This window comes from Lepus europaeus, chromosome 13, assembly GCF_033115175.1.
Source record: "Lepus europaeus isolate LE1 chromosome 13, mLepTim1.pri, whole genome shotgun sequence".
Classification (NCBI taxonomy): Eukaryota; Metazoa; Chordata; class Mammalia; order Lagomorpha; family Leporidae; genus Lepus; species Lepus europaeus.
This window is the reverse complement of record NC_084839.1, coordinates 86,843,256-87,087,048: the sequence shown is the minus strand read 5'-3', so window position 1 is coordinate 87,087,048 and position 243,793 is coordinate 86,843,256. Positions and strand designations below refer to the sequence as shown.

At 45.9% G+C, this 243,793-nt stretch overlaps 3 protein-coding genes across 4 annotated transcripts; 1 reads left to right on the top strand and 2 right to left on the bottom strand.

Moving 5' to 3' along the window:
* The first annotated feature begins 470 nt into the window (after positions 1 to 470).
* Positions 471 to 173,398, top strand: TMEM131 (transmembrane protein 131). 2 transcript variants are annotated; one of them, XM_062209925.1, is made up of 41 exons: positions 471 to 669; positions 60,417 to 60,478; positions 68,359 to 68,399; positions 80,084 to 80,152; positions 93,727 to 93,850; positions 100,910 to 101,026; positions 102,236 to 102,358; positions 106,939 to 107,019; positions 110,225 to 110,375; positions 110,474 to 110,530; positions 111,411 to 111,472; positions 118,431 to 118,539; positions 122,116 to 122,224; positions 123,328 to 123,481; positions 123,573 to 123,743; positions 125,555 to 125,665; positions 125,760 to 125,894; positions 127,072 to 127,176; positions 129,188 to 129,274; positions 133,239 to 133,391; positions 133,492 to 133,567; positions 133,744 to 133,861; positions 135,778 to 135,916; positions 136,015 to 136,124; positions 136,566 to 136,632; positions 141,553 to 141,704; positions 141,911 to 142,053; positions 143,013 to 143,199; positions 144,201 to 144,386; positions 145,442 to 145,600; positions 145,968 to 146,560; positions 158,909 to 159,084; positions 161,228 to 161,355; positions 165,841 to 165,965; positions 166,154 to 166,303; positions 169,454 to 169,619; positions 170,308 to 170,429; positions 170,509 to 170,605; positions 170,973 to 171,070; positions 171,699 to 171,859; positions 172,404 to 173,398. In XM_062209925.1, exons 1-41 carry the CDS (start codon positions 486 to 488, stop codon positions 172,674 to 172,676), a joined length of 5,631 nt encoding a protein of 1,876 aa, XP_062065909.1. In that variant the 5' UTR covers positions 471 to 485; the 3' UTR covers positions 172,677 to 173,398. The 2 variants fall into 2 exon arrangements, with proteins under 2 accessions (XP_062065909.1, XP_062065910.1); XM_062209926.1 differs by lacking the exon at positions 471 to 669 and adding an exon at positions 13,707 to 13,771.
* LOC133772250 (large ribosomal subunit protein eL37-like) lies at positions 35,184 to 35,543 on the bottom strand. The gene has a single exon (XM_062208765.1). The coding sequence runs from the start codon at positions 35,522 to 35,524 to the stop codon at positions 35,231 to 35,233; it is 294 nt and encodes a 97-aa protein (XP_062064749.1). The 5' UTR covers positions 35,525 to 35,543; the 3' UTR covers positions 35,184 to 35,230.
* Positions 173,399 to 214,446: 41,048 nt separating the features above from the next.
* Positions 214,447 to 229,416, bottom strand: LOC133772249 (tyrosine-protein kinase ZAP-70). The gene is made up of 12 exons (XM_062208764.1): positions 229,015 to 229,416; positions 228,421 to 228,581; positions 220,264 to 220,402; positions 220,075 to 220,162; positions 219,950 to 219,994; positions 219,712 to 219,783; positions 218,745 to 218,937; positions 218,096 to 218,302; positions 216,135 to 216,327; positions 215,903 to 216,043; positions 215,704 to 215,816; positions 214,447 to 214,570 (listed from the first exon to the last, which is right to left on the bottom strand). Exons 1-12 carry the CDS (start codon positions 229,414 to 229,416, stop codon positions 214,447 to 214,449), a joined length of 1,878 nt encoding a protein of 625 aa, XP_062064748.1.
* Positions 229,417 to 243,793: the final 14,377 nt, after the last annotated feature.

Here is a 243,793-nt window from a genome sequence, read left to right as displayed (position 1 = left end):
CATCGGGGCAGCGGTGGCGCGCTGGGGTTTGCTGCAGCGGGCCCGGCTGGTCAGTGAAGCCGCGGGCCTCCGCGAGCACGGCGAGGAGCCGAGGCCTGCGAACGCCGGGGCGGGCAGACTGACCGGCGGGCCGCCCAGGTGTCGGCACGGCGGGGGCGGTGCCCCGCCGCGTCCCCGCCCCTCGCAGGCCAGCGCCCGAGGCTCCGCGGCCCGTGCCCGTTTCCAGTATGGCCGCCCGCCGTGCTTGACCCGCGGCCTCTCTGCTCCGGCTTCTCGTAGGCGATGCTGAGGCCGCGGCCGTGACTGACACTCTCGCTCACACGCACGCACGGACCTGGTCCCACGCTAGGAGCCCGCGCCCTGGGCCCCGGCACAGCTCTCGCCTCCGGCACCGCAGCTAGAACCCGGACCACGGCTCCCGCGCCGCAGCCTCGCCGAGAAGGGCCGCGCCGGACGTCGAGCGCGGCGGCCCCCGGCCGGCAGGGATGGGGAAGCGGGCGGGAGGAGGAGCAGCAGGAGCCGCCGCCGCCGCCTCCACGTCCGCCGGGGCCGGGCTGGAGCCCGCGGCCGGCCGCAGCGGGAGCGCTCGGAGCGCGGCCGCCGGCTTCTTGGGAGCGCTGCACCTGGTGATGAGCCTGGTCGTGGCGGCGGCGCGGGCCGAGAAGGAAGGTGGGTGTCGGGCGGCCGGGCTGTCACCGCGCCGCGGCGGAGGCCGCCCGCGTCGCGGGGCCGCGGCGGGAGGTTGCTGGGTCGAGCCCGGCGCGGAGCCGAGAGCTCGCGCGTGGGGTGCCGGCTGGCGGGCTCGGCCGCGCGGGCGCCCCGGGGTGCCCGCCGTGCCCTGTCAGTGCCGTTTCAAAACTTGCCGAGTCGGCTCGCTCTGCCGGAGGGGCACGTTTGGTGCGGATAGGTCGATCTGGGGACCCTTCTCTTTTGTTAGGGGCCGCTTTCATAACGGCGTGCAGCAGCTAGCTCTCCCTTTAAAATGTCGTGGTAAGAATCGCCGAGACCCGTGGGAAGGCTCCAGACACAGCTTTGGGAATTTGACTTTGAATTTGCTCCAGCGTTTCTTGGAGGGGAGTTCTGTTTCCTTGGCTTCCTCCTGGTCGCTTTGTAGTATTGATGATTGTTTAGGTGAGGATTCGTTAGCTCCCACTACAGTCCCATTCAACTTTCTCGTACACTGTGAAAACGTCTTTCCGTTTCTTATTTATGTTAAGGTCTGTAGTTCAGCGCCTTTAACTTTGATGTGAAAGATTTTGAGGACAGATATCAAGTTGCTAGCTTGCAAAGCTTTGTATGTTACTTAAACTTCAGAGCTGGCAGTGTTTTTAAAACGGTAGTATCTAAAACCCGGTACTCTTGACAGGGTCAGAAATTATTTAGTAATATTGAAGACCAAATCTGTGTAATTTCGTGGGGGAGAAATGTGAGTGGTCTGAGAGCCTTCCCGAAGAATTCACTAAAAGTGAAGAGTCTTTTTAAAAAAAAGCAGAACTTGTTGGTAAATTACCTCTACAATAATTTCCTGCCAAGTTAAGAGTTGATGCTTGACTTCATAGGGAAAGTCACTTTTTATTGTTACTAAATGCAAACCAGGTTCGTGTTAAAATGTAAACGTGCTTCAGTTTCTTTCCTTTTTTTTGTTTTTGTTCAAAGCATTGCAGTGTCTTTTTAAGGCGAACTCGCCTGAGTCTGGGTTACCGCAGGTGGAAATTATTCACAGAGTTGCCATTGCTATAGATACTGATAGAAAGTCATTTTCAGAATAAAACCTTGCCACTTTTCTGGGCATGTGTGGTTCATAGTTGGCCGTGGATCTGCAGCTGGTTGAGTGTTCTATGTGTGGCCGTGGCTAGTGGTGGGTGTCCAATAAGTCCCAAATAATGCAGAGAATTTAATGGGCTTGTTTCTTTGAGCTTCAGGTAGGCCTCGGCAGGTATTGTGTCCTTGCTGTTCTGTTCCTTTGCTTGCCTCGCACTGTGCCAGACACACAGTAGGCACTTAACCATTGTCTGAGTGAATGACTTCATGGGCCATTAGCACAGGGAAACGATAATGATTGAGTCTAGTAAAATATTCAGTTTGTGCTATCTTACTGCTGCTTATTTTTCCAAAAGCCATTTTATATGCTAATTCTCTGGGTACAGTTAAGTAAACAGACCTCATGTTTAAGAACTGTCAGCCTAGAAGGTATTTACTAATTTCCCGTTTGCTTGGTTTATAAGTTTTAGTGCTCTCATGCCCATGAATGTGGAAGGGCTTGGCGAGAAGAGCTGCCAGGGTGTTCAGTTTGAAAAGAAGTGGTTGAATCAGCCAGTGGTCCCAGCCGAATCGCAGAACCGTTGTGGCCCGTGCTGTATCTGCATGAACGTTGTGTGTGCACGAAGTCAGGATTCAAGATATAGATGGTGATGACACCAGTATAGAACCCAGGCCTCTGCCCGGCAGAGACAGATCTGGTTCCAATCAGAACTCCTGAAGGAATCTCCAGGAGTGGCTGTGCCTTCAGCTTGCATGCTGATCAAATTGAAGTGTGGTTTTTATTTTGAGTAAGTAGGGGAAATGCAGCTGATTTTCTTACATGATAGTGGTGTGTAATGGCATACAATACATCATTTGCCCCTCAAGAGTGCTGGTGTGTGTTTTTAGCAGGTCTGGACAGATTTCTGAAGATCTGCCCAGTTCAGTTTGAGTTTGTTCACTTACACCCTGAGGGTTTTTTTTTTTTTTTTGGGGGGGGGGGGGAGAAGGTTTCTGTTTAGATGGTGTAGACTAGTTGAAATTTTCAAAGATTTACCTGCAGTTTTAATGATGGTTCTGTGAGTGTTTTGTGTGTTCGTATATTTTTCCTGCGTTGCCCTAGAGTTTCACCAGAAAATCTTCAAAACAATATCGAACTCGTTGTTCCCTAAAGAAAAAGCCGTATTACCGAATGCAGTTTTTCCACGTTTGGGCTAGGTGTGAACTTTGTTGAGTCAGACATGAGCCATTCCTTGACTTAAAGAAAGGTTAAGCCATATAGGATGTTATCTTAACTTCTGTCTTAACTGATCTCTGTGGGTGTGTTATCTATCACTAGGCCAGAGGAAAGAGACCTTTGAGACTGTTTTGGCTAGGCCTTGAAGTTTGTAAGGACTTTGAAAGAGTTGCCAGCAGTAGCTATAATTACTACAGATAAATAACTTATTCTGGAGTAGTGTCAGGATTTTTCTTGAGGCTAAGATATTGAGTGGTGGAATAGTGTGTATATAGTGAAAATATATTAAACATGTAATGAAAATACATATGCATATATATAAAATTTTTATAGTCAAATTATTAAAAAGGTATCATATAATATAGTTTCAATGTGAAATGTGCTTTTGGAAGCTGTGGTACCTTTTAAATTTATTATCATGGAGAAGCTACAGTTTATATATCTAGTGAATCTAAACTTGGACAAATTTTCGGGAATCTGATTCCATGACAATTTAAGGTTCAGTTGGTGATTAATGACAGGATTAAATTTGTCTTTAGGAGGTCTCTAGGAGGACTTTCCTTTTTTTTTTTTTTTTTTCGGCCAGTATATTATAGTTTCATGCACAAATTTTTGTCTAAGCCATATTTGTGATTTATGTGCAGGATGGTGCAAAAGTATTTTCTCTACAAAGTGTATGTTCAAAGTGCTTAATACCAAAGGCGGGAAGAGAAGATGTAAAAACCTATTAATGATTTGTCCGAGGGTGGTGGGGTTGATCAGGAGTGGTGTTTATTTCTTCTTAAATTGTTAATTTAAAAATGTAAAAATGATTTTTAAAGTAATTTTCTTAAGAATGAGTTTTTTTTTTTTTTTTAAGATTTATTTATTTGAAAGAGTTACAGGGAGAGAGAGAGGGGGAGAGAGAGAGAGATCTTATATTCACTGATTCACTCTCTAAATAGCCACAACTGCTGGGGCAAGGCCAGGAACCGGGAACCTCTTCTGTAACTCCCATGTGGGTGCAGGGAACCAAACACTTGGGCCATCTTCCACTGCTTTCTCAGGCTGTTAGCAGGGAGCTGGATTGGAAGTGGAGTAGCCGGGACTCGAACCTGTGCCCATGTGGGATGCTGATATTGGTGTGCAGGCAGGCACTGGCAGATGGCTTAACCTGCCACAATGCCCGCCTCAGAGTGAGATGTTTTAGCCCTTTGAATGGTGGTGGAGCAGCTACCTTTTAATTTAGGGCCTAATAAATAGAATATTCCTTCCTAAGTGCTTGAGTAATGAACTTTGGTTGCTTACTTTTTGCCACAAGCTGTTTGCTGTTTTGGAATGCTGTAGTTGGAAAATGTGTGTCCTCTCTTCTTGCTAGAAACTATTTTCCTTTATAACACTTAGGAAGGATCCTCATAGGCACCTAGGGGTAGATGTAAAATTATCTGGTTTTGTTTTGTGTTGTTTTATAAACCAGTGTAGTGATAAGCCAGACTGCTTTTGGGAAAACATCTTTGCTGGGTGCTTGATATTGTAGATATTCTCTGTGTTCCTTGGTTGTCTTTGTGCCCTGGCTGTCAGTTACTACTCTCCACTTGCCCATTGGATGTCTTCCTTCATCCATGTGTCTTGCCACTGGCACACTGCACATTTCCAGGGCAGAATTGCCTTGTGCCATCTCTGGTTTTCCAGTGTTTTATTATTGTCATGATTGCTCTCCTTGTCACATTGGACCATCAAAAAATTTTTTTAAAATTTATTTGAGAGAGGCAGACACAGAGAAGTATATTAGTTCCTATATACGGATTCACTCCTCCCAAGTTTGCCACAGCCAAGGCTGAACCAAGCCAAAGCCAGAGCTGAGAACTCAGTTCAATCTCCCACATTGGGTGGCAGAGACCCAACTGCTTGAGCATCACTTGCTACATCCTGGGGTGGACATGATAAGGGAGCTGGGATTGAGAGGGGACATGGGACACAAACCCAGACACCCCGAGATACGGGTGTTTCGAGTGGTATCTTTTTTTTTTTTTTTTCCTGAAACAGAGTTAGGTAGAGACACAGAGAGAGGTCTTCCATCTGCTGGTTCACTCCCCAGATGGCCACAACGGCCGGAACTGCGCTGATCCGAAGCCAGGAGCTTCTTCCAGGTCTCCCACATGGGTGCAGGGGCCCAAGGACTTGAGCCATCCTCCACTGTTTTCCCAGGCCATAGCAGAGAGCTGGATTGGAAGAAGAGCAGCCGGGACTAGAACTGGCACCCATATGGGATGCTGGCGCTTCAGGCCAGGGCATTAACCCACTGCGCCACAGCACCGGCCCCTCAAGTGGTATCTATACTAACCACTTTGCGGAATGCCTGCCCCCTTCCCCCCCACCTCATTTTTGACCTTAACTAAGTGGTGTCAGATCCTGTTACACCTCTTCTTGGTCAGCTCGTGTATAGTCCTCACGTTCCAGCCTGCAGCCTAAGGTACTGCAGTAGGCTGTCCCTGTGCACCCCTCTGGATTTGCAGTGTCTTTGGTACTCATCACCATTCATTTTGAGGCTTGCGTACTGCCGTGTTCAGTTAGATTTCCTGAGTGTCATCCTCACTTAGACTGCTGCAGTTACTTGGGCGCAGGACTGTCTCCATCCGCCATGTTTCATAGCAGGCATTCCGTTTTGAATGAAAGTTTGCTTAAAGTGATCTCATCCTCCCATTTTTGTACCTGAGATGTGGGTTGAGATTCAGGAGTACAGCGAGAACTCGCAGGTGCAGGGTCATTAGGAATTGTACTGTAAAAGGACATTGGCTGACACCACTTTTTTCTTCCCCACATGTTGCTTTCCCTTGTAAATTAAATGAATTCTGTTTACTTAGCTAAACATCACCGTGTGACTTTTTGGTTTTTGTGTAGATTTATTATTTGAAAGGCAGAAGTAAAGAGAAGGGGAGAGAGAGAGAGAGAACATCCATCCGCTGGGTCACTCTCCAAATGGCGTGATTGCCAGAGTTGGGCCAAGCCAAATCCAGGAGCCAGGGGCTTCCTCCAGGTCTCTCACGTGGGTGCAGGGCCCCAGGCACTTAGGCCGTCCTCTCTGCTTTCCCCTGCACGTTAGCAGAGAGCTGGACTGGAAGTGGAACTGGCGCCCATGTGGGATGCTGGCACTGCAGGCAGAGATTTCACCTTCTGCACCTCAGCACTGGTCCCGCTCTGTGACTTTGGAATTTTAAGATTTTCGGCTCCTTCTAAACCCCAGTTTACAGATCATGAAACTGAAACATTGATAGGTTACATAATAACAACCGCGGTAGCAGAGTTGTTAGGTGGTTGAACTGTGAACCCATCCCAAGCTCTCTGTTCCTAGAGCCAAACTATAGTCCTGAATGAGTACTTACGGAAGTAGGTTTTGTTATGCTGTGTACCAGCTGGGGAAGAAAGAGATAAGCCAGTTTGTGGAAAACCAGTGTATTAAGTGTTTAAGTGAAATGTGCTCTTTTGTTTTCAATTCTTTTTATTTCATTTATTTATTTTTTATTTTTGACAGGCAGAGTGGACAGTGAGAGAGAGAGAAAGGTCTTCCTTTGCTGTTGGTTCACCCTCCAATGGCCGCCGCTGCGGGCACACCGCGCTGATCCGAAGGCAGGATCCAGGTGCTTCTCCTGGTCTCCAATGTGGGTGCAGGGCCCAAGCACTTGGGCCATCCTCCACTGCACTCCCCGGCCATAGCAGAGAGCTGGCCTGGAAGAGGGGCAACCGGGATAGAATCCGGCGTCCCGACCAGGACTATAACCTGGTATGCTGGCGCCGCTAGGCGGAGGATTAGCCTGTTGAGCCACGGTGCCGGCCACTTTTTTGATTTTAAACAATCAAACTTTCATATCACTTTCTGTTGACTTGTTAGCTATTGAAAAGACCACAGGCCATTCCGGATCATGCAAATTCTTTTTTTTTTTTTTTAAAGATTATTTTAAAAATTTACGTGAAAGGCAGAGAGAGACAGAGATCTTCCATGTTCTAGTATACTTCCCAAACGCTTCCAACAGCAAGGACTGGGCCAGGCCAAAGCCAGGAGCCCAGAACTCAGTCTGGGTCTGCCAGGTGGGAGGCAGGGACCCAGGTACTTGAGCCATCACTTTTTATATGTGCACTAGCAGGAGACTGGGATGGAGACGGAGCCAGGACCTGAACTCGGACACTGTGATATGGGATGGGGATCCCAACCACTGCTGTCACTACATACATGCCCATCCCAATGAACGTTCTTAAAAGGAAATCAAGGAAATTAATGAGTGAGTAATTAGGGAATGGATCTTTGGTGTTGGAAGCTACTGACTCTTTGTTCTTGGTGATTTAGCTATCTGCTTATATTGTTCAAGCTAAGGTTATGCAATATTGCACTATGTGAATACTCCTTACCCGTAGATGGGTGTGACCAGCCAGCTCAGACACGTGGAAGGTTGTCAGAAGCTGGCCCTGGACTAAAAGGCGCTGGGGATAATCAGGGGTTAGTAGTTAGTAGTCGTTTTTAACAGGGCAGGAGTCTTTCAGCTTCCCTCCCTTAGAGGCCCAGGAGCTCCGGAGGAAAACTCATTTCTGGGGCTGTGTTCTTTCCTGTGAGGGCATTTTAGAATTAGGTGTCGATTAGTTTCATCTGCAGTACTGAATCGGTTTTTCTTTCATTCCCGTGTGATTACTTTAAGATTCTAGATGGAAGGTTTCTAGAAAGCCTTACTGCGTGCTTGATTCACTTCATTTCATTCAACACCTTGGCCAGAGACTAAAATCTGTCAAATATCCAAGAGGATCCTTGACATGATCTGTTGTGTGACATGTGCTTTATGTATTATTTAAAAATATTTAGGGGCTGGTGTTGTGGTGTAACGGGTTGAACCACTGCCTGTGATGCTGGAATCCCAAATGAGCACTGCTTCACTTCTGATCCAGCTCCCCGCTAATGCACCTGGAAAGCAGTGGAAAATGGCTCAAGTATTTGGGCCCCTGCACTCACATGGGAGACTCAGAAGAAGTTTCTGGCTTTGTCTTGGCCCAGCACTGGCCCTTGTAGTCATGGGGAGTGAACGAATGAATACATATTTAAAAAAATTTAATTGTGGTAAAAACAAAATTTACCATCTTACCATTTTAATTGTACAGTTCAGTGGTTTTAGGTGTATTCATGTAATTGTGCAATAGATGTAATGTTAAAAGTTTTTCCTCTTGGAGCTGGCTTGTGGTATAGAAGGCTAAATGCCTGCAGTGCTACCATCCCACATTGGTGCTGGTGTGAGACTTGGCTATTCCACTTCCAATCCAGCTCCCTGCTAATGCGCCTGGGAAAGTAATGAAAGATGGCCCAAGTGTCTGGACCCCTGTACCCACACTGGAGACCAGGAAGAAGCTCCTGGCTCCTGACTTCAGATCAACCCAGCTCTTACAGTTGAGGTCATTTGGGGAGTGAACCAGCAGATGGAAGATATATTCTCCCCCTCCCCCTCTCCCTCTCCCCCTCTCCCCCTCCCCCTCCCCCTCTCCCTCTCCCCCTCTCCCCACCTCCTCCTTCCTCCCCCCTCCCTGTCCTTCTCCCCCCTTATTTCTATTTTGCCTTTCAAGTAAATAAACATTTTTTTTTTCCTTAAAGTTTTTCCTCTTGGTAAACTAGAGCTTCTCTACAGATTAAACAGCTCCTCATATCTCCCCTCCCCCCACAGCTCTGATAACTATCTTTCTGTTTTCTGTGTATTTGACTACTTTAGATACCTCATATAACAAGGAGCATGTGGGATTTGTCTTTTTTATCAGCTTTCTACATCGTGCAATGCCTTCAAGGTTCATCCATATTGTAGCCTGTGACAAGATTTCCTTCCTTTTTCAAGGCTGAATAATATTCCACAGTATGGGTGCACCACGTTTTGTTTGTCCATCTTTCCTTGGATGTTTGGACTGCTTTCACCTCTTAGTTGTTATAAACAATGTTGTCAAGATGGGCTGTGAATATCTCTTCAGGACCCTGCTTTGGAGTTATTTGGGTATATGCCCAGAAGTGGGATTTGTGGTTTGGATGGTCGTTCTATTAACTTCTTTAGCAACTGTTTTCCATAGTGGATATACCAGTTTACAGTCCTACCATTGGTGTACAAGTTCAATTCCCCCACACCTCACTAACATTTGTTATTTTCTGTGGTTTATTTTTGATAGTGGCCATCTTGTGAGAAGTGATATGTCCTTGTGGTTTTGATTTGCATTTCTCTAATGATTAGTGATGCTGAACATCTTTTCATATGTACGTTAGCCATTTGTTTGTTCTCTTTGAATACATGTGTATTCATTTGTCCGGATTTTAACAGTTAATTTTTTATTTAAATTTTGTTTGAGAAGAAGAGAGAGAAGTTTCTTTCCACCAATTCACTCCCTAAATGCCCACAATGGTTAGGGATGAGCCTGGGTTGAAGCCAGGAGCCGGACATCAGTCTGGAACTCCCGTGTGGGTAGTAGGAACCCAACTTCTTGAGCCACTGTCACTGCCTCAAGGGTTCATACTACCAGGAAGCTGGAAATCAGAGCTAAGAACTGAACCCAAGCACACCATTGTGGGACATGGGCATCCTCACCAGTGCCCACTTCTGGGTTGTTTTTGGTTGTTCTGAAGTTATAGGAGTTAATATATTCTGGATATTAACCTATTATCAGAGAAATGATTTGCAAATATTTTCTCATTCTACAGATTGCATTTTTGTTAATTGTGTTTTTTGATGAACAGGCTTTTTTGGATATGGTTCCATTTATCTATTTTTGCTTTTATTGCTTTTGTTGTTGTTATATCGAGATATTGTAAAATCTGATGTCATGAAGCCTTCCTAATTTTTCTTTGGTGATTTTCATGGTGTTAGGTCTTCTATTTGGGTATTTAGACTGTTTTGAGTTAATCTTATTTATGAGGAAGGTAAAAGGGTCCAGTTTGATTCTGTTGCATGTGGCTGTCCAGTTTTCCCAGCACCACTTATTGGAGAGACTGCTGTTTTCTCCTTGAGCAATCTTGCATCTTTGTTTGAAGATGATTTGGGCATATATGTGAGTGTTTCTGCGCTCTTTATTTAATTGTTCTATGTATTTGTATGCCAGTGCCATACTGTTTTGCTCAGTGATTTTATGGTATGTGTTCAAATCAGGAAACATGAAATCCTTGATTCTTCATTTTCAAGAACTTTTGGGTATTTAAAGTCCATAAAATTATATATGAATTTAAGGATGAGTTTTTCTGTGTCTGCAAAAAAAAGCCATTGGGATTTTGATGGGGGTTCTGTTGAAATTGAAGATCACTTTGAGTACTATGACACTTTTTTTTTTTTTGAAGATTTATTTATTTTGAAAGAGTTCTGGGGTAGGGGGAGAGAGGAGGGAGATCTATGTTTCATCTGCTGGTTCACTCCCTAGGTGGTCGCAATGACCAGGGCTGGCCAGGCTGAAGCCAGTAGCTTCACCAGAGTCTTCCACTTGGCTTGCAGGGGCACCAACACCAGAGCTGTCTTCCGCTTCTTATCCCAGGCTGTTAGGGAGCTGAATCAGAAGTGGAGGAGCCAGGACTCAAACCGGTGCCCATATGGGATGACAGCATTGCAGGCAGTAGCTTAACCTACTGTGCCACAACACAGGATCCTTACTGTTTTCTTTTTAAATATTTATTTTTTATTTATTTGAAAGGCAGAGTTATAGAGAGATGTAGAGATACAGAGAGAGGTCTTCTATCCACTGGTTCACTCCCCAGATGGCCACAACGGCTGGAACTGCACAGATCCAAAGCCAGGAGCTTCTTGGTCTCCCACATGGGTGCAGGGGCCCAAGGACTTGGGCCATCTTCTACTGCTTTCCCAGGCCATAGCAGAGAGCTGGATCAGAAGTGGAGCAGGCGGAACTAGAACTAGGCGCCCATATGGGATGCCAGTACTTCAGGCCAAGACTTTTTTTTTTTTTTTTTGACAGGCAGAGTGGACAGTGAGAGAGGAGAGAGAAAGAGACATAGAGAAAGGTCTTCCTTATGCCATTGGTTCACCCTCCAATGGCCGCCACGGCCAGCGCCCTGCGGCTGGCGTACCGCGCTGATCCAATGGCAGGAGCCAGGTGCTTCTCCTGGTCTCCCATGGGGTGCAAGGCCCAGGGACTTGGGCCAACCTCCACTGCCCTCCCTGGCCACAGCAGAGAGCTGGCCTGGAAGAGGAGCAACCGGGACAGAATCCGGCCAGGCCAAGACTTTAACCCACTGTGCCACAGCACTGGCCCCAGGTCTTTAACAGTTATTATATATAGCCTTGCTATCCATGAACATGGGAATGTCCTTTCATTTATTTTTATGATTCTTTTTTTCAGTAGTAGTTTTGTAATTTTACAGTCTCTCTTCTCTACTTCCTTGATTGGTTTATCCCTAAATGTTATTGTTTTTTCATACTATTGTAAATCAAATTACATTTTTGAACTGATGATTTGGTTGATGTAATGACCCAGTACCCGTACTCATAGTTACAAATTTTTTTTTCTACTTTTGTTAAAGAAACATACTCTCCTTGAAACAAACAAACAAAAAATGCTATATGCTTAAAGTAGTTCCTTAGGTTTCTTGTTTGCAAAACGAAATGTCTTTTTTTTTTTTTTTTTTAATTTGACATGCAGAGTTACAGACAGTGAGAGAGACAGAAAGGTCTTCCTTCCGTTGGTTCACCCCCCAAACAGCTGCCACAGCCGGTGCGTTGCACCCATCCGAAGCCAGGAGCCAGGTGCTTCCTCCTGGTCTCCCATGCGGGTACAGGACCCAAGCACTTAGACCATCCTCAACTGCCCTCCTGGGCCACAGCAGAGAGCTGGACTGGAAGAGGAGCAACCAGGACTAGAACCACGGCGCCCCATATGGGATGTTGGCACCGCAGGTGAAGGATTAACCAAGTGAGCCACATCGCTGGCCCCAATGAAATATCTTTTAAGCTCTCTTTAGTTCTACCAGTTTATGACTATGTTTTAAATAAGTTTTAGTGCTTTCAATTTTTTTTTTTTTTTTTTTTTTTTGACAGGCAGAGTGGACAGTGAGAGAGAGAGAGAGAGACAGAGAGAAAGGTCTTCCTTTGCCGTTGGTTCACCCTCCAATGGCTGCTGCGGCTGGCGCACTGCGCTGATCCAAAGGCAGGAGCCAGGTGCTTATTCTGGTCTCCCATGGGGTGCAGGGCCCAAGCACTTGGGCCATCCTCCACTGCCCTCCCTGGCCACAGCAGAGAGCTGGCCTGGAAGAGGGCAACCGGGACTAGAACCCGGTGTGCCGGCGCCGCAAGGCAGAGGATTAGCCTAGTGAGCTGCAGTGCTGGCCAGTGCTTTCAAATTGATACAGCAGTTTGGTTCTTTAAAGGTTTTTTGTTTTTTTTTTTTTTGTATATAGTTACTACATTTGGTCAAAGAATGTACTAGTTCAAACTGTTTCAGGAATAAAGTTAGAGAAGCAGTATAAGCCAGCCTAACTGATAGGCCCTAATTAGTTTGTATTAATGGTATGGCAAAGGCTCCTGTACTTGGACTTTCTTTTTGGGGAATGATTAAATTAGAGGCAGGAGATTTTCTGGGAGTTAAGTTCAGAAAATACCTCTGTACCATAACTGTATTGTAAAGAGCTTGGAGGTACAGCTTATCATTCCCAAAGTAATTTGATAGAGCAGTATACTTACAAACAAGTCTGGTGAAATTGGACTGCTCTAAACATTCTTGGGGTGGGCATTTGGCCTAGTGATCATGGCTCCTTTTGTCCCAAATCAGATGCCAGGGTTTGATTCCCAGCTCCCGATTCCAGCCTCCTGTTAATGCAGACCCTGGGAAGGCAGCAGGTGGCAGCTCAATAGTTGGGTCCCTGCCATTTGTTTGGGAGCCTGGATTGAGTTCCTTGGTTCCTGGCTTTGCTCCAGCCATCGTGGGCGTTGTTTCTGTCTCTGAAATTTAAAAAGTGCTGCAGAGGTTGGTGAAAGAGCTCATCTGATTATTGCTTCTTGATTAGCAAATGCGGAGTGAAGTGGTAATCTGCACTGCCACGACCTGATAGCTGTTTTGGGACTACTGGGGCAGTGGTTACGTTTCACATGTAGGGAAGCTACTACATGTGTAGGGACTCGCTTCTCGTGGATTATAGCTGGACACGGGAATAGGGTACTGAGAATTACGGAAGATGGAAGAAGGAGGAAGCAGGTTGGGAATTAGATTCAGTTTTAATTTGATTCAGATTTATAGTTTTATTGGCTTCCTAGAGTTGTTTTTTTTTTTTTTAAGATTTATTTATTTATTTGAAAGTCAGAGTTACACACAGAGAGAAGGAGAGGTAAAGAGAGAGGTCTTTTATCTGCTGTCTTACTCGGAGCTGCAGCGATCAGAAGCCAGGGGCTTCGTCTGGGTCTCCCACGCGGGTGCAGGGGCCCAAGGACTTGGGCCATCCTCCACTGCCTTCCCAGGCCACAGCAGAGTAAATGGAAAATTATTTCTGAATATTGTCAGCCCTTCCTGACTGGGTTTATTTATACTTGTGTAGTACTATGAGCTTCGGGAGGTTAGGGGCTAGGTCATAGCATCCCCAGATACAGCATTTAGAAGGGGTTCAACCTGCTGAGTTTTATATTGGCAGACGTGGCAAAACCATTACTATTAAAGATGAACTAGAATGAAGTAAAACATATTTCTGAAATAATAAGAAATACATTCTGAAATAATAGATTTATACAAGTCTGATTTCCCATCATTTAGGGAATACATTATACCGGCAATGCTGGCCCGAATGGGTGATGCCTGTGACACTGCATGATGATGATGATGGCAAGTATTGCGGGTATTTTCATTGTGTCAGGCTCCATCGGAAGTTACTTTGCATGCCTTGTCTCATTTAATCTTTATATCAGCTCTGGGTGAGTGACAGACCTCCTTCCACCCCCAAAATTTGTTTGTCCCTGGCTCGTTTCCCTGTTTCTGTCAGTATTGCTGGAGGTGCTTGTTTGTGCCAGTGTGATACATGCTTTTAACTTAGTTACAATGAAAGAGCATTATATGTGATAGCTGATCTTTAGAGATTGGTTTTAAGAATTAACTGATTTCTCTCTGTCTCTCTGTCGAATAAATAAAAAAAGGATTAACTCATGTTGATTGTCAGAATAAAACAAATTATAAAATACAGATTACCAAATGATAAAACATTGTTCAAGAACCAGTGGCAGTACATGTTTTGGTCTGTTCCATCTCTGTTCCCGCTCCTCCCTCTTCCTCCTCATTCCCCATTTTAAAAATAGATATTGCCAAGTTGCCTTTGAATATAATAGTATCAGTTCCTGTTTCAACAGTGTTGTATGAGGGTGGCCACTTCCCCACACTGGCTTTTACCATTCTTTAAGTTCTCACCAATCTGCTAATAAAGTTGTCCTGTTGTTTTAATTGATTTTTAAATAATTACTAAGAACAGACACTTTTATGCATTTGCTAGCTATTTGCATTTCTTTTGTGTTTGGTCATGTCTTTTACCAATTTCCCCATTGCTTTGAAGTTTTCTATTTGATTTAAGAAAGCTCTTAATTAAAGATTTAATATTTTTCAAAGTTTCTATTTGTATTTGAATGTTTTTTTTTTCTGTTACTGATTTCATCACCCAAAGCAGTTACTCTTTTTTTTTGGTTTCTGCCTTTGTTGTCATGGCTTTTAAAGCCATGTGCATAAACATTATATATTCACCAATATTTTGTCTCCATGCTTCTATTTTTAAATATAAGTCTCATAATTCCTCAGTCTGTTTATGTCATGTAGGGAATCTGTTTGTTCTCAACTGTTAGTAGCTTTAATGGCATCTTTTAAATTATATCCAATACTTTCTTTTTATACAAATTCTGTTGTCTACTTGGATCTCTTTCTTTCTTTCTTTCTTTCTTTTTTTTTTTTTTTTAAGATTTGTTTTATGTGTTTGAAAGAGTTACAGAGAGAGAGGTCTTCGGTCCTTTGGTGCACTCCCCAGTAGCCGCAACGGCCAGAGTTGAGCCCATCTGAAGCCAGAAGCCAGGGAACTTCTTTGGGGTCTCCCATGTGGATGCAGGGGCCCAAAGACTTGGGCCATCCTCCATTGCTTTCCCAGGCACATTAGCAGGGAGCTGGATTGGAAGTGGAGCAGCTGGGTCTGAAACTAGCACCCAAATGGGATGTCGGCACTGCACCACAGTGCTGGCCACTGGATCTGTTTTTTGATTTTTTTGTTTTTCCCCTCACCTATGTATTTGTATATTTCTGTTCAAAATCTGTTTTAACTAATGCAGTATACTTATATATTTTATTAGCTAGCTTGGCAGGTCTTCCTCCTCCCCCCAAACTCATTCTTATAAAGCATTTTCTTATCTTGTTTTTATTCTTTATAAACCATAAAATCATTTTGTGCATAAAATTTTAAATTCTTGTTTGCTTTTTGATTACAGTTGCATGAAATTGCTCAGTAAATTTGGAACTTGCTGACATCTATCCAGGATCCGAAATGGGTGCCGATTCAAGTCCTGGCTGCTCCACTTCTGATCCAGCTCCCTGCTAATGGGCCTTTGATGGCTCAAGTGCTTGGGTCCCTGCACCCACTTGGGAGACCCAGAAGAAATTCCTGGCTCCTGCCTTCAGACTAGCCCAGCCAATGGCCATGTGGGGAGTGTACCAGCAGATGGAAGATTTTTCTCTCTCCCTCCCTCCCTCCCTTTCTAACTCTGCCTTTCAAATAAATAAACAGATCTTTTAAAAAATGCTTTTTTTAAAAAAAATTTATTTATTTGAAGGGCAGACTGACAGGAAGAGAGAGAAAGATCCTCCATCCTCTGGTTTACTCCCCAGATGACTGCAACAGCTGGGGCTTACGCAGGCTGCAGCTAGGAGCCTGGATACCATCTGGGTCTCCCATGTAGATGACAGGGGCTCAAGCACTTGGGTTATCACCCACTGCCTTCCCAGGTACATTAGCAGAGAGCTGGATTGGAAGTAGAGCAGCCAGGACTTGAACCGCTGCTCCAATATGGATGTCAGCATCACAGGCAGTGCCACAGTGCTGGCCTGAAATTACCTTTTTATAGGTCCAAAGTGACTGAGTAATATCTTGATTATTTTGTCTGTCACTCACAGGTATTTGTGTGTGCTACTGCGTTGGCCAGTGCTATAGGACCATAGCGAAGGGGAATGGTGACAGAGCAGGTGCCCTTGTCTTTTCCCATTGTAAAGGGGGAAGCCTTAAGAGCATCACTGCAGGATGATGGTGTCGTTGAGGTTAGATGTTCTTCATAATAGTTAGGAAATTCCCTGTGCTTTTCAGAGTTTGGTTTTAGACTTGTTAGATAAATGTTATATCTTATCCAATGAAGTTCTCTTAGGTTGGTTGTTTTTTCTTTTTTCCTTTTGGTACATTAATCTGTTGATTTTGGCTGTTTGGGTTTAGTTCTCAGTTGAGCTCTCCTTGAATTAACTCATCTATGCCTGCAGGACTTGGGCTACTTGCCAGCCTCCACTGTCACACAGCTTCTGCCTGTTTGTCCCCTGAATTCATGGGTATGTGTGTGTGTGTTTTTTTTTAAGATTTTATTTTTGTACTAAAACTTTTATTTTAAATATTTATTTATTTATTTGAAAGGCAGAGTTGCAGAGAGGCAGAGAGAGAGAGAGAGAGAGAGAGAGAGAGAGAGGTCTTCTATCCATTGGTTCACTCCCCAGATGGTGTGCTGATCTGAAGCCAGGAGCTTCTTCCGGGTCTCCCATGTGGGTACAGGGGTCCAAGGACTTGTGCCATCCTCTACTGCTTTCCTAGGCCTTAGCAGAGAGCTAGATTGGAAGTGGAGCAGCTGGGACTCAAACCCACTCTCATATGGGATGCCGGCACTGCAGGCGGTGGCTTTACCCGCTTGGCTTTATCTGTTATACCACAGCGCCAGCCCCACTAAAACTCTTTTAAAAGCTTTTTGAAACATTTCAGACATTGCAAAAAGCTATCAATAATAACAACAACAAAACAGTTTGAGTAAACTTAAACATGCAAAATCTGAGGAAAACTTTGAAGCATTCTTGGAGTAGAGAAGTTGATTTGAGTGGTACAAGACTCTGTTGTGCTTGGACAGGATAACTCCATGTCATAAAGCTGTCAGTTCTCCCGAGGTGTGCTTGGTAGCTTTTAAAATACCAACAGAACTTTTATGGAGCTAGAAAACTTGATGTTAAAATTGATATGGAAAAATAAAAATGTAGGAATGCTGGGAAAATGCTGAGAAAGAAAAGTTATGACAGGCTACTGGCACATGCAGTTATTAAAACGTGCTCTTAAGCTATTATAAAATTGGATTAAGTAAGATACCAGTCTATAAATAGATTAGTGGCATAGAATAGAAGTTCCATCAGTAGTCCTAACACATAAACCACTATGTGGTTTATGCTAAAAACCTTCCTCATGGGAGTCTGGAATTTTGGTGTGTGCTATGCAGAGGATGACCATCCCCAAATAAAAACTTTGGACACCATTTTAGTTTCCTATGGTGGCTGCAGCAAGTTACCACACAGTTAGTGGTTTAAAACAACACAAATTTGGGGGTTGGCATTGTGGCACAGTGGGTAAAGTTGCTGCCAGAGACACTGGCATCCCATATGGGCTCCGGTTTGAGTCCCAGCTTCGGATCCAGCTCCCTGCTAATGGTCTGGGAAAAGCAGCAGCAGATGGCCCAGGTGCTTGGGCCTCTGCACCCATGTGGGAGATCTGGATTGAATTTCTGGCTTGTGGTTCTGCCAGGGCTGGTGCGGCCATTTGGGACTGTGAACCAGCGGTTGAAAAGATCTCTGTCTCTCCCTCTCTCTTGAACTCTGATTTTCAAATAAATAAATGAGTCATTAAAAAAATAATGAACACAAATTTGTTCATTCACATCATGGAGGGCAGAAGTGTAGAATCAAGGTGTTGACAGGGCTGTGCTCCTTCTCCAGGTGTCAAGAATCCGTTTTTTCCTTGAGTTTTCTGCGTCTGGAGGCTTTCTGCGTTCCTTGGCTGCGGCACTTCCTCGCTTCAGCCCGTCCTCACGCTACCCTCTGCTCCTCCATGTGGGATCATATTTGACCTGTTTGGATAACCCTCTATCCCCAAAGCCTTAGTGCAATCACATGTACGGAATGCATTTTATCAAGTAAGGCAATATTCATATTCAGTTTCCTGAAATTAGGATGTGGACATCTTAGGGAGACATTAATGAGCCTGCTGTAGACATTGAGTTTCTACCGTGTCTTCTTGTTAGATATGACACCCAAAACACAAATAACAACAAAATAGATAGATTAGACATTGTCGGAATCACATTTTGTGCTGTAAAGAACACTATAAGCACAAACACAGTCCACAGAGGAAGAAATTTTTATAAATTGTGTGTGAAGGAGCTGGCACTGTGGCATAGCGGGTAGAGCTGACGCCTGCAGTGCCGACATCCCATAGGGGCGCCGGTTCAAGTCCCAGCTGCTCTACTTCCAATCCAGCTCTCCGCTGTGGCCTGGGAATGCAGTGGAGGATGGCCCAAGTCCTTGAACCCCTGCACCTGCATGGGAGACCTGGAAGAAGCTCCTGGCTTTGGATCGGCCAGCTCTGGCCGTTATGGCCATTGGGGAGTGAACCAGCGGATGGAGGGCCTGTCTATCTGTCTGTCTCTCTCTGCCTCTCCTTCTCTCTGTAACTCTGACTTCAAATAAATAAATAAATCTTTTTTAAAAAGATAATATGTGTAGAATATATGAAGAACTCTTTAGTAACTAACTTAGCCAACCCAATTTAAAGGGATATACAGACATTTCTTCAAAGAAAATAGGCAGTGAGTATATGCAGAGATGTTCAACATCCCAGAAACAGAAATGAAAACCAGAATGACTATAGTTCACAGTTGCTAGTATGGCTGTAATAAAAAAGAGAATAACATGTGTTGACAAGGATGTGAGACTTTGGGATAGCATATTTGCTATTAGGAGTATAAATGGCGCAACTGCTTTGAAAAGCAGTCTGTTAGTTCCTCAAAATGCTAAACATGCCTTGTTCCTAGGTATATACCCAAAAGAAATGAAAACATAAAAGCTTGTACTAGAATGTTCTTAGCAACATATTCATAATAGCCAAAAAGTGGAATAACTAAAATGTTTCTTGACTGATGAATGGATAAATAAAATTAAATATTATTTAGCCATAAAAAATAATGAACTACCGATGCATGCTGCAACATAAATTGGTCTTGAAGTCATTGTAAGTGAACAAAGACGTTCACAAAAGACCATGGACTCCTGAGAATACAGAAAACATTTATGTGAAATGTTCAGAACCGACAAGTCTGTGCAGACAAAACTAGATGAGTGACTGCACAGGGCTGTAGGTGGGAGGGATGGCGAGTGACTAATGTGCACAACTTTTTGGGTGATGAAAGTGATCCGGATGCGGCAATGGCTTGCACAACTCTGAATATACTAGAAACTGTGTCCTTTAATTGGACAAAGTGTATGGTATGTGAATTATGTCTCAATAAAGTTATTAAATAAGTTTTATTTAAAAATAGATAGGTTTTTTTCTCCTTAGAAGAAAAACATAAATGAAATACCATTTTTCAACTTTGTGAATGGCAAAAGTTGAAAAAACTTGCTAACACTTTTGGTGAAGCTGTGGAAAAGTACATATTCTCACACCTTGCTGGTGACATTATGTAAAAAGCACAGCCTTAACAGAAAGAAAGTTGACACAGTATCTAACAGTACTATATATACAGTACTATATAACGTGTTTACAACTTTGCCTAGCAATCCCATTTTTAGGAATTGACCCTGAAGACACACTTCTAACAGTGGAAATACATATACACAAGGTTATTCATAGCATGATTATCTGTAAATGAAAAATACTGGAAGCTGCCTAAATATGCCTAAATAAATTATGCTCCATCCACGTAGTAGATTATTACTTTGTGCCTGTTTAAAAAAAAAAAAAAAATGAGGAACTCTGGAATCTACTGTTTAGTGATCCTGAGTACCTTGGCTAGTGTGTGTGTGTGTGTGTGTGTGTACTATGCTACCCTAACAAAACTGTGTGTGTGTGTGTATACTATGCTACTGTAACAATTTTTTTTTTTTTTTTTGAGTGCAGAGAAGGAGAACAAAGCTGAGGGTTTACGTAAATGCCCATTAATAGCCCCAGACCAGCCCAGGGGCTGAAGTTGAGAGTTAGGATCTGATCCCAGGTTCCCTACATAGGTGGCAGGAACCCAGTCACCAGAGCCATCACTGTTGCTTCCTGGGATCTGCATTAGCAGGAAGCCGGAGTCAGGAGCCAGAACCAGGTATTGAATCCAGGTACTCTAGTATGGGACCAGGTGTCTTAACTGCTAGGCTGAACACCTTCCCCTCCTGCAAAGCTTTTTTTTTTTCTTGGACAGGCAGAGTGGACAGTGAGAGAGAGAGAGAGAGAGAGAGAGAGAGAGAGAGAGAAAGGTCTTCCTTTACTGTTGGTTCACCCTCCAATGGCTGCCGCGGCCGGCGCACCACGCTGATCTGAAGGCAGGAGCCAGGTACTTCTCCTGGGCCATAGCAGAGAGCTGGACTGGAAGAGGAGCAACCAAGGACAGAATCCGGCACCCCGACCGGGACTAGAACCCCGTGTGCCGGCGCCACAGGTGGAGGATTAGCCTAATGAGCCCCGGCACCAGCCTGTAAAGCTTTTAAAACATGGTTTCGTCCCCTCTAGGCATTAGTATGCAGTCATTCACCATATGAGATTTGGATCACATTTGCATTGATGGTCCTTGTGATTATAATGGAGTGCAAAATTCCTGTGAGATATTATAGCTGGTATAAAGTCTTAGATCAAGTAGTGCTCAAGAATTTGTGGTGGTGCTGTATAAACAAACTTATAGAGCTAGTTGAATAAAACTACAGTACACATAGTGCAACGTACTTGGTAATAAGTGACTGTTACTGGTTTATGTATTTACTAAAAAAAATTATCTGAGAGGCAGGTAGACAGGGAGAGCTCTAATCTGCAAATTCGCTTCCCAAATGCCTGCAATTGCTGGGGCTGGGCCAGGCCAGAGCTAGGAACCAGGGACTCAACCTAGGTCCCCCAAGTAGGTGACAGGGATACAGCAATTTGAGCCATCACCTGTTGCTTCCAGGACCTGTATTAGCAGGAGGCTGCAATCAAGAGCCAGAGCCCTGCTAACAGATTTTTTTGTTTGGGTTTGTAATTCTGTGAAAGACATGCATATGTTTGTGTAACCACTAATAGTCACTGTACAGAATAGTTCCATTTTCCCCTAAACTCCTTCATGTTATTCCCCATTTAGCCACTCCCTTTGTCTGAAGTTCTATTTACTTGAAAAGTAGACAGAGATCTTCCATCCATTGATTCATTCCCCAAATATCCACAAACAACAGCACTGGGCCAGGCCAAAGCCAGGAGCCTGGAACTCAGTCTGGGTCTCCCACATGGTTGGCCAGGACCCAAGGATTTGAGCCATTACCTGCTACCTCTTAGGGTGCACACAGAGCTGGGACTTAAACCCAGGCACTCAATTATGAGATACTGTCATCCCAGGTGGCGGCTTGACTGCTGGACCTGACACCTGCTCCCTGCTTGTCCACTTGTAACCTTTGGCAACCACTGAACGTTTAAGAACATCATTTAAATTAAATCACACAGTGTATGTAATTTTGAGATTATATGATTTTGAGGCTGGTTTCTTTTATGCAGTGCCTTTGAGATTCATCCAGTTTGGTTTATATGAATAGTTTCCAGTGTTTTATTACATTGTATGAATATACCATGAGTTATTTATCTGTTCATCTGTTGTTGAAAATTCCAGTTGTTTCCAGGTTTTGGCTATTACAAATAAAGATTCTGTGAAGATTTATATATGAGTCTTTGTATGCATTCATATTTTATTTTTATTAGGTAGATACTTAGTGCTATATCATATGGTATTTGTGTGTTTAATGTAAGAAGCTGCTAATCTATTTTCAAAGTGGTTGTTCCATTTTATATTCCTGCCAGCCCAGAATTAGTTTCAGTTCTTCTGTATCCTTGTCAGCACTTAGTATGATCAGTCTTTTTAATTGTCATTATGTTAATGGTGATGTGGTAGTATGTCATTGTAATTTTAATTTGTATCTCCCAAGTGAATAATGATGTTGGGCATCTTTTCATGTGCTTATTTGCCATCTAAACACCTTTGGGCAGAAATGTCTCTTCAGATCTTTTACCCATATTTATGTTGAGTTATTTGTTTTCTTGTTTTTGAGGTCTGAGCGTTCTTTCTGTATTCTGAATACAAGTCTTCTGGAGGTATACATTTGCAAAGATGCCCTCCAAGGCTATGGCTTGTCATCTTGTTCTACCAAGTATCTTTGGAAGAACAGGCATTTTTAATTAATAATTAAGAACTTTATCAATTTGTTCTTTTATAGGTCATGTTTTTGGTATTGTGTCTAAGAAATCTTTTCCTAACTCAAGATTGCAAAGATTTTCTCCTTTGTTTTCTTCTGAAAGTTTTGCAGTTGTAGGTCTTCCCTTAGACATGATTCGTTTTGGGGGCCGGTGTGGTGGCCTGCAGCATCCCACATGGGCACCAGTTCAAGCCTGGATGATTCATTTCCAGTCCAACTCCCTGCTAATGCGCTTGGGAAAGCAGCAGGGGATGGCCCAGGTGCATGGGCCCCTGCACGCACAGGGGAGACCAGGAAGAAGCTCCTGGCTTTGGCCTGGCTTAGGTCTGGCTGTTGTGGCCAGTTGAGGAGTGAACCAGCAGATGGAAGATTTTCTGTCCACCCCTGCCTTTCTTTAACTCTGCCTTATAAATAGATAAATAAATAAATAAATAAATAAAGAGTTATACAGAGGCAGAGTTATACAGAGAGAGGAAAGGCAGAGAGGTCTTCCATCCGAAGATTCACTCCCCAGGTGGCTGCAATGGCTGGTGCTGCGCTGATCAGGAGCCAGGAACCTCCTCCAGCTCTCCCACGTGCATGCAAGGGCCCAAGGACTTGGGCCATCCTCTGCTGCTTTCCCAGGCCATAGCAGAGAGCTGGGTCAGAAGTGGAGCAGCTGGGACTCAAACCGGTGCCCATGTGGGATGCCGGCACTGCAGGTGGCAGCTTTACCCACTACGCCACAGCACCAGCCCCCAATAAATCTATTTATAAAATGATTCATTTTGGGCATTTTGTTTATTTTTGCATCTGAATATCCAGTTATTCCAGTGCCTTTTCTTGTAAAGACTGCCCTTTTTCCTTTGTGTTATCTTTGCACTTGTTGAAAATTAGTTACCTTTACATGTGTGGATTTATTTCTGATGTCTCTCCTCTTTTGTCTCATTAATCTATTTGTCTGTCTTTATACCTAGTACCACATTGTCCTGAGTACTGTGGCTTTGTAATAATTACTAAAACACAGCGTGTTAGTCCTGCAACTTAGTTCTTTTTCAGAGTTATTTAGCCCATTCCATGTCCTTCACATATTATTAGGTTAAATTTATCAGTTTCTGTGCGGAACTTATTCAGGTATTGATTGGGATTGCGTAGATCCTATTGGGAAAGAGTTGATATCTTAACAATATTTATTCCTGTTGTGTTTGAGCAGAGGTATTTTCTCCATTTACTTAGGTCTTTAAGTGCTGTTAGCAATAATTTGTGGTTTTCATTGTAAATTTTTTATTTTTTTTATTTTTAAGAATTTGAAAGGCAGAGCAATAGAAAGGGAGAGACAGAGAAAGAGAAATCTTCCATCTGCTGGTTCACACCCCAGATGGCCTGGGGCCAGCAGACAAAAGCCAGGAGCCTGGAACTCCATCCAGGTCTCCCGTGTGGGTGGCAGGGACCAAAGCACTTGTGCCATCTTTCGGTGCCTTCCTAGGCCCCAGTAGCAGGGAGCCAGAAGTGGAGTAGCCGTGACTCAAGCTAGCACTCCATTATGTGGGATGCCGATGCTGGTGTTGCAAGAAGCTATGGTTTAACCTACTGAGTCATAATGCCGGCCCCCTGTGAAAGTTTTTGTGTATTAGATTTATCTGTATTTCATAACTGTGTTTTTGATACTATTCTAAATTATTTTATTAAATCTCTATTTCTGGTTGTTGCTGGTTTATAGAAATATATTGTTTGTATGTTGATTTTTTTTTTATTCTGTAAAATCTTGCTAAATGGACTTATTAGTTCTAATAGCTTTTCTGTAAATTCCATTGGTTTTTCTATGATAATGTCTGCAGATGGAGATACAATACTTCCCTTTTCTGTTCTGAATCCTCTTTATTTTTCTTGCCTGATTGCGCTACCTAGAACTTCCAGTACAGTGTTGAATAGAATTAGTAAGAGTGGATGTTCTCAACTCCCTGCTAATACTCCTGGGAAACCAGCAGAAGATGGCCCATGTCCTTGAGCCCCTGAATCCACATGGGAGACCCCAGATGAAACTCCTGGTTTGCTCCCCAAATGCCCACACCAGCCAGGGCCAGATCAGGCCAAAACCAGGAGCCAGGAACACCATCTGGGTCTCTGACATATGTGGCAGGACCCAAGTACTTGGGTATCATCTGCTGTCTTCCCAGGTACATTAGCAGAAATTTGGGTTGGAAGCATGGAGTAGTGGGGACATGAACTGCCACTTGAATGGGGGATGCAGTGTCCTAAGTGGTAGCTTAACCTGTTATGCCACAACGTCCTCCCCATTCTCTTTTCTTCTTGATAGGTCTTGCTAGAGGTTTATCAGTTTTCATAATCTTATTTTTAAAAAGCAGCTTTTGGCTTTAGTTTTATTGCATGTATGTATCTTTTTTCTATTTCATTGATTTTACGTGAATTTTTATTTCTTTTGCTTATTTGTAGGTAATTTGCTCTTTTTTTTTTTATTTCTTAAGGTAGAAACTGAACTTTGGTTTAAGCAGTTTCGATATTTGCCAAGGGTCTTCTTGAGTTTTTGAGTTTATAGTTTTCATCACATTTGGGACATTTTTGCTTATTATTAAAAAAAAATTTTTTATCCTCTTCCTCTCGACCTAATTTTGGAGACTCCAATTATCCCTACATTAGGAAGCTTGAAGATGATCTTACAACTCACTGTACTGTTTAATTTTGGGGATTTTGTGTATGTGTGTTCCATTTTTGGATAGGTTCTTCTGTACCTTCAAGTCTCTTAATTGTTTCTTTTGCAATATCTAGTCTACCATTAATCCCATCCAGTATTTTTTCATCTCTCACATTGTAGTCTTCTTCTATAGAGGTATATCTTCTTTCTTTGTTTCTTGTTTCTCTACTTTTTGGACATATGGAACACATTACCTGCCTTACCGTCTTGTCTGCCAGCCAACATCTGTGCCAGTTCTAGGCTGATTTCAGTGATTAAGTTCTTTTCATGTTTTCTCCCTGCTTTGCTTGATGGGTTATATCTGATTATACGCTAGATGTTGCAAGTTTTACCTTGTTGAGTGCTGATGTTTTGTATTCCTATGAATATTTTTGAGCCTTGTCCTAAGTTTCTTGGAAAACTGTCTGGGGTTTTGCTTTTAAGATGTGTTACGTGGGTTTGGAGCAGTGCTCAGTTCTGGCCTAACTTTCCCACAGCTGAGGGAAGGCCCGCCTGAGTACTCTGCTCAGTATCCATGAGTAATGGATCTTTCCAGTTTGATTGATGGGAACAGAGACTGTTCTTAGCCTGTGTGAATGTCAGTTTCCTGTTTCCTCAGCCTTTTGGCTGATTCCGTCCCTCGGCCGGGTGGTTACTCCCACACGCACAGATCAGTATTTCGCTGAGTACTCTGTGGGGACCTCTGCAATTCTGTAAGTTCTCTGTGCAGCTCCCCCTGCTTTAGTTTTCCCCTGGTATTTTTGTCCTAAAAGTGCTCAACTTTGCCTCATCACCCTCCAAAGTCCACTGGACTCAGCCGCTTTCTCTTCCCTGAGCTGTAGCCTGGAATCACTCTGGGGGCAGTAAGCTGGGTTAGTCATAGGACTCAACTTATTTGTTTCTAGTTTCTCGGAATTGTTGTCCTTTGTTGGCTGAAAACTCTGATTTAATGTATTTTGCCTGAACTTGGGTTATTTCCAAGTGATAGGATACGTTGGTTGCTGGTAATCCATCGTGTCCAGAAGGAGATGAGACGTTTACATCAGTTAATATTCTCTAGAATAACCAGCACTGTTATTGTCAGGTGTTATTCCTGAGCCTCTTGGTGTAAAAGTCTTGGTGAGTAATGGGAGAATGGTGTGTTAGTTTCCTTTTGCTGCTGCTGCTGCTGCCACAGTTAACCATAGAGCACTTTAGTGACTGAAAACAGCAGTCTCATGGCTCAGGAGATCAGAAGTGGAACTTGTCTCACTGGGCTAAAATCATGATGCTGGTAGAGCTGTGTTCATTTCTGGAGTGTGTAGGGGAGGAGTTGTTGCTTGACTTTTCCAGCCTCTAGAGTCTGCCCCCATTCCTTGGTGTGTGGTCCCTTCCTCCGTTTTCAAAGCCAGCATTGTCAGCTTAAGTCCTCTCATGCTGCCATTTCTCTGTCCTTTTTCTACCTCTTCCTCTGCTGAAAGGACATTAGGCCTACCCAGATAATCCAGAATAATTTCTCTTAATTTCAATTTCTACCTTAATTCCCTTTTGCCACCTGACACATTCACAGGAGCCTGAGGTTAGGATGTAGGCACCTTGGAGAGGGCTGGTGAACATTATTTGAAGAATTCAACATCATTGTTCTCTGCCTCTGACATTTTTCTTTGTTTTTATGATGAAGAAGAATGGTTTATGTAGGATTTTCTCTTTAATCTACACACATTAAAATGTGTTGTTAGAAACCATGAGACTGCAAGCCTACACTTTCCTAATGTATTAATATGTATAGCTTGGCTTGTCTCCCATACATTTCATTTTGAGGTAGTTTATTTTAATTTCAGATGAGAATCAGAAATTATTTTTTAAGGATTACCTCACAGAATTTTGATTTGAAGATTTCTCAGCCGGTTGCATTTGGCAAACTTACAGACACTTAAAACTTGTGAAGTTGATTGATTGCCACATATATACTCTTAGGCAAGAACAACTACCTTATGTTTCCGTTTTTTTTTTTCCTTTTAAAATCATATAATGGTATCTTTTCCCTCCTCTCTCCACTTATCACAGCTAACCTGTTATGCTCTTTGTCACTGTTTATCACACGGAACAGCTGGTCACTCCTTGTGTGCTCTTTTCCTATCAGGCCTTTAGCAGTGTCATCCTCCACATGTCAGCGCTGTCAGTGCCCTCTGACAAATGTCACAGTTGTGGGCCCAGGGTTTTCTCTGACCTTTACCCAGGATCATTTGTGGAGGGTTATGTGTACTTTATGTTGACAGAATAATTTACGCACAGCAGCTCTGAGCAATTAGGTAATCATTCTTGCTTCCATACCTATCTTGGTGTTGTTTTGACTCTTCTTCATACGTTTAAATAATTATTGATGGGATTCCAGTATAGTTGTTAATTTAAGCCAGAAGTCAGTGTGCAAGCTGAATAAGAATTTTAATCATTCTTTGTACTGTCACTCTGCAATTAGCTACTTTAAAAGCAAACCAGGCTTTTATTTGTCCCCAGACTGTTGAGTGTCAGTGGACCAGTAGGGCCAGTTTCAGAGCCCACAGTCAAGCCAGAAGGTGTTTTTGACACCTTCTGCTGCTGCTTTTTTTTATTTTTTTTTTTTGCTTTGCTGCTACTGGCACTCCCCTAGGTGAAAATGAGTTAGATATGCCCTGCGTGGCAAACCATCAGATGTTGGCCACATCACTCAGCACTTTGTCCTTGCTGCAGGAATTAGGCCCAGGTTGTCACCCTCTTTTTGGCCGCAGTCCTATGGCCTGGAACCCAGTTGGCTGAGCACCTGTTCTTCCAACTGGCTGATTACTGCCGGGGGCCAGAGCCTGGTGAACAGATAAGGTCAAGGCTTTGCAGATGAGTGACTTTTCTTCATATATTTATCATTTACTAACTGTGTCTTTGGGGCACATTATTTGATTGTTGACTTTCCTCAGCTATACAGTGGGAGTACATGAGCTTAATAGAGCTCTTAGGCACTCCGCATAAGTATTCAAATGTTAGTTTTCTGATGTGTTTACAGAGGATGCCCTGCCTTTTAAAAAGGCATTTCCTGGCCAGCGCTGCAGCTCACTAGGCTAATCCTCCGCCTTGCGGCGCCGGCACACCAGGTTCTAGTCCCGGTCAGGGCGCCGGATTCTGTCCTGGTTGCCCGTCTTCCAGGCCAGCTCTCTGCTGTGGCCAGGGAGTGCAGTGGAGGATGGCCCAAGTGCTTGGGCCCTGCACCCCATGGGAGACCAGGAGGAAGCACCTGGCTCCTGCCATCGGATCAGCGTGGTGCGCCGGCCGCAGCGCGCCAACCGCGGCGGCCATTGGAGGGTGAACCAACAGCAAAGGAAGACCTTTGTCTCTGTCTCTCTCTCTCACTGTCCACTCTGCCTGTCAAAAAAAAAAAAAAAAAAGGCATTTCCTTTGGCCTATGTCTCTGTTTACATTCTCCCCTCCTTCCACCCCGTGAGAGAAACTGTGCATGGAGTTTTGGCTCTTGGATCAGCGCTCAGCACTCTCATGCTTTCTACTGAGCAGTTGCTTGTGAGTGAGTAAGGGGAGCATAAGAACGTATCCCAAGGAGGTGGCCATTTCTTTAAGCTGTTGTGTTTTATTTTCATAATGTATGCAAATTTTCTATCCTTTTCCAATGTATGTCTGTGCTGGTTCCAATAGAAACGCTTCCTGAAGTGGCTACCCCTGGAACGTGAGCTTCATGCTGTGTACTTAAAGCTTCCAGTAGCACATTCCTGGAAGCATTTCCATACTGGCCACCGTGGCACTTACAGTAATTCTCCGTCAGCAAGGACAATATATGGAATGCAGCCAGGATCTGGATTCACAGAGGTAGTCTGACCTGACTCCTGCACAGGTTGTTGTGAAAGGCACTGAGTAAAAATCAAAGAAGTAAACAGTCTCGCGTCATTTATGTTAGCACCAAGTAATGCAGTGTTGTATGAAAGACTGCTTTGGAAGTGAGAGCATGTGGTGGATGCCAGCTACCATGGCAGAATGTGTTTGGCTTTCAAATTCATGGTTTTGTTATTACAGATTCTTACAGCATCAGCTTGTTTTATTTGAACAAGCTGTATACAGTGATGCATGGAATAACCTTCACCAGCTGGATGTATAGATAGATGTCTTTCTGACTCACTGCAGTGTGAGTGTTATAAGACCTGGGAAGAGGATCCGGGGCTGTGGTGCAGTGGGTTAAAGACCTGGCCTGAAGCGCCAGCATCCCATATGGGCACCAGTTCAAGTCCCGGCTACTCCTCTTCTGATCCAGCTCTCTGCTCTGGCCTGAGATAGCAGTAGAAGATAGCCCAGGTCCTTGGGCCCCTGTACCCGTGTGGGAGACCTGGAAGAAGCTCCTAGCTCCTGGCTTCGGATTGGCGCAGCTCTGGCCATTGCGGCCATCTGGGGAGTGAACCAGTGGATGGAAGACCTCTTTCTCTCTCTTTACCCCTCTCTATAACTCCTGTCTTTCAAATAAAAAAAAAAAAAAAAAAAAAAGACCTGGGAAAAGACATTCAGACACATTCAAAAATATCAGAGAAGGCCTGAAACTCATCAGTTAAGAAATGAAAAGGAATTTTTTTTTTTTTAAAGATTTACTTATTTATTTGAAAGAGAGAGAGAGAGAGGTCTTCTATCCTCTGGTTCACTCCCCAAGTGGCTACAGTGGCCAGGCCTGAGCCAGGCTGAGCCAGTAGCTTCATCCACATGTCCCACATGGGTAGCCAGAGACCAAGCACTTGGGACATCTTTTCTTCTGCTTTTCCCAGGTGCATTAGCAGGGAGCTGAATCGGAAACAGAGCACCTGGGGCTCAAATCTGTTTCCATATGGGATGTTAGTATTGCAGGCAGCAGCTTTACCTGCTATGCCACAATGCCAGCCCTGGGAAATTTCTTTATAATTTCATTTATTTGAGAGGGAGAAAGAACTCCATTTGCTGGTTCACTCCCCAAATACTGGCAAAAGCTGGGTCTGAGCCAGCCTGAAGCCTGAAGCCAGGAGCCCAGTCCGAGTCTCCCATGTAGTTGATGAACCATCATCGGCTGCCATTAGCAGGATGCTGGAGAAGGGAGTTGATGTCAGGATTTGAACCCATATACTCCATTATGGGACATGGGTTTCTCAACTGCCAGGTCAGATGCCTGCTCTGGGAAGTAATTCTGAAAATGTAAGATAGGTGTTTGGGCATCTGTAGAAAGAGTGAGAGGAGGAAAAAGAGGTAACAGACTAAGCAGAGGGAAGTCTGCAGAAAGAGGTGGTGAGGCAGAAGGGCCAACACGGGGAGCTTGGCCATGAGCCTGGAAAGAACTGATGATAAAGCAACAGTTATCTACCTAAATACACATACCACACCACCCCCATGTTTAGGAGGCTGGCTTTAAGATACTCACTGTACACAAGGTGGCTTTTCCTTTATACAGTTGAAGCTTAAAAAAAAAAAAAAAGACTTAATCATGCCCAATATCATAATGCATCAACAAACTGCTTGTGAATGAATTTTTCAGCTAATTAACATAAATGTCATAACCTTCTTATTCTGATGGGAAGAGTGAGCCTTAGAAAACTGAAGTGCAAGTTGGGGAAGAGGTATAATCCCTTGATAATGGAATAGTGGCCAGGCAGCTTGCTGTGGTCGGGTCTTGTCCTCGTCACCTGAAGATAGCTGGGAGGTGTTGAGAGCCATCCGGGTCCTGTGTAGGCTTCCCTGTGTGCACGTGCCTATGCTGCGTGGCACACTTTCTGAAGATTGATGTTTTTATCTGAACATCTCCTCTCTGAGGGTGCAACTCATCCTTGGAGGCCTCACTGCGGGGAGAGAGGCGTGCTGTCTGTTATCTGCGTTGTGCGTGGTACACAGCAAGTGCTCAGTAAATCTTGACTCAGTTGAAGGTGAATTACACAGTGACCGGCTGGCTGGTTTGACCATTCCTTTGTTTACCTCAGAAGGTCATGTTGATATCTTGAAAGGTTAATACTTAAACAGTAAAATGCTACATTGTTTCTTTGTAAAACATGGCCCTTGTGAGCCCTTACCTTATAGTCACACCTAAGTTTTTAAAATTTTGTTTTTACTCATTTGAGAGGCAGAGAAAGAGAAAGAGATCTTCTAGCTGTTGGCTCACTCCCCAAATGCCTACACTAGCTGAGACCTGGCCAGGCTGAAGTCAGGAACCTAAAACTCACTCTGGGTCTCCCATGTGAGTGGCAGGGATCCAAGTACTTAAGCCATCAGCTGCTGCCTCCCAGGTCCCCCCAGCAAGAAGCTAGAATTGGGAGCGAAACAGGTACTGGAACGCAGGTACTCTGACAAGGGATGCAGCCGTCCCAAGAGGAACCTATGCCACAGTTCTTGTCAGGTCACTAGATTAGTCTGAACACTGGCAAATTAATTTATTTGTATTCGGTGGGTGCTAGGCTGGGCCCCGTAAAAGTTGTCAGTATAGGCCGGCGCCATGGCTCTCTAGGCTAATCCTCTGCCTGCGGCACCGGCACTCCAGGTTCTAGTACCAGTTGGGGCACCGGTTCTGTCCCGGTTGCTCCTCTTCCAGTCCAGCTCTCTGCTGTGGCCCGGGAAGGCAGTGGAGGATGGCCCAAGTGCTTGGGCCCTGCACTCGCATGGGAGACCAGGAGGAAGCACCTGGCTCCTGGCTTCAGATTGGCCCAGCCCACCAGCTGTAGCAGCCATTTCAGGGGTGAACCAATGGAAGGAAGACCTTTCTCTCTCTCTCTCTCTCTCTCTCTCTGCCTATCCAAAAAAAAAAAAAAAAGTTGTCTGTATAGTGAGGTGAAGAGTGTTGCATGTGTCCACTGGAGTCAGAAGGGTTGTCAGGCTAGACAGGGTGCTGGGGGGTAGAACTGTCGGACCGACTGGACCAGGGCACTGACTGCACCTCGTCTCAGCTTCAAAGCCTGAGCCAAATACATGCGGTGTGGTTCAGTTTATTTGCGTCTTTTCAGAACTGTTTATTCCTTATAAGCAAACTTTTACTCTGAGTAAAGCTCTTGGGATCCACAAGGAATCACACATTTGAACTCACCTTGCTTTGAATAAGTAACCCATTTTAGGGTCTTAGGCAGTAAGAAGCTTTTGTTATGATATATTTGTATCTAAGGGAGTTTTGTTTTTCTCTTTTCTCTCTTCAACTTGAGGGGAAAAAAAACCCTCCCTAAACCACCACCACCACCTAAAAAGTGGTGTAAGACATTCTAACAGGATCTTCACATGGTGGGGGTAGGGGGTGGGGAGGAGCCAGCACAGTATGATAAAAGAAGAGCTTTGAGGATCTGGTACTGGCTAGTTCTGTTGTGCTGAATGGCAATAAAAGTGTGTTATGGAGTGTTGAGGAGGTTAAAGTGTTTCACTATGCTTAATCTGTCTTCCTTCACCTTCTCTCCTGCCTTATCAACCCTCTTGAAAAATTTCCCCATTGCAAGGTTCAGATTGATGATAGTTTCTCATTGGAAGTAGTTTGCTGATTACTTGTTAACATTCCATATTTCCATAATGATCTTTATGCTTTTATTTTTGATTCTTGTCTCCTTTCTGCCAGTTGGTCTGTACCTAGGGAATTTAAATAAATGGAACCCTCTCAAGCATTCCATTTGGTGGTCCTGTATGAATAAATTTACACATTGTGTTGTTTTATGTTATGCTTCCTGTTCTGTATCAGCGTGTGTCTTTCAGGCAGCCAGTGTTTTTCGAACATACTGTTAGGCTCTGGGAATATGTTTATGAGTAAGATGTAGTCGTTAGTTTCCAAGAATTTCTTGTTAGAGAGACTGGTATAGACAAATAATTATAGTGTAAGTTAGATACTTTACAAGGTGTGTTTGTGTCATAGGAGGGAGTTAGGTTGACTGTATCACAAACTTATGTATTGATCAATTTATATAATGGAGAAAATGACAGTGTGGGTAATAGGTCTGGATTTGTGTAGCTCAGTTTTGCATTGAGTCAACACACTGATGCATGAGTTCCATCTCATTTACCACCCTTGTCACCCATTTAAGAATTGTGTCTTTTTTGTTTCAAGTTTTGGGCAAGTGTGTCTGAATTCAGACCTATGAACACTGGAGGGAAAACTTTGGTTAGAGCAGGCACATGTCTTCCTTGTAAAATGGTCAATCATCACATCTCAGGTTAGAAGCCTGCCTGTCTGTCTCAGTGTAGAGAGACTAAACATTGAACTGACTCGGGATTTGGGCTTGACTGTGACTTTGAGCAAAGATCAACTTCTTGATCTGTGTTAATGGGAGTGGTTAGGAATACCTGCCTCCTGGGGCTGGTGAGAGTGCTGAATGAGATCATCCTGAGGACTTGGGGAATGGTGAGTGCTAGATGAGTGCTAGATGAGTGCTAACTCGTGGGGTTGCATATTCATATCATGTTTCATTCTTGTGTAATACCAGGTGAGCCAGATTGCAGGTATTTTCAGCAGGACCAGACCAGGTCCTTGGTCTGAAGGTATTCCATGTATTCAGCTCAGCAAACATTGAGGGCCAGTGTGTCAGACACCGGGTTGGTCACTGAAGCAGAGATGAAGTGATTCCTGTCCTCAATTTTATTTGTACGATTCTCTCTGGTTTCCCAAAGTACTTTTTTTTTTTTTTAAAGATTTATTTATTTGAAAGGCAGAGTTACAAAGAGGCAGAGTGAGTGAGAAAGGTCTTTGATCTGCTGGTTCCTTCTCCAAATGGCTGCAATGGCTGGAGTTGAGCTGATCAGAAGCCAGGATACAGGAGCTTCTTCCCGGTCTCCCATGTGAGTGCAGGGGCCCAAGGACTGGGGCCATCTTCTACTGCTTTCCTAGGCCATAGCAGAGAGCTGGATCGGAAGTTGAGCAGCTGGAACTTGAACCAGCGCTCATAGGAGATGCTGGCACTGCGGGCGGTGACTTTACCCCCTATGCCACAGTGCCGGACCCCCAAAGTACTTTTAAGATCACGACATTCGGGCCAGCGCCGTGGCTCACTAGGCTAATCCTCCGCCTTGCGGCGCCGGCACACCGGGTTCTAGTCCCGGTCGGGGCGCCGGATTCTGTCCCGGTTGCCCCTCTTCCAGGCCAGCTCTCTGCTATGGCCCGGGAAGGCAGTGGAGGATGGCCCAAGTGCTTGGGTCCTGCACCCCATGGGAGACCAGGATAAGCCCCTGGCTCCTGCCGTCGAATCAGCACACTGCGCTGGCCGCAGCGCGCCAACCGCGGCGGCCATTGGAGGGTGAACCAACGGCAAAAGGAAGACCTTTCTCTCTGTCTCTCTCTCACTGTCCACTCTGCCTGTCAAAAAAAGAAAAAAAGAAAAAAACAAAACGAAAAAAAGATCACGACATTCAAAGAGTTAGATTTGAAAAGTGGGAGAAATTTTTGCAACTACAAAAAAATTCTTTCTGGCTTGTGCTGTGGCATAGCGGATAAAACTACTGCATACAATGCTGGCATCCCATATCAGTGCCAGTTCAAGTCTTTGCTGATCCACTTCTGATCCAGGTCTCTGCTATGGCCTGGGAAAGCAGAGGAAGATGGCCCAAGTCTTTGGGCCCGTGCACCCACGTGGGAGACTGAGAAGTTGTTCCTGGCTTTAGATGGGCCTGGCTTCAGCTGTTGCAGCTATTTGGGGAGTGAACCAGTGATGGATGAAAGACTTTCTCTCTCTTTGCCTCTGCCTCTCTGTAACTCTACCTTTCAAATAAATAAATAAATCTTAAAAAAAAAAAAAATGCTGGTCTCATGGAGTTACTTCTAATGAGAATGGACTGATACAGAGCCAGTTTAGTGTATGGCTTCTATCAGCTCTAATAATCGTAACGTATTAGTTATGACAGAACGTTTTATGACAAAGACAAATAGAAACCTGTGACAAGTTAGTGATTACAAAGAAATTCAATTTGCTATTTTCACATTTAAAGTTTTTCTTTAATTTTCCTTATGAAGTTAGTGGTGGCTGCTGTATCCAGATACTCAATACAATAATGCCTGTTTTTTTTTCTAATTAATTAATTTTTTAATGCTTGTTCTTACAGGAAACATATACGTGTTTTGTGGAGGAGGTCACTGGGCTTTAAAGACCAAAAGTTGGTGTTTTCTAAAACTTGATTATAGTAGTTAATTTTTTTTAATTTTTTTTATTTTGTAACCAGAGTATTTATTGCTTGACTAATTGTTGAAATTCTCAAGATGAACTGGATGCTGCAACGGCTGCCCTCTTGGGTTTAGGTGTTGTTCCTTCATGGAATCCATGCCTGAATCTGCGGTATACAATTTTTAGGTGCCTCATCCGACCAGTCCCAGTGGTATTTTGTCTTTTAGCCTTGGCACTCCAGTTATACTTTCTCTTGCGCTTGGCAGGGTAGCCGCATTTGCCACACGTCGACTTCTGAAGGTGGTAGGCCTTAGAGCCACAGCGGCGGCACAGCGTGTGCGTCTTGTTGCAACGCTTTCCAAACGATGACGTCCCCTTCGTCATCTCGCTTCTGCAGCCGAGACCAAAAAGCAGTAGTTAATTTTAATCAGTAATTTTACCACAGGTTAAACATCCCTAATCCAAAAATCTAATTGTCACAATTCTACAAAATCTGAAACTTTTTGAACACTACTGTGATAGCACAAGTGGAAAATTCCACACCTGACTTCGTGTGATAGTCAAAATGCATGTGCTCTAAAAATAATCTATAAAATTACCTTCAAGCTATGTATATAAGGTGAAACACAAATAAATTTCATGTTTAACCCTGGGTCTCATCCCCAGATATATCATAATACATATGCAATTACTCTAAAACACCCCCAAAAATCTGAAGTTGAAACACTTCTGGTCCCAAGTATTTCACCTAAGGGATACTCAACCTAAATTTGGTAGTTAGATCACTGTCTTCCCTCACATGGTTTGCTGTGATTAAATAAGAATAGTTGGGACTGGCGCTGTGGTATAGCAGGTAAAACCGCCGCCTGCAGCGCCGGCTTCCCATGTGGGCACAGGATCGAGTCCCGGCTGCTCCACTTCTGACCCAGCTCTCTGCTGTGGCCTGGGAAAGCAGTAGATGATGGCCTTCTGTACCCCTGGAAGAAGCTCCTGGCTCCTGGCTTTGGATCAGCCCAGCTCCAGTCATTGCAGCCATTTGGCAAGTGAACCAGTGGATAGAAGGCTCCTCTCTCTCTTTCTGCCTCTGCTTCTGCCTCTATGTAACTCTCTGCCTTTCAAACAAATAAATAAAACTTAAAAAATTAGTGTGTGCAGGTTGCCTAGCACAGTTCTCAGTATGTAAAAGCCATTCAGTGGATCCTGTCACACATTTTACTCCGTATATTTTTATTCTGTTGTGTTTTCTGTCTGAAGGTGTGGTTTAAGGAAAAATAATCTGATTGCAGTGGCGTTAACTTAGTGGAGAACATGTATCTCAAATATGCATTTAATAAGCTTGACGTGTTAAAAATCCTTTCTTGCATTTTTGTTTTCCTCACATTTACCTATTTTAAGGAAACTGTGGAAAAAACTGACTTCTGTTCTAACTATATTCTGTATTCCCCTGTGGTTTGCCTTAGGACTAAATTTACTCCAAAGGGGTACGGTGTGACACGCATACCAATTTCAGCAATAGGAAATGACTTGAGCAAAATTGTAAGGAAGTAGAGGTCAGAGATCAGCCTTGACAAATCCAGTATAGAAGTAAAACACCGTAGCAATTCTCCTAATTTCCTGAACTTAATAGCAGCATTTGGGAACTTCTGGGTGATGGACAGAGGTGCTCTCCTGAGTGAGAAAGAGACCTGTGGCCCCAGCTGTGTATGGTAATGGGTGTGTAGGGATTGCTACCATCAACTGGTAGGATATTCCCTCATGTTTAAATTAGCTTTGCTGAGATGTCTTGCACACAATAAAATTCACCAGTTTTAATTATACATTTGATTTAGCTTCACAGACATACAGCTGTGAAAACATTACCCTTAGAATAGTACAGTATTACTTCTAAAATGTCACTTGTGCCTCTTGGCTACCCATGCCTTCCCTGCATCACCTATTCCCGGGCTACTACTGATTTGCTTTTCATTACTGTAGTTGCTGCCTTTTCTAGAATCAATAACTGTCTTGTCTTCTCTACTATTTGAGACGTGGAGAAAAAGAGAGCACATTCTCATCCACTGGTTTACTCCCCAAATATGTCCAGTGACCAAGAGGGGGTCACGCTAAAGCTGGGATCTGGGAACTCAGTCCAGGTCTCTCTCAGAGGTAGCAGGAATCCAAATACTTGAGCCGTCGCTGCTGCCTCCACAGGTCTACATTAGCAGAAAGCCAGAATCAGGAGCCAGAGCCAGAGATTAAACCTGTGCATACTGATATGGAGCACATGTCCTACCTAAACTGCAGCTTCTAGACCAAATGCCTGCCCTTTCAATTTCAAATAAATGAAGTCATACTGTATGCAGTATTGTGTTGGACTTGTTTCCCTTTGCATAATACTTTTGACATTAATTCATGTTGCATGTTAGTTTGTATTGTTTCCTCATTTTTTTCTACGTAGTGATCCAGTATATAATTTGTTTATTCACTTGGTGGTGAATTTTTGGTTATTTTGAGTTTGGGACTATTATAATTTAAGATTTTATGAATATTTAAGTAAAAACTATTTTTTGTGAACAAATATTTTCATTTCTTGTAAGTAAATACCCAGGAGTAGATTGATGGTTTGTATGGTAAGATTACGTTTAATTAGAAAAAATTGAAAAGCTGGGGCCAGGCCAGCGCCGTGGCTCACTTGGTTAATCCTCCGCCTGCGCAGCCAGCATCTCATATGGACGCCGGGTTTTAGTCCCGGTTGCTCCTCTTCCAGTCCAGCTCTCTGCTGTGGCCCGGGAGGGCAGTGGAGGATGACCCAAGTGCTTGGGCGCCTGCACCCGCATGGGAGACCAGGAGGAAGCACCTGGCTCCTGGCTTCGGATCGGCGCAGTGCACCAGCCGTGGCGGCCATTTCAGGGGTGAACCAACGGAAGGAAGACCTTTCTCTCTCACTGTCTAACTCTGCCTGTCAAATAAAAAAAAAAGCTGTCACCAGAGTATGATATTCCTGTTGCTTTTATAGTACTGCTTTGCCTACACTTGATGTCATTTTAGCTGGATGTGTAGTATATTTCATCATGGTTTTAATTTGCATTTGTAATTTGCTAATGATATTGGACATCTTTTCATGTATTTATTGCATATGTATATATAACTTTTTGTTTCTAGCCAACTATTTTACACAATTTTTATTGTGTTTATCTTACTAACTTTTGAGAATTTTTATATATTGGATATGTATCTTTTTAATTGTGTATATTGCTAATATTTTTCCCCAGTGTATGGTGTTCCTTTTTATTTTTTATACAATTTTTTGAGACTAAATTTTTTTAAAGATTTATTTTATTTATTTGAAAGAATTACAGAGAGAGGTAGAGCCAAAGAAAAAGAGAGCAAGATCTTCCATTGTGTTGGTTCACTCCCTAAATGACCGCAACAGCCAGAGCTGAGCTGGTCCAAAGCCAGGAACCAGGAGCTAAGAGCTCCTCTGGGTCTCCCAGGTGGGTGCAGGGGCCCAAGTAATTGGGCCATCTTCTACTGCTTTCCCAGGCCATAGCAGAGATCTGGATCAGAAGAGGAGCAGCCAGTACCTGATCCGGCACCCATTTGGGATGCTGGCTCTGCAGGCTGGGTCTTTAACCCTCTGTGCCACAGCAATGGCCCCAAGACTAAATTTTTAAAACATTAATGAAGCCCAGTTTTTAAACTTTTTCATTAATCGTTACGTGCTTTTTTAATCCCAGAAAGATTTACTCTTGTGTGTTTCTCTAGGCTGCTATAGTTTCAGAAGTTGTATTGAAGCTAAAGCTTATTCTGAGCTAATTTTGGGGAATGGTAGGAGGTAGAAGTCAATATTCAATATTTGCATATGGATATTCAGCTGTTCCAGAACAATTTTGTAAAAAGATTTCCCTTGTCGAATTGCTTTGGCACCTTTATTTGAAAAATCAGCTAACTAACCATATATGTTCAAGTCTGTTTTTCCTCAAGTCTCAATTCTGTTCCGTTGATTATATATCTTTTTGTGAGTACCATCCTGTCTTGATAACTGCAGCTTTTTAGTCTTCAAAGGAGGCACAGTGTAAGATCTTCAGCTTTAAAAAAAAAAAAAAATCACTTTGGCTGTCTTGGTTATGTCAGAAGTGGAGCATCTGGGACTCAAACCTTGTGCCCTATAGGATGCCGGCACTGTAGGCGGCGGCTTTACCCACTACACTGCAGTGCTGGCCCCTGGCTTTGTATTCTATTGCTTCTATTTATGTTATTTATGTACTGACTCTCATAGCACCTTTTTTTTTTTTTTTTTGATAGATTCATTAGGATTTTTGTTTCTTTTAAGATTTATTATTTATTTATTTGAAAGGCAGAGTTAGAATGAGAGAGAGAGATCTTCTGTTCGCTTGTTCATTCCCCAGATGGCTGCAGTGGTCTGAGCTGGGCCAGGCTGAAGCCAGGAGCTTCCTCCAGGTCTAACACATAGCACTTGGACCATCTCCTACTGCTCTCTCAGGCGCATTAGCAGAGAGCTCGATCGGAAGTAGAGCTGCCAGGACTTGAACTGGTACCTATATGGGATACAAGCATTGCAGGTGGCAGCTTAACTCACTGTGCCATAGAGCGGTCCTTCATTAGGATTTTCTATACACATTATTATCTCTATGAATAAAGACATTTTTGTAGCTTCCTTTGCAGTCTGTATGCCTTTTCTTGTATCGCTTCAGTTCAATGGATAGGACTTCCAGAACAATGTTGAAAGAAAGTGGCAAGAATGGACACCCTTGCCTGGTTCTCTGTTTCAGGGGGAACCATTTAGTGTTTCATTAAGTATGATGTTATTTGTAGGGATTTATTTATTTATTTATTTATTTATTTGAAAGGCAGAGTGACAAAGAAGGAGAGGCAGAGAGACAGAGAAATCTTCCATCTGCTGGTTCACTCCTCAAATGATCGTAACAGCCAGAGCTGGGCCAGGCCAAACCTGAGAGCCAAGGGCTTTATCCAGGTCTCTCATATGGGTGCAGGGGCCCAAGTGCTTGGGCCATCTTCCACTGCTTTTCTAGGTGAGCTGGATTGAAAGTGGAATAGCTGGGACTTGACCCAGTGCCCATATGGGATACTGGCGCTGCAGGTTGCAGCTTTACATGCTATGCCACAGCACCCAGTTGTAGGTTTTCCTGTAGATGCTTGTAATCAGGCTACAGAAATTCTTTGTTTTCTTAGCTCACAGATAGCTCTTACCATGAATTAATTTAATCAGATACTTTCCCCATATATTTAGATGATTATAATAGTTCATTGTTTTTGTATAGTTTTATAAGTATAAATACATTAATTTTGAATTTTTAATGTTAAATGAAACTTGCATTTGTGGTATTAGCTCTGTTTGGTCATTATTTTATTCCCTTATATATTTCTGGTGTTAATTTGTTAAAACACAGTTAATTATTTTTGGATCTGTTAGTGAGGGAATATTGGTTTTAGTTTTTATGAAATATTTGTGTCTGCTTTTGATGTCAGGATAAATGCTGGTTTTAAAAATGATTCAGAAAGTATTTTCTCTGGGATGCTAAATTATTTGTATAAGAGTTAGTTTTATTTCTTTTATGCTATTTCATTCATAATTGTTAATAAAACTTCACCATTGAAACCAGGCGTGGACAACCTTGTTTAATGCCAAAGGCCATTTGGGTGATTATAACATCATTCCCAGGCCATACAACATTATCAAGTTAAAAGTTAGCCTGCTGTAGATTTTTGAATTTCATGATCCCCTGCTGATGCCTTGGCAGGGCCACATCATATGGTTGAACAGGCCTCTTATAGCCTCAGGGCCAGATGTTCTCCACCCCTGAATTTTAAACCACGTGGAGTTTAGACCAGAAAAGTACAAGATGATCCTGGAATTCTTTTTTATTTTTATTTTTTGTCCTTTTTATTTGAAAGGCAGAGTTAGAGACGAAGATACAGAGATCTTTACTCTTCTGGTTCACTCCCTAAGTGGCTGCAATTCCGGAGCTGGGCTGGTCCAAAGCCATGAGCCAGAAACTTCTTCCAGGTCTCCCACATGCTTTCCCAGGTGCAGGGAGCACTTCCATTAGCAGGTAGCTGGATCGAAAGTGGGGCAGCCAGGATATTGACTGGGATACTGACACTGCAGGTGGTGGCGTAACCCGCTTTGCCACACCACTGACCCTGATCCTGGAACATTCTACTGTGTAAGAAAGCAAAGAGGGGCCAGCGCCGTGGTGCAATAGGTTAATCTGCCTGCGCAACTGCAGGCATCCCATATGGACGCCGGTTCGAGTCCCTGCTGCTCCAAGTCCTTGGGCCCTTACACCCACGTGGGAGACCTGGAAGAAGCTTCTGACTCCTGGCTTTGGATCGGCCCAGCTCCCCTGTTGGCTGCCATTTGAGGAGTGAACCGGCAAATGGAAGGCCTCTCTTTCTCCCTGCCTCTGCCTCTGCCTCACTTTAACTCTGCCTTTCAAATAAATAAAGATCTTAAAAAAGAGAGCCAGGCTTTAAAAATGGTTAAGATAGTAAAATTTATGTATTTAAAGAAAAAGAGCAGAAGGAAATAAAAATGATATTGCCATTTAAATAATGCCATCTAGTAAAGGTACAAGGATTCATTGGGTTAGAAAATCACCATTTTGCAACCACTGCTGAAATCATTGATTCAGGCTGGAATCACCAATGGATGCTAAAACCATTGATGAAAGTTTGTTAGATACATGCACACTATCTTAAAGTTCTACTTATGCCTTACTTATTTTTAAAATTAATTATTTGAGAAACACGTTAGCCACCAGGCCAAGCACCTGCCCCTGTAGATTACTTACATAATTACAAAGGGGATAAGACATCTTTTTCAGTTCCAGTGTAATATTTGAGAGTTAGGGCCATGGTGGCTCATCCATGCCTTTACCATGTATATGCCTGAGAGTTCGTTCTACGCCCCCCGCCCCCGCTCTCCCTCAACACTCATTCCCCCTCCAAGACTCACAAGCATGACCTTGCGTCTTAGCTTATTAAAGACAGACCCTGCAGTATCAGCTCCTTCTGGTACTTCTCTCTTTTACAAAATGTATTTATTTGTTTCATAGGCAGAGTTACAGAGAAAGAGAAAGCATTCCATCTGCTGGTTCACTTTCCAAATGGTTGCAGCAGCTGGAGCGAGGCCGGTTCAAGGCCCGGAGCTCCATCCAGGTCTCCTATGTGGGTGCAGGGGCCCAAGCACTCAGGCCATTTTCTACTTCTTTGGCAGACACAGCATCCAGGGAGCTGGATGAGAAGTGCAGCAGCTGGGATGCCAACACTGCAGGTGGCGGCTTTACGCACTAAGCCACAGCACTGGCTCCTACTTCTCCCTCTTCTTAACCTTAGTTTGTGTCTCCACTCGGTGTGTTTCTGTGAATCTTCTGGAAGAGGATTTCTTCTTAAACTTTCTAAAGTTTACCCTTTGTTTCATTTTTGTTTCTTGACCTTCCTTGTCACCCATGTTATCATCTGATGTCTCTGCACACAGGAGCATGTCTCATGATTTACTGGTTGCTTCTAGTTGGCCAGATCCCACCACTTAAAGTTTCTGCACCTCTCTCAGCTCTTCGGAGGATGGCCTTTGACAGTGTTGACCTTCCTCTTGTTCCTCCTTCTCGCAAACCACTATGTCCATGACTCCCCTGCTGCTTAAGGGAGGTTCTACCTGTATTAAATGGCAGAATTCAGCTGTCTGCCATTTCTTCCTTGGTGATGTTTGAAGCTTGGCATTTCTGTTTTCATCCCTCTTCGAGAATCTACGTTTATGGCCTCTTTTCCCAAGTTCAAATACTGTCAATACTGTCTGCAGTATACCTACATCAGCATTCTTACTTGCGTGCTTCATTGTTATCTCAGGTCATATTTGTCTGAAGTTGAATTGAGCCTTTCATTTCTTGATTCTCCTCTCTAAATCTGGCCCTTCAAGTACATTCACTCTTAAGAGGCATTTAAATCGCTGGCCCTCAAAGCTTGCACATATCCCTATGAGCTGCAGAATTCCAGTCTCTGTCCACATGATGTGATTCAGTATGTCTAGGTGTAGTAGGCCCAGCACCTACATTTCACTGAGCACCGGGGTAATTTAATGCAGGTGTCCATTGACTCTAAATTGACAACTGCCGTTTTAATTCTTAGTTTTGGGGTTAATTATTGTACTGGTTTACCATGGAGTTTTTCTACCTTCAGGAAGCTGATCTTGTTGGGAGATTCCGTGTAAGCATGGGGATTGTTGAGAGGCAGCCCAAGCATCTCAGCTCTCCTGTTTCCCAGCAGATGACCTTGGGCAAGTTATGGGAAATGGCACGGAACCAAGACAGGGCATGGTTGTGACTCAGCTTCTGCTTCCCTCACCAACCACTTTTCTGATTGCCTTCCAGAGCTCCCTGAATTTCAGACCTATGAAGTGCTCCTTATTTTCTGAGAGAACCGTGACTTCTCACATCTCTAGTCCCTTTGCACTGTTGTGCGTTAGGGTAGGAATGCCCTACCTTCACCTCCTTGCTCACCTGGTTCACACCTGTCTTTTAGATGCCTTGTGCATAAGTTAAGTAGCGTCAGAGCATCTGGAGCCCCAGTGCTGGATTTGCTTATCTCTGTTCCATCTTAGTCTATAAGCTCCTTGAAGATAGTCAGGGTCTAGAGCCTTAATCCTAGCACAGTGCCTGTGTGCAGGAGTAGCCTTTGGTTAAAAGTTTGCTTATTTGGCTGGTGCCGCAGCTCACTAGGCTAATCCTCCGCCTTGAGGCGCCGGCACACCGGGTTCTAGTCCCGGTCGGGGCACCGGATTCTGTCCCTGTTGCCCCTCTTCCAGGCCAGCTCTCTGCTGTGGCCAGGGAGTGCAGTGGAGGATGGCCCAAGTGCTTGGGCCCTGCACCCCATGGGAGACCAGAATAAGCACCTGGCTCCTGCCAAGGATGTTGACAAACAAATGACAAAGTTTCAAAACTAGGCCTCCAAAATAACTTAGTGCCATAGCAAACACTCCAATGATTTTTTTGAAAAATAAATAAGCAAACTTTTTTTTTTTTTTTTTTGGACAGGCAGAGTGGACAGTGAGAGAGAGAGAGAGACAGAGAAAGTTCTTCCTTTGCCATTGGTTCACCCTCCAGTGGCCGCCGTGGCCAGCGCGCTGCGGCCGGCACACCGCGCTGATCCGAAGCCAGGAGCCAGGTGCTTCTCCTGGTCTCCCATGGGGTGCAGGGCCCAAGAACCTGGGCCATTCTCCACTGCACTCCCAGGCCACAGCCGAGAGCTAGCCTGTAAGAGGGGCAACCGGGACAGAATCTGGTGCCCCGACTGGGACTAGAACCCGGTGTGCCGGCGCCACAAGGTGGAGGATTAGCCTAGTGAGCCGCAGCGCTGGCCTGGAATAGAAGTCTTAAAACTTTAACACATTCTTTTTAATATATGAGCAGGTAGCATGTTTCTCTTTTTCAGTTTAGGTTTGTAATTGCCACACCCCGCAATGAGATCATGAAATCACGTGCCTCTCCCCGTTCTTTGAGTTGGCCCATACCTTCACTTTATAGACAGTGGTCAGTGTGGAAAATGCTATCCCTAGTAAGTAAGTTCAAATTTCTATCTCCTTAGTAGAGGAGAAAAAAATAAAACTTTTTATATTCATATAATCCGAATTAAGACATGACTAAATATATTTAAACATGAAAATGTGTATCTTTTAGCATTACTGTATTTTCATTTAAGTAAAAAATTTAAAAACTTTTGTACAACAAATTTGTTTTTGTTTCTGTTTAAGCATTACTGGATTTGGAACCAGCCAAATTTGATCTTTTACTTTTTTCCCTCTTTTTAACAACTTTTGCTTTTATTTAAACAATTTTATTTTAAAATTAATTCTGTTGGACAGTTTTTTAAATGTAAAATTCATGTCAGAAATGTGGAATAAGCTATTAAGGACTGATAGTAAATTATTGTACCATCCATTTATGAAAGTTATGCTTAATTATTAAAATCTGGTTTATACTACTAGCAAAGAGATGTTCTTTAAATCTGTACTTAGAATTTTAATACATTCTTAATTTGACATTAGAACCCACACACTAAACCAAAATAAGACAATATTTTTCTAACCACTTTATTTTTCTTTTATTTGAAAGAAAGAGATTCAGAGACAGAGGTAGGGAGAAATCTCCCATCTGCTGGTTCACTCCCAGATGTCTGCAGCAGCTTGGGCTGTGCCAAGCCAAAAGCAGGAGTCCAGAACCCAGTGCAGGGCTCCTGCACTCTGCCTCCCAGGGACAGCATTAGCAGAAAGCTGCAGTCAAAAATGGAGCTAGGACTCAAACTCAGGACTTCAGTATGGGGTGTGAGGATCCGAAGCCTCATCTTAACCACAGTGCCAACATATACCCCTTCTAACCACTTTATTGTTGTTGTTAAGATCATTTATTTGAACGACAGAGCAACAGGGGGCAGGGAGAGGTAAATCGATCTTCCATTTGCTGCCTCACACATCAAATGGCCACAACAGCCAGGTCTGGGTCATACCAGAGCCAGGAGCCAAAAATTCCATCCTGGTCTCCCTCATGGAGGGCAGGGGTCAAACACTTGGGCCATCTTCTGCTGCCTTCCCAGGCACATTAGCAGGGAAGATCAGAAGCACAGCAGCTAGGACTCAAACTAACACTCAGATGTGGGATGCTGGTGGGATGCCATGATGCTGGCTCCCTTCTAACCACTTTAGATCATTGGTTTCCCTTAAAGGGACTTTTGTCTTTTAAAATATGTCTGATAGTACATAATGTGATTCTCTATTGTGAGTTGAGTGATTGGTTTATTCTGTTCTCAGCTTCTGTTCTTTAAGGTGTGTCATTTTTATCTTTACGCAACGCTGGTAAACTACAGTGTGTGTGTAGAATGAACTCATCCTGGTTTGTTGGCTATTTCTATGTTCATTGTACTCCCTCTAGTGCAAGTCTGCTATTCTGAGGATATTTTGTGCCTCAAAACTAAGTTTCCTTCTTTGAATCTTTATTGGCAGTTTTTTTTTTTTTTTCCCATCTTTGGTTTCAAATTGGTAGCTGAGCATCCAATTTTAATTCCCTAATGTTAAGGAACAGACTGGAATCCTGGGCTGATTTATCAGGATGTAGCTATGGTAAATGCTAGATTCTAGGGATTAACAGACTCATGTTCTAGTTCTACCTCTCAAATCATTCAGCTTCTCTTCGACCCCTGAGGTGCCCTTAACTTTAAAAAAGAGAACATCAAAATCATCTTTCTCCTAATTCCCTGAGAGTAAGTGCTTCCTCAATCTGTGTACCCTTTACCAGGGAGTGGAGCAGGATCCGAAGGAGAAGGAGGTTTAGGGCTGCGGAGATCATGGTGTTTTAGAGAGAGGGCTGGGGCTCTAGAGTCCACAGAGACAGGCTGGGAAGAGTCTGGGGGAGGAAAGGTAGGATGTTTATAAGCTATAGGAATGCTACCTCAAGCTTTGTCTAAAGGAAGTGCACATATCTGAAGTACATGGCCTTTTCAGTGTTTTCATGTGTGCCTATTTATATAGCTGTCATCCAGGTGAGAACGCAGGCTAAAGCTCTGCCGCATTTTCTTTGGGGAAAACTTTTTCCCATTCACTGATACGATGCAGTGGTTAAATAGTGGCTTGGTGGGTATGTATATTTTGTGGGTTTTTTTTTTTGTCCTACTTGTGTTGAAATTGTGGACATTGTGTAAGAAAGATACTGTTTAGCTTAATGAGGTCAAAAGCCTCATCATCACATGACAGTCCTGTATTTCTGAGGGATCCTCTGATGGTGTGCCGGTGCAGGGAACAAGGCATGGAAAATGGTAGTCTTGGAGAAAAGGCTTCATGTATTGAATGTGAGGTAGTGCTATGGTATGTTTACATAACCAAAGAAACAAGCCCTTGACTTTTTTGTTTTAAAAAAGATTTATTTTATTTATTTGAAAGACAGAGTTAGAGAGGTAGAGCCGGGGCCAGGGGAGGGGAGGCATCTTCCATCCACTGGTTCACTCCCCAAATGACCACAACGGCCGGAGCTGAGCTGATCAGGAGCCAGGAGCTTCCTCCGGGTCTCCCACGTGGGTGCAAGGGCTCAAGGACTTGGACCATCTACTACTGCTTTCCCAGGCCATAGCAGCTGGATTGGAAGTGGAACATCCGGGACTTGAACCGGCGGTGCCTGTACAGGATGCCAACGCTGCAGACTGGGGCTCTAACCCGCTGTGCCACATGTTAGCCTGCCCTTGACATTTATTTATTTATTTATTTGACAGGTAGAGTCATAGACAATGAGAGAGAGAGAGATACAGAGAGAAAGGTCTTCCTTCTGTTGGTTCACTCTCCAAATGGCCGCCACAGCCAATGCTGAGCTGATCCAAAGCCAGGAGCCAGGTGCTTCCTCCTGGTCTCCCATGTGGGTGTAGGGGCCCAAGCACTTGGGCCTTCCTCCAGTGCCCTCCCAGGCCACAGCAGAGAGCTGGACTGGAAGAGGAGCAAGCGGGATTAGAACCTGGTGCCCATATGGGATGCTGGCGCCGCAGGCGGAGGATTAACCAAGTGAGCCACGGCGCCGGCCCCACCCTTGGCTTTTTAGAAACAGGTTTGTCAAGGTATAATGTTCAACCAGCTACACACTTTAAAAAAAATATTTATTTGAAAGGCAGAGTTAGGAGGGGTGGGGTAGAGAATGAGAGAATGAAAATCTTTTCGTGTGTTGGTTCACTCTCCAAATGGCTACAATGGCTGGGGCTGGGCCTGGGCCAAGGCCAAGGCAAAGCCAGGAGACAGGAGCTTCTGGGCTTCCCTCTTGGGTGTAGGGACCCAAGCACTTGGGCCATCCTCCGTTGCCCTATCACCACCAGGAACTCCAGCAGGGAACCAGATAGAAAGTGGAACAATCAGGACTTGAACTGGTGCCCATATTGAATGTGGGCGCTACAGGCAGTGGCCCAACCCTCTACACCACAACGCTGGCCCCAACTGCACACATTTCCAGTGTACACTTGGAGTTGTGGCCTATGTGAGCACTTGGGAGCTGTTACCACAATGCAGATAAGGGATCTATGTTCTCTTCTGAAGATTCCTTGTAACCCTTTGTAATTTTCTGCCCCATCCCCTGCACAGCAGCTGTCCTGCCTTGTCATTATAGATTAGTGTGCATATTCTGAACTTTTATGTAAGCAAAATCATATCGCATGCACTCTTTGTTTTTTGTTGTTGTTGTTGTTGTTTTGACAGGCAGAATGGACAGTGAGAGAGAGACAGAAAGGTCTTCCTTGTACCGTTGGTTCACCCTCCAATGGCAGCTGCGGCCGGTGCACTGTGGCCGGCGCTCCGCGCTGATCCAAAGCCAGGAGGCAGGTGCCTCTCGTGGTCTCCCATGCGGGTGCAGGGCCCAAGCACTTGGGCCATCCTCCACTCCACTCCCGGGCCATAGCAGAGAGCTGGACTGGAAGAGCAACCGGGACAGAATCTGGCGCCCTAACCGGGACTAGAACCTGGTGTACCGAACCTAGTGTACCGGCACCACAGGCAGAGGATTAGCCTATTGAGCCGCAGCGCCGGCCATCATGCACTCTTTGTTATCTGCTTTTCTTCTTTCAGTATAATTAAGAGCTGTCTGTAAAGTTGCATGTTTTGATAGTTTATTCCTTTTTGCTACTGCATAGTATTGTATCATGAATAAACTATAATTTAGCCATTCACCCATTAGTGGATGTGAGGGTCATTTCCAAGTAAATTTTACCTAAACATTCATGTGTGAGTTTTTATACACACATATTTGTATTGTCCTTGGGCAGTTGTTTGGTAGGTTTATATTTAACTTTTTCAGAAACCACTAATTCATTTTCCAATATGATGGCACCATTTTACATTCCCATCAGCAGTGTATTTGACTTGTAGTTTTTCCACATCCGTACTGGTGTTTGCTTTGGTAATCATTTTAACGTTTAATCCTTATAGTGGATAGGTGATGGTGTGGTGTCTTACTGTGTTTTCAATTTTCATTTCTCTAGTGACTATCTTTGTACTTATTTACATGTGCCTTATTTCCTATGCCATTCATAGTCTTCACTTAAATAAGTTTGTTCAGATCTTTTCTGCATTTTTAAAATCTGTTTAAAAAGGAGAGAAAGAGAGCTTCCTTCTGCTGATTCACTCCCCAAATGCCCACAGCAGACAGGGCTGGGTAGGCCTAACTCAGCAGCCAGGTACTCCAACTGGATCTCCTACATGGTTGTTAAGCCATCATCAGCTGCCTTCCTAGTCTCCGTAGCAGGCAGGTGGATCAGAAGTGGAGAAGCCAGCAGGCAGACTGGTACTATGATTGGGATAGGGTGTTGTAAGTGGCAGCTTACCTCACTGCACTGCAGTGCCAGCCTCAGTTTTTTGTTTCTTATTTAGTTCGGAGTGTTATTTTTCTTATGATTTTTATTTATTTATTTGAATGATAGAGTTAGACAGTGAGAGAGACGGAGAGAAAGGTCTTCCTTCCACTGGTTCACTCCTCAAATGGCCGCTACAGCTGGAACTGCGCAGATCCGAAGCCAGGAGCCAGGCGCTTCCTCCTGGTCTCCCACGCAGGTGCAGGGGCCCAAGCATTTGGGCCATCTTCCACCGCCCTCCCGGGCCACAGCAGAGAGCTGGACTGCAAGAGGAGCAAGCGGGACTAGAACCCGGCACTCATATGGGATGCTGGTGCCACAGGTGGAGGATTAACCAAGTGAGCCACAGCACCAGCCCTGGAGTGTTATTTTTGTATTCTGCATGCAGGTCTTTTGCAAATGGTATTTTTGCAAAATTTGCAGATGCTGTTTCTAATCTGTGGCTTGTAATTTTGCTTTTGTCACAGTGTCATTTTAAAAGAGTTAAAAATTTTTGCATTTGAATGGTTTATTTCTTGGTCCATTCTGTACCATTTTAGTCCCAGTACCTGTTAGTTTGTTCTTAATTTTTTCTAGTATTACAGAATAGTTTTCAATTTACAAAACAAAAATTGTGAGATAGTAAAAGTTCCCTTGTACCCCTCACCCAAATTCCTGTATTAATATCTCTTATTAGTACCTTTGTCACAATTAATGAACAGTACCTGGCCTTCTCCATTTTTTATATCCAAACTCCTTTTAGTCCAGCAAGCCCAATCTGTGTCCAGGAGGAGGGTTTTTTGGTTTTATAGCTCCCATGTATAAGAGACGATGCAGCATTTGTCTTTCTGTGTCTGGCATATTTTACTCAACATGATGTCCTTCAGTCCAATCCATTTTGCAAATGACAGAATTTCTTTTATATATAATATATAAGAAATTATAATATAGAATTTCATATATAAGAAATTATATATCATATAATTCCTTACATATAAGAAACATATAAATATATAAAATGAGTAGTATTCCATTGTGTATATATTACCACATTTTTCTTTTTTGAAGATTTATTATTACTTATTTGAAAGGCAGAGTTACAGAGAGAGGCAGAGACAGAGAGGTGTTCCATCCACTGATTGACTCCTCAAGTGGCCTCAGTGGCCAGAGCTGGACTGATCTGAAGCCAGGAGTCTCCCACATGGGTACAGGAGCCCAAGGACTTGGGCCATCTTCTGCTTTCCCAGGCCATAGCAAAGATCTGGATTGGAAGTGGAGCAGCCAGGTCTCAAACTGGCTCCCATATAGGATGCTGGCACTGCAGGTGACAGCTTTATCTGCTATGCCACAGCTCTGACCCCCCCACATTTTCTTTATCTGTTCACCTGATGATGGACATCTTGATTGATACCACATTTGGGCTGTTGTGGATAGTACTGCTATAAAAGGGTGGGACAAGTATCTCTTTGATAGAATAAGTTCATGTCTTTTGGTTATATACCCCTAGTGGGATTTCTGGATCATATGGCAGATGGCAGTTCCATTTCTGGATTTTATTTATTTTTATTTTTTTAAAGATTTATTTATTTATTTGAAAATCAGAGTTACACAGAGAGAAGAGAGGCAGAGCGGGAGAGAGAGAGAGAGAGGTCCTCCATCCGCTGGTTCACTCCCCAATTAGCCACAATGGCCGGAGCTGCGCCCATCTGAAGCCAGGAGCCAGGAGCTTCTTCCAGGTCTCCCATGTGGGTGCAGGGGCCCAAAGACTCAGGCCATCCTCTACTGCTTTCACAGGCCATAGCAGAGAGCTGGATCAGAAATGAAGCAGCTGGGTCTTGAACTGGCACCCATACGGGATACTGGTGCTGCAGGCCAGGGCATTGACCTGCTGCAGCACAGTGCTGGCCCCGCATTTCTGGATTTTAAAGAAATCTCCATACTGTTTTCCACAGTGGCTGCACTAATTTATATTCTTACTAGCAGTGTATAGGAGTTTGACTTTCTCAAGATCCTCATTAGCATTTTCTTTTTATTATTTATTTCAAAGAGAGAGAGGGAGAGACAGAGAGCTTCCATCTGCTGGTATACTCCCCAGATGACTGCAATGGCTAGGGCTGAGCCAGGCCAAAGCCAGGAACTTCATCTGAGTCTCTCATTTGAGTGACAGAGGCCCAAACACTTCGTCCATATTCTGCTGCTTATCCCAGGCCATTAGGGGATCGGAAGTGGGGCAGCCAGAACATGAACTGGCACACACGTGGAATGCTTGCATTGCAGGTGGCAGCTTTACTCAGTCCACCACAACACCAGCCCATTATTCTGTTTTTTTTTTTTTTTTTTTTTTTTTTTTTGACAGGCAAAGTGGACAGTGAGAGAAAAAGGTCTTACTTTGCCATTGGTTCACCCTCCAATGGCCGCAGCGGCCGGCGCACCACGCTGATCCGATGGCAGGAGCCAGATGCTTATCCTGGTCTCCCATGGGGTGCAGGGCCCAAGCACTTGGGCCATCCTCCACTGCACTCCCTGGCCACAGCAGAGAGCTGGCCTGGAAGAGGGCAACCGGGACAGAATCCGGCGCCCCAACCGGGACTAGAACCCGGTGTGCTGGCGCCGCAAGGCGGAGGATTAGCCTAGTGAGCCGCGGTGCCGGCCGAATAGTCTTTCTAACAGAGATGAGGTGACACCTCATTATGCGTTTCCTTGATGGCTAGTGATAATGGCATTTTTTCATATATCTGTTGGCCTTTTGTATTTCTACTTTTGAGAGCTGTCCAGGTCCTATGCTCATTTCCTAACTGGATTAGTTTTTGTTGTTGTTGAGTTTTTTGAGTTGTTGATACATTCTGGATATTAATCCTTTATTGGATAAGAAGCTTGCAAATATTTCACCCCATTTTGTTGAATGTCTCTTCACTCTGTTGTTTGTTTAGTTGTGCAGAAGCGTCTAAGTTTGATGTAATTTCATTTGTCTAGTTTTGCTTTTGTTGCCTGTGCTTTTGGGGTCCTATCCAAAAAGTCATCCTACATCAGTATCTTGAAGTGTTTTCCCTATGTTTTCTTCTAGTAGTTTCATAATTTCCTGTTTTACATTTAGGTCTTTGGTCCATCATGAGTTGATTTTTGTATATAGGGAGAAGCAAAAATCTCAATTTTATTCTTCTACAGATATACATCCAGTTTTGCTAGTGTTGTTTATTAAAAAGGCTGTCCTTTCTTCAATATATGTTCTTGGCACCCTTGTCAAAAATCAGTTGACTGTATATACATGGATATTTTGGGGCTCTCTGTTTCGTTCTGTTGCGGTACGTGCCAGTTTTTTTAATGCCAGTACTATGCTATTTTAATTGTAGTGTACTTTGAAATCAGGTATTGTGATGCCTCCCACTCGATAAATTTTTTGTTTGTTTGTTTTTTGCTCAAGATTGCTTTGGGTGTTCTGAGTCTTCTGTGATTCCATATGAATTTTAGGATTTTAGGATTACTTTTCCTAATTTTGTAAAGAATGCCATTGGTATTTTGATAGGAATTCAGCATTGAATATGTAGATTGCTTTAGGTAATATAGACATTTTAAATAATATTCTTTCAATCCATGAGGAAGGAACATCTTTCATTTTTTTGTGTGCTTGATTTCTTTCGTTAATATTTTACAGTTTTCATTGTTGAGATCTTTCACTTCTTTGATTAAATTTCTAAGTATTTGATTTTTTGTGTGTGTGTGTGGCTGTTGTGAATAGGACGTCTTTTCTGATTTTTAGCAAGATCATTGTTGGTATATAAAAATACTGCTGTTTTGATGTTGATTTTGTATCCTGCAACTGTACTGAATTGGTTTATCAGTTATAACAGCTTTTTGATGTAGTGTTTAGAGTATTCCATGTTCAACATCATGTCATCTGCAAACAGGTATTTTGACTCTGTGCTTTCCAATTTTGATGCCCTTTATATTTCTTTCTCCTCCCTAAGTGTTCCTGCTGATTCTCCAATATTGTATTGAGTAGGAGTGATGAAAGTAGACATCTTTGTCTTGTTCTAGGTCTGAATAGAATTGCTTTTAGCTTTTACCTGTTCAGTATGATATTGGCTATGGTTTATCATACATAGCCTTAATAATTTTGAGGTATGTTCCTTCTAGATATAATTTGTTGAGAATTTTTTTATCATGAAGAGATGTTAAATCTTATCATTCTGTATCTATTGATACGATTGTTTTATTTTTTTCTAATTCATAATATTGACATTTATGATGTTTATTGATATGTGAGTGCTGACCCACTCTTGGATCTCTGGGATAAATCCCACGTGATCATGATGTATAATCTTTTTTTTTTTTTAGGATTTATTTTTTATTTATTTGAAAGAGTTACAGAGAGAGGGTGAGACAGAGGAGGAAGTGGTGAGAAAAATCTTCAATCCGCTGGTTGACTCCCCAGATGACTGCAATGGCCAGGACTGGACCAGGCTGAAGCCAGGAGCCTGGAGCTCCATTGAGGTCTCCCACGGGGGTGGCAGGGACCCAAGTATTAGGGCTATCTTCTGCTTTTTCCAGGCGCATTAACAGGGAACTAAACGTGTAGTAGCTAGGATTCAAGCCCGCATTCATATGTGATGCTGGCATCACAGGAGGCAGAACGCCGGCCCCATGATGTATGATCTGTTTGATGTTACATTGGATTCAGTTTGCAATATTGTACTGAGAATTTTTGCATCTGTGTGCATCAAGGACATTGGTCTTTAGTTTTCTTTTTGTGTTGTATCAGTTGGCTTTGGTATTATAATGATGCTGGTCTCATAAAAGGAGTTTGGCAGGATTCCATCCTTTTCAGTATTTTGGGGTAGTTTCCTAAGTGTCAGAGTTAGTTCTTTAAATGTTTTTGTAGAATTCAGTAGTGAAGCTATCAGGCCCTAAACTTTTCTTTGATGGAAAACTTAACTACTTTAATATCATTGCTTGTTATACATCTGTTTAGATGTTGTACATGTTCTTGATTTAAGCTTATTAGGTTATATGTATCTAGAAGTTTATTTCTTTGACATTTTCTAATTTGTTAGCGTATAATTGTTCATAGTAGTTTCTTGTGAGCTTTTGTATTTCTGAGGTATCTGTTGTAATGTCTGCTTTCTTTTTTTTTTTTCTTTGTCAGTCTAGCTAAAGGTTTGTCTATTTTGTTTATCTGCTCAAAAAATTGCTCTTTGTTTTGTTTACTCAGATACAGCTATCTTTCTTCTCTTATACTTCTTGGCTATTTTGCAACCTACTTAAGAAATTTTTTCCAAATCTCTGGACGCTAAAATTTCCTCCTGTGTTAAGTTCTGTCATTCATTTGCGGTATCCAGGTTCTTTTTTTTTTCCCCCCTTTGTTTCTTTACTATATGGATCTCCATTTGTAGCAGCATGATTTATTTATTTTTAAGGAAGAATGATAGGGAGAGATAGAGGATCTAACATCTGCTGGTTCACTCCCTAAATGGCCACAACCGGCCAAGGCTTGGCCAGGCTGAAACCAGGAGCCGGGAGTTCCATCCAGGTCTCCTACATGGGTGGCAGAGGCCCAGGCACTTGGGCCATCTTCCACTGCTTTCTCAGGCACATTAGCAGGGAGCTAGATTGGAAGTGGAACAGCCAGGATTTGAACCAGTGCCCATATGGCGTGCCAACAGCACAGGCAGTAGCTTAACCCGCTGAGCCACAAAGCAAGCCCCAGGAGCTCTGCTCTTGTTGAGGGTTTTTGTGATGAATGAATGTTAGGTTTTGCTGAGTGCTTTGTCTGTGTCAGTTGATATGGTCATATTATTTTTCCTCTTTAGCCTGTCGATAGTGTTCCAAACAGAGGGGCTCCTTGACACAGGATATGAGGCACTCCTGAGACGTGCCTGTGTGGGTTTTTCTTTTCTTCCTGATGTTTGGAGAGGAAGGCTTAAAAATCACTCATGTGACTAGTTCAGCCTCGTAAACTTAGAGTGATGATCCAGGTTCCTAATGTCTGGTACTCCCTGCCCCTACCCACAATATGGCTCATATGTCCACTGGTTACTTAGAACATTTGTTGTTCTCATGAATTATCTTGGCAGATTTATCTATCTATCTGTATTTATTTATTTGAAATTCAGAGAGAGAGAGAGAGAGAGAGAGATCTTCATCTGCTTGTTCATTCCCATTATGGCCGCAATGGCCAGTTCTGGGCCAGGCCGAAACCAAGAGTTTGATCCCAGTGTCCCACATGGGTAGCAGGTTCCCAAACACGTGGGCCATCTTCTGCTGCTTTTTCCAGGCCATTAGTGGGAAGCTAGATTGGAAGTGGAGCAGCTGAGACGCGAACTGGCACCCATATGAGGTGCCAACATTGCAGGTGGGGGCTTTACTCACTATGTCACAAATCCAGCCTCTAGAAAGATGTATTAAAATAGGCAGTAGACAGATTGTGTCCAGTTGTCAGTTGGGATATTCAGAAAGTCCTCCTGAAAAGAAAAGGAAAGGGAGCGGGAGAGGAAAAGGGACCCCCAACTAATTATAGTGGAGAAAGTTTTTGATTTGTTAGAGTAACAATATAGGGGAAATACTTTTGGAACAAGAAACAACTGTCAGTTTGTGGTTTTGAATCTAGAGATACAGAGATAGGGAAATTGACTTGCTTCAGTTACTTTGTGTATTTTATAGCTTAATAACTTAACACATGAACTGAATAGGTGCATACCTAGTTTCAGTTCTGTTTCTGTAGGCATATAAAATTATGATAATTGGTTATTTAGACCAAAATATTGTTTTCATGCCATAGTTGAATCCTATGTATTTCTACATCTTTTAAAGAAAACATTTTCCTTTATATTATAGGACTTTGTAATCAATTTCTATTAGCTTTGTTCAACTGACATATTTTATGTTTTTAAGAGGCTCCTAATTAAGAATACAACACACCATAATTACATTACTGTCTAATAGCTTCTAGGTACATTTTCACCAGTTAGATGAAGGATTGATCCAGTTGGATGATGAGCGCTCCTGTGGTGATCATTTTTTTGAATACAGATATCCATGATGATTCCTGAGCAGAAAGCTGGAGCTTCACTCATTCAGTGTTTATTGTAGTTTCTCTGGGATAAGAACTTGATGGAGGTGAACCGAAGTGCAGCAGGTTGGCTGTGATTGCAGAGGAGTGGCAGGGATGGAGGACAGGGGCTTCCCTGCTTAAAATCAGGATGTGCTTTCTAACGGAGGGGAGGCAGGAAGACACCATCCAGTTAGGTATGGTAGTGTAATTAGCGTCTCGCCCTATTGCTAGACTTTCAGCTTGAATCATGCTAGCAAAGCCTGCTACATGGGATTGAACACTAAGCTTCCTCCTGAATCTTGAAAGACCAGCAAATAGGAGCAGTCTATGAACCATATTAAGCTAAAATCATTGTTTCATGTTGTTTTAAATTAACTTTGTATTTCAGAACTTTTTTTTAAAGATTTTTTATTTGAAAGAGGGAGAAACGGGGGTGGGGAGCAGGAATCTTTCATCGTTGTTTCACTCCCCCAAATGACCTTAACAGTCAGGGCTTGGCCAGGCCTTGGCCAGGCCAGGAGATTTGTCTGGATTTTTCACATGAGTGGCCGTGGTTCAACCCCTTGGGCCATTCTCCACTGTCTTTCCCAGACCTTTAGCCAGGAGCTGGATCAGAAATGGAGCAGCCTGGACATAAACTGGCACCATATGAGATGCCTTCATCACAGGCGGCAGCTTTACCCATGGCACACAATTCCAGCCCTTAGAATGATTTTAGATTTATATAAAAATAGCAGAGATAGGCCGGCGCCATGGCTTAACAGGCTGATCCTCCGCCTTGCGGCGCCGGTACACCGGGTTCTGGTCCCGGTCGGGGTGCCGGATTCTGTCCCAGTTGCCCCTCTTCCAGGCCGGCTCTCTGCTGTGGCCCGGGAGGGCAGTGGAGGATGGCCCAAGTCCTTGGGTCCTGCACCCGCATGGGGAGGCGCCTGGCTCCTGGCTTCGGATCAGCGAGATGCGCCGGCCGCAGCTGCCATTGGAGGGTGAACCAACGGCAAAAGGGAAGACCTTCCTCCCTGTCTCTCTCTCTCACTATCCACTCTGCCTGTCAAAAAAAAAAAAAAAAGAAAAAGAAAATAGCAGAGATAGTACCAAGTTCTCATATAGCCCACCCTGGAGTCTCTTACATTGGTATGGTACTTTCATTTTTTACAGTTAATAAGCCAATATTATTCATAAAAGTCCACATTTTATTCACATTTAATTTTTACGTGATTTCCATTTTCTTACGGTTTCTTGTATTTCTGAAGTTTCCATTCTACAGTCCTGTCCAGGACACCACGTTACATCGTCGTCATGTCTCCTTAGGCTCCTCTTCTCTGTGGCTGTTTCTCAGACATGTTTTTGACAGCCCTAACAATTTGGAAGAGTTACTAGGCAGGCATTTTCTTCCACATCCCTCAATTGGGATTTGTCTGATGTTTTTCTCGTGATTGGCTGTGGTTGTGGATTTGGTGCAGAATGGCCATGGAGGTCAGGTGTCATGTTTATTACATATCCAGGCTGCACACTATCAATAGGTCAGTTAACACTGACTGTGATCTTCTGGCAAAAGTAGTGTTTGTCAGGATTCTACACTGTAAAGCTACTCATTTTTTTCTTCCCTTCCATACTGTGTTTTTTGGAAGGAACTTATTTTGTGTATCCTGACATTTAAGGAGTTTTGGAGTTAGGTTCCATTTTCCAAATAGCAGAGTTTCTACATGACTTAGTTGGAATTCTTCTGCACAAAAGAATTTGTCTTTTCTTTCCAGTTCATTTATTCAGTAGTTTACTGATATCCCTGTGGACTCATGTGTATATTGTCTATATATTGGCTTATAATCCAGTGCTGCTTTATTTTTTTATTTTTTTATTTTTATTTTTTGACAGGCAGAGTGGACAGTGAGAGAGAGAGAGAGAGAGGTCTTCCTTTTGCCATTGGTTCACCCTCCAGTGGCCGCCATGGCCGGCGTGCTGTGGCCGGCGCACCACGCTGATCCCAAGGCAGGAACCAGGTGCTTCTCCTGGTCGCCCATGCGGGTGCAGGGCCCAAGGACTTGGGCCATCCTCCACTGCACTCCTGGGCCACAGCAGAGAGCTGGCCTGGAAGAGGGGCAACCGGGACAGAATCTGGTGCCCCGACCGGGTCTAGAATCCGGTGTGCTGGCGCCACAAGGTGGAGGATTAGCCTGTTGAGCCACCACTGCTTTATTTTTAATTGCTCAAATTGCTCTAGCTTTGTTTGTTTGGAGCTCTTCCTGTTGATTATCGCTTACCTTTACCTATCCCCATCTAAGTAGTTTTTTTGACGTTTGTGTGTATTTAATACTGTATTACTTTCTGGCACTGTAAGTGCTTCAGTCTTAGGATCAACTGTGTCTCCAGGGAGCCCTGGCTCCTTTTTTTGGAGAACAATAATAAATCCAAGATGTGGGTAGTAGATGTGTTCTCTGCTGCTTACTGGCCTGTCGTTGTTCTGTGTTTTTTCCCGGCTGACAGAGGAAAGAAGGAAACCAGTGTGTGGACATTAACTCATGTATATATACATCTGTAAATACTCCTGTGAGTTCAAACCTGTGTCACCAACTCTAGTCCATTACCATATCAATTATTCTAGCCTCCTCCCCTTGTTCTCTGTAAACTCCTATTTCAACAGTGAGAAACCTAGCTCGCATCATACACTATCCATGTATTTTGTTGTTTCATTCCAAGATACATGTATAATGGTATCAGAATTGTTACCCCAGATCTCACTGGGAATAGCTCTGTCAACTAAAGTGCAATGCATATTGTCTAGTTTCTTCTGCCTTTAATCTTATTTCCAGGGTTATTTAGGCCAGCACTCTCCCAGACCCACCTCAATGAGGTTGTTTCATTCATTTGTAATTCAGTTAAATTGTTTTATTACCAACCTTCTGTGTGATTTTTAAAAATTTACATAATTTAGATTCACTGTGCTGTAAACTTCTGTTATGACAAATGCATTGTGTCGGATGCTGTCATTACAGTATTGTATAAAATAGTTTCACCAAAATATTTCCTGTGCTGCACTTACTCAACTTTTCTCCATAAGCCCAAGCAACCACTGATCTTTACCATCTGTGGCCTTTTCTAGAATCTCATATACTTGGAATCGTATAGTATATAGCCTTTTCTTTCACTAATAGTCCAGTTTTATGGATGTACCACACAGTTTTTCTGTTCACCTATTAAAGGATATCTTGATTATGTGCAGACTTTGGTAGTATGAATGAGACTGCTATAAAGAGTTGCATGCAGATTTTGGCATGGACATAAGGTTTCAGATCAGTTTGACAAATGCCACTAATGTGATTGCCAGGTTGTATGATCAATCTGTATTAGCTTTTTAGTATCTTGTCTTTGTATTGGTGTATGTAATCTCTTTTTGTTGTTTTCTTCACCTGCTTCTTGACTGAGTCCCTTTTGACTATTGATCCCAGGTCACATCATCACTACAGAAGAGCAGATGATACAGAATTTCAGATGTTCCTTTTGAGGGGAGATACAGTAAACACTCTAGTGATCTTTGCTGTATGCTAATGAGATTTCCAGTTAGTCTTCTAGTAAAAATAATTACCTGAGCTGGTTGAATTTAACTGTTTTGTGCTTTTTTCTACAATAGCAAGAATACATGTTTTCCCTACGTAGCCTGTAGGTTATTAAAGCTAATGTTATTGTATTATTGTTTTATTTTAAAGTATTTTATAGTTGTTAAAATCCTGGAATATTGGTCATATTTCCTCTGCAACCATCACCATCAAGCAATGGATTTTTATATACAAAAGTGTATTAACTTTAAGGTAAAGGATTTTGTTCACATTTATGTTCTTGTAAGTGATAATGTGTTTTATTTCTTCACAGCGTTCATTCAGTCCGAGAGTATAATAGAAGTACTGCGTTTTGATGATGGAGGGCTACTACAGGTAATTTTAAAAATTGAATTATTTCAGTGTCAAGCCTTGAATAATGTGCAATTATTATTTTTCTTTTAAAAATGTAACTGATTTCTCTGTAATATATTTCATGAGCTTCATTTGCATGCAGGTTAGTAGGGTCATTAATAATAAGAGCAAACTAGTTGTAGAATTAAAGCCTGTAAATAAGTAAATCATTAGTTTGTAGCAAGTATGTGTGCCTATGGCTCTGGTGGGCTGAGAGTCAGCTCAGGAGGAAGCTCTCCATGAGTGGTGCCAGTGAGTGAAATGCTAAATTTACACATCGGACCTCGAAATACTCATCCGGGAGAAAATTCTTCTAAACAGTGTAAGTGCTTCAGATTTCACTGGTATTCTTCCATGTGCCATCCTAAGTCACATCTTTATTATGCATCAAGTGAGAAAGTATAATCTGACAATTATTTTGGCCTTCCTGTCAGGCCTAGTTCATATATTACCAGGAAGCACTTATTTTGATCTTCTCAGCTGAAAATCACTTGTGGAATTTCAGAGCTCAAAGAGACAGACTCACTTCTGATTTTTAATTAATTAATTAATTAATTAATTTAAAAGGCAGAGTTCCAGGGAGGCAGAGGCAGAGAGAGGTCTTCTATCTGCTGGTTCACTCCCCAGATGGCCTCAACGGTCAGAGCCGGGCTGATCCCATGCCAGGAGCCAGGAGCTTCTTCTTGGTCTCCCACATTTTGGGCCATCTTCTGCTGCTTTCCCAGGCCATAGCAGAGAGCTGGATCTGAAGTGGAGCAGCCAGGACTCAAACCAGTACCCATATGGGATGCTGGCAGTGCAGGCGGCGGCTTTACCTGCTACGCCATAGTACCTGCCCATCACCTATGATGTTTAGGACTAGGTGTTTTCTCCTTTCTTCCAAGCTTCTATCGTGTTATGTATTTGTCATTACCTGCCAACTTTGTAATGGTAACATTTATTTTTAAAATAGTATGCTACTTGGTAGCATGCCTGATCATTTGTGTTTATTTTATATTCAAGGGAAACAAATGTTTGGGTTAGGAAAGTTGCCCAAGATGCCCTGTCTCTGTAGTGATGGGATCATGGTCTTCTCACTGTAGATGTGATTGTTAGTCTCTTATTACCTGGTACTTCCCAGGATGTATTTTTTACTTATGGATAAGTAAATAAATAATTTACTCTGAAAAAATATTTCCGGTAGTTTATAATTTTTATAAACAGGAAAGGAAAAATTAAAATTAGGTTAAGACAGTAGAGAAAATAATTCTAATAGGGACCTGGAATGGCATTTCTCTTGACATTTTAGCACAGATTTAGATTTAAATTTTATACACTAAGTGAAACAAAGAGAACAAGAAGAAATTAGTGGATTTTGAAGAATCATTTTCTCTGACAGTGAAGCTTATATGTGTTTTGGAAGACAAGCTTTGCTTTCCTGTTAATTTCTAAGTAAATTTATCACTTGCATCTTTATGAACTGTTGAGAAACAGCAGGCACTAGTTGCATGGCACTTGAAGAAAGTCTTTGTATACATTAATATTTTTGAATTGAATAAGAACTGAAGATAACAGAATAAGCTATAATTTATAAATCCATATAACTAGAAACTGATCTGAGTCCCCTAGTTCTTTAATCTGAGTGGAAACTTGGAGATCTTATTGGAATGAATGTTTTGAAGATCTCCCTTGAGGTGGCCGCTTGTGTAATCTGGATGCCAGGCAAATTGGGAGTGCATTTCTGGACAACTCCCAAAGTGTAGTTCTTTTTTGGTTGAGGAAGGATCTGCATTCATTAGGAACCAGACATCTAGGTTGATGATAAGTTGATAAGCTATTCTGAGAATTCTGGAGCATGATTTGTGTTTTTGTTGAGGAAGGCTATCCATCCATGTCTGTGTGGATTTGGCCATGGAAGAGCCCGTGGACTGGGCTTCTTCTGTTCATACTCTTCTGATATTCTTGAATACTTGGATAAGAGCTTGGTTGAGACCTCAGAATTCTATGGCAAAGATAATTTTGTCTTGAAAAAATGTTGAGGGCGGTGGTATCAGTTGGTTACCTGAGCTGTAATAAAACCTCACTAAGGCTCCTGCAGAATATCTCATGTTGAGGTGCTGTGTATGGTGCATAATATCTCTTCAAATAGCTGAGTGTAAGTTTTGAATAGAGTTCATTTGAATATTAAAGAATATTTCCCAGAAGCAACAGTTTTGATATGTTATTCTTCTTGACTGTAATTTTCCAGTAGGTTTGACTATTTTTGAAACAGGTCCTGATTAGAACATAAAAATGTACATGTAGCATTTCTACAGCAGAAAAATGATCAGATTTATCCAAATTAAATTTAAGTTAAAGTGAGGAGAGCTTTAGCAGCAATCTTATTTAATTTTTCCTAACAGCATGCCTTCCCATATCTTGTTACCCTCATGTGACTTGCTCATAGTAACTTTTGTAGTCTTCAAATCAATTGATGAGTCAGTAAAAATGGCCAAACTCAAAAATATTGCTATAAATAGTAGACTTATTTGCCTTATTTTTTTAAAGATAAGGAAAATAAGGTTCATAGAAGTTAAATAATTTGTGTGGTATTCAGTTGTAGAGCAGCAACATCTAACAAAAATATCCCCAGCTGGCGCAGGTAAAGCCACCGCCTGCAGTGCTGGATGCCATTTCAACTCCCTGCTGCTCCGCTGCTGATCCAGCTCTCTGCTATTGCCTGGGAAAGCAGTAGAAGATGGCCCAGGTCCTTTGGCCCCTGCACCCACGTGGGAGACCCGGAGGAAGCTCCTGGCTCCTGGCTTCAGATTGGCCCAGCTCCGGCCATTGCAGCCATTTGGGTAATGAGCTAGTGGATGGAAGACCTCTCTCTCCACCTCTCCTTCTCTCTGTGTGTAACTCTGATTTTCAAATAAATAAATTTTAAAAAAATCCATGGTGTCTAGCTCTAGAACTCTTTCCACAGCAGAACCTGTGCCTTTCTCCCAGATGTGTCTCGTGGATTACCACTTGTTATGTAGTGATTAGAAATGATAATCTGCTCAGCTTGTTTTCTGTGGCCTGTGCTTTGGCCATTGGCGTTCCTGATTGACATGACTATTAAGATATGCTATATAAAATAAGATCAGATGATTCCTAATATGGGCATGGACACCAGGCAGCCCGCATCTCCACAGAGGGAGTCTGCATCCTGCACCACAGGATGTTCTGGTCAACTGTCTCAAACCTTCATCCCACTTTGATTAATCAGAATGATTGGCTCTTCCTAACCTGATCCTTTGAAAGACTCTAAAATGGAATAACAAAAGATACTCTTGACTCTTGCCCTTAAACACATTAATCTGTTCAAAAGCATTAACCTATTTCCTGATCCAGCTTTGTTAAAAATAAGTAAAGATAAAGCCTAAGAAAAGGCTAGTTATGTACTTTTTCCCATTATTCTACCAGAATAATTAGACAAATTTTAAGATGCTGGAAGGCAAGCTCCAGAATGTTCATGTACTAAGAGCACACACAGTTTTATCTTGTAAAGCTTCCAACAAAAGAAATTCTAGCCACTTAATTAGGGACCCTCTAGAGCCTTTTACCAAAAGTTAGCCACTGTCTTTTCCCTAAAGTTTTACCTTCTCAGTATTTATCTCTAAATACTCTAGTTATACCTGGTTTTTGAGTTTCATGCATTTTGTAGTCTTCTTCTTTTCCCCTGGATTCTTTTCTTCTTGTCCTCAGTATAAAGTTCCCAAGATCCTCTGTGCTGAGTGAGATTTAATCTCTCATTTTCAATGCTGCATAGCATTCTATTGGGTGGATGCACCCCGATTCACGTGTGATCTCTGCTGCTTGTGGACATTTTGACTGCCTTCAGGTGTTGGCTGTTCTGAACAGTTCTGTCTTGGTGAACATGCATGTATGTTTCTGGTGGAGCAGAGTGCAATTGCTGCATCACAGGGCATGTGGATTTTCTACATTAATAGTGCCATACGATTTTCCAAAGTGGCGCCTTCAGGTTGCAGTCCTGTCATCAGGAATTCCTCTGTCATACTGTATTCTGGGAGGGAGGTAATGATATCTCATTGTGGTTCTGTGTGTGTTTCCCTGCTTCCTTATAAATCTCAGCAGTTTTGCATGAGTATTTAGCTATTTGGATACTCTGTTTTGCCCATTTTATTGTTGGGTAGTGAGCTTTTTTTCCTTTTGTTCTGTAGGAGTTCTTCCTAATATCTGGGTATAAACTCTTTTTTGGAACCCTGACCTGACACCAGTAATACAAATTCTGTGCATAAGCTCTCTATTGGTTAAATGTATTATAAATATCTTCTTCCCTAGATGAAATATCCTTTTAATTTATGTAATGAGGACTGTGATGAACAGAATTCTTAATTTTAATGAAGTTCAGTCCATCAGCCTTTTCCGTTATGTTTAATACTTAATTGTGTTTTATTGAAGAAACTTTTTCCTATTCCAGGGTCATAAAAGTTATTCTCTGATATTATTTTCTAGGATGTAGAATTTTATTGTTTTGCTTTTGACTAGAAGAATCACAAATTTCATCTGTAATTTTTGTTGTTGATGTGAAGCCAGGTTTTCTTTCTCCCATAGATTTAACTGTCTCAGCCCTCTTTATTGAGTATTTTCTTTTGCTTATTCATAGATCAAGCACCCATACCTTGTGAGTGTTTCTGGACTCTTTTTTAGTGTTCTGTTTTTTGAAAAGCAGAGACAGCCAGCTAGAGAGATCTCCCATCTGTTGGTTAATCTCACACATGTGGCAACAGCTGGGGATAGGACAGGCTAAAGCTGGGAGCCAGGAACTAGGTTCAGGTCTGTCACTCGCCCACTGCCTTCCTGAAAGTGCATTAGCAGGAGGTTGGAATCAAGAGCAGAACTGGAACTCAAACCCAGGCACTCTGATGTGGGATGCCGACATCCCAAGTGATGCCTCCTATGCCAGATTCACGACCTGGTTTTATATTTGTCTGTCCAAATCACAGTATCGTACCATTTTAATTAATGCAATTTTTTTTTTAAGATTTTATTTATTTGAGAGGTAGAGTTAGATAATGAGAGGGAGAGACAGATGAAAGGTCTTCCATCCACTGGTTCACTCCCCAAATGGCCACAATGGTTGGAGCCGGGCCAATCCAAAGCCAGGAGCCAGGAGCTTCTTCCAGGTCTGCCACATGGGTGCAGGGGCCCAAGGACTTGGGCCATCCTCCACTGCTTTCCCAGGCCATAGCAGAGAGCTGGATCGGAAGAGGAGCAGCCAGGTCTAGAACTGGCACCCATATGGGATGCCAGTGCTACAGGTGGAAGATTAACCTGCGCCACAGCACCAGTCCCAGTTTGATTTCAAAAGAATGTTTATTCACTTTTATTTATTTGAAAGTAGAGTGACAGAGAAGGGGAGAAAGAGAGATCTTTGATCTGCTGGTTCACTCCCCAAATGCCACAAGAGCCAGGGCTGGGCCAAGCTGAAGCCAGGAGCCAGGAACTAAACCAGGTCTCCCACATGGGTGGCAGGAACTCAACTACTTGAGCCATCACCTGCTGCCTCCTATGTACATTAGCAGGAAGCTGGACTGGAATTGGAGGAGGGACTGTATCCCAGGCAGGTCCTCTGATTTGGGATGTGGGTGTCCCAAATGGCTGCTTAACCTGCTGCACCATAGCACCTACTCCACTGTACTTTGGAGATCTGGTAGAACAAGGCCTCTCATTTTCTTATTCTTCAGTACATAATGCCTTGGTTATCTTTTCCTGTCTCCTTGCCTTTTATTCTGTTCCTTGGAGAAGTGTCTAGTTGATTCCTTTGTCCATTTTTTAATCAGATTCAGTTTTGTTATTGAATGGTAGTTCTTTATAGATTTTAGTTATTAATCTATTATCAGATACATGATTGGGTATAATTTTCATTTTTTAAAAAAGATTTTTTATTTCCTTGGAGTAGAGTTACAGACAGAGAGAGAGAGAGAGAGAGAGAGATGGGTCTTCCACCCTCTGGTTTACTCCCCAAATGGTCTCAATGGCCAGAGCTGGGTAGCTCTGAAGCCATGAGCTTCTTCTGAGTCTCCCACATGGGTGCAGGTCCCAAGCACTTGGACCATCCTCCACTGCTTTTCTAGGCCATAAGCAGAGAGCTAGATCACAGAGGAGCAGCCTGGGACATGAACTGGTGCCCATATGGGATGCCAGCACCGCAGGCAGAAGCTTAGCCTACTATATGATAGGACCAGTGCCATTATACTTTTCATAACAAAAAGTTAAAGAAATTTGTGTTTAAGTACAGAAAATATGAATTTATGAATACCTACTCACCTATCACTCAGACCTGACAGTTAGCATTTTGCTATATTTGCTTTATCTATACACAGCATTATATTGCTGAAACAATTTAAAGAAAATTACAGACCTTTCTACATATTACCTCTTACACACCTTCAAAAAAGTAAGAGCATTTTCCTGTATCTGCCAAAAATTCATGTTTCCCCATGTATATTCTTAACAATGTCATTTCAAAATAATATATATTAATGGGGAAAAATAATGGCACACGTCTACTGCTTTTTTAGTTTTCACGTGGCAGCCAGCCTGTTGGGGTAAGCTCACCTAATGGCATGGCGTGGTGTGCTGGTATTTCTCCTATGATGCTCAGAACTATTTCCTTTGCAACCTGAACTCCAGCAGTTGCCTCCTCCCCTACTCCAGCCAGAACAGTGTCTTTAGAACTTAGATCAGATCGCGTGTCCATCTCTCCCTTACTCCTTCCTATCCCTCTTTTTTTTTTTTTTTTTTTTTTTTTTTTTAGATTTATGATCCATTGGAGAGGCAAAGCCACAGATAGAGAAGGGGAGAGACAGAGAAAGGTCCTCTGTCTGCTAGTTCACTCCCCAAATGGCCGCAACAGCTGAGCCAGGCCGATATTAAGCCAGGAGCCAGGACCCTCCTCCAGGTCTCCCACATGGGTGCAGGGGTCCAAGCACTTGGGCTGTCCTCCACTACCTTTCCCAGGCCACAAGCAGAGAGCTGGGTCGGAAGAGGAGCAGCCGGGACACAAACCAGCGCCCGTATGGGATGCCGGCACCAGAGGCAGAGGCCCAGCCCACCATGCCATAATACTGCCCCATCCCTCTTGTTTTAGTTAGGAGAGCACCGCATCAAACCTTGCTGAAGCTTAGCAGTGCGCAGCATGATCCGGCCTCTGCCCAGGCCACGAACCGTTGTTTCTCCCCTGTTCTCTCTCAGCTGCAGCCAGGTTGACCTCGTCTCTGTTCCTGAGCCCAGTACTCCATTCCCCGACGAGGGCCATGGCCTGTGCTGCTTCCCCGCTCCGCCCCCCTGCTCTTTTCTCATCCTCCAGGTTTCAGTGTAAATGTCCGCTCCTCAGACAGGTTTGCCTCATGACGTGCTCAGCTGCGTCACCTGTGTATTGCTTTCCGCAACACCTCTACGCTGTGTTCAGATGTAGAAGTCCATATTTATTTAGTTCACAACTCTCTAGCCTGCCCTCTCTTCCACTGTGCTTTGAGCTCTGTGGCAGTAGGGATCAGAGACCCCAGCCTGGCACACACAATGGTCAGAGGTGAACGGGAGAGGCTCACATGATCGTAAGAGGACGGTTCTCACAGAGGACTCTGGCCTAGCAAACTTGTACAGCTCAATTGCATTACCTTGTGTTACCTCCATGTGAGAGCCAAATGATTCTCCCTTAAATTGTATGGTGTGACCAGTCAGTTCATATGATTTTGAGAACAGGTTTAGCCTGAAAAGCCAAGTGGGTTTAAGATCCAAGTTTGAAAGTACAGTAGAATACTTTGGATATCGTATATGTCTGTAGTGTAAAAATTACTTGTAGTGTTTTCATCATCATCTTCTTCCTTTTACAGACTGAGACAACACTTGGACTCAGCTCATATCAACAGAAAAGGTAAGGCTTACGGATTTGGTAAGATGTTCACATTCTTTCAGTTCCTTCTGGGGGATTCCTGTGGTTCCCCCCCTTTCTTTCCCCTAAACATTTTTGGTAAAGAGGGAACAGCAAATTGTATGTCACACTGTAAAACATATTTCCACATATTGTGTATGGCAACCCAGTTTAATTCTGAATTTGCTTGTGGTGCAGTGTGTGGCATGCCTCCCCTGCAAATGCTGGGGGCTCGTCCTCGGCACCAGAGCGCCCCTTGCCGTGGAGGAGGAGTGGCCGTGGCATTTCCCTCGTGGCTCTCCCTGCCTTTTACAGACTGACCTTTGCTGCCCTCCCTCAGTTACCAGGGCTGCCTGCAGACTCCCAGAGAGGCTTGGAGCCGTGGAACCCAGTCTTGTGACTCAAAGACCCCTGTTTCTTTTCTTTTTTCCTTTTCTTTCTTTCTTTTTTTTAATTTGACAGGCAGATTTAGACAGTGAGAGAGAGAGAAAGGTCTTCCTTCTGTTGGTTCACCCCAACAAATGGTCGCTATGGCCAGCGTGCTGTGCCGATCCGAAGCCAGGAGCCAGGTGCTTCCTCCTGGTCTCCTATGCGGATGCAGGGCCCAAGCACTTGGGCCATCCTCCACTGCCTTCCCAGGCCACAGCAGAGAGCTGGCCTGGAAGAGGAGCAACCAGGACTAGAACCCAGCACTCATATGGGATGCTGGCGCCACAGGCAGAGGATTAACCAAGTGAGCCATGGCACCGGCCCCCTCAAAGACCCTGTTTCAACACAGCCTCCCTGTGATAACTAGGGTAGAGGTGTTACACCTCCAGAATGATGAGAACACATACATGTGTGTGGATTTGAAGACACTTTCTCTACTCCCCACCCCTCATTTCTGGTTTTTTGGTGCCTTCTCACAGAGTTAGTGAGGCAGGGTAAAAGGAGATGCTGGCCTCATTGCCTTCCCATGTCCCGTGAGAGACTGCGTGGCACCTGAGGGCAAGTGCAAACTGTCTGACCTATCCTTCCAGCAGTGTTTCGTGTTCTGTCAGCTAAGACTCTCTTACCCCATCCCCCATAGATTTAAATGAGTTTAGCTTTGAAGGTACAATAGCTTAGAAGAGTGATGCCAGGAATAACTGGTCAAGCCCCTAGGACCTGTTGTAGTAAATGCTCTTGGGTAACACTGGGATGATGGCACTAATATCACTGGTGTTCTCAGATAGGGAGCCCATTTCACAGGTTTAAAAATCCAATTATTTTACAGCGTGTATTTTTAGAAGAATGTTTTATTCTGTCATCGCTTGTACAGTCTTCAAAAAAGTTCATGGAAAATGGCTGTTTTTAAAATGCCATGTATAGATTTCAAAATTTTTTCACCAAAATAAACTTTTGACTCCATTTTCCCACAAATTTTCTTAAGTACTCTGTAGATATATTTATTTCTTTGAAAGGCAAAGTGATAGGGAGAGGGACAGAGAAATCTTCCATCTGCTGGTTTTACTCCACAAATGGCTGCAAAAGCCAGGGCTGGTCCAGGCTTAAGCAAGGAGCCCAGAGCTACATCTAGGTCTCCCATGTGAGTGGCAGGGGTCCAAGCTCCTGGGCCGTCCTCTAGATACATTAGCAGGGAGCTGGATAGGAAGTGGAACTGCCAGGATTGGAGCTGGGGCCACAACATGGGATGCCTGCCAGTACTACAAGCAGCAGCTTAGCTCACTGAGCCACAGTGCCGGCCCCAACTATTACTTAATCCATAAACATTCTTTGAACTTTGTCAATTGTCCCATTAATGGCCTTTATTTAAAAAAAATTTTTTTTGGCCCAGAGCTCAAGCCCTCACATTTAATTTTCATGTTTCTTTAGGATCTGCTTCAATGTGGAACAACTTATTTGTCTGTTTTATCTAACTTTGACATGTTTGAAGAGTAGAGGCTACCTATTTTATAGACTACCCCAGTTTGGATTTTCTAGTATTTCCTTGTGATTTGATTCAGTTTATGCTTTTTTTGACACAGATATTACAGAAGTTTGTTTCCTTCTCCATTGAGCCTATAAGTACTTGCTGTCTATTCTTTGTTTTGTAATTCCTAAGTATCTTTAGAGAAGTACTTTGAGACTATATAAATATCTTCTCTGACTAGTTGTAGTATCTTGATTAACAGTTACTACTCTAGTGATAGTTTTTTAATCTCCTCATTCTACTTTTGTTAGTTGACATTCTAATAGAAGTAAGCTGGGGAGTAAAGGTCAGAGTTCACTTTTCTCCAGTTATTTTACGATCATTTTCATTGCTGTCAAAAATCACATGTACTTGTATCTGTTGTGTGTCTTTACATGCCCTGTCACTCATTGGGCCCTTTGGTACTTTATGGCACTTGTTCCAGGCTTATCTTGTCATTTCCTTCCCCTACCCTGAAAGAGTTCATTTCAGTGAGGACGCCTGCTGCCTTGTAGTGGAGGATGATACTTGGAAACTATGACTCGTGTGCCCTGTGTACTTGCCTTGGGTGTGGGGGATCTCATTGCTAACGAGGTGTCATTATCTTCAGCCTTCTTAAGTGAAAGAGTTGGGAAAAAGTGTTGACATATACGTACATATTTACTGTCTATACACACATAAACATGCATTTATATAAAAAACCGTGTTGTTACTGATACCTCCAGTTTTAATACAAAAACAGTATTCTTTTTATCTGTCCTTCCCTTCATTGTTTCTGTCTATTCTCCAACAATGAGAAACCTGGCTCCTGTTTGCAGTATCTGTATGATTTGCCTAATTCTAGAATATGGATAAATTAGTTTCAGAATCATTAACCCATAGCATCATGAAAAACGGACCTACTAATTACAGTAGAGCGTTTGTCTAGAATCCTTCCTTCATTTGGTCCTTCCTCTCCTGTCTAAGGACGTATCATCAAAATACTGTGTTCCTAATTGACAGGGGCTTTGGTGTTCTTCATCGTTCCCCTTGCTTCCCCTTTCCTTGCATCCTCTCCTCCACCCCCCCTCCGTAGTGGTTATGTACATTGAAATAACGTGTGTATTTCATTTGAGATTTTTATGACCATTTTATGCATATAAAACTTGATATTTTATGCATATAAAATTTGAGATTTTTATCTCCACTTTATATTAACCTATTGTCCTTCATTCATTTGAGCATTTTGCTTTCTAACATTTTGCTTTTGCCCACAGTGCTTTAAAGAATAACCCCCTATATATGTAACTGTGTATTTTGAGGATTATCTTTAGGGTAAATTCCCATAACGCATACTGCTGAGTCAAAAGATAAGTGCAGATGTAATTTGTGGTATTGAAAGTGTATGTATAGAAATAACCAACAGCTATATTAGTGATGCTCATCAGAGAAATTCAGGTTAAAACCACAATGAAATATCACCTCACATCTGTTAAAATAACAACAAAAAGACAAGAAGTAATGACTGTTAGTGAGGCTGTGGGGAAAAGGAGAGCCTGGTACATTGTTGGTGGAAATATAAATTAATAAAGCTGTGTGGAGTTTCCTCAAGAAATCAAAAAGAGAGCTATTATTTGAATTAGCAATCCTACAGCTAAGTATATATCCCCAAAGGAAATGAAATCAGTGTGTCCAAGAGATATATATACTTCCATTGCAGCATTTTCACAATAGCCAGAGTATGGAATCAACCAAATGTCCCATCAGCAGACAAATGGGTAAAGAGAATGTGATATGTGTATACGATGGAATGCTATGCAACCATAAAACGGAAGTCCTGTCATTTGCATAGGTGAATGTTATGGATACTGGAGGAAATGATGTTAATGAAATGAGTCTGGCACAGAATGATAAATATCACATGATCTCAGTTGCTGTGAAACCTAAAAAAACTTGACCCGTAGGAGCAGAGTGTTGAGGGTGTCAGGGTTGAGGAGATAACAGTCACAAGACACTAAATCTCATTTAGTTAGGAAGAGCGAGTTCAAGTGATCTATTGTACCAGCATGATGACTGTAGTTAATGTATTGTAATCTTGAAAATTGCCTAGATTTTAAATGTTTTCACCATTAAAAAATGATAATTTGTGAGGTAATGAATGTTAGTTAGCTAGATTTAGCCATTCCACAGTCCGTTATATATTTTAAGGTATATTTTTCACCATGAATAGGTACAATTTTATTTATGAAGCAAGTAGATAAGTAGGCAGTTAGTGTATGTTTGGTATAAATTCCTAGAAGTAGAATTGGTGAGTCAAAAACATGTGTGTGTGTTAGTTGTCGCAAATTATCCTTCAAAATAACTGAGCCAGTTTGCCTACCTTCCATCTACTAGAAGGAGAGACTGTTTCTCACAGCCTTTCCTACGGATTTTGTTAGACTTCTGAACTTTCGCCAATCTGATAGGTGAGAAAAGCTGTCATAGTGCAGTCTTAGTTTCTCTTTTTCAGCTTATGAATAGGGCTAACTGTCTGTTACGATTTTATTGATAAGTTCTATCAGGCACCTAATAGAGAAATATACTAGTTGTACACAAAGAAAAGAGGATGGTATCCTTCTCCACAAATTTCATGAGATGCCATTTGCAAGTATTACAAGAAAACTGGAGCCTATATCACTTACAAATATATATGCAGAAATCCTTAGCAAAATATTAACAAATTGAATTTATGAAATATATTAGGGATAATAATCATGACCAAAAAGGACTTAACATAGGAATATAAGAAAGACTGATTAACATTTGAAAATCAGTATACCTTTTCTTCTTTAAAACCCTACATAAAAACATGAATAGGTGTAGAGAGAACATATGATAAAATTCAGCATTTGTAATTTAAAATGTATAGATAACAAAGTAGGAGTGGAAAACTATTTTGCCAACCTGATAAAGAGTACATGTGGAAAAATAACAGCTAACATAGCACTTGTTGCCAGAAGATTGAGTGCTAAGACTGGGAAAGGGGCAGAGATACCTACTTCGATCACTTCTGTTCAGTGTTGTTCTTGATGTGTTACGTACGGCAAGACACGGAACTCAGAGGTCCCTGATTGGAAAGGAAGAAGGGGAGAAAGGATTTTGGCTATAAACAGTGTGATTTTGGACATAGAAAATCTTAGGGGTACTAAACAACTGATGAGAACTAATAAATGAATTCAGTAAGATTGAGGGGTACGTAATAATTAGAAATAACTTCAGTTCCTCCATAACAATTACAGAAGTAAAGTGTTATAGAAAAAATGCCATTTACAATAGCATCAGAAAATATTACAAATTGGAATAAATGTAACAAAAATGTCTTGAGACCTTTACTCTTAAAACTAGAACGTATTGTAGCAAATAGTTAAAGGAATCCTAGATATATTGAGAAACTGTTCATAGATTGGAAAATCAACATTCTCCCCAGATGGTTTTAGATTAAGGACAGTTCCAGTTAAAATACCAACAGATACTTTTGTAGAAATTGACAGGCTGATTTTCAAATTTATATAGAAATATTCAGCACCTAGAATAGCCCAAGCAAGACTGGAAAAACAGCTGCAATTTGGAGGACTTAACATCTGTTTTGAAGACCCAGTTTCAAACCCTTTGACAGAATGTGCCAAGATCATTCAGTGGCACAAGGGTAGTCTTTTTGAACAAATGTTAGATCTACTGGAAACATACCTAGAAATGAAAAACAAAATGAATTTTTAATTCTTAACTCATACTATACACCAAAGTTAGCTTTAAATGAATAATAAACAGGCATATATGTAAAAGCTAAAGGTGTAATACTTTTAGAATAAAGTAGAAGTCTTTTGGTAGAAATATTTGCAACTTAGATACACTTTTCTTAAGATACCAAAAATGTATATCATACAAGAAGTGAAATCGGACTTTATCAAAGTTAAAAACTTGTACCCTTCAAAAGATACCATTAAAAATATGGAAAGGAGGCCGGCGCCGCGGCTCACTAGGCTAATCCTCCGCCTTGCGGCGCCGGCACACTGGGTTCTAGTCCCGGTCGGGGCGCCGGATTCTGTCCCGGTTGCCCCTCTTCCAGGCCAGCTCTCTGCTGTGGCCCAGGAGTGCAGTGGAGGATGGCCCAAGTGCTTGGGCCCTGCGCCCCATGGGAGACCAGGAGAAGCACCTGGCTCCTGCCTTCAGATCAGCGCGGTGCGCTGGCCACAGTGCACCGGCCACAGCGCACCAACCGTGGTGGCCATTGGAGGGTGAACCAACGGCAAAAGGAAGACCTTTCTCTCTGTCTCTCTCTCTCACTGTCCACTCTGCCTGTCAAGAAAAAAAAAAAAAAAGGGAAAGGTAAGTCCAGGATGTAGAGAAAATATTTGCAGTACATATACCTAGAATATATGAAATTTTTTTATGACTTAGTAATAAGCTAAATGTTCCAGTTAGAGAAAATGTTTGCAGTACATATATCTAGACTATATGAAGTTTTTTGACTTAGTAATGAGGTAAACATTCCAGTTTAAAAACTTTGAATAGACCTTTGTTAAAAGGGATACCCATCTTAAAAGAAAAGTAAAAGAAGTTTGAATGGTTTCACCATAAAGAAAATATAAATGCTTGAAAAGATAGCTTTGTTTACCCTGACTATACATTATACAATGTGTACATGTATTGATAAATCAGATGGCATTCCATATACACATGCAATTTTCGTGTCTGTTAAATTTTTAAAAATCAAATCTAAAAAATTATCCAATTATGATACATAATTTTAATTATTAGCATTAGGGAAATGCAAATTAAAACTAAAATGTATTTTTTGGAGAAAAATATATAGAAGTTCTGCTCATTTCTCTTAAGTCTCTGTTTATTTAGCTAATAACTATAAACTGTTGGTGACTGAAAGTTTAACTTGTTGAGGTACTTCTTCCTGCATGCCCCTATGAATTTGTGGTTGTAGTGCTTGTTTGTGGATCAGTTGCAAGATAATAGTTTCCAAACGGGAAATGTGCTTAAAAATAGAGGTTTCTGGGCTCTGTACTAGATGTAAGGAATCAGATTCTGGAAACGGGGCCCTGTCGTGTGCATTTACACACGCATTCTAGCTGTTTAAAATGCAGGTAAGCCCCAAACCACTCTTTAAGAAAAAGTGGCCAAAGAGTACCTTTTGCTTAGGTGGTAGTTGGATCATAGGGACAAAACTTTTAAGTTTCCTAGCTAAAACAAACTTCTGGAGCACCAGGAAGGCCCTCTGTATTTGGGTTTTGGGATTGCCTACCCAACTTTGACCTGCAGTTCGCCACACAGCATAAAACATTCCCTTCAGGATTTCTCCACACATCACCCTTTAAGTGAAAATTGTAAGCAAATGACTGAACTGCAACTTCAGAATAGATAAAATCACTGTAGAAAGCAGGGAAGCCTGTATTGTAATATGTCCTTGCATTGAAATGGGAAAAAGGTACTGTTTTTCATGGTTTCTTCCTCAATTTATTTTTCAACACCATGTATTTGCAAACATTTGTTTTCTGTTAAAAAAGCACTAACCCATGTCGTGCCCTTTCTACGTGTGGCAGCAACCATTTCCGTAGTCTGCATGGCTGACTGCTCTGTAGCTGCACTGATTCTGTTGAACAAGATCATAGCTGTGTCCGCTGGTGTTGACGGCTCACATAAATGGTGAACTGGTTTTGGGCAAAAGTCCACTGCTGTGTTGAAAACATGTATTTTTTTATGAGGGAATCATCTTTTATGAATTATTTCCTCAGTATCAGAGTAAGAATTGCTGAGCACCACTTCTGTAGAGCATTTTACAGGAAGTCTTAGCACAGGGCGTTAAGAAAAGAGAAACAGAATCAAAAGACTTTGAAAGAAATGGAACTGTGCAACTCACAGATGACCTTCTACAGTGAGCATTCCATTTCTTCAGTTTGACAGCATCTGTGGCAACAGTGGAACATCTTGAGAGAATGTAGATAAACTGTTAGACTTACAAGGCGACTGAACGTAAGCCCATTATGTGAAAACCATTACAATGTTAAACTTAAGCAGTGTTCATTTATATCTAGTCATTTATGTAATACCTCCTTCTAAATAGTGTATCTCAAATTTAACTGCACAATAACACTCTTGAACATCTTCCCATCTGCCTCTCCCTGCATCCAACCCATCTCTACCATGTTACAACTGAGTATCCAAACTCTTAGACTAACTAAGGTGTGATTCCTGCCTTTTCTCTCACTGTCCCTAATCATTCTGTAGTCTGTAGCTTCCAGATACAGTCAGGAAGCAGCCACTTCTCACCACTCTCCCTGTTAGGAAACTGGCGCAGTTTTAGCCAGGTGGCCACAAGGCCCAACCTCTGTGGTCAAGCTCCACCCCCATGCTAATGGGATTTGCTGCTCCTGTTTCCTTGCCCACCCTCAGGCAAAGTTTTAAAAGGGCCTGTTCCTGAACGCGAGCTCTCTTGGCTCTTCTCTCTCGGTTCTTCTCTTGGCTTCTCTCTGCTCTCTTGGTTCTTCTCTCCTGCTCACTCTCTCTAGCCTCCTCTCCTCTCTCACTTCCCCTCTTCTCTTTCTCTCTTGCCCCTCGCTGCCCCTTCACTCTGGTCTCTTGGGTGTTCCCCAATAAACCCTTTCCCTTATGTCGGCGTTCGGTGTGTTTTGTGACGGCTAACATTAATATATAGCACTCCCTCGCCGTCACCGTAGACCATAGCTCTCCTCGCCTCTATTGCCTGAATCCCTGCAGGACCTCTCTGCTTCCTCTCTGCTCCGGCAACCTGTTCTTCAGGGAAGCCTGGGTTCACATTTTCTAAATGCGTCAGATCATGTTACTTCCTTGCTTCACACACTGTAGAGAGGCTTTTTGTTAACACGAGAATGCTAGCTGCTACAAGGGCATCTGACCCAGAAACCGACTCCTGCTCCTTCTTCCCTGCCTTCTGGTCTCAGCTTGCCAAGTACATTCCTACTTTCTTTCCCGGTTTTCCACCATTCAGGCCTCAGTTCCAGTGTCTCTCCTGAGAGAGGCTTTCTCTGCTCTACCACATCACACGCCATCACCTAACAGAGCCTACTTTTGTCCTCCCCACTGAGATGTTAGTGCCATGAGAGCAGGCACTTTGTTCTGTCGCCCCAGCCTCTAGACAGTGGCTGGCATAAAGTATGTGTGCAGGACATTGAGGTTGAGTGAATGAGTGTGCGCTCTTTCCCTGCATGGCCACTTCAGACATTTCCATCACAACTTGCAGAATAGAACATCTGACACGGCAAAGACAAGTACCCATATCTTGATCTGACACAGTCCGTGTTTATATATGTGAAGTAATGATTATTTTATGAATTGTGAAGTTCCTAGAAAATCTAATTAAAAGATAAGCTTACTTTGCAAAAATATTTTGAAGTCCAGGTGTATGAAGAGTCTTCAAAAAGTTCAGGGAAGATGCATATTATGAGAAAACTGCATGGATCTTAAGATTTTCACACCAAAATGAACTTTCTTTTAATTCCATTTTTCACCAACTTTTTAATTCCCTCATTTTTTCTTGATTTGAATAAGATTATATTTTAAAAAATTTTATTTACTTATTTGAAAGGCAGAGTTAGAGAGGTCTTTTATACGCTTGTTCCCTCTCCAGATGGCCACAACAGCCAGAGCTGCGTCGATCTAAAGGCAGGAGCTTCTTCTGGGCCTCCCACATGGATGCACGGGCCCAAGTCCCATCTCCCACTGCTTTCCCAGGCCATAGCAGAGAGCTAGATCAGAAGTGGAGCAGCTGGGACTTGAACCATCACCCATATGGGATGTCGGCACTGCAGGTGGCAGCTTTACCTGTTATGCCACAGTGCCAGCCCCTGAATAAGAGTTTCTTTAAGTTTGGGTTCTTTACTGTTAAAACTCAGCATCGTGTATTAAAAGAACCATATGATTCATCTCTACAAAGGGCCGAAAGCAAGAAGGCGTAGATTCTGTACCTCTTGCTGTGGGTGGCAGCTGCATTGCAAGGACTGTGCCTTTTTTAGTTTTGTGTAAAATATCACATTTGGTGTTTTCTTCCTTTTTTGTGTTTGTCACCTTTTCTGTTCCACATAGGTAGAGGTATTATCAAGCAGTACAGGATACACTAACTTGATTGTACCACTCAGACTGTTTCCTCTTTATGGAACTGAAATAACGCCAAGTTTCCTGTATATTGTGAATGTCCTTATCTATTTCCCATGTATTTCCTATATCTTCTGAGTGAAGTTACCATATTATTTGGAAGCTGTGTTCTTGTAAATTGCAGTGGTGATGGAAATAAAGTAGCCTCACAAAATGGGGAGTGCTCTAACATCATTTCTTAAAATAGATCAAAATGTACTATTTTGGAATTTTAGTGGCTAACTGAATTCCTGACCTTCCCAGTATATAAACAAATGTCTTAAGTATATGAACCCATTCCCTCCAAAAGGTCATTATACTTCACATCAGTATTAGGTCGTGATGATGTCTGAGTTTGCTATTCAGAATTCTGTTTTATTGAGAAGCTCTGGTATGAAATGGGATAGTTAGAAGTGATACTCTAATATTCTGACCAGAATATCATAGATCACTGTGTTCCAAAATCTTGGAATAAATAGATACTTCAGTTCTCGGAAATTTCTGTCCCAAAATTCCTATTTTTTTAGTCCTTTGCTGCTCTAATTACATGTGATTGTGATTTCTGTCTCCATGTATTATCTGCCAAATACCTATTGTTATATTTTTAAGTATTCATCATAAGTGTATCAGATGTAAGGGAACATATTAGAGTATATTGTTATCAATGATATTAACCAAATAAACATCATCATTCAGTATAGTTGAATGTTTCTTATTTTCACATACTTTTAAATAGGAAAAATACTCCCACTTTTGCTTTTCTTTTTTCTTCTTTTTTTTAAGATTTTATTTAGGGCCGGCGCTGTGGCTCACTTGGTTAATCCTCCGCCTACGGCACTGGCATCCCATATGGGTGCTGAGTTCTAGTACCGGTTGCTCCTCTTCCAGTCCAGCTCTCTGCTGTGGCCCGGGAGGGCAGTGGAGGATGGCCCAAGTGCTTGGGCCCCTGCACCCGCATGGGAGACCAGGAGGAAGCACCTGGCTACTGGCTTCAGATCGGTGCAGCCATTTGGGGAGTGAACCAACGGAAGGAAGACCTTTCTTTCTCTCTTACTGTCTATAACTCCACCTGTCTGGTAAATTAAAAAAAAAAAAATTATTTATTTATTTATTTGAGAGGTAGAGCTACAGACAGAGAGGGAGAGACAGAGAGAAAGGTCTTCCATCTGCTGGCTCACTCCACAAATGGCCAGAACTGGGCCAGTTGGAAGCCAGTAGCTGGGAGCTTCCTCTAGGTCTCCCATGTGGGTGCAGGGGCCCAAGCATTGGGCCAGCTTCCACTTCTTTCCCAGGCCATAGCAGAGAGCTGGATCAGAAGAAGAATGACTGGGACTTCTTGAACTGATGCCTATATGAGATGCTGGCACTGCAGGCAGAAGCTTAGCCCATTACACCACAGCGTCAGCCCCTACTTTTCATTTTTAAAAACATAAAGCTATTTATTGGTTTTCTCTAATGAAAAACAAAAAAAGTAAGGCACATCCCCAATACAACTGGAAATTGGAGTCCTTACTTTCTTAAAAATACTTCCTCATGACAAAAAGTCAAGTGTCTGACACTGCAGTTTGGGGAAATATTTATTTTGAAGAATTGCTTCTTACCGTTTTTCTTTTACTTGCAGTATATCTCTGTACCGGGGGAATTGCAGGCCCATACGATTTGAGCCACCAATGCTGGATTTCCATGAACAGTAAGTTAAAATTTTTCAGTTGTATTTTCCCGTTTAATTATTATAAATATTTTATACACCTATGTCCTGCCTTTTGCCTGTGTGGTTTTTTTTTTTTTTTTTTTTTTTTTTTTAAGATTTCTGTTTCTCTGAGAGTGGCATTGAGTAATGTCTGTGACATTTTCTCTCTTCTCTCTTCTGCCCCATTTGCATAGGGTAGAAGTAGAGTAGATCAGTACACAGTGTCAAGACGTCTAATGTAAAGTAGTGAGTATTCTAACCCTGAAGGACTTAGCAGGAATTATTTTCTGGGGATTGCTTCAAAAGTTACACCCAACTGCTTTTCATTTTATTATTTGTGTTTTGAGGGAGTTCTGCAGGTTTGATTCTGAGATCAAGAAGTTTTCACATACATAGAGTACCTAAATTGAGACTGGAATTTCCTGTTCCAAAGTATGGCCCTCAGTCTCTTGAGTGATATCCTACTCCCCAAGTGAGAGAAATTGGGATGCGGTCAAGCTTGACTCGTGGACTGATGATTTTAGTCCTGTCTCCATCAGGAGTGGACAGAGACTGGACCCTCCCTTTTCTTCTTCACACATACAGAATTACACATACAAGCCATGCTTTACCTGTAGATTCAGGGGTTATTGACATCCCCTCCCTCAGACTCCGTACCTGGAGCCTCAACGGCTAGGGAGGGATTCCTGTTCTAGGCTGCTGGTTGTTAGACCAGCACCATAGAAGTCACTGGTGTTTGGTTGCTGTATTGCAAGAAAATGTCCCTTGTCGTACACTCCGCAAAGAAGAAAGTAAAAAGTTACTAAAACCGAGCCACCTAGGAATGTTAAATTAGAGATTTTTGTCCTTTCTGTATGCATTTATATTTTACTGAATTACAGAAACATAGGCACTGTTTCCTCAACATACCTTATAACTTGCTTTTTAAACATAATATTCTGTGCATATTTTTTCTTAAGATTTGCTAATTTTTTTAAAGATTTATTGATTTATTTGAAAGACTTACACAGAGAGGAGAGGCAGAGAGAGGTCTTCCATCTGCTGGTTCACTCCCCAATTGGCCGCAAGGGCCAGAGCTGCACTGATCCGAAGCCAGGAGCCGGGAGCTTCTTCAGGGTCTCCCACGTGGGTGCAGGGGCCCAAGGACTTGGGCCATCTTCTACTGTTTTCCTAGGCCAAAGAAGAGAGCTGGTTCGAAAATGGAGCAGCTAGGTCTCAAACTGGTGCCCATGTAGAGTGCCGGCGCTTCAGGCCAGGGCTTCAGGCTGCACCACAGTGTCGGCCCCAAGATTTGCTTATTAATTTGAAAGGCAGAGTTACAGAGAGAAAGAGGGAGAGACAGAGAGAGATCTTTCACCCACTGGTTCACTCCCTAAGTTCCTGCAATAGCCAGAGCTGGGTTGATTTGAAGCCAGGAGCCAGGAGCTTCTTCTGTGTTTCCCACATGGGTGTAGGGGCAAAAGCACTTGGGCCATACTCTGCCATTTTTCAAGCACATGAGCGGGGAGCTGGAGTGGAAGTGGAGCAGCCAGGGCTCCTAACAGCGTCGCAGGTGGCAGCTTTACCAGCTATGCTGAACCCCTGTGTGTACCTTTTTTTTTTTTTTTTTAAGATTTTATTTATTTATTTGAGAGGTAGAGTTACAGACAGCCAGAGGGAAAGACAGAGAGAAAGGTCTTCCATCTGCTGGTTAACTCCCCAAATGGCCACAACGGACAGAGCGAGCTGATCTGAAGCCAGGAGCTTCTTCCAGATCTCTCATGCTGGTGCTGGGGCCCAAGCTCTCAGGCCATCTTTCACTGCTTTCCCAGGCCATAGCAGGGAGCTGGATTGGAAGAGGAGCAACTGGGACTAGAACCAGTATCAATATAGGATGCTGGCACCACAGGTGCAAGATTAGCCTGCTGCGCCACAGTGCCGGCCCCCACTGTGTGCACTTTTAGGAATTCCATTGAATTTTCTGCTACATTATTTTATAGTATTAAAGAACATTAAGTTATACGATTGCAATCATTAAATTCATTTATTGTTTTCAGTTGTTTCAAACCTTTGCCCTTGTGTTCAGTGCTAAAATTGATGATTTAAACACAACCGTGACTGTTCAGGAGGAAGTCCTAGGAAAGGCTTTTCGGAATAGGAAAAGTTTTGACTTATCTCCAGGGTTTTTGGGGTGTGTGTGTGTGTGTGTGTTTTGGCAGATGATACAGATAAGAGTCATCGGGCCGGCTCTGCGGCTCAATAGGCTAATCCTCTGCCTGCGGCGCCGGCACACCGGGTTCTAGTCCCAGTTGGGGCGCCGGATTCTATCCCGGTGGGGCCTTTGGGAGGTGATGAGGGCATGAGGTTGCAGCCCTCGTGGATAGGATCCATGCCCTTGAAAAAGAACTGTCTAGTCCCTTCCTCCATATGAGGACACAGTGAGAAGGCTCCATGCAGGAATGTTCCTACAGAACTTTCCAGGAACCCAGAACTCTGCCCAGAACCCAAACACGCTGGCAACCTTGATTTCAGACTTCCCATCATTCGGAGCTGCTGAGAAATTAAATTGCTATTGCTAATCAAGCAACCCAGTGTGTGGTATTTTGTTTAAGCCCAAATTAATGAAGATATTGTTTGATTTTTTTTCTTAAAACTTTTCTGTGTCCAGTCTTTGAACACTAATTGGAGTGTACTGTAGGAGTAGGTGAGGCAAGATAGGAACACCTGTGTATTTAGATTCAGTCAGAGAAGTACAGCCTGCCGGAGATTCTGAATGTGTGTGTATATATCAGTTTGTGTGAGTGTATCATGAAGAATTGGCTGATACAACCATGGGAGCTGGTTAAGTATGGTCAGACTGTGCAGGGCGGGAAGTCAGGAAGGGAAGTCTGGGAGGAGGCTGGAGGCCCAAGAGCATGGGTTGAAGCTTTTAGTCAAAGACTAGCACTAGCCTGAGGAGAGGAGAGCAGTTGCACATGCAAATGCCCACAATACCTGGGGCTTGGCCGGGGCCAGGGTTAGGCTAGGAACATAATCCAGGAACCCAGTTGGCAAGAACCCAATAGTTGAGTCACTGCCTCCTTGGGTCTTCATTAGCAGGATGCTGGACTCAGGAACAGGAGGCAGGTATCAAACACAGCCCTACAATACAGCACCACGGCATGTTAACCGTGCTAGCCTAAGCACCTGCTCCTACAGTTCCTTTTGTGAAATTTTAAAGTAGTTTTTTTTATTAAAGTTATACATTTTCACTGCAGAAATTAAATTATCCTTGGCTTCAGCAAGTAACTGCTGAAAGAAATAAGAAATGTGTTTAAGATTGATCCACTTTTCAAGTCATCACATGCTTATTTTTTTTCATTCTCAGAAACGTATAACTTGTTAGTTGATTAAGTTGTTTTCCTGAACTGACTACATTTCTTTCTGCTTCCAAAATTCCCTGCTCTTTCTAAAAGAGAGTGGGGATGGGGAGTGGGAATCAGAATATCATAGCACAGAATGGCCCTTTTTCATGCCTGTTAACCGTTCAACATCTTCTCCCACTTCTTGTTTAGATTATACAACCCCAAGTTTTTCAGTTATCCAGCCCTTAAGAAAAGTGACCCAGTCCCTAGCTTGGAATTAAATCCTGATGAATCCAAGTCATTTGTAATAATGCCATTCTTCTTGTTTGTGGTCAGTTCAAGGGTGGGTGTGACTACCCAGTTCTATCAAATAATAAGCCCAGGTCTCCTGAGGGACTTCTAGGGAACAATTTTTTTTTTTCATTCTAAGAGATACAGGAAAGAAATAGCCCTCTTTGGTGCCAGTGTTCTCTGTATGTGATGTCTGCGGCCCCGTGGCAGCTGTTTAGTGGTGAGTGAGGGTGCCCGTCTGAGGATACAGCCAGGGCAGTTTGTCTAACACAGTGCACACATGGAAAGAACCCACATCCTTGATGATGAGTTAACAGGCCCTGGAACTGCCTGCCTCAGGTCTTTTTGTTGTGTGACACTTTCCGCTCCTGGCTCTCTGGGTCTCCGGTAGAGTGCACGGCGCTGCCCAAGCTGCTTCCCCCTCTCAGACCGTTCTCCGCCTCTACCCTGTGAACACTTCCCATGTTTCCCTCCTGTGTCTGCAGCTGTCATTTCCTAGTCTCACAAGGACTTTTGTTCCTCTGCCACTTCTCTCCTCCGCCCATTTCAGCCAGCTCTGCACTTTCTTGCAGGGTCACCTTTTCCAAGCCTTTGGTGGGATGCTTGTGATTTCCCGGTCTTTGCCCCACCTTGATCACTCAGCTTGTCTGCAACAGCACCTTAAACAACAGACCCCACTGGAGCTTGTGTGTTCCAGGTTCTGTGAATTGTACCTCATTGTCCAAATCCAGAGGCCCTTGGACTTCTTCCTTTCCTCAAAGCACTCCCATCCCTTCCCCCTTGAAATTCCTGACTAGAAGGGCTCTGTCAATTTTTCATGTCTACTCTTAATTCAGACCCTCATCATTTCTGATCCAGACTGCTACCACCTGCCAGCCATTTTATGATTTATGATCCATACCATCAACAGAGAAGTCTTTTTATTTTTTTTAAAAGATTTTGTTTGTTTATTTGAGAGGTAGAGTTACAGAGAGAGAGGGTGAGACAGAGGAGAAGGTCTTCCATCTGCTGGTTCTCTCCCCAGATGGCTGCCATGGCCAGAGCTGGGCCGAACTGAAGCCAGGAGCCAGGAGCTTCTTTTGGGTCTCCCACGTGGGTGCAGGGGCCCAAGCACTTGGGCCATCTTCTATTTTCCCAGGCCATAGATAAGAAGAGGAGCAGCCAGGACTGGCACCGCAAACGGAGGATTAACCTGTGCCACAGCGCCAGCCTCAAGAAGTCTTTTTAAAAGCAAAATCTGACCATGTAATCTGCCCCTCAGGATAAATGCAAAATTCTAATTATAAAAATTTGTCCTTTAGAACTGGCATTTGGTGCATCTGTTAAGGTATTGCTTGGGAGAGTGCCTGGGTTTGAGTTGTGGCTCTGCTCCTACTTCTAGCTTCCTGCTAATGTGCACCCTGGGAAGCAGCAGTGATAGTCAAATAGCTGGATTCCTGCCATCCATGAGGGAGACCTGGGTTGAGTTCCTGGCTTTCTGCTTCAGCCTAGCGCAACCCCAGCTGTAATTGGGAAGAGAAGCAGTATACAGGAGCGCTCTCACTTTCTGTCTCTGTCTCTGTGGATGCCTCTCTGCCTCTCAAATTTTAAAATTTCCAGATCAGTTCTTTACCTTCCTCGTATGCCTAGCACACCTGTGCAAAGCTGTGTCGTGTCCCATTTCCTTAAATTATTACGATATTTCTAAGCTCCTAAGAGTCTCCTTTTCTGAGAAGAATTTTTTATAATTTCATACATAGACAAAAGTAGAAAGAATGATATACTCAACATAAATTCAGTAATTGTTACATTTTTGCCATATTTACTTCATATTTTTTGTTTTTGAATCATTTGAAAGCAGCAATCATCATGACGCTTCATTCCTAATTCTTAGACACACGTTTCTGTACATAAGGACATTCTGCCTAACTACCACTACTGATACTATAAGAAAATCAATAGTAATTACAAACTACTTCCAATTCCTGTTTGGTCATTACCTGTACTTGATGGTTGTGATAGAAATCTAACTGAAACTAGCTGGGAATACATTAGAAGGATTACTGAGGACCACATATCTGCAAAGGTCAGAGGTGCAGTTGACATGTGCAGATTACAGGGTCCATATTACCTGACAGCGTCAGAACTCCTCTCTGCGTCTGTTGTCCTCCTTGCCTTGCTCTGCTGGCATATTCTGTCCCTCACTGCCAGTGGGTTCACCCTACAGCGATGGGAAGAAATCCACTGGCTGCAAATCTACAGACTTGTGCCCCGTGGCACCCCTCCATCGGAAACACTAGCTGCTTTATCTACAGCTTGAAAAGTCTCGAGTAGACAGGGGTCTTCCTCATCAGGCAGAAAAGGAGGTGGCTGGCGTGGGTGTTTCTTCCAGGTGCCATCCTTGCGTTTACCTAGCTTTCATTTGGAAAAAGAGAAATCATGACGGGCAGCTACTCCAGTTGAAGTCCATAATAATCTCCTTGGCCTGTTGAGTCCTTTGTGACAAATACTGTAGAGTGTAGCACTCCTGTGTACAGCAAACCTTACCCAGTCTGCTTCCTGCTTACGGAGGTGGGCTGGGTCTCCACCCAGAGTTTTGTTTGGATATCAAAACATGATGTCAGACATGCACGTACACCAAGAGGGTATGAAAGGTTTATTACACAGGTATTTCTCAGTTTATGATGGGATTACATTCTTATCAATCCATTGTAAGTTAAAAGTATGTCAGAAATGCATTTAGAGCACCTCACCCACCAAACATCCTAGCTTAACCTAGCCTACCTTAAACATACTCAGAACACTTAGTGTTAGCCTAGAGTTGGGCAAAATCATGTAACACAAAGCCCATTTTAGTCTAAAGTATTGAGTGTCACATAACTTATTAAATAAGAGTACCTTAGCCAAAGAACGCTGGCAACACAGAGCTCTCTGGAGTATGTTGTTTGTCATTGGGATTGTGGGGCTGACTGGGAACAGCCGCTGCCCAGCATCACGGGAGAGAATTGTACCACATATTGCTAGCCTGGGAAAAAATCCAAATTCAACATTGGAAATATGGTTTCTGCTGAATGCATATCGCTTTCACATTGGCATGAGTCAAACCATTGAAAGTCAGGGACCATCTGTGCCCACGTAATGAAGCTATCTAGAGAGGCCTTGGCAGGCCTCCAAGTAGGTCTGAAAAATGGCTCCAGAGAGCAGAAAAAAGAGACTGGCTTGGCTTTTAGTGTGATTAAGGGTTGAAACAGGCACTCCCACCAGGGCAGGGAAGGGCTTTTGTTGTTGACTTGTTCAGGTGAGGGGGCATCAGTGGGGCTTGAGAGCTCTTGGTGGTCAAATAGGAAAACCAGAATTGGATTCATTCCCACTCATGGTGTCCTCTTGCAGGGCCTTTTAGTAAGGATGCAACTAGGATTTCCCTCTATCCTTTCTTGACCCTCTCACCACTGTAATCACCCACACTATCCTCTAGAACTTACTTCACAGTCAACTGAGCAGATTAACTTCCTTCAAAACCAGTTGTCTTTGTTTTTATCCTTTTTTGTTGAAGCTTATTCTTTAATTCTACCTTTATTCTCTCTTGCTGCCTTGGTCTCCCTCCCCCCTTTCCTCCTCTCCTCTTTTCTTCCTTCCTTTCCCCTTCTCTGTAACAGCCCACTGGGGTAATCTGGGCCTTCCCACCTTCCCTCCCTCCCTCTCACCACCCTCACTGATTTATGCCCATGCAATGCAGTTAATTGCTTTTCGGTTTCTATGACAACTTCTTTTTTCAAACATATATTGCAGACTATAAAAGATGCTTTGGGTGGAAAGTTGGTTTACTGAATTCTTTCATTTGTATAATTATTAAGTGTATAAAATCTTAGTTTCATATTTAAAGTGTAAAATGGCTACTTACTGACTTAAAAAATGGACTGTCACTAAAAGTGGAAGTCTTTATTCTCAGAGTAAATTCAGTTTATGAAGGCATTTCTCCATAATGGCATTTTGGTATTCAGAGAAAATTAGGTAGGCCCTCCTTTTTTAAAGAGGGGCCTCTTAGCTTTTCTGTTCCTAGTAAATCTTTCTGTGAGCAATTTTTCCACCAACACCTCCGCTCGCCTGTGGTCTACAATGTGTTTGAGGGGATGGTAGGATTTTGTGGTATTTGAGTGGTACAAAGTACTGCCTATTGATTTGGCCCAGCTTCCTCCAAAAGCTGCGTTTGACAGTGCTGTGTCACTGTCATTCATAAGGTTTGTCTCAGGGCAGTTGCTAAGCCGTCTCTTCAGCTGTTTCCCAGCATTGCAGTGTCATCTTTCTGTGAGATAGGAAACTTGCCATTGACCGCAGAATTGCAGCTTGCTCTCCAGGCTGGTCTCTAGTTCATAGCTGCTGCTTCCTAATTCTTGTGGGCCTCAGACTGCTGTAAAATATGGGCAGTCAGTGGTTCTGCTGCAGCAGCACAGAGAACAGCTGTTCCCTTGCTTCAACTTGCTTTATCTAAAAATACTTCACACTGTCCCCTTTGGCCCTCCTTCTGTCTTTGGAGCAGCCGATAATGGAAACAAACAGGACCAGCAACCAGCACTGGCTGGCATTTAGAAATCTTTGTTTTATTTTTAAATTTTACCTGTCCAGCCAAACAGTCACACGGACTACTTATGATAGGAATAATTCCTGGCCTCCACTGCGCCTACACACATCTCTCACTTAATCTAATCTAGATGTTGCTGAAAAAGATTTTGAACTTGAAATTAAAGGTCCCAACTTAGGTGACCTTTCAGATAGGGAAATTATCTGGGTGGACCAGACGTAACCCACGAATCTTTTGAATCTGGCAATAGCAGTCAAAACAGAAATGCTGGAGCTTTGAAGCTCAATAAGTATTTCATGCAAGGAAGTTTCTTTGTGCTGACTTTGGAAATGGAGGGGCCGTGTGGCAAGAGACTGAGAGCAGTCTGAATTTTGCCAGCAACCCGAATGAATACACTGTGTGTTTATAAGCAGACACATGGTTTCCATGTTCTGTGCTCCTGTCACCAGGGGAGGAGAGGAGGGGCCAGGGCGTGCTGTTTTTAAGGGGACTGTGAGCTTCCAGGGTGTGGACTGCCCAGAGCTAGAGGATGCCTACTCTGAGCAGGCACACCCAGCCTGCAGACACCTTCCCTCTGTCCACGTTACGCCAGCTGTCTTTGAACAGCACAGTGAATGACCCTTGCTCTAGAAGGGGTGGCCCAAGACCTTTGCTCTTTGATCTCCAGAAGAAACAGCAAGGCCAGCCTCAGCAGCTTTGCAAGTCAGACCTGACAATCCCGGCTCTTAAAACCTTCCTGCTTTTCTCCTTAAAACATCTGACCATCTCCAGGCCTGCCTTTTTTATCTGAGCTGAGATCGATTGCGCTAAGATCACAGCAGGCAAAACATCAAGAAGGAATTCATAGGAAAATGACTGATTGCCAGTTAGCCTGCAATCTCTTTGAACTGTAAAAGAACGTTTGTTTTAAGAGAGCACACACTTAGTGAACTTTCAGGATATAAGGAGGATGTTTTCATTTCTGTGTACTGCTGTTCTACCCATATGTCTTTAAAGCTTAAAGAAGAAGACTTTATCTTTTACATTAAATGTATATAGCTTCTCCCTGTAGCGTTGTAGCTGCAGTTTGAGGCCCTGGCTGGACTTACACCAATGTAAGTGTGTCGTGTCACACAGCAGTTGTGTCAGGGTCCTGTGTTCCCACCTGGGATCACTGAGCCTGGTGGTTAAGGGCTCCAGCTCCAGAGAGAGTCTCCGCCAGAGGCGACAAGGATTCATAGGTTGGGTACTTGTTTGAGGAGTTCTGAAGACACTCAGCTTCCTGCTCCTTGACCCCAAGTGTGTCCTCTCAAACCTGCTTGGGGTATGCCTCTGTTGCTGTTTCGGGACCTAAACCTGGTTTCACCTTTTTCACCCCCTCGCCCAGTCTGTCTGTTAAACCACAGAATGATTGTGACTCTCACGGTAGCTGGGCTGTATGCCATGGAGTGCAGCACCGTTGGACAGGGGTGTCTCCCTTAGCAGCCCACTGACCCCAGGACTTTGGAGGGCCAGAGAGAGGAGCTGAAGGCGAGCACACTTAAGAGCAGATGATCCTCAGCTCCTTAGCCTTGCAAGTTTTCTGCTGTTCTTGGCTGAAAGCGCAGGCTCTGGCGGTCTCGAGGCGAACGTGGAAGGAAGCGGAGAATAATAGAATTGGGAAGCCTTCCTCTACCTCAGTCCATCTTTGTCAGCTCAAGCTGCCTTTCACCCTCACTTCCCCAAACCCACCAGCTCAGCGCAGTCTTCGTTTCCCCAAGGGGTTTCTCACCATTTTTTAGTTACTCCCTGAGTCAGTAGCTCCCTCTGACTCTGACTTTTTCCAGCATTGTTGGTGGGGGGCAGGGGGCAGAGGTAAAAGAGGAAAGCAGAAGAGCCAGCATGTAAAGCCCCTGATTCATTTTCTTAAACTATGGAGAATCATCAGCTGTTCACTATTTTCTCAGCCTTCCCAAGTGACTGGATTGAAGAAAAGGTAGGGGCATAAAACTTCTTAAAAGACAAATGCTTGGTGGACACTTGAACTGTGCATTTTCAACTGTTTAGAATTTTTTTTTTTTTTTTTTAAGATTTTGTTTATTTGAGAGGCAGAGTTACAGAGAGACAGAGAAAAAGGTCTTCCATCTGCTGGTTCACTCTCCAAGTGGCCACAACAGCTAGAGTTGGGCCAATCCAAAGCCAGAAGCCAGGAGCTTCTTTGGGTCTCCCACGTGGGTGTAGGGGCCCAAGGACTTGGGCCATCTTCCAGTGCTTACCCAGGCCACAGCAGAGAGCTGGATCAGAAGAGGGGCATCCAGGACACCAGCATCCCTTATGGGATGCTGGTACTAGAGGCAAAGCCTTAGCCTACTACGTTACAGCACTGGCCCCTCAACTGCCTAGAATTTGAAGTCTATGCACAAACCTTGAACTTGAATTACAAAACATATACAATTTCAAAAAACATGGACCTGAATGGCTGCATGAAGAGAGGACCTTATGAAAAAGTTATGTGGGAGACGTTGTCTCTTTGCCCCATCTGCTGCGAGAGTGAAGACCGTTCTCAGAAATAAGACTGTTGGGCCGGCGCCGTGGCTCACTTGGTTAATCCTCCACTTGCGGCACCGGCATCCCATATGGGTGCCGGGTGCTAGTCCCGGTTGCTCCTCTTAAAGTCCTGCACTCTGTGGAGGATGGCCCAGGTGCTTGGGCTCCTGCACCTGCATGGGAGACCAGGAGGAAGCACCTGACTCCTGGCTTCGGATTGGCACAGTGCTGGCCGTAGCGGCCATTTGGGGAGTGAACCAACGGAAGGAAGACCATTCTCTCCCTCACTCTCACTGTCTATAACTCTACCTATCAAATTAAAAAAAAGACTGTTGACATTCCAGAAAACGTCAGCCTCGGGACAGACAGTTATTGTGAAGGGGCCCAGAGGAACCCTGCGGAGGGACTTTAGTCACATCAATGTAGAACTCAGCCTCCTTGGAAGGGAAAAAAAGAGGCTGGGTTAACAAATGGTGGGGAAATAGGAACTGGCAGCTGTTTGCACTCTGCAATCATGTACAGAATATGATTAAGGGGGGTTACGCGGGACTTCTATTACAAGATGAGGTCTGTGGATGCTCGCTTCCCGTCTATGTGGTTATTCAGGAGAATGGATCTCTTGTTGAAATCCAACATTTCTTGGTTGAAAATTATATCCAAAGGGTTTGTATGAAGATGGGTGTTGCTTGTTTGCTATCTCAAACCTGGAAAGGTGAAATAGTCCTTGAAGAATGTTGAACTTGTTTCAAATTCAGCTGCTTTGATCCAGCAGGCAACAACAATTAAAAACAAGGAATCAGAAAATTTTTGGGTGGTATCTATGTCTGATCAAGCAGATGAGTAAGATCTAAAAATTGTTCAGCAACAGAAACAAGAACCTGAGTATTTTAATAATGCAATGAAAGACCTATTGATTTGAGACTTACCAAAAAAAAAAAAAAAAAAAAAGTTATGTTTGAATTAGAAAAAGAGAATTTGGATTGGTATAGAGGATTGGGAGAAAACAGGGCAAACAGTTGGCAAAGGCGTGGGAGTCTTCACCTGGAACCAGCCTGGTTTAAGTGGAAGGTTTGCATTGATGAAAACAGAGTCACTTGTTTAGATTGGTGATGTCAGATTAAGGAGGACTTCAATAACCAGTGAGAGAACGAGACAGCAAGCAGAGGAAATGAGCAAGCGTGCATATGCATTCTCTCCCCACATGCTGGTACTGGGCCTAGGAGGTGTGAGGAACTCACAGTCAGTGGGGCAGTACTTCAGAAAGTTTGTGGAGGCATGGGCGTTTGGTCGAGTGGTTCGAGGCTGGTTAAGAGAACCCCGGCTGTGGCTCTTGACTCCAGCTTTCTGCCAAGGCAGACCATGCGAGGCGGGGGAGGTGGTGGCTCTATTAAACAGGTTCCTGCCATTCAGCAGAGGCTTGGGTTGCATTCCTTGCTCCGCCATAGACTGGTACAGGCAGAGTAAATCAGCAGATGAGAGCTCTCTAGAGCTCTCTCTCTCTGCCTCTCAAATAAATTTTAAAGTATTTTTAAGTAAAAATGTTTTAAAATTCATAGAAAATGAAATGAAAGGTTTATTTTGGTACAAAAATTGAAATCAGTGCCTAGTTATTTCATAATACATGTTTTTCGTGAACTTTTAGACAAGTTCTTATGCATGGATTTCAAAATTTTTTCATACCAAAATAAATTTACCTTTCAGTTTAGTTTTCCATGAACTTTTTGAAATAATCTTGTATAATGTAGCCTTTGTCCTCAAGATGCTGATAATCTTGTTGGAGAAATAAGACCAATTCCAGATAAATGATGAGAAAACACCCCAAAAAAGATGTAACTTATATGGAGAATTCTCTGATGCTGTAGAAGTTAGGAAGCCTGCAGTACTAAGTAGATGATGTAATACAGTTTGACTTTTTTCTTTTTTAAAAAAGATTTATTTATTTATTTGAAAGGCAGAGTTACAGAGAGGCAGAAGTCGACAGAGAGGGGCGTCTTCCATCTGATGGTTCACTCCCCAAATGGCCACTATGGCCAAAGCTGCACTGATCCAAAGCCAGGAGTTTCCTCCGAGTCTTCCATGCGGGTGCAGGGGGCCAAGGACTTGGGCCATCTTCTACTGCTTCCCCAGGCCACAGCAGAGAGCTGGTTCAGAAGTGGAGCAGCTGGGATTCAAACCAGCACCCATACGGCACTACCAGAGGCAGCTTTACCCACTATGCTACAGCACTGGCCCCCACAGTTTGACTTTTAAGTCAGACTGTAACCCAGGTGCCAGGGGGAACATTAAAGCAAATCTCAGGATTTCAGAGCATGGAGGGTGTGTTTTATATTGTTCCTTTGAGAAGAGACAGTTTAGTACTGGGGGTTAGAGGATGGACAAGGTCCAGATGGCTTAGATTCAAAGCCCAGGTCCAAGGATATCGTTGGGCATGTTAATATAAAGTTTCTGGTGCTTCAGAATCCTCGTCTGTGACAGTTCCTGAGATCTCTTCACACGACCTAGCCTGTCTGTTTCTGTTCCTAAATTGAAGAGTATACGTCACTAGAATTGGAGAAGAGAATGTGATTGATAGTGAGCAGGCGGACAGGGTGGGCTACAGAGAGGAGAGCAGCTCTCCACTGTGTTCTGTCTGCTCCCTCACGCAACTCTGAGCTTCATGGGGCTGAGACTTCATTAGGACTCAGAACTGGGCACACTGTATAACATAGAATTGACACCCAATACATATTTGCTCAATGACTAAATGTATTTTATGTCTAATTTTGAATATAAATCAATTTAATATATTTTGATAAGAATTGGGCTAGTTTTGATATTTAATTTTTGAACTAGAAATTACCTTAACAACTAGAATTATCTTTGAAGTAGTTGTGACAATTTCCTTTTTATTTTTATAGGCCAGTTGGAATGCCAAAAATGGAAAAAGTCTATTTGCATAATCCTAGTTCTGAAGAAACTATCACTTTAGTATCCATATCTGCTACAACATCACATTTTCATGCATCATTTTTTCAAAATAGGGTAAGTTTCTCTACTGAAAAATTATTTCTCCTGAGTTTGTGATTGAAATGTCTCGTTTTTAGGATAATTTGTTTTGTTGTGATTATAATCTGATTTGAACATTTCATATCTGCTCCTGGATTTCAGTTTATCCCATTTCCCAAGAATTTTACTTCTACCCTTAAGCCCATGTTTTTCCTCAACATGAAACAACAAATAAGCTGTGAGAAAGCACTCTGAAAAATACAGCGTTCATATATTCAGTTGGTTTTCTTCTCCCTCTTACTAATAGATAATTCCTCAGCACTGTGTTAGTTTTCTGTTGCTGCATAATAAATTACCACACACTTGGCGGCTCAAGCCGATACCCGCTTATCAGCCCACAGCTCCCTGGGTCTTGAGGCCGGTGAGCTGTTCGCTGAGCATATCATCGGCTGACATTAAGATGTTGTCTGGGCTGAGTCCATGTCTGGAGGCCCTGGGGGAAAATCCACTTCCAAATTTGTTCAAGTTGCTGGCAGAATTAGGCAGGCTGAAGTGCGTTTCACTCCTGGCTGTTGGTGCGGCCCTCTCCGCCCTCTCCTGGCTCTTTAAGGCAGCCTCCTTGTCCCTTCTCATCTGCAGGCCAGCAGCGGTGCAGGGTTTCCCTTTGTGCTTCATCTCTCTCTGGCTCCCTCTTCTGCCACCAGTGGAGACAACTCTGCTTCTCCAGGAAGCCTTGTCCTTGGATCAGGACCCTCTGGAGAGTCTCGCTTTTGATCAGCTCAAGATTAGCAGACTGGTGACCCCCGTCACACCTGCAGGATCCGTTCAACACTGCGGTGTGAGTGACGGCAGATATGCTGCCTCCTCACAGGCCCAGTCTCAGAACCTAGAGCCAGAGCTCTTGGGGATCATTTAGGGTTCTGCCTACCACAAGTGTCTTCTAAAATTTTAATTAGAATTTATAGTAGGCCATATGTGAGCTTGTTATTTACAAATAATTTTTTTCTGACCAAAATAATTACATCTTGAGTAAATTTTGAATTTAAGAGAATGCAGTAAGCTTTAATTTATAGGTTTCTGACATAATTAACAAAATATCAAGTGTCAAAAGAAGTAAATGACTAGAATCAGATTTCATCTCCCCAGGCTTCTTACTGAATCCTTTGAAAGAATATTACTAAATAAAAAGAAGGGCATTTTTTTAAAAAAACATGAGGATACTTGTTACTGTATTAATTTTATATCCATTACTTAGATTTTTACATTTCTTTTTTTTAATGATTTATTTATTTAACTTGAAAGGCAGAGGTAGAGAGAGAGAGGTTTTCCATCCATTGATTTACTCCCCAGATGGCCACCATGGCCTGAGCTGTGCCAATCCAAAGCTAGGAGTCTCCTCCTGGTCCCCCATGGAGGTGCAGGGGCCCAAGGTTTTGGGCCCTCTTCCACTACTTTCCCAGGCCATAGCCGAGAGCTGGATAGAGAGTGGAGCAGCCAGGACTAGAACCAGTGCCCATATGGGATGCCAGCACTGTAGGTGGCAGCTTTATCCACTATACCATAGCGCCAGCCCCAGGTTTTTACATTTCTGCTTTCTAAAATCCTGTTTCATTGTATGTTGCTCTTAGCTATTTCTAGCGTTTAAAAGTTGACAATATTTTGGCTTTTTAAAATATTTTATAAAGAAAGAATTGATAAGTTTCTTATTGGTATTAAAATGTTTAACGTGGTGGTATTCATGGAAAATATCCCTTTTTAAAAATATGTCTTAAAATAAGATTTCCTGGAGTTGTTACCTAAAATATATTTTCACAATTTTTATGAATGTGCTAATGGTCTCAAATAACAGAATTCTGAGGGAAAACCCATGTGTACAGGGAGAGCAGAGCCCCAGAGGTGTTTGCCATGGTCATGTAGTTAGTGACAGGGGCCAGGAGGTGTACTGGCTACCCAGTGATCTATATCCTATTACACTAGCTACGGGGAGTAACTGTACGCGATGCATTTGCGTACAGACAGCCACACAACTTTCCATCACTGTGCAGACGTGTTGGGTGAGAGGACAAAATAGTGAAGTAAAAATGGAACCAGTTCAAAAATAGCTCACACCTGCACTACACGTTTTATTTTTAACTTGTTACTTTTACTAATTCAAAGTTTTGTTATTTCTGGACACTCTAGCTTTTCGCTTGGGTTAGAGGCCAAGATTTCCACTTTTTTCCAGTAGACCAAGAGTTGCAAACGTAAATTTTTGTTGGGCCAGATAAACAGTGTAAACGAGGGAAGCAAGCCCAGTGAGATGTGGAGTAGCCAGTCCCAAGCTGTCAGTCCGCACTCAGCCAGCCGGTGGTTGTGTGTGGGAGTGTGAGCCCATGGGTAATTCTGGACAGTTTTCAAGAAGACTCCTAAGTGAGATTTTTTATGTGTCTCCCAACTTTGACACATGGAAAATAAGTTTAGTTTTAGTAGAAAGACAGTCCGGACCGAACAACAGGAGCCAGAGACCACCCATTGACATTTCTGAAACTAGACTCACTCAGGACCTGTTTTTATACAGGAACCTGTGCAAGGAGAGTTTTTCTGAAAATTCTTCCAAAGATAAACATGTAAATAAGTTAAAAGCCAATCTGTTTTCCACTCTCAGGAAATGGAATTAGGTAATAAAAATAATTACATCTATCAAAAACCCACATTAATATTATGTAGACTTAGCATCCAAGGAGATAGCCAGAATTTTTGCTGTCTTCTCTTACCTTTTTTCATTCTTCTTGCTTTTCATCTTTTTTTCCTACAATGAGACATGGATTCCAGAAGCTCAATAATTGGAGGGGGAAAGAGAATTAATTCTTAGGGAAAGAAAAACTACAGTTTTATGTCTACAGTGAGAGACACTGGGGGAAAATGAAGAGCTTCCCACATGAGGAACTGGGAGGCAGAACCTTTCTACCTGTTTGTTCTAACTCTGATTGCCTTTGTCATCCTCAGCTTCCTAGTCAGCACACAGTTTTTTATTATTAAAGGCTTCATTTCTAGATGACTAGTAGAAATACAGAATACAACAGTTACTTAAAAGGCTAGGTGATACAGAATCATAGTTTAGCAAACAAATACTCCTCTTGTTAAGGTGTTGGTTTTAAGATCACTTGAAAAGCAATAATAGAAATGATAAGAGGAGACACAGGAAATGTGGTTGTGTGACTGTTCTTCTGTATACAACTTCTTGTAATTATCTAATTATAATTAAAATATTAAGACTATAATTTAGACCTATTTGCCATAGTTATGCAGTGTATTGACCATCAAGTATGTAATATATGCTTTTCATCAGAATACAGAGTTTTATTTTTTAAGATTTATTTACTTGAAAGGCAGAGGTACACAGGGAGAGGTAGAGAGAGAAAAAGATCTTTCTTGTGGTGGTTCACTTGCTAAGTGACCCCAATAGCTGGGGCTGGACAGGCCATCTGGGTCTCCCACATGGGCAGCAGGTGCCCAAGCAATCAGGCCATCTTGCACGCTTTCCAGGCACACTACCAGGGAGCTGCATCAGAAGCAGGCAGCCAGGACTGGAACTGGAACTCTGAAATGGGATGCTGGAGTCCTAAGCATCCCATTAACCCATGTGTCATAACACTGGCCCCCCACAGATTTTTAATATTCTAAAATGGTCAATTTTTGATTGCTTGAATTCTGGAAATAGGGTACCTTATACACATGGTAAGGAAACAAAAATTATTTTTTCTTTGATTGGAGGCTTTAATTAAATAAATTTCTAGATAAACTGAAAATTAAGGTAAAATTTTTTCATCTATGGCTAACATTGAAATGTTTTAGTCCACTTATTTTAGAAGGCTTGATAAAACAAGTAATCTCTCACCATAGATTGAAGGTAATTACTAAGTATTGATGATTACTTTAATTAATTATGGAAACCCTGACATTAGTTATTCTGTTTCAGCTTAAACTCTGATGTCCACACGTGTTAGTGGAGATTGAGCAAAATGTGACACAGCAGGAGTTTAAGGTATTAGGCAGATAGTTAGTGAAATAGATCTGTATCTGTTGATCTGGAATAATATACATGATGTTTTAATATGTAAGAAAAGAACATTGTACAGTAGAATAGAATGACATTTTTATAAAAAGCAAAAAATTAGTATATTTTGGGGTTTATTAATAAGAGCCAGAGTAAGGTACAAATAAATACATCAGGTTAACCGGATAAACTTGAGAATGGTAAGAAAGGAGGAGCTTGAGGGTATTAACTATTTTTTCTTCATATATTTTCATTATATAATAAGGAAAATAAATACTTTTCTAGTTTTTTTTTTTGTTTTTTTGTTTTGTTTTTGGTAAAAAAAAACTTCTGCCACCTATGTGGAAATAAGGAATTACTTGACAAATACTTACTGAGTTGCTGCTAAGTGCCAGGTGCTCTGGATTCGTCAGTGAATGACACAGATCCTTTACTCATGATATTTGACCTTTGGGGACATTGGGTGACATCAGCAGGAGAAGGGAGGGAGCATCATGGATACATTTTGGGAGACTTAGATGATAGGAGCTGAGAAGAAAGAATACAGGATTAGGGGTGCACTGGAAGGTGTGGTCCCCTTTTAAATAGGGTGGCCAGGGCAGGCTTCATTCAGAAGATGTTTGAGCAAACACTTGGAGGGGGTAGGGTAAGAGGATTCTGGAAGCAAGTAGTATATAGTGAAGAACATTGCAGAGCAGAGGAACGAGCAGTGTGCAGGCTCTGAAATGGAGGGAGACCTGGTATGCCCAGAGACTGCGCCAGATCACAGTAAGCAAGAGCAGGGAGTGGAGCAGGTTGTGAAGAGCCTTCTTACAACTATGGCAGGGACTTGACCTTTATCCCGATTAAAATAGGAAGGCAACAAAGACGACTGAGCAAAGGAAGGAAACAGTAACTTGTGTTTTAAAAGAATCTGTGTTTATCCAAAATAGAAGGCAAGGTGGAGAACTGTTCTGGGTATCTCTTTGATTTGGAGTGAGCTTTGGAAGGTTGCATCAGATTGTCAGAGAATGTGCCCATTTCTTCTAGTTTTTAAATTTGTAGACATGGAGTTCCTTATAATATTCCCTTTTCATTGTTTTTATGTATAAAGGATGTGATGGAACAAAAACATAACCCTCAGCCCAAAAGCTGAGGATTTATTCCTTGCCTTTGGATCTCAGTTGGGTCTCACACCCTGTTGCCTTCACACTGCACCCCCCTACATTCTGTTCCAGGTTCCCAAGGCGCTGCCCAGTTCCAGGAATTCACCTCCACATGCTACCCCTTACCCCACCCCCATCCCTAGTCCTCCTAAAATACAAAAAGGCCCTGCCCCTGGGGTTGGGGCCTTCTGCCATGTGTTTCATCAATGTGCACGGCAGCAGTTGGTCACCCACCTCTACAAATTTATTTTCTCTGAATAGATTTGATATGGCAGTAGATTGGTATACTGCCTCCTCTCTTGTCTGTGCCTCTTGTCCTAACATTTATGGTGCCCTGTTTGAGGAGGGCAACTCTTTTCCTAACAGGCTGTGTATAATGATGTCCCCATTCTGGTTCCTTATATTCTTGTTCTTGTCATTCTATTTAAGTTTTTATCACTTTTACATATCTTTTTGATGGGGGAGCTTTGATTTTTTACTGATTTTTTTGTTTGTTTGTTTTCATTGGTTTTATTCTATTTCATCAATTTTTCCTTTTGTGTTTATTATTATTTGCTTATTTTGGATTTAATTTACTCTTTTTCTAGTTTTTCAAAGCAGAAACATTGATTATTGATTTGAGGCATTTCGGTTCAAAATAAACATGTCATGTTATAAATTTCCCTCCAACTATTGCTTTAACTGCTGCCCACAAATTTTAAAATGCTGTGTTTTCATTTTCAGTTGATTCAAAATATTTTGTAATTTTTCTTTGTGGCTACTTGTACGACCAGTGGGTTATTTAGAAGTGTTCTGTTTAATTTCAAACTATTTGAGAATTTACCAAGTGTAAATCTACTTTTGATTTCTGGCTCCACTGTGAATCACCTGACGTCTATAGCCTCCAGGGATTCTATACTCTCATGCTTGCCCACACTGTACCCTCAGCAATGTGTGAAAATTCTAGCTCTATTCTTTTCCCCTTTCGCGAGGTAGCTACATCCTATTGCCATTCTCTGCTAAGAGTGAGCTGATACAATTCCATCTCTTAGAAGTATTGGTCTTGTCTTAGATTTTGGGCTAGTTGATAAACAGTCTCTAATGGGTTCAAGAAATGTTCTGATTTTAAATATTTTTCTGCTTTTTGTTGGTAGTAATGCGAGAGAAAAGCTCTTCCCAGCTTTTTTCACCCTAGGATAAAACCAGAATCTCAATGATATGCATTTTGAGCTAAAATTTGGGTAGTGTTTTAGAATTCTATCCATAGAGGCAAAATGAGGCTGATGGCTTAAGACATTATCAAATGCATTTTAAGGCAGAACTGCAGTGCTAGTCTCTCCAACTTCATGCAGTAGGCCCTCTTGTTTTGTTGTAATGAAATTTTATTTCCCTGACTCCAGTGACATTCCCAATCTGCGTGGGTTAACGGAGGCCCGTACTTGGTCTCTGCCTCCTTTCCTGACTGAAGCTGCTGGAACATTTTGTGCCCTGTGTGGATGGTGACAGAGGTTGAGAGGTTGAGTCCTGGGCTGCTGTTCAGTTGTCAAAGAAGTCCATCTGTGTGGCAAGCTCAGCTCCCTCTCAGCTCCCCCGTAATCGTCTGATGGTGGAATAGCCTATGATTAGGGGCTTCATTCTAACCTAGAGATTCTGCAGTGACCAGAATCCAGAAACCATCTGTTATACAGGGCTTCAGACTGCCAGTGGACGGAGATAGTTCACTGTAGACATTCACTGTGAAGACAGCATTGTCATTATTTTCTGTTTTGCAGCAGTTTGACTAATTTGAAGGTTAAACGTTTAAAGGAGAAAAGCTAGTTTATGGAAATGATTCTAATATATTTGCTATAGACAATTTAAGCTGTCTAATTTTGTTCAACATGATCTAATTTTTTGTTGCCCAATTTAACTTTATTGCTTTTTTTTTTTTTCCAGAAAATTCTTCCAGGAGGAAATACATCATTCGATGTAGTTTTCCTTGCAAGAGTAGTAGGGAATGTAGAAAATACTTTATTTATTAACACATCTAATCATGGGGTATTTACTTACCAGGTAAGAACTAGAGTTAAAACTTTCATTTATTTCTAAAATAGAAGCATTGTCTCTGGCTTATCACAGGACAGCCTTTTAAGAACTTACTTTGGGGCCGGCGCCGTGGCTCAACAGGCTAATCCTCCGCCTTGCGGCGCCGGCACACCGGGTTCTAGTCCCGGTCGGGGCACCGATCCTGTCCCGGATGCCCCTCTTCCAGGCCAGCTCTCTGCTGTGGCCAGGGAGTGCAGTGGAGGATGGCCCAAGTGTTTGGGCTCTGCACCCCATGGGAGACCAGGAGAAACACCTGGCTCCTGCCATCGGAACAGCGCGGTGCGCCGGCCGCAGCGCGCTACCGCGGCGGCCATTAGAGGGTGAACCAACGGCAAAGGAAGACCTTTCTCTCTGTCTCTCTCTCTCTCTCTCTCACTGTCCACTCTGCCTGTCAAAAAAAAAAAAAAAAAATCCTATTAAAAAAAAAAAAAAAAGAACTTACTTTGTGTTTATTTGGAATATTTCTACTGCATTGCCCAGAGCACTTCAAATATTTTGAAAATAAGTTTCAGAGCAAATATTCTGTTTTGGTAAGGAACAATGTTCTACTTATGGTGAATAAATCTTCAAAGGCTGTTTAGTAGGCATTCAGTACATTTTTGATGCTTGGTTCAGTAATTCTGAACTGCTGACTAAATGACCCATTTAAGATACTCCTGTGAAGTAAATGGTAAGACTTTATCACAAGAATGAAGGTTGTGGCCCTATAAAGGCATGTCCCTACAGACCTGGGTGGTTGCAGCCAAGCTGGCCTGCGGGTCACCATCAGGTTGTTTTCCAGAGTGAGCCCCCATGACCAGCTGTCGTCTGTCTTTATTTCTCCACACCTAGTCCTTTACCAAGCCTTCCTCCTACATTTTTCACGTGTGTACTTCTTGCCTTCTACTACCACTACTTGCTTCAAAGCCATCATCACTTCTCACTGGATCACATAGCAGCTGTCCTCCTTAGCCTCACCAGCATATTACAGAAATCAGTCCAAATTCACCTGTTTCTAATAAATCAAATATGTAGGCAAATCAACTATAGAAGCTACATATGTGTTTTTTTAAGGGTGAGATTGTTAGTATTATTTCTATCTACATTAGATTCACCAGTCTCCCTAGATCAGAGCCATAACTAAAAAATGTTACTTAGAAAAACATCTTGAATTGCATTTTTTTCCCTTTGAAACAGGTATTTGGTGTTGGAGTTCCAAATCCGTATCGGTTAAGGCCATTCCTTGGGGCCAGGGTCCCTGTGAATAGCAGTTTCTCTCCTATAATAAACATACACAATCCTCACAGTGAGCCTCTACAGGTGAGTGTATGATGCTGACTTTGAATGAGCTTCATTTTGGTGGGAATTAATGCTTAACATGAAATCTCAGTTGCCAAGATGATTTAAAATAATGGGGTTTTATAGCTGTTTTTAAGAGGGGTTTTACTTTAATACAGCTTGCTGTAGTCTGAATTTTGTAGTTCAGCAGTCTGGATTTTGGTTTTTTTGGAACATTTTTAAATGACTATGGCTTCTCTGGTGTTACTGTTTAAGCAGCTCTGTGTTAAATTTCAGAAGAGTTTTCAGTTACACAAGACTGCTGCTTTTTTTTTTTTTTTTTTCTTGGCTCTTTCTGGCACCAATAAAATTTTTGAAATGGTTCTTTATTTCTGTTGCTAGTAAATTTTTGATGATGGCAGTCTAGAAATTAAATTCAGGGCAAGAGGAATACAGAATCATTAAATGAAACTTATTTTTTACTTAAAAAGTCCAATTCCTTCTCTTAACCAGTCTTTTATAATAACCAGTTTCAAATTTGAAAGCTCTCCACCAAGCTCCGCCTCTCCTCCACAGGGGAAGATTTCCTTAAATGCCTGCCCCCTTCTCAGTGACAGGTGCAGCCACAATATCTTCTACTTCTGTTGTCTGTTGGAAGATGTGCCTGCTGTCCAGAATGGTCCATGATAGCCACAGCCAGGGCCCAGAGTTCTAGGACCAACACCGCAGGACTTACCGGTGGCTATAAGATGACGGCTGGAGGAAAAATGTTTGTAGTTGAGCACAGGGCTTTGGCAGCTAATGTTTGTCAGAACTGATATTTCTAAACAGTGAAAGGGGGAGTGAAAAACAAGGGGAGGTTTTCAGGGCTTGACTTGTGAGGTGTGTAGGAATGATGAACTCAAGTAGAAGCAGTCTCTCCCCAACCCCCGGCTGGCCCTGGAAGGAGCTTGAGTCTTCTCAGCTAGATATCTTCATCTCAAAAGAGGAAAATGCTCCAGGGGCCTGCTCTGACAGGGGAGAGCTTCTCCACTCTTGTCTTCCTCGTCACGCTGTCATTTAGATCCTTTTGCTACGTTAGGGGTGAATTTTCCCTAACCTGGCTAACTTTTGTGACAAATCTGCACAGAAATTCCACTGCTTTCTTTCCTTGACTGTTTCCAGTCAATGAAATCCAAGCTTGTCCTCTCACCGTGGCAGCCCCTGCACTGCTGTAGGAGAGGCATCACGCGGGGGTTGCCAAACCACAGACCCAGGAGCCTGCTGGCAAAGCGAGGCCCAGAGCTGGCAGGACTCGCTCATTCTGCCAGTGTTTGCAGTCTGTGCCTTCACTCCTGAGCCTTTGGCAGTATTAAACCCTTGTCCAGAGAACAGTTACCTGTTTAGATGCAATTCCTGTAGACTTTTTCCAGTTAGAACGCTGTAATTCAGCACTTAGCACAGTGGACTTTTCACCAGCACAATAGGAAAGCAAATGTGAAAGCTAAGTAGTCTTCTTAGAACCACTGCAGGTTATTTGTCTGGGAAGGTACTCTTCACCTTGGAGGCCTGTAGTATGTTACATTGGATCATTAGTCCTGTCCTTACATTTAAGAAAATATTGTTGTTGCCTCATAGCTAACGTCACCACCTGTGACACTGGCTACCCTTATGCATGCCAGTTCCAGTCCCAGCTGTTCCACTTCTGATCCAGCTCCCTGCTCATGCAGCTGGGAAAGCAGGGGAAGATGGCCCGAGTCCTCGGGCCCCTGCACCCACATGGGGAGATCTGGAAGAAGCTCTTGACTCCTGTATTTGGCCTGGCACAGCCTTAGCTGTTGGAGCCATCTGGGGAGTTAATCGGCTGATGGAAGATAGCTCTCTCCCTCTGTCTACCTTTCTCTCTATAATCTCATTTTCAAATAAATGTATCTTTTTTTAAGAAAAAAATTTTTTAAAAAAGACAGTGTTTATAGGTCTGTTCTTCCTGAAAAAATTGCTAACAATTCTAACATGTGTGAAACAGAAATCACCTTGCACTTCCTACTTTGTGATCAGCTCTAATAGAACTTTGTACAACGGTGGGAAAGGTCTGTATCTGCTTTGTTCAGTACAGTGGCCACCAGCCACGTGATTGCTGGCTAAGGAAGTGAATGCTCTATTTAATTTTAATTGAAATTTATATAAGCACATTCAGCTGGTAGTTACTGTATTGACAGCCCAGCTCCAACCTCAGTGCCTTCTGCGTGGATAGATACCACGCATATCATCTTGGTATCTCCCTCCAGACCTTTTTCTGTGCGTTTGCAGGCAAATATGTGGACACACAAAAATGAACACTTTCTGTAGAAATTTGTTAACATAAACTATACCCTGTATATTTTGGCTTCCTTTTTTCTCCCTAAATTAAGAATAGCATTGGGCTTTTAATTTTCAGTTTCCAAACATTGTTATACTTGTTTCCTTGATATCTTGAAAAATTAAATAATGTGTACACTTTCCGATTTCTTCATTCACCCTCTCAGTTAAAATGTATTATTAATTGTATTTGTTATTAATGCAGTCAGCACTATAGAAGAGCACTCTAGTAAGTCAGGAGACAGGTAATAATACTCCGTCTTAGCTCATTAGTCTTTGTTAAACACATTCTTTCTAAGGTAACACACGACAAAAGACAAAGCAAAAAACCCTCTAAGTTTATACAAAGGTGTTCCTGTTTCTCTTGCTTAGTCCTTTTCTGTTCACTTCTAGAGGACCTTGTATAATCACACAAAGTGAAAATTTTCTATTTTCTCATTTCACCCCAAATTTAATTAAGTTGATTAAGTGTGTTCTTTGTTTTTAAGAACTGGAGTTCCCAGTTTTAAGAACTGGAGTTCAGTACATTGGCCACCACTATAGCTATAACTATAGCTATAAAATAGTTATAGCTATAAAATAGCTATAGCTATAAAGTAGAAGTGAACTCTTAGTTCATACACTGTGATGGATCTCAAAATCATTACACAAAAGAAAATACTTTTAAATTCCATTTGTGTAAAACTCTAGAAGTTTCAAACTAACCTGCAGTGGTTGCCTGGCAATAGGAGGGATGGACGGATTGCAAGAGGCAGGAAGAGACTTCTGGAGGGTGAGAGGGATATTTAGTGTGTTAATTGCAGTAATGGCTTCTTGCCTGCCTATATACTTCAGAACTCATCAAGTTGTGTATTTTATGTATTATAGTTTATTCTCCGTCAGGGAGTGATACCTCAGTAAAGCTGTTCTTTAAAAATCGTGAGCATGGGCACAAACCACAAAGCTATCAATAGTACTTTTGATTTTGCTACCAGTAGAAATCAAATAGTTTCCTTTTTTTTAAATATTTATTTTATCTGTTTGAGTTACAGAGAGAGGTCGAGACAGAGAAAGAGGCCTTCCATCCGCTGGTTCACTCCCCAGATAGCCCCAACAGCCGGAGCGGCACCAATCTGAAGCCAGGAGCCAGGAGCTTCTTCTGGGTCTCCCATGTGGGTGCAGGGGCCCAAGGACTTGGGCCATCTTCCACTGCTTTCCCAGGCCATAGCAGAGAGCTGAATCGGAAGAGGAGCAGCCAGGACTTGAACCAGTGCCCATATGGGATACTGGCGCTTTAACCCGCTGTGCCACAGTGCAGGCCCCAAAATCAAATATTTTCATGCTGTATCAAAATTGTTAGGTACTGGTGTTGTGGCTCAGCAGGTTAGGATGCTGCCTGTGACACTGGCAGCCTATATCACATCACAGGCCCAGCTGCTCCACTCTGCTAAAGCAGCTGGGCAGGCAGAGGAAGATGGCTCCTGGCTTTGGCCTGGCCCAGACCTGGCTGTTGTGGCCATTTGGAGAATGAACCAGTAGATGAAAGATCTTTCTCTGTCTGTGTGTGTGTGTGGCTCTTCTTCTTTCTCTTGATCTTTCTTTCAAATAAATATGTACATCTTTGAAAAGAATTGTGATTCTCTCAGAATAATGCCTACATTCTTTACTATTTCACAGTTAGAATAGTTATTAGAGCCGTTGCTAGATCTTGTTATTTATGTGTAAATAAAGAAACACTTGTGTTACTGTAAGAAATACAGAATTTAGGTCTGGCGTTGTGGCATAGTGGGTTAGGCCACCGCCTGTAGCACTGGCATCCCACATGGGGCCCAGTTCAAGTCCCGGCTTCCCCACTTCCAGTCATCTCCCTTCTAATGTGCCTGGGAAAGCAGTGGTGGATGGTCCAAATCCTTGAGCCCCTGCCCCCACATGGGTGATCCAGAAGGGGCTCCTGGCTTCGGCCTGGCCCAGCCCTGGTCATTGTGGCCATTTGAGGAGTGAACCAGCGGATGGAAGACTTCTCTCTCTCTCCCTCTCTCTCTATAACTCTGCCATTCAAATAAATTAATTCTTTAATTAAAAAAAAAAGAATTTGTATTCCTAAAACTTGATAATTAAGATGACTTTAAATGCAGATACCACTCTTGCTTACACCTCCAAGACACTGAATGTAATGGTACTTATCCTGCATATCTGTAAATGGTTTTAAGCTTTCTCTAGTAAACCATTTGAGGGTGTCAGACTTCCTTCTCCATTAACAGCATATTACTTGCACTGAGAATGAGTTTGTGTTTTTTTTGTCCTAGGTTGTAGAAATGTACTCTAGTGGAGGGGACCTTCACCTAGAACTCCCGACAGGGCAGCAAGGAGGTACCAGGAAACTATGGGTGAGTGCTAATACAGTGTGCTCTTGAGTGTGCTCACGTGAAACCAGTTATGTTCTTAAATATATCAAACAGTATTTAAGTCTTACCACCTGAAAAAATGAATGGCTATTCTTCATTATCTTAATATTAAATTTATATCAAACACACTTCAAAATCGGATATGAAAGTTGGGAGACTGTAATAATTCTCGGAAAGAGCAGTGGACAGAATTGGCAGGAGCTTTAACCTGCTGTGTAGAAAGGAAGCAGTTTCATTAGTTTTTTCAGATTTTTATTGTAAAGTTATCTGTGATTAGTTATGATGTACTTTACACTAAGATTTTAAAAATTTGTGAAGAATTCATTGTATTTTGAAAGTAGAGAATTTACCATTCAGATTCACTGTTAATAAAACAGATGGCTTTTGCAAAGGGAGCCTTGTCAACCTCTGTGATGACTTAGAAAAATTTGAATCCCTAGGTGATCTACATCTACTTTGATATTGTTACATACTTCTACTTCCTCTTGGGGAATACTAGCAGATGTTAACCAAGGCGTTATCTAACCTGTAAAGGTTCTTGACACAAGAGAGGTTTCTGTTTTATCTACCACGCTATCATGCAGGAGGGAAAAGGCAGGGCTAGTAGGTGCACTTCTTGTATGAGGGCTACTCAAATTGCTGTTCTTTGATTGAAAACATCCTATCTTTACCACTATGAGTAATTTCTGAGAACCAAGGTATCTGTAGTAATTGCTCTGTTAATTACCTCTTGATTTTGTCTTCCTACCTTTCTTGACCTGGGAAGAGATATGGAGGTGACATTTGACTTGAACATTTAGAAACAAATTTGTCAGTCAGTGATGTGGTTATTTCCAGAAGTACAGAATCATATGTTAGCAGGAGGAAATATGGGCAGTCCATTTATATCTTTTTGCAGAAATATTTTACAATGACATTATTTGAAAAGTCTTTGGGAGGGCCGGCTCTGTGGCTCACTAGGCTAATCCTCCACTTGCGGTGCCAGCACCCCGGGGTTGTAATCCCGGTTGGGGCACCGGATTCTGTCCCGGTTGCTCCTCTTCCAGTCCAGCTCTCTGCTGTGGCCCGGGAAGGCAGTGGAGGATGGCCCAAGTCCTTGGGCCCCTGCACCCGCATGGGAGACCAGGAGGAAGCACCTGGCTCCTGGCCTTGGATTGCACTGACTGTAGTGGCCATTTGGGGGGTGAACCAATGGAAGGAAGACCTTTCTCTCTGTCTCTCTCTCACTAACTCTGCCTGTCAAAAATAAATAAATTTTTTTAAAAAGTCTTTGGAAGAAACAATATATAAAATAGTGCTTCAAAGGACTAAATGTAGGCTAGTAAGTTTGTATTGTAATTCTAAGTAGAAACATAAGAATGTTGCTGGGAAATATAATTGGCATATGGTAAGGAAACATAGGAGGATTTGTATTTTTAAATAGTTAAAAACCATAATGGGGGCCAGTGCTGTGGCATATTAAGTAAAAACTACCGCCTGCGATGCCGGGCATCCTATGTGGGCACCTGTTCGAGTCCCACTGCTCTGCTCTTTGATATGGCCTGGGAAAGGAGTGGAAGATGGCCCAAGTCCTCGGGCCCCTGCACCCACATGGGAGACTAGGAGGAAGCACCTGGCTCCTGGCTTCAGATCAGCACAGCTCCGGCCATTGGCAGCCATCTGGGGAGTGAACCACCAGGTGGAAGATTTCTCTCTCCCCGCCCCCACCAACCTCTGCCTCTCTGCCTTTCAAATAAATTTTTAAAAATTAATAAAATTTTTAAAATAAACAATTTTAAAATTAATAAAATTTAAAAATAAAAATCTGACTAATTTTTTTAAAAAACATAATGGAGGGTAGCAAAGAGTAACATGTTTCAATGCTCCCAGTGGCTACAGTAGTTCTTACTCCTACAAACCTGAGAGTGAGGATTAAGTCAGTGGGCCTTGACCTCATCCCCAGACTAGTGCTGTGTCCGTCCATGAGAAAGCCCTAGGGAACAAGGAGGTCCCCAATAGGAGAGTCCATTTTAGACTCTCAGGTGAGTTCCAGTCACTTGTTCCCACTTTGTTAAAGAGAGTAGGGGTAAGTGAATACCAGTGAGTTCTAGAATATAGGGGTTTCTGAAATACCCGGAAGGATCTGTGCAGAGAACTTCCAGTGATTCCCTTGATGTCAGATTTTTCTACAGCCTGAAAAAGGATTATGCCTCAAAAAAACTCTTTTTTTTTCCACCCCTCAGTGAGTCTTCCTTTTGTTGTTTGTATGACTATTATGTCTTTATTGGACTGAAAATTCTTTTTTTTTTTTTTTCATAAAGATTTTATTTATTTGAGAGGTAGAGTTACAGACAGAGAGAGAAACAGAGAGAAAGGTCTTCCTTCCGTTGGTTCACTCCCCAAATGGCCACTACGGCCGGAACTATGCCGATCTGAAGGCAGGAGCTAGGCGCTTCCTCCTGGTCTCCTATGTGGGTGCAGGGCCCAAGCACTTGGACCATCCTCCACTGCCTTCCCAGGCCACAGCAGAGAGCTGGCCTGGAAGAGGAGCAACCAGGACTGGAATCCGGCGCCCATATGGGATGCCAGCACCTGAGGCGGAGGATCAGCCAAGTGAGCCACGGCGCCAGCTCCTGGACTGAAAATTCTTATCAAGAGCCTTCTCAGATGTGATTGGTAAACTGTTTGCTTGGGGAGCTTTGTTTTGTTTTGGTGGGTTTTAAAGGAAAGGAAAGGGGAAATCTCAGCCTCTTGGTAATCATTTAGCAAGATTCCTGTGGACTTCCAGAAGAGTTTGTTCCTCTAATGGTGACATTTCTTTTGGTTAGAGAACTTGAAGAACAGTTTATACATGCAAGCTGCATGAACATATTTTAAAAAATGACTGATTTTATAGATTAGTTCTACCTGTTAATGGTGATTTTACAACTGACAATTTGATTTCAGGTCATTTGACTTCTGTTCCTTTGCTCTTACATATCATACTTCTTCAGTTCTAAGAAGCAAAGTTTTTCGCATTCTAACATTCTTCAGAATTGGAGCATGTGTACTAATAGCCAGTAGAATGTGTTTAATTGGCAATGAATGTTTTTCATAGTAGGTATACAGAATAATGCTTCTGTTAATTGACATCATCCAGCCCAATAAAATCTGGTGATTTTGCAACGTTACAAAAGCTGTGCTACACTATGATCTGTTAACTTGTCAGGAAATTCCTCCTTATGAAACCAAGGGAGTGATGCGAGCCAGTTTTTCATCCAGAGAAGCAGATAATCACACAGCCTTCATAAGAATAAAGACCAATGCTTCCGACAGCACGGAGTTTATCATTCTTCCTGTTGAGGTTGAAGTTACAACAGGTTAGTGGAAAACTGAAGAAATTGCAAGTCTGTTCTGTTTTGAATACATCCTACTGTGACAAAATGAAAAATAATTGTTTATTTTTCTCTTTCCCAAGCTCCTGGAATTTATTCCTCAACAGAAATGTTGGATTTTGGTACATTACGAACACAAGGTAAGAAAAAAAGACCATCTTTGTAGGTGGTCAGAAGACAGTTGTGTGCTCAGTGCTGAGTGGTTCTGTAGTACTTTGTAGCTCGGCTGTGATGGTCGTTCCCCAGTAGCTTGTGTGATCCTGTAGGACCCTCCTTTTGGGGACCCAGAGAGTTTACAAGTTTAGACCCCGTTCCTCAGGGGGAGGCATTGCTCACGAGTGGGAAAACAAGGTCAGGGGATTCCAGAAGTTTTCCAGATGGAAGGCTGTGGTAGAAAATAGTGGTCTGGTTTCTAATCCAGCTCCTTATCCATTCAGCTGTGCTGAACAAAGGAAATGGAAACATTTACTTCTAGAATTTTTTTTTTAGGTGTAGGTTGTTATTCAGTTAATGACATAGTGTTTCCTTTGATCCCTGTGATCAAGGAACAGATTCTTACTCTAAAATGGAAAGTAACCAAGCAAGAACTTTTATTAAGGAAAAAGTAAAAATACTTACAACTTGAAATTCATTTGAGTGATTCGTAACTAAAATTGGTTATTTAGGATTGCATTTTTAAAGTTAGGTAGGCTCTTGATGTATTTCACATTATATGTTATACTTGATTTATTATTTATTCTTACACTTTGCTGGAAAACTTGAATATTTGTAATACCTGTGCTCACTAAAAAATTGTGTTCTGAATTTTGTTGGGATCTAATGATTTAAGATGGGGGATGTTCTTAAAATACAATGTGTGTGTATTAGTAAAGGATTCCTATCTGAGTCATTTTATTAATGTGATTGTCATGATATTTCACATTCTGGAATAGGTTCAATTTGATACCTAATAAGATAAGATGCTAACTTATTGTAAAGCATACCTCTTTAAGAAATATTTCTTTTCCTCAATTTTAACAGATCTGCCAAAAGTTTTAAATCTTCATTTATTAAATTCAGGAACAAAAGATGTACCGATAACAGTAAGTTTTTATTTATTTTTTCATGAATTATCTCTCCCACTTGTCATTTCTTCTAATGCTGTTTAGGGATTCGATGAGAAAATGCCGTAATTAGCTCAAGAAAACTGGCCTAACTTTTCATGCACGGTAAATGGACTGAAACAGTTTCTTTTTGAATAAGCATTTTATAGAAAAGTACAATTAGTGAAGAATTCTAAGAATGTGAATAGGAAACAAATATGGTATTGAGTTCACGTATGAACAGAGTTAAGTAAGGGCATGTTTGTTCCTTTCTTTTTTGTTGTTCACGAGTTTTAGGATTCACTGTGGGTGAATGCCGTTGTCAGGCACTACACGGATTCATTACATGGATTCCCTTATTTAATACAATTAACCCCATCAGGCACACGAGCTCTTCGTCTTCCCGCGAAGGAAAACTGAGCTTTTTTTACCCCCAAGTGACATACCCAACCACAGAAAAACTTCAGTCTCATGAAAGTATATTAGATGTACAGTGACACTTATGCATAAGTATTTCTGTTTGAAACCTAAGTGTCTGTATAGCTACATCAGTACCTACCTATGTATGTATTTTCTTGTAATACCCAAAGCCCATGTTACACCAGCGTTTTGGTGTTTTTGTCTTACTTCCTCCATTCATTCAGTGAACATTTAGTAAGCATCAGCTGTATGCAGCTGCTCTGTGAAGTCCTGAGGGTACAGGGCTCACCTTCACGCAGGGCTCCTGGGGCTCTGCTAGGTGTTCAGATTGTGTTCTAAACTCAATGGGGAATTACTGTAAGATTTGAAGCAAGAAAGTGGTGTCATCTGATTTATGTGTTGTCAAAATTCATGGTAGCAACTTTGTGCAGTGTGCACTGTGGAGGAGACCAGTTAAAGCCTGTGGCAGGGGTCCCCCTGCACAGGTGATGGAGCGCAGACTTCTCAACTTACCCAGCTTGAGTCAAACCCACCTACAGTGCAAAGAGAATCTTAAGAGGTTTTCATGTTTGCTTGAGTATTTTCTGTATAATGCAAGGCTTAAAGACTGATATCTTTTTAGAAAGGTTCATACCCCCTTCTATTTCACACATATACAGAATTTTTAGGATGGGCTAGGCGGTGCTAGATGCTAGAGATTTTTTAAATTTCCCCTTTAGAGAATTCAGTCTGTTTTTCTAAATCCTTTAGTCTTTTAAAATAAAGGATTTACTAAAGCAATAGCTCCAAATATAAGTTTCTCACCCATTTGACAGTAGGATGCCTGGTTAAGGCATTCCTAACATTTTCTGTAATGTAACTTTGAGAAAATTATTTTACTAAACATTTACAAAACACTAATGCTGTATAAATGTTACAATTAGTCTGCCTGAGATGTCTTTAGAGGAATGTTTATGTGAGGTTTCCTCGCTAACCAAGAGTAAAAATCACAGATTTTCTTATCTGTTTTACCAGTATCAACTTGATATATGCTTTCATAAGTTTGTGCATAATTTATTAAAAAATTATTACTTACTGAAAGGTTATTTGCCTTGTTTACTCAAATGCTTTTTTAGGTGGTTTCTTTTTTTAAAAAAAGATTTTATTTATTTATTTATTTGAGAGGTAGAGTTACAGACAGAGAAAGAGAGAGACAGAGAGGCACTGATTCACTTCCCAGATGGCTGCAACAGCTGGAGCTGAGTTGATCCGGAGCCAGGAACTTCCTCAGGGTCTCCCACATGGGTGCAGGGGCCCAAACACTTGGGCCACCTTCCACTGCTTTCCCAGGCCATAGCAGAGCGCTGGATTGGTAGAGGAATAGCCAGGACACAGACTGGTGTCCATAGGAGATACCAGCGCTGCAGACAGGGGCTTAGCCCACTACACCACAGAGCTGGCTCCTAGGTAGTTTCAGAATGTCCTGGACTCCTCAGTATCACTTTAATGTTAGCATTAATTGGGTCTGAATGGTGGGAGAAAAGTCTGCAAATGTATTTAGAACATATGAAAGCTGCCTTTCCTGGGAATCATGCCTTATTTTTCTAGTTCATGATTGCCTTTGAGTAAGCAACAGTGACTAATGCTAAAATAGGTTGTTAATATAAATATGTTTGTTATAAGGTAATGATCATGTAGTTTATATGGTAAGCCACCAGAATGAGCCAGCTACTTCAATATTTTGTTTCCTTGAAAAATGGGTGTTAACTGATTTAGGTTTGTTTATTGAGGGTTTTTTTTTTTTTTTTTTTTTTAACTCAAGTATTTCTTTGGTTTTCTGGTATTGTTTTGTTTTAATTTATTTGAAAGGCAGAAAGACAGAGACAGGTCATGATCTTCTTTCATTGGCTGGTTCATTCCCCAAGTGCCCACAACAGCCAGAGCTCCAAAGCCAAGAGCTCAGAACTCAGTCTGGCTCTCCCACATGGGAGGCAAAGACCATTACTTGAACCATCATCCACTGCCTCCCAGGGCATGGATTAGCAAGAAATTAGAATCAGAAGTGGAGCCAAGACTCAAACCCAAGCACCCTGTGATGGAATGTGGGCATGTTAGACACTGCATGAAATGCCCACCTCCTGGGATTGCTTTTAATGCTAGTGAATAAAGAGTTCAGACCACTTGTATTGTACATGAGTTGTTAACTGAATATTTGTTTACTATTAATATAACATTTTAAGGTAACAATGTAAAATTTTCCTCTGGTAAAGAGAATCTTAAAATGGTGTCTGTCATATAGGAAAAACATTTTTTCATCAGTGTTCTCAGCTCTTCCTACTTGCAGAGACTGTATTTTATCAAATCCCATGGCTTAGCTGTTTCTGGCGTGGTGCTGTACAGTCCGGTCATGCTGGAAAAGCGCTGTGGCTGTACTGATGAACTGCCGCTTCCAGTATGTGAGCATGCTGGGAACTGGTCCAGCACAGTAGAGCAAGTGAAGGAGTCCAGGGCCATATTTGTGCAAGTCCTCTGCAAACTGCAAAGCTTTGTAAGATTGTGTGTCTAGCGAATTGTGACTTCAAGATAAAAGTGACTGACATGAAAAAATACCATCGTTAACTGAATCACAAAGTTGTGTTTAGGTGGGATCTCAGAAAACATCTAATTCAGACCCCTAAGATTTTTTTTTAAACAGGTGAGGCAATTCAGCCTGAATGCATAGCTGGCAAGTTTCTTCAGCTCACACTTGTAGTTCAGGAGTCATAAACTGATTGCCCTTGGGTTGTTCCTTTCCTGTGGGAGAAGGGTTGGTATGGTGGTGCAGCGTAGTGAAGCTTTCTCCAAGTTGTAGTTGATCTTAAACGTCAAAGTGCTTTGTTATTTATTTATTTTTTTGGTCACTGGAAGAGATTCCAACTTTTATTTAGTAAATATAAATTTCCAAAGTACAGTATATGGATTACAATGGCTTTCCCCCCACCAATAACTTCCCTCCCACCTGCACCCCTCGCATCTCCCACTCCCTCTCCCATTCCATTCACATCAAGATTCATTTTCAATTATCTTTATATACAGAAGCTCGATTTAGTATATATTAAGTAAAGATTTCATCAGTTTGCACCCACACAGAACATCAAGTGTAAAATACTGTTTCAGTACTAGTTATAGCATTAATTCACATTGAACAACACATTAAGGACAGAGATCCCACATGAGGAGTAAGTACACAGTGACTCCTGTTGTTGACTTAACAATTTGACACTCTTATTTATGGCATCAGTAATCTCCCAGGCTCTAGTCATGAGTTGCCTTTTGAATTCGCCGACTTGGATCTTATTCCGACAAGGTCATAGTCAAAGTGGAAGTTCTCTCCTCCCTTCAGAGAAAGGTACCTCCTTCTTTGATGGCCCCGTTCTTTCTACTGGGATCTCACTCCTAGAGATCTTTCATTTAGGTGTTGTTTTTTTTTTTTTTTTTTTTTTTTTTTTTTTTTTGCCAGAGTGTCCTGGCTTTCCATGCCTAAAATACTCTCATGGGCTCTTCAGCCAGATCCAAATGCCTTAAGGGCTGATTCTGAGGCCAGAGTACTGTTTAGGACATCTGCCATTCTATGAGTCTGCTGTGTATCTTGCTTCCCATGTTGGATCATTCTCTCCCTTTTTTATTCTATCTGTTAGCATTAGCAGACACTAGTCTTGTTTGTGTGATCCCTTTGACTCTTAGACCTATCAGTGTGATCAATTGTGAACTGAAATTGATCACTTGGACTAGTGAGATGGCATTGGTACATGCCACCTTGATGGGATTGTATTGGAATCCCCTGACACATTTCTAACTCCACCATTTGGGGCAAGTCCGATTGAGCATGTCCCAAATTGTACATCTCTTCCCTCTCTTATTCCCACTCTTATATTTAACAGGGGTCACTTTTCAGTTAAATTTAAACACCTAAGAATAATTGTGTGTTAATTACAGAGTTCAACCAATAGTATTAACTAAAACAACAACAAATACTAAGAAGGATAAAGTATTAAATTGTACATCAACAGTCAGGACAAGGGCTGATCAAGTCACTGTTTCTCATAGTGTCCATTTCACTTCAACAGGTTTCCTTTTTGGTGCTTGGTTAGTTGTCACCAATCAGGGAGAACATATGATATTTGTCCCTTTGGGACTGGCTTAATTCGCTCAGCATGATGTTTTCCAGACTCTTACATTTTGTTGCAAATGACCGGATTTCAAAGGTCAAAGTGCTTTGTTTTATTTTTAAAGACACATATACATACACACAGGCATAGTCCCATCACAGAATAGAGAGAGTTGTATTTTCAGTGATTGCTAATAGCAGCATTCATTGATTAGTAAAGCTGATACAAACAGATCATTCACCTCCAGCCCCAGCTGAAGAACCAGAAGCAAGTGGGTCAAATGGGTTGCAGCACAGTGGGCGAAGCTGTTGTTTCTGGCTCTGGCATCCCATATTGGAGCGCCGGCTGCAGTCCCAGATGCTCTTCTCGCCATCCAGCTTCCTGCTAATGTGCCTGGGAAGGTAGCAGAAGGTGGCCCATCGACTTGTGTCCCTACCACCCATGTGCAAGACCAGGATGGAATTCCTGGCTTTGGCCTGGCCCAGACATGACCATTGCAGCCATTTGGGAAGTGAACCGACAGATTAAGGAGCTCTGTCTCTCTGAGTCTCCCCCTCTCTTTCTCTGTCACTGTGCCTTTCAAATAAATAACTCGTAAAAAAAAAAAAAAGTTGAAGTTTGCTCATAGAAAAAGATTAAAAAGTTGAAATGCCAAGAGCTAAGGCCAATTAAGATTTCCTGCACAGAAGACTGTTGGCCCACCTGTAGGCCATCACTCCAGGCCCTGTAACAACTTGCTAACAGCTCAGGACTAATCCGCAATGCAAAGGAAGACGCTCTAGCAGCACCTGTAAGCATCCTGATGTGATAGATCCAGTCAGTTCCCTGGGAGCATGGACAGCAGAGCTACAGGAACACTTGTTTTTCTTCACACTCTTTCGAAATGCTTCTTGTACCTCCAGGGGACTGCTGTCGTGTGTTGAGTGTAGGCAGATTTCTCCTTTACAACTGAGCTGAAGCTGCAGGGAACCGCAGGAAGAATCTGCTGACATGCTGGATCTGACCTGTTGACAAGCAGCTCTTCTCTAAGAGAAATGACAAGCTGTTTGATAAGCCCCCGAAAATTCAGTGGGTCCCTCCAGGAGGGTGTTCATTGCAAGGTCAAGATTCAGAAATGATAAAGGAAAGTTTCTGTTCAAGATTTATGTACAGTGCCACTGTTTTGTGAATGTGTATTTGTAGATTAGGATGTCAAGTGAAAGTCTGGAGCGAATGAGGAAACAAGTGTTTAGTTTGGAGTTTTGATGCCTCGCTGTTGAAGTATCACTAGGCTCTCTTCTTTAGTAACAGGAAAGGAAGTTCCGATTGAAAGTGCTCTGTGTCAGTGAGGATAATCAAAAAGAACTGGGCCTTAAATGTGCCTATTTGATGAGCATACTGTAAAGGTGTCAGCTTTTACGTTGTGTGTTGCTTTAGGTTTGTCTGTTTTAATAGAAACATCTGATTCAGTTAAGTCTAAAGCGTTCTGACATCTTCCAAGGTAAACATCCTTGCAGTCTGCCTCACTGCTGAGCCCTATAGCCAGGAGTATAGCCCTGCTCCCTTGTCAGCAGCATACCCCACTAGCACAACCAGATCTAAGCGAGGAGGAGAAGATGCCATTTGAAGTGGAATCTGTAAAACTATTTGGCATGGTGTCAGATTCATAATCGTTGTTCACCTTCAGATAGTGTGGATGTTGCATTTAGTGTTGTGGATTTTGTTAAGTGGGACCCTATCATAAGTCACCTTCTCTGATATATGAATTAATTGTTCATTTAGAAAATAAATACCTTTTGTTAATATTTTATATACTTGTACCCAGTGTATTAAATGTTTTTAGATTTTTTTAAAAAGCATTTATTTATTTATTTGAAAGGCAGAGTTACAGAGGGAGAGACAGAGAGAGAGAGAGAGAGAGAAAGGAAGGAAGGAAGGAAGAAATCTTCGTCTGCCAATTCACTCCCCAGAAGGCCTCAACAGCCAGAGCTGGGCCAGGCCGAAATTGGGAGCTTTATCCAGGTCTCCTACATGGACACGGGAGCCCAGGTACTTGGGCCATCTTCCACTACTTTCCCAGGCACGTTAACAGGGAGCTGGATTGGAAGTGAAACAGCCAGGACATGAACCAGCACCCATGTGGGCTGCTGGTGTCACAAGTGGCAGTTTAACCCACTACACCACAACACTGGCCTGTTTTTAGTTTCATACAGTTACTTATCTCTCATACTGTGTTACCCTCGGGTCATCATTTTCCTTCATACTCTTTGGAAATTACTTTGAAGTGTTGCCAGTTTGGCCCATTCCATTTAAAGGGACCACGTAAGATAAATTTGCCGAGTTTTGATTCTGCTTTACTTTTCTAGTATAAGGTGACTAAACCATTAAGCCAAAATAATGCCATTTATGTATTATTTTTTTCCTCCATGCAGAGTGTTCGACCTACACCACAAAATGATGCTATAACAGTATACTTTAAACCAATTACGTTAAAAGCTTCTGAAAGTAAATATACTAAGGTTGCAAGCATTAGTTTTGATGGTAAGTATTTGCCTTTGTCCTCTTTGATACAGTGGAATTACTGTAATAAACAGGAAAGCCTCTGTGTTGTCATCTCAGTTTGGTAATCCAGACTACTTTATAGTCAGATTTTACACTACTGCTTAGGTTGATTTATTTTTTTTCCTGTGAGCCATCATGATCTCTTATTGATTGATACATAAAAGAAAATATCATTGCTTCATAAATCTAAGCTAGTATTAGCAAGCACATTAGGTTTGGAATATCTGTAATCTAGGCTAACCCTTTCACATGTGTCAATTGCAATTTGCCTTAATTATGAAGTCATCGATTTTTGTAATTATATTGCATTTAAATTTCAGAAGCGTGTCTGAAATTGAAAAGAAAAATATTTTTGTAACATTTTTATATATTGGCCTTTATGAGCAAGGCAGATAGTTAGTCCTACTTAAACTAAAATAAAAGCCTTTATGATAGAATTGTCAAATTAGCTGTTAACTTCAAACATGTATAATAACTGTTTTGTTATTTAAACTGTTAACTGCACCCAAACATTTTTATAGTATGTTTTATTCAGTTTTGCCTACTTTAATAGAAATTTATTGTTACAAAATATTTTAAATAGTGATTTACTGGCTCCTGAAAATATAAAAAGGGCTTTTCTCATAGGGGCCATGCAAGGGAGGAGCTGTAGAGTTGACTCTGGCACCATGGCAACGCCATCCATGCTCAGAGTCCACAGCTCAGCTCCTCACAGGGTAAGAGGGTTGACTGGGGAGTTGGGGTTGGGGGCAGCACACCGAGATCATCTGGGCCTGCTCCTCACTGTAAGAGGCTTGGTAAGGCCCTCAGGCACCTGCCAGGCAGAGGTGGACTCCCTACGGACTCAGCTAGAACTCCCCAGGAATCAACATTAAACAGGCGGCATAGTATCCTAATAGAGTTGTCAGGAAGTAGAATTATAGAAGGTGTAGCTGCCACAGTTCTCTCCCAATCTGCGGAAAATTGTCTTCTATGTCACTGAGAGACCATCTTTGTGCAAACCACCCCCTCCCCCTCCCCGTGTGTGCCTCAGCAGAGGGGAGCAGCCAGGGCCCCACTTGGAGCGTTGGCCGCCGTGTTGCAGGTTGTCCCCTACCCCTGAGGGGGTGAGAGGCTCCCCTTCCGCTCCTGTGCAGACTGTTCAGCAAGGCTCTCCCGCCCTCGGATGCCTGCAGTGCGTTAGTGTCTGTCCTGAGATCATAGGATAAGTGTTTCTAGAAGATGTTACGTAAAGTTAAATACAAAGGCATAAAGAAAGTATCTTTATAAAAACAAAGGGCTTCATTTCTCAAGTGGTTTTTACCTGCTTACAGCTTTATTTATTTATTTATTTATTTATTTATTTATTTGAAAGAGTTAGAGGGAGAGATGGAAAGAAGAATCTTCTATCCAGTTGTTGTTCGCTGTCCGGATGGGTGCAGTGGCGAGGGCTGGGCCAGGCTGAAGCCAGGAGCCAGGAACTTAAAGGTGGCAGGGGCCCAAGCAGTTGGGCCATCTTCTAATTATTCAGGCCATTAGCAGAGAGCTGGATCAGAAGTGGAGCAGTCAAAAGTGGTTTTTAAATCAAAGAGAAACCTGTCTACCTTCCACCTCACCTGTCAGCTCTCTGGGTCCCCACATAGAACATGTCCCTGAGATCGCTGTCGGGAGTCAGGAAGTATCTTTATCTTGTAATATTTTCAGAATGTACGTGATTTAAACTCCATGGTGTTCACCTATCTGCCAAGCATCTTTCTCATCAAAGCTCACTATTCTTGATGATTTTTAACTGAATTTACTTGAGATTTTTCACCACTTCATTTACTAAATATAACTTAATATGATACCATGTGATGCCTAAATTATGGCACTTGGAATCACCCTTACAGCAAAACAAATAGAGAAAATTTAAAAGTATCCAGGAATGGCTAAGTAGCATGCGCAGATAAATAACAGGGTAAATGGGAATTTAAAAACCTGAAGTCGTCATGTGTACCGGTAGCAGTCTGCTGCTAGATGTCATATTAGTTCTTTGTTCTGGTTTCATCCTGAAGTTTGGTAGCACACATTTGCCTAACTCAGATATAGATTATTCCCATAAGTGTGAGTGTACCTGATGTACTTTCTTTTTCTTTTTTCTTTTTTTTTAAAGACAGGAAGAGTTAGACAGTGAGAGAGAGAGAGAGAGAAAGGTCTTCCTTCCGTTGGTTCACCCCGCAAATGGCCGCTACAGCCGGCGCACTGTGCTCATCCAAAGCCAGGAGCCAGGTACTTCTCCTGGTCTCCCATGCGGTTACAGGGCCCAAGCACTTGGGCCATCCTCCACTGCCTTCCTGGGCCAGAGCAGAGAGCTGGCCTGGAAGAGGAGCAACCGGGACAAAATCCGGGGTGCCGGCGCTGCAGGCGGAGGATTAGCCTAGTGAGCCGTGGTACCGGCCCTGAAGTACTTTCAAGGGATAAATAGTTTCCTTATTTCCTTTGAAAGGAGCATCTGACAGATACCCAGATTGGATCTGCAGACTCAATTTCTGTAATTCCAGATGGAATTATTCAAAACTGCTACAGAATCTAAAGGTTTTGGCCAGCGCCGCGGATCACCAGGCTAATCCTCCGCCTTGCGGCCCCGGCACCCCAGGTTCTTGTCCCGGTGGCTCCTCTTCCAGGCCAGCTCTCTGCTGTGGCCCGGGAGGGCAGTGGAAGATGGCCCAAGTCCTTGGGCCCTGCACCCCATGGGAGACCAGGAGAAGCACCTGGCTCCTGCCTTCAGATCAGTGCGGTGCGCAGGCCGCAGCGCGCTGGCCATGGCGGCCATTGGAGGGTGAACCAACGGCAAAGGAAGACCTTTCTCTCTGTCTCTCTCTCTCTCTCACTGTCCACTCTGCCTGTCAAAAAAAAAAAAAAGAATCTAAAGGTTTTGCTTCATTGATGAGAGCAACATAATGCAATGGCAGAAGGGGATTTGTCTCCTCTTAGACTCCTTATGCTCTCAGGGTTGCCTCAGTATGAGAAGTCGGAGCTCATAGCTCTTGATTTTTTTTTCTTGCATGATGCTACTTTATCAGTATTGCTAGCAAGACTGGTCTGACAAGGAATGTTACTTTTTTCTCAGTAAAACTAGAAACCAATGGTTCTCAATGAGCGGCAGTCTTGCCTCTCGGGGAATATTTGGAGAGATACTAATGACATCTAGCAGCACCCTGGGTGCCGATACACATCCCGCAAATTCACAGGACAGCCTCCCACAACCAAGAATTCATCTGGCCCAAAATGGTAATATCACAAAGGTAGAGTTGAGCTATCGTTGTAACTAAGACCAAAGCTGTGGCTGCTCTTAGGTGGCTTTCAATATGGTGTTCCTCCTGAATTGTGTTCGCTCGCTAATTCCTTATCTGTTTATCCCATTTTTTCCCTTCTTTGTATGAGAAGCGTATTATTTGGTTGAAAGTGTTATGAAAGTAGACTGTTTACCAACTTGAAAGCTTGAATTCGTTTAGAGTTTTTTGCCAGTCAACATAAAAGTCACACATATTCTTTGGTAGTAAAAACTGACAGATGATTTTTCATATTTGCTTTCAGCATCCAGGGCAAAAAAACCATCTCAGTTTTCTGGGAAAATAACTGTTAAAGCAAAAGAAAAGAGTTATTCTAAACTTGAAATACCATATCAAGCAGAAGTTTTAGATGGGTGAGTTTCTTTTTAAAATAAGCTTTTTAAGTTTTTTGTTTTAAATTCTGTTTTTGTACTAAATAACTGTGGCAACAATAGTAGCCAAATTCACATAAACTCAATGGGATTAGTGATGAAAAGAAAGCCTGAACTACGTAGGTGATCCTCCTCTATTTTGTTTATTTCTTACGATTTTGGTTTAAATGAACTTAATGATTCACAAATGAATCTGATTTTTTTAAATATTGACATCATTTGAACCATTTCCTTTCTGTTGTTCCTTTTGCAACATATAAGTGATTGTGGCTTGTTACTGTTTTGTCACTTGAAATGGAATCTTTTATATTCCTTTATAAACTTATAAACACTTAGAGAATTGTAACTCTTTATTAATGGGCAGTAACATGCAGGTCATTTTCTAGTGAATCTTTAACCAGTGATAGTTTAATATTCAATTTGGTAGATGTTTATTTTAAGAAAACTGGTTGCAAGTCAATGATAAACATGATTTTTTTGAAAGTAAGGGGTTTTTTTTTGATACATTCTTGATTCTAATTGTTTGATTACATATAATTCATTAGAAAATAGTCCTTTATATTTTAATATTTTATAAGCTGAATTTTTTTTTTTTTTTTTGACAGGCAGAGTGGACAGTGAGAGAGAGAGACAGAGAGAAAGGTCTTCCTTTTGCCGTTGGTTCACCCTCCAATGGCCGCCGCGGTAGCGCGCTGCGGCCGGCGCACCGCGCTGTTCCGATGGCAGGAGCCAGGTGCTTCTCCTGGTCTCCCCTGGGGTGCAGGGCCCAAGCACTTGGGCCATCCTCCACTGCACTCCCTGGCCACAGCAGAGAGCTGGCCTGGAAGAGGGGCAACCGGGACAGGATCGGTGCCCCGACCGGGACTAGAACCCGGTGTGCCGGCGCCGCAAGGCGGAGGATTAGCCTGTTGAGCCACGGCGCCGGCCCTGAATTTTGTTTTAAATCATGTAGTCAATCATTAAAATTAAAATATTATAGTTTTAATTCTCTAATAGTCTTTAGTGCTAGAAACAATTACTAATAACCAAAGAATTTAGATGTTAGATTAACATATGGAAATAAAAATCATTTTTTTTCCAAATAGTTACTTGGGATTTGATCACGCTGCAACACTGTTTCACATCCGAGATAGTCCTGCTGATCCTGTGGAGAGGCCAATTTACCTGACCAATACTTTCAGCTTTGCCATCCTCATTCATGACGTGTTGCTGCCAGAAGAAGCCAAAGCAATGTTTAAAGTAAGTCTAGGACCCCTTGTACTTCTTATTTTTCTGATCTACCAACTAGATGATGCTAATGTGTTTTTTTTTCTCTTCCATCATTTCCTAGGTTCACAACTTCAGCAAACCAGTCTTAATTCTCCCTAACGAATCGGGATATATTTTTACCCTGTTTTTTATGCCATCCACATCATCCGTGCACATAGATAACAACATTTTACTTATTACCAATGCTTCTAAATTTCATTTACCTGTGCGGGTGTACACAGGCTTTTTAGATGTAAGTATGTTGTCTACCTTTTTCTTTTTAAAGACTATTTATTTATTTCTTTATTTGAAAGGCAGAATAACAAAGAGGCAGAGAGAGAGAGAGAGAGAGAAGTCTTCCATCCACTAGTTCACTCCCCAAATGGCTGCAATATCTGATGCTGAACCGATCAGGAGCCAAAGAGCTTCTTCCAGGCCTCCCTCAAGGGTGCAAGGGCCCAAGCACTTGGGCCATCTTCCACTGCTTTCCCAGGCCATAACAAAGAGCTGGATCAGAAGAGGACTCAAATTGGCGCTCATATGGGATGCCGGCACTGCAGGTGGTAGCTTTACCCGCTACACCACAGCACCGGCCCCTGTTAGCTACCGTTAAAATTTAAACTCCCTGTCCATCTTCTGTGTGTTCAGATAGTAGGCAATCAAGTTGCATACTCTTGTTTTGCCATTATCTGTGCTCTACAAGTTGATCTAATTCCTTCCTTGTCAGTGCTTCCAAGAAACAGTAGTTTTCCCTCAGGATACATTCCAAAGCCCCCAGTGAATGCCTAAAATCAAGGGTAATCCCAAACCCCAGTCATCCCTCAGCATCTGCAGTTGATTCGTTCCAGGACCCCCTCTTGAAATACCATAAGCATGATGCTCAGGTCTCTTAAATAAAATGGGGGAGTGTTTGCATATAACCCACTCACATCCTCTTGTCTATATTAACTCATCCTTAAATTACATACAATACCTAATACAATGTAAATGTTATGTGATTAATTGTTATTTAACTGTTATGTTGTAACATTTGGAAAATAATGATGGGGAGAAAGTCTGTACATGTTCTGTATGGACAGACACAATTTTTTTTCCAGTTATTTTTGATATGTGATCCTATAAACTGTAAACATGAGATAGAATCTTAGAACTGGAGGGGTCTTCAGTATTACCCCCCTCCTTCACTTACTTTGTTTAAGTGATTACATATTTGTAATCATTCACAATGTTAATTGAAATTCCAGGCTTTTTCCTAATCCGCCTAGGGCTCCATGCACCCTCTCCTTGTTCTTTAGCTTCCTGCTTCTTTTAGCTACTTAATAGAGGCCATGGCTGTTTTCATATCTGATTGGTTCAAACTGATTTTCTTTGTATGGAGTTCTCAACTATATATGTGTGGCTATATATGAAAGTATTACATGAAGTTCATGGGAAATGGTTTTAAAACACAAATTTAGAGGCCGGCGCTGTGATGCAACAGGTTAAAGCCCAAGCTTGCAGTGCCGGCATTTCATATTGGTGCTAGTTCAAGTCCTAGCTGCTCCTCTTCCAATCCAGCTCTCTGCTATGGCCTGGGAAAGCAGTGGAAGATGGTCCAAGTGCTTGGGCTCCTGAACCCACGTGGGAGACCCCAAAGAAGCTCCTGGCTTCAGTCGGCTCAGCTCCCACCGTTGCGACCATCTGGGGGGTGAACCAGCCGATGGAAGACTCGCTCTCGCTCTCGTTCTCTCCCTCCCTTCCTTATCCTCTCTCTGTCTCTACTTCTCTCTCTCTCTGTAACTGTCTTCAAAATTAAAAAAACAGAAAAGAGAAATTTATCTGGTGCAGAAAAAATTTTATATCCATACATAATTATTTTCATAACATGCTTTTTTCATGATTTTTGTATGCATGGATTTCAAAAAATTTTTGCATTGAAATAAAATCTTTTAATTCATTTTCCATGAACCTTCTGAAGTATCCTCATAACCATATATACATAAAATACAGAAACTATTTTATCTTTAACATTCTATTACATAAATATAATTTTATATTTAATCTAGTTCTTTTATATCTTCCCAGTACTTTGTATTGCCCCCCAAAATAGAGGAACGTTTCATAGATTTTGGAGTACTGAGTGCTACAGAAGCAAGTAATATTTTATTTGCAATTATAAACAGCAATCCAATTGAGGTAAAAAAAAAAATCTGTTTTTATTCTAAATCACATTTAAAGATTTTATGCTTGTGTTGTGGTAATCACTTTCTTCTATTTCTCTTTTTTTAAGTTGGCTATAAAAAGTTGGCATATCATAGGAGATGGTTTATCAATAGAACTTGTAGCTACCGAAAAAGGCAATAGAACTACAATAATTTCAAACCTTCCAGAATTGGAAAAATCCTCTCTATCAGACCAGTCATCGGTAAGTAGACTTTCTTACTGTTTCCTTATACTAAGATGAATGTCTGCACTGCAAATAAAAGACCATTGCTGTGTTGCATTCCTCAGCCCATAGTTTCATGTGATTCATGATCGCATGGATATTTGGTATTGAAGAGACCTTACTGGTCATCTGCTCAGTCCCTCCTTTTGAAGGCACTGAAACCCAGAAGGTTCATTAAGTCCAACCTTGGCATAAAAAGTTCTGTAGTGAGCACAATTTAAATTATCTTTTGTAACAAAAGTACATTACAGGAGAAATCCTCCTGGAGATCCCAAACCAACCCTGTATACATTGAGTTTACTGGGGGGAAGAAAAAACAAAACACAAATAGCCTTAAACATTGGTAGACAGCATTTTCAATTATATAATGATATTTCTTTCCAGTTTTCGGTACTGATTAAAAAAAAAAGTATCAATGAGGCAAACATTGTTTGATCCCTATGTGAATCTGCCTATGTGCTTTTACTCCTAAACACATGCAGTTGCTCTTAAGCGTGCAAGATAAGACAAATGCATCTCTTCTTGGCCCTTACCGCTATTGAGACAGGAACTCGGAATTTAAGCCTAGTGAGAAAAGAAGTAGTGGAATCAGCTTCTGCAGACAGGGTCGTCACCTGTCTCATCTGCAGGTTAGGACAGAACTTCTCAGAAAGGAAAAGCACATGTCCTCATGCACAGAGGTTGCTGACTGTATTATCCCATGGAACACCATAGATGTGGTGCTTTGATGTGTCCCAGTCCCAGCTGCCAGGAGGACGTGACTGCTCACATTCCAGAGCTACATTCAGAACCTGAAGCAGACCCGATTGTGTGTGCACTTGTGCCCCCACGTGTCACTCACTCCCTAACCCTCAGACAGGACTGTGGGTGATAAGTACCTCTGCTGGCAGGAGGACCATGCTCCTCCCCAGCATGCAGCTGGGACTCTGACTGTTCCTCCTTGAACCAGCTTTCTCAGAGGTGGCCCAGGGAGTCAGTGTGGCAGCTAAATGGCAAGGGGTGGGCACTCTTTTGAGATACTTATACATGATGATGTTGTAACTCTGGGTGTTGGAGTTGTGTGTTAGTAGGTAAGAGTCAGTTTATCTATAGCCGTCTTTCATTTTAATAAGAAACTGCAACTAACAAGACTAATGAATGATGTCATTTCATACAGGTAATATTAGCTTCAGGCTATTTTGCAGTGTTCAGAGTCAAACTTACTGCAAAAAAACTAGAAGGGATCCATGATGGAGCCATACAGATAACAACAGACTATGAGGTAAGGACTTTATGGGGATTCTTGTATGGTTTTTTGTTTGTTTGCTTGCTTGTTTGTTTGTTTTAAGTAGAAACAGAAAGCTTAAGTTTACTCAAAAAGTGATATTTATCAGTTTCATATCTTAAAAACTGAGCTTTTGCAAATAGTTTACAGAAGACTGATGCTCCTTAGCTCTTAGATTTCTGATAAAACACAAACCTCATAACTAAAAAAAACAACTTCAGAAAAATGCCATTAGCACATTCAGAACTGCTCTGTTAGAAACGTGCTTACAGCTGGTCATGGCCTTACACAGGGCTGCCTGGATTTCCTGGCTTGCATGTCTCTGATTGTCAACGTGATCATAAATACACTCTTTTGTAACATTTCTAAAAAGGAGAGTAAAATCAGGAAACCACGTCTTGATTTGAGTTCTTAGCTTTGTGTTTATGTGAGTCATTCATGTCAGAGGTCAAAAGAGATGATTAAGCTTGTTCAAGACTGGGGTTAGTGCTGCATGCAGTGAAACTTTAAATAGATATATTTTTGCCAAACGTAAATATTTTTAATATTTAAAAGTCAATCACTGCTAAATTCAACAAAATGTTACCCTATCTTCATCCATGTTTTGAGCACATGCAATCCTCACATAAAAAAAATCTAATTGTTGGCCGGCGCCGTGGCTCAACAGGCTAATCCTCCGCCTAGCGGCGCCGGCACACCGGGTTCTAATCACAGTCGGGGCGCCAGATTCTGTCCCGGTTGCCCCTCTTCCAGGCCAGCTCTCTGCTATGGACCGGGAGTGCAGTGGAGGATGGCCCAAGTGCTTGAGCCCTGCACCCGCATGGGAGACCAGGAGAAGCACCTGGCTCCTGCCTTCGGATCAGCACAGTGCACCGGCCGCGGTGGCCATTGGAGGGTGAACCAACGGCAAAAGGAAGACCTTTCTCTCTCTTTCTCTCTGTCTCTCTCTCTCACTGTCCACTCTGTCAAAAAAAAAAAAAAAATCTAATTGCAAAATAAATAGAACTGGTCTGGGGCCAGCATTGTGGCCCAGTGGGTTAAACCACCACCTGCCATGCTGGCATCCCATGGGAGGATCGGTTCGAATCCCAGCTGCTCTACTTCTTGTCCAGCTCTCTGCTAATGTGCCTAGGAAAACAATGGAAGATGGCCCAAGTGCTTGGGCCCCTGCCACCCACATGGGCGATCCAGATGGAGTTCCAGATTGCTGGTTTCAGTCTGGCACAGCCCTGGTTGTTAGAGCCATTTGAGGAGTGAACCGTACTATGAAAGGTTCTCTCTCTCTCTCTCTCTCTCACTCGCTCTCTCTCTCTCTCTCTATATATATATATATATGTATATATACACACACACACATATATGAAAGACATATATATATGTGTGTGTGTGGGTATGTATATCTGCCTTTCAAATGAATAAGTAGATCTTTATTTAACAGAATTGGTCTCTTAATAATAAGTTATTTGTTGGGAGAATGTCAAATTAATTCCTCCAAGTATGGAATTTCAGACTTAAGAAAAGATTTTAATATGGATAAAAATAAGAGAAAATATTCTAAAGAAGTATCTTTGTGAGTTACTAATGATGTGTGAGTTGGGATTCTGACACTAAGTATTTGACTCATTTTTTAAATTAAAGTCTGTTTCTGTATACAGACAATAGAGAACTGGCTGTCTAACTCTAGAAAATGAATTTTCCATCCATTGTTTTAACAGTATAATTTGGCTTTCCTTTTAAATCCTTGTAGTTTGAAAATTCTGTCTTTGCCGCTTCCCCATTGTTTAGTCTTACTTACCCTGTTTTTCTTGGGTAATTGAGAAGGCACAGCAGTTTATTATATTTCATTCCATTTTATGGTGTACATTGGACAAATTAAAAGCATCTATGGTTGAATTTAATATTGGTTTTGAGTTGATTCTTGCTAGCAGAAGTCCCAAAGTGAATTTTTTAATCCCAAAAAGTAATGCAATAATCGTCATTTCATGGTGTCTGCTGCTTCACTCCACAGATCCTGACAATCCCTGTGAAGGCTGTGATCGCCGTGGGTTCCCTGACTTGCTTCCCTAAGCATATGGTTCTTCCTCCTTGTTTTCCAGTAAGGCAGTTCATTTCTAGATTTTTTTTTTCTTTCTAACCTTTTCCTGTTGCTTTTACCGCTGTCTTTCTAGAATTAAGTGGTAAAGTCAGTTATTCTTTATTGTTTATTATAAGACAAGACATTCCAGTGTTTTGGAAGAAGTAAAGAAGAATAAGACATAATACAGTCTCTTCCCTCAAAGTTTTCTATCTAGGAACAGGCATTTAGCCTAGCAGTTGAGATACTCACATTCCACATTGGAGTACCTGAGTTTGATACCTGGCTCCATATCCTGGCTCTAGCTTCCTGCTAATGCACACCTCAGAGACAGTAGTGATTGGGTCCCTGCCATCCACAGTAACTGTGTGTGTTTGTACACATGAAGTTGGCTATAAGAAACATACACCTTATTTCTGACCTCTTCATTTCAGGACTGAATTGGTATCTTTTCAATTACTTTGTAATTTAAATATGACTAAAAAAAATTTAAGCCCAGTGCTAGGTCATTGAGCCCAAGGACTTCTGATGGTTTCTGGGCCCCTCTAGACGATAGTAGTTGTTTCATATGTGGTCCTGGAGTACTTTGGAAATTACTGCTTGTAGTAGACCTCAGATTGTGCCCTACATATTTCCTTGCAGATTGGCCTCAGCACTGACACTGCGATCCTTTAGAAAAGGGTTGAGGGATCTTCTCTCCCCAGTGGCCATCATCTAGGAGAGGAACAAAGCGGTAGAGGAGGAGCACAGGGAAGAGTCGGCTCATACGTTTGCAATGTGCTTAAGTGTTCTGAAGAGGGCCCACAAATTGAAGCAAGGCGGGGGCGATGGGGACATAGAAGAGTCAAAACGATGGTCTAGGGTTTGAGCCTGGAGAGCAAGGAGAAAAGCAGTGGAAAATCAGGAAAAGGTAGTGCCTCTACGGGGATATGGGGCAGCTAATTCAGGACAAACTGGGAGAATGTAGATGTATCTGCTACCCTGTGACAGGAGAAACAGGATGTTGCAAAATCTTAACACTGTACATGATAAAAATGAAATTTAAAATTTATCTCCTTAAAATATAAATTTTGAGCTATAGATGCAGCACATTTAAGTATTTAGTCTTTAACTCCTCTTTTATTTATTTATTTTTTAAGATTTATTTATTTAAAAGGCAGAGTATACAGAGAGGGGGAGAGAGAGACAGGTCTTCCATTCACTGGCTCCCTCCCCCAGTGGCCACAACGGGCCAAGGCTGAGCCTGACTGAAGCCAGGAGCTTCCTCCCAGTCTTCCTACCTGAGTGCAGGAGACCAAGCACTTGGGCCGTCCTCTGCTGTCTTCTCAGGCCATTAACAGGGAGCTGGATTGAACATGAACCGGCGCCCATATGGGATGCCAGAGTCACAGGTGGGCAGCTTCCTGCCAGGGAGGTGCAACACTGAATGAAGCTCCTGGCTTAGGACTGGTCCACTTCGTTCCAGCCATTTGGATAGTGAGCCAGCAGATAGAAAATTTCTCTCTCTCTCTCTTTCTCTCTTTCTCTCTCTCTCTCTCTCTCTCTCTCTCAACTCTACCTTTTAAATAAATACATAAATCTTAAAAAAAAAAAAAAGAAAGAAAGAAAGAAAGATCGTAGCAGCTACTATGGCATTGGATACCAAAGGGTTATGGAATGACCAGAGCATTGTGGACTTTTATTCTAGCACTACCAGTGAATGGATTTATGACTTTGAACAGCTCACTTAGACTTCTCTATTCCTTTGCCTCCTCATATGTAAAATGTGGACAATCAAAAATACCAATACTTGTAGAATTGTCCAAAAAATTAAATAAGTAATGCACACAGAAGGCTTAGCATAACTGTTGGCTCATAATCTTTTCCTAGCTCAATAAAAATTAATTTTCGTTCTTCACCACAAAGTACTCACGGTTTTAGATTGTGTCCAGCATTTTGTAACCATGCTCTGACATGACACCAGCTCCTTGGGTCTTTAAATGTTCACCTTCCTAGCCGGCCGCGGCTCAATAGGCTAATCCGCCTGCGTAGCCGGCACCCCGGGTTCTAGTCCCGGTCGGCGCGCCAGATTCTGTTCCAGTTGCCCCTCTTCCAGGCCAGCTCTCTGCTGTGGCCCGGGAGTGCAGTGGAGGATGGCCCAAGTGCTTGGGCTCTGCACCCCATGGGAGACCAGGATAAGCACCTGGCTCCTGCCTTTGGATCAGCGTGGTGCACCGGCTGCAGCGGCCTTTGGAGGGTGAACCAGTGGAAAAGGAAGGCCTTTCTCTCTGTTTCTCTCTCTCACTGTCCACTCTGCCTGTCAAAAAAAAAGTTCACCTTCCTGTCATTCCACTGTGTACTGAGTTACCAAACTCTTGACGCCATTATTCACGCATAAGAACTTGGTTCCTCTGTTTACCCTCTCAGTCAGTGACTCCTGAATGCTCAGATCCTGGAAGGGAGTAGTTCACTTAGAAGAGAGCAGATGTGGCGGAGTGAGGAGTCCCATGCGTGGAGTAAATGAGAAGGCATTTGTGTTGGTTTTGAACTGCTTCACATTAATTTTTCAGATGTCTTTTAATGGCTTTCAGAACCAGATATCTGCCAGAGTTACGGATCAACTTTGTATAACCAGATTCTGGAAAATCTGTTTATCAGATGGAGAATACTAGAGCTGACAATGATGTCTCAGAATAAACATTTACGTAACATACAGTTTCTCAGTACTTGAATAGAATTACAAAAGGGACGTCTGTGTGCACGCCTCTTTTGATTGGCACCGCCACACCCTGCGAGGGGTATAGTCCTCACAGGTGTGCAAGCCTGGGTGACTGCCAGAGGCACCACCTGTGCATGCTGCTCTGGTGCTGTTCCCACTGAGACGGCGTCTGCCTCATGCTAGGGAGTTTTGTTCTCACAGGGCTGTGAAATGAGGGGTAACTATTCTTCCTGTGTACTCTCTTAGCTTCTGCATTTTTAATAGCAGATATTTTAAAGGTTTATCATTTTAAAAATTCCAGATAGGTAGAGATCATGTGTACAAAAAGATAAGATTCTGTATTCGTTCAAAGGAAGGTAAAAGATTGATATAGTCTTACAGAGGGTTCTTCATCATTTTCATTTTTATTTAAAATTAGTACCTAGCAAGAGAAGTCATTGGTTATGAAAGTTTAATCTGTTTGCTGTTTTAATAAGATACTTGATAAGCTATATTTTTCAAAGATGTCTGACTGCTTTTTGATCACTCAAATGGTACTCTCTTTCACAAAGAAAATACTTTTTTATCGTTTGGGTTTAGATTTTAGAATTTAGTCATTTCAGGGCGCCCTTGCCATAGAATAAACAAACCTGGCCGGCGCTGTGGCTCAACAGGCTAATCCTCCGCCTTGCGGCACCGGCACACCAGGTTCTAGTCCCGGTTGGGGCACCGATCCTGTCCCGGTTGCCCCTCTTCCAGGCCAGCTCTCTGCTGTGGCCAGGGAGTGCAGTGGAGGATGGCCCAAGTGCTTGGGCTCTGCACCCCATGGGAGACCAGGAGAAGCACCTGGCTCCTGCCATCGGAACAGCGCGGTGCGCCGGCCACAGCGCGCTCCCGCGGCGGCCATTGGAGGGTGAACCAACGGCAAAAGGAAGACCTTTCTCTCTCTCTCTCACTGTCCACTCTGCCTGTCAAAAAAAAAAATAAGCAAACCTTACTTAACAGACTGAAAAAAAAAAAAACATTCTGTTTAACTAAACTTATTTGTGTTCGTTCCTTAGTGGCATCTTCAAATGACTCTGTGGACATTTTTACTTCAGTTCATTTTCACAACATTGTAAAAATTTATCCTCTTAGTTTTTATGCGAGTGTTTTGGGCTCTTGATTACCAATTTAGAGATTATCAACAGCTGAGAATTCCAGTGTCTTTTGGGCTTTGATTTCCTAGAAGTATGCTTGTCAGCTCTATATGTGATGTTGAGAAAATTCAGCCATATGCAAATGAGTTTCTTGGTTTCCTTCCTTCAGGGGAAGATGGTTCATCAGAGTTTAAACATTATGAACTCCTTCTCACAGAAGGTGAGGATACAGCAGATCCGATCTCTGTCAGAAGATGTACGGTTTTACTACAAGCGCTTGCGGGGTAATAAGGAAGACTTGGAGCCCGGAAAGAAATCAAAGGTTTGGAAATGTTAGATTTTTGAATTTCAGTAAATTCCTGTTTTGTTATTGTGACCTCCCATGCACATGGGATTCATGGTTCTCCTGTGCCTCTTTGTAGATTGCAAACATCTATTTTGACCCTGGACTGCAATGTGGGGATCACTGCTATGTTGGCTTGCCTTTTCTGTCCAAGTGTAAGTTATCTTGCTTTTCTCTCTCACGCCTTCCCTCCCACAAATACCCTTTTAATACAAGGTTGTGCTTTGTAAAGTCTATCCCTGTCTCTTGGTATAGAAATCACTGGAAGGATTTGGTAAGTGGATGTAGATGTAGTGCCGGGTCTGTCATAACATGTGTTTCCTTGTTTTAGCTGAACCCAAAGTACAGCCAGGGGTAGCCATGCAAGAAGATATGTGGGATGCTGACTGGGATTTGCATCAAAGCCTGTTCAAAGCCTGGATGGGAATAAAGGAGAGTTCAGGTCATAGGTGAGTGGCTTTATTTTAAATATCTCAGCTATCTTTCCATGTTTGAAACATCTCAGTCGACGTGTTTTCTAAATCTTAACACTAGTCTTATATTAGGTTATTTTAGTTTATAGCTGAGAAAATATACCTAAGAAAGTTATTATGGGGCATCTTATCTTGCCATTTTAATTGTATATTGCTCAAAAATATACCCACTACCATTTTTCTCTTTTCTCCAGTGCCTTAGATACTTCCTTAAAGTCAAAGAAACTATTTGAAGTTGTCTTAATGTAGGATGACTGCAGTGTTCACCTTAATCACAGCCATTTGCATAAGAAAGAGTTTTAATCTACCACTGACCTCTGTGAAAGGCAAGGAAAACGTTTTCTAGGTTTATTCCCACCGTAGGAGAACGAGTGTCTATTTGCCCCTTGTGAAAAGAACTCCCCCTCCCTTTCTGAGTGCTGAGCTGGTAGGGGCATGCCAGGCCTGCTGCACATGGGCTGCTTGCGTGTCATTGGCAGGTGGGAAATGTGCCAGTGACAAACCAGCACTGCCCTGGATGTGAAAGCAGAGCTGTATTTGGTAGTATAGAAATCGAATCTTCCCACCTACTTCAGAAAAGAATTTGACTAGAATGATGATGTGACAACTGATGAAAACTGCGCTTCTCTTTTGGCTGATCGGGTAGCTGGTGACTGGCTGTGTTAGTCTCCAGACCTTCCAGACCAGCGCTGGTCACTGAATCTCAGCGATTGTTATCTGAACTCTGCTGTAAAGTTTTCTCCTTAACATGGTTCAAACAAGTACAGAGCAACTTACCCGAATGGACTTGCCAAGCGAGCTCTTATTAAACCTTGGCTTTGTACCACGTGTTTCCACAGTGGACATTATAAAGTACAGGCAAGCTCCACCTTTCAGTATCCAGTTATGAGTGAGTAGCTTGAAGTGCTGCCCACGCTCAACTGCTGGGGAACCTCTTCACCACCCTCTCCCACCCCTCCCTCCAAGATGCCTGCCTGCCTCCCTCTGTGTGCCTGGCACCCCGGTGTGTCCACCCCATGCCACCAAGTCCACAGTGAATGTGCCATTTTTCCTGCTCCTCCCTTTATGTTACCTTGTCAGTGTGTGTGATACAAAGGATTTCTGCTATGGATCTTAAAAAACCTGTGCTTACCGATGTTAGAGTATCACAATCCAGTAGTATAAAGACTAAAATAATCTTCAGTGTTTGCTCCCAGGGACCTTGGTCCCTTTTATAATGTTTCCTTGGGGAATGCATTCTGAGTTCTAAACAACTGGCTAATAAACACTCGTAAGTAGGGAAATACTCAAATGAGGTCCTTATTGCTGCTGAAGACTTGGCATGTCTGCTCAAAACCCTTAGGTGCTTTGCCTCTTCGACTGATGCCTTCATTGTAGGTGAGGGTTGTTTTTGTTTGCATAGAGGGGAGAAAGGCCATCTGCCAAACATCACAGCCGCTGCTCTGCTCACTCAGTTGTGACTGTCTTAGCAGCCTTCTCCTGCTCATGTAGGATCCTTTAGGACCTCCATAAGACCCTTGGTTCTTTGTATATGCCTGGATAAGAGTCCAGGTTTTCTTATTGGGTTTATGTTTTTCAGGGTTTTACAACATTTAACAGGATTGCAAATTAACGCTACTGAAACTGTTTATAAGATTTGTCATCCTTTATATAACAGTCCAAAACAATACAGGTGATTAGTGATACATGATTTTGGTAACTCTGTGCCAAAACAGAGACATCTTCACATAGCATTAAAAACAGAGTACAATGAATATTAGAGCAAATAAACCTGTGGTTTTTTTAGTGTCAGAATAAAATTTCTCAGTTACATAAGCCTTAAGAGAATTTGTTGTGTTCAGAAAATTCAAACATTTCATGTTGATACCGTTACTTATAAATCGTTTTTCTAGACTGAGTGCTATATTTGAAGTCAATACAGATCTTCAGAAAAACATCGTATCCAAAGTTACTGCTGAGCTCTCCTGGCCTTCCATACTCAGCTCACCCCGGCACTTGAAATTTCCACTGACCAATACCAACTGTTCTTCAGTAAGTATTCAGAGTAACGCTGCTCTTAAGAATCAGTTTGTAAGTTACTGTTGATTTTTTCTATAGAAATCTTTTACTTCATGTTTCATTACTTTAAGGAAGAAGAGATTACTTTAGAAAATCCTGCAGATGTCCCTGTCTATGTTCAGTTTACTCCTCTGGCTTTCTATTCCAACCCTTCAGTCTTTGTAGACAAGTTAGTGTCAAGGTAAGCACTGCTTTAGATAATGGTATATATGATATCACATGATCATTCTGCACACTTGAGACTTTACTGAAGCTAATACAGTCCTAGATTGAACCTAAAAAGATGCTGGACCTCTGAAGTAGAGAGAAGGTACTGGAGAGTGAAGCTGATGTTAAGCATCTAGAAAAGCTTTCAATTTAAGGCAAGAAAAATAGTGTGGGACTCCCTCCTGAGTGATTTGAAGAGAGAAAATCAGTGGAGCCCTTCCCCTTTTTTTTTTTTTTTTTTTTTACTTTAAAAAAGTGAACAAAATATTAATTACAAGTTGTGGCCTTTAATTTATTAATCTGATAATATTGATCTCAAAATCTGCCAAAAGAATTTGCAAATAAAGCACAAATTTAATTCTCTGTTATTATGATGCTGTTTATGAAGGAAATATATGTGCATTTTTAATTTTAGGTTTAACTTGAGTAAAGTGGCAAAGATAGATTTGAAAACACTGGAATTCCAAGTCTACAGAAACAGTGTAAGTATTCAGACTTCATACTAAAACAATTATAGAAATGATCAATACCAACATGAACGAAAACTATTGACTGCCCTTATGTTTGGCTGAAGAGCAAAGTTCCTGGAGAAGTCAGAGCAGTCCAGTGATTATCTTAGAGACAGAAAAGGGTGGGTGAGATTTAGTTCAAGGTGAGGCACACTGAACAGAAGGTTCCTGCTTGCAAGCATTTGACAGTCAGCCAGGAAGGTTTATAATCATAGCTACCAGAGGTTGTGAGAGTATACAGGTGAGGTGTATACTAATAAAAACTTATTTTTATTAACCATGTAAGTATTAAGCTCAGTCTTCTCTCTGGATACTTTCTAACTGTAAACCCCAGGAATCTGACTCACGACTGACTGTATTCCTGCGTAGCAGAATAGCGTGCGTGACTTTCACTCAACTGGTATTCTTGGGTTCAACATATATACATAAGCTGGTTGGTTCTAGGAACCAAACTCTTCTCTGTAACCACTGTGCACTGCCTGTCACGTGAGGCGCTGGTGTGGAGTAGGCGTGTCACTCAGGAAGAGTACTGACGCCCCTGCAGACTGGCCCACGTCTGTCGACCCCAAATTCAGCTGGTCCTTACCATCATAACACAGTCGCTCACCAAACTCAGAGTCCTGGAGTTCTTGAAATATTGTGCCCTTTCCCATAGCTTTGTGTTTTGATCTGTAAGGCGTGCATTCGCTAAACATCTTTTAGAATAGTTTTTATAAGCCTGTGTTTAAGTCCTAAAATTACTTTCTTGTAGTTTTCACAGTTGTATTTTTTTTCTCTTGAACAATGACTAAACCACTAGACTGAAGTTCAGACAGTTAATGCATTTTAGTCTCCTGCCTTTCCCTTGGGGGTCTCTTTGTGCCTTGTTTTTCCCATCTATAAAATGCCAATATAACAAACTGTTCCTGGAGGTTACCTAGAGTGCTCAAAACCAGAACTTTTTTTCACTCTGCTTTTATAAGTGTGAGCCTATTAAAAAGAGGTAGCTTGCCCTGAACCTCTTTTGATTCTGTGACTGTGAGTAGTGTTTGCAAGGTGTAAAGTACTGTGATAGGGAAATGGAGGCAGTCCAAGGGTAAGCTCAGGATACATTCTGTCCTAGTTCCCTACAGTGCTGTAGAGCTGTGCTTCTGAAAATGTTTTCTCTCAAGTCTCCTAAAGATAGGGTAAAATTACTAAGGACCCCAGAGAGGTATATTAGAAATTAAAACAAATCTTGAAAATATTGATGTAATTCATTTAAAATAACCTATTCCTTTTAACACAAGTAACAGAAAATGAAAACTAGCTATACTTTGAAAAGTATTTCTTTCGCAAGAACACTGAATTAGTTTACATTTCTGCAAATCTTTTGAATGGCTCTCTTGCTTAATGGACAGGTGGATTCTCACATCCCCTTCAGCCTTCAACCCCTGCTGATCCATTTTTCTGGTTTAAGTATGTGATGGAAATCTGAACTGATACAGACTTGGAATCTGACTTGATAGAAAAGAAGGAGTATCTTAGTTTTGTTTGTTTGTTTGTTTGTTTGTTTTTTAAGATTTATTTATTTGAAAGAGTTACAGAGGCAGAGAGAGAGAGGTCTTCCATCCTCTGGTTCACTCCCTAAATGGCCAATCTGAGCCAGCAGCCAGGAACTTCTTCCAGGTCTCTCATGTGGGTGCAGGGGCCCAAGCCCTTGGGCCATCCTCCACTGCTTTCCCAGGCCATAGCAGAGAGCTGGATCAGAAGAGGAGTGGCCAAGACTTGAACTGGCACTCACATGGGATGCAGGCAGTGGCTTTACCCACTACACCTCAGCACTGGGCCCCTTAGTTGCTTTTTTAGTTATAACATTATCCATCAGTCACTTGATAGCTGCTGATTTACAGAGATAGGCAGACCTTACAAATGTTGATCCAATTCACTCACAACATCCAGAAAATCGTATTCATTAGTCCAACCACCAGTCTCATCAGAAAATTTCAAACTCAAGAAAGAGGATACAAGTTATCCAGAATTCTAAATTTTGCTCTAAAGCTTATATTTTACCATTAGCAACAAATAATTCAGTTATTCCCCTTCAGGGGACAGACTCCCTCGTTTTTATGAAAACGTCTGCTAAATATCCAAGTCTGAGCATGACTGTCCATCATTCTCTCAGACGTAAATGATGTTCACTTAGTTCAACTTACATCTCCAGGAGCTTTTCAAGGCAGCATGGTAGCCTTCCCACTTTCTCACATAGACTATTTTTATTTTTTAAAGGTTTATTTATTTATTATTTGGAAGTCAGAGTTAGAAGAGAGGCAGAGAAAGATCTTCCAACCGATGGTTCACTCCCCAGTTGGCTGCAACAGCCAGAGCTGGGCCAATCCCAAGCCAGGAGCCAGGAACTTCTTCCTGGTTTCCCATGCAGGTGCAGAGGACCAAGGACTTGGGCCATCTTCTACTGCTTTCCTAGGCCATAGCAGAGAGCTGGATCAGAAGTGGAGCATCTGGGACTTAAACCGGCACCCATAAGGGATACCAGCACTGCAGGCAGTGCTTTACCCGCTATACCACAGCACCGGCCCTTCTCACATAGATTGTTCAAAACGTGTTCAGCAGGGTTGAGATTTCATAAAATTAGTATTTATTACTGCTTTATCAAGGCCTTTTTTCTCTTTTCCACTGTCATTCTTACTGTGAAAATAGTTTTGACCCTGTGGGTACATGAAAGGATCTCAGATCCCCGGGAGCTCTGGATTGCTCCTGAGAATGATCATCATAAAGTGATTGCAGCTTTATTGGTCCCAGCGGCATCAGCATCTTCAAGTGCCCCCATGTTATCAGATGTAAATTAGCTACTGTTTGGGGAAATATACAAGGCTACTTGAAAAAGCTCATGAGAAATGGAATTAACAGATAACTTTATCTTAGGAGCATGTGTGTAGCCTAGTGGTTAAGACTTCCAGGTGTGTCCTATGTCACCATAGCTGGGTTTGATACCTGCCTCCAGCCCCAGATTCTGGCTTCCTGCTAATGCTAGGCCCAGGGAAGCAATGGTGACGGCTCCTATAATTGGGTCCTTGCCACCCATGTGAGAGACCTGGATTGCACCTGCAATTCTCAGCTTTGGTTCCAGCCCAGCCCTGTCCATTGTAGGCATCTGGGGACTGAACCAGCTAATAGGAAGCTCTGTTTGTATCTGTTTTGTATCTCAACCTCTCAAACTTAAGGGAGAATTATGCTAAGCTTATTTGAGTATAAAAATTTTTGGAATCCATGCATTTTTTTGGTTTTATTTTTTAGTTATGTATCTTTTCCTTCATATATTTAGTATATCGTAGTGTCCATTTGTTACTCAGACTACTTAAAAGGGAACTTATTCACAAATCATTTTGGAGCAGTTAGAGTATTTTCTTGTCCTTGTAGACTTTGACAGAGAACAATGGTAGATGCAGAAAAAAAAAAAATAATACTTCAGAAATGAGTTAACGAATTAAGAAGCAGTGTGCTGGGCCCAGCATTAGTGGCGCAATGAGTAAAGCTGCTGCCTGTGATTCTGGCATCCCCCACGTGTACTGGTTCAAGTCCCAGCTGCTCCACTTCCCATCCGGCTCCCTGCTATTGCCCCTGGGAAAGCAGAGGAAGATGGCCCATGTACTTGGACCGCTGCCCCCATGGGGAGACCTGCATGGAGAGTCGGGCTCCCAGATTCAGCCTGGTCCAACTCCAGCCATTGCAGCCATTTGGGCAGTGAACCAGCAGATGGAAGGTTCTCTCTGTATCTTTCTGTAACTTCCGCCTTTCAATTAAACTAAACAAAATCTTTAAAAAACCAGTATGCTGCATAGAGTATATCAACAGTGAGTGGTTGTAGAATCATGCTAATGCAGGCTGATGGACTTTTGTCAGTATTAAACCTAACTGCTGAGGGAGAAGAAAAAGAGGCAGCACTCACTCTCCTTCCGTATGTTGACAGCCATGCCAACCTTTCCCCCAAAGTTAAATTTACTAGTGCTTAAAAACCAGAACAGTGTGCCCTTATGTCTGAACTTTATTTTTTTTTTTTAATAATGATGTTTTTGAACCTTTCAGTAAACGGTCCTCAGGAAGTCATATTTTGGGACCAGAGCTGTGGCATAGCAGGTATAGCCTCTGCCTGTGATGTTGGCATCCAGTATGGGCAGCAGTTCATGTCTGGCTGCTCTACTTCCAATCCAGCTCCCTGCTAATGTGCCTGGGAGAAGTAGCAGAAGATAGCCCACGCCCCTGCACCAATGTGGGAGACCTAGATGCAGCTCTAGCCCTAGCCATTGTGGCTATCTAGGTAGTGAACCAGCAACTAAGCTATGCTTTAAACGTTGAATTGTTGGTAAAACAGTATCATGTGTGTTGTTTTCAAAATAAAATTTAAGAAGGTACTGACAGGAATGGCAGTGATTTTGCAATGAAAGTGTGCTACAGCCGGAAGTCACCCCAGTTGCTTCCCTGTGGCGGGGAGTAGACAGCAGTGATGGAGGCAGCATCAGGAGGACTCCAGGGTGCTGCTGTTGGTTGTGTGAGCATATGTGTTGTGCAAAAGTATTGGGCGATTTATCTTGGGTTGTGTCCATTTCTATATGTGTGTGATATTTTTAAGTTTCCGAAGGTTAAAAATGCAAAGATCTGTATACAAAACAAATGCCTTGTACAAACATGTGGGCTTTGGTGATGTGAGAACAAAGCGCCGTTTTGTAGAACAAGAAGCCTCGTTAGCAGTTTTTTTCAGCACTCTCGTTGCAGATATTCAGTGTGTAAAACATGAAAAAGTTGTTTGCGTATTCAATCAACTTGAGAAATTCTACTGGGCGCTACATGTGATAAAGGAAAAACCATTTTTCCAGAGAATATATTAATGACTCCTGTTTGTCCACCCAATGATTCAAGGCTCATCCACTGCAAAGTTCAACAGGATTCACAGAGGGCCTCTCTCGACATTTAATTTTAAACCTGATTTTAAAACCTGGAGAAAAGAAATCTGTCAAAGTAAAGTTTACCCCAGTTTATAACAGAACTGTTTCCTCACTAATCATAGTCAGGTAAGTTCTGAGATAGAGCTAAGAGTTGATTTTTATAATATAACAAAAGTCCTTAATTAGTTTCAAGATGAATTTGCAAATATAACTTAATAAAATTCAGTGCATCCGTTCTATGTGATGATTTATAAAATAACAGAAGAAATTACAGATTAAAAGATGTTGCAGATTTAATGCGAGGAAAATCTGTAATTCTTGTTCTTGCGTAGGAATAACCTGACTGTGATGGATGCCGTGATGGTCCAAGGGCAAGGAACAACTGAAAATTTGAGGGTGGCAGGCAAGCTTCCGGGTCCTGGAAGTTCCCTGCGGTTCAAAATCACAGAAGCATTGTTAAAAGATTGTACAGATAGTGAGTATTTCTAACAATTCCAGTGGCACAAATTTCAGTATTTGCTTTCACATATTTCTAAAAGACGGAATATCTGTGTATGCACACCTTAAGCATTAGTGATGAGTGCTTAAGATTTGGGGGAAATACCATATCTTGTGTTCAAGGTTGCTTTGGATCTTTTTTTTTATTTTTTGTAATTTTTTTTCAAAGATTTTATTTATTTGAAAGGCAGGGTTACAGAGTTCACTCCCAAATGGCCACAACAGCCGGAGCTGCGCTGATCCAAAGCCAGGATCAGCCTCTGGGCCTCCCATGTGGGTACAGGGGCCCAAGCACTTGGGCCGTCTTCCACTGCTTTCCCAGGCCACAGCAGAGAGCCGATTGGAAGTGGAACAGTGCCCATATGGGATGCTGGTACCACAGATGGCAGTTTTACCTGCTGTGGCCCAGCCCCAGCCCATATCTATATCTTACAAGATGGAAAGTACTGGGATAGGCATTGAGGCACAGTGGGTTAGGCTCACTTCGGATGCCTGCATCCCATATCAGAGTGCTAATTTGAGTCCTGGCTACCCAATCCAGCTTCCTGCTAGTGTACCTTGGAAGGCAGCAGATGATGGCCCAACCCAGGCTATTTGGAAGCATCTGGGGAGTCAACCAGCAGTTTCTCCCTTTCTGTCTCACTGTTACTTTGCCTTTCAAATAAATAAGTCTTTAAAAAAATATCAATATTCACTGTATACCATAATTAATTTATTCTAGGTATGAAAAGTAAAGCATAATAAAATGTTTCCCATTGCAAATGACATATCAAAGTAAAGTACTTCTGGAGCCTGAGTGGTAGCCAATCTCTTTGGGTGTGGGGTGGTTCGTGATCTCTGGCATAGGGTCCTTCATGGCTAATGCACTTATCAGTTGGACCAGGAGCACAGGATGGGAAGGAAGATTGACCCTCATTCCCAATGTTTTTCTTTTAGGTTTAAAATTAAGAGAACCAAACTTCACATTGAAAAGAACATTTAAAGTAGAGAATACAGGACAGCTTCAAATCCACATAGAAACCATTGAAATCAGTGGCTATTCCTGTGAGGGATATGGCTTTAAAGTTGTGAATTGTCAAGAGTTTGCACTAAGTGCTAATGCCTCTAGAGACATAATCATATTGTAAGTATTTGACTATAAGGTGTAATGAGTCATTGACTTCTCCACTTTGTGTATTTGGGTTGTTCAGATTCTGAGCAGAAGTTTATAAAAAAAAATGAGTCATTATCCACAAATTTGATTTTTTTCACATTTAATCTCTGCCTCAGGTTTTCTTTATGTATTTGTTTTCAAAGTTAAAAAATTTCTATTTCCAAAGTGGATGAGATCATCTTAGAATGAATTTCAAAATTATTTTGTATTAAGTTGTTGGCATAAATTCATATTATTGCAGCAAAAGAACAGGGACTTATACCCACCAATACTGGTTTTCCATGTTATTCAGCATAACAGTATATAATATTTTGGTCAGAAAACAGTGTTAATCCCTGTGTCAGTAACAGTTGTAGCATATTTTAAAAATTGATAACCTGTTAATTAATAAAGTTTATGTAATAAAATATAACCTCTGCCCCTTAACTGAATAATAATTTTTTAATCTTCAATGTTTGCTTAAGTAATGATATTACTACATGCAATAGTAATAATGCTTGACACCTAAAGATAAGAGTGAGGAGTAATATATCTTTGTTCAAAGTACAAACAGCAAAAAAGAAAAATAATTGTGTCAAAAGTGATAGTACAAAAGATAATGCAAAGATCACTTGGATTAGGATTCTTTTTAAAAAAAAATAGTGTTACTGCCAATGAAGTTTAGGAAAAGGATGTGGATGTAGATTTGGAGAGCGAAGCAAGGTAGAAGAAGAAACTGAGAGACAACTATCTTTATTAATAATTATGGAAAGTCGCCTATTGTTCTTTTTCTATGTAATTTCTTCAGTTACCCACAGAATATAGTTGTTCCCATTCTTAACCTCATGGGACAATGCTTTCTTCATCTTAAATGACTGAAAACATCATAGTCAAATTCTGTGTTATATTTTAAAGGTTTATTGGGACTGATACTGTTTTAATCTGTTCCTTGTGGTATGTTCTTAAAATTTACTGCCATCATTCTGTTTTAGGTTTACTCCAGATTTCACCGCTTCTAGAGTTATTCGTGAGCTGAAGTTTGTAACAACCAGTGGTTCTGAATTTGTATTTATATTGAATGCATCCCTTCCATACCATATGTTAGCAACCTGTGCAGAAGCCCTGCCCAGGCCCAACTGGGAACTGGCGCTGTACATCATCATCTCAGGAATAATGAGGTACTTGTGCCTTTTGCCCAGGTTGGCCTTCATTTGTCACTGGGTGTTGTTAACCAAGTGCCCCTGGGTGCCAGTCACTATGAACAAAATAGAGCTCTGTGCTTTTGTCAAGCTTATAAAGTGGCGGGAATTGTTAGAACTGAACCCCTCTTGGGTGGCATTTATGATATATGAAGTTTCTTTTACCTTTGAAATATGTTAGACAAATTAAGTCCACTTTAAATTCTTAAGAAAAAACCCTGATAATTTACCAGGTAATGTTACATGCTTTGAACATCTATGATTTACTTAATTAGTAGTATACTCTTCTGGAATAGTACCTAAACAACATGAAATTAATTAGAAAAAAGTGTTTTAAGTTCTTGGGATCATTTAGGATTTATTTATGCGACAGATACACACACACACACACATATACATATATATATCTGCTAGTTCACTCCCCAAATGTCACAACGGTGGGAGCTAGGCCCGACTAAAGCCAGAAGCCAGGAGCTTCATCTGGTTCTCCTGCATGGGTGGGGGCCCAAGCACCTGGGCCATCTTTTGGTGCTTTCCCAGGCCATTAGGAGGGGAACTGGATTGGAAAAGGAGCAGCCGAGAACTGAAAAGGCACCCATAGAGGATGCTGGCACTGGAAGTGGTGGCCTAACCCTCAACACCACAGCACCAGCCCCAACAGATAATCTTTGTACATTTTGAGAATCAGATATACTCACCTGAGTTAATTTACACAGTTATCTCATGCATTCTATAAGAGAAAAGAATTGGCCCAAGAAGTTGAAACCAAAATTCTTTTTGGTAAAAGAAAAATTATCTTCCAGGTATATCTTCTGGTACAAGTAATTATTTCCGTCCCATCACCTCTGTGTAACAGGGCACTCAGTAAAAACTGTTTGTAAACTTTCATCGTAACACTTTGATTTTTGTCTTATGCATTGTAAGTTACCATAGACATCTTTCTTTTTTTAATTTCCTGTTGTACTTCACCAAGAAACTGCTTTTAACAGCACACTTTTCTCCCTTGCACTCACTCTGAGCTCTGTCCCCTGCAGTGCACTGTTTCTTTTGGTCATTGGAACAGCCTACTTGGAAGCTCAAGGAATTTGGGAGCCATTTCGCAGGCGACTTTCCTTTGAGGCCTCAAACCCGCCCTTTGATGTGGGAAGGCCGTTTGACCTCAGGAGAATCGTCGGTATTTCACCTGAAGGAAAGTAGGTTCACGTGCTGGCAAGGGGCTGTAACTCGTGTAGGCTTGGTTGATGTCATCATAAGGAAGAATAAATTCTCTTTTCAGGAGGAGGAAATTCTCCAGTCAGATTGCCTACTAGCACCCTTTGTAAGCCCTCAGTTACTAAGAGCTCGTTCCACATAAACTGTGTTACGTCGGTGAGGGTTAAGGTGCTCTTGAACACTGACTTCACTCCTAAGTTATCAGAGAATGGACCCTAGAACGTTGTAGAAATCAGCTCTATATTTCTTGCTGGTTTTTTTCCAGAGTAGTTTATAATAATGGTTTTTTTTTTTAATACTAGATATTATAGGTTGCTATTTACTGATCTGCAGTTGGTCCTTTTTCAGCTTGAACACACTCGGCTGTGACCCCGGTCACAGTAGGGGTTTCTGTGGTGCAGGCGGCTCATCATCCCGACCCAGTGCCGGGAGTCATAAGCAGTGTGGCCCATCAGTCCACCCACACAGCAGCCACAGCAGTAGGAACTCAGCTGACGTTGAAAATGTCAGAGCCAAAAACAGTTCAAGTACCTCGAGCAGGACTTCTGCACAAGCAGCTTCCACACAGTCTGCAAGCAAAACAGGCACCCTGGTCTTGGACTCAAGTGCAACAACCCAGGGACACACAGCAGGCAGGAAGTCCAAAGGGGCAAAGCAGAGCCAGCACAGCAGCCAGCACCACAGCCACAGCCCGCTGGAGCAGCACTCGCAGCCGCCGCCACCAGTGCCTCAGCACCAGGAGTCCCAGCCCGGGAGGCTGTCTCCTGCCCCCCTCGCACACCCTTCCCACCCAGAACGTGCCAGCAGCACAAGGCACAGCTCAGAGGACTCAGACATCACCAGTCTCATAGAAGCCATGGACAAAGACTTCGACCACCATGACTCCCCACCCCTAGAAGTGTTTACAGAGCAGCCCCCATCGCCACTGTCAAAAAGCAAAGGTAATCATATGTTCCCCTGTCAGGACAGCATGGCATAGCGGGTGAGGGGCGAGCCAAGGCATGCTTAAGGAGCCGCGTGATGGCAGTCATGAGAGCTGCTCTGGTAGGTGTCCTCTGGCTCGTACGTCTCCGTACTGTTGGTCGACTTCTCCACATCCCATGCAGACAGAGGTATGCGTTTGTCAAAAAGGTGTCTCTTAGATTGTTTGTCGATATCAGAAACTTGTTGGACATCTGTTTCCATTTTCAGCTGCCCGTGATTATTGTGTTATTTTGGTAGATGGAGCTTTTTATTAATTGTTAAAATAATTTTGATCAGAGTAGTAAATTGGAGATCATCTGCCTGTTATCTCAAAAATAGAAATTCTGCATAACCTTTACTCTGGTGTAGGAGTTGGCAAACTATAGGCCGAATCACCACCTGTCTATAAATAAAATTTTATTGGAACACAGCCACGGTCATTTTCTACATATTAGCTATGGCTGCCTTCATGCTGTAAAGATAGGGTTGGGTAGAATGACAGACAGTATGGCTGCCCCCTGCTTTAGAGTTCTGCATACTGAGGTAATTTTCAGAGTAACAGATTACCCCAAAACCTAGTGGCTTAATCACCAGCAGTACTGCCTCACAGTTTCTGTGGGCCAGAAGTCTTGGTCTCAAGGCTGCAGTGCTAGCTGGGGCTGAAGTCATCTCAGAGTTCACCTGCAGACGGATCTGCTCCAAGCGCACTCAGTGGGCTGAAGGCAGGATTCAGCTCCCAGTAGACCTGGGGGCTCCCATTCCTTCCTTGCTGACCATTGCACAGCATTTGGCTTCACCAGAGTGAGCGAGAGGGCAAGAGAGGAAGCAGGCCAGCATGGCGGAAGGCACTGTCCTTTACAACCGGATCTTGGAAGTAACAGCCCGAAATGTTGAGTTGTGCTCACACTCCAGGAGAGAGGATTTCTTAAGGGCAGAAATAGCAGGAGGTGGGTGATCTTGGTGAGCAGATTGTAACTTCCAGAATCAAAATGTCGAAACCAGTTAATGGCCTCGAGTTGCGGTTCAGTTTTTGTCCTGCTATGGCCTGAACTTTTTGACTTCTTCCCTGCTTCTTTGTGGTAGTTAAACTAACTACACATCACCCACTGCCAAACCTGTGTATCTCCTGCTCTGGTTTCCTGAGGAGTTTGCCTTTGGTTCATGCAGAGAACCTAAGAGGTCGGAAAACTTGCCACCTAGAATCTAGGAGTTCCCTTTTAGAGGCTGTCTTAGTCCCGCTGAGATAGACTAGCTGTACTGAATCCTCTTTGTATTCCATGCATTTAGATTTTACAGAACAGTAAAGTATCTTGACTACCACTAACTTCTACAAAAATCCTTTTTAGGTAACTCATTATTAATAGAGCTCATAAATTTTAGGATAATTTTTACAGTAATAATTAGTGAATACCAAAACCTTTTATTTTATAGGCCAAGATACAGAATATGGTTTTTCCACTTTGAGGGCATGAATGAAATAAACATACTTTCTTATCACAGAGAGTGGGGAATTGGGACAGCCCTACACAGCAGTACAATAGGTCTCCTTTGTTTTCAGGCTCATTCGTTTAGAATGTAATTATTTTTTAATGCTTTTGAATTTCCGTAGTGGTCCTAAAGGCAAGCTACTAAAAACTGTTTAATGAAGGAGCATAGAGAACCCATTCGAGGTGACTGTTGGGCCCACACAGAAACCGTGGCCATCGGCCTCACAAGAGCAGCCACTCTGCTTGTTAGCTTTCTCCCACTGCTCTTAGAAGAGGCCCAGAATGTATACTTTTTCCTTCAGTAAATGTTTTAATGAAGATATAGCACACATAGAGAAGACCAGTCTTTAAAATGTACTTTAAAAGTTGGGCATTGCTCTGGGGGTTCTAAAACAGTATGTCAAGGAGCTATATATAGGCTTTCGGCTGGGCAGAACCTTTGCAGTTGCTCAAGCTTTGCTTTGTACATAGTTACTGTGTCTGTGTTACTACCCAGAACTGTGGTCCAGGAACCAACATAGTAATATCACCTGGGAGCTTGTAGGAGATGGAGACCGTTGGGCTCCAACCCAGAGTACTGAATCAGAATCTGCATTGAACGTCATCCTAGGTCTGTGTCCCCTGTGTTAAGGTCCTAACCCCACAACTCGTGAAATGTGACCAGTGGGATACCCCTGGAATTGACGGGGTGTTAGTATAATTCTTTGTAGATTCACCAGTTTGTTTCTTGTTGTGGCTAAATAGTAGTCCATGGTGTGGATGTAGTTTGGAGAATTTTTGTTTTTCATTTTTATTTATTTGAGAGTCAGAGCTCCCATCCACTGGTTTACTCCGCAAGTGTCCACAACACCCAGAGCCAGCCAGGTAGGCCCAAAGCTGGGCGCTGAGACCCAGTCCCTGTCTCCCATGTGGGCCGCAGGAGTGCAACCACTCAAGTTAGCAGGGCTTCCTTTCAGGGTCTACACCAGTAGGAATTCAGAGTCAGGACTCAGACTGGAACCTAAATCCAGGCACTTCAGCATGGGACATGGGCGTCTTACCCCCCAGGATAAACACTTGCCCCTGTAGCGTCGTTTTTTAAATCATTCTCTGCCGAAGGGCATTTGAATTGTTTCCCATTTGGGGCTATTATTTATGAAGATGATATAAATATTTGTGTACAAGTTTTTATATGAATATGAGGTTTTGTTTCTCTGGGATCAGTGCTCAATAGTGAATTTGTTGAGTCTTACTGATAGTTGCTGTGTCGTTTTTTGTTGTTACTGTTTTTAAAGATGTATGTATTTGAAAGGCAGAGTTACAGAAGGGGGGCGGGAAGAGAAATCCTGTATCTACTTCCCAAATGGCTGCAACAGCCAGGACTGGGTGGGGCTGAAGGCAGGAGCCAGGAGCTTCATCCGGGTCTCCTATGTGGGTATCAGGGGCCCAAGGAGTTGGGCCATCTGCTTTCCCAGGGGCTTTAGCAGGGAGCTAGATTGGAAGTGGAGCAACTGGGACTTGAATCGGCATTTATTTCAGATGCCAGCATTGCAGGCAGCACCTTAACCTGCTACACCACACAACACCCACCCACTATGTAGTTTTTTTTTAAGAAGCTGGCAGAATGTTTTCCACAGTGACTGTACTCTCCCAACAACAATACAGAAATGATCCTGCCTCTTCGCAGCCTTGCCAGCATTTGATGGTGTTATTATTTTTCCTGCCATAACTGTTCTGATAGATTGTACTGATAACTCACTGTGGTTTTATTTTGTGTTTCCCTAACAACTAGTGTGATGTTGAACATACTTTTGTGTGCTTATTTGCTATCTGTGTATCTTCAATGAAGTATCTTCTTCTTGTCTTTCACCCATTTTCTAATTGGATGATTTGTTATTTTAATTGTTTGAGTTTTGAGAATTGTTTGTATATTCTAGATACTGGTTCTTTGTCCGGTATGTAGTTTGCAAGTATTTTATCCCAGTCTATAACATGTCTTTTCATCTCCTTAACGTATGTGATCCATTTGAATTACCTTTTGTTTGAACTATGGGAGTTCACTTTGGGAGTGAATGTTAATTGCAAACTCAATTTCTGTAATTGTTACAATTATTTACTTCATGTTAGGTGAGTTGCAGTAGTTCATGTTGTACAAGCAAGTGGTCCGTTTCAGCTAAGCTATCAAATTTATATGATTGGGATTTTGTTTATTTATTGAGAGGCAGAGAGACAGAAGAGAGGGAGTTCATCCATCCACTAGTTCACCCTCTTAGTGCTTGTGATGGCTGATGCTGGGCCTCGACCAACGCCAGGAGCCAGGAACACAGTCCACGTCTCCCACGTGGCAGCATCACCTGCTGCTGTCAAAGGTCTCATTGTCAAGAAGCTGGAATTGAGAGCCAGAGCTGCTGTTTGAGCCCAGGTGCTCTGATGTAGGGTTGAGGTGTCTGAAGTGGCATCCTAACTGCTGGGCCAAACACTTGCCCTCAAGTTTATGTGTTCAGAGATGTTTGTAGTATTCCCTCATTATCTTTTTGATGTCTGTACTGATAGCTTCTATTTCATTTCTGACGCTGGTAAGTTGTGTCTTGTTGGTTTTTGTCAGTCTTGCAGAGGTTTCTCAATTTGATTGACCTGTTCAAGGAGACAGCTGTTAGGTTCCATTGACTTCCCTGTTGCTTATGTGCTTCAGTTGCTTTGCTTTCTGCTCTTTATCAGCACCTTGCTCCTGCTTTTTTTAGGTTTGTTTTCTTTTCTTTTCTAAGGTTCTTGAGATGTGAACTTAGATTGTTGCTATAAGACAAATTCTTGCCGGCGCCGTGGCTCAACAGGCTAATCCTCCACCTTGCGGCGCCGGCACACCGGGTTCTAGTCCCGGTCGGGGCACCGATCCTGTCCCGGTTGCCCCTCTTCCAGGCCAGCTCTCTGCTGTGGCCAGGGAGTGCAGTGGAGGATGGCCCAAGTGTTTGGGCTCTGCACCCCATGGGAGACCAGGATAAGCACCTGGCTCCTGCCATCGGAACAGCGCGGTGCGCCGGCCGCAGCGCGCTACCGCGGCGGCCATTGGAGGGTGAACCAACGGCAAAAGGAAGACCTTTCTCTCTCTCTCTCTCTCACTGTCCACTCTGCCTGTCAAAAATAAAATAAATAAATAAAAAATAGGAAAAAAAAAAAAAGACAAATTCTTTCCCCTCCCCCCCTTTTTAATTTATTTACTGGAGAGGCAGATTTACAGAGAGGGAGAGACACAGAGAGAGAGGTCTTCCATCTACTGGTTCACTCCCCAAATGGCCACAACAGCAAAAGCTGGGCCAGTCTGAAGCCAGGAGCCAGGAGCTTCTTCTGGGTCTCCTACGTGGGTGCAAGGACCCAAGCACTTGGGCCATCTTCTACTGCTTTCCCAGGCCATAGCAGAGAGCCAGATCAGAAGAGGAGCAGCCAGGACATGAACTGGCTCCCATTTGGGATGACGGTGCCACAGGCAGAGGCTTAGCCTATACAGCCACAGCACCAGCCCCTTCCCCCCATTTAATGTATGCTTTGCAAACTTCCTTCGTAGCTCCGTTTTTGATAATCAGTTTTCACTCCATTCCATATTTATTTTTTATGTCTCTTGACCCAAGGATTACTTAGAAGTTTATTGCTTAGTTTCCAAGTGGTTGGAGATTTTCCTCTCTGTTAATTGCTTTCTTTTTTTTTTTTTTTTTTTTTTAAGACTTATTTATTTGAAAGAATTACACGGAGAGGGAGGAGGAGGGAGGGGGAGAGGGAGAGGACGAGGGCGAGGGCTGGATCGGAAGTGGAGCAGCCGGGTCTCAAACTGGTACCCATAAGGGTGGCCAGCACTTCAGGCCAGGGCATTAACCTGCTGTGCCACAGCGCCGGCCCTGTTAATTGCTTTCTAGTTTGAAATTATAATGATTGGAGACCACACTCTGAATGACTTGAGTTCTTTCAAATGTGTTGAGGTTGGTTTTATGGACATGGATGCAGTCTACCTTGGCATATGAACCATGGGCTCTTGAAAAGAATTATATTCTCCTGTTTTGCGTCAAATTGTTTATAAATGTCTGTTAGATGCTGTTGGCTGGTGATGTTGAGTTTTTCCATGAGCTTCCTAATTTTCTGTCTAGTTGTTTATTGTTTAGAAGAGGGTGTTGACACTTCCAGCTGTCAATATGGACTTCTCTCAAACCTGCTTCTGATTCACATACTTTGCAGCTCTTTAAATGTGCATACATGTAAAGATTTCTACATCTCTTTGGTGGATTGACTTTTTCATCAATTAGATCATTTCCTCTTTTATCTCCAGTAATGTTCTCTCCTTCGACGTTTACTTTAGTATGAATATAGCCTCTCCTGATTTCCTTCACTTAATGTTTTCACAGTGTATTTTTTATTCCCAACTGGTCTATATTATTATATTTGAAGTGAGTTTCTTATAGGTAGCATACATTTCTTACAGATAGCATACATACTTTTAATTCAGTCTGCCAGTCAGTCTTTTTCTTTGTGTAATTAGACAGTTTTCTTTTAATGAAATTGTTGATGTTTTAGGACTTAAATCTGTTGTTTTATTTCTGTTTTCTCTGTTTCCCTCCTTCCTGTGGGTTATGTGTATCTTTTTCAGAATTCTGGTTTGATTTCTCTGTAGTGTTTTTGAGTATGTATCTTCCTTTGTATAGCTTTTTTTTTTTTTTTTAATACTTATCTATTTGAAAGAGTTACACAGAGAAGGAGAAGCAGAGAGAGAAAAAGTTCTTCCATCCACTGGTTCACTCCCCAATTGGCTGCAACAGCCAGAGCTACGCTGATCCAAAGTCAGGAGCTTCTTCCAGGTCTCCAACGCAGGTGCAGGGGCCCAAGGACTTGGGCCATCTTCTGCTGCTTTCCCAAGCCACAGCAGAGAGCTGGATCAGAAGTGGAGCAGCTGGGACTTGAACGGGCACCCATATGGGATGCTGGCACTGCAGGGGGCAGCTTTACCTGCTATGCCACAGTGTCAGCCCTGAATAGCTTTTTCAATGGTTACTCTAGGTGTTACATAATTTTTTAAAAGATTTATTTATTTATTTATTTATTTGAAAGGCAGAGTTAGAGAGAGGAAGAGACAGATCTTCCATCTGCTGAGTCACTCCCCAAATGGCCACAATGGCCAAAGCTGGGCCGATCCAGAGCCAGGGGCCAGGAGCTTCTTCCAGGTCTCCCATGCAGGTGCAGGGGCCCAAGGACTTAGACCATCTTCCACTGCTTTCTCAGGCACATTAGCAGGAAGCTGGATCAGAAGTAGAGCTGCCGGGACTTGAACCAACACCATATGAAATGCTGGCATTGCAGGAAGTGGCTTTCCCCCCAGCCACAGTGCCAGCCCCGGTGTTCCATAATTTATCAGTCCTCGGAGATCATTGTTTACCAGTTCGAGTAAAGGGTGGGAGCCTTAGTTCCCTTTCTGCTTCTTTGCCTCCCCGCATTTATAACATAATTATCTTAAATATTTTCTCTAAGTGCATTTGGAACCAAGATACTGTTAGAATGTTTGCTTCGGTCATCAGACATAACTGAGAAATCTGTCGACATGAGGGAAAGCCTGTTCTGTTTACTCGTATTTTTGCTTCGTGTGCTCTTCTCTAAGCCTCTCAGGTTCCTCCTCTGATCATTTTCTGTTTGGGGAACTCCTTTTAGCCATTCCTGTTGAACACCGATTCTCTTAAGTTCGCCTTCATCTGCTAGTGTCACGATATTCCTGAAGGATGTTTTCATGGATGTGTAGGATTCTAGAATGATAGTCGTTTTCTTTGAGTGCTTGAAAAACGCCGGCGCTAGCCACCATGAAGTGTGAGAAATCAGTTATTATTGTTCCAGTACAGGCGAGCTGTCAGATTTCTTCAAAGTTCTGTTGTTTGCTTTTAGGATTCTCAGGTTTGATTCAGACATATCTTGGTGTGGATTCCGTCATGTTTGTTCTGTTTAGGTTTGCTTTCTTCGTTCATCGGTGGATTTGTCTCTTGTCAGATGCAGGATGTTTTCAGCTGTTGTTTTTGCTGAGTACTCTCTCAGCTTCTCCCTTTCCTTTCCTTCTGAGACTGCGATGACACAGACGCTAGATATGTTTTTCTATATTCATATTTAGCGATAATTTCTCATCCCCTGTATTCTGTTAAAAGTTACAGAACCTGGCCACCATGTCTTTCCTCAGCTCCCACTGTCCCTCCCCCATCTGGCCCCTTCTTCCCACCTCCAGAGTCATCTTATATTTGTTTTTATATCCTGTCCATGGATTTTAGTTGTGCTTATCACCCCATATTCCCAAAAGTGTGAGTACTCAGATATTTTTTCCCAATCATTTTTTAATTGAAAAAAATAAGGGATTTGTGTCTCTTAATTAGGGAAAACTGGGCTCCACTTAGTGTCAATTCTGAAATGGGATTAGACTGTCACTGGTAGAGATTTGGACTGTAAAGCCACAGATTGATGGCACTCTCACAGAAACCACAGTCCTTGACCCTGACCACTGATTCTAGAAGAGCCTTCCACTAAAAGCTGTTATAATCTAATCTACTTATTGATGGGCTGAGTTACTTAGAAAGACTTGAGATGGGGTGAGCATGAGAACTTGGGGTAGCAAGCCTCAGAGCAGCTCACGCTGTTGGTATATTTCACTGTTGGGAAGGCGCAGAACTGACTGGTGCAGCCAGTGGGTGCTGCTGAGCACTTCCTGAGTGCCAGGCACCGTGCAAGCCCTGAGGGTGGAGGGCCAGCGCCCTGCCCTTAACTGCTCAGACCGTGCAAGGAATTACAGCCAGCTGGGAGCCTGGAGAGTGGAAATCATAGGGAAAATGTCACAGAAGAGCTTCTTGCCTAGAGACAGACGTACAAGATTGGGTGACTACAGGAGATAAGCCAGCATCCCCAGTCCGGAGTCTGCTTGGAGACTGTGGGGAAGGCAGGTGGGTGAGTAGCCCCAGGGACAGGTCGCCTAGCCTGCTAGGAGCCTGACGCGTCTGGCTGCCTTGCCCGGCTCCCTCGTCTGCCCCAGGCTCACAGTGTTCAGTGTGTTTCCCCCTGGGTCACTTAAATAATTTTTTAAGACGGCAAAAGCTAAGTATTGACAGCGATGTGGAGGAAAGGAATTTCTGAATTCTGGATTCCCAGGCCCAGTGCCCCCAGCCCGATCTCTGTGTAGTGAGGACAACGTGATAGCGTGAACAGGTGTTTGTGCTCAGGAAGCTGAGCCCCTGGTGGGCCAAGGCCAGAGCACACTGAAGAACTAGGACAAGGCTAGAGAGACAAATGGGTTCAGATTGTGAAGGAACGTGAACTTTATCTCATAGAACATAAAACAGAATAAAGTTTTTAAGTTTTTCAATTGCTTCGAAAAGAAATCAGTGTTCTTGCCAATGGAAAAGACAGAGGAATAGGAAGGGATAGCAGGAAGTTAGGGCCATTGTAGTAGGCCAAGCAACAGATGAAATCTTGCGCTAAGGAAGAGCGTTGGGGGTGAGAAAGGATTAGCAGTTTCACAGGTAGCGTCCGTTCTACTGATGGATTGCTAGTGGGAGTGTACTGTTTAGATGATTTCTTCCAGTGACCCAGAATTCCCAAATGCTACTCTGAAAGACAGAAACTGTTCCTCTGGGATTCCTAGGGGATATACACTTGTAGTGGTCATGAATGAGGTGCTCCGTTACTACCCGTGGTGGCCAAGGCAAGTGTCTGACACACCTGGACAGAGCTTACGACCTGAGCCTGGATTCTCTCATTGACCCTGCGTCACAGTCACCTGGAGGGCTGGAGGGCTGCTGTGCCCACCTCCAGTGTCCTGTCCTGGAGATTCGGAATGGGGCCATACAGAATTTGCATCTGTAACAAGTTCCCAGGTGATGCTGACTCTGGGTTTCAGAAATACGCATTTAGAACCATTGACCTACCAAGGCAGCATCTCTCTGTCAAGCCCAGTCCTTCTACGAGAAACCAGCCCACCGAGGAAGGAGAGAGACCCTTAGAAAGGAACATGCCCTGAGAGCCAGCTTGTTGCCTTATTCCACCAAGTGGCAAGACACGGGCCCCACTCCCTGAGCACAGCTTTGTGGGGAAGTGACTGCCTGCAGATAGATGCGGGCTCACCGTCAGTCTACTCCGTCAGCTTTTCTGATTGTTCTCTTAGAAAAGCAAGCAAGCAGTCTCCTCTCCCTTCAACAACTGAACCTGGGAATGGAAGCAGCAGAGGAAATCACACCTGCCACTCCTGTGGCAGGGTGACTGGAAGCAGAGTAGCCAGTTCTCAAACCAGGCACTCCCATACGGGGATCCCAAGTGGCCGCTTAACCTCTCTGCCACATGCCCGCCCCAGCAATATTTTTTTTTAGTGCTCCCTACGTTATGCTGAAGTGTGTCTGGCTAAGAACCACTAGTATACACCAAAAATTGAAAAGATGGTTTTAGGATATTGACCTCAATTGGGCAACTTGGTTTTGATTGCTTATGTTCATTTACTTGAAGTGAGTCCCTGGGGAGAACAGGAAGGGGCAAAAGCTGTCCAAGGGTGGATCACTAGGGAGGGAGCACCAGCAAAGATGAAGCCAGCAGTCCTGTCGTCGGGAGACAGTGAGGTTGGCGCCCTGCAAGGCAGGGCAGGGCACTTTGTGCAGTGTCCAGAAGAAAGGTCATGTATAGCGTGCAGGTGAAGGGGTCATGGGTAGCCACTTCAGAATTACGCTTGTTACCGTGCTGCGGACAGAAGCCCACGTGCAGCATAGTGAGAAGCTGATAAAAGATGAGAATTCAGAGGTAAAAAGGATAAACTGCACTTTGATGGGATAAACTTGGTTTCTCTACATTTTCAACTGCACTGTTGGTTTAACTGCTTTTTTGTTTGTCTATCCATAACTTCAAAATGTGATTTTAGTTTAAAATTTTCATTTCCAGCCCTTTCTTATTTATTGTGGAAGTTTCAGTTCATTGTAAATATAGGTGATTGATGCAGATTTACTGCCTCACCCTGTGAGTCTAAACAAGAGAAGATTACGTAGTTATAGATAAGCAGGTGATTGCCTGGATACAGCTTTTGGTCATGTGGGGAAGTACGGGGCCCTGTAAGCATGGGCTCTTGAACTGTAAGGATCTGAGAAATCACAGGGCCACCTCTGACATCCCCTTCCCTTCTGCCATGCAGTGTGTTGTGTGGGGGAAGGGGGTGTGTGTCCACTGGCCCTTTGGGATAGGGCAAAGGCTATTATAATTAAATCCGCTAGCCAGTCTTCTAAAAAAAAAAGGCCCTAATTTTAAAATTTTTGTTTATTTATTTATTTGCAAGACAGAGCTCTTCCATTTGCTGGTTCACTCCAGTGCCCACGACAGCCAGGGCTGGGCCACATGAAACCCAGGGGCCCAGAACACAATCCAGGTCTCCCACATGGGTGGCGGGGGCCCAAGCACTTGAGCCATCACCTGCTGCCTCCCGGGGCGCACATTGGCGGGAAGCTGGAGAGAGAGCAGAGAAACAGGAAGCAGGCACTCTGATACAGATGCAGACATCCAAGCAGCGTCTTGCCTGCTACACAGAATGCCTGCCACAGACCCCTGAATTTAGAGACGTAATTTCTCAGTTCTGATTCCAAATCTAGCACCTTGTGAAATCAGTGTAGTGAAGTGATGAAATGACACTCCTGGACACTGGTCAGTCAGAGCTTCGCGGGTTTTCTGGTTGTTTTTTTCTGGATCAGGCTCAGCAAACATTTTCTGTAAGGGGCCAGGTGGTAAATGTTTGTTCCTTTCTCAGCTGCAGACTGACTCTGTCACATACTCTTGTTTTTCCAACTAGTTAGAAATGTAAAAACCCTTCTTGGCTCACAAGCCATATAAAGCAGGCTGCAGACCACAGGTCTGGCCCAGGGGCCATAGTTTGCCAACCACAGTTTTAGATGTCAAAAGTTTGCATCTCTGGCACCCACTGAGAGTGGTGGCATTCTTTTGGATAAAGCATGAAACGTCAGGGCTTAAGTTGCATTACATCTCTCTCATCAAAAGGATGTATTTAAAATGACAGTACCCACAGAAAGGATTAAGATGTGGTTCATGTGGCTTCTGCCTCTTTAACCTACCTGCCTCTTCAGATGGCTTTGCAGGCACCACTGGGGGGCCCAAAGCTGGGATTTCTTTGCCTCTGTCCAGGCCCCTAGACTGTACGCTCCGTACTGCTGTGTTGCCAGCACACAGAACACTACCTGGGAGTCACGTTGTGAGCTGGTTCTCATTTGTCTTGGTAGCATCCAGATCTTTTGAAATAATGGCCTTTTTGTAGCTCCGCTTTACCTGTCCATATGCAGAGTGGCATCACATAGTATTCACCTGCCAGCCACAGCGCTGAGCCCTGTAAGGTCCTGTCTTCCCAGCCCACAGATGAGAAGCCAAATCACGCAGCTCAGTAAGGGAGAGCCAGGATTCAGGCCCAGCCACTGTGGTTCCACTGCTGAGGCCCCTGGCAGCCCAGGAGGGGAGCAAGGGTGGCTCAGTGTGTGTGTGTCCCCATCAGGCTCCCATCTCCAACACAAGTCAGAGGAGCTCTGCTTTTCACTTCAATGGCTTTTAAAAGCTCCACCATCCTCTGGAGAGTACAAAAGTGTTCTCAGATTGGTCAGACCGTGTTCATTGAACTGTACGCTTAAAATTGGTGCATTCTTTGGTGCCTCGATAAAACTGATAAAATTCTAATCACAAAGTATGATTTGGAAAGCTTTAATTAGAGAAGAACCCTTTCTGGATCAGAAGAATCCACCCCATCCAACAAATACGTATATAATTGCTTTGTTTTCTCTGCTATGTACAAATCAATGGTTCTTTGACATTGATTCTCCTCCGCAGGGAAAGGCAAATCTCTGCAGCGCAAGGTGAAGCCACCTAAGAAGCAAGAGGACAAGGAGAAGAAGGGCAAGGGGAGGCCCCAGGAGGAAGAGCTGAAGGACTCTCTGGCCGACGATGACAGCTCCTCCACCACCACAGAGACCTCCAACCCCGACACAGAGCCGCTCCTCAAGGAGGTAGGGGCCCGCGGCTCAGGGCTCTCGGTCCGGGTGCACAGCCGCTGTGTTCTGTTCCGTGGGCATGCAGGAAGGGCCGCACCCCTGCAGCAACAGGCCCCACAGCGAGCAGTGGCCGCGCTGCCCCTGGGGACCGCTTTGGAGCACGTTAATACAGTACAATAGTAATACAGTAATAGTTACACAGTAATACAGTACAATAGTTAGAACGTGGGACCACTGCTGTTAAGGACTGTCTGGAATGGCAGCTGCTCTGCCTCAGGATGTTTGTTTCAGATTTGAATCACTGGACGAGGGTGAGAAGGAACCATACCATTTAATCATGCTCGGTTCGTCCTGTCACGCAGGGCTTTGGTGACTGCTCACTCCCTGTCCTGGAGAGAGAGTGTGGCCCAGGGCAGGACCCCTGTCTGTAGTGGTGACCAGGAATCCAGAGCCCCGCGTGCCCCAGGACACAGCAGCACCTGGAAAAAGCTGCCCTACCCCTCTGAGGCCCAGCTCACAGGGAGCTGTGAGCATCAGCAGTGATACTGCAAAGTGCCTGGTGCATGGTGGGCGTGAGAGCTGGGGGTGAGGCTCTGCTGTGTGTCCAAGAGCGTGAGTTATAAATGGAGTGCAGGCGACACGGTGGCATTCTCCTTCACCACCTGTCTTTTCAGATAACTGTATTTCAAATTATTTTTTATTTATTTGACAGGTAGAGGTATAGACAGAGAGAGAAAGGTCTTCCTTCCGTTGGTTCACTCCCCAAATGGCTGCTATGGCCGGCGCTGCGCCGATCCAAAGCCAGGAGCCAGGTGCTTCTTCCTGGTCTCCCACACGGGTGCAGGGACCCAAGCACTTCGGCCATCCCCCACTGCCCTCCCGGACCACAGCAGAGAGCTGGACTGGAAGAGAAGCAACCGGGACTAGAACCCGGCGCCCATATGGGATGCCGGCGCCGCAGGCGGAGGATTAACAAAGTGAGCCACAGTGCCAGCCCCTGTATTTTAATTTTAAATGATCCTGATGTAGCCTTTAATGTTGGAGACCAGAATTTCACTTTTAGTCTGGTGACCCAAAGAACAATTTCTTAAAGATATTCAACATTATCTACAGACATTACTTTTTAGATAAAATCTGTATGTGAGTTACTTTTCACGTCAGCTGCCCCCACCCCTGGCAGTTGGCCTGGCACTGGGCCTCCTGTGGTTCACTTGGGACCAGGAGCAGCAGCTGAACAGCAGCACAGCTGTAAGATGCTGTTTGGGCATGGCTGGCAGTGAGCCAAGCAAGACCGCTCCTCTGGGCTCCAGCGACTATTTCTATACCCAAAGTTGATCCTTAAGTGTCATGTGTTCTCCCTCCTGCTGGGCTTCACAGTCCTTGGGAGAGCGGCCAGGGCCCTCGTGGTAACTCCACTGCCTAGCACGCAGTGAGTGATCAATGTGTGTTGAAAAAGTGAATGAATAACTAAGCCCCACCTCCTGAGATTTGTCTCAGAATTGGGCCCAATGGGGAAAGTGTTTAACTTAGAAAAGTTCAGCGAAGCAAGATTTTATTCCTCAGTGCTTAAGAATAAGAAGCTACCAGTTGTTAAGATTTGTTTATTTGAAAGTCAGAGTTACAGAGAGAGAGAGAGAGAGAGATCTTCCATCTTCTGGGTCACTCCCCAGATGGCCACAATGGCTGGGGCTGGGCCAGGCTGAAGCTGGGAGACAGGGGCCCAAACACTTGGGCCATCTCCCATTGCTTTTCCCAGACCATTATTAGGGAGCTGGAACAGAAGTCGAGCAGCCAGAACTCGAACTGGTGCACATAAAGGGGCTGGCATCGTAGGCAGCGTCTTTACCTGCTATGCCACAGCACCAGCCCCCCAGAAGCTACCAGTTTGCTGCTGCACGGCTGCATGGCTCCCACGGTCAGCATGTGGGTGTAAATTGAAACGACATTCCTTATAACTGATTATAAACATAATAACTTGAGGGCAGCTAAAAAATTAAAAGAGCCATAGTAAAGGTAAAATTGAAGAAAGGAGTTTGTGGTTTTCGCACGTTAAAGTGAATATATTTGTTAAGTCTTAAGTTGTGTGTATCTTCATATGAGACCAATTTCAGCCATTTTTGTTATTCCTTCTCAGCAATTAAGTGTATGTTTTTTACAGGATTCAGAAAAGCAAAAGGGAAAACAAGCCATGCCTGAAAAACATGAAAGCGAAATGTCTCAAGTGAAGCAAAAAAGCAAAAAGCTCTTAAATGTTAAGAAAGAAATCCCAACAGATGTGAAACCCAGGTGAGAAAAATAAATGAGTGTAGAGAATTAATATACCAGAGAAGTTACAGTGAAATATCCAGGTAATATGTTCATTCGCTTTGTTGATTGGTTGGTTTTTAGGGAGGCTTCATACGAAAAACCAGATCTGTATCTTGTTTCTCGTAGTTTTTTCCTGATGCCTCACATTCAGTCGGTGGCTGGGGGCAGCCATTGTGTTCTGGTGTCAGACGTGTGGTGGGCAGACTTAATGCCTTATGAGAATTTTGGTTGATGATTTGTTCCCAAAGCTATCTCCCTTCTACACAAAGGTGACCTGATGGTGCAGCCACAGGAGTGAGCATAGCTTTTCTCAGAGCTCTGAGTCTGTTGAGTCACTAATTCAGAGCTGCAGCTGGGATCTAGAGTTCTGTGCCAGAAAACTTGGAAGAGTGTATTCTTACAAAAAAAATAAAAAAAGTTCAACAGAGGTGTCACCAGTCAGACCATTATACCGTGAAATAACTCCAGCTGAGACCCCACGTGTTGCTGTGGATTCGTTTCTGGGAGGAGGAGAGTGGTGGGGGCAAGAGGTGTGGAGTCACCACACAGACCCCGGGAGTGGGGTGAAAACAGGCCTGAGGCAAGCAGCCCGCAGACTCGTTTATTTCAGTTGCTACAGCAGCTTATACAGCCAAGGCAGCCAGTCCAGTCAAGGGGCGGTCTGTGCCCTAACCAGTCACAGCCTGTTGCCAGGCAGTTTCTGAAGCCATCCAGTCAGCCTGTTGCCAGGCAGACTCCACTGTCATGTGGTTTCTGAAACCATCCAATCACAGCCTGTTGCCAGGCAGACGCTGTTGCCAGCGGCCATCTTGTCATGGCCTTCTCATTCCACCACACCGACAGGACAGGATTCAGGTGAACCGGGCAAGGAAAGCTTGCCGCTGAATGCTTCCCCCCAGGAAATGTGTAGATCAAAGTACTGGATTACGGACTAATATTACTCCATATTTGCATTAAACCTTGTGTGAGCACGACTGGTGGGGCCCAGTGGGGCACTTCCTGGTTAAGTTCATCATGTAAGATGGTCACCAGCATGGAAGCCGGTGCTTACCTCCTTATGGATCGTGGTAAGTGGAGTGTGATCCCTGCAGAGGAGTTAGATATAAATGAAAATGGAAGGCATAGATTGGTTGTCAACATTCACTTTGGCCCTAGATTTGTGGCAAGTCTCAGATCTGCAAATAATTCTTCAGTTTTGCAAAAACCCAGTTTACGCTCAATCCCCATATTATTAACTCAAGGCCAATCCTGTTCTCTAGAATCAAAAGCTAATAAAAAAAAGATCACTGTAGTAAAACTTAACCCTGTCCCTGAACTTAAAAAATAACACATAGCAATGAGTAGTAATGAGTATTTGAGCCTAAAGTTTACTCTTTTGTGAAAACTGTTTTAAGTGACCCAGTCCTACTATGGGTTGAGAACAGTTCAGCGCAGTTAGAAGGCCTGTCAGGTAGAGCAGGATGAGAAGTTAACCATTTGAGGGGAGAGAGTAGGCGCCCCTCTTCCAGAGGGGAGGGACAGCTGGCACACTGGGTCTCTCTTGAGCTATCAACCTGAGGCACCAAGCGGTGCTAGGTCCTGGCACCTAGAACAGGAATGATGCAGGTCTGGTGGCCAGGGACGGTTTTTCTAGGCCTTTTTCAGGTTTAAATGATTTGATTGATTAGATACTTCAAGTCTCCAAGTTTATGAAAAGCTGGTTTTTACACATACAGACATCTTGTGAGATCAGACAGTCTTGCAGAAATTCTTAGGATCATAAACTTAATTATCCTACAGATACCATTCCGTGGGTGATTGTTAAGAGATTGGCCCTGTGTATTAGCTGTGAACCTGGAACAAAACAGAAGTCCGTGAAACCGTTTCTCTGAGCTTTAGCACCAGAGCAGTGCCCTGCAGGACTCCAGGAGGTCGTGTGCCAGCTCAGAGAGCTCAGGGACACAGGAGGGGTGTGCAGCCCCGGGAGGGCCCAGGGCCTCACTGGCATGCAGCACCAGCGACGCTTGTCTTTCTGTTTGAGCACTTTTCATGTTTACTAACTTAAGTGCAGTAATCCAAAGTAAGCAGAGCAGGTTTAGTGGAAAGAAGAGATGTATCCCCTCTGATGACCCGCTTGAGTAGCGTGCTCAGCTCAGGGCCCAGGGCTGTGGACTTGCACTCAGCAGCCCAGGAGAGCCTGACCCTGCTCTCCGCTCTCCGCCTCCCCTCCTCCCCGGACGGGCGTGCACTGGGTGTGACGTGGGTGAAAATGAAACCTGGCATCTGAACCATCCTCTGTTTTTCCCTTTTAGAAACAATCACTTCAGTTACACTAGCTCATACCCACTTTAGATAAGAAGTCTTAAAGGCGTTTTCTTTCTTTTTTTTTTTTTTTTTTTTTTTTTTTGACAGGCAGAGTGGATAGTGAGAGAGAGAGAGAGAAAGGCCTTCCTTTGCCGTTGGTTCACCCTCCAATGGCCGCCGCGGCCGGCGCACCACGCTGATCCGAAGGCAAGAGCCAGGTGCTTCTCCTGGTCTCCCATGGGGTGCAGGGCCCAAGCACTTGGGCCACCCTCCACTGCACTCCCGGGCCATAGCAGAGAGCTAGTAAAGGCGTTTTCTTGATATGAGATCATCGGGTATAATTTAGGAATGGATGACTCAGCAAAAATAAAATAGTTGTCCAGCACCTTTTGTCTTAAAACCAATTAATTTTTTTACTGTGGCACAGAGTTAAACTTTGTATAAATAAATAGCCTCCATACTTATAAATGACTTGCTTAAAAATAACCCACAGTCGTAACATCTCCACTAGGGGCTGGATGTCTGTGTCATGGGAACCTTGTGGGTTTTTAAATAACCCTATCAGTCAGAAGTAGGAGGACAGAAGATTTTATAGTACGGTGGCATGAATAGTCTGGCCTGTGGCCAGTGAGTTTTTCTCGGTTCAGTTTCTTATCCTATCTGGAATTTTCTACATTGGGGCTAAATTAGATCCTTTGGGGCTTTGCTTAGCTCTTTTACTAATTCCAAATATGATACCTACTTACTATGGAGAATTTGTGAACTACAGAAAAACATCACAAAGAGTGAAAAGAGTATATCCTTTGACCTTACCACATCTAAAATGTCTATAAATAACATCTTCAAAATGTGTGTTTACGAGCTTACACGTTACATGTCACCTGTTCCTGTTGGGGGAGGGGAGGGGAGCGGAGCTATTGGGTCTGGGAAAGTTTGAACCATTCTGACCTTGGAGATGAGTGCGGTCGTCTCTGACCCAGAGCCCAGCAGAAACTGGCTGCATCCTAGGATGAACTTGCAGCAGTGATGGAAGGAAGGTGATGTGGCACAGAAAGAACTGGGATGGGGCTGGGAGGGCCGGTGCCCGAGCCACAGCTGGTTAACAGCTGCATGAACTCTGCAGGTGGGCCATGACCCGCGAGCCCCGCCGTCACCAGGAGCTCGCTGCAGACTGCTGTTGAGTTCTCAGTGGTGCCCTGCAGGGCCACTGGGCTTTCTCAGCTGTGCCTCATCCTGCCCTGCAAAATGTCCCTCTTGGACCACATTAGCTTAGCTCCCTCCTTCCCACGCTCGACACATGATCAGGGCATTACACCAAGTGGCTTCAAAAAGAACGCCCCTGTGGCCATGTCGTCACGGTGCCACCTTGTCTGGGCCAGCTCCCCCAGTCATTCCCCGAGTGCTGACTTCTCTCCGGCTGGTTGTCTCCCAGCAGCGTCTTCCGTCCAGGCTGCAGAGACATAAAATAGCCCATCGGCCTCCCATTTTGCCTTGGCTGACAGGATGTTCAGAGTCAGCTAACGGTCCTATTTATACATATTTATCATCAGAAAGAACGTACAGTTTTAAGTCATTTAGGATATTTGCATTTTTCACCAAGGATTCACCCTAAATTCAGGAAGAGAACATTTCTCTCAGCCCCACCTAGCCCCTCGACACACAGCACAGTCCCTGCTGCCCTGCACTGGGCTCCGTGGGTTTCTCTAAGTAACCTGACGACCCAGCCTGTCTCATTTGGGAGTTTGAGAAAAATGTGTTTGGGGTTTCGGATAGAAGCAGCTCTGGTGATGTACATCCCACACCTTTGAAAAGCTGCATATTCGGGAGTTCCACCACCAGGCTAGATGCCGGGGAGGCACCCAGCAGCAGAACAGCCACGGACAGCAAGTTCGTGCTGAGAGCTTTGTCCGCCTTGGCAGGCAGGGCTCCCAGCCAGCACAGGCGCGGCCAGGGGGCCTCAGCCCATTGTCGGCTCTCAGAGCAGCACAGGGGAAATCTGCAAGGACTGTTTAGAGCACAGTCAGTCCTGAGCGAGGCTGTGGGTGGACCCCACCTGGGAGACCCTGTTAGCAAAGCCCACAGTTGGACTTGTGAAGTAATTCCAGCGTTAATGACGTGTGCTATCCTGGCCTTCAGGAAAAAAAGATATATTTGTGTTTCCCTCCCATGACTGTCTTTCAGTTCTTTAGAATTATCCTATACTCCCCCACTGGAAAGCAAACAACGTAGAAGTCTCCCTACCAAGATTCCTCTTCCAACTGCATTAACGAGTGGATCCAAATCACGAAATTCCCAGAAAACAAAAGGTATTGTCATTCTGGTCCTAAGATATTTTTGGCATTCGCGGTATTGATTTTCTGAGATCAGTGATTAACCAGTAGTCACTGGTCATAGGAAGGTAGGGCTGTGGTCTCATCCTCATTAGAAGGGTCAGTGAAATGACCTGAAAGAAAGCAGTTGTCACCTAACAACTTCATTTCTGGTTTTTCTACAGGTACAAATAAGTTGGTGGATAACAGGCCACCTGCCCTAGCCAAATTCCTCCCAAACAGTCAAGAATTAGGAAACACCAGTAGCTCAGAGGGTGAGAAAGACTCGCCTCCACCTGAGTGGGATTCTGTGCCCGTGCACAAACCTGGCAGCTGTAAGTATGATGATCTGGAAACCACGGTGCTCCCCTTCCCCCTGCCTGCCCCACTGCACAAAAACTCAGCCTCTGTGGCCTGCTGGAGCCAACTTCTGTTAACCAGCAAGAGCCCACTGTTAAATGGTGTAGGTGGTGCTCAAACTGCTGTGGATTGAAATCAGCCAGGTGGGAGAGAAAGGCGCCCACGGCTCACAGCAGGGCTTCTGCTCCCCAAGGAAGCTGGTATTCCTGCCTGCCTCCACCCAGGGTCCAGAGTGGAATGATCTGTTTGTAGTGGCCCATCATCCAAAGGAATGGGCTTTATGAAACGCTGATCCAGCAGTCCTCACCTGACCAGTCCCTCGAACGCTGCAGTATAATCATTTTGGTGGAAATTCATCTGCTCTCAGCTCCGCCACATCTTTTACATGAGCTGCCTACCTGAAGATTCCCCTGGCTTTCTCCCCACCTCCTTGACACTATTTCTCAGATGTGGCCTGCAGTAGATCCAGCTGGCCAGCAGTCTGCTCAGACAGACAGATGGCAGCAGAGACAGGAAGTGGGGAGGGGCCTAGCAACAGGAGTCGGGTCTGCAGAGGTCCGCCTGCACTCAGCACTGTGGCAGAGCAAGCCCACCGCTGGCCTGGCTGTCCCTGTGTCTCCCCCATCTTCCCTTAGTGCAGTCAGGGAGGTTGAAATGAAAAGTGGGTGACTGGAGGAGCACTGGGGCTGCTGAATGAGAGCAGAGCAGCTGGGCGGGTGGGGGAGGGCCTCCAGACGCGGCTCCGTCCTGCATTGGCCCGGGCGTGTATGTCCTAGACCGAGCGCTCTCTGCCCTTGTCCTGGAGAGATGTGGTCCCCAGTCCTTGTTGGTTCCAGGGGTCTTCAGCCAGTCTGAGTGGGCTGTGCGTCCAGGGAGAACGCTGTGGTTTCTCAGGTCCCCTCTGCGGTTTCAGCTGGACATTGGTCCTTGGCAGGACTTGGTGATTTGGGCAGTTCCCTGTGAAACAGATGCCACGCCCACTAAGGAAACGGGCACTGTGGCAGCCAGGTCACAGGGCTGCCCGAGGCCCAGAGAAGTAACCTAAATTCTGCTGGTGACATAAGGACACAGGCACACGGAGTCACGCCCAGAGAGGAGAGGGTGTCAGCTGGGCACGGCAGCCGGCTGGCTGTGTCGTGAGGCCACATGTTAGTGTGGGGTAGAGGACAAAGGGCTACAGGATCCAACCGTGGGATTTTGATCCACACCAGAATCAGGAGAGAAGAGTGTGGCAGACAGCCGGCAGGCAGCCTGGAGAAGGTGCTGTGTGTGGAGCCCAAAGCCGTGGGCTCTGGTTCCTGGCCAGCTCCTCTGTGGAGACAGCTGTGCCTCCACGCGCACAGAGCCTCAGGGCAGAGCTCCCGCACAGCACCATGGCCCCGATGGGGCTTCAGGGACAGCGCTCGTCTCCAAGGGCCCCCTCTGCGCAATCCTTTAGTGTTTTTCTGCCCAAGGATGCCTCACACTGGCCCTGAGCCTCTCTGCCTTAACCCCTTGCCTTGCTAGAAAGGTGTAGCAGGGCTCGGCCATCCATAGTGGGTCTTCGAAAAGTTCATGGAGAATGCGATTATGAGCAAACCATGCATGAGTTTCAAAGTAGTTTTGCGTCAAGATACGTTTGTCATTTAATTCCACTTCCACAAAGCTTGTGAAGTCCCTGGTGTGTGATATAGTGAGAGGAAGCCAGGGAGAGCCAGTCGCGTGCACCTCTTCCCCTCTCTGCCCGCTGCCCTTGGGAGATTAGCTTGCTTGGCCCTTTGCTCTGTGGCCACTCTGGGAGCAGTCTTGGCTCCTGCCTTGCTCTGGTCAAGCCTGGCTGGAGCAGGAATTCCAGGGTGTGGTTGGGCCTAAGTTCCCCGCCCCGCCCTGTGTGGTGCTGTGTGCCTCGTGAGAGCCCGAGAAGTTCTCCAGGAAAAAGTTAAAGCAGAAAGCGCAAAAGAAAGCATCATTTATTTGAGCCACCAAGCCCTCCAGCTGCCCTATACCCTGTGCCTCCCCTCATCCTGTCCATCACTTGGCAGCGTTATGCTGTGAAGTCTTTCTCTCAGCGCTCCCCGTTTCATTCCGTCAGCGTAGGTCAGGTGCTTCTGTAGCAGCGGCCCCTGTGAAACCCCACGCTAGCAGGGAGCTGCCCCAGGGACACAGCACACACAAGGCAGAGCCTGGTCTGTTCATTAGGAGCAGGTCACTTCTGGTGTTGGCGGGGGCATCAGAGGCGCCCTGCTGGAGGATGCTGGGGGAGCATTAGGATGGTAGCCCAGAGCGGTGCTGTAACTAGGGTATTGACAGAGCCAAGGAGTGGGCATCCTGTGCAGGTCCTGAGCCCTGGAGGTTCGGGGAGGAGCAGCTGGTGCTGGAGATCTTGACCAGGGAAGTCAGGTTGGCACACAGGGCAGGTGCAGTGTTGGAGGGGAGGGAATGGGAGAAGGCAGGCGGAGAGAGCTCGCTGCACCCGAGCTGCAGGGGCCGAGCTGGGCAGAGCCATGCTGGCTGGAGGGACATGCCCTGGGAAAGCCAGGAGCTCACAGGCTCCCGAGTCAACCCTCATTCCACAGCGGTGCACCGAGCTCACACAGCAGAACGTGTCATGCTGTGTATGTATTTCCACCTAGCAGCTACAGAATAGCGTGATAATGAATTTTTTTCTATTTTAAATGTTTTAAATAGCTGTGTAGGACACAGGTCTGTGCTAGGAGTTCACATCCTTGCAAGACAGGGACCAGACGCCCAGAGAGAGAGGGTGTCCTTGTCCTTCCCGAACTCGCAAACGCCCACCTGTGGACTTGGCTGTAGCCACAAGCCAGGGCCTTCAGCTGGGCTTACTGGAGGATGTAGAAAAGGCTCGCGCGGGGCCCAGGGCGGAGAAGGCAGGAGGGGGTAGGAGCACCCAGGAGCACCCTCCCGAGCACTGGGTACTGGGCGCACTACAGCCTCTGAAAGCCCTGAGCACGGAGAAGCTGCTCCCCTCTGTCCTTCAAAGCTTTCGAGAGAACACTCGCGAGCACTCTGTTTTCTCCTTTGGGGAGGGGCTTTAGCTCTGCAGATATCTCAGCTGTCAGAACCTGATTTGAAGAGCACACTTCAGAATGTCCTCATTGATGACGCCCTTTGGTCTTCATTTGCAGCTACTGATAGTCTTTACAAACTTTCTCTGCAAACCCTCAACGCAGACATTTTCTTAAAACAACGCCAGACCTCACCCACGCCTGCCTCTCCGTCTCCGCCAGCTGCTCCCTGCCCGTTCGCGTCCCGGGGCAGCTACAGCAGCATCGTCAACAGCAGCTCCAGCAGGTAGGCTTACGCCCGGGCCCGGGGCTCCTCTCCATGGCAACACTTAACAGCCACAGACTGCCACTTGGCCCCGTACGCGGGCAGCTTTCCCTTCCCACCACCGAGTTTGTCCTCGGCCCCAGCAGTGCCCCAGGTCCCGCTCTAATCATTCATTCTTCTCACGCATAGACGGAGATGGGTCACCTGACCCGTCAGAACCAGGTTCTCATTCAAGAGTCAGTGCACGTGCTGAGCATTAAGATCTAAGGCCATGGCTGAGTCTGGCAGATGGGTCAGGTGACACTTTGGCTGTAGCTAGGAGAGGATCTGGAACAGAGGTGCCGTGCAGGTGCAGCCAGCGCAATGGCGTCCACATGGGGCAGGTTCTCCCATAGTTGTCCCAAGAGGCAGTACCAGCGCCAGGGATGGCCGCCTTGGGCTTCTGGGTTCCGACTGCGTGTTCCCTGCCCCGGTCTCTCGCCATGACATCTTTCCTCATAAACCCCGCACCTTCTCTTAGAACGCGGAGCACGCTCCTGGAGGCTGGCTGTGCTCTGTGAGCTGCCCCGAGCGGTCACAAAACCTGGCCCCAGTGAAGCACACGCTGGGGCGCTGCACCTGCCGCGCGGGTCCCAGGCATGGCTTCAGCTGCCCGTCCTGGAGGCCCCAGCAACAAGGAGTAAGTTCCCTCTCTGCTTCTTCGTTCAAGTGACCCTAAAACAAAGCAGCCCAACGGAAGCAAGCACAAACTGACGAAAGCAGCCTCGCTTCCGGGGAAGAATGGCAACCCCACTTTCGCCGCCGTCACGGCAGGTTACGACAAGAGCCCCGGTGAGTGCTGCTGGGCCCCGGGCTGCGGGCGCCGGGCGCCGAGGAGGGGCCTTGCGCTGATCCGAGTCCCTCGTTACAGGCGGGAACGGCTTTGCTAAAGTTTCTTCCAACAAGACAGATTTTTCCAGCAGCCTTGGCATCTCACACATTCCTGTTGACAGCGATGGCTCGGACAGGTAGGCGCACAGGCAGGCTGCTCGCTGCAGGTCAGCCCCTGGGGGCCGGCAGAGGGAGGCCGGCGCCCCGTTAGCATGCTCCCAGGCAGGCAGGGCCGTGAGCTGCTCGTCAGAGAAGCAGCTGTGATAAACCTTTCAATGAAGCAGGGTCCTGATTGCCCTCTGGGCAGGCCCGCGGCTCCAGCCAGGCTGTCAGTGCCAGGGAGGGAGGCGCTCTCGACCAGGGGTAGAGCAGCTCATCCCCGGCTCTCCCTTTTGTCTCTGCTTTTACTGCCCCAGTTCCCCCAGCTGAAGCTGTACCCGGAGACCCGTCCTCGCTAACCAGTGTGCATTTCTGTGTGTTGCCTCTTCCCCTTGGAACGTTTAGCTCGGGTTTGTGGAGCCCCGTCAGCAACCCAAGCAGCCCTGATTTCACACCCCTCAACTCGTTCTCGGCCTTTGGAAATTCTTTTAATCTAACCGGTGGTGAGTGTTGACACTAGACCTGTCACTGATAAGCCTGTGGACCCCGGCGGCGGCGGCGTGGTGCCCCAGCTGTGCGGGCACACGTCCACCGGGCGTGTTTCTGCGACTCGTTATCACGCACCTGTAGATGAGACAGGCTGAGTCAGCAAAGCTGGGTCTCCTCTCCCCCTCCCAGATTCGGGGGCCCCCATCTAAGGGGGAAGCAAGATGCTCCCTGGAAGGGGCCCCTAGCCCCAGGGAGCCGCGGAACAGGCCCCGCGTGGAGGGCGAGTGCCAGTTCATGTTCCACAGACGTGAGGGCTTCCGGCGAGGGTTCTGAGCTGAAAGGCGACTCCCGGGTGTGGCAGGGCGCCTGCTGCTTGCTCCGCAGGGTCGGGGCAATGACAGGAGCTTGCCTAGCTGCGTAGAGCTATGGTGGTGACGTTGGGGATGTGTGGGTGAAGTATTGAGATACGGCCTTGAGTTCCGGAACCCTCCTCCCCCACTTGACAGGTGGTGCAGGCAGAGGAGGTAGGTGTGGTGGCCCCCCCGTGAGCAGCCGTGGGAGGTGTGCCCCGAGGGGTCCAGTCTGGACCTAGCCATCTGGGCAGAGCCCCACCCGGACTTACGGTTGCTTCCTTGTTTCCAGAAGTTTTCAGCAAACTCGGCTTATCCCGGTCGTGCAATCAGGCCTCCCAGAGGAGCTGGAACGAGGTTAACAGTGGCCCTTCCTACCTTTGGGACTCTCCAGTGACAGACTCCAGCCCCTCCTGGCCAGCCAGTTCCGGCTCCCCAACCCACACAGCCACCGTGAGTACTTGGGGCCCGGCCCCCACACTGCTGTCACTTGGCTGGCGATGGGAAGGGGGCTGGCCCGCTGACTGCCTCTGTTGTTTGTCCTCCTGTTGTGCCAGAATGGGCCCTCCGTGCGCCCCGGAGCTGTTAGGGCGAGCCCTGAGCAGTCCCTGTATCAGCTTGAGCTTTGCTAGCATGCATTTGTTTGCTTCTTACCTTAAACTTGCGCAAAGATCACGCTCCGGAGAATTCTTAATCAAGGCAGGTAACGGTGCCGGCTTGTGCTCAGTTTTGACAGAAAAAGATGATCCAGGCGCGTGCTTCGTCTGTAGTCACAGAGTAGGCACTGCAGGCCCTGTCTTGCAGCTCACGCGCTCCGCCGCGAGCTGGCGCCAGACATAAGCAACGGGCGGGCCGGACTTGGTCCACTGGCGGTAGTTTGCCGGCCCTGCTCGGACCCTGGGCTGGCTGTGCCCAGCTCACCGTCTGCATAGCCGCTTTCCCCGGGCCGCCGTCTGAACTCTGCTGCTCAGTGCCGGCTGTTTGTGTTTTGTCGCAGTCCATCCTCGGCAGTGCCAGCAGCAGCTGGTGGTCCACCACTCCGTTCAGCAACTCCATCTGGTCCAGCACCCTCAACAGCGCCCTCCCCTTCACCACCCCAGCGAACACGCTGTCCAGCATCGGCCTCATGGGCGCCGAGAACGCGCCATCCGCCTCCAGCCCCGCAGACGACCTGGGACAGACCTACAACCCTTGGCGGATATGGAGCCCCGCGATCGGCAGGCGGAGCTCCGACCCCTGGTCTAATTCGCACTTCCCTCATGAGAATTGAATGAGGCGCGCGTGCGCACGCGCAGTGGGCCCTCGGCGGGAGCGTGCTCTGCCCGCTTCAAGACCTCCTTTCCAGGCTCCCTCTGCTCTAGCCCCTCCCCGCCCTCCTCATCCCAAGCAGGGCAGGCTTGCACCGCTCGCTTCTCCGACTCTCGCAATTATGATTCTATGAGATTTGCTGTTGTGCTTTTAGAGAAGTCTGGACTCAGCCACAAACTCTCATCTGAACCTTAACCGCTCCCAGGTTCCCACCGCCTGTCTCTTCCTTGCTCTCCTTACCTGTCTGAACACGAATCTGACACACAGCGGAAGAAGTAATGCGCGTTGATTCAGAAGTCCTGGCATGTGACCGTTTTATCAAATTACCAAATTTGGTTTTTAATAATTTCGCAATATTATGCACCAAGATCTAATTTTAAAAACGTATGAGGACTTTGTGCTGAAAATACAGAGTATTTTTTTAAAGTACGGCTGTCTTGGTTTAAAAGCAGACTACAGAAACGTAAGTCAACATAAGAACAGAGAATGAATGTAAAAACATTCGGTTGAGACCATACGCATTTTCTGTGCTGTTTGTACTTGAGGTATGTAACATTTGTATACCTGAGTTTATTTTAAAGATGAACTGAAATGCACATAGCCAAGTCTTGAGATACAAGATTGAATGTGTATTTCTTAAAAATACAACTTTGTGTTGTACTTTGAAATAAATGATGCTTTTTTCAAAAGCCTTGAATTGTCTTGCTTGGCTTTTTTACACGCCAGAGGTGTCCATGTGGGTTTCCTACCCTTACTCTGTGGAGCTGACAGCTGCGTGTGCCGTCTGGTGGCTGGTTCCCCTTAGTGAGGTGAACCTGTTCATCGCCCAAGGACCACTGGGAGCCTGCTGGGGTTCCTCCAGCCGAAGGGCTCCCTCTGCCGCTATCCTGAATGTGAGGCCCTCCAAAACAGTTACCAGCGTCTACTGAAGACACGCTCCGAGCCAGGCGCCTGGCTACGGCCTGGCCTAGGCTGGGTTGCCTCACTTTTCCTAGGTGATGACTCGGTGCCCAGACACTCAAGGTCGCCCCCACCCCCATCACGTCCCCATTCTCAGGAACGGCCCCTCGCCCAGCTCACCACTGCAGGCTGTGATCCTCCAGCGTCAGGAACGTTGGTCTGAGGAAGCCATGGGAGAGGGAGAGGTGGAGAAGCAGAGCCGTGCCCAGGAAGTGGGCAGGGCTCAGGCGGGCTCTCCCTGGCAGCTGCACCACACGGGTGCCCAGGGTGACCCCTCGCAGTCCGGATCAGGGGAGGAGAGGGGGCGCCCTAGAGACGCGGCTGCTGCCCGCTTGAGCCACAGTCAGGTTCGATGGAAGACAGCCGTGGAAAGCAGAGGGACCGAGCCAGGCAGAGATGCCGGCCGCGCTGCCTGGATGGGAGGACCCGAGACAGGCTGGAAGCCAACCGGCCAAGTCTGGGAGGCACAAGGGGCGAGTTGACACACCTAAAATGCACTCTTCCTCTAGAGCAAAGCGTGCTGACCCTCTTCCAGCTGGAAGACTCCCCCAGCGCCTGAAGATGGCACCCGTAAAGCCCACGGGGACCCCAAGCAGGGGGCAGGGACCCCACGACACAGCATCTCAGAAACCACGCTTGATCTGACTTGCTCTCCTGGTCCTCGGGTTTCCAGTCTGTTTAAATTTTATTTATTTATTAGAGAGGCTGAGGCAGAGAGAGAGAGAGAGGTCTTCCATCCACTGGTTCACCCCCAAATGGCCACAATGGCCAGAGCTGTGCCAATGTGAAGTCAGGAGCTTCTTCCGGGTCTCCCACGTGGGTGCAGGGGCCCAAGCACTTGGGCCATCTTCTACTGCTTTCCCAGGCCATAGCGGAGAGCTGGATCAGAAGTGGAGCAGCTGGGACTTGAACTGGCACCCATATGGGGTACGCCACAGCACCAGCCCCTCCAGTCTGTTTTAAAGCCAGCCTCTGCTAGGTATGGAGGAGACGTGTCCATACTCTTCTGTCTGAGGTCAGCTGCCTCGGGAAGAAACGAAACCACTCCCGCGAAGGTCAGAGTGGTTTCACTGAAACACGCGGTGTGATTTTCCATCTGACCTTTTCTCTGCTTCACACCAGAGTCCAGAGCGAGCCACGGCACTCTGTCACGCGGGAAGACAGAGCCGAGGTGCAAGACTTGTCAGCAGGGCCTGCCGTGCGCGCCTGCAAAGCGCTGGTCACGTGCAAAGCTCTGCACGCTCACGGGTGAGCGCTCCAGAACCTCGTTTGCAAGACACAACCTTGCTGGCAAACTGTCCCGCGGCATCAGGAGAGTTGCCTCGTGTCTGAAGATCCATTCCGGCCCGGGAGACCCAGCAGCAGACTTGAGGAGCACCACGGGCTGGGAAGTGGCCAAGCACAAGCTTGGGGCTCCTCTGCCGCTCCCGGCTCGCAGCTCACATGGTGCTCGAGGGGCCACATCCCAGCCAGATCTGACTTCGGATGGGATTTGCAGGGAGCACAACAGTTTGCTTTGTCCTAGAGGAGGGTTGAGTCTGAGATGAAAAGACACAGAGAAAGGCGTTTGGCCTTGCAGTGAGGATGGCCTCTCGGGTCAGGTTGTTTGGAATGGATGCCTGGCTTCCAGCAGGCGATGCTTCAAGTGGCTGGGTTCTTGCTACCCACGTGAGAAACCCAGATTGGGTTCCTGGCTCCTGGCTCCTGGCTCCTGGCTCCTGGCTCCTGGCTCCTGGCTCCTGGCTCCCGGCTCCCGGCTTCAGCCTAGCCCAGTCCTGGCCCTTGTGGGTATCTGGAGATTGAACCAATGGATGGGATCATTCTTTCTCTGCCTTCCCCCCACCCCCCCCCCAAAAAAAAAGGTTTAATTTCAAGTTGTTAATCCTAATAAAAAATATACAGGGTTCTGTAAAGCGCTGAAAAGTTGCTCATAGTTTAAAGCTGTGGTTAAAAACTCCAGTTACCAGTTTTATAAGTTTATATATGTAACTGCACACAAATGTAAGTAGATAGTAGATCCTTTTTAAGTTTTCCTTATGTGACTAATGTACCAAAGAAACAGAACTTGAGGTTTTCATGGAAGACAATTTGGCTAAATTAAGCTAGATAAAGAGAGATTGCAAGGTAATTCTTTGGTCATAAAAAACAATGTAAAAAACAAATGCCCTTTAATAATTTTGTTATGGATTGATTCCTTTTAACAAAGCCTTGACTTCATTTTATTTGTTCCTAATTCCAAATGCCATCCCAGACTTAAATTCACCCTTAGATTAGAGGCCAATCCCAGAAATTAAATCATCTCAGATGACTCAAATATCTGCTCCTAAATGGCCCAGTTGGAAAAGAATAAAAGAGCAAGCGAAATTCAAAAAGCACGTTTGAAGAAGGCTAGCACTCACAGTGCGAATGCTTGTGTAACAGAGGCTTCTAACCTGACAACAGCCAGAAAAGGTTGAGTGACAAAGACGTTTTACAAGCTCTGTCACTCCCTAAGAAAGCGCTACAGTCGCAGTAGAAGCGCAGCATGAGGCTGGAGCCCCTGCTGGTGATGGGGCTGACCGCTGTGCTGAGACGAGCATCAGGCCAGAGGAACGCTCCTGAACCTCGTTCACCTGCAGAAATCCAGAGTGAGTGGTTGGGGCTCTCAGCTCCTGAGCTGGAGGACAGGAAATGCATGCCGGGATGCTGCCCGTTCCACATCCGGGTGGCCAACCGGTCACACCAGAAACCTCCGGTGGACTCAGCCAGGAATTCCTCATGACTGTACCTCTACCTGCAGAGATACCCTGCAGCAAGAGGAAACCCAAGGCCCCTAGGAAATTTTGGAGGTATTGCCAAGGCTACTTCCAGAACGTGAAGGGACTTCAAAACGTTTCTGAGAAAATGGAATTAAAGGCCTGGCGCTGTGGCGCAGTAGATTAAACCTCCACCTGCAGCACCGGCTGCATATAGGTGCTGGTTTGAGGCCTGGTTGCTCTTCTGATCCAGCTCCCTGCTAATACACCTGGGAAGGCAGTGGCAGATGGCCCAATTCCTTGGGCGCCTGCACCCAAGTGGGAGACTGGAAGAAGCTCCTGGCTTCCGATCAGCCCTGTTCTGACCATTGCAGCCATTTGGGGAGTGAACCAATGGATGGAAGACATCTCTCTCCTCTAGCTCTACCTCTCAAGTCTTGAAAAAGAAAAGAAAATGGAATTAAAAGGGAAGTTTGTTTTGCTGCACTAAGTGCTAAGCTTCATGCACAGTTTTTTCATCATCCACATTTTCCATGTGTTTTTTTAAATTTATTTATTTGAGAGGTAGAGTTACAGAGGGACAGACAGAGACAAGCGTCTTCCATCCGCTGGTTCACTCCCAAATGGCTTCAATGGCCAGAGCTGGGCTGATCCGAAGCCAGGAGCCAGGAGCTTCTTTCAGGTCTCCCACGTGGGTTCAGGACCCCAGGACTTGGGCCATCCTCCGCTGCATTCCCAGGCACATTAGCAGGGAGCAGGATCAGCAGTGGAGCAGCTGGGATTCGAACCGGTGCCCATATGGGATGCCGGTGCTGCAAGTGGAGGCTTAGCCCACTACGCCATAGCACCGGCCCCTTCCGTGCATTTTTGAGCACCCTGTACATGTCCTCCCTATGAACAAAATCCCGAGAAAACTAAACGTGGGCATGGACAGGAGCCAGAGCCCTGGGGGCCCCTCTAACACCTCCAGGAACCCTAAACCAACGCCGTTCAGCCTGGTTCCCCCCACCCCCGCTGGCCTGGGTTCTGAGTCCCTGCTGCTTTGAGCCCCTGTTTTCTCTGCAACCTGGAAAATGCCCAGTTAGCTGTCTAATGACAGGGGTCCTTACTTCTCTAGTTCAGGCGGTAAGAAATGCTGAAGGTTGGCCTCTGATGCAGGAATTTCATTCGCCATGTTTTTGAGAACCAGAGAAAATTAGCATGCCTCTCCAAAAGTTTTGAAACCCTGCATCTGACCAGATTACCTAGAGTACCAGTGTTTACAAGGTCAACCACGTCTGGGTCCCATGTTGTCTGCATATTATTTAACACTTGCCACTGCTGCAGTTTGAAATTCCACCCCTATCGTAGAGTCTCTGAATTCACACACTTTATTTCCAGCTTCTTCTCAACCGATACCAACCATGTATCCGAAGCACCCACATCTACGTGATCTGTAGCTTCAACATGAAAGGCACGCAGAGACATCAAACTGACCCCTGGGATCATAAGGAATGTAGGCCTCAGTGGGACATTGCACATCAGACTCTCCCTCTCTCTCTTCTACACGCTCGCCCTGTGAGCTCAGAGTCAGGAAAGACAGCCAGGAACAGACAACTAAGCCCTCCAGTAATCCATCCTTCGAAAGAGTACTCAGCGCTCCAAGAGAAAATTATCATAGGTGATTCAAGAAATCGCCAGCAGGGACCACCGATTTGCTCATCACACACTGCAAACTAGAATCTTTCCCACCAAAGGATTAGAACAGCGAGAGAGGATGATTAGAGGCTCACTGCTAAGTTATCTGAAGTCTTTTTTTTTTTTTCCAAAGATTATTTGATTTGAAAGGCAGATTAGGGAAAGATAGGGCAATAGAGAGATCTTCCATCCACTGGGTCACTCCCCAGATGGCCACAATGGCTAGGGCTGGGCCAGGCTGAAGCCAGGAGCTTCTTCAGAGTCTCCCATATGAGTGGCAGGGGTCCCAAACACGTGGGCCATCTTCTGCTGCTTCCCCAGGCCCATTAGCAGGGAGCTGGATTATAAGTGGAACAGCTGTGACCTGAACCAGTGCTCATAGAGGATGCTGGCCCCACAGGCAGTGGCTTAACCCACTGTGCCGCAGCACTGGCCCCGGCCGAAGTCTTCAATGACAGCACCCACTCGGAGAGTCCAAACAAGTTCAGGCGGAACGAGCTGTCAGGAGCACCCGTGGCCTTGGTCTTCCTCTCAGCCAGCAGAGGAGCAGGTCAGGAACTCCTTTTTCGCATCTCGGAAAGCACCACAGGGCCCTTCTAAAAGGACGAGCCCCTGGACTCTCGGCTGACCCAGCTGCTCCCGGGAACACAGCGCCACTGCCCTCATCCTGGCAACCTGTTCCAATGCTGTGTTCTAATAATTGCCTGTAAACAGCTGGCCGGCATATCCCATAGAGCGTCAGCTGCCCTGGCATGACATTTCGTACACTTCAGGCACGCAGTTAACAAAGGAAGAAAGCAAGCTTCGCCCTGCTGTGACTCTGGATGGTGTTCAGGTAGACGCCCTTCCACCCAGCTGCAAACCAGAGCAGACCCATCCCCCCGAATCCCGACCCAAGCCCAAGTTCTACCACTGGTGTGAAACTTCCTGCATGCTCTGAGGCTCTGTATATAAAGAGAATTGAAAATGAATCTTGATGTGAATGGAAGGGGAGAGAGAGCGGGAAAGGGGAGGGTTGCGGGTGGGAGGGAAGTTATGGGGTAGGGAGAAGCCATTGTAATCCATAAGCTGTACTCCGGAAATTTATATTCATTAAATGAAAGCTTTAAAAAAAATAAAATAAAATAAAAAAGCAGCAGAAACACAACTCCCCAGAGGCCCACAAGGACAAGGGCCAAAGCCAGGAGCTGAGAACTCAATCCAGGTCTCCCACAGGGGGGCAGGAATCCAATGACTTGAGCCACCGCTGCTGCCTCCTAAGATCCGCATTAGCAGGAGCTGGAATTGGGATCTGCAGCCAGAACTGACACCCAGGCTCTAGGATATGGAAGGAATGCAGGCATCTTAACCACTAGACTCAAAACCCATCCCCTCGTGTCGCCATGTAGAGTGGTACAGAGAGGCACTGTCTCCCAGGGGCAGATCTTGGTGAAGGAATTACCATAGTTCCCTCTAAAGTGGACCAGCTGTTGAAGAGTGGGTAGTTCCTTCCCTCATCTCTTGCACATGTGCCTCTCAGTGGCACATGCCCATTTGCTTTCCCGTGTTCTGCCCTGAGCTGCAACCAACTGTGAGGCCTGCACCAGAAGCCAAGAGGATGGCAGTGCCGTGGGTTTGCCATAGCAACCAGAAACAGACTAAGACTCCTGGGTTTCACAGTCCAGGTAAGCGGCTGCAAGACTCATTGCAAGGACTAACAGTAGTTTCGCCCCTGACAGTTGTCTCTCTTGGAGAGGGCAAGACCTTCAAGGCAACAGAGCCGCCAATGCCGCAACATGGGTTCAAGAACTCAGCCGATGGCCACAGGCAAAAGGTGAGCCCGAGTCAAGCACACACCATGCCTAACAGCCACTCTTGTGACCACAGCCCCCTCCTTGAAATAGATCAAGTTCACCACTTGTACCATTTTAAAGGCTACATCTTGGGGGGCTGGCATTGTGGCATGCGGCAGGTTAAGCTGCATCCTGCAACACTGGCATCCCACATCAGAGTGCCAGCTGTAGGCCAAAAGGTAGGCGGTAAAGGGGGTAAACAGGCAACCAAGAATTTTACACCCAGCAAAACTGTCCTCGAGGGGTGGGCATTTGGCCTAGCAGCTAATTCACTGTTAGGATGCCTGAGGAGCTTATCAGAGTACCTGGATTCAAGCCCCAGCTCCACTCCTGATTCTAGCTTCCTTCTAACGTGCACCCTAAAAGGCAACCATGCTGCATTAAATAGTTGGGTCCATGCCATCCATGTGGGAGACACGTGTTGAGTTACTGGCTCCTAGCTTGAGCCTGGCCCAACCCCAGCCATTGTGGGTATTTGGGGAGTGAACCTACAGATGGGAGGTCTCTGTATGTCTGAAATCACTCTGTCTGCCTTTAAATAAATAACTGTCCTTCAAAATGAAGAAGTTGGGGCCAGTGCTGTGCTGTAGCAGGTGAAGCCGCCGCCTGAAGTGTCGGCATCCAATACGGGCACCAGTTTGAGTACCGGTTGCTCCATTTCCCATCCAGCTCTCTGCTGTGGCCTGGGAAAGCAGTGGAAGATGGCCCAAGTCCTTAGGCCCCTGCACCCACATGGGAGACCCAGAATAAGCTCCTGGCTCCTGGTTTCAGATTGGCTCAGTTCCAGCCATTGCAGCCAACTGGGGAGTGAACCAGCGGATGGAAGACCTCTCCTCCTCTCTGCAACTCTGCCTTTCAAATAAATAAATAAATCTTAAAAAAGAAAGGGAGGGAGGGAGGGAGGCAGGCAGGCAGGATCAACAAGAGTTCCCAGTGACTGGTTCACACCCCAGATGCCTGCCATGACCGGGGCTGGGCCAGGGGAAGCTGGGACACAGGATCTCAGTTGGGGCCTCCTACATGGGTGGCAGGACACACTACCTGAGCCATCACTGCGGACTCCAAGGGTCTGTGGTAACAGGAAGCTGGAACTGGGAGCAGAGCTGGGATGTGAAGCAGATACTCCAATACTGCATCCAGTTATCTTGACCATCCCCAAACTTAGTTTTCAATTTCATATTTCCATGAACTTTTTGAAGTACCCTCATACTGGGAGCCATTGGTACTTTTCAATATTGGCAGTCAGTGAGAAGATCAGTAGGAAAGAGAGGATTCGAACACCACCATAGAGGTAGTGGACCTATAGGTAACAGGAACATTTCACTCCACAGCAGCAGTAGAGTCCTGTCAAATGCAAGTGGAAAATTCTCTAGGACTGAGTGGAAAATTCTCTAGGACTGATCGTATGTAGCCGGTACAACAAGGCTTGACACGTGGGAAAACAATGAAACAAAGTGTCTTTGCCAGTCTTAATGGAAGGAAACCAGGAGTCAACAGCAGAAGAACCAGAAAATTCATCAATGTGTAGAAATTAAACATATTCTTAAACAACCAAGGAGTCAAACAAGAAATCACAAAGTAAATTAGTGAATATCTTGGGATAAATGAAAATGAAAAAGCTTATGGAATGCAGCAAAAGCAATGGTAACAATGACTCTCACAGCCATAAATGCTTACGTTAAAGAAGAAAGTTCTCCATTCAATGAACCTAACTTGATATCTTAACAAGAGAAAAAGAAACCTAAATCAAAAACTAATAGAAGGGGGTGGGCAGTGCTGTGGCATAGCTGGTAAAGCCACCGCCTGCAGCGCCGGCATCCCATGTGGGTGCCAGTTCAAGACCTGGCTGCTCTACTTCCGATCCAGCTCTCTGCTATAGCCTGGGAAAGCAGTGGAAGATGGCCCAAGTCCTTGGGCCCCTACACCTGTGTGGGAGACCTGGAAGAAGCTCCTGGCTCCTAGCTTTAGATCAGCACAGCTCTGGCCATTGCGGCCAATTGGGGAATGAACCAGTGGATGGAAGACTTCTCTCTGTGTGTCTCTGCCTCTCCTTCTCTCTCTGTGTAACTCTTTCAAAGAAAAATAAATAAATCTTTAAAAAAAAAAAACTAACAAAAGGAAGGAAATAATATTAGAACAGATAAAAATAATAATTGAAAACATAAAAACAATAGAGAAAAATCAATGAAACTAGGCACTGATTCCTTGAAAAGATCAACCTAGGGGCTGGCACTGTGGTATAGTGGGTTAAACATCTGCCTATGATGCTGCCATCCCATATAGGCACCAGTTTGAGACCCAGCTGCTCCACCTCCAATCCAGCTCCCTGCTAATGCACCTGGGAAGGCAGTGGAGGATGGCCCAAGTCTTTCGGGCCCTATACTCACATGGGAGCCCCAGAAGAAGCTCCTGGCTTCAGCCTGACCCAGCCCCGGCCATTGTGGCCATTTGGGGAGTGAACAAGGGGATGGAAATATCTATCTCTCCGTGTTTCTCTTTAACTCTGCCTTTCAAATAAATAGACAAATAAAAAGATCAACCTAAAGTGACAAACCTTTAGACTGACAAAGAACATTTAAATAAATAAAACCAGAAAGGAGAAATGACTATCAATCATAAAGAGGATTACAAAAGGGGGCTAGCAACAATTTTATACCAACGTTCTCAGATAAGCTAGATAAATTGGACAAATTCCTAGAAACACACACTCTACTAAGTGAAGTGTGAGAAACTAGAAATTCTAAATTGAATGTGACTAGAAAAAGATTTAATCAGTAATAAAAACCTTCCAAAAAGGAAAGCCAGGAGCAGATGGCCTCACTGGTAGATTTTACTAAACATTTAAAGAAGAATTAACACCAAATACTCCCTGATGCTATTGCTGTAAAAGTCCTGAACAAAATAATAGCAAACTCAATTCAACATCTTGTTCCATGGATTATACACTTGGGATTCACACTTGGAACGTGAGGATAGTTCAACACATGAAAATCAACCGATGTGAGACATCACATTAATGTAACAAAGGAAACGCGACCTCTCCTGGCGCAGAAAGAGCATCTGACACAATTCAAAAACCTTTCCTAAAAGGTAAAAACAGAAAAAGTTGCCATAAGCATGTAAGGCAATGCATATGTTAATTAGTTTGATTTAACTGTTCCACAATGTATGCAAATTTCAAAGCAACACGCTTTATACAATGTACATAATTTCAAAATAATACAAAATATTAAAAAATACTCAAACTAGCAATAGGAAATTACTGCAATACAATATACACGCGTGAAAAACCCACAGCTGACATCCCGCTCAGTGGAGAGGAACTGGGAGCTTCCCTCTAATATCAGGGATAAGACGAGGCTGTCCACTCTCACCACCTCTATCCAACAGAGTTCTAGAAGTCCTAGTCAGAGCAATTTAGGCAAGTAAAAAGAAGTAAAAGGCACCCAAATGGGAAAACAATATCTGAGACTATATAGTCTAGCATGTTTTTTAAAACCCTTAAAATTCCATCAAAACAAAAACAGCCTTTATTTTTTTTTTAACTTTTATTTAATGAATATAAATTTCCAGTATACAGCTTATGGATTACAATGGCTTCCCCTTCCCATAATTTCCCTCCCACCCGCAACCCTCCTCTCTCCCGCTCCCTCTCCCCTTCCATTCACATCATGATTCATTTTCGATTCTCTTTATATACAGAAGATCAATTTAGTATACATTAAGTAAAGATTTCAACAGTTTGCACCCACATAGAAACACAAAGTGAAACATACTGTTTGAGTACTAGTTATAGCATTAAATCAAAATGTACAGTACATTAAGGACAGAGATCCCACATCAGGAGCAAGCGCACAGTGGCTCCTGTTGTTGACCCAACAAATTGACACTCTAGTTTATGGCACCAGTAACCACCCTAGGCTGTCGTCATGAGTTGCCAAGGCTATGGAAGCCTTCCAAGTTCCCCGACTCTGATCATATTTAGACAAGGTCATAAAAGACAGGGTTAAGATAGTAACCAATGATCCTAAGAGTGGCATTTACCAGGTCTCAACAATTATACAGCATTAAGTGTGGAAGAGGACTATCAGTACACACAGGTTGGGAGTAGAGCCATTGGTGGTAGAGTAGAGGTTATGATTACAAAGGAATGAGGCCCAAGTGCACTAGACAGGGCCTAGAACAAAGGACAGAGTCATTATTAGAGGAGCTAAGAAAGGTGCTGTCTAAGCTACAATTAAGTTTTCTGATTGAGAGGCAAATAGAACCTGATAGAAGGGGCTTGATAATAATCTGGTGGGCTTTAGGCCTTGTAAGTTAAGAGGCCCAGACCTATCTATCTCTTTACATGGGGTATATCCTAAGGGAGGTGTGAACCTCCTAGGGGAAGGCACTCTGTTGACTTTCATTACTTGGCTGGGCTGGGAGGAGAGCTGGCCAGGTAAAGGCAGGTGGCATCTCTAACAAGAAATTTACAGTTCTGCCTGCAATGTTGCTGACCCTACTTGACCATACCCTCAGTTGCAGTGGTCACTTTGGAAGTTGGGCTGAGTGAAGGGCTTTTCAGCTTGGAGCCAGCAAGATCTGTGGCTCTGACCTGGGCATCCTTCGACTCCAGGGCAGGTCCATTTCCAGTGACCCAACTCTTGGCAGAGCTGCCAGGGCTCTTCACAAGCTGACTTCTGCTGAAGCCCAGACTTACCACATTGAAAGCCACTGCAGTGGACTGGCCTGTTGGGTCTCCTTGAGGGCAGATCACCGTACAGATCAGCCATTAATAGGCCTGCCACCCATTGCTTCTGATGCCTAGCTTTCTTTTCCTCCTGGTTTGTGTTAAAGCAGACCAGAGGATGCAAGTCAAGGGAGTGCCCATGTCCCATCTCTAATCTTCGGTGGCCTGAACTACAAGTCTATAGTCACAGGCATGTTCTGTAGTAGTTTTTCTAAGGTAGACAATGCCCATGAGGAAAATTATATTCTCACTTTAAAACTTTCTTTCCCTTTGGTCTGAAAGGGAGGGTTTTTTTTTTCTACTTACTGTATACTTCGCTGATGGCGATGTGAATCTAGCTATGAGATTATTATTTAAGCTCTTATTTTGGCTATGCTATTACAGAAAAATGTTAGCCATCTCTTTTATAAGGTCTAAAGATTAAATTGTGCGTCCTACAGATTCCTTCATAATAGAATTAGTTCCCTACCTTGAAGAGAATAGAGAAATGAAAGAACAAGTTGGGCTTAGAATAGAGAAATGAGGGAGCAAATCCTAGATCACTTGCTGACAATAGCAATATTACATGAATACTTAGCAAACCGTTTCAACCCTTAGATAAGAACTTAATAAAACATTTACCAGAAGGTCCAATGCCTTCTATAAATTTTAAGAATCATGTATTTGAAAACACCTCTTAAATATCTAACATGGTGTAGTTTGTTTAACCAGTAAACTTAAGCACAACCATATAAAATGTTTTTAGTTTCTTTCTACCAACACGTTTAAAACATATGATACACAGATTCAGGTCACACAAATTAAAATGTATCTTTGATTGATTTTAGCAGCTTAAATTTATGGACAATCTTATCTAAAAGCCATTTAAAATAAAACTCTTAATAAAATTTCCCCATGTGGACATACAATATGTACGCACATATAACATAGCATAATAGACCAATATCAAAATCCAAAATATCTGGTTGAACTAAGATTCCTTAAAATCATGACATAACATAGACCAAATCAAAAACAGCCTTTAAGACCGATAAGCAGGGCCTGGTGCTGTGGCACACGAGTGAAAGCCCCAGCTTGCAGCGCTGGCATCCCATGTGGCACCGGTTCGAGTCCTGGCTGCTTCACTTCTGACCCAGCTCCTTAATGGCCTGGGAAAGCAGTAGAAGATGGCCCAAGTGATTGAGCCCCTGCACCCATGTGGGAGACCTGGAAGAAGCTCCTGGCTCCTGGCTTCAGATCAGCACAACTCCACCCAGTGAACCAGCAGACACAATACCTCTCTCTCGCTGTCTCTACCTCTCTGTATAACTCTGCTTTTCAAATAAATAAAATAAATCTTTAAAAAAAAAAGAAAAGACTGATAAGCAAACTTAGCAAAGTATCCTATAAAAATCAGTACAGCGGCCAGCATCATGGTGCGGTGAGCTAAGCCACGGCCTGTGACTCTGGGATCCCATATGGGTGCTGTTTTATGTCCCAGCTGCCCCACTTCCAATCCATCTCCCTGCTAATGCACTGGGAAAGCAATGGAAGATGGCCCAAGTGCTTGGGCTCCTGCATCCACATGGGAGACCTGGTTCCTGGTTTCAGCCTGGCCCAGCTCCGGCTGTTGTCACCAACTGGGGTATGAACCAGTGGATGGGAAAATCTCTCTAACTGCCTTTCCAATAAATGAAATTTTTTTGAAAATCAAGAGGTACAAACAGTTGTGCTCCTACATGCTGACAATAAATAATCTTAAGGCCGACGCCGTGGCTTAACAGGCTAATCCTCCGCCTTGCGGTGCTGGCACACTGGGTTCTAGTCCCGGTTGGGGCGCCAGACTCTATCCCGGTTGCCCCTCTTCCAGCCAGCTCTCTGCTGTGGCCCGGGAAGGCAGTGGAGGATGGCCCAAGTGCTTGGGCCCTGCACCTGCAAGGGAGACCAGGAGAAGCACCTGGCTCCTGGCTTCGGATCAGCGAGATGTGCCATCCGCAGCGGCCATTGGAGGGTGAACCAACGGCAAAAAGAAAGACCTTTCTCTCTGTCTCTCTCTCTCACTATCCACTCTGCCTGTCAAAAATAAATAAATAAATAATCTTAAAAGGAGTCAGAAGATTCCATTTACAGTAGCCTAAAAAGTAATAAAATACTCAAATTTAATGAAAAATGTAAAAGATTTTTACACTGAAAACTAAAAATGCTACAAAGAGAAATTAAAGAAGTCACAGATAAATCAAAGATGACACACATATAAAAGACATCTGGGGTTCACAAAGTGGAAGACTTCATAGCATTAAAATGACAACATGAACCAACGTGATCTGTAGATTCAATGCTGATCCCAGTGATGTTGTCGGTAGAAACTGCATCCTAAAACTCTCATGAAACCTCAAGCTACCCCAAATAGCTTGAAACAGAAAAAAGAGTTGGGGCTCAGCAGGTTAACACTGCCACCTGCGACACCAGCAGGTTAACCTGCCACCTGCGACACCAGCATGCCATATGAGCACTGGTCCGAGTCCCGCCTGTTCCATTTCCAATCCGCCTCCCTGCTAATGTACCTGGGAACCCAGTGGAGGATGGCCCAAGGGCTTGCACCCCTGCCACTCATATGGGAGATCTAGATGGAGCTCCAGGCTCCTGGCTTCGGTGTGGCCCAGCCCCAGCCACGGCAGCCATGTGGGGAATGAACCAGCACATGGAAGACCTGTCTGTAACTCTGCCTTTCAAACGAGTAAATCTTTAAAAAGGAGGAGGAGGAAGAGGAGGAGGAGGAGCAAGTTGGGTCTCAAACTTCCCAATGTTGAAACTTACCACAAGGCCTCAGTCATTAAAGCAATGTCCCACTGGTATAAACTGAGTCAGACAGCCCCCTGGAGTGCACAGGGAGCTTGAAATGAATCTTCATGCACATAGAAGATTTTTGAGAAAGATGCCAAGACCACTCAGTGGGGAAGTGGCACCCCACGTTCAACAAATGGTGCTGGGATACGGGACGTCCACACGCAGAAAAACAAAGCAGAGGCCTGACTTTACACCATATCCAAAAAGGAACTCAAGGGGCTGGCGCTGTGGCATAGCGGGTAAAGCCACCGCCTGCAGTACCGGCATCCCATATGGGCACCGGTGTGAGAACTGGCTGCTCCACTTCTGATCCAGCTCTCTGCTGTGGCCTGGGAAAGCAGTAGAAGATGGCCCAAGTCCTTAGGCCCCTGCACCCATGTGAGGGACATGGAAGAAGCTTCTGGCTTCAGATCAGCCCAGCTCCGCTTGTTGCAGCCATTTGGGGAGTGAACCAGCAGATGGAAGATCTCTCTCTCTTTCTCTCTCTCTTTCTCTCTGCCTCTGCCTCTCTGTAACTCTGTCTTTCAAATAAATTCATTAATTTTAAGAAAAATTAACTCAAAATGAATCAAAGACCTAAATGTAAGAGCTAACACTATTAAACTGTTAAACAGATGGAAAAGGTTCATAACATTGATTTGACAGTGATCTCTTTGACACCAAGCACAGGCAACAAAAGATAAAATAAACTAGATTTCATCAAAATTAAAATCTATGCATTGAGGGGCAGTAACAGAGTGAAAAGGCGATTTGAATGGAAGCACAACTCCATGATAACAAAATACAACTTAAAAATGGACAAAAGAGACAGGTGCTGTAGCACAGTGGGTCAGGGCAGCCCAACCCCATTGTTAAGCAGGAAGTTAGAATCCCCTGCGTGTGGGAGAGGGGCCTGGGAGGAATGCCGAGCCCACCTGCAAAGTCCTGCCCAGACCCTGATAACTTCCCAGGTGTGCTCAGCCCTTCTCCCTGGGGAACGCTCCCCAGGAGAATTCTCTCTCCTCAGCATAACATCACATAAAACCACCACATCCTTCATCCAAGCGCTTCTCCAGGGCGCCAGGCGGGCCACCCAGCCTGTTAGCATTGGGCAGTAAATCCTAAGGAGGAATTTTCCTAATTGACACTCAGCCAAACCCTTTGTCTTGGAGAAGAAGCATGGTGGGGGTGGGGGTGGTGGAGAGAAATGGTGGGAATGACCTGACCCATCCCCTGAAACAAAGACCGTGCGCTCAGCACTCAGCTCTCTGCTGAGCCGCCCGCCTGCCTGGCCTCCCAGGTGTATCTGCTCCATGTAACCTCAGTTGCCCCAGTATGAGTGACTGGGTGCTCTCTCTGTCCCTTCTGTTCCCACGGATGCCCTGTCCCCAGTAAACCTTACTACCGTGCTCTCTGTCTCATGCCTGAATTCTTTCTTGCACAAACAAGAACCCCACACACTCATCTCCGCAACACCACTGTCAGAGCACCATGTTGAGTCCCAGCTGCTCTGCTTCTGATCCAGCTCTCTGCTAATGCGCCTGGGCAGACAGTGGATGATGGCCCACATAGCTGGGTACCTGCCACCCACATGGGAGACCTGGGTGGAGTTCCTGGTCAGCCTGGCACAGCCATGTGGGGAGTGAACCAGCAGATGGAAGATCTCTTTCTCTCCCTGTCACTCTGCCTTCCAAGTAAATACAATAAATATTTAAAATATATATGTTTATATATATTTATATATGTATATGTATGTATGTGTATGTATATATATATATATACACATATATATAACAGGCAAAGATCTGAACAGATATTTTTCTGGAGATGATACACAAATGACCAGTAAGCATATTAAAAGATGCTAGGGGCCGGTGCTGTGGCATAGTGGGTAAAGCTGCTGCCGGCAGTGCCAGCATCCCATTTGAACACCAGTTCAAGTCCTGGCTGCTCCACTTCCGATCCCAGCTCTCTGCTATGGCCTGGGAGAGCAGTAGAAGATGGCTCAAGTCTTTGGGCCCCTGCATCCACATGGGAGACCCAGAAGAAGCTCCTGACTCCTGGCTTTGGAGTAGCCCAGCTCTGGCCATTTGGGGGTTGAACCAACAGAAAAGGAAGACCTTTCTCTCTGTCTCTCCCTCTCACTGTCTGTAACTCTACCTCTCAAATAAATAAATATTTTTAAAAATAAGATGCTAAACTTCTCTAATCATTAGGGATGTGCAAACTGCACAATGAGATGCTACCTTACTCTCACTAGGACGACTATGACTTAAACAAGGGAAGGGAAGGCAGAGGGCTTTGCTGAGGGCTCGGAAGGCCGGTGGGCCATGCGCTGCTGGGGGGATTACAAAGCAGGACAGCCGCCGTGGAGAACAATGCGGAGGCTCCACACATAGGAAAAACAGCATGGCCCCATGACCCAGCCACCCCCGTCATCCTATGTGCCCCAAAGAATCGGAAACAGGGACTCCCAGGTGTTTGCACCCGTGTTCATAGCAGCATTACTGGCGGCAGCAAGGTAGAAACCAGCCAAGCGTCCATCAACACGAGAGCAAGAACAAAACGTGATAGACAAAGCACAGAATATTATTTAGCCTTTGAAAAGGAAACTGATCCTTGCTACGAGCGGGTGATCTTAGAGACATTATGGTAAATGAAATAAGCCAGCCATGGAAGATGAATACAACACGCTTCCCCGTATAAGAAACATGTAAGTTAAGAAGGCTCTTACAGCCGGGAGCAGCAGCTTGGCAGGGAAGGGCGAGCTACTGTTGAACAGACTCCGCTGTCCGCTGAGGCCAGGCAAGGAGCCTGGAGACAGCGGGGATGATGGCGGTGCTGGATACAGAACGCCCCCAGCAGTCCCCACTCAGCCCTGGACCCCCGGGGCCTTTGCTGCAGAAGCCGGGAGCCCTCTCAGGCCCTGAGCTGGGTCTGGGGACTTGCACTGCCCTGGAGCAAGAGCCGGGCTCGCTGTGCACCTCATCACCACCCTCCACCCCGCCCCTGCTCCCGGAAGTCCCCTGGGGACCCTGCCCGCTGAGGGGCCTGGGAAGGGCTGGGTCGCTGCCCACAGGCACTCAGCGACCCTGGCCCTGCAAACGGACAAGTGGCCCCACCCTCCTTCCACAGGCCCAGGAAGCACCTGGACAGCCCGCCCCAAGCAGCTCCACCTGCAGAGGCCCCCAGGGAACATTTGGGGGTCCCACACATACCCCCACCACCCTGGAAATGTCTAGGCAGCCCTGCCCTCTCCTGCCACCCCAGAAGTCTCCTGCTTGGCCAGGGGTCCAAGGGGTCAGCCAGGGGGTGCTGTCCATGCTCCTGTTACCCCAGCTCAGGTAGGTGACCCCTCCCCCCTGAGAACATAGCTTGGGGGCTTGATGATGTGGCATAGTGGGTAAAGCCGCCTGCAGTGCCGGAATCCCATGTGGACGCTGGTTCTAGTCCCGGCTGCCCCACTTCTGATCCAGCTCTCTGCTTTAGTCTGGGAGAGCAGTAGAAGATGGCTCAATTCCTTGGGCCCCTGCACCTGCGTGGGAGACCTGGAAGAAGCTCCTGGCTCCGGATCAGCACAGCTCCGGCAAATGTAGCCATCTGGGGAGTGAACCAGCGGATGGAAGATCTCTCTGTCTCTACCTCTCTCTGTAACTCTTTCAAATAAATAAATAGAGAGAGAGAGAGAGAGAAAGGTAGGAAGGAAGGAAGGAAGGAAGGAAGGAAGGAAGGAAGGAAGGAAGGAAGGAAGGAAGGAAGGAAGGAAGGAAGGAAGGAAGGAAGGAAGGAAGAACACTTGCAGAGGCAAATGAAAGAGAGAGAGAGAGAACGAACAAACGAACGAACATGGCTGGGCGGCCTGGCAGGAGGAGTTCGGCCCACAGAGTGCCTGGGAAGCAGCTGAGCAGATCTCCCCAAGTGGCTCAGCCCACGGAGGCCTCTGGGAGGTGACCACATTCCCAGCCCACTGTCCGAGGGGCCTAAGAGGTCGCTGCGCAGCCCAGGCCCTGAGAAGCAGAGGTTCATCCCCCACTCAGCCACCCTCCAGCCCGGGAAGCAGCTGAGCAGGTCCCCGGAACAGGTCTCCCATTCAGCCAGCAGACACGCCCAGCCCACTGGCACAGCCTGGCCACTTTGGGATCCTCAGACACTGCAGGACCCTGTCCTGCTCCCGGGATTGCTGCGCCACACCCTCCTGGGTCCACCAGGGTGTCCCTGCCCCCACACGATTCACAGAGCCTGGTGGGTGCCCCACAGCCCCGGCTGAGCACACTACCTAAGAGAGCTGCACCCTGGCTCGCGGAGCAGTCCCACGCGCCCTGCAGCTATTACAGATGCTAATTATAGGTGAAGAGGCCAGCACAGTCTCCCACAGCTCCCCCGACACACAGCCAGCCGGGAGCCTTTCACTATGAAAGCGGTAGAGGCACCTTACCCACGTGACATACAGATAGCCATGTAGGCACCCCCCCCCAAAAAAAAAAAAAAAAAACACGGACAAAACAGGCAGCCTGACACCTCCAAAGGAAAGCTAACTTTCTAGCAATCAACCTCAAAGAACAGGAAATCCACAAATTGTCTGGAAAAGAATTCAGAGTAAGGATTTTAAGGATAGAATAAGAAACAAGAGAATATAGACAGGCGTTTCAATGAAATTACAAATCCATCCTGGGAAGCAGGTGGGTGGCCGCACCCAGCCACTGATAACAAAATGCAACATATTCAGGATAGGAATGAGAGATTCAGGAGACCTAGGAGCAGGCACCACCACCACTGGCAACTTTGTGAGCAAGTTCAATGCCTGCCTGAGCCAGTGAGCACAAAGCAGAGGTCGTGGTAGACAGGGTGGGACTGGGAGGCAGGGCGGAGCTGTGAAATTCACACTTGAAGCTCCTGTAGTGCTGAGTGCAACCTGACTCCCAAGATTTGTATAATAATAATAATAATAGTAATAATAAACCTGTACTTTCAGCACTGTTATAGGGGAGATTCCAAGATGGCTGAACAGGGAAGAGACCTGCTGATTCTGCCCAGGGGAAGAGAGCAGCAGCCAAGCGGAGGAAGTGCACTCCCGGGAGAGAGTAGGAGAGACGTTTGCAGTGGGAATTCTACAGAAAGAAGACGGACGCCGTGGAGCAAAGAGCAGACGAGCAGCCACAGGCGGGGACCCCACCACGATGCCCACAGCCGGGGGCTGGAGGAGACGCCAGCTCCCGAGAGCAAGGCGAGAGCAGACGGTGGCAGCCGGTGCCACCGCGGATACGACCCGAGGGAGAGCCTTGCCGATTGCGCTGTTGTTGAGTCTGGCCTGGAGTCCTGGGGTGGGGGCCAGGGGGGTGAGTACCCACCTAATCCAGCAAAGGAAACACATTTCTTCCTCCCCATCTGCCCACAAGGGCGCCTCACAACCAGCGGGGAGAAGGCGCCATCTTGACACCAGTAGAGGCTGCGGCTGCTCTTGTTTGCAAGCACAACCCTGGGATTATACCAGAGATAAGTCTCTGCATTCCCCACTGACTTTGAGTCTGGCTGGGAGGATCCACAGGGGACCCGGCACCCACAGGGACTGTGAGGTGTCCCCAGGCTCTCAGCGTATCACAGCCTCCAGGGCTCAAACTGCCCAAGCAGAGCACCTGCAGACAGCTGGCTCTGGGAATAGCTCTGCTCTCTCCTGGACATGGCAGGCTCACAGGGCTCAGGGGGGGACCCTCCGCACACCATGACTGTGGGAGCCACTGTGGCTGTGGGGATTTGGCGACTGCACCATAGGGCGCGGGATGTAGCTGGGTCTCTGGGCAATCACTGTGCCTGTGTTAGAGGCTCAGAGCTCCCAGACTGCCTGGAGTGGGTCACTGCAGAGAGTTCCATGCACACACTCAGGGTCACACAGATCCTTTGTGCGTTTCATGCACCAGCATGGATGAGAGTTGTACCCACTCCAGGCTAACCCCAGGCACGGATTGCCTTGGAAGAGAGGAGGTGAGGGTGTGATTACACCAACAGGCATGAGCATCCCCTCCCCCTCTGCTGACAACAGAGATCTACCAAGCCCAATGTGGGTGCCACCCTGGATTCTCACCCCACACTTGAGCACTGACCAGAGCTCCCTAGCCCCATCCAACACTTGCCTCTAGGTATTCACTGAAGGAGCAGATGCTCCACTAAGCCACAGAGCCAGAGGTCAAAGATAAAACCCATCAGAGGAGAAAACCAACCAGTGTTGCCACAATTGCCTAAAAAGAAATGCAGAAATGCAAGAAACAAGAACAAGGAAGACAACATGACTCCCCACAAGGAACAACAGCGCTGCAGAATTAGAATGTGAAGGCAGAGAGATTGACGAAATGACTGAAAATGAACTCAAAAGAATGATCATAAATTACTCAAACACAGAGAAACAAATTCAGGAGATAAAGAAATCCATCCACAATATGAATGAGAAATTGCCCTGAGAGATTGAAAATCAAACTGAAATGTTAGAAATGAAGAATTCAATATGTCAAATAGTGCAGGGGCCCAAGCACTTGGGTCAACTTTTTTTTTTTAAGATTTATTTATTTATGTATTTATTTATTTATTTACTTGAAAGGCAGAGTTACATAGAGGCAGAAGCAGAAACAGAGAGAAATGTCTTCCATCTGCTGGTCTACTCCCCAAATAGCCACAATGGCCACTGCTGGGCCAATCCGGAGCCAGGAGCTTCTTCCAGGTCCCCCATGCAGGTGCAGGGGCCCAAGGACTTGGGCCATCTTCTACTGCTTTCCCAGGCCATAGCAGAGAGCTGGATTGGAAGTGGAGAGGCAAGACTCAAACCAGCACCTATATGGGATGCCGGCACTGCAGGCAGCAGCTTTACCTGCTATGCCACAGAGCCAGCCCCACTCTAATTCTGCCTTTCAAATAAATAAATAAATATTTTAAAAAAGGAAATCAAAAAGTTTCTATAAGTGAATGAAAATGACAAGTTTTGACATATCAAAACTTATGGGATACAGCAAAAGCAGTGTTAGGAGGGAAGTTTAGGGGCCAGCACTGTGGCACAGTGGGTTAAAGCCCCAGCCTGCAGTGCAGGCATCCCACAGGCATGCCGGTTCGAGTCCTGGTGCTCTACTTCTGATCCAGCTTCTGCTATGGTCTGGGAAAACAGTAGAAGATGGCCCAAGTGCTTGGGCCCCTGCACCCATGTGGGAGACCTAAAAGAGCTCCTAGCTCCTTGCTTCAGATCAGCTCTGCCTTACCGTTGCAGTCATTTGTGGAGTGAACCAGCGGATGGAAGACCACTCTTTCTCCCTGGCCCTACCTCTCTCTGTAACTCTGTATTTCAAATAAATAAAATAAACCTTAAAATAAAAAGAGGGAGGTTATGGCAATTAATGCCTATATCAAAACATTGGAATAGCATCAAAGAAATCAGCGATCAAGGACCTAGATAAACAAGAACAAACCAAACCCAAAATCAGTATGAGGAAAGAAATAATAAAAAATTAGAGAAGAAATAAAATTGAAACAAAAGGCATACAAAAGATCAGTGAAGAGCTGCTTTTTAGAAAAATAAACAAAATTGATATACCCATGGCCCAAATAACAAAAAAAAAAGGGGGGGGGAGACCCAAATTAATAAAATCATATGAAAAAGAAGATGTAACAACAGATACCACAGAAGTAAAAAGCATCAGGAATTACTACAAACAGCTATATTCCAACAAGTTGGAAAGTCTAGAAGAAATGAATAGATTCCTGGACACATACAACCTACCTAAATTGAACCATGATGACACAGAAAACCTAAAAAGACCCATTACCAAGACAGAGATTGAATCAGTAATAAAGACCCTGCCAACAAAGAAAAACCTAGGATTGGGTGGCTTCACCATTGAATTCTATCAGACTTCTAAAGAAGAACTAATTCCAATTTTTCTCAAACTATTCCAAACCCTCCCAAAACCTTCTATGAGGCCAGCATCACCTTAACTTCAAAACCAGAAAAAGATACTGCAAAGAGAAATATAGACCAATACCACTGAAGAACATAGATGCAAAAATCCTCAACAAAATACCAGCTAATCGGGGGCCAGCACTGTGGGCGCAGTGGGCTAAGCCTCCATGTGCGGTTCCGGCATCCCATATGGGTGCCAGTTTATGTCCCAGCTGCTCCTCTTCTGATCCAGCTGTCTGCTATGGCCTGGGAAAGCAGATGGCCCAACAGTGTGGGCCCCTGCACCCACACGGAATACTTGGTAGAAGCACCTGGCTCCTGGATTCGGAACCACTCAGCTCTGACCATTGTGGCCATTTAGAGTATGAACAGTGGCTGGAAGACCTCTCTGTCTCCCTCTCTGAACTCTGTCTCTCAAATAAATAAATCAATCTTTAAAAGAATAATACCCAAATAAATCCAACAATACATCAGAGAGATCATCACCAAAAAAAAAGCTGATATTTAAACATTTATTTTTACTTATTTGAAAGGCACAGTCACAAGGAAGAAGGGAAGAAGAAGGAGAGATAGAGAGAGAGGGAGAGGGAGGGAGAGAGGAGAGAGAGAGAGAGACATCTTCCACCTGCTGGTTCACTCCTCAGAAGGCCACAACAGCTAGGGCTGGGCCAGGCCAAAGCCAGGAGCCAGGAGCCTTTTCTGGGTCTCCCATGTGGGTTCAAGGGCCCAAGTACTCAGGCCATCTTCTACTGCTTTCCCAGATGCATTAGCAAGGAACTGGATTGGAAGTGGAGCAGCCAGGGCTTGAACCAGCACCTGCATGGGATGCAGCCATCCCAGGTGGCAGCTTCACCTGCTACACTACAATACCGCCCCCCCCACCCCCAAAGTGGGATATATCCTTGGTATGCAGGGATGGCTCAACATTTGCAAATCAATAAATGTGGCACATCACATGAACAAACTGAATAAAAACCATATGATTATCTCAAGAGATGCAGGGAAAGTATTTGATAAAATACAACATGATATTTTCATGATAAAAACTTTAAGTGATGTGGGTATAGAAGGAACATTCCTCAACACAATCAAGGAAATTTATGACAAACCTATGGCCAGCATCATATTGAATGGGTAAAAGTTGGAAACATTTCCACTAATATCTAGAACAAGATAAGTATGCCCACTACACAACGGTTATCCAATATATAGTTCCAGAGGTTTAAGCAAGAGTCATTAGGCAAGAAAAAGAAATCAAAGAGATAAAAATTGGAAAGGAAGAAGTCAAATTATCCCTGATTGCAGATGACATGATTCCACATATAGAAGGAAAAAGACTCCATTAAGAGACTACTGGAGGGGCTGGCGCCATGGCTCACTTGGTTAATCCTCCACCTGCAGCGCTGGCATCCCATATGGGTGCCGGGTTCTAGTCCCAGTTGCTCCTCTTCCAGTCCAGCTCTCTGCTGTGGCCTGGGAGGGCAGTGGAGGATGGCCCAGGTGCTTGGGCCCCTGCACCCGCATGGGAGACCAGGAGGAAGCACCTGGCTCCTGGCTTTGGATCGGTGCAGCACCGGCCACAGTGGCCATTTAGGGGGTGAACCAACAGAAGGAAGACCTTTCTCTATGTCTCTCTCTCTCTCACTGTCTAACTTTGCCTGTCAAAAAGAAAAAAGAAAAAGAATTTGTCAGATTACTCCCTTTCACAATAGCTACAAAAAAACTTAAAAATCTCAGAATAAATTTAACCCAGGATATGAAAGATCTCTACAATGAAAACTACCGAACAGCAAAAAAAGAAATAGAAAGCACAAAAAATGGAAAATGTTCATGGACTGGAAGAATTAATATCATCAGAACGTCCATACTAATGAAAGCAATTTACAGACTGAATGTGAACCCAATCAAAATTCCAAAGATGGGGCCAGCGCTGTGGCATAGCAGGTAAAGCCGCCATCTACAGTGCCAGCATCCCAGGTGGGTGCCAGTTTGAGTCCTGGCTGCTCCACTTCCCATCCAGCTCTCTGCTATGGCCTGGGAAAGCAGTAGAAGATGGCCCAAGTTCTTGGGTCCCTGCACCCACATGGGAGACCTGGAAGAAACTCCTGGCTCCTGGCTTAAGATCGGCGCAGCTCTGGCTATTGCAGTCAATTAGGGAGTGAACCAGTGGATGGAAGACCTCTCTCTCTCTGCCTCGTCTCTCTCTGTGTAACTCTTTCAAATAAATAAATGAATCTTTTTTAAAAATACCAAAGAAATTCTTCTCAGATCTGGCAAAAATGATGCTAAAATTTATATGGAAACACAAGAGACCCCAAATAGCTAAACAATCTTAAGGAACAAAAACAAAGTTGGAGGCATCACAATACCAGATTTCAAGACATACTACAGAGCAATTATAATCAAAATAACCTGGTATTGGCACAAAAATATACACGTGGACCAATGGGACAGAACAGAAACCTCAAAATCAATCTATGCATCTACAACAGCCAATCAAACCCTGAAAATCAATCCCTAGATAAAGGACAGTCTGTTCAAACGGGTGCTGGGAAAATTAGATCTCCACATGCAGAAGTATGAAACAAGACCCCCACCTCACACCTTACACAAAAGTGAAATAAAGACCTTCCATAACAAACAGAAATTCAAAAATTTGTCACCAACCCTACAAAAGACTCTTTAGGATGTGTTGCACACAGAAACACAGAAATATGGTCATCACTACAAAAGAAGGTACAGGAAGATAACCTCTCAGTAAAAGATCAAAGGAAATTCAAAGTATAAATTAGGAATATTTTTGGGAAAATGACAGGGCAAAGTCATTACTTATCAATAGTCACCTTGAATGTAAATGGCCTCAACTCCCCAGTTAAAAGACACAGACCGGATGAATTGATTAAAAAACAAAACTCATTTATTTACTGCCTACAAGAAACACATCTCACTAACAATCAAAGCAATTTATGACAAACTCACAGCCAGCATCATACTGAATGGGGAAAAGTTGGAAGCATTCCCACTGAGATCCAGTACCAGACAGGGATGCCCACTCTCATCATTGCTATTCAATATATTACTGGAAATTTTAGCAAGAGTCATTAGACAAGAAAAGAAATCAAAGGGATACAAATTGGGAAGGGGGAAGTCAAACTATCCCTATTTGCAGACAACATGATTTTTTATATAGGGGATCCAAAGAACTAAGAGACTATTGGAACTCATAGAAGAGTTTGGTAAAGTAGCAGGATATAAAATCAATACACACAGTTTGGCATACGCTCACTCGGACTTACCCTAATGGTAGAGCTAGAAACGCGCCATGGGACTCCAAATCCCATTAAGTTGGCATGTACCAATGCCATCTTACTAGTTAAAGTGATCAATTTAAGTTCATAATTGATCATAAAGATAGGAGTAAGTGTCAAGGGGATCACATAAACAAGACCAGTGTCTGCTAATAATAACTAATTGAACAATCAAACATGGGAAGCGGGATACACAGCAGACTCATAGAATGGCAGAAGCCCTAAACAGCACTCTGGCCTCAGAATCAGCCGTTAAGGCATTCGGATCCGGCTGAAGAGCCCATGAGAGTTTCTCAGGCAGGAAAGTGGAGACACAGTGGCAAAAAAAAAAAAAATGACCTAAATGAAAGATCTCTGTGAGTGAGATCCCAGCAGAAAGAATGGGCTATCAAAGAAAGAGGTACCTTTCTCTGAAGGGAGGAGAGAACCTCCACTTCAATTATGGCCTTGTCTAAATAAGGTCGGAGTTTGTAAACTCAAGGGGCTTCCATAGCCTTGGCAGCTCATGACAAGAGCCTCAGGTGATTACTTACTGACGTGTCAATTGTTAAATCAACAATGGGAGTCACTGTGCACTTACTCCCCATGTAGGATCTCTGTCCTTAATGTGTTGTACTATGGGAATTAAAAACTAGTATTCAAATAGTACTTTATACTTTGTGTGTCTGTGTGGGTGCAAACTGTTGAAATCTTTACTCAGTATATACTAAGTTGACCTTCTGTATATAAAGATAATTAAAAATGAATCTTAATGAAGAATGGGATGGGAGAGGTTGTAGGAGATGGGATGGTTTGCAGGTGGGAGGGTGGTTATGAGGGGAAGAACTACTATAATCCAAGTTGTACTTTTGAAATTTGTATTTATTAAAGTTTTTTTTAAAAATACACAAAAATCAAGAGCCTTTGTATATACAGACAATGCCATGGCTGAGAAAGAACTTCTAAGATCAATCCCATTCATAATAGCTACAAAAAAAATCAAATACCTTGGAATAAACTTAACAAAGGATGTCAAAGATCTCAATGATGCAAATTATAAAACATTAAAAAAAAAACAGAAGATAAAAAAGGGAAAGTCTTCCATGTTCGTGATTGAAAGAATCAATATAATCAAAATGTCCATACTACCAAAAGCAATTTACAGATTCAATGTAACACCAATCAAAATACCAAAGACATTCTTCTCAGATCCAGAAAAAAAATGATGCTGAAATTTACATTGAGGCACACAAGACCTCAATTAGCTAAAGCAATCTTATACAACAAAAAGAAAGCCAGAGGCATCACAATACCAGATTTCAAGACATCCTACAGGGAAGTTATAATCAATACAGCCTGATACTGGTACAAAAACAGATGGATAGACCAATGGAACAGAATAGAAACAGCAGAAAACAATCCAAGCATCTACAACCAACTTAACTTTGACAAAGGTGCTAAAATCAATCCCTAGAGCAAGGACAATTTCAACAAATGGTGCTGGGAAAACTGGATCTCCACATGTAGAAGTATGAAACAAGTTTCCTACCTTACACCTTATGCAAAAATCCACTCCAAAAAAAATTCAGTTAAGAAATGGACAAATGACTTAAATAGGCATTTTTCAAAAGAGAAAAATCAAATGGCCAACAGACACATGAAACTATGTTCAGAATCACTGGCCATCAGGAAATGAAAAAAAAAAAAAGACCATGATGAGGTTTCACCTCACCCCCCAGTTACAATGGCTTACATACAGAAATCAACAAACAATAAATGCTGGGGCCGGCATTGTGGCATAGCAGGTAAAGCCAGCACCTGCAATGCCAGCATCCCACATGGGCACCGGTTCCATTCCCAGCTGCTTCATTTCTGATCCAGGTCTCTGCTATGGCCTGGGATAGCAGAAGATGGCTCAAGTCCTTGGGTCTCTGCACCCACATGAGAGACCTGGAAGAATCTCCTGGCTCAGATCGGCACAGCTCCAGCTGCTGTGGCCATCTGGGGAGTGAACCAGCAGATGAAGACCTTTCTCTCTCTCTCTCTCTCTGCCTCTGCCTCTCTATAACTCTTCCTTTTCAAATAAATAAGTAAATTTAAAAAAAAAAAGAACAACAGTAAATGCTGGTAACAATGCTGGGGGGAAGGTACCCTAATACACTGTTGGTGGGAATGTGAATTAGTATAGTCATTTTGGAAGACAGCATGGAAATTCCTCAGAAACATGAAAACAGATCTATCATATGATCCAACCATCCCACTCCTGGAAATTTATCCAAATGAAATGAAATCAGCTTACAAAACAGTTATTTGTACCCCTACATTTATTGTCAATTGACATTAGTAAGATATGGAATCAACACAGATGTCCATCAACCAATGACTAGATAAAGGAAATACAATACATATACACATGGAATATTACTCAGCCATTAAAAATAATGAAATCCTGTCTTTCACAACAAAATGGATGCAATTGGAAACCATTATATTTAATGAAATAAGCCATTCCCAAGAAGACAAATATCTGTTTTCCCTGAGTTAGAAGACAAATCTCTAGAAATCTTACAGTCAGACCAAAAAAAAAAAAATTAGAAAACTAAAAAAACAGTGTTGGAGACTTATGGGATACTATCAAATGACCCAACATACGGGACTTAGATTTCCTGAAGGTGTGGAAAGAGAAAATGGATTAGAAGGCCTTTTTAGTGAAAATAATTATAGAAAACTTCTCTAATTTGGAGAAATAAAGGGATTTCCAAGTACAGAAAGCACACAGAACTCCTAATAGATATGACCAAAAAAGATCTTTACCATGACACATTATAGTCACTCTCCACAGTAAAACATAAAGAAAAGATTCTAAAATGTGCAAAAGAGAAATGCCGGGCCGGTGCCGTGGTTCAATAGGCTAATCCTCCACCTGCGGCACCAGCACACCGGATTCTAGTCCCGGTTGCCCCTCTTCCAGGCCAGCTCTCTGCTGTGGCCCAGTAGGGCAGTGGAGGATGGCCCAAGTCCTTGGACCCTACACCCACATGGGAGACCAGGAGAGGCACCTGGCTCCTGGCTTCAGATCAGCAGGGTGCGCCGGCCGCAGCGCGCCAGCCGCAGCAGCCATTGGAGGGTGAACCAACGGTAAAAGGAAGACCTTTCTCTGTGTGTCTCTCTCTCTCACTGTCCACTCTGCCTGTCCAAAAAAAGAGAGAGAAATGCCAGATTACTTTCAGAGGATCCCCAATTAGACTCAAAGCTGACTTCTCATTAGAAATCTTACAGGCTAGGAGATAACATGTATTATTCTTAATATATATATTAAGAGAAAAAAACTCAACCCAAAATACGGTACCCTTCAAAGCTCTCATTTATGAATGAAGGTGAAATAAAGACCTTCTGAAACAAACAGAAATTGAAAGAATTTGTCACCACTCATGCAACTTTAACAAAGATGCTTAAGCATGTGCTACACACAGAAACATAATTATCACTATGAAAGAAGCTGAAGGCAGAAAATCTCCCAGTAAAAGTACAAAGGAAATACAACATATACAATAGGGATGTTTATGGAAAAACGGCAGGGCCAAGCCAGTACTTATCAATAGTCACCTTGAATGTAAATGGCTTTAACTCTCCAGTTAAAAGATACAGACTGGCTGAATGGATTAAAAAGCAAAACCCATCTATTTGCTGCCTACAACAAACACATCCCACCAATAAAATACACTCAGACTGAGACTGAAAAGGATGGAAAAAGATATTCTGTGCTAACAGAAACAAAAAAAGAGCTGGTTTAGCCATCCTAACATCAGACAAAATTGACTTTAACAAAAAAACCGTTAAAAGACAAAGGTCACTATGTAATGATTAAGAGATCAATTCAACGGGAAGATGTGACTATTATAAATATATATGCACCTAATTACAGGGTACCTGGCTATTTAAAACAAATGGTAATGGACTTAAAGAGAGACATAGACTCAAATACAATACAATAGTAATGGGGGACTTCCATAACCCTCTTTCAGCAATGGAAAGATCAACCAGACAGAAAGCAGGGAAACAACAGCTAATCAACACTATAGACCAAATGGACCTAACAGGTATCCACAGAACTTCTCATCCTACAGTTGCAGAATACACTTTCTTTTCAGCAGTGCATGGAACGTTCTCTAGGATCGACCACATACTAGGCCATAAAGCAAGTATCAGCAAGTTCAAAAAAATTGAAACAATACCATCCATCACTGACCACAATGGAATGAAGCTGGAAATCAACAACTCAAGAATCTCTAGAACATATGCAAACACATGGAGACTGAACAACATGCTCTGAATGAATAATGTGTCGTTGAAGAAATCAAAAACTTTCTGGAAACAAATGAAGATGACAATACAGCATATCAAAATTTATGGAGGGGGCTGGTCCTAGGGCATAGTGGGTAAAGCTGCAGCCTGCAGATCTGGCATCCCATATGTGCACCAGTTCGAGTCCTGGCTGCTCCACTTCCTATTCAGCTCTCTGCTATTGCCTGGGAAAGCAGTAGAGGATGGCCCAAGTCCTTGGGGCCCTGCACCCATGTGGGAGACCAGGAAGAATCTCCTGGCTTCAGATCAACTCAGCTCCAGCCATTGTGGGCATCTGGGGAGTGAACCAGTGGATGGAAGACCGATCTCGATCTCTCTCTCTCTCTCTCTCTCTCTGCCACTCTGCCTTTCAAATAAATACATAGCTCTTTTTAAAAAATAGTTCAATACCGCTTGAAATTAACTAAGGTTGAAATTCTACATGTTATCTCATTTAGAAAATGTTGTCTTCTGTTAGTCTATTTTTCTTTGATATGGAACTAGAACCTGATCCTCTGCTAAAGCAATGATGTTTTTGCAACACATGTTAGTAAATATTTTGAAACCATCTTAAAATCTGTTTAAAACCTCCAGCATCTCTTTTTTTTTTTTTTTTTTTTTTTTTGACAGGCAGAGTGGACAGTGAGAGAGAGAGAGACAGAGAGAAAGGTCTTCCTTTGCCGTTGGTTCACCCACCAATGGCCGCCATGGCCGGCGCGCTGCGGCTGGCGCTCCGCACTGATCCGAAGCCAGGAGCCAGGTGCTTCTCCTGGTCTCCCAAGCAATTGCAGGCCCAAGCACTTGGGCCATCCTCCACTGAAGCCCTCGGGCCACAGCAGAGAGCTGGACAGGAAGAGGAGTGACCGGGACAGAACCGGCGCCCCGACCAGGACTAGAACCTGGTGTGCCGGTGCTGCAGGTGGAGGATTAGCCTATTGAGCCATGGCGCTGGCCTCCAGCATCTCCTTTTAATAGTTTTTGTTTAATTGGTGACTCTCTATCAGTTTTGTGGCCAGCACCAGTAAGCTATTTTCTCTTCCCTAGTTCTGACTCCGTTAAAACTGTTCCAAGTTATGGGATGATTCCATGTTCTAACTAATTTAAATTTTTCTTTGTGATTCTTAAAAATGACTAAAGAGATAGATTTTGTGTTCTGTTGAAGTAATCTATTGTATTCTCTATTGTTCAGGAACAACTGAGTTTTAAAGGAGTTATGATTTGTTGGAATATATACTTCTTATAAAGCATTTGATTTTTAAAATTTTTTTTTTGACAGGCAGAGTTAGACAGTGAGAGAGAGAGAGAGAGACAGAAAGGTCTTCCTTCCATTGGTTCACTCCCCAAATAGCTGCCACAGCTGGTACTGCGCTGATATGAAGCCAGGAGCCAGGCGCTTCCTCCTGGTCTCCTATGTGGGTGCAGGGCCCAAAGACTTGGGCCATCCTCCACTGCTCTCCCAGGCCACAGCAGAGAGCAGGAGTGGAAGAGAAGCAACCGGGACAGAACCGGCACCCCAACCAGGACTAGAACTCGGAGTGCTGGCGCCGCAGGTGGAGGATTAGCCTAGTGAGCTGCGGTGCCAGTCAAAGCATTTGACTAATCACTTTGTGTCAGTCATCAAATCTGGCCTATATTAAGTCATGATGTTAAGGGATCCTATTTCAACCAGATATTTTAAGCCTTCTTGGCATCTTTGACAGGCATTCAAAAATAAAAGTTGCAAATTCTTTGGACTTTGATATTTCCAGTTGGGCCCCTGGAAATATTAAAGGTTATATGTCTCTCATCTTGTAGAGACACCAACTAATTAGGCTATTTGGATTATATTAAAGGTACTGTTGGGGCAGGTGCTGTGGCGCAGCAGGTTAACACCCTGGTCTGCAGTGCTGGCATCCCATATGGGCGCTACTTGAAGACCCAGCTGCTCCACTTCCCATCCCGCTCTCTGCTGTAGCCTGGGAAAGCAGTGGAGGATGGCCCAAGTCCTTGGGCCCCTGCACCCACATGGGTGACCCAGAAGAAGCTCCTGGCTCCGGATCAGTGCAGCTCCAGCTGTTGTGGCCATTTGGGGAGTGAACCAGTGGATTGAAGACCTTTCTCTCTTTTTCTCTTTCTCTCTCTCTCTCTCTCTCTGCCTCTCCTCTCTCTGTGTAACTCTTTCAAATAAAAAAAAAATTTTTAAAAAAAAAGGTACTGTGAAGATGTGAAGTGATGCTAAATTTTACAGATCTCCAAAAGTTACAAAAGTCTAATGATCTTGTGATAACAGACATGATGGGTATCTTAATAAGAAAGGCCCAGAGGCCTAAAATGGACAAATGTTTTGTAAAATCCTACAGGTGCTTTCAAAAATAATGTGTGGAGTAAGCAAGCGCCTCTTGTTGGTTAATGAGTCTATAATTTTAACCATGGCTATTTAAAGGTTTTCGTCATTCACAGTTTGTGTTCTCAAACACTAAAAATAAGGTTTGCTGTTCATGAGAAGTAAAACATTGTTGGTTCTGTGCGTAAGTTCATCCTCCTGTAGGTTCTGAAGGACTTTTCCAGGGACCTCCATCTTATGGATGGCTCTGCAGGCCGATGAAGCCAATAGTGCTCTATAGATTAAGTGCAATCACTACAGGTCCCAACTGAGAGAAAGTACGGTTAATTGAGGTCACAAACAACAAAAAGTAATTCGAATCAATTGGTAATTTTAAAAAAACAGTTAAAGAACTTAAGAAGCTATTACTGAAACTGCTTTATTATTCTATCTTGTATGTTACGTTACACGTGGGCACATATCGTATGTCTACAGGAGAAAATTTATTAAGAACTATTAATTGGCTTATAGATAAAAGATTGCTCATAAATTTAAACTGCTAAATTAATTGAAGATACATTTTCAGTTTATGTGACCTAAACCTCTGTATCAGATATTTTAAATTTGGTAGAAAGAAACTAGAAATGTTTTTACATATGTGTTTGGGTTTTGTTGGTTAAACAAGTTATACTTGCGTTAGATACTTAAGCGATGTTTCCAAATATGTGTACTCTTATCTTGAAATTTATAGAAGGCACTGGACCTTTTGGCAAATGTTTTCCTAAATTGTTATATTACAGCTAAAATTGCTTGCTATGCTTTCATTTTATATTAAGTTATTGATAGTAAGCAATCCGGGAAGCCTGACTTGCTTTCTCACTTCTCTGATCTATTCAAGATGGGAAACTGATTCTATTCTGAAAGACTCTCCATAAGAATGTACAGTTTGGGGCTGGCATTGTGGTATAGTGGGTAAAGCCACCACCTGCAGTACCAGCATCCCATATGGGTGCTGGTTCAAAACCCAGCTGCTGCACTTCCAATCCAGCTCTCTACTGTGGCCTGGGAAAGCAGTATAAGATGGCCCAAGTCCTTGGGCCCCTGCACCCATGTGGGAGACCCAGAAGAAGCTCCTGGCTTCAGATTGGCACAGCTCCAGCTGTTGTGGCCATTTGGGGAGTGAACCAGGGGTTGGAAGACCTCTCTCTCTCTCTCTCTGCCTCTGCCTCTCTGTGACTCTGCCTTTCAAATAAATAAATAAATCTTTAATAAAAAAATGTATAGATTGATCTTTAGACCTTATAAAAGGGATGGGTAACATTTTCTGTGGTAATAATATCCTGGCCACATAAGCACAGCCTGGAGGAGAGCCTAAATTATGATTTCACAGCTAGGTTTACTTTGCCACGGACACAGTAAACAGGCAAAATCTCCCTTTCAAACCAAAGAAGGGAGAGAAAGTTTTACTGATGACTTCAACTTGTATATATAAGAATGTCATCATATTTGATGTCAAAGTGAGAACATAGCTTCCCTTGTGGGCATTGTCTACCCACCTCACAGGAAATCCACTATCAGAACATGTCTGTGACTACAGACTTCTAGTTTAGGCCACAAAGATTAGAGATGGGACTTGAGCACCCCTTGACTTGCATCCTCTGGTCTGCTTTAACAAACACCAGGAGGAAAAGGAAGCTGGGCAGCAGAAGCAATGGGTGGCAGGCCTGTTAATGGCTGTGAAGTACAGTGATCTGCCCTCAAGGAGACCCAACAGGCCAGTCCACTGCAGTGGCTTTCAGTGTGGTAAGCCTGGGTTCAGCAGAAGTCCTCTTATGAAGAGCCCTGGCAGCTCTGCCAGCCAAGAGTTGGATCACTGGAAACGGACCTGCCCTGGAGTTGAAGGACTTCAGGTCAGAGCCACAGATCTTGCTGGCTCCAAGCTGAAAAGCCGTTCACTCAGCCCAACTTCCAAAGTGACCACCGCTGCTGAGGGGATGGCCACGTAGGGTCAGCAACATTGCAGGCAGAACTGTAAGTTTCCTGTTAGAAATGCCACCTGCCTTTACCTGGCCAGCTCTCCTCCCAGGCCAGCTAGGTAATGGAAGTCAACAAGGTGCCTTCCCCAAGGAGGTTCACACCTCCCTTAGGATATACCCCATGTGAAGAGATAGATAGGTCTGGGCCTCTTAACTTACAAGGTCTTAAAGCCCACCTGATCGTTATCAAGCCCCTTCAGTCAGTCTCTATTTGCCTCTCAATGGGAAAACTTATTCATGGTTTAGACAACACCTTTCTTAGGTCCTCTAACAATGACTTTGTCCTTTGCTCTAGACCCTGTTTAACCTACCTGGGGCCTCATTCCTTTGTAAGCATAGCCTCTACTCTTACATCAATGGCTCTGCTCCCAGCCTGTGTGTATTGATGGTCCTCTCCCCTACTTGATGTTGTATGATTGTTCAGGATTTTTCTACAGACAAACCCCTCTCCCCACAAGAGACGAGCGGCCTCTCTCCCCGTCTTGCTGGGATCAGCTTCGCAGCCTCTCAGGAGTGACCTCAGCAACACTCAGGGCCACAACATTATCTCAGCCAACTCCAAAACAGCTCCAGCAGTTACAAGAGGAGGTCACTAAGTCCACTGAGACACAGCTGATGCCATCCGAGGTCTCCAAAGCCACATCACCTAACAGGCGTGGTCCTATGGGACAGACTGACCTTAACAGTGCTGTTATTATGGTAGCCAATCAGGCCACATGAAACCGCATCCATCTAACAGTCTTCACTAAGGTCCAGAGACACCTCCCCCATTCCCCCTCCTCTATGAAATCCTCTCATTACTTGGTTAATGCCACTCCTAGGACCACTGGCTGCCATTCTTACCCTGGTTTTTATTCTACCTTCTCTGTTTAAGTATTTACAGGAGGTGATAATGGAATGAGCTAAAGCCCTCACCAACCAGGCAGTCAACCAAATGCTGCTACAGGGATATGCCTGGCTCCCCACCCAGGAGGTCAGGACTTGAGATGTCACCCCACTAGTGGAGAGTGACTTGTCACCCCATGTCAGCAGGAGGCAGCTATAGGATTGGACCATCGTCCCTCCACCACTCCTGGATTTTGGGGAACAATGCAATCCCAGCCGACACGTATAAAAAACACAAGAGGGGAATGCTAGTGAAATGGTACCATCTTAGCTAAAGGCACCATCTTAAGCCCTGGGCATCATCTTGGCTTCTCCAGGACCCAGCCTGGGTTACTAGGAGTCAGGTGCCCAAATGGCCCAACCCTGAGCAGCAACCCCACCCCCACTCTAATGGGATTCGCTGCTCCCACTTCCCTGCCCCCTGCCAGGGTGTAACAGGACCTGCTTCCCACACACATGCTCTTGCTCTTGACTTCTCTCTCCAGACCCCCCTCCCCCTTCTCGCCCCCTTTCTGTCCTCTCCCTCCAGCCTGTCAGGTTCCCCCCACCCGACAATAAACCTTTCCTTTAAAAAAAAAAAAAAAAAAGAAATGGGCAAAAGACTTAAACAGGTATTTTTCCAAAGAGGAAATCCAAATGGCCAACAGATACATGAAAAAATGTTCAGGATCACTAGCCATCAGGGAAATGCAAATCAAAACCACAATGAGCTTTCACCTCTCCTGAGTTAGAATGGCTTTCACACAGAAATCAACAAACAACAGATGCTGGCAGGGATGTGGGGGGGGGGGGGAGGTACCCTAATCCACTGTTGGTGGGAATGTAAACTGGTACAGCCACTATGGGGGGCAGTAAGGAAATACCTCAGAAATCTGAATACAGACCTACCACATGACCCAGCCACCCCACTCCTGGGAATTTATCCAAGGGAAATGAAATCAGCAAATAAAAGAGTTATCTGCACCCCCATGTTTATTGCAGCTCAATTCACAATAGATAAGATATGAAAATAACCCTCATGTCCATCAACTGAAGACTAGATAAAGTAATCATGGGATATGTACGCCATGGAATACTATACAGTGGTTAAAATTGAAATCCTGTTGTTTGCAACAAAATAGATGAAACTAGGAAACATCATACTTAGTGAAATAAGCCAGTCCCAAAAGGACAAATACCACATGTTCTCCCTGACCTGTGGTAACTAACAGAGCACCTAAAAGGTAATCTGTAGAAGTGAAGTTGACACTTTGTGATGCAATGACTTTGAACAGCCCTTGTCTCAACTGTTGAGGATTAGGGTTTTTTTTTTAATACTATTTGTTTAACTCTTTACTTAGTATGGAATTAATCATATGTGTATAAAGTTAATTGAAAATAGTTCTCAAGAATGGGAATAGGAGAGGGAGGAGGAGGAGGGGTGGGAGGGCAGGTACAGTGGGAAGAATCACTGTGTTCTTAAAGTGTGCATTTATGAAATGATGAAGCTTGTATTCCTTAAATAAAAGGTTTCTGGGGAAAAAAATAAAAGAATAAGAAAGGAAGGAGGAAGGAGTGTGGGTGTGTGCTAAGAGGTAGGATAGGGTAGGGTAGGAGGTATCACTATGTTCCTAAGTCTGTATCTATAAAATGCATGAAATTTGTTCACTTTATATACATTTTTTAAAATGAGAGAGGGCCGGCGCTGTGGCTCAGCGGGTTAACGCCCTGGCCTGAAGTGCCAGAATCCCATATGGACACTGGTTCGAGATTTGGCTGCTCCACTTCTGGTCCAACTCTCTGCTATGGCCTGGGAAAGCAGTAGAAGATGGCCCAAGGACCTGCATGGGAGACCTGGAAGAAGCTCCTGGCTCCGGATTGGTGCAGCTCTGGCCATTGCGGCCAATTAGGGAGTGAACCATCAGATGTAAGACCTCTCTCTCTCTCTCTGCCTCTCCTCTTTCTGTGTAACTCTGACTTTCAAATAAATAAATAAATCTTTTTAAAAAATGAGAGAAAAAAGAAATTCGGCCAAGAGCTAGAAATAAAAGAGAATCAACCAGAGCACAACTTTGTGGTGCCAAGGGTTAAGCCACTGCCTGGGTCGCTGGCACCCAATAGAGGTGCTGGTTTGTGTCCCAGCTGTTCCACTCGCACTCCAGTTCCCTGCTAACACACCTGGGACATCAGGAGAAGATGGCCCAAGTGCTTGGACCCCTGCACCCACCTGGGAGACCCAGATGAAGCTCCTGGCTCCAGCCTGGCCCAGCCCCAGTCATTGTAGCCATCTGGGGAGTGAACCAGCGGATGGAAGACCTCTGTCTTTTTCCACCTCTCTCCCTCCCTCCGTCTGTCCAACTCTGCCTTTCAAATGAATAAATAAATCTTTCTTTAAAAGAAGAACTAGCCAGAAATATTGGAGCTCAAGAATTCGATGAACAAAATTAAAATATAGCCGAGAGCCTCAACAGAACAAATCAGGCAGAGGAGAGAATTTGAGTTTGAAAACAAGTCTTTTGCAATAACTGGTGAGACAAAAAGGAAAGCAAGAAAAAAGAATGCCCCTTTAAGACCTATGGACCACCATTAAAGGCTTCACATTACAGGTATTCCAGAAGGAGAAAAGAAAAGAAAAAATCCATGGAAAACCTATTTAACAAAATTGCTAGAAACTTTGCAATAAACACAACCAGGTTCCAGAAGCCCAAAGACCCCATAAAAAAGGTGCAGCAAGCAAAGATCTGAGGCATGTTGCATGCAAACTGTCACAAGTCGAGATAGACAATGCAGCCCTCCTCCGGTCGGTATCGGAACTCGGCTTAGACGCTGCCTCCTACAGGAAGCCTCCAAGGTTGATTCTCTCTCGGCTAGATCAGGAGCCTCTGCCGGGTCCCCAGGACCCCGTGGGCAGCACCATGCCACTGGCGGTGATTCTGGGTCTGTGTCTCCCATGGCTCAACTATCTGGAGGAGCCACACAAGAGACTATTGGAGAAACAGGCATTCTCTGTGTGGTCTCAGAACCATGGAGGAGGAGGTTCGTGCCATTTAAAGCTCGCCAACAGCCTGGGCTGCCTGGAATGGTAATGAGTGAGCTGCCCATCAGAGGAGGTGTGCAAGCGCCCAGGGGGCCCTGGCTGAAGCTGGTCCTCCCTTTAGGCTTCTATCCAGGGTCCTGTGGCTGAGCTATCCCACGTCCCTCTAATGTCGCATTCTGGCCCAGAGGTAGAGCAGGCTGGTGCTAGGAGACCTGGGCAGCCTCAGGGCCCCGCACGCTCTGTGAAGGGTCCCTGGGACTCCGCTGATGCTACAGCTGCCCGGAGAGCAGGCATCTCAGACTGGGGCGGGGTGTGTGTGTGTGTGTCAAGCTCCATCTGTGCAGTCCCAGGTGTTCACATCTTGTTCAGAGCAAAAGCCCCAAGCCTGTGTGACCCACAGAGAGCACCCGCTGCGCAGGGACCACGAAGCCGCCAGGCCCGGTGGCCGGAGCCCTGCAACAGCCGAGCCCCTCCGGCACTCGCTGCTCCGGCACTGGCTCCTCAGGGAGACAGGGCACACCCTGAGCGGGCTCCCCTCCAGGATCAGCTCGCTAGGCTCCCAGCGCGAGGCGGGTGGGGTCCCAGAAGCCACACCACATGCGCACCCCTGACCCCACCCCGCGGCCGCACCTGAAGGCCAGGACGCTAGGCTGGGGGCCCCCTCTGTCCACAGGGCCCCTCCCCACTGCTTCCCAGCCAATCCCAAGTGCGTCAGCCCAGCCTCTCAGGGCCTCCGCCTCCTGCCGGAGGCCCCGCCTCCCCTCCAGGGCTGATGCCCCCAACCTGGCTTGTGCTAAGGGATCGCGAGCCACAGGCTGGCCCTGCAGGAGTCACCCCAGAGCGGACAGACAGCCGCTCCAGGGAAGACAGCCAGGAGACGCTCTGGGCCAGCCACTGGCGACCCGCGCAGAGGGTCCCTAGGCTGACCCAAGCGACAGCCTCCTAATCCCCAACACCCCCAGAAGACAGAGGAAGGGGAGGACTTCCTCTCCTTACCTCCTAGGGCACTCTCCCGCTCAAACACCCTCTGTGGCTCCCCACTGCCTTCCAGATTTTCTAATTTTCCTCGCCCTGGATTTACCTTCTCTTTCCAGCCAACCCATCCAAAGAAACTGAAGCACACGGAGCCTAAGCAGCTTGTCCCCAAGGGAAACCAGGGCTGACTCTGCAAGCTCAGTACAAGATTCCCTGGTGGACATTAACAGCAGGGACAGGAAAACCATCCTGGGCACGGCTATGTCTGGAGAACCCTACAGGGGCGTATAGGACTTGGCCAGAGTTGCTAGAGGGAAAAATCCTGCAATTGCTCCTGCTGCGAACATGGTGCAGGGACAAGCCTGCGGACCTGGGGATGCGGGAGCAGCCAGAGGTCCGGCTCCAGGCAGGAGAGGAGACCTCCCGAGGTGGGGCTGAAGGCGAGGCCAGAGTTGAAATTGAGCCGACCTTGGCTTGGGGAACAGCGCCACCTGGTGGCTCATTGTATAACTGCGTCCTCTAGCTGGTTCATTCACGATTTGCTGTGCGCCTGCGTTTATTCCCAGCACAGGTGACTCCCAGGGTGAATCACTTTTTAAACGTTCCTTCCTATAAAATACTACTACTTTCAGCAACAATCATGAAATGAATCAAAATAATAGTGTCCACAAAAGAGAGTCAAAATATATTCACCGCCTGATATATTTTATGCGATAATGTAAATTATTGCCCAGTATGAATATTTTAATAACACTGAAACACCTGCAAACAGCACAGCTTAGGAATCCACAAGATCATACCACGGATGTAATTTCTTCCCGATTCGTCATTTAGTTCTAAAGCAATTAATTTAAAGACAACGTTTGGATTTTAACGCTATTCAAATTCAGTAATACCGTTCACGTATGAACTAATACGCTCATTTTTCAATTAAAAGAAAAGATCATATCGCATCATTCTCAAGGCCATTGCAACCTCGCTCTCAAAGCAAACGCACAGAGCCCGGCGCTGACGATGCCTGGGGCTCTCTGAACTAACTCGCATGCTGGAAACAACCTTAAGGGACCAGTGGTAAAACACGTGCATTTGGAGCTTAGGTGTCACTCCACCTCGCCGGCGCCGTCAGAGCCAGGTGGTCTGAGCCTGGCGGTCCCAGGGCCAGCCTCCCAGCGGGACAGGGTACTCACGCGTCCAGGCTCTCCTCCTCTGTGCAGCCACCGGCCTGGGCCTCGCGCTCCCACTCTGCGCGACAGCCCCTGTCCCGCGTCCCACGGCTTCAGGCTGCGACGAAGGAGAAACTCCTGGGCCCAGAAGGCGCCTCCGGTCCTGCCCACGCCCACCCCCACCCCGGGACCTGCGCTGGGGCCTGGGGACGGGGCCAATCACAGCCCAGGATGGCGGGGTGGGCGTGGGGGCGTCCGGCTTCCATTCAGCTCACCTGTGAAGTCCGGCCTGCCCACACCCTAGTAGCTCCCGCGTGGGGCCTGTTCTCGGGAGTAGGACCGAGCCGGCACTCGGGGCGCCCGGGGCTGCAGAGTCCAGCTGTGGCTGTGCGGGCCCTGGGTGGCCGGGAGGTGCAGCTGGGGGCGGGCCGCTGGCTGAGAGCAGCAGGTGAAGAGAATTGAAAACGCACCTGTGCGTCTCGCTTAGTCGGCACGGGGCCCGGCGCTCCGTGCAAACCTCTCCAGGTGCACCCAACAGGCAGGCGGCGCCAGCAGGCCCCTCGGCCCCGCACCCACCCACCTGGCCTCAGTTTCCCCCTTCGTCCTCACAAAGCTGTGTCGGGGCGGTGCAGTAGAAGCAGCCAATCCCCTGGGCTCGATTCTGAGTTTGGCCCTTCCCCCCTCCACCCCTCCACCCCTCCACCCCTCGGCTGCTGCCCTGCCCCTGCCCCTGCCCCAGATAAAATGAGGGAGCGCCCACGACAGAGAACTGAGTTTATTTTATAACAAACGCCTTGCCCTGGGCAAGGCCCAGTAGAACGAGGGTTCCCTCCTGCCGGGGCCCCCAGTGGATCCCGGGGCCAGCACCAGGCCCCCTCCCAAAGCCTCCCCTCCTCCCGTGGCCAGGCAGGGGACCGCGTGGGGAACGCCGGGGCCGGGGTGTCCCTGGTGGGAGGAAGCAGACCTGCCGCCGGCCTCAGCCGCACTGCGCGGGTCCTGGGAGCCGGCCGAGGGCCCAGCGGTCTGCAGTCCACGCTGGGCGCCAGCTCAGGCACAGGCAGCCTCTGCGCCCTGGCCGCCCGCCGGGGCCCCCTCCGCCTTGCTCGCCAGGCTGTAGTAATAGGCCCGCATGCGCTGCTCCACCGCCTGGAAGTCTGGACGGTCCTCCCACCTGCGGGCGAACGCTAGATCCAGGCCACTGCCACACCCCCAGAGCCGTTTCAGCGCGGGGTGGGCTCTCGGTGGGGCTGCTGGGTCATGGAGAGGCCTCGCGGGGGTGGGGTCCCGGAAGGGCTCAGGCAATGGAGGTCTCTGGGCGTCAGAGTCCCCGGGCCGCGCTTGTGTGGGTGCAGGTGTGCGGCCAGCAGTCAGACCCAAGACTGGAGTCCTGGGAGTGGTGTGGCAGTGGGAGCTGGAGCTGTGTGGGGGCTATCCCTGCCCAGCCGGCTCTCAGTACCCATGGAGAATTGGCTCCAGGTTTCCCCACAGGTGCCGGAGATCCGTGGGTGCTCCAGGCCCTTATGTAAAATGGCTAGAGTATTTGCATCCCGTTTAGTTTCAACTCATCTCAAGATGGCTCCTATACCCGCTACAATGTAAAAAATACTGGGTGAACAGTCCTTATACTGTTATCATTTGGGATTAGGGACAGGAGAAAGGAGTGGGTACAAGTTCCTGGCACAATTCTGCAGGCCTTATTTCCACCCTGGGCGGGTTGAATCCACGGCCACGGAGGGTGATTGTGTCCTGTGGGGCACTTGGGTGCTGGCCTTTCTGGATGGTGCACCGGGTGCCTCCCTGTGGTGACTACACGAGGATGGACTCCCGGGCTCGGGTGCTGTTTGCTGGCTGCTGTGGGTGTCTGGGTGTCAATGCCAGTGTTGGCTGGTGGGCTAACAGATGCCAGGCTGTCTCACACGGCATCAGCAGCAGTGACAGCCCACGTGGGTGCCTGCTGCCCGCCTGATGGAGACTTGGGACAACCGTGGGATGTGAGTGTTGGGCTTCAACCAGAAGGGGAGGGGAGGTTGAATATATTGAGGGCTCAATCCTGGGAGGATTGACCCGCACCCTGAGTACTGGCATCAGAGCTGGTAACAGGTGTGGCGCTGAGAACTGCTGCGTCAGTGTTGAGCACTGGCTGGGGGGGAGGTGGTAGGTGCTGGGTCTGGGTGTTGGGTGTTGGCCTATGGGAGCCCTGTGGGGTTGGTAGGGGTAGGGGGGCTCAGATCACAGGGGTGAGGGAGGCTGTAGGCTGGGGGAGGGTCCAGGGGCAGCCCAACCATGGAGGCCCCTGGTACTCACTTGTAGATCCAGCAGTCGCTCATGAGCGCATACATCTCGGGTGGACACTCCGGTGGGCACTCCATCCGCCGGCCCTGCTTGATGAAGTCCAAGACCTCGGGGCCCTTCATCTTCTGTGGAGCCAGGGCCGGGCGTCAGAGTGCGCGGCCAGGCCTCCTCCCCCGCCCGCCACCTGCTGCCCGCCACCATCCGCGCCTGCCTTGTAGGGCTTCTGGCCGTAGGAGAAGGCCTCCCACATGGTGACTCCGTAGCTCCAGACGTCACTGCGGCTGGAGAACTTACGGAAGTTGATGCACTCGGGCGCGTACCACTTGAGCGGCCACTTCCCCGCTGAGCGGGCCTGGGGAGGGGAAGACGCTGCTGGGCAGAGCTCAGGGACCCTCCAGCCCCCCGACCCGCCTCTGCCTGGGCACCGCAGAGCAGGGGCGCACCGTGTAGTAGCTGTCGTCGGCACCCAGCGCCTTGGAGAGACCGAAGTCGCTGATCTTGGCGTAGTGCCGGTTGACCAGCAGGACGTTGCGGGCCGCCAGGTCACGGTGCACAAAGTTCTTCTCTTCTAGGTACTTCATCCCCATGGACACCTGGTGCAGCAACTCGGCCACGTTGCTCACGGGGATCTCCTCCCTGGGGCGGGGCCAGGGGGGAGGCGGGGTCAGCTGGGAGAAGACAGCCCAAGTGCCCCCTGGGACCAAGCCCACCCATCTCAGCCTCTCAGAGGCCAGAGGAGCACCTGCTGTGTGCCAGGCCTGGGGCTGGGGTCACAGCTGCGAAGAAGGCTCCAGGCTGGAGTGTCACCCTACGCTGTGACCTCCCAAGCTTGTCCCTCAGGCTCCTCAAACGAAGCCAAGGCTGATCCCCCTCTAGCCACGCCCCTTCTTCCCCAGGCGCTCTGCCCTCCATCGCCTGTCACAGCAAGCCCCGCAGCTCTGCCGTCAGAAGTGCTCTGGAATCTTCCCACTGCTTCTAACAGCCTAACCAGCCCCCCGTCAGCACTGCCTGGACTAGAACTGTCAGCTCTACCCAGGCCTCGCACAATCTTGTCTGGTCCCCAGCTGCATCAGATCCTGCCCCTCCCAGAGCTCCCCCCTTACTCAGGGCGAAAGTCCAAGTCCCCTTAGGAGCCCACAAGGCTTTGCATCATCTCCCTGCCCACACTCTGTCCCACTGTTGTGGGAGCCCACCCCAGGGCCTTTGCACAGGTGGTGCCCTCTGCTTGAAATGTTCTCCCGTGGATCTGTGCTTGGCTACCCCCCTCAGTCTTCCCAGACCTCCCGTTCTCCCTGGGGCTCCCACCCCAGCACGCCCGTGCCCCTGGCCTGCCCTACTCCCTTCTCTCCAGTGTCCCACTCTGTTTTATCATGACCATTTACTGCTTTGCTTCTCCAACCAGGGAACAGGGCAGGCATCTTTGCTCTTGTATTTGCTGATGATCCCAGGTGTCTGCACTAGTTCCTGCCACAGAGGAACTGCCCGACAGATACCGGCTGCAGGACTGACTGTGTGAGCAGGGCGCACCATGAAGGCAGGTGCACCGCAGAGAGCGTGGTGCGGCACAGCATCCCACGGGCAGCACAGAGATGCCTGGCCACGAGGGCAGGAGTCTGGAGCCCCAGGAGGCACTAAGAAAAGGCTACAGCCTTTCAGTGAAGGCACAGAGAGTGAATATTTTCACCTACAGATGCCATCTATGGGCTCTCTTCCGTATTCTTGTGTTTAACCTCTAAGAAATGAACTATAGGAGCTGGCGCTGTGGCATCGTAGGCAAAGCCTCCACCTGTGGGTCCTAGCTGCTCCACTTCTGATCCAGCTCTCTGCTGGGCCCCTGCACCCGTGTGGGAGACCCAGAAGGAGCTCTTGGCTCTGGGCTTCGGATTGGCCCAACTCTGGCCTTTGCAGGCATTTGGGGGATGAACCAGTGGATGGAAGACCTCTCTCTCTGGCTGTAACTCTGCCTCTCAAATAAATAAATCTTAAAAAAAAAAAAAAAAACCTAAAAACTATAGCACAAGACCAAGCTGCAGGCTGCAGGCTGCTCCAGGTGAGAGACCACCACCCCTGCACTTTCCCAGCAGTGAGGAAGCCGGCCCGAGAGGCTGGGTGCCACTGATGCAGCCCTCCCTAGCAGTGCCGATGGTGGTCTAAGCCCTTACGTCTTCAGAGAGCCCCTCGGGACAGGTACTGTTATCACTGCAGTGATACAAATGGGGGAACAGGGAGCTGGCAGCTCCCCCTTGTGGACACAAGTGGGTGTCCCCGAAGTGTGAACCTGCGTGTGGTGTGTGCACAGCCCTAGCAGGAGCGTGAGTGCTGTCCCGCCCGGGGCTGCCCGGGATGAGTCCCACACACCCTCACCCGCAGCCCCAACCCACGGGCCTGCCCCGGGGGGACTCACTTCTTCCCCAGCAGGAACTTGTGCAGGGGCCCGCCACCCGCCATCTCCATGACCAGCATGAGCGCCTCGGCCTGGCACACGCCGATGAGCCGCACGATGTAGGGGTTGTCCAGCTGGTGCATGATCTGTGCCTCACGCATCATCTCGTCCTTGTCCGCCTTCTCCGTGCTGTGCTTCAGCACCTTGATGGCCACGTCGATCTGCTTCCTGCCACGATGCACAGCCGGGCAGGACACACGGGGCTGAGCCAGCCCTGTTCCCACGCACCCGCAGTGGGACCCTGATGCTCACCGCCCCGATTGAGGCCAAGGCACTCACTCCTCCAGCGGTCAAGACTGTCAGCTGAGGACAGCTCATAGCCAGGGCCCTCACTGGGAACCGCCCCTGCCAGCGACAACCTCCCCAGGGTGACCTGGATCCCACCACCAACAACAGCAGCAGAGGCAGGGGCCAGGGGAGGCAGGGGCTGTGCAGCTCAGCCCAACCCTTCCCCGGCCCAGACCTCCTTCTACTGCTCCCCAAGTGCCTCCAATCTGTCTCGGGGAGGCCTCCAACAAGCCGTGTCCTGTCCAAGAGTCTGTCTCTGAGACAGACAGACATCCCGGCTCCCATGCCTCCCCCCCCGCAACAGCTGCAGGGGTGGCCATACTTGCGCATGCGGTAGACGCCCTGGCGCACGGAGCCGAAGTTGCCGCAGCCAAGTTCAATGTCAGCCACGAGGAGGTTCTCACGCTTCAGGAAGAGCTTCTTGTCCTTGAGCTCCTCGGGGTCGCTGTAGGGGCTCTCATACACGCTCGTGTCCATGGGCATCGGCCGCGGCTTCTCTGGGGAAGCTAGGCGCGCTAGGGACACACACAGCCATGCAGTCCCGGGCAGAGGGTGGGGAAAGGGGCCGGGGCAGGGCGGGCAGGGCAACCGAGCCCCCACACGGCACATGACCCAGCCAAAGGGCACCCGCCCAGAGCACACACAGGCAAGCGAGGGCACACATGTTCGTGTGTGTGCGTGCCCACATGTGCACTTGCTCACGCTGCTGGTCACATCTGTGGGGGCCTGGGGAGCCATGTGCCCATGAGCTCTGGAAGCACGTGCGACAGTGTCCACGTGTCACCACAGGGTGCCAGCTGGAGTGTGCATCTGTGTGCACTCACACACACATACATGCACACACATGTGCACAGCTACAATCAGTGTGCATATGCCCCACAGTCACGCTTGCGGCGCCTCCAAAGGTGGGCCCCCGGTGCACATGTAACCACATATGCTCTCTGTCCACACAAGAGCAGCCACAGCAGAGTCTCTGCCTGGGTTCAAATCCCAGCCGCGGGACCTTAGAGACCCACCCTCCCCTTCTCCTCCACTGGCATCCATGGGATCTCATGAATGCTTCGCACGGTGCCTGGGATTGTGACTGGCACACAGGAGGCCCTCAGCAAAGGTCTGCGTGGGGAACCTGGGGGCCAGGGTCGCTTCCTGCATGTCAGCACACACACCGGGGAGGTGTGATGGCGGAGGCGTGCGTGTGCACAGAGCCAGCCAAGTCAGCCCTGCAGGCCTGGCCCCTCCCAGCCAGGGGCCCTGCTCTGCACCCCAATATCTCCACCTCGGCAGCTCACCTGGCTCAGGGGTGTACCCTGGTTCCGGGGTGTACCCATCTGAGTTGAGGGTGTCCATCCGTCTCTGAGGCCAAAGGTCATGGTGTCAGCCATGGTCAGCAGGGCCCGAGCTGGGGGTGCCCAGCCCCTCTTAGGAGACCCCTCCTCCAGAAACAGTGCTGGAGGAGACCCTCTCCTCCTCCCCCACACACCCAGCTCCACCCCCGGATTCCCATCTCTGATGCCGGCTGACTCACTTGGGTGAACGTGGATGGGTGGGCCGGGAGTGTGGGAGCAGCGGTCCCTGGGGGAGCAGAGGGGCCAGTGAGTATGGGGCTGGGGCTCCTGCCCGCCCCTCGCTGGCCCACCCGCGAGCCTGCGCACCTGCAGCGGCACTGGCGCTGGAGTTGGGACACGCCTCCTTTAAGCAGTAGATGAGCCCGTCCGCCTTCAGCTTCAGGTATTCCACCAGCTGCCGGCAGAGGGCGTCAGCGGGGCCTCCTCGCCTCCCAACATCTGCCTGGGCAGGGTCGGGGGGGGGGGGGGGGGGCACTGGGTGCCTGGGCGGCCTACCTGCCAGAGCGTGTCGAACTTGGTGCCTTCCGGAATGCAGTATTTGCCCGCCTTGTCCTGGCTGATGAGGTAGTGGTACACGGTTTTCCCGTAGACCAGGGACAGTGCATATGTCCCCTGCTCCTTCCGGGGCCTCAGCCTGGCGGAGGCAGGGAGGGCATGTCACCCCTACAGCCCCCTGGGTGTCCTCCTGCTCTGCCTCAGTTTCCACCTGACGGGCTCCACATCCCACAGCCTCATGGAAAAGCAGCAAGGACGGGGAGGCCAAGGTCAGTTCTGCTAACAAGTCAGCATGGGGGAGGGGAACTCAGTCATCCAAGGGTCCTGTGCAGCCATTCACGGGGACATCGCTGCCCCCTCCCACTGCAGCTGCACAGCCCTGCAGGACCACGCACTCGGCCACTCATGCCCGGGCCCTCGCCCGTGGTGGGGGTAGAGCACCACTCCACAGGGGGCACCTGGCCCTCCAAGGTTGAATACTTGGCTTCCCGTGCCCAGACACCTGCCGTCCAATAGAAGTCAGCCACTCACAAAAGGCACTCAGGAACCCACGGGTGCACTTGCCAAGCCTAGAAGGACTCCGGCCATTTATGACAGACGCCACAAGAGGACACCACAAGAGGACACATGCTCTTCAGCAGATAGACTGAAAGAAGGCCATTTCTACACAAAAGACCCACACAGGTAACACAGGCCGTGACAAGCTCTCAAGGCGGCTCGTGCAGAGGCAGAAGGGGTGACCCTGTCATCACAGGAGATCGCCCAGCTCTGGTGACACACTGGCCTCCCACGCAATGACACCACCATTGCCATCTGCTGGAAATTTGCCAAAGTGAATATACAAATTTGCCATGGCCGGGGTGGCAAGTGAATTCCTCAAAGATGTGTCTTTGTGTGGCAAGAGCCCATCCACTCAAACGCACACACACGCACACACGCACACGCACTGGCACCCTCCCAGGAAACCCCACTGGTCTGCATCATTGACAAAGCAGCTTTGTTTGGAGTCAGTGGCACAGTCTGTGCCAGGGTTAAGCGTAGGTTTCCCAGGGAGGAGGGAGGCATCTGCTCCTGGGGTCTCCGAGCTCTGGAAGTTGTCCCTGGCTGGCGGCTAATCCCTGGAACTGCACCGAGTCACAAAGGGCTGGCTGACCGCAGGCAGCAAGAGCGAGCCATCGGATGGCCTGCAAGTGGACCCCCTCGAGGTTTAAGCTCCAGCGGGGCGTGCATCCTGCCGCAGCGTTTGCTCACTCCACAGACAGCAGTGAGTATCACCCACAGGCCAGGCACTGCGGTGAGCGAGACAGAGGTGAGCCCGCCTCGCACTGTGGCCCTCCCCAAGGCCAAAGGAACAGGGCAGTGTCCCCCAAGCCATCACAGAGGGCCCTGATAGAGGGACGGCTGTGACCATGACCCGCTCCTGGGAAGCCTGTTCTCCAGAGAACAATGTAGTGAAGAGTAACACAGTTCCCAGGCTAGCCCACATCCGTCTTAAGATACACGGAAGACAGGACACCAGGGTGGGTGCAATGAGGAGGAACCGAAAGGCAAGGAAGAGAACCCCACAACGAACTGAACAACGAAACGTCCCTCGGAGAGGTCACTTCTGTAACTAGACTGCTGGGCTAGCCTTGGGCTATGGCCTCGAGCAACTAGTTCCCTTCCTGTGAGAGGTGAGAAAACCTCCTGAGGGGCACACTCTTAAGTTTCAAACAGGGGCCAGCGCTGTGGTGTAGTGGGTAAAGCTGCCACCTGCACTGTTGGCATCCCATAGGCACACTGGTTCAAGTCCCGGCTGCTCCACTTCCAATCTAGCTCTCTGCTATGGCCTGGGAACGCAGTAGAAGATGGCCCAAGGCCTTGGGCCCCTGCACCCACATGGGAGACCAGGAAGAAGCTCCTGGCTCCTGGCTTTGGATCAGCCCAGCTCTGGCTGTTGCAGCCAACTGGGGAGTGAACCAGCTGATGGAAGACCTCTCCATCCCTCTCTCCTTCCCTCTCTCTCTCTCTCTCTCCCTCCCTCCCTCTCCCTCTCCTTCTCCCCCTCCCTCTCTCTGCCTTTCTTTCTCTCTGTCTGTAACTCTGACTTTCAAATAAATAATCTTTAAAAAAAAAAAGTTTCTGGCCAGCGCCGTGGCTTAACAGGCTAATCCTCCACCTTGCAGCGCCGGCACACCGGGTTCTAGTCCCAGTCGGGGCGCCGGATTCTGTCCCGGTTGCCCCTCTTCCAGGCCAGCTCTCTGCTATGGCCCGGGAAGGCAGTGGAGGATGGCCCAAGTCCTTGGGCCCTGCACCCGCATGGGAGACCAGGAGAAGCACCTGGCTCCTGGCTTCAGCGAGATGTGCCGGCCGCAGTGGCCATTGGAGGGTGAACCAATGGCAAAAAGGAAGACCTTTCTCTCTGTCTCTCTCTCTCTCACTATCCACTCTGCATGTCAAAAAAAAAAAAAAAAAAGTTTCAAACAGAGACACGGTGCTGAGCTGCTCACCAGCAAATGTATATCCACGCGTGTGATGTGTGTGTACAATATTGAAAAAGAACACCCCATTTTTAGCAGCTTTTCCCACCCACTGATGGCGTCTGTTTATCTCCTGAATCAGGGCGCAACCATGGGACCTGCGTTGGCCAATAAGACGTTTGTAGAGATAACACAAACAGAGGCTTGAAAAACGGTCGAGCGCTGAGGCCTACCTGCCCACACGTGCTTTCCTGGTGACCCTGCAACCACCATGGGATTGAGTCCAGGCCACCCACCAGAGAAGCCACGTGGGTGAACCAGCTGCCCGACACGTGAATGAAGCCATCCTAGAGTATCCAGCCCCAGTCGGCCTTCCAAGCACCAGCTCAAGGTCCTAGCAGAGGGGGCAGGCGTTTGGCATGGGAGTTGAGACACCAGTTAGGAAACCTGCATCTCCTACTGGGATGCTTGGGTTCAAACCCCAGCTGCAGACACTACTGATTCCAGCTTCCTGCTAACGTGGACCCTGGGAGGCAGCAGTGACGGCTCAAGTAGTTGGGTCCTTGCCACCCACAGAGGAGACCTGGATGGAGTCCCCAGTTCCAGGCCTCAGACCCTGGGTTGCTGTGTGCACTTGGGCAGCCCAGCAAACAGGAGTACACTCTCTCAAACATACACACAAATAATTTTTACAAACCAGTAGAAGAACCATCCAGCTGAACTTAGTCCAAACTGACAACCCTTCTAATTAAGAGTGAATAAATGGAGAACCTGCTGCCTCCATCCCATATGAGTGCCAGTTCAAGTCCCAGCTGCTCCACTTCTGGTCCAGCTCCCTGCTAATGTGCCTGGGAAAGCAGCAGATGATGGCCCAAGTGCTTGGGCCCCTGTACATGCATGGGAAACCCAGAAGAAGCTCCTGGCTTCGGATCAGCACAGCTCCGGCCATTGTGGCCATCTGGGGAGTGAACCAGTGGATGGAAGACCTCTCTCTCTATCTTCCCGTCTCTCTGTCTGTAACTCTACTTCTCAAGTAAATAAATAAAAACTTTTTTTAAAAAATTGCCATGTTGGGGACTTGAGAGAAACCCAGAGAAGGAAACCCAGATTACATGGCCAAAGAAAGGTGAAAATGTATTTTATGAAGGAGGGAGCGGAGATGCGGAGACACGTCTATGGCACCAGGAAAAGTGGCAGCAACTCCCTTTGTCGCGTCCAGCCAGGGGAGCGCCCCCGCACTCAGGCAGCTAGGGTAACGTGTGCCTGGGGAAGTGGGAGAGGACTGTGCGTGAGATGTGCAACCCAGTTAGTGACGTCTTAGTTAGTGCCGCTCCAAGGGAGTTGCAGCCCTAGATGAAGGTCGATAACATCAGGACCAGCCATTACAACGTGCTAAATATGTGGCTCTCCAGGTACACCAATGCAGGCAGATCCTACCCTCAAATCCATGGTCCAAAAGGATAGAAAGAGCCCCAAATCCCATGTCTGAGATGTCTACACCTTAGCTCTGACACCCCTGTTCCTACCCCATGACAGGCTGCAAAACCCCCCCACCTTGGGGCCAGCGCTGTGGCATAGCAGGTTAAGCCCCTGCCTGCAGCACCAGCATCCCATTCAAGTGTCAGTTTCAGTTCCAGCTGCTCCACTTCCAATCCAGATCCCTATTAATGTGCTTGGGAAAACAGCAGATGGCCCAAGTGTCTGGACCCCTGCCACACACATGGGAGAGCCAGATGAAGCTCCTGGCTCCTAACTTCAGCCTGGCCCAGCCCTGGTCACTGTGGTTATTTGGGGGAGTGAATTAGCAGATGGAAGATCTCTCTCTCTCGCTCGCTCTCTGTCTCTTCCTCTCTCTCTGTAACTCTGCCTTTCAAATAAATGAATACATCTTTTTAAAAAATATGCCTGCCTCAACAATTCTCCCTTGGGTAGCCCCCTCCTCTCAATGACTTTGGTTTGGACCACGTGGCTTGCTTTGGCCAACAGGACATCAATACCAGTACATAAGCAGAGACTTGGAATGCACCTGTGTCTTGAAACTTACCCTCTCTGACCACTTCTGGGAACCCCCCAACCACTGCCACATGGATGAACCTGGGCTCGTTTGCCGGATGATGACTGCGCCCCAGCCAGATCACCCCCATCACCTGCCTGACACTGACACAGTGGCCAGACACTGACACAATGTGAGCATAGCCACCCCAACCTGCTCAGTCCCCGTCCAGTTGACTGGAACCAGAAGACCTGCTCAGCTGGGCCCAGATTCATGAGCAGTAACCAGTGCTTCAAGCCAGTGAGCCTTGGGGCAGTTTATTACAGAGGGAATACTAAGTGGGCCAAGTGCAGAGGCTTCCTCTCAGACCAGGAAACAGCCCAACCTTAAGTTGTGCACAGCAATCCTGGCAGCTGGGCATTATCCGTAATGTGCATTCAAGGACCCCCTTCAAAGCCTTGGCAACATCACCTCATTTTATATCTCAAAGTTGTGAGTATATTGGTCAGCTTTCTGTCCCTGTGGCAAATGCCTGAGAGGAGATACTTAGGAAAGAAAGAGGTTTAGTTCAGCTCACAGTTTTGGAGGTTCACAGTCCAAGATCGAGAAAGCCTTCTCGGTTTGGCCAACTGAAGAAGCTGGAGGACAATGACGGACAGCAGGGGCATGGGGAGGAAGGCCCTCATGTGAGCCAGCACAGAGATAGGCCAGGCCCATCCCAGGCCTGTCACTGGCCTGGAGAGAGAAGTAACTCCTAAGGCCATACCCACAGTGATCTAAAGACCTTCTACTAGGCTACCTCCTAACTACTCCAACCCTTAGCCCATTAATCATTAACGTAAGACTGTAGAGACCAAGGCCCTAACACATGGGCTGTTGGGGGACACCCAAACTAAACATATCCAAACTATAGTAGCAAAGTGGAATGGAAATGATTATTTCCTCAGCTGATGGCAGAATCACGGGGAGGAAGCTGTATTGTGTGGGAGGCCTGCAGGCAATCACACACACCTCGCATGGGTGGGGAAAATCAAGGGAATCCCCGTGGGATGGCCCAGGAGAGGGATGGTAGGGATGGTGAGGATTCAGCCAGGAAGGAACTCAGGCCATGAGAAGGGAGCCCCAGGAATTGTCCCCCACAGACCTCTTGAAGGGGTCACTGGATTTCCTGAGGTCATAGGAGAGAGGCCAGGGCCAAGTTGCTCTATATTTTGAGGCCTGAGTGACCTCAGCTGACTTCTGATCAGCAACTGGTATACAAAAGAATCCATGTGCAAATCGGAAAGCATCAGCCCGGCAGGGCTGGCAAACACTCAGCAGAGGTTTCTAAATAGCTTTAAAGATTCTTGGGGCTGGCACCGTGGCAGAGTGGGTAAAGCCACCCACCGCCTGCAGTGCCGGCATCCCATATAGGTGCCAGTTTGAATCCTGGCTGCTCCATTTCTGATCCAGCTCTCCACTATGGCTTGGGAAAGCAGTAGAGGATGGGCCCTGGCACCCGTGTGGGAGACCCAGAAGAAACTCCTAGCTTCTGACTTTGGATCAGCTCAGCTCTGGCCATTGCAGCCATTTGGGGAGTGACCCAGTGGATGGAAGACACCTCTGTCTCTCTCTGCCTCTGCCTCCCTGTATCTCTGACTTTAAAATAAATAAATAAGAATCTTTAAAAAGGGAGGGGGGCAGCGCTGTGATGTAGCAGGTAAAACTGCCACCTGCGGAGCTGGCACCCATATGGGCACCAGTTCAAGTCCCGGCTGCTCCACTTCCAATCCAGCTCTCTGCTATGGCCTGGGAGAGCAGCAGAAGATGGCCCAAGTCCTTGGGCCCCTGTACCCACATGGGAGGCCTGGAAGAAGCTCCTGGCTCCTGGCTTCAGATGGGTGCAGCTCTGTCCATTTCAGCCAACTAGGGAGTGAACCAGCAGTTGGAAGACCTCTCTCTCTCTCTCTCTCTCTCTCTCTCTCTCTGGCTCTCCTTCTCTCTGTGTGTAACTCTGACTTTCAAACAAATAAATCTTTTTAAAAACAAAGATTCCTTCACAGACAGCCACAGCTGATGCATGCACACACATGCTCACCCCCAGGTAACAAGAGCTAACACCTGGTACATTCATGTGTGCCCCAATACAACACGTGTGCTAACGCATGCACTCTCTATACCAGCTGCTACCATCTCCAGCAGTCAGAGACTTGCTTCACACCCTTCAGGGCTCCTGCCTCACTTAGGTCAAAAGCCAAACTCACCTCCCTGCCCTCCCCTTCCGCCACTCTCCCCTCCCTCCCTCAGCTCAGGCACACCTGTGCCACCATAACTGGCCCCCTCGATGTCTCTCCAATGCACCAGGTAAATCCCAGCCTTCTGACCTTTGCACTTGCCATCTCCATATGAGGGCCAGGAACACCATGCCACCTGAAAGCTACACCACTCACTTCTTTAAAAAAAAAAAAAGAGATTGATTTATTTATTTGAAAGTCAGAGTTACAGAGAGAGAGAAGGGGAGACAGAGAGAGAAAGGTCTTCCATTCGCGGGTTCACTCCCCAAGTGTGAACCCGTGGAGCTGCACCAATCTGAAGCCAGGAGCCAGGAGCTTCCTCCCGGTCTCCCACGTGGGTACAGGGGCCCAAGGACTTGGGCCAACTTCTACTGCTTTCCCAGGCCATAGCAGAGAGCTAGATCGGAAGTGGAGCAGCTGGGCCTCGAACTAGCACCTCTATGGGATGCCAGCACTACAGGCGGTGGTTTTACCCACTACATCACAGCGCTGGCTCCAACACCACTTACTTCTCATCTCTTTTGCTCAGTTACTCAAAAGTCACATTCTCAGGGGGCCAGCATTGTGGCATAGCAGGCAAAGCTGCCACTTGCAACTCCACCATCCCAGCGCCGGTCAAAGCCCCAGATGCTCTGCCTCTGAGTCAGCTCCCTGCTAATGCACCTGGAAGACAACAGAGGCTGGCCCAAGGACGTGGGTCCCTGCACCCATGTGGGAGGCCTAGATGGAGTTCCAGGCTCCTGGCTTCAGCCTCACTCATTCTGGCTGTTGCAACCATTTGTGCAATGAACCAGCAGATGGAAGATTGTGTGTGTGTGTGTGTGTGTGTGAGAGAGAGAGAGAGAGAGAGAGACTCTTTAAAAAAAAAGAAAGAAAAACCTATCTTCTAACAAAAGTCACCTTGTCAGGGAGGCCTACCCCAGCCCTAATCTAGCATCACCTGTCCTCCCCACCTGCACACAGGTACCACTGACCACCCGCTGGCAGAGTCTGTATTCTATCAATTCATCTTTTAGGGGGCGGGCACTTGTGTCTGCTGGGCTCCCTGCTCCTACCCAGCAGGCATTCTGTATACACTTGGGGACTAGAGCTGGGCAGAAGTCCCCATATTGTCCAATGTCCACAGCCAGCAGGAGGCAGACCCCGGATTCCCAGCCAGACCAACAGGCTCTGGAGGCTTTCCAAGTCACGGCCGCTGCTTTGTCATAGAAAAGTCCCTCTGCGTGAGAAAACCTCACGGCCTCATGCACACCCCTCGTGGGCCTCCTGCACACCCCTCGTGGGCCTCGTGCACACCCCTCGTGGGCCTCGTGCACACCCCTCGTGGGCCTCCTGCACACTCAGGTCTGCCCCCGCCCCCAGGATCCCAGCTCACAAGCCCCACCTCTCACCACCCGGAAACCACAGGCCGTAGGCCACAGGCCCGACGTACAGGAACTTGCCGTCCGTCTGAGCGCCGGAGTAGAGTTTGCGCTCAGCCTCCTCGCGCGTCAGGCTGCTGTGGTACCAGGGCATCCGCTCGTGGGCTGTCGTGGCAATGAGCTTCTCCACCTGAGGGGCCTGGCTGATGATGGCTTGCTCCAGGGCCTCACCCTAAGAACGGAGGGGCGGGGAGGCTGTAGGTGGGGCCAAGGGCACAGCCACTGGAACCCTCTTCCATCACCTGGACCCTCCTGCTCGCCCCACCCAAACGCCCCTAGGATGTGTCTGCAGGCAGCTGGGGACAGCCTCCTCCATCTCTATGGCCCCCTCCCCAGTCCATGCAAAGGGTGACCATGTCCCAGATGCCACATTCCAGCTCCCAGCTAAGCGCACCATCTGATGCAAGTTGTCCAGCCACCCCTTTGGCCACCCCATCCCAGGGCGCATCCGTGCCCCACACGCCAGCCTCTCAGGCCCCCTGCCTCCAAGCCCTCTACCCAGATACCGCCCCCAACCGGGCCCCACTCTTGCAGCTTCCAAACACGAGCAGCCCCAGAGAGCTCCGCCCTCCCCACGGCCCCGCCCTGAGCCCCAAAGCGCTCACCTCCAGCTTCCACGTCTGGCGCACGTAGTCACGCACCATGGCGTCGCGCAGGGAGTCGAAGACTCCGGGCTGCGGCTCGAGGCCCGATGGCCGGTTGCAGGGCTTCCGCAGGTTGCAGGGCAGCCCGTCGGGGTCGCGCGAGTAGAACTCGCAGAGTTCGGCGGGGCCGCAGTGCGCCTTCCCGCCCGCGATGGCGTAGGTGCCGTTGAGCTGGCGCTCGATGGGGAAATGGTGGAAGCGCACGTCGTGCACCAGCGACAGCACGTAGCCGCCCAGCGAGCGCAGGCACTGGCGCAGCAGGAACAGCCCATCGGCCATGCCCGCCAGCTTCAGGTGCTCCTCGGCCTCGGCGCGCGAGATGCTGCCGTAGAAGAAGGGCAGGTGCGCCGCGGGGTCCGGCATGGCCGCCGCCGCCCCTCGCAGGCTGAGCGCCTGGGCGCCTCGACACACCCTGCGGGTTCAGATCGGACATGGGACGCACGTCAGGGCCTCCGCTGCCGGTCCTGAGCCCGGTCGGTCGGGCCTGGACGTGGCAGGAGACGCGCATGGAGGGGCCCCTGCGTGGCACAGAGGAGCGCTCGCAGCGTGCGGAGCCTGCCCTGTGCTACGGTCCACAGCAGCTTGCTGGGCACGGAGCAAACGCACCTCTGTCTTTTCAAAGACCTTGTGCAGAAGGTCAGGACACCCCAACTAGTGGCCCCCTGCCAACACCTGCACCTGGAGCCGCGGTTCATCTCCCAAGATCGCATTGGATTCTCTGTGTTTCAGATGCAGTCTAAGGAGCGGGATGGGTATGGTGAACAAAGGGACAAAAATAATGGCTACAGAGCCCAGTGCTGTGGCGTAGTGGATAAAGCCCCAGTCTTGCAACCCCCGCATCCCACATGGGCACCATTCGTGTCCCAGCTGCTCCACTTCTGACCCAGATCCTTACTAATGGCCGGGAAAGCAGAGATGACCATCCAAGTGCTTGGGTCCCTGCACCCTCATGTGGGAGACCCGGAAGAAGCTCCTGGCTCCTGGCTTTGCCCTGGTCCAGCCATGGTCTCTGCAGCCCATTGGAAAGTAAAACAGCTGATGGAAGATATTCTCTCTCTCTCTTTCGTCCTCTCTGTAACTCTTTCAAAGTAAATAAATAATTTTTTTTCCTTTAAAAAAAAGTATAATTACAGATGGAGGCCGGGATTCTAAAGGAGATGACACAGAGAGGTAGCCAAGGCCAGGCTGGGCTCCTGCTCTGAGGCAGCATGTGAGCTAAGATCTAAAGGATAAGGAGAAGTCGATTTTTCAAAAAGCGTGGCAAGAGCACCAGGCAGAGGGACAGCACGTGCAAATGTCCTGGAGCGGGAACTAGCCTTGCTCGTCAAAGGAAGCTTCTCTCCTCCCTCTCCCACTGGCTCCCTTCGGCCTCAGCAATTCCCCCTTCCTGCTCTTCTGTTGTCTTGACACAAGCAGAGACCAACCTGAATATCCACCCGCAGGGGCCTGGTTAGGAGCCTCAGGTGTATCCCCGTGTGGACTGTGACACAGCCGTTAAACACAGTGAGGCGTATGATTGCAGGGAGAAGGAATTAAGGTAGACAGGTCATGTGGATTACTTAAAATCGTCTGCCCTCAACTTCCGGGGGTGATGGTGGCCCTGTGTCTTCATAGGGGTTGGTTACACGGTGTCTGAATTTCCCAAAACTCGGAAAATGTGTGCCTAGGATTTGTTCATTTCATGGTGTTGGATAGCCCTTCAATGAAAAGAACCACAAACTATTAAGGATCTGCATACAGAACTGTTTTGTTCTGCAGGGTCCTGATGACTGTGATTGGCTTTGAAAGGCCAAAACACCATGGACTGATGGGTAGAGGGGAGTGGAGAGACAGACACCATCACTATGTTCTTCACAGAAGATCTATAAAGTTATCACAAGCACTAAGTTAGCAAACACAGAGGAGCGGTGGCTCCTCCCAGAAACACAGTTTCCTGCGAGACTCTGGTCACAGCATTGTCACCCACAATTGATACGTAGCCTGTGTGTTCCGTTGAAAGACGAATGGCTTAATACACACCGCTGGTTCGTTAAGGTTGAATCAGCCCACAGCACTATAGCTCTCCTCTTACCCAACTGGTGTTTTTTCCCTAAGGCACATCACAGCCTTCTTCCACTTAGGAGCCAGACAGCATGTCAGCTGATGTGTGGGGCCATTTTACCCAGTGAAGTCACCAGCAGACAGCAGGGAACGTCACCAAGGAGGCGAGAGCCAATTGTCAGTGCTAAGACGACACTCGCAATGCCTGCACTCAATAGCAAACTGCTTGGTGCGTTCTGGCTCCACTTCCTTCCTGAGAGGAGCAGGTGATGCTTCAAGTACTTGGGTCCCTGCCACCCACATGGGAGACCATGACTGTGTTCTGGGCCCAGGCCAGCCTTTGATGTTACAGGTATTTGGGAGGTGAACCAATGTAGGTTCTCTCTCTCTCTCTCTCTCCCCCCTTTACAAATAAAGTGAAAGTCAATACATGAACTATAGTAATCAAAATAGGTTTCAAAAAATTTCACAAAACGTGGCACCCAGCAGACCAGGGCAAAGACACGTATTGACAGTATGAAAGGTGAAACAGGAAGGCAGAGTGGAAGCCGGGTTCTTCCTCGGCAGGTGACTCAGGGCTTTGCCACTCTGTGTGTCTGAAGGATAACAGCCGCACCACGTCAGCGCTGAGGCTACAAACCAGCCTCCACACGCAGGGGAACTTGCAAATATGGAATCTATGAATCGTGGGGAGGGAGTGTCAGTGATCAAGGAAATACAGTAAGATGGAAATCGTAGCATCAAGGGAGCAGATGATGGGTGGGCGTTAATTCTCTCCACTCGGTGTATTTGTAAGTTGTTGGGCGAATGCTCTCTCTCTCTCTCTCTCTCTCTCTCTCTCTAGCAGTTGTTTCTCTACTAAGCTGGGCCTGGCGAGGCCTGGGGCATAAGCAGAAGCAATCCGGGGTACAGCAGAAGCGTTGAAGGCCAAGGGCATGCTGGGACAGAGAGGAAGCCACGGGAGTCGGATCGGGTGACTCAGGTGGGTGAGGGCAGCTCTCGCTGGATGGTTTCTGATGCTTCTGGGAGGGCCAGCCTCTGGGGGAGTCTGAACGCCCCAACTGTTACAGGCCGGCAGGTGTCTCAGCAATGAATAAGGGACTGCAGTTGTGACACCCCCCACCCCCAGCCAAGAAGCAGGTGACCACTCCCTAAGTGTTTAGAAAGAGTCCCCAGGGCTGCCAGGGACTCACTCTGAACTAGAGACACGGAAATTGCCACCCACACAGAAACCTGAAATGAAGCAGCTAAAGCCATCCTATCCGAAACTGCCCAAAACTGGGAACAACTTACATGTTTCTCAGCACACGAGTAAACAAACTGTGGTGCATGCCTGCAGTGAAACTGAATGGAAAGAAATGCTAGAGCCGGTGCTGCGGCACAGCAGGGAAAACCACAGCCTGCCGTGCTGGCATCCCACATGGGCGCAGGTTCAAGACTCAGCTGCTCCACTTCCGATCCAGCTCCCTGCTAATGCACCTGGGTAGAGTAGTGAAAGGTGACCCCTTGCACTTGGGCCCCTGCACCCACGTGGAAGACCCGGAAGAAGCTCCTGGCTCCTGTCTCCAGATCTGGCCGTTGTGGCCATTAGAGAAGTAAACCAGCAGATAGAAGACCAATCTCTCTCTCTGTCTCTCTCTCTCTCTCTGCCTCTATGTGTAACTCTGCTTTCAAATAAATACACCTTAAAAAAGAGAGAGAGATGCTAATACAGGTCCAGTGTTGTGGTGCAGCAGGCAACACCACCACCTGTGACGCCAGCATCCTGTACGAGCACCAGTTCAAGTCCCAGCTGCTCCACTTCTGATCCAGCTCCCTGCTGATGTGCCTGGGAAAGCAGCAGAAGATGGTCCAAAGTGCTCAGGTCCCTGCCATCCACATGGAAGACCAGGATGGAGCTCTAGGCTCCTAGCTTTGACCTGGCCCAGCCTCAGCTATTGTCACCATGTGGGGTGTAAACCAGTGTATGGAAGATCTCTCGATGTCTCTGTCTCTCTGTGTCTGTGTCTCTGTCTCTGTCTCTCTCTCTCTCTCTCTAACTCTGCCTTTCAAATAAATAAATCTTTAAAAAAAAAAAAAAAGAAATACTAACACATGATAGCACGGAGGTATCTCAAAGGTATCGCCAGGCTAAAAACTGATTCCATTCAAAACTGCAGTTCTGGGCAAGCTTTTGGCACAGAGGCTAAGCTCCCCGTTAGGACAACTGCACCCCACACTGGAATGCCTAGGTTCAACACTCTACCCCCAGTTCCAGCTTCCTGTTAACGCACACCCTGGGAGACAGCAGGTGTTGGCTCAGATTGTGGCTCCCTGCCACCCACGCGCAAGACCCGGATCAAGTTCAGGCTCCTGGCTTCAGCTGGTTGTGGGCATTTGGAGAGGGAACCAGCAGACAGGTTCCTCTCTCTCTCTCTCTCTCTCTGCAGTTATGGGGTATTAGGGGGCAGGGGAGGGACTGACAACAGTGGGGCAGGAGGGAGCCGGGGGGATTCGTCTGTTTTCTTGTGACAATGGCAGTTTCTCAGCTGAATGTGTTTGTCAAATCCCAGAATGCATCAGAATTGGTCTCTAGTTTTCCAACACGTCCATCAGGCCTCAGTGTCTTTGACTACGCAGGGAAAGGAGCCGGGAGGTCTCAATCCCCTGGGCACTAAGCGTAATGACGGCAGCAGGGACAGTTGCCAAGCGTCATGTACCCTGCTCTGTCTCTCTCCTTGACTCCCGCCCTGCTCACTCATCTGGCCTCGAAGTCGCCCACGTCACCCAACCCCTGCTGCCTGCAGCCCCCAGCACACACGTCCTTGGTGCTAGGTCTGCTCACTGAAGGACCACAGGGCCCCTCCCTCCTTGTGGTTCTGTCTCACAAATGCCCCAGCCTGCCTCCTCCCTCTCCGATGCCTCCTGCTCGCGCTCCTGCCCCAGCCCCTGGATTTGGGTCACCCTGTCTGTGGCTACACTCGCTGTCACACCCACCAGTCCTCTGGGCCAGACTGGGTTGGTTTGAGCTGGCATCACCTCCTTGGATCTCCACCAGCTATTTCTACTAATACAAACCAGGATTTAAATTTAACTCCCAGGGCACCTTGTGGTTGGAGGGGCCCCTCAGTCTTTCTCCACGTGAGCTCAGCTCTGGGGGCTGCAAGCCGCTACTAGTAAGTTCTTCCCCAAGGACCCCCTTGCTTTGGAACCTTCTGTGGCTCCCTGATGCCCACATCACTGGATCTAAAGTCCCCAGCCCCCTGCTGCAGCCCTACTTCCATACTCTTACCCACGCAGTGCCCTCCACTGGGCGTGCCCCCGCTCCCATCCATCTTCCCAATCCTGCCAGCCCCTCCTGCAGCCTCAGAGAGCCGCTTCTGTGGAGCATCAGGGCACGGGGAGGAGGCACCGGGGGGCTTTGTCGGGGGACAGCGGGGAAGAGCGCCTGGCAAGGTGGGTCTCTGGGGCAGGAAGCTGTGGCTGGAAACTGTCAGCAACACAGCTTGAGAAACTGCTCCCCACGGCGGCCGCAGGTGCAGCCGGGCTAACCAGAAGCCAGCTAGGACGCAGGCGGAGATGGGGGTGGGGGCTGGCTCTCAGGGCCCAGGAAGGGCCATGAGCCATGATTGGCCCCCTCAGACCCAAGGCCAAGGTATGTCCTAGAGGTAGGCTTCCCCTTGCTTCCCACCGTCCCTGTGTCCATGCCAGCAAAACAGGAGGCAGAAGGTCAAGGCCAGGAGCTGAGAAGCTGGAGTTTTCTCCATGCAGCAACCCCCAGGTCAGCACGGGCTGTTTGCTCTCAAAAGAGCTGGGCCAGTCCACAGCCTCCCTCCCAGTGGAACCAGAGACTCGGGCACAAGTCTTGGGATGTGGGGCACCAGATCCTTCTGTCCTGAGCATGTCCCTGCAGACCTGCCAGGAGGCACAGCCCCCGTGAGACACCCCCAGCCTGCGTCCTGGCTGGGGGAGCCCATGGGTTTAGGAGTCCCGACTCCAATTCCACCATCCATCAACCTGTTCCTCCCCCACACTGAGCCCCCATGTTGCCTCGCGCTGATCCCTCGGGCCAGAGATGCTGCTTTGTCCTCCCACAGTGGGCAGCCTGCTGGACACCAGCCTTGGTCTCACAGCCTAGGTCTGGGGTGGAAGGGGAGGAAACCTTTGACCCCGGCCGCATGTACCTGCCTGCAGTTCCAAGCTGCAGTGTCCTCTCTCTGGGCAAAGGCAGCATATGATGACACGGCCAAAGCCAACGACAGGTTCAGAGCGCCCCACGTGCAAGGATCTACTCTGGCCATAACTCCCACACCTGGCTAGCAGGGCCCTGAGGGCCGGCCGAGGCTGGGAGCCCACCCTGAGCACAGAAGGCCCTAGTAAACGCCCAGAGAAGAGGCTGAGGCATGCAAGCCAGAGCAATCCAAACCCACAGGCCCTGCGGAGTGGGGCTGGAGTAGCACAAGCCAGGCCTGGGGTCCCCATGCCACCCGGAGCCAGAGACAGAAGACGTCCCATCCAGGCACTGCTGGAAGGGGGTCCCAGGCCCCCTGGCCACACACCCTCTCACCGACGCCCTGAAGCTATTGCCAGTTCCACTTCTAGGCCATCGCTTGCCCCAGTGCCACCAAGAGAGGCGGCACAGGCATTTGGCCCTGAGCACAAGGCCGTCAGGGGCTACGCTGCAGGCCACGGGACAGCAGTCGGGGTAACGGACTGTGCGGTGCCATGGGTGGTTTGTCCTGACCCCAGGAGTTGAGTCTCGCACACCGGGGGGATGTGGCTGGGACACAGCTAAGCTCTCGAGACCTCAGCTGGCAGAAGGGGCCGGTAAAAGTCCAGACACGGGATTACTGGGGTTCTGTGAGATGAGACCCGCCAAGCACCCAGCACAGGGCCCGGCCCACCCTTCTCTCCCACAGTTTAGAGCTCCTGCGCTGTGGCACAGCAGGTAAAGCTTCTGCCTGCGGTGTAGGCATCCCACATAGTCGTCAGTTCGAGACCTGGCTGCTCCTCTTCCAATCCAGCTCTCTGCTATGGCCTGGGATAGCAGTAGAAGACAGCCCAAGTCCTTGGGCCCCTGCACCCATGTGGGAGACTTGGAAGAAGCTCCTGGCTCCTGGCTTTGGATCAGTGCAGCTCCGGCCGTTGTGACCATCTGGGGAGTGAACCAGTGGATGGAAGACCTCTCTCTCTCTCTGCCTCTCCTTCTCCCTCTGTGTTAACTGACTTTCAAATAAATAAATAAATCTTTAAAAAGAAAAAACGCAACCGGCGCCGTGGCTCAACAGGCTAATCCTCCACCTTGCGGCGCCGGCACACCGGGTTCTAGTCCCGGTCGGGGCACCGGATTCTGTCCCGGTTGCCCCTCTTCCAGGCCAGCTCTCTGCTGTGGCCTGGGAGTGCAGTGGAGGATGGCCCAAGTGCTTGGGCCCTGCACCCCATGGGAGACCAGGAGAAGCACCTGGCTCCTGCCTTCGGATCAGCGCAGTGCACTGGCTGCGGTGCGCTGGCTACAGTGCGCCAGCCACGGCGGCCATTGGAGGGTGAACCAACGGCAAAGGAAGACCTTTCTCTCTGTCTCTCTGTCTCGCTCTCTCTCACTATCCACTCTGCCTGTCAAAAAAGAAAAAAAAAAAAAAAAAGAAAAGAAAAAACGTTCAATCCTCACACCAGCCCTCAAGGCCTGACATAACGAATTCATCACCTTCTTGCCCTCACTTATTCCCACCAGCTGCAAGGGCCTCCCCATGACTTGTGCAGGTCCCTCGGACAAATCAGGCATGATCCAACCCCAGGGCCTTTGCACGGATGTTTCCCTCCTCCTGGCTACTTTTTCCCAAACGCTCTCAGGTTTCTGCCTAAATGTCACCTCCTCCAGAAGCCCTCCTGGACCTTCCTCCTTAGAACAGCTTCTCCCTCCCTCCCTCCCTCTCTCTGACCCACCTTCCTTGTTCTTCACCACCTAAAATACGGTGCACCATCAGCTCACAGACAGGTTGTGTTCCCTGCCAGGGAACCTGAAGGGTCCATCGCACTCCCCCACCCGTATCAACAAAACATACAGCAAGTGCCCAACGTGAGGCGACTTCAGGGCGCAAGGAGAGATGGACTTCAAGGGGAACTTCATTGTGGCACAACAATTTTTTGAAATTCATGCACACTATTTTCATAATATGCATTTCCATGAACTTTTTGGATATTCTTGTATGCATGGATGTCGAAATTGTTGGCACCAAAATAAACTGATCTTTGAATCTTTTTTTTTTTTTTTTTTTGAAAGACAGAGTTAAGCTGAAGCCAAGAACCAAGAGCTTCCTCCAGGCCTCCCACTTGGCCCAAGCACTTGGGCCATCTTCCACTGCCTTCCCAGGTGCATTAGTAGGGAGCTGGATTGGAAGTAGAGCAGCCAAGACTTAAGACAGCGCTCTGATAGGGGGTGCTGGCATCACAGGTGGCAGCTAAACCCACTGTGCCAAAGGCCAGCCCTGACACCCACATAAACTGATCTTTGAAGTCCACTTTCCCATTGATTTTCCAAAGTGCCCTCCTCTATGCTGTGATGGGCAGAGCCACCTGGGAGTAGCCCCAGCGTAAGGGGAGAGGTGGGGGGAGGGACAGGCCTAAAGGCCTCCTCCTCCTCCAACCAATAGAAAGAGAGGAGGGGACCAGGCCAGGAGAGCCTCGGCCAGGCAGGGCCAACAGCCCAGCTCTGCCCCCAGGCCTTTCTCCTGGCCATGTGCTTCTGGCCCCCAGGTTGTCAGCCTACCCCCACCCCCACCCCCAGCACCATCCACGATTCCTGCACCTCCCTCCCCAGGTTGGGTCTGGTGGCCCTCTGGGCTCTCGGGGTCTCACCCTCCGACGTCACTGCCTTGATGGCCTTGGACGATCACTGTCTATTTGCTCCTCCATCTCTGGCCAGGCTGAGCTCCCCAAGGCACAGCCTATGGCCACCTGGCTTCCTGCCGTAGCCCCTGAGTCCTCTGGGTGCATGTCTGCCAAATGGGTACAGCAACAACAGCTTCCACAGCCCTTAAGGGACACTGTCCATTGCATCTAAATCTCCCCACAACTCCATTGAAGGAGGACGCTTACACCCCTCCCTCAGCTAAAGAAGCTGAGGCTCCGAGGGTCTCAAGGTCATGGTCAGTGACCTTGCAAGTGGCAGTCAGGACCTAAACCCAGGTCTCTCTGACCCAGCAGCCAGCACCAGCCACCCTAGGGAACGTCTACCAGAAGAGCAGGACCCTCGGCTCTTAACTGAGCCCAGGGGACCCCACGTCTCCATCGACCCCCCAAGCTGGCCCAGCAACCTTCGACTCTTGGGGAGACAGGGGCAGGTCCCTGAATCCAGCCAACTCTGTTCTCTGTGCCTGTTGATGGACTAAACAATGTCCCCCCACTCCACACACAGTGAGGCCAGTCCCTCCCACCTCAGCCTCCACTGCCTGCGTTCTGTGAGCTGTGTGACCTCAGCGAGGAGCTTTCCCTCTCTGAACCTTAGGCTCTGGGACAAAGAGGCAGCAGTGGGGCTCACATGAGAGTGACTGACTTAACCCCATTTCTCAATGCGGGGCAGCGGGGACCCGCATGGCGGGGTCTGGCTGCTACTCCACCAGGCATCTGCAGGAGCTGTAGCGTGCAGAGCCTGAGCCGACCCAGAGCCAGGCAGGACGAGGGGTCTAGCAAGATGCTTAGACGGCACCTGTGTGCCCGGCTCGCTGGATAGTATCACTCACTACTAGGATTTGTAGACAGAGAAACTGAGCACAGAGCGGGCAAGCGATTTCCCCGAGGATGCCCAGCTGCTGCTGGCTCCAGGTGCGCTTCCTCCCCTTCCAGGCTGCCTTCCGGGGGTCCCTGCCAGGGAGGACAGGTGAGGAAAGGAAGAAGCAGCCCCGGCATGTAAGGACCTTCTGTCCTGGGAGCCCTTGACCCTAATGTCTCAGCAAAACTTTATTGGTCACCTGCTGTGCTGGCCAAGACAAGACAAACGAAGCTCATCTCCAGTTGTTGACTACGCGAGCCCCTGCCCCTTGCTGAGATACCTTTCCCAACAGTCAGGGACCAAGCGCCTCCGAGGTACTCATAGTTTCATCTACGCCTAACGGATGCACAGACGGAGGCTCAGAGAGGCCAAGCAGCTTGCCAGGCACACACAGCAGTTGCTCAGAGCTTGAGAGATCCATTCCCATAGTTCTCCAGTCCCCACCCCCACCCCCACCCCCCACCTTTAACCTGAGCTCACCTACGAGTGGCTCAGGCCGACCCGGAGCCCTGGCATGGGAACCATGCTGTTGTTCGAGTCCACAGCCCTGGTGAGCTAGTCTCACGTTCTCAGGGCCGGGGAGCCACAGCTCACATCTTCACCCTCTGAAGCTCCCTCTGCTTCCTGGAGCAACGGAGGCAGCCCTGACAGGGCCCAGCAGGAGGCCAGGGGCCGAGCAAGCAGCCCTGTGGCCCGCTGACCCTTGGGAGCAGAGCAGCTCCCCTAAGAGTGGCCACAGCTGTGTCTGCTTCCCGCTCCAGGCAGACACCACGGCACGCAGGTCCCACGGCCCTGCCTGCCGAGGCCTCCCCAGCTGCTCCCGACTCCCAGCTAACGCTGTGTCCTCCTCCACCTGACACAGGCCAGGCAGAGATGGGGGCCAGCTGCGGCTCCACGTGGCCGGACTTACCTGGGGCTGGGCAGATGGATGCCAAGGAAAACGGGCCGCCTGCGGGGCCTCTGGTCCCCAGACAAGCAGAGCTGCTGTTAGGTGACGAGTCAGGGCCTGAGAGCCCATGGGCGCCCCCGCCTACACACACACACACACACACACAGGCCACGCCCTGCCGGGGTTTTCACCTGGGGGGCAGTTCCACTCCCCCTCTCCTGCCAGCCAGGCACCCCGAGGCCGAGGTCCTGGGGTGGCCCTGATACTGGCCAGGCCTGGGCAGCAGGCCCGAGGCCTGCCACTCACCTGGATGCCGGAGCGGTGGCGCCGAGGCCAGAGCAGGGCAGGGCTGCGGGCCGGAAGGCCTGGTGTCTGGGGCGCTCCTGCCGGCAGGCTTCTCTGAAATGCCACCTATTTCCTTGTTGTCAACACAGGAAAGGGGGCCGTTTGAAGTCTGCGTCACAGTCACAAAGTGCTGTGTGCAAGGAAAATCGCAGGCCACACGCTCCGGGGCGGGCGGCGGGCACTTCCGGGGCCATAGCGTGCCAGCCCTGGCACCAGGGGTCTGGGGTGGGGGTGGGGAGTGGCGAGGCCAGCGGCAGGCAGGGCTCCTTTGGGGGTGACCTCTGCGACCGCAGCTCCTCCCCCCACCCCGAGCCTGGGGAGGAGAAAGGGGTGAGCCTGGGCGCAGGAGGCTGGGGACCCCCCAGGCTCACTGGAAGCTGGGAAGTACTTGCTTTCCCTGGCCGAGCGCCATCAAGCCTGACGGAAGCACACAGAGGAATGACTGCTTCATTCTATGGGCAGGTTAGAGTGGGCGGGGGCAACCCACCAAGTCGGTGCATCCCTAAAGATTCAAGCTTCTCCTGCCTCTGGCTGCCCATCTGTGCCCTCGGCGGGCTCCCAGGCTACAGGGGGTGGCTGAGCTCAGGGGAGACCACACACCTGGGCCCTGGGTACACCCCAAGGGGCTCCGTGGTGCTCTGGGCTCCCAGAGGAGTCAGACACACAGACAGGGCCTCCCCCAGCGCCCGTCCGGTCCCAACTCTGCCCTCACAGCTGTGCCCCGCTGGCCACCGCCTCCTGCTCTGGCCTCTTCCTCAACCTTTCCTCCCTTCGCCCACAGGAAGGTGCTCACCCCCTCAAAACTATCCTCAATAGATGCCTTCCTGTGCCCCAAAGGTGGCATGGAAACCAGAGACACAGAACAAGCCTCCTGTCTCCACATTGGCTCCTCTTTATCTGGGTAATGATGGCAGAATGTTCTAGAAGACCGAAGAGAAGCCCAATGACAGCATCCAAATCACATCAACCCCAGCAGCATTTTTTCCTTTAAGATTTATTTATAAGGCAGAGTTAGAAAGCGGCAGAGAGAGAGAGAGAGAATCTTTCATCACTCCCCAAATGGCCACAGCGGCCAGAGCTGGGCCCACGGCGGCTTTACCCCAGTATGCCACAGTGCAGGCCCTGACCCCAGCAGTATTAATAGTCGCACCTGCTGGCCGGCGCCGCGGTTCAATAAGCTAATCCTCCGCCTGCAGCGCCGGCACCCCGGGTTCTAGTCCCAGTCGGGGTGCCGGTTTCTGTCCCGGTTGCCCCTCTTCCAGGCCAGCTCTCTGCTGTGGCCAGGGAGTGCAGTGGAGGATGGCCCAAGTGCTTGGGCCCTGCACCCCATGGGAGACCAGGAGAAGCACCTGGCTCCTGCCTTCGGATCAGCACGGTGCACCGGCCGCAGCACGCCAGCCGTGGGGGCCATTGGAGGGTGAACCAACAGCAAAGGAAGACCTTTCTCTCTGTCTCTCTCTCACTGTCCATTCTGCCTGTAAAAACAAAAAAAATAGTTGCACCTGCTGTGTGATGGACACTGTGGTCAGCATTTTACATTAGCCCACTCGATCCATTTCCCAGAGGAAGTAAGTGAAGCCCAGAGAGATAAAAATAGATGCGGGCAGGATAGGAGCGAGGGCAGCTGGGTCCCCCATACACTGGTTCTCTCCCCAAATGGCCGCAATAGTCAAGGATGGGCCAGGCCCAAGCTGGGAGCCAGGAACTCCATCCAGGTCTCCCGGGTGGGTGGCGGGGACTCAGGCACTTGGGCCATCTTCTGCTGCTCTCCCAGGAGCATCAGCAAGGAACTGGATGGGAAATAGAGCAGCCAGGATTCCAATAGGTGCTTTGTACACGATGCTGGCTCAACTCTCTACCCACAAGCACTGGTCCCAAACTTTTTTTTAAAATCTACCTACAAGGGTAGGGGCCGGGGGACAGCTTCCCAGGGAGCAGGCTGTGTGCAGGCACCAAGGGGCAGCAGCACACGGAGCCCATTCCATGGGTAGGCGGGGGTCTCCAGACTCTGAGAAGGGGGCACCCAGACATCGCCATGCACAGGTCCAGCAGCCTTGACCCATCCCCTCCTTCCTGCCCAGAGGTGATGGCCAGAAACTACACAGCAGCTTCTGAGATGGGGACGCAGATAAGGGTGTGGGTCCCGCCAGCGTGACAAGAGGCAGTGTGGCTCCTGCACATTGGCAGAAAGGGCAAGCGGTGCACACGTGGGCTGGGTGCCCTACAGATTCACACCCGATATGCAGAGGCCAGGGAAGAAACTGTCACTCTCCTCACACCCCAGGGTCCTCGCCCATGCTCTGCCCCGGCCCCTTCACCTGCCCGCCTCAGCCCTCTTTCAGGTCTCCCATTAAACGGACCTTCCTCCAGGAAGCCTTCCTGACCTCAGACTGGGTGGAGTTGGGGCTTTGCGTCACAGTAAAGGGGCCACCAGGTTAGGGCTGGAAATCTTCAGCTGGTGGGGGTGGAGGGCTGCAGGCTCCAGCCTGCCGGTGGGGGGGTCACCCCGCAGCCCACTGACCCCAAAACCACTTCAGCCCCTGTCCCAGGCCTCCTCCCGGATTCCCTCCCACCCACTGCATTGCAGCCCAACTTTGCCTTCCCTCTGGGTGCTGACAGCGGGGACTTCTATCTCCTGGGTTTGCCACTTAGCACTGAGAGAGCCGGAGTTTTCACTCTGGAGAAATAGGGAGGGGGTGGTGGTGACAGCACCTACTTCGCAGGGCTGTTGTGAAAAGTACAATTGGCCTGAGAAAGACAGGCTGCTTTATCGCCCTCGCCATCTCCCCATTTGCCCAATTTCTGTAGCACCTGGTAACCGACAAGCCCAAGTGCGCCCTCTAGGGGCAGCTCTGCGGTACTGCATGCTACCAGGAACAACCAGAAATCCAAACGTTGTAGTGACCCCGGTCCCTCCCCCATACAAAAATTAACCCCAGCTGGTTTAAATGAGAATGAATTACTCACAGCAGTGCCGTGGCGTGCCTTCCCCCGGGAGCTTCTCAAATGACTGGCTCCCTTTTTTTTTTCCCCCTTGTTTCTTTGTTCGTTTGAAGGCAGAGCAACAGAGGGAGGGAGAGATGGATCTTCCAACCACTAGTTCACCCCCAAGTAGCCACAATGGCGGGGCTGTTCCGGGCCAAAGGCTGGAGCCGGGAACTTTCCTCCAGGTCTCCCACATGGGTGTAGGGGCCCGTGTACTTGAGCCCTCCTCCGTTGCCTTCCCAAGCCTATTAGCAGGCAGCTGGATTAGAAATGGAGCAGCCAGGACTGGAAGCAGCACTCTGACATGGGAAGCCAGCATCACAGGCAGCGACTTAGCTCATCGCGCCACCACACCGGCCCCAGCTGGCTCCTTCTACTGCAATCGGCCTTTGTCACCTCCTCAGGAGCCCTTTCCCGGCTCCCTGTCAACTCCACACTGAGCACCGACCTACTCCATGCCACACCCTGCCCTAGGTCCTGCAGCTTGGCCATGAACATGCAGAAAAAAAACCCCTTTGGCCGTGCAGCTGACATTCTCGTGGGTAGACAGAATTGACAAAGTCAGCATCCCATAGATATGCCAGTGGTCACACTTGCTGCAGAGTCAAACCCATCAGCAGTGCAGGCTGGGGAGTGGGGGTGGAGGTGGGCAGTCAGCCCGGGTCATTTGGAACAGAGGGAAGGCCTCACTGAGACCTGTGACCCAAGACTTGAAGGAGGTGCAGGTGAGAGCT

What these genes read in the sequence shown, in the direction of transcription:
- LOC133772249 (XM_062208764.1), bottom strand. Translation starts at nt 229,416, where the DNA reads ATGCCGGACCCCGCGGCGCACCTGCCCTTCTTCTACGGCAGCATCTCG. An exon ending in CAGACGGACGGCAAGTTCCT is followed by an intron (nt 220,403 to 228,420) that starts GTACGTCGGGCC and finishes TGCCTCCGCCAG; the next exon opens with GCTGAGGCCCCGGAAGGAGC. An exon ending in GGCGTCTACCGCATGCGCAA is followed by an intron (nt 218,303 to 218,744) that starts GTATGGCCACCC and finishes GCATCGTGGCAG; the next exon opens with GAAGCAGATCGACGTGGCCA.
- TMEM131 (XM_062209925.1), top strand. Translation starts at nt 486, where the DNA reads ATGGGGAAGCGGGCGGGAGGAGGAGCAGCAGGAGCCGCCGCCGCCGCC. An exon ending in TGTACACAGGCTTTTTAGAT is followed by an intron (nt 123,744 to 125,554) that starts GTAAGTATGTTG and finishes ATATCTTCCCAG; the next exon opens with TACTTTGTATTGCCCCCCAA. An exon ending in TCCTCACTAATCATAGTCAG is followed by an intron (nt 141,705 to 141,910) that starts GTAAGTTCTGAG and finishes GTTCTTGCGTAG; the next exon opens with GAATAACCTGACTGTGATGG.
- LOC133772250 (XM_062208765.1), bottom strand. Translation starts at nt 35,524, where the DNA reads ATGACGAAGGGGACGTCATCGTTTGGAAAGCGTTGCAACAAGACGCAC.